We start from the raw sequence: 281,770 nt of genomic DNA on the forward strand, positions 1-281,770 counted from the left end.
TGAACTCCTTTCATCCAAGCTTCTCCAGCTCAGCGTCTCACCTGCCCTGTGCCAGTGGAATTACAGCTTCCTGATGGGCAGGGCACAGCAGGTGAGGCTGGGAGAGACCACCTCATCCACACGCAGCATCAGCACTGGGGCGCCCCAAGGTTGTGTCCTCTCTCCACTGCTCTTCTCTCTCTACACGAACGACTGCACCTCTGCACTATGTGTGCCCTGCGATTGGCTGGCAACCAGTTCAGGGTGTACCCCGCCTCCTGCCCGATGATAGCTGGGATAGGCTCCAGCACTTCCACGACCGTTGTGAGGATAAGCGGTTCGGAAAATGGATGGATGGGTGATTATGGGCATCCAGCCAGTTAGCTCGTCAGTAGCACCTTGGCAATATTAACACATGCAGATGGCAAAGGCTCATTTCTCTCATTCCAGTTTAAAGTGATCAGATTATCGCACTCCTAGTCACTTTAAACTGCATAAATTTCTTGAGGACTCTACTCCATTTGGACAATTGTCACAAATTATTGCACCATTAGTCACTTCAAACTGCTCTAATTAGTTTAAGGACTCTGCATCATTTGCACAATTGTCATTGTATCAGCATTACCACATTACTGGTAACCTTTTATTGCTCAATAACTCTCCGTAGTGTGTTTTTGTGTCCTAAAAGTCGTACTAGAGTGGGCTCCAACTACCGGAGACTAATTCCTTGTTTGTTTTTGACACATTTGGCAAATAATGATTCTGATTCCAAACTCAAAAAGGACAGTGTGGTACTGTCTGACCACCTGTAACATTGCCTAGCTAGAAACGTCAGCTATCTCCTACCTAATGACATGACAGTGACCTACGATTAAATGGAGTAAAACTTCGGCCTGGTGTTGACAAATAGAAGTTAAGAAATTTGTCCTATATCCTAGTTTAACGCCTCCTGAAGCCATCACCTTATCGTGGCATTATTCATTCATTCATCTTCCGTTCCGCTTATCCTCACTAGGGTGGCGGGCACACTGGAGCCTATCCCAGCTATCTTCGGGTGAAAGGCGGGGTACACCCTGAACTGGTCACCAGCCAATCGCAGGGCACATAAAAACAATCAACCATTCGCACTCACATTCACACCTATGGGCAATTTAGAGTCTTCAATTAATGCATGTTTTTGGGATGTGGGAGGAAACCCACGCAGCATGGGGAGAACATGCAAACTCCACACAGGCGGGGCTGGGATTTGAACCTCAGTCCTCAGAACTGTGAGGCAGATGTGCTAATCAGTTGCCCACTGTGACGCCCAACAGCATTATATACAGTATATTTTTAAACTGATCTGAGAACCAACTTTTTGGGCCTAGCTAGCTGGAACAGCAAAGAATAAATTGCTCGGATTGTTTCTTCCCGGTTTACGTCTGAGGTTTGCGGGGCTACTTGTTGCAAAGCAGAACTTGTGGCGCACAATCCCCTGTGTCCTCAAGTACCATACACCACTCCCTTGTGTCTACCAATCAGCTTCCTCCAACCACTCGTGTCCTGTCCAGGTGCTCATTGTCTTGTCAGTTTACTGTGTTGGTGCATTGTCATCAGATGTTTGTTTAGGATAGTTGTGTTTCATCGTGGTGAGTGTTTTGTTTTCATGTGCTTTGTTGTTACTTTTAATTTAGAGTTTTGGACTTTGTTAATTTAGTGTAATCCTTGTTTGACTTTTTTATTTTTGGAATTAAGTACCTTTTTGAGACTCCTGCACTTCTGCCTTACCTCCCTACTTCCCTGCATTTGGGTTCTCCACCTTTTGTCTCCACACCAACACCACAAAAACCCAAATCCAAATCCAAAAATCGAAGCTTCTCCAGCTCAGTGTCTCGCCTGCCATCTGACAGTGGATTTACAGCTTCCTGACGGGCAGGACACAGCAGCAGGTGAGGCTGGGGGAGGCCACCTCATCCACACGCACCATCAGCACTGGGGCGTCCTCTCTCCCCTGCTCTTCTCTCTTTACACGAACGACTACACCTCAACGCACCCGGCTGTCAAACTCGGGAAGTTTGCAGATGACACCACTGTCATCGGCCTCATGAAGGACGGTGACGAGTCTGCATATCGACAGGAAGTGGAGCGGCTGGAGCTGTGGTGCGGCCGACACAACCTGGAGCTGAAAACGCTCAAGACTGTAGAGATGATCATGGACTTCAGGAGGCATCCTTTGCCACAGCTGCCCCTCACGCTGTCCAGCTGCCTTGTGCCAACTGTCGAGACTTTCAAGTTCCTGGGAATTACAGTCTCTCATTACCTGAAGTGGGCGATCAACATCAACTCTGTCCTCAAAAAGGCCCAGCAGAGGATGTACTTCCTGTGGCTTCTGAGAAAGCACGGCCTGCCACGGTCATAGAATCAGTCATGTGTTCTTCCATCGCAGTCTGCTTTGGTGCTGCTACAAAAAAGGACAAACTCTGACTGCAACGGACAATCAAAACTGCTGAAAGGATTGTTGGTACCCCCCTACCCACCCTTGAGGACTTGCACGCTGCCAGAACTAAGACAAGAGCGTGAAAAATCCTCTCGGACCCTCCATATCCCGGTCACCAGCTCTTCCGTCTCCTTCCCTCAGGTAGGCGCTACTAATCAATGCAAACTAGAACTAGTAGACATTCCAACAGCTTCTTCCCACTTGCAATCAACTTCTTTAACAGCTAACCTACAATTCCATTGCAATATGCTGCCAATTTTTTTTGTCTGAGTTTGCTGTCACATTTCCGTCGGGCCAATTATTTATTACTCGTGCACTCACTGTAGTAGTCTCGCCATGCTGCACTATTTGCATATCTGTTTTTGACCAATACTGGCCACTCATCCCTGAGTAGCATCTGCTCCATTTGCACACTGATTGAGGAGTATCTGCAACATTTGCACAATCAACATTGTCCCAGGTTATCGCACTACTCGCTTGAAGTCTCGGCGCCCTTTGCACAATGGTCATTGCACCGGACGATTGCTCTATTAGTCTTTCGAACTGCTCTAAGTGCTAGAGGACTCTGCATCTTTTTGCACAATTGTCAAAAAAATAAATAACTAAATAAAAAATTGTACCGGCATTACCAGATAACTAGCAACCCTTTATTGCTCAATGACTGTTTTGTCAATCTCTTTATGTCTCAAAAGTGTTCTCTGTCAATTGACTGTCTGTTGTCGTACTAGAGCGACCCCAATTACCGGAGAAAAATTCCTTGTGTGTGTTTTTGGACATACTTGGCAAATAAAGATGATTCAGATTCTGAAATTGTGACACCATATACAGAAAAATCAAAGAATGAATGATTTAATGAATAGGTGTATTTCAATAGGGCCAGATACAAAAAAAAAAGTTGACCAAATGTAACACAGTCGCCCGATGCATGTATGTAATTCGCAGCACAAAGTACTATAAGAGGAAGGAAAAACTATATACAGAAGACACAGAGATGGGCATGAAGACATGAGAAATGAGTTCCGTTCTGATGCTGGAGCATCCAGGAATTAGTTTCTTTTTTGTAGGGGTAGTTAGTTGCTAGTTAGTTAGTTAGATGGGCATGCTGGAGCATTTCCCAGCTATATTTGGGCAAGAGGCGGGGTACACCCTGAACTGTTCACATATAAACAAACAACCATTCGCACTCACATTCACACCTACGGGCAATTTCGAGTATTCAATTAACCTACCCTGCATGTCTTTGGGATGTGGGAGGAAACCGAAGTACCCGGAGAAAACCCACGCAGGCACGGGGAGAACATGCAAAGTCTACACAGGCGGGGCTGGGATTTGAACCCCAGTCCCCAGAACTGTGAGGCGGATGTGCTAACCAGTCGTTCACCGTGCCGCCACTTTCAAATTGACTTTTGAAATTAAACTGTGAGTCTAGAATTATTCCTAAATATTTCTCCTCTGGTACCTGGTCAATGGGTTCTCAATTTATTTGAACCTGAAGGAGGGTACCTGTTTTTTGTTTTGTTTTGTTTTTTTGGATGGAAAAAGAAATACACTTGGTTTTCTTGGTGTTAAGAGTAAGGGAGGTCTCTTTTAGCCATGTGGAAATCTTTTTCGGGCTTTCTGTCAAGTTTTGACTGACTGTGACTGTGTACAAGACACATGAACAACTCTCGCGTCAACATACATTTGCAAACTGACTTCTGGACAGATATCCGGGAGGTTATTGATATATAGACTGGGGCCAAGGGTGGTACCTTGAGGAATTCCTATTTCTGTTTTCTGAAAGGATGATTTGCAATTGGCGGCAAGGTGCGAGACTGGTTAGCCCATCTGCCTCACAGTTCTGAGGACCATGGTTCAAATCCCAGCCTCGCATGTGTGGAGTTTGCATGTTCTGCCCGTGCCTGCGTGGGGTTTCTCTGGGTACTTCGGTTTCCACCCACATCCCAAAAACATGCATGGTAGGTTCATTGAAGACTCTAAATAGCCCGTAGGTGTGAATTTGAGTGTGAATGGTTGTTTGTTTATATGTGCCCTGCGATTGGCTGGCAACCAAAACTATCTTGGCGTGGTTTAGAGTTAGGAGAAAACGGTGGTGTTTTTGTTTCTTTATTGTCTCTAAGTGTGGTGTCTTTGTGCAAGGGCCACTGACATTTTTCACTTTTAATTTATTTAATATGCCAAAAACAAGCCATGATCATTTTTGGGTAAATACAGTTAAAAGACACACTTTTTTCCCCTTAGTGTCTGACACCAAATCAGACTAAACCTTTCCTGTTTTTGGGCAGTAAGGATTACCAAAATTATTTCTGTTTCCTAAATGCCAGAATAATGAGAGGACGTTTTGGGCCAATTTTTAATTACTTTCTTCAAAGAAGTGTACATACATTTAATTAGTATTTGGTACCATTGCCTTTAAACTGTATGACTTGGGTCAAATGTTTTGGATATCCTTTCTCAAGCTTCTAGGTTAAGCAATTTGATATGCTTTTTATATTTCTTACACGTTTATTTAAAAAGAAAACAGCTAAGTGTATATAGTGAAACGTCTAGGATTTTTGTGTGGCCAGTGACCCCGTATCCCAATAGAAAAGTGCTACGGATACATAAAAAGCATAATAATACAAAAATAATACAACACATTAAATCTGCCCCAGCAGTAGGAGAACCATATCTCCAAATTCCGAACCAAAACAAGTGCTCTCTGTACTAAGCTGACCAGACAGAGCAGAAATTGGAGCACACAATCACCATTCTGAAGCATGTCTTGCTGAATGATGTGATTGGTGGAAAACAAGTGTGACATGAGAACAAATTTGTTCTTCTCTTCTACTGCCTTGTCCAGTGTAGAGATTAAGTAGTACAAGGCAGGCAAATGGACGTTGTTGTTAATTTCAGTTAAAACAGACAGTGGGTCACAAATGGCTCCTGGACCGTCGTTTGGACACCACTGCACCAAGTCATCATGTAAACAGGGGTTTAGCATCGGAAAAATTATAAGACAAGTTAACACACTGATAGTGACGTACATGCTGCCGCTGCCTTTCATGCAGCCCGGACAAAAAAAAGAAAAAGAAAAAAGAAAAGGGATGATTGCATCAGCAAGCTATCTGGTGCAAATTAGGCAAGTGATTGGCTGTGGCGACCCCTGATAGCAAGTGTCTCAAACTCATTTTTGATGCGGGCCAGATTGTAGTTATGGTTTCCCTCAGAGGGCTCTTATGAATGTGAAACCTTATGTATAATTGCCTCATCATCGTATTACATATGAATAACGAATTGATGGATAACTAGTTTTGAAATCATAAGGATAATAGTTTGTTCAACTATTGTGCAAGTTACTGTAATAAAAAAAGGGGGGGGGGGGTTTGGTGACAAAAATGCATGCAAGATCTCAATGTTATTATTAAATACACATGAGAATTTGAAATTTGGGTACAGAATTGAAGAGAAGCATTATGGACATTGACACACATGATTTGCTTTCACTTTGAGTTTGACACCTGTGCCTTAGAGACAAGCCGTAACAAGCACAACTGAATCACAGATCTGTGTTAAATATGAAATACATAGTGGAAAGAAAGAGCTGGTGGCACATTAAGTTATCTACATAGAACAAATCAATCTTAAATATAATGAGTTCCTTACACCCGATCACGACCACTGGGAGTTCCTATTATGGCATGTGTACGGTATTTCCCAATAGTGAATTTAGGTTAGGATTGAAGCTGCCTAAAAGGAGCGTAAAGGCACACGGTGCAGCTTTCAGTGTGACACAGGCAGACAGGCAGGCAGGCAGGCAAGCAGGCAGGGCCCACTGCTCCAGGTTGTCCAGTAAACTGCCTGCAGAGCTTCACGCATGCTGTTGATATCAGGATTTAGGAGCATTAGGAGCCGAGCGTGAAGGAAAGGAAACGGCGGCGAGCGGTGGAAAGCAAAGCAGGACGGCAAACGATTGATTTGAGCTTTTTGGCACGAACGAGCGCCGCTCGGTTTGTGGTTAGTTAATGGGGCAGTAAGGTAGGCTACCGCGGCTGTCGCCAGCACTACAACTTTATTTTCTTCACGACTGAAGCGACGCACAGGCAGTGTGTAATTGTCTTTCAGCAAGGCACATCGCACGTCTTCGAGGACCATGTCGGTTTTTTAACAGTGACTCCCAATATAACGTCCATTTATTATATATTTTTTTAATTATTATTACAAAGCCCGCGAAAGCTTAACTTGATACGGCTTCACACCACATGAGAGGTCGACGTCGATAAGACCACAAACAAAGGCTCCGGTTTTTTGTTTTGTTTTTCAATTGGAGTCACCTAAAGCTACGTTGGGGAAATGCCTTCGGGTTTGTTCTGGATGTGTCTGTGGTGTTTTCTTCGTCCTGGAGCCACCGGTCAAGGACAGTCGACCCCGGCTGTTTGTTCCCCCTCATGCAGCTGCGATGAAGATGGAGGTGCCGACTGCTCCGGGAGAGGACTGACCACGGTCCCGGCTGCCCTCAGTCCTTTCACCTACTACCTGTAAGTTTGCCCTCACGTCCACACCAAAATACAAGCCCCAAGCACATTTGATCAACACCGAAAGCACTGGCTACGCGCACCACAAAGGACACAATTGACACAAAGCTCCAGTGGTGGTGTTTGCAAGTGCCTCTTAGTTATGTGTCGATTTTTTTTTTTTCCACATCTTCAGGGTTTCCTGTGCGAGGTTGGTCAACTGCCAACTTTCCATTGCAACAGCAACACTGAGAAAATAGTTTTACATATGCGTTTTGCAATGATTGTGCTTCGGGATATAGAGGAATATGATGACAAACGTGAACTGTCGGAAAAGTATTGGAAATATGCATCCACAGCCATACACACTCGTTGGTCACATTAGGTTCACTTGTACAAGCTAATGTGATTCTTTGTAAGACTTGTTTCAAAACAGTACCTTTGCAAAGATAATGCTAATAATGTTAACTACTCAACATATATTAGTGTGGTAATGTAGAACTGCCCTGTGGCATAGTGAGAGGGTTTGCTAATATTTTGGTTGCCTTACTAGCTGTGCCAGATGGTAAACACTAGAGAAACAGATCTGTTTGATGCAGTCCAGTCCTACGCTATAGTAAACCATAAACATGTTAATAAGCATATTGTTATTGAGAATCTTTCTGACTGGTGTTTTCTGACAGTCATTTGATTTACCATGGGATTTAGAGTAATGATTGATTATACTTCATTAAAAATGCTGCAAAGGTCTTTTTTATTTAGCTGTTTGATTATCTAACTCAGCAAGTGCAGTATTCAGCTGTGCCTTGTTGTTCCATGTGAATTAACAACCAAAATTCAAGTTTGTATCCATCTTACACACTCACCACCAGTCATTTTTCAAACTTTACTCATTGTCATTTGATAGGTATCTCATGGTTGTAAAAAGGGGCACAATTGGCAGTTGTGTTTTACACAACAGATACTATTGATGATTATGGCAGGAAGGAAGCTTTCCAGTTTGTTTCACAACTTCTTGGGTTTATTCATTAACTTGTTTAACCACCTTGGTACCGACATTGAGAACACTTCAGTGGCACTGCCTTGTTAGGAATTAAACTAATGATAAACCAGCTGGCCACAAAATTATCACCACTGATACCAGGGGGAAAAAAAAATCTAAGACTGCATGAGCCATTATTAATTAATTATTTGTATTTATATTGCCTTCAGAAAATTCCTCTGGCTGGTAAAAACAGGGATGTGGGCCAGCTAGATGTGACCTGCGGGCTGGACTTTGGACATACCGTACTAAAACTTTATGTGATCCAATAGGAGAGCTGTATGAAGCATATATTTTTATAAAGATAATAGTGCTCAGAAACTACAACAATCTTACTGTAAGCTGTATACAACATGCAACCACAATCATAAATACAAATTAACTATGGCAGTGTAAATCAAAACTGAACATCATAATCATTGTGAAGACAGACTTTTACAGTGCGTTAAATTCTTAAAAGAAATTCAGCTTTCGTCCCTTTTCAGCAGAAACAACACTAGTCTAATTGAAGTCACCATTGTTAGGAATGTTTTCGGAAAAGTAAACAGAGGAAGTGAATTTATATACCAGTCCATCAAGACATGATGTCACACTAGGCGTACTCTTTGGAGTTAGTTTTTTATTTATTTATTTATTTTATTTTTTCTCTCTCCACAGTTTTTGCTTTGTGAAAAGGCTCCTGTGTATTATTCAGTCTCGCATTGCAATCTTAACAAGAAGCAGAGTTTTCACATGATATCACTGTCTTTGCAAGCACTTGGGTGTTTGTTTTGTCTTGCTGATGTTGTTTGCATGATTATGTGAACTTCTTATGTGCATGCTCATGGTTATTTCGCCACACTTTGGTAGATTTAACACTAAGCTACTTAAATATGCAGCAGAAACTCTTAGCAATGTGAGGTTGTTTGTACCCACTCGCTGTCTTTCCACATTTGTTCTCCGAGTGTCTTGAACTTTAGTTGTCCTCTACCACTCCCTCTGCCTTTTGTACGTGGAGTGCTGGGGTTTGGGGATCGTGATGGATTAGTGAGACATATTGCAGCTGCAAGAGCGCTTTCTCTCAGTGCTAATGTCTCCAACAAGCATTTGTTCATGTGAAGGATAAAATGCACGTTTTTTTGTCATCTCCGATTCTGCTGAGCTTAGATGTATTTCTTGTCTTGGGGCCTATTCAGATTTAAAGCTTTTTTTTTTTTGTTTATATTTTTGCTTTCACAGTAAAGCTTATTCAAACAATTCACTTCATGGTGATACCTAATGTGTTAAATGATTTACTCAGCCTTCTGCATGTCAGTGCATACACTCTGATTGTTATCTTATACTGTGGGTGTGGTTATGTTATATTTCAAAGTTATCCAAATGACCACCATAAACCCACAGAACACGATTGGCAATTTGTACCGTATGCCTTGATGGTAGAAAAGGTAATGTACTGAAAAGCGGGGATTCTGAGTTATTAAAAGTGCCCATATTCAGCTCGGACAACTTCAATTGCCTCTAAAAATTTGAGACTGACATTTTATTTTGCAGATTTCATGGTCTGCTGCCTTTAGAATTCAACTCTGCAAATTATTAACTTGTAATGCAACTTGAAGTGTGTATGAATAGAAACTCTCAGATGGAGTAGGATCATAATCTGCATCTTAGTGTCAATGATTTTGATTAGTCTTTAATAAAGCACCACACCAGCACATTGGCGCAGTAAAGAAGAATCTGTTCTTGGTTGTTGTCCCATGATTAGCCCTGAAAATGATCTCTTGAGAGATTATCAGCAGGAAGAACCCTTGAAAATGTGGTTCTTATTCCTTCTGTTTGCCAGATATGCTTCACCTAAATTTGAAATATTTCAAAGTATTAACATATTGTGCAGCTGTGTGCAGTACACAAGAGTACATAGAGTTAAGTAATGCAACACGTCTGCACAAACTGACCCTGTGCTTAAAAGCAAAACTGTGATGTAGCCTGTAACAATTTGTAGGTATTCACAGCAAATATGTTTGTTATCATCTTAAGATTGCTTTACTTTGTGACTGATGTCAGTGAATTGGTAAATTATGTGTTACCTGTATAGAATCTTAATGCTGCCTTCACACCGGATACGTTTTGGGCGTTTCACGTGGCTTGATTACACAGAAAGCAAATGCAGTTCGCACGAATAGAGGCGCCGGGAGGCGCGTATGACGCGGCACGAGTGTTGCGGACACGTGAAAATTCACCTCCTTCGCCGGTTCGCTCGAAGTTGGGAAAGTTGAACTACAAGCGACGGTTGCGTGGTGACAGCCAATCAGCATCGAGAATGGACTACGTCACACACGGAGTCCTGTACAGTTGTTGAGTAGAGGAAAATGGAGGTGATTGTAGCAGTCCGTGGACACCCTGAGCTGTTTGACGTGACATGTTATCAGTACCAGGACCATGCAAAGGAGCAGGCTTGGAAAATTATGAAGGAAGAAAACTGGCATACCTGGTAAGTGAATTTATTCATTTACTTGTTTACAGCTGTTGAACTGTGAACCAAACTAGCAATAGCATTAGGCAAAGCTTTAGCACAACCACCGGCCACCTAATTACACAGATACACACTCTTTATTTATTTCTATTTACAGATTAACTTTATCAGACAGATGAGGGAGAGCTGGAGGAGGGTCAAGGAGAACAGAAGGCTGCTGCCTCTGCCCCACCTCAAAGACTGCCTGGGGGTATGTACATAAAACATTTGGATTCAATTTTATAGGCTACAAGTGTACTACCTGTATAAGAAATTATGGTATGCTTTTCACAATCGGTATTACTGTATTCCATACTTTTCCTTTTGGGTTAATTTTTTATTAATTTTTTTTCTCTCTGGGCTTCAATTTCAATATTTTAAGTTATATTCATTATAACTGGTTTGGGTTTAACTACTTATCTATAATTGATTCTTTTGTACCTTGTTGTTGTATTTTATTATTAATGTATTCATTTTAGAATTGTTGGTTTAATCCCGTGTAGGTGACATGAAAAGCACCCAAAATAAAATGCATTATTGATATAATAAAAAAAACATAACCTTTACAAGCTGCTTTGTATCACAAAATGTCGTTTCCATTTCATACAGGAAAATGCAAAAGGAGCTGAGGAATTGAGCATCTTCTTCGTCTCCTGAAGGAGCATACAAACGTTCCTCCACCACGACCTCACCACGTGGATTCACTGTTCATGACAAGCATGATTCCTTCCTTGGAAGGAATTTATAAAATTTCAAATTAATAAATTAATGTATGAAGAGAGCACATTTACTCTAAATTCGGACCAATTGGATCAGTAATGTCCGGCTGGCAATCTTTTCCAGCAAGGATTCAGGCTTTTATACTTAAATTTTATTTTATTTTTTAAATTATTTTGTTCTAGATGAATGTTTAGTTATTATATATATTTGACAATAAATCCACTTTACTTTTTTTTTTGTCCTTTCCATTGTTTAGACAAAAATAATTAGTACATGCGTAAACAACCTTATGTGCCTTACCTTATGTCATGATATCACGTCATTGTCAGGTTTATTTCAGTATTATTATACTGCTGTGTACAATTAGTTTTGTTTGGTTACCTCCTAAATGCAGTCCATACATTAGACAGTGAAGCTATTCCAAAAGTGATGCTTTATTGCCTCACAATATATTACAATCAATTAAATACAACATATGGATAAAATAAATAAGCAGACAATGTTCATTATGATATGCAAATGAATTGTTGACGTGTATACAAACAGATGCACTAATTATGATGCTGATAAAGTAATATTGCAGGAATATTTTGAAGTATGTGTGGCTGGCTCTTAAGTTGTAGAACTAGGATCCGGAGTTGGCAGGGGCTTGGAGGACCATGTGCTTCCCACCCAGTGCTCCACAGCAGAGAGGAAAATCCCATTGCTCCTCAAACCTCTCAGCAATTTTCTTCCACTCCTCTGTGGTGGGCACAGCCATGAAGTCATCCATGAGACCGCCCCAAATTGTTGTTGCCACATCAGGGAATATCGCGGTGCTCCCAACAAATGAGTACAGATCCTTTCCAAAAAATAAAAATATCATGGAAAAGTTTATTTCCATAATTCCATTCAAAAAGTTATACGTGCATAGATTATAGATTCAGGGCCCACAATTTAAAAACAATTTAAGTATTTATTTGTTTATTTTTACATAATTTGGGCTTCCAGCTCATAAAACCCACAAAATCAGGAAATCAAAAATTTAGAATACTGTGAAGAAATCAGCCCCAATTTTGCAGACCATAAATGTTTTAAACTGAGTGTCACACACTAATCATCTACTAAACTCAAAGCACCTGCATTAAACTGCTTCACTTTGGTTCAATTGTCTCAGTTGCGATGGTTCAATATGGGGAAGAGTGCAAACTTGACAACTGGCCAGAAGACCATCATTGATACCATCCATAGGATGGGTAAGCCACAAAAGGTCATAGCTAAGGAGACTGGCTGTTCACAGAGTGCTGTGTCCAAGCATATCGATGGAAAGTCTAGTAGAAGGACAAAATGTGGCAGGAGAAGATGTACCAGGAAAAGAGATGATCGTGGGTTTCAGCTGATTATCAAACAGACAAGATTCAAGAATCAAGCAGAGCTCCAGAACGAGTGGAATGAGACGGGAGTCACAGCTTCAAAAACCAACACATTCTGATGCATCTGGGAGGTGGGATACAACTGTCGGGTTCCTCGGGTAAAGCCACTACTGAGCCAACGTAGGAAGCGTCTCAACTGGGCCAAGGAGAAGGACTGGACTGTTGACCAGTGGTCCAAAATCCTCTTTTCTGATGAAAGTAAAGTCTGCCTTTCATTCGGGAATCAAGGTTCAAGGGTTTGGAGGAAGACGGTTGAAGAACAGAACCCAAGCTGCTTGAGGTCCAGTGTGAAATATCCACAGTCAGTCATGATCTGGGGTGCAATGTCCAGTGCAAGTGTTGGTAAACTCTGCTTTCTTAAACCCAAGGTCATCGCAATGGTCTACCAGAATGTTTTAGAGGACTTGATGATTCCTTTTGGTGAGGATCTGTATGGAGATGCAGATTTAATCTTCCAGCAGGAATTGACCTCTGCCTATACCGCCAGAAGCACCAAAACCTGGTGCCGTCGTGATAGGCTGTTTCATACTCCTTGATCGCTGACAGCTAGCGGTAACGATACTTTTACTCGGTTACAATGATCTAAATGTCGCTCGCTACTTTTATTTATCAATTATTACTTAACTATTTCGTGCGTGAGACTATGACTTCGACTGCCGCATTGGGCGTTGTTTGCGCCAATATAATTTAAGCGCTAGTGCCGTTTAAGTCTAGTTCACCAATCAAACGACAAAAGAAAGTCACATGACCTCACACGTCGTCTTCTATTGGGCTTTCCGGGCATAAGTATTAACGCTAGATAAACCAGCCCGGCTGATCGTCATGCCTGAATGATCACCATTTTGGGAAGGTCGTCGTTACCATTGAGGCAACGGCGCGCTACTCTTGCTTACATTTAGATGAACAAAAACAGCTTTCATGTATTGTAGTATTTGTCTGGCACTGTCTGCCCAAACGTGGATATTTCAGCTCACTTATAACTTGAGAAAACACTGTGCAGTAAATTGTAAATGTTTTCTTTTCTTTTTTATTTTTTTGTTTGTGCTATTTACTCTGTACTTGAGTAATTATATCACTGTGTACTGTTTACTCTTAGTCAAGTATTTTTTTTGGAGGACTACTTTTTACTTGAGTCACATTATTGTCAAGTAACAGTACTCTTACTTGAGTATAATGTTAGGCTACTCTACCCACCTCTGGAGCGGACATTCTCTATTGCTACTCTTACGTTTAAGCAACATTTCTGCTCATCAGATCAGCCAGTGTTGTATTTGTTGCACTGGTCTTTTGCATTTTCGCGTTGAGATGCTGCGGATCGTGGCCCTGGTTGCGGTCCCAGCGGAACCGCGAAGCACACATGACATCGGCGACAAGAGTTGATCCGCTAGTACATCTTGTATTAATTAGGAAACGCACTTACAATTAACTAATTAGTTTACGGATGTTAATGTTAAATGTATTAAGCGACGGAGGGATGTTAGAGATTGTCACAACACAGAATGAACTAACTTCAAATTCAGAAATGGCCACTAATAACAGAAAATATTGAATTTAGTATTTTCCTGGAGGATGCATTTGGGATTAGCCTTTGAAGTTGGTCATAGTGAAACAGACTGATTTTAGTCAATTCTTTTCCAGAATAAGAGTGCTTAAAGCGGAGGATTCTATTCATGTGGCACAGCTTGCAGCAAGCATCAGGTGCAGGTATGGCCTGGCGCAAATTGGAGGCCAAAGCAAAAAAAGCAAAGAAATGCGGCAAATGTAATTTTAATCTTAAATTTGTACATCAACATGTACTTGAGCGGTGTAAATAAAAGTTTTTCTGCGTGAAGAAAAAAATATTTTGCCTTATTGTACTCTTCAGAGTCTTTCAGATTGCTTAATTTATTTAAAATCTGTAGTGTGTGACTCAGTAGTGAATATGAATTTTTTGTGACACACCAATTAATAATGACACGAAACTGCCACTCATCGGAGACAAATGGACAGGTGCTCCGCAGCTGAGATGGAACGGCTGTAGTTTAGTAGTTGGTAGGGAAATCCTGGGACCGATTCGAGCCAACATGTTGTCAAAGTGGGCACAGTTAGTAGCACTGGAAGCTGTAGTCATCCAGAAGCAGCTCCTGGAGAAGGCGGTGAAATTCACCAAGCTGCGTGCACCTCTGGATGCTGTTGTGGAGCCAAGCATGACAGTGTTTGGCATTCCGAAGACGTTGGACTTCCCCAACAACTACAGAGCCACAATACAGGTCAAATTGTCATTCATTGCTGCTCGCGTGTGGCAGGAGGAAATGCTGTCTTTGTCTCCCGGAGGAGAAGCCCTTCCTCTTACGCGTTTACAGCGCTAATGAAGCAAATGCCCATTTATGTATTTTTTACTCCCGCGATCAAACTCAAGAGAGCGACGCGAGGCGAAGCAAAATTTCGTTACTTACTACTTCTTACTTGAGTTTGGTGTAAACGCAGAATAAGAAGTCTGACTTATTACTGCATACATGCAACACACAATCCTGAGCGCTTAATGGTCTGTTTTTGTACAAACTTGGAATAGTGGTCTGCTAAAGAAGGTGTTGTCGCTTAATGTTGGTACTCCTTTGTCATTGTCTGTTAGTAGATTGTTAGAATAAATCATAATAGAGTTGAAGCCCACAAAGGATTGCGTTCTTGCATTTGTTTTAGGAATTGCAATGTCACTAGAAGCAGATTAGAAACTTGAGATGTAAACACTCCTTTAGAAGGTATGTACTGTACTTAGTTTATTGGAGTTCTGTCTACTTTTGTGCATTGGAAGTATCAAAAGGCAAACTTAGCACTCCTATCTCAGTCTGTTATGTGTTCTCTGACTGAGGAGAAGGGAGGTGGTGTGGTATCAGGGGTCATGTAGTTTGGCTGTGCAGCTTTCCTGCCTCGCCACTGGTGAACGCGATACATTTTAAAATGACTAATACATTTGTTCTTGGTAAGCAGAGGTGAAAAAAGTCCGTTAGTCAAAAAGGAGGACCTGTGAAAGGAAATTATTAACAGTCTTAGCCTCTATGACGTCTGAACACTTTTTATCTATCGTCCTGTTAAGACAGTTTCGTGCCAGCTATTTCTGTTCTGCTTTGACTTTAACCCCCAAAGTGCCTGACTTGTATCGCTGTTAAACCGTAGCTGATACTGAGAAGCAACAATTGAGATCTTTTCAGAGTTTTTATTACTGGTGCTCCGATCGATCATGATCGACAGCCGATTTCTGTAGAAAAGTTATGTGATCGGCATATGTCGATCAATGCTCTTCATCGCTGGTCACAAAAAACGATCGCCCACAGCTCGTACTTTGGAGCCTAGAATGTGTGCATTGTAGTGTCCCCTCCTCCCTTCCTTCACACTGTGCAGGTGCGCAGCAGCGGCAAAACCAAACAAACGTGTCTGCTGTGTGGAACTTGATGTGCCAGTACCAAACATCAATCGCAAATATTTTTTTTCCACCTACAGTAGATGACTCAATGTAGCCACTTGCAGATCAGATAGTAGTACACTGGCCATATGTCTCACAGGGCTTAGCTGTTGGCCTACACTAAACAAAATCGTCCTTTAATATGACAAGCACCTGCGTTCGCCTTTCTGCTCAGTCTGAAAAGCTCCCACACTTTTTGAGCATAAACTAAAATGAACATTTGAATTGGTGTTCTTTATATCTAGGCTTTACACGATCAGGATTTTTGGGGCCGATCATCGATCAGCGAGTTTAAAAAAACAACAACCGATCATCGATCCGATCACTAGTTGGAGGAATGTGTCTATTTAAATGACCTGTTCATTTACTGTATATACTTGTGTACTTAATTGCTCAAAAAATTATATTTACAATAAATAATGTATCTTTGTTCCTCTATTTATGCCAGTGAGGCATAGTGACAGACAGAATAAATGAATGGTCTTCTATTAGATGGCAGGAAGTAAATACAGTAATTAAAGTATCCACTTTTGTGACATTTTTGTTTGTTAGTGTGGCGTGAGATTTTTCAATTGTAAAATATGTTAGTTGCCTCCATAAAGGTTGGAAATTACTGCTTTTTTATTTTGTTGACTTGTTCGGCGAGCGTTAGCAGTGCGGCGTTCGTGTTAGCTTGAGGTGGTATGTAGACTCCAGCCAGTATGAATAATGCGAACTCACGTGGCGAGCAGAATGGTTTACAGTTTAAAAATAGCGACTCCAAATGCGGGCTGCAGTGTGTGCTGAGCACCGTGACGTCCCTACACCATTTTTCGTTGATATAGAAGCATATCCCGCCGCCCTTTGTTTTCCCCGATGATTCCGTGTCGCGGTCCGCTCGATGAATGTGGAAGCCGGGAAGCATGACGGCGCCATCGGGTACAGCGTCGCAAAGCCAGGTCTCCGTGAAGCACATGGCCGCGGAACGTCCAAAGTCTTTACTGGTCTTTAACAGAAGATGTAGCTCGTCCATTTTGTTGGGTAGGGAGCGTACATTCGCGAGGTGGATCGACGGGAACGCCAATCTGTGTTTTTTCCATTTTCCCCTATACCAGTGGTTCTTAGCCTTGTTGGAGTTACGGAACCCTTCTTAATTTGAAAAATAAAATATTTATTTCAAATTCAAAACAAGTATATATTTTATTGTCTGTGTAGTTTCTCAGTCATCCAGGTCATGCACAAAATGAACCACGCATCAGTTGCACACAAAATCATTGTTAAAAGAACAAAGCCAACAAAACTTGAATTTCACACACACAAAAAAAAGTTTTTTAGTGGCTGCACTGTCTGACGCCACAGCAGTGTTTCTCAACTCGTGTATTGTTGAAATGTTGTTAAATAAAGATAGTTTTAAAAAAAAAAAAAAACAACAACAAAAAACAACCACAAAGCATTCCACTCGAGGCGCCCAACTTGACGCAGCGTTTTTAACCGCATGAACACGGCATTCAAAAGCAGTCTAAAAAGGGTTTTATGGATACATGCACGCATGCACACACAGTGTGTGTCGAGTCCTCCATTGAACCCTAGCGACTGCCTCACCAAACTCCTGTGGTTCGATCGAACCCAGGTTAAGAACTACTGCCCTGTACCCATGTATAATGCGCACTATTGACTTTTGACAATTTTTTTTGGGGGGGGGGGAGATGCGCATTATACACGGGAAATTATGGTAGCTGAAGACTACTGGGAAGAACCACTTTGCAACACTTTTCATCAATACATGATAAATAGCATGTGAGAGGTTGTGAAAATTTACGTGATGTCAAGTTTCAGAAAGTCATGTTGTCTGTCTTACATGCCGTCTGATTGTACAAGTAGTATTATTGTACGTATTTTCCTTTAGTTTGCATTGTCACGGAATAATTTTCCAGTTTTGTGTTTTTGTCACAATCTTTTGCTCTCTTTTTGTTAGGTAAAGGGACAAAAAAAGTTTTACATCATCCATCCATCCTTTTTCTGAGCCGCTTCTCCTCACCAGGGTCGCGGGCGTCCTGGAGCCTTTCCCAGCTATCATCGGGCAGGAGGCAGTGTACACTCTGAACTGGTTGCCAGCCAATCGCAGGGCACATACAAACGAACAACCATTCGCACTCACATTCACACCTACGGGCAATTTAGAGTCTTCAATTAACCTACCATGCATGTTTTTGGGATGTGGGAGGAAACCGGAGTGCCCGGAGAAAACCCACGCAGGCACAGTGCTTCCTTTTGTTTTTGAGAACAGTGGCAAGTGTTTGACGGGAATACGGCAGCTACATTCAACACCTTATCTGCCAATGATTAAGTTATGAACATATTTTACCATTACAATGTGCCAACAATTTTACAGTTTCTCACAGTGCATTTTAAAACTATGTAATACCATATCCGCTAGCTAATATACCTGGATTTAAGATATTACAATTTTAGTTTAATGTTAAGAATGTGATGTTTCCATTTTATCAAAGTAGGTCTGCTAATTGTTTGTTTTTCACATTCCTCTCTACATGAATAAACAGCACATGGGATTGATATTTAGCAATTCAGCTGCATTTGAAGTGTCCGCTTCAATCTATTTTAGCAGGGACAAGCCAAGGTCCTTGATGAGCAAAGCAGCCAGAAAATGAGGGAGGGAGGAAGCGGGACAGTCATGCAGCCTTTCCATACGCTCCTATTCTGTGTGATTTCAAAAATCGGTAGATTAACACGCTGAATATACTAAAATTTGCTTAGGAATGTGACCTGTCGAGTACAAGTGGTGGCAGATCCACAGTACTGGTTGCACTACCTGAGTAGGGAAAAGCAATATCAGGCTGTTCTCTATACATTAACTGAATCACTGGGTAAATGTAGACAGGACATTGATCATAGGGACGCTAAGCGTTCTGGCATGGATCCGCCATGTAATGATGCAGTGTATGCAAGTGCAGTTGGGAATGCAGAGGAAGGGCAATATGATCCTTGTTGGATTTCAGGGGCCCACACAGGTCCTAGAGAGATCTGGCAATGAAATGTAAGAAGACCAATTTGAGAGTGAAAATGGAGGAGGAGGGCAGGGTGCTGCTTCATTTCTAAATTCTGGATGCTTTTTTTCTGTCTTTATGTCATGTTAGGTGACTTCTGTGAAGCAGTTTAGTGGATCTCTAATGAAGATGATCATTCTTGCCTTCTTAATAGTCTGCACCTATTAACGTGAAAATCTGGCACGTTGTCTTGTCAGTTCTTGTGATTTGTTTTCTTGATCATTTGCATGCATCTGTGATGCTTTAACATATGTCTTGATATTAGCTTTTGTGCGGAAGCAAATCAAGTCCTGTGTGCATATTTGTCATGCTGCTACATGCTTATCTTGAAGGTGGATTGAAAAGTGAACATCCCTGGGGCTGGAGTCAAATGAATCCTTTCTTTAAATCAAGCTTTTGTGATTTCCCTCATTCAAAACTAAATCTAGAATACAGACCTGTTCCCAAAAAAAAAAAAAAAATCGAATATCATCATCAATATCAAGTTTTTTCCATAATTCCATTCAAAAAGTTAAACTTTCATAGATTGATTCAGGGCCCACAATTGAAACAATTTCAAGTATTTATTTGTTTATTTTTTACATAATTTGGGCTCATAAAACCCACAAAATTAGGAAATTTGGTAAATGAGAAAACGCAGTTGTGCTCATGTTTGATTACCCAGTCAGAATTTGTAAGATGTGTACAATTCTTTAAAGAAAACATGACCAGTTGAAACACATTTAATTTTATTTTAATGGGATTCAAATTAAACTGTCAAGGATTTCAGAAAAAACATTATTAAACAAAACATAACCATAAAGAAATGAATGATGATTATTGTTCAGTCATCAGTCGTATTTATTAAAAAAAAAAAGAAATTCACAAATTCTGCCTGGGTATGTAAATGTTTTAGCACAACTGTACATATGCAGTCATATGTACCCCTGTCATATTGGAATGAAAGTGTAGGCTACACCTTTTTCATAACCTCTAGGTGGCAGTGGGATACTTGAATGAAAGTGTACACCTTTTTCATAACCTCTAGGTGGCGGTAGCATATTTCAATGAAAGTGTACAGCTTTTTCATAACCTGTAGATGGTGGCATACATTTATAAAATGTGAAAGTTTTTTTCCCCATTTTCCAATTTTTTGTGGCCCCTTGATTGATTTTGGAACATTATGAAAATGCTTTCTTCACCATGCATTCACCACTAGAAGACAGCGCTTTGTAGCGCTTCCACAGGTTGTTCACTTGGTGGGCGGCTGTGGCTCAGTAGGTAGAGCGGGTTGTCCAGTGACCAAAGGGCCACTGGTTCAAATCCCGGCTACAACTGAATGTCCAAGTGTCCTTGGGCTAGACGATGAACCCTAATTTTCTCCCAGTGGGCCTGGCAGCGCCTAACCCATTGTGTCCTGCGTGTTCTCCAAAAACATGGACATATTTAACACGGTTAATAGTATTGCAAAGGCGTATAGTTGCTAGGACAAGCAGCAGGACAGGGGAGATGCACCAGGGCTCCTTTAACAAAGCACAGTGAGCTTTCGTGCCCTATACTACACTGTCATACAAGTGATTGAGTCGGCCTATTAATTTGGGGATTTTGAGTGACATGCAGCAACAGTATAATGCTACAGTTTTTGGAAAAAAATGCACAAAATTAGTTTGAGGGGTAATAATAATTATAATAATTAATTCGTGCCATTATACATGCAAATCAGTCGGCTTTTGGCGAAGTTCGCCGTTTTGAACTTAGAATAGGCCATTTACGTGAATCGTATAGATCAGATGGGTTTTTCCTAGGGGGGTGGGGCTAGGGGGGTCGCTGTTGCTGTCGTCATAGGCTGTTTCGTACTCCTTGAATGTTGGCAGCTAGATCCATTCCACACATCCACCATCCACACACACATGTAATTTCTGAACATATGCGAGCGCATCGGCCTGAAGTTCCACCTGTGCGCACGGTAGCTGCTTTGGATAAGTCACAGGAGTTGATGAGACCAGAAAAACAGAAGTAGTAAGAAGAAGTAACGGTACTTTTACTCTGTTACAAAGATCTAAATATCGCTCGCTACTCTTATTTATCAATTATTGCTTATTTATCAACTATTTCGTGCGCAAGATTTTCACATTGGGCTCTGTTTGCTCCAATTCAATTTAAGAGTTAGTGACGTTTAAGTCTAGTGACATACAGCGTCTTCTTTTGGGCTTCCCGGGCGTAGGTATTAACACTAGATAAGCCAGCCCGGCTGATCGTTGTGCATTTGTGCCCAGCATGTTGGGAAGGGGTGGCACGGTGGCCGGCTGGTTAGAGCGTCAGCATCACAGTTCTGAGGACCCGGGTTCAATCCCCGGCCCCGCTTGTGTGGAGTTTGCATGTTCTCCCCGTGCCTGAATGGGTTTTCTCCGGGCACTCCGGTTTTCCTCCCACATCCCAAAAACATGTATTAATTGGAGACTCTAAAATTGCCCGTAGGTGTGACTGTGAGTGCGAATGGTTGTTTGATTGTATGTGTGTGGCTGGCAACCAGTTCAGGGTGTACCCCGCCTCCTGCCCGATTACAGCTGGGATAGGCTCCAACACGCCCGCGACCCTAGTGAGGAGAAGTGGCTCAGAAAATGGATGGATGGATGTTGGGAAGGTTGTCATTACATGAAGGCAACGGCGCCCTACTCGTCATGTTTACATTTTGACAAACAAAAACAACAGCTTTCATGTATTGTAGTATTTGTCTGGCACTGTCTGCCCAAACGTAGATATTTCAGCCCACTTATAACTTGAGAAAACACCTTGCAATAAATTGCAGATGTTTTGTTGTAGTTTTGGCTGTGCATACACACACACACACACACGACATCATTGGAATTTGCACATTCACATTTTATTTTTTTATTTGATTGATGTTCATGTGGTTAAAAAAATCTAAAGTTACTCAGTACTTGAGTAATTTTCACTGTGTACTTTTTACTCAAGTAATTTTTTGGAAGACTACTTTTGAAAAACATTTTATTTCGCCTTATTGTACTCTTCAGAGTCCTCAAGATAGCTTAATTTATGTACAAATAAAAATTCTTGCGGTGGCCCGCGGGATTCCCTCAGACCCAAACCACATTTTTTTTTTTTTTTAACCCTGGTCCTCAGAACTATGAGGCAGATATGCTAACCAGTCGCCCACCGTGCCTAACTCATTGGTCCTGTGACAGTGACAATAATGTTGTTTTCTATTCTATTCTGAGATTTTTTTCATTTTTGTGTGTTAACAAATGTTTGGTTATGTGTTTTGGTTGTTGTTGGTGTTATGTATTGGCTGACGTTAGGCCATAAACGAAGTTTGTCAAAATATGTTCTTTCTACAAATGTGTTTCTACAGTAGATAAAGATGACATTTAGAAATGTATGCACCTTGTCACATGGTAGAACAAATTCTAAACAATTTTACAATACAATTAAAAAAACAATTTATAATATTAACATTCATTTGGCACAAGATGGCATCTTGGAAATGTAAACAATGTTGCGTCTCCTGCGCCAGCAGGAGGTAAGGGGTGTTAACGTGTCGTCCCAATTCATAGGGCCATTTACCCCTCCATCTTGGCCCTCCAACCGAAGGGCTAAGGGGAAGGGGTAAGACGAAGGGCAAAGGCTAAGGGGTTGAATTGGAATTGGATACTACAATACCAAACTATAATGCAATAATTAGATAATGTGATGCACATTGGTTCAATAAAAAGTCATGCACAGACAGTATTTTGTCACATTTAAAGTGGAATTTTTGTCTTACATCTGATTGGGAATTGTATGGTCCTATTGCCGCTTTTCCAGTACAAGTTCCAGAACGTCCTGGGCCCGCTCTCCTCCGGCTTGCTTGGCCTGGCCTGGGTCCGTTGCTTTTCCATTACAACAGGCACCAATCAAAAATGGGAGGGATTGGGGTGCGATCAAGAGGGTGATGTGCTTGTTTCTTGTCACGCCTTCCATCTGACACATGTTTCATCTTCTGACAGTCTGGACAAAAATGCCCACACCACCTCAGTCGACCACAGAATAAAAGCTGCTTGTGTACATTCGCGTCACAAGCTTTGCTTTTTCCACCACAGGTACATTATACATTATGAATATAGTCAAGTATTGATGTAAAACACTATTTGATGCTTTATATACTATTTATATGGCTTGATGTGGCGCGGCTTGCTAAACCCAGAATTGTGTTTTCCCCGTGAGGGAAAGCGTACTGTATCTGCGGCGACGTTAACTCTGCAATTCAAATTTTTAATTGCGGTAAAACCAGTGGCAGACTGATCGGCCACTCATGAAAACAGTCTCCTAATCACGCACAGTACGTGACAGTTCAGTCTGGTTCAGCGGCGTCGCTCGGTTTGCGGCAGCCTTTAGACGCCATGATTGTGAAAGTGACAAGTCACCGTGCTTAAAGAAACTCCTACATCTGTTGGCCAATCAGATGACGGTTACGTCACGGCCCTCCTCGGCTGCGTTTTAGATCCAGGTCGGAGGAGGTTCTGAAAAGCGGTGCCATTGTCCATTGTGATCGCTCAGCCACGAAAAAGTGTAATGGAGAAGTGACCACATTGGGGGGAGCGAGGCTGGTTGGGGGTAGAACCGGTACAATAGGAAAGGGGCATATGTGGCCTCCTAGTTGCGCTGCTGAAATATTGTAGCCCCAGCCATCGTTTAATCCTTACTCTATACCCATTGCAGCTAAGGCTCCAAAGCTATTTTTTTGAAGTGTGGGTCGGTGTGTTGTCTTGTATGAGATTAATTTATGTGGAGTTAGAAACTGCATATTTTGTAGAGGTCATTTTGACATCTTCGGGCGCTCTAAATGAGCCTACCATCTCTCACACCATTATTTCTACCCAAAACATCATTCAGAAAGCACAGTATTTCTGAGCCCACTGCAAGATATTCTCCTCGTAAGATCAGTTCAGGGCGGCTGAAATATAGCTTTAGTCATGACTGCAAGCTATTGGTTGATCCTGCATGGAGAGATTCTTAGGACCCCAAAGAGACCAACAGCTTCAAATACCTGCTTGCTACATCTCTGAGTCACATTAAAATGGATAATTATTAAACAGGTGTTTTCATTCCTTTGCAAGGCATTGGAATATTCCTTGTTTTTAATCAGCAGAAAGCCTTCATGTTCTCCATCATGCTCAAACAGTTTAATAATGTGGAACAAGTTACATCAAGTAACTTTCCTTTTAAGGAGGCTCACCTGTTAAACTAATTATCAAACCTGAGCTTTATATCACTGACTTAAACAGACAGTAGAAACAAAATATACTAAAAAATGTCTCCAGAAAAACATTTTATTTTACTAAAGCTATTTCCATAATAAAATTGTGTACAGTTGAACCTTGATTTAACGGACCCAGATTTAACGGATATCGGAATTAACGTTTCCAGGCATTGTATTGATGTGGCGGCCATGATGGCAGAAGATCTATTGTCATCCCTGTTAGTCCTTTAAATCGATGTTCCACTGTATATGCATTGAAACGCAGACAATTATGAATCGATTTACACACTTGAATAGTGCAAGTAAGGGGTTAGTGCTATATAATACTGTCCATGATAATACTGATCGTGACAAACAGTCAAGCCACAACATGCCAGGATTTTCAGCATGTCTTAGATTTTTGGTGACTTGACTAAACAAGATGTTTAGATCCTAAGCCCTCAATGTGTAGCCAGCGTTACCCACGAACTGTAAGGCCTTTTCACACTAAACACAGCACAGTGTGCTTTCTTGCCAACAGAGGCTGAGGGGAGCGCCGCAAATACCGCATTGTATGTGTTTTGATTGGGTCAGCACGTCTATACCGGAACTTGTCGTCATGCCAACAAAACACAGAGTCTGGTATTGGGTCACTCAGGGTTCACTGCTGCGAGTGCAATTTTTAACATTCATTTTTGGAGCAAATAGCATATTTTTGACACTTTGCCTGGTGTAGGAGCCTAGATTGCACAAAAATGGCATGTCCCAGGTTCCCTGGTAAAAAAGTGGACAGTGAAAATCAGCATTCAAAGAGGAATGGATTGAAAAATGTTCATTATCCTTTCAACCAATATAAGACAAATGTGATTAATGTGCCAGGAGACTATACTGTAGCTTTTAGTGATGCACCAAAATTTTGGCAAGAAGTCCAAGAAATAGACAATAAGTGAATTTTCGATTTCGGACTGAAATAACATGTCACATACATAACATGTCACATGTTGAACACACTGACGGCCGTTGCGCACAAGTGTGTGTACACTTCAAAGTGAAAAATTTACTATTACCAAGCAATGCCTTATAGAGCATTGCTGAATAACCAGTTGAATTGACTGGGAAGTCACTTTATTACATACACCCGACACTCACAGTTTGATAATGACATAGTGTCATCAATCGACCATAAACGTGAAATAAGCATAAATGTGGACGTGGGTGTGGACTCTAGACGTGGATGTGGACTCCAGAAGAATAACGATGGCGTTTTGCCAAAGCTAATGGCGATCCAAATAAATGAAATGAAATAATACACTGCAATATTGTTCTTTACATAATTTAAAAAAAAAAAAAAAAAAAAAATGGAAATTCAGGCAAATTGTTCTGAAATGGAATTTCTAGAGGTTGGCCGGGCTGCTCTCGGGTGAACCCCTGGGCCTGATCACACGCTTTGATTGATTGGGTGGGGTCCTCAGCCGCCGCGGTGCGGCCACAGCAATTACAGGACACTTCTGTCAGTCTTTGTCCATGTAAAACGGTATCAATTCACTTGCATGTATCCGCAGGCACACACCCCTTACTGCAACAAATAACTCATGAATATGTAAATCGCTTGTATATCCCCTCACTTATACTCTCGTCCTGTACACTTTTATAATTTACATAATTAATGCCACCACACTTCAGTTGTACAGCCGGGTTCACGACCCAGGTCCTGCATGCTTCTTCTCCTGTCCTTGTCCTGTTCTATCTTGTCCTGTCCTTCCCTCACAGGGTGTAGCACTACAGCCCCATGCTACACTCATATTTAATGTTTCTTTGTTGTAGATAATGTAATGATTTACTTCACTCATCCTGTTTACAATTAGTGCTTTGTCTTTTGTCTTTGTTTCTCTCTCTCTCTCTTCTAGAAACCTGTTCCACTGATCAAGTCTGATTCTCAATAAACCTCAATTATAATACCACAGCGGAAGCTTAAAAACTCCACTGTGACACAGTAAAACTGTTTCAGCATAAAAGGGATACAGATTTTCCATTCTGCTTGACCTAACAGCCGATCAGGACAAAAAAAAAAAAGAATAGTGACAGTCAGAACAATTAAATACTCTTCCATTAGATGGCGGCAGGTACATTAAACTTGAGTATCAACTAGGGCTGTCACTACCAAGGTCCACCTGTGGGGAGCTTAAAAAAGACCTGGAATTAGCAGGTACTATTGTCACAAGGAAAGCAGTGAGGAATGCACTCCGCTGCCATGGCCTGTATGCACGCTCAGCACGCAAGACCCCATTGCTGGGAAAAAAAGCATGTCAAAGCTTGTTTAAAGTTTGCTGAACAACATTTGGACAAGCCAGTTAAATACTGGGAGAATATAGTCGGGTCGGATGAAAACATAAAAACACCATACCAACAGTGAAGTTCGGAGGTCGGAACATGATGGTGTGGGGCTGCTTTACAGCAAATGGTACTGGTAAACTTCCCATTATTGAAGGAACAATGAATGGGAAAATGTACAGAGACTTTCTTGATAAAAATCTGCTGCCCTCTACGAAGATGATGAAAATGAAACGAGGGTGGATATTTCAGCAGGATAATGATCCAAAACATACTGCCAAGGAAATTCTCAATTGTTTTCAAAGAACAAAAAAATAAAGCTGCTAGAATGGCCCAGGCAATCACCTGATTTGAATCCAATTGAAAGTCTCTGGAAAGAACTGAAACTCAAGGTCCATAAAAGAAGGCCATCGAACCTTCAAGATTTGAAGACTACTTGTGTGGAGGAATGGGCTAAAATTACACCAGAGCAATGCATGCGCCTAGTTTCTCTATACATGAGGCATCTTTTTTTTCCCCTGAATTTTTTTGTTTTGGAGGATTTTAGAGAGGTTTTCCATTTTTTTCTGAAATTCCACAAAGATGGCTGCCTATTGTCACATTGCTAATACAGTCTGACAGTTCAAGTCACATTAGACATTAGAAACATTAGAATGTCATTGAGATGGACAAAATGCTTTAGTGCAATGCATTTGGAAATGTTTTGGGGTATTGGCCTCCACATAAGGTTGTTTTACTTGGATGTTAAACATTGGTGAGTCATGTTAATGCATTTTGTCTACATTCCCTGAAAAGAATCGGATACAAATAGTGAACTGATATTGTTTTAATTTCTTCCCCACAGAGATCTGAGCATGAACAACATCACTGAGCTTCCAGCAAATGTTTTCAAGAACTTCCCGTATCTGGAGGAGCTGTGAGTTCATGCCTTCTTTTCTTTCATTAGCAGTGTATTGACACAGTACAATGTTGACATGAGGGTTTGGCCATATGGTTATTTGAGTGAACACTGCAACACACTATAGGGGACATACCGTGTTTTACTTGAGTGGTGAAAAAAGCAACTTCAAAATATACACTTCACTGAACGAAGATAAGCAGGTAAAACACAATTAGAAAGATCAAATGAGGGCTTGAATCCATAATAAAGTCATGCGACATCCTGTGTGTATTCTTGGGGTTTTTGAAGTGGAAAAGTGGCATGCTGTCTTGAGAAATGAATTGGAAAATGTTTCCACGACAACAAAAAAAAGACCTATCCTTTATAGTCAGTACTTATTTCTTAACTTGCATCCATCCATCCATCCATCCATCCTCTTAACCGCTTATCCTCATTAGGGTTGCAGGTGTGCTTAAACTGTCAAGATAGTTGTTGTGGTGTGTGTTTTTGAAAAAAAGTATCTTGATTTACATGTCAGTTTGTGTGTGTATTTGTTTAAACTTTTCATGGAACAAATCTGAAGACTTGTCTCAATGAACATTGGTGGAGGGCCTCTTTGCTTTAGGGCTGCAGCAGTCTCAGTGAACCAGAGCGGCGGCCCTGATGGCTCAAATAGTTGACAGCAAAGGAGATCAGGGAGGGAAAAGAGGGCAGTTCATACCCATGCAAGACAGGAACTGACACCAGGAAGGAATATTTCCTTGTTCGTAGTCACGCAACTTTGCTGTATTCTATTCCCTATTGCCAAATGCACAAATAAAGCTAAAATGACATGATCACAGCTATGCCCCATCTCCTTAGCTGTGTGTTTTTATTGTTGAAGGTAATCTATATTATAATAGTACACAATAAGGCAGCCATGTTGTAGCAGACATTTATTTCTTTTCGGGATGCACAATAACTATTGGACCGATAACTATCAAACCTGAAAAAATTATGTCACACTTATCAGTCCGATACTGGAAAAACTGGCTGGATAACAATAGCTATATTATGCAGCGGCATGCTAATTGCCAGCGGCTGCTTTTTCCTTAGCTTGGGACAGTCATGGATGTTTTCACGAACATTCTTCAACTACGACACCAATAATAGTCAATAACCGCACTAAATTAGCATATGATCGGCAGCACTTGCTGAAATTATGACCATCCAATGACTTTGAGCTCGTAACTACAATGCCTCCTTCAAAGATCAGCTCTCGGCGGCCTATGAAGCAACGGACTTTCATTGAAGCTCTAGCCGACACAGGAGCGAGCGTGGGCGGTTTGGCCTCATGCAGAAGCATGTTGTCGCGGTGGGCTAACAACTAAGGTAAATGCTAACCCTGCTCGTACACTTCTTCCTTTGCAATGTTCGCTCACTGGATAATCAATCATCCAGATAATAGTCCATCATCATAGATCATCTACAAATGGAATTAACATTAAAACACACAGAGTCCCTCCTGTGTTCGATGGGACCAGTGGGCTTGCTCAGGAGCGACAGCTCCTCGTCCCCAGCACTCTTCGCTCATTCTTATATTGTTTTAAATAAAAAAACATGAATATTTGAAGCTGTGTATTATTCAAGTTTGAAATGAAAAAAAGAGTTAATTGACTTATCAATGCTATAGTTGTGCTGTCGTCACGCCACGTAACTATATAATCCTAGACAGCCAGCATCCTAATGAAGAAAGCTCTGTACTCAAGGCATTCTTTTCTTGCTTTTATGGAGATATGTTGTGTTGATAAAAAGTTTAGACAAGTATAGTAAAACGACGAAAGTTTCCCAAAGCTGAAACGTTTAGAGCACAATTCAACGTGTTATGTGCCGCTTTCAGAGTTCACCTTTACTGTGACGAGTCGACGACGGGCTTGACTTCCACCGAGAGAAGAATATGTCAAAGATGGTCTATGAGCGGGAAGATACTCTTACATTGCTGGTAAACCCAGCAATCCTTAAAGAGAAGATGTCTCACTCTGACAATTTTACCCCAATTGTTTTAACATTTTGCACTATGAAATATGCGCTATGAAAGCAAAATTTTTATCAGCAAACATAACCTTACAAACTATGAGTCTTTTAACCTAAAGACATAACAATAGTATTGCTTGCACAATAACAACATACATTTTACATCATCTCATCATAATCATACTGTACTTATGTATTGTGTGACAATAAAAAGGCATTGTTTTGTTCTTGTTATATCATATATCATTTTACACTTGAGACTATGTGAGTCCCGGCATGCACGTCATGGAAACAATGAGTCCCCAATCCTGGAACAATGGGTCCCTTATCATCACAGAATACAGATATAGTAATCCTACTCTATATCATGTCCTTTCTTCACGGTCCTGCTATATTGCAGATTTGTATTGCAGTTGTTACTCTCTTCTATACTGTTTGTACAATATTTTTATCCTTTGCTCTTGCTCTCTCTCAACATATGCTTAAGCCTGCCACGATAGTTATTTTTTTTAGAACAATATATTTTGTCAAAAACTTTCACGATAAACTATAGTATTGTAGACTTTTTAATTTTTTTATTTTTTTGTTAAAGCTACTGTGCCAGCACACCTGCGACCCCGGCGAGGATAAGCGGTTAAGAGAATGGATGGATGATATAATATAACATAATAAAGAATAGGGTTGGGCATTGTTTGAATTTGAGCGATTCCGGTCCCGCTTCCGGTTCCTTATTTCGATTCCAGTTCCAAACGATTCTCGATTCTGTTTCTTTTCGATTCTCGATTCTGTTTCTTTTAGGGGGCTGGGTCAAAAAAAATTGCATAGTTTAAATAAAGGGTGTCCAAATTATGAACATCCATTTTCTTAGCAGCCCGCAGCAGAGACTAAAATGAACATTTGACTCGGGGTTCTTTATAACCAGTATCAATATCAAACCTATGAACGAAAAGGCAGTGTGTGTGGAACTAACCCAATTGACTCAATAGTCATTAATTAATGCTCCAGCTAAAAGTTAAATATAGCACAGTTCATATCGTTGTGCATCCCTAATACAGATAAACACGTATATTCATATACGATATACAGAGGGGACGGAAAGTATTCAGACCCCATTAATTTTTTCACTCTTTGTTATTGTGCAGCCATTTGCTAAAATCATTTAAGTTCATTTTTTCCCCACAGTAACGAACACACAGCACCCCATATTGACAGAAAAAAGGGAATTGTTGAAATATTTGCATATTTATTAAAAAACGAAAAACTGAAATATCACACAGCCATAAGTATTCAGACCCTTTGCTGTGACACTCATATATTTCACTCGGGTGCTGTGCATTTCTTCTGATCATCCTTGAGATGGTTCTACACTTTCATTGGAGTGCAGCTGTGTTTGATTATACTGATTGGACTTGATTAGGAAAGCCACATACCTGTCTATATAAGACCTTACAGCTCACAGTGCATGTCAGAGCAAATGAGAACCATGAGGTCAAAGGAACTGCAAGAAGAGCTCAGAGACAGAATTGTGGCAAGGCACAGATCTGGCCAAGCTTACAATAATATTTCTGCTGCACTAAGAGCACAGTGGCCTCCATAATCCTTAAATGGAAGACGTTTGGGACGACCAGAGCCCTTCCTATAGCTGGCTGTCTGGCCAAACTGAGCAATTGGGGGAGCGTAGTAAAGAAGAACCCAAAGATCACCATGGCTGATCTCCAGAGATGACGACGGGAGATGGGAGAAAGTTCTAGAAAGTCAAACAACACTGCAGCCCTCCACCATTCGGCGCTTTATGGCATAGTGGCCCGACGGAAGCCTCTCCTCAGTGCAAGACACACGAAAGCCTGCATGGAGTTTGCTAAAAAAAACACCTGAAGGACTCCAAGATGGTGAGAAATAAGATTCTCTGGTCTGATGAGCACCTCCTTGAGCCGTCACCTGACTGTTGTTTGTGTCTATGCACCAAACAGCAGTTCAGAGTACCCAACCTTTTTGAAGTCCTTGGAGGGGGTGCTGGAGAGCGCTCCAGCTGGGGACTCCATCGTTCTGCTGGGAGACTTCAATGCTCACGTGGGCAACGACAGTGAGACCTGGAAGGCCGTGATTGGGATTGTGGTTTTTGTCATGACCGTGGAACCAGCTCTACTCCCTCAGTAGGGTCCTCAAGGGTGCATGGGAGTTCACCCAACCGACCGTGTCCCTCGGGGAGTGCTGTGGGGGATGCTTCGGGAGTATTGTGTACCGAACCCACTGATATGGGCTGTTCGGTCCCTCTACGACCGGTGTCAGAGTTTGGGTCACAGTAAGTCGTATTTGTTTCCAGTGAGGGTTGAACTAGGCCAAGGGTGCCCTTTGTCACCGAATCTGTTCGTAACTTTTATGGATCTATATGAATATTGGATCTCTGCTTTTTGCAGACAATGTGGTTCTGTTGGCTTCATCAAGCGAAGCTCTCAATTTACCGGTCGAGCTACGTTCCTACCCTCACCTATGGTCACGAGCTGTGGGTTGTGACCGAAAGAACAAGATCCCGTATACAAGCGACCGAAATTAGTTTCTTCCGCAGGGTGTCCGGGCTCTCCCTTAGAGATTGGGTGAGAAGCTCGGTCATCTGGGAGGGGCTCATAGTAGAGCCGCTACTTCTCCGCATTGAGAGGAGTCAGATGAGGTGGCTCGGGCATCTGATTAGGATGCCTCCTGGATACCTCCTTGGTGAGGTGTTCCGGGCACGTCCCACCGGAAGGAGACGCCGGGGACGACCCAGGACACGCTGGAGAGACTATGTCTCCCGGCTGGCCTGGGAACACCTCAGGATCCCCCCCCGGAAGAGCTGGTTGAAGTTGCTGGGGAGAGGGAAGTCTGGGCTTCTCCCTTAAAGTTAATGCCCCCGCAACCCGACCTCGGATAAGCGGAAAATGGATGTATGGTCTGATGAGACCAAGATAGAACTTTTTGGCCTTAATTCTAAGTGGTATGTGTGGAGAAAACCAGGCACTGTTCATCACCTGTCCATTACAGTCCTAACAGTGAAGCATGGTGGTGGCAGCATCATGCTGTGGGGTGTTTTTCAGCTGCAGAGACAGGACGACTGGTTGCAATAGAAGGAAAGATGAATGCGGCCAAGTACAGGGATATCCTTGACGAAAACCTTCTCCAGAGTGCTCAGGACGCCAGACTGGGCCGAAGGTTCACCTTCTAAAAAGACGATAACCCTAAGCACACAGCTAAAGTAACGGAGTGGCTTTAGAACAGCTCCGTGACTGTTGTTGAATGACCTAGCCAAAGCCCTGACTTAAACCCAATTGAGGATCTCTGGAGAGACCTGAAAACGGCTGTCCACCAACGGTCACCATCCAACCTAACAGAACTGGCGAGGATCTGCAAGGAGGAATGGCAGAGGATGAGGTGAGTGTTTAAAACTTGTTGCATCATTCCCAAAAAGACTCATGGCTGTATTAACTCAAAAGGGTGCTTCTACTAAATACTGAGCAAAGTGTCTGAATACTTATGGCTGTGTGATATTTAGGGTCGGGCATCTAGAATCGAGAACCGATTGGAACCGTTCAAATTTAAACATTTTTATTCCCAGTTTCGATGCCTAGTCCTCTAGCCGTGAAGAAGTGGTGAAAAACAATGAAGAACTGGGCTAAACCAACAAAGAAGTACACGCACGATGACGTGCTTGTGCACAACAGTGGCTGTGCCAAACAAAAGTGTGTCTTAATTTAACTTAAATTAATGACCAGTCGCCTCAGTGCAACACTTGAAATAAGATTACATTGTGCAAAGGAGGCTTTCACGATGTGTAGCGTCTGAGAGGCGCTCCGAGCCTCAGCGTACACCGCACGGAACTTCAGTGAAGTCAACTCTCAGTCAACTGGGTGAGTGAAACAATAAAATGTCTATGCCAAGATTGAGACAGCTAACAAGGTAAACGGTTGATTGCACTTTTGCACTGATAGTTTTTAGCGTTTATTTTACTCTTCAAACCAATGTAAGCGCCGATGACAAAAAAAAAAAAAAGCTTATTTTAACATTTGCCTAAAACGTCACCGTAGCAACTTTACATCACAATGAATTGGGACGAAATTCACATAAACATTGTGCCACATCGGTGGCGAGGGAAAGAAATCAGCGTTTTATAGCATTTGGTTCCATCCATTAAAAAAATAAATCACCAGTGCCGTGTGATATTACTTTAGGTGCCAAAATGCTGAGTTTCGGTGCATACCCTTCAAAATAAAATGCTACAAGCTTAAAACAGGAAGTCAAGTAAAAACTTGTACATATAAACCATTTGACGTGACAAAACAGTCCCAAATAACTATTTTAACAATGCTATATTTAACTTTTAGCTGAAACATTAATGAATATTACAACCCCAATTCCAATGAAGTTGGGACGTTGTGTAAAACATAAATAATTTTTTTTTTAAAAAAACATGTAAACCATTTGACGTGATGAAACAGTCCCAAATAACTATTTTAACAATGCTATATTTAACTTTTAGCTGAAACATTAATGAATATTACAACCCCAATTCCAATGAAGTTGGGACGTTGTGTAAAACATGAATAAAAACAGAATACAATGATTTGCAAATCATGTTCGACCTATATTTAATTGAATACACTACAAAGACAAGATATTTAATGTTCAAACTGATAAACTTTATTGTTTTTTTTAGCAAATAATCATTAACTTCGAATTTTATGGCTGCAATAATGTTCCAAAAAAGCTGGGACAGGTGGCAAAAAAGACTGAGAAAGTTGAGGACTGCTCATCAAACACCTGTTTGGAACAACCCACAGGTGAACAGGCTAATTGGGAACATGTGGGTGCCATGATTGGGTATAAAAGGAGCTTCCCTGAATTGCTCAGTCATTCACAAGCAAAGATGGGGCAAGGTTCACCTCTTTGTGAACAAGTGCGTGAGAAAATAGTCGAACAGTTTAACGACAATGTTCCTCAATGTACCATTGCAAGGACTTCAGGGATTTCATCATCTACGGTCCATAATATCATCAAAAGGGTCAGGGAATCTGGAGAACTCAGTGCATGTAAGCGGCGAGGCCAAAACCAACATTGAATGCCCGTGACCTTCGATACCTCAGGCGCACTGCATCAAAAACTGACATCAATGTGTAAAGGATATCACCACATGGGCTCAGGAACACTTCAGAAATCCAATGTCAGTAAATACAGTTCGGCGCTACATCCGTAAGTGCAACTTGAAACTCTACTATGCAAAGCAAAAGCCATTTATCAACAACACTCAGAAACGCCGCCGGCTTCTCTGGGCCCGAGCTCATCTAAGATGGACTGATCCAAAGTGGAAAAGTGTTCTGTGGTCCGACAAGTCCAGATTTCACATTGTTTTGTGAAATTGTGGACGTCGTCTCCTCCGGGTCAAAGAGGAAAAGAACCATACGCACTGTTATGGACTCAAAGTTCAAAAGCCAGCATCTGTGATGGTATGGGGCTGTGTTATTGCCAATGGCATGGGTAACTTACACATCTGTGAAGGCATCATTAATGCTGAAAGGTATATACAGGTTTTGGAGAAACATATGCTGCCATCCAAGCAATGTCTTTTTCATGGACGCCCCTGCTTATTTCAGCAACACAATGCCAAACCACATTCTGCACGTGTTACAACAGCGTGGCTTCGTAGTAAAAGAGTGCGGGTACTAGACCGGCCTGCCTGCAGCCCAGAACTGTCTCCCATTGAAAATGTGTGGTGCATTATGAAGCGTAAAATACGACAATGGAGACCCCGGACTGTTGAACAGCTGAAGCTTTACATCCAGCAAGAATGGGAAAGAATTCCACCTACAAAGCTTCAACAATTAGTGTCCTCAGTTCCCAAACGTTTATTGAATGTTGTTAAAAGAAAAGATGATGTAACACAGTGGTAAACATGACCCTGTCCCAGCTTTTTTGGAACGTGTTGCAGCCATAAAATTCTAAGTTATTATTATTATTAATCAGTTTATTTGAAAGGGGACAATGCAATTTCATAAAACACATGAAGTACACATGGTTAAAAAAGCCAGAATTAGCCAGAAGGCTAGTTTTCATCTGTCGTCCCCTGGCCATGATGTAAAAAAGCAGTAAAATACATCTACAAGACAATATAATACAGGATACATAATCAAAGACTTACTATACTATTAAGAGAGAATAAAACCACAAATCATTTGATCATAACAAAAACAAAAAAACATCATAACATACTTGTCTTTTAGTGTTGGCAGCTATAGTTCATGATTATTTGCTAAAAACAATAAAGTTTATCAGATTGAACATTAAATGTCTTTGTAGTGTATTCAATTAAATATAGGTTGAACATGATTTGCAAATCATTGTATTCTGTTTGTATTTATGTTTAACACAACGTCCCAACTTCATTGGAATTGGGGTTGTAAGTCAATTAGGCTAGTGCCACACACATTGGCTTTTAGTTCATAGGTTTGATATTGATACTGGTTATAAAGAACCTCAAGTCAAATGTTGTGGGCTGCTAAGAAAATGGAGGTTCATAATTTGGACGATTTTTATTTAAACCATGCAAACCTTTTTGACCCAGCCCCTTAAAAGAATCTGAATCGAGAATCGTTTAGAGTTGTCAATTAACCTACCATGCATGTTTTTTGGGATGTGGGAGGAAACCGGAGTGCCCGGAGAAAACCCATGCAGGCACGGGGAGAACATGCAAACTCCACACACAGGCGGATTGAACCCAAGTCCTCAGAACTGTGAGGCTGACGCTCTAACCAGTCGTCCACCGTGTCGCCCTGCAATATAACAAAGAGTGAAAAATCTGAGGGAGCTGAATACTTTCCGTACCCACTGTATATTATTTACGCACGATGGCCGTATGCCCTATTCCAATAAGTGTTACATGTCAACGACACAGTGCCGTAATGTGTTGGTGCACGTTTTCTTACTTTTATGATGAATAAAGTTCTTGTTAGCACACAGTTTTTGTTCACGCATTGTTGGACATGATCTGGCGATGAAGTTTCACTTTGGTTCTTTTTTGTTCTTGTGGTCCCGCTGCCAGCGTTAGCTTTGTTAGCTTTTTTTAGCTTTGTTAGCCTCAAATCGATAGCTAAAGCTAACACCCTTTTTCTTTCAAACACTTGTCGCGTTTTTTGCTTGTCGTCATCATAACAACCTGCCATTTTTAGCGCGCAAAATTTTTCAGTGACGCATCAATAGGTACGTGGTGACCTGACACCATGGCTGAAAGGAAGAGGTATGTGTCATAAATGCAAGTGGTGATGTGCTGGGAAATAAAAGCATCGTTGTGGAGAACTAGCATTGTTGGAGGTGTACTATTCCAGTGGAATTGGTCAATTGGACCTGGTTCTAAGTCAGAACCGTTTTTCGATTCGCAGCCCTAGTATTGATAACCTATTCTAACTTCATATCGGAGGATGTAATTAGAGGCGTTAATCTTCATACCCTTCTCTAAATTGCCGCTCTGTGCTTCTGAGGAGAAATTGCAAGAACAATGTAAGTCTGGAGTCTGGATAGTGTGGGCAAGTCCTGTAAACACATGTAGAATAACACAATTGGTCAAAACTGGAAAAGACTGAGCCATTCTTATGCAATGCGGGAGATTTTGTGTAATGAGCCCAGTCTAGAATGAACACAAACAATAAATGATATTTTGCATCTATATAATATGCATATGTGCCTTAATATTCCTTGTTTCATGTTAAATATGTTATCAGTTATTTCACCTCATCAACTCTGCTGTACTGTAAACCTTGGAGAAAATGTGTAGTGGGTGTGTGTGTGTGTGTGTGTGTGTGTAGACACATTTGTGAACAATATTTGAGGGAATTGGCCTTTTGTGTATGTAGAAAAAGTTTGAAAAAGTGTTGCGTTTATATTTTTGTTCAGTATAATTTGTATTAAACCCAGCAATGTGTAAGAAAATATCTTATTTTAAGTATTACCCTCCTCTGGGACAGGAAAGACGTGGTCTTCTAACACAGTCGACCCTGATTCACACCCGGGCTCACACCCGGCAGCTCTTGTTGCATGGGTTTTAGTCTGGTCAGATTTACAGTATATTGCAGAGTGTTAAATTTGTTGCTAATCTCGGGCCTGATGGTATATACTTGGACTGTGTGTCCCAGTTAACCTTGTGCATACACACACACACTTTCTGAAAAACCTCTGTTGGCAACAGGAAAGGGAGGTGTCCCTAAACACTTTTATGGGCCGACTGGGGATAAGTTTAAAAAAACTGTTACAGGGAAATGAATGGCTATATTCACACGCTGACCCTATATCATTAAGCGCTATACACTACATTTGTTTCATTCTCTAAAATAAATGAAATGGGAGGACAGGAATGCAATTTGGGGAGAGAATATCTGGAAGTAGTTCTAATCTTGTTTGGGTGACAAAGTGACAACAGGCCATGACAGACGTCTTTAACACCTCTGGCTCTATGTTCAGTGTGATAGGTTTAACACCATTAGAGGTGCTGCCACAGAGACCTTTTTAGTTTAAGGCTTCCCTTTTCTCTCAGAAATAAACTATAAACTGCATGTGGCTACATTATTTTTTATTTTTTTCATTTTACTGTAGATTCATACTTTTTTGTCTTGTTAGGAGACTTGCAGGGAATGACTTGTCCTACATCCACCCTGAAGCCTTGTCTGGACTGCATCAGCTCAAAGTCCTGTAAGCATATACCCTCCTTGCCACCACCACAGTCAACACTCTCATGTAGATACAAACACACACTGTGACAGTGTGAAGTTTTCCACCCACGGGGTGGGCGGAAAGTAAATATTTCACTATGTTGTGGTGCAACTTTGTGGCACTGTTAGTTCGTGATATCCCAAAACATATTAATTTTACTTGGAATAAGCAAAATGCTCTTTTCTATCCCTGGCCCAACAACGGTTTATTGCAATACATCTTGTGTAGATTAGTTCTGCATACTTCACATATGGGTCAACAGTGTAGTATGCTTTCAAAAGCTCACACTGAAAGGCACACAATGTTTAATACATGTACAAAGTCCTGTTCATATACAGGTGAGCTCAAGACCCTAAAAGTAGTGTACCGGTAGTTCTTGAAGTACATTGCATCTTTTAACCACACACAAGAATAGATTACATGCACAATGTAGTGGTATGCAATGTGGATGGAATTTTCTATGCCCATATAGGTAATTTTATATCCCGTTAGCGATATATAGCCTGTTATAGTATTTTTCCTTAAAATTATATAAAATAAACAGCAATTCTATTTATAAAACTAAACTTTATATCAAAAACACAAAATAAAATGATATTTAAAATATCTGGTAGTACAACCAGTTTTCAAAGAATGCAATAAAGTGCAAAGAATACATTTTTTTTTTTTTTAAAATGCCTGGATCAGAATACTAGATTTTAGCCCCGCTATTGGCCCGATATATATATATATATATATATATATAGATATATATATATATATATATAAAATATATTTTATATATATAAAATATATTATATATATATATATAATGTATATATATATATATATATATATATATATATATAAAATATATTATATATATATATAATATATATATATAAAATATATTTTATATATATAAAATATATTATATATATATAATATATATATATATATATATATATATATATAAAATATATTTTATATATATATATATATATATATATATATATATATAATAATATATATATAATTATTATATATATTATATATTATTATATATAATATATAATATGGCGGCACGGTGGCCGACTGGTTAGAGCGTCAGCCTCACAGTTCTGAGGACGCGGGTTCAATCCCCGGCCCCGCCTGTGTGGAGTTTGCATGTTCTCCCCGTGCCTGCGTGGGTTTTCTCCGGGCACTCCGGTTTCCTCCCACATCCCAAAAACATGCATGAATTGGAGACTCTAAATTGCCCGTAGGCATGACTGTGAGTGTGAATGGTTGTTTGTTCCTATGTGCCCTGCGATTGGCTGGCAACCAGTTCAGGGTGTACCCCGCCTCCTGCCCGATGACAGCTGGGATAGGCTCCAGCACGCCCGCGACCCTAGTGAGGAGAAGCGGCTCAGAAAATGGATGGATGGATAATATATAATATTATATATATTATATATTATATATATATAATATATATATATATATTTATAATATATTATATATATATATATATATATATATATATATATATATATATTATAATATATTATATATATATATAATATTATATATATATATATTTTATATATATATATATATATATATATATATATATATATATATATGTATGTATTTGTTTATTTGTTTAAGAGAGAGGGATAAGTGGAACAACAAAATCGAAGAAAAGCTGGTGTACTTATGGCAGCAGCACCCCTGCACTTTTTATGTTGGGTGTGACAATTATGACTGCATAAAACCGTCCTCTCTGGAGCACTCAGGGACAACACCATGTTTTTTTTTTTCTTTGTTCTTTTTTTCTCAACACAAAATATTGCCGCTAATATAACTAGTGCCTCTTCCTACATGATTATTGTTGCTGCCGCTATGGTGAGAGTTTTATTCGGTAGTGTTTATACGTTTTCTGTTCCCGCCACCCCCAACAGCTTGATTTGAGAAGATTACCCCAATGACCGTAAAAGACGGGATACGGTGATATCGTAATGTCGTGTTACGTTGCGTGTTCTCACTGAGACACAGTAGGATTTTAGGGCAGCAGTCAGACATATTGCAATCGTGAGAGACAGAATTTGTCTTGTAGTCTGATCCAGGTCTTGCAAAGTCCTTCGAGTGACATTTAACTACACCTACCATTTCACAAGTAAAAGTGCTAAGTGTCAGTCTGAACACTAGGGGCACTATGTACAATAAGTACCTCGATAAGAGTTGTAGATACTATAAGAGGCGAAAAATAATTAAGAAATGAAGAAGAAAGGGTCGTGTGGATATACAAGTAGATACTGTATATGGATGTCATGTTAGCTTTGCATGCTTAGCTGTAAATAACGTGACTAAAAAGGTGATAAAAATACTTCCTGAGTATACAACAACAACCAAACCCAAGCTTCCTGAATGCGTGGCCCAACAGGGTGACTGGCTTGACCCAACCAAACTGTGTTTGAAGTGGATCACTTGGATCTTGCGGCGTTGAAGAATGCAAAGAACTCTGAGTATTGCAGGAGACATTGATCATCGACACTTCGAATGCATGGTCAGCTTCCCACGGCGGGTGCAGCTCGTCGCTTTGTCAAGCGTGGCTGCTGGTGGACCAGTATGTCCCTACACAGTCCGCAGGGACCGGGCGGCGGTGGCTACAGAAACTACAGAGTTACCTCATTAGGGCTGAGGGAAATTGACATTTTAAATCACGATATAAGATATAGCGGGATGTAATAGTACGGTACATGTTTCAGGGTTGTCACTGGGTCATGAAACCTCTTAGCCAATGTGACTAAACAGTATAAAAATCTCTTAGCCACACTTGTGTGTAGTTAGCCAAAACATCACTTGTGTTTATGTGGCTAAACCTTTAGCCATACATAGCCAGTTCTCTTCACTTGGAACTAAGCTGATAAGCTTTGACAATGTGGGCACAATTAAAACTACCGAGTCATCAATCAAAGTAGGGCTGAATGATTTGGCAAAATACTCTTAATTTGTGAGTTGTTGCCCCCCCCCCCCCCTTTTAAAGAAATACTGTGATTGCGATTTAGCATGCAATGTTTCAGGAGGAAGTTTATCTTCAGCGTTATTCACTAAACACAAGAAATAAATTATTCTATAGTATGACCAACACAACATTGGATATAGCCAACAAATAAAAAACTCTTTTCTATAAGCCAGGCCTAAATGTTATGATGAATTAATATGAAGAACAAAATCTTTATTTTTCAATTTAATTCTAAAAAGAAAAACCTTGAATCACAGTAGAATATTGACATTGAGTTAAATTCATGCCTTGTAAAAATGTAATGCTAGATAATTATGCGCTTCTCAGTAGCACTAGCATTGCTGTCAGTGACAGCCGAGTAGAGAGATAAAGTGGAGAGTGACAGGAATGATGCTTTTCATCACCAAGATGTGCATATAAAAACGGTTCAAATGGTAAACACTGCTTATCCTGGTTAGGGTCGCGGGGCTCTGGAGCCTATTCCAGCTGACTTCGGCCGAAAGGCGGACGACACCGTGAAATGGTCGCCAGTCAGTTGCAGGCCACATATAGACACGGAGAACCATTCACACTCACATTCACACCGTCTCTGAGTGGGAACTGAACCCACGCTGCCCGCACCAAAGTCAGCCGAGTGTACCACTACAACATCAGTGACTGGTAAACTACGTTAAATGTTAATTAATGTACTTTTCAATTAAAGTAAAAGCTGAAGATTAAATTTTTATTTGATAAGACTTTGTATCGAATGTTCTCATATTCACACATTTAGTTGAAGATAAACAATATTCTAAATCTTTGGTGGTAAATATTAGCAGGATAACTTTAGCTGTCAGATAATTGTAACAGATTTCAAAAGCACGACAAAGTGGTCTGAATTACATTAAGGGGGACAGGGGGTGGGTGTTGGGGGCCTGAATATGTTTTCCTTGGGCCCCCAAATGACTAGCTAGTTACGCCTTTGTTCGAGCCAGTGCCGCAGCTGCCGCTTTTCATTGACAGACGAAGGATTAGTGGCTCGTGCATTGATGAAGACGGCAGCTAGCTAGCTGAGAGAAGTAATGTTATTTGTGGGACACATTGACCATCGACACTTCAAACGTCCGTCGCGGTAATAAATATGCATGCTTCAATTTGGCGCCAAGCAGCATCGGGTCACCTTTCCTGGTGCGCCGCACCCCGCAGCTGTGAATGCCCGTAAACCTGACTACTTATAGCCAGCAGTGGCTGGATGGCATTTTATAAAAAGGGGGGGGACAAAACAACTAAATTGGTTCACACACGGCAGAATGAGTGGACTCACTTTAATTAATATCAGGAAGGGCTTTTGAGTTTTGACTGAGGCAATTTTGATTCACCAGCGTTGTGAATGTGGGCAATATTGACTTTGCCACATCCTGTTTCAGTTACCCATTGGCGAAGGGGCAGCGCGAACCCTTATTTTTATATCCCACCACGATACATATTGTTATATATAGCACAGCTCTAAACCCCAAGTTTAACCGAAATATTTATTATTCAACCCCAATTTCAATGAAGTTGGGACGTTGTGTTAAACATAAATAAAAACAGAATACAATGATTTCATCATGTTCAACCTATATTTAATTGAATACACTACAGAGACAAGATATTTAATGTTCAAACTGATAAACTTGATTGTTTTTAACAAATAATCATTAACTTAGAATTTTATGGCTGCAACACGGTCCAAAAAAGCTGGGACAGGTGGCCAAAAAGACTGAGAAAGTTGAGGAATGCTCATCAAACACCTGTTTGGAACATCCCAGAGGTGAACAGGCTAATTGGGAACAGGTGGGTGCCATGATTGGGTATAAAAGGAGCTTCCCTGAATTGCTCAGTCATTCACAAGCAAAGATGGGGCAAGGTTCACCTCTTTGTGAACAAGTGCGTGAGAAAATAGTCGAACAGTTTAAGGACAATGTTCCTCAACGTACAATTGCAAGGAATTTAGGGATTTCATCATCTACGGTCCATAATATCATCAAAAGGTTCAGAACATCAGGAGAAATCACTGCAAGGCCGAAAACCAACATTGAGTGCCCGTGACCTTCGATCCCTCAGGCGGGACTGCATCAAAAACCGACATCAATGTGTAAAGGATAGGCTCAGGAACACTTCAGAATACCAATGTCAGTAAATACAGTTCGGCGCTCCATCCGTAAGTGCAACTTGAAACTCTACTATGCAAAGCAAAATCCATTTATCAACAACACTCAGAAACGCCGCCAGCTTCTCTGGGCCCGAGTTCATCTAAGATGGACCGATGCAAAGTGGAAAAGTGTTCTGTTGTCCGACGAGTCCACATTTCAAATTGTTTTTGGAATTTGTGGACGTCGTGTCCTCCGGGCAAGACAATGCCAAACCACATTCTGCACGTGTTACAACAGCGTGGCTTCGTAGTAAAAGAGTGCGGGTACTAGACTGGCCTGCCTGCAGTCCTGTCTCCCTGTCTTGAAAATATGTGGCGCATTATGAAACGTAAAATACGACAACGGATACCCCGTACTGTTGAACAGCTGAAGCTCTATATTGAGCAAGAATGGGAAAGAATTCCACCTACAAAGCTTCAACAATTAGTGTCCTCAGTTCCCAAACATTTATTGAATGTTGTTAAAAGAAAAGGTGATGCAACACAGTGGTAAACAATGACCCTGTCCCAGCTTTTTTGGAACGTGTTGCAGCCATAAAATTCTAAGTTAATGATTATTTGTTAAAAACAATAAACAATCTTGTCTTTGAATTGTATTCAATTAAATATAGGTTGAACATGATTTCCAAATCATTGTATTCTGTTTTTATTTATGTTTAACACAACGTCCCAACTTCATTGGAATTGGGGTTGTAAAATGGAACAGTTTTAAGATATTGTGTGTCTCTTTGTCTTGTATATGTTAGTTTGCGACTAATTTCGTCTAGACTCAAGAGTTAGAAAGATTAGATGTGCTGGCCAGATAAATGCAGTTTTTACAGCACATATAAAATGAAGTTATTGCAAATGGCAAATAAATTGAAGAGATCCTACAAAGCTTAGCAATACAGTTAGATTAGGTTGTGCTGTATCTCTTGAATCAATTGGTTGAATTACAAGTAGTTAGAGTAATTGATTAAAATCTTGGATATGTTTTGGTTTAGGATGCTCCAGAATAATCAACTTAAGACAGTACCTGGCGCTGCCCTGAAGAACCTTCATTTTCTCCAGTCTCTGTGAGTTACCAAAACATCTTTACTTACATGAACATACTGTACATGCATGGACACAGTAGGGATGGGATTATTTTATTTATTAGATTGTTCCTATAAATGTTTATTGCTTATGTTGAATCTTATTTTATTTTATTGATCTAACATTTGTATTAAGGTGGTCTTGTTTTGTAGGAGGAAGAAAATGTCACGGGCTACATGACACTAACCAACCTATTATTATTACCAACCTGCTCCACTATTTATATTCTAGCAAATTGCAAAAAAAAACACATTTATATCATCAAGTAATGTTACTTAGAGTTTAGAGTTACACATAAAACCTCTGGAAAAATGTCCTTTGGACAGATTATACAAAACTGGAGCTGAGACCATCTCTACAGACACAAAAATGAAGCATACAAGGAAATGTGTTGTGAAACATGGGGAAAGCTTTGTATGTCATGAACTTTATGAGAGGAAGGACATAAATGCAAGACTAAAGGGGAAAAAATTGTTCCAAACACATTCATTCATTCAATTTCCGTACCGCTTACCTTCACTCAGGTCGCCGGCGTGCTGGAGTCTACCCCAGCTATCTTTATGTGAAAGGCAGAGTTCACCCTGTACTGGTTGCCAGCCAATCGCAGGCCAGATATAAACTACCATTGGAACTCACATTTACACCTACGGACAATTTAAAATCCTCAATTAACCTACCATGCATATATTTAGGATGTGGTTAGATCCACAGGAGCGTCAGCGTCGTATCGCCCAGCGGCTGTGTATCGACTGCGGTCAAACCGGTCACTTTATTTCCTCATGTCCCCTCCGGCCAAAAGACCAGGCTCACCACAACCTGAGAGCGTTGTGGTGAGCCAAACCTCCATCCCCTCAAGCTCTCCTTCTCGCGTGACCGTTCCCGCTTGTATTATAGTTCCTGCTCTTAACACCCCCATCACTGCCCTGATTGATTCCGGTGCCGATGACAATTTCATTCATGAAGCCATAATTCACCAGCTCCAAATTGCTCTCCAACTGCTTCCGTCTCCAAAGAAGGTCACAGCCCTGGATGGCCGTATCATCTCCGCTGTTACCCACCAAACTGTGCCATTCACCTTATTGCTTATTTCAGGAAATCACTGTGAAAAGTTTCCCTTTTTGTTATCCCTTCTTCTGATACCCCATTAGTCCTTGGAATTCCCTGGGTTAAAAGACATAACCCCACCATAGACTGGACACACTTAGCCATCACCGGCTGGAGCTCTCACTGCCACTCACACTGCCTGCTCTCAGCTATACCTCCTTCTGGTACACCACCACCCTCTTCCATGCTCGTTGACCTCTCCGGAGTCCCTGGAGAATATAATGATCTCGCTCCGGTATTCCGTAAAGACCTGGCCATTTGTCTACCACTCCCCCCCTGAATGATATCACCGTGAAGAATAAATCTCCGCTTCCCCTCATAGACCCCTCGTTTGAACCCCTCTGTGATGCCCAGGTATTCACCAAATTGGATCTACGGAACGCCTACCACCTCATCCGTATCCGAGAGGGGGACGAATGGAAGACCGCCTTCAATACCCCTCTCGGACACTTCGAGTATCTGGTCATGCCATTCGGTTTAACCAACTCCCCTGCAGTTTTCCAGACATTTATTACTGACGTCCTCCGTGACATGCTCAACCGGTTTGTATTTGTATACCTTGATGACATCGTCATTTTCTCCCGCTCCCCCGAAGAACACCGCCTCCATGTACGCCAAGTCATTCAGCGTCTCCTTGAAAACCGGCTATATGTTAAACCTGATAAGTGCTAATTCCACCTCTCCTCCGTACACTTCCTGGGCTACGTCATCGCCAAAGATCAACTACAACCCAACCCTGCCAAGATCCAAGCAGTCATTAACTGGCCCACTCCCACCACCCGCAAAGAACTACGTTTCCTTGGTTTCGCCAATTTCTACCGTCGGTTTATCTGTGATTACAGCAAGGTCGCTATTCCCCTCACTAGCCTCACATCCGCTAGCTCCCTTTTTTGTTGGACCCCGGCAGCATCCCAAGCATTCAACCGACTCAAGACCCTGTTCACCAGTGCGCCCATTCTTCCCCCCCCCCAGACCCCGCCCTCCAGTTCGTGGTCGAGGTTGACGCCTCGGACACGGGGGCAGGGGCTGTCCTCTTGCAGCGGGACCCCACGACCCAGAAACTGCACCCCTGTGCCTTTTTTTCCCGTTGTCTGTCCCCAGCCGAGAGGAACTACGATGTCGGCAACCGAGAGCTACTGGCCATTATATGGGCCTTGGAAAAGTGGAGGCACTGGTTGGAGGGGACTGAACAACCATTTATTATTTGGACCGACCACAAGAATCTCGCTTACCTACGTTCCGCCAAACGCCTTAACCCCCGACAAGCTCGCTGGGCTCTCTTCTTGAGCAGTTTTAATTTCAATCTCTCCTTCCGTCCTGGCTCCAAAAACGGCAAACCTGATGCCCTGTATCGACTTTACTCACCCCCCACCAGCCTTGACAAACCGGAACCCATTCTTCCTTCCTCGTGCTTCGTTGGTGCTGCCACTTGGCAAATCGAACTGGTGGTTAAGGAGGCCCAAAAAACTCACCCGGATCCCAAGACTGGGCCTCCAAACCGCCTGTTCGTACCAGATTCTGAACGCTCTGACGTTCTTCAGTGGGCTCATACCTCCAAACTCACCTGTCATCCTGGCATCACCCGCACCACTCATTTCTGCTGGCCCAGCCTTGTTCAAGACACCCAGGAGTTCGTCCAAGCCTGCTCTGTCTGTTCCCGAGGGAAGTCTTCACACCTGCCCCCAGCTGCGTCCATTGCCTATCCCTAGCGGCCCTTGGTCCCATATTGCTCTGGACTAACTTACCGGTCCCCAAGCTACCATCCGCCTTTGAAAACTACTGACCTCCTTGTCCAGCATGTCTTTAGACTCCACGGTATTCCCATCTCATCCCTGGTGTGGAAGGAATTCTGTAAAGCGGTGGGCGCAGCAGCCAGCTTGTCATCGGGATATCATCCGCAGACCAACGGCCAGACGGAGCAGGCAAACCAATCCCTGGAATCAGCCCTCCGTTGTGTTGCCGCACGCAACATTTTCATTTTTGTGGTAACACTCGGCGCGCCGCTCTCGACGCAGCGAGCTGCTGGTGGAACGGCTTTGGATCCGTAGATGCACACAACTGGGACACTTTAGGGAATGTTAACTATTTATTACGTTTGCTAGCCGGGAGCTAGCTAGCTAGCAAGCTAAGGAGCGAAACAGCTCGCTCTGGCTCGCTCGATCGTGGCGACCTTGTTTATAACATGCAGTCCCATACGGACCTGCACCAGAGCCAAAAAAGTTGAGTAAAATCAGAAAATGACCGATAAAGCAAGAAAACATTTGGAACAAACGGTGCTTAAAATTGAACTGCGAGAGTCAGTTTTGTTTGTACTTCTCAGTGGGAAGTTCCCACTGGGAGCTTTTATTAAAAGTGCATTTATGTGAAACACAATTATAAACCTAAACAAAGTTTCTTAACAAACATAATGACTTAAACGGTTCGGTTGTTAAGATTTGATAAATTAAAATATGATGCCAAACAGAACCGGGGAGTCGAACCTTTTTCATTTTTATTAAGCACTTTATTTGAAGTATAACTTTCTCTTTTTATTTACTTGCTCTTATTCTGACATGCAGCCCTGCTTTTATTTAGTAAATGGGAGACCATTACACAGTTGTGTTCATGTTTGATTACCAGGAGAGAATTTGAAAGATGTGTACAATTCTTTGTGTTCTAATATCATTATACCAGTGGCATAAGAAAAACCATCAACAATACCATCGTTTATTGTGAACATTTTGGGGAAAGTTTGTTCTAAAAAATGTGCGATCGTGGCAGGCCTAAACACATGTAATATATTGAGAGAGAGCAAGAGCAATGGAAAACTAAAATATTGTACAAACAGTATAAAAGAGAGTAACAACTGCAATAGAAATATGCAACATAGCGGGACCGCGAAGCAAGAACCGTGACACAATGGGGGATTACTGTATCTGTATTCCGTGATGATAAGGGACTCATTGTTCCAGGGTTGAGGACTCATTGTTTCTTTGACATGTGGCTCCCGGGACTCACATAGTCTCAAGTTTAAAATGATCTATGTTCTATCCAGAGTGATAACATTGTACTTGGCTTTCATAGTAACTGATTGTTTTGACAAACCGTATAGGTCCAGATAAAGAACATTGCTTGAAGCAAAGGTCCGGAAGATCATCTAGTGTCTATTTATTGTGATATATATTTAAGTAGGCAGCGTAGTCGTAGTTAGATCTGCTTGTAATCAATATCAGTCAAATTCAAAAACCTTTTGGCATTTATTATTGTTAAATAACACAGAACTAAAGAAATATGTATGAGTGCTGATATGTACAGTTGTACCCATAAGTTTACATATCCTGACAGTATTTATGAAATCGTATGTATTTATTTATTTATTTTTTTAAATGTGACTGATGACTGAACAAGGACCATCTTTTTATTTTCTTTATGGTTATGTTTTGTTTAATGATTGTGCTTTTCTGAAATGCCTTAGCTTAATGTGAGTCCCATTAAAAAAATAAAATTAAGTGTTTGCCTAATCCTTTTCTTTAAAGAATTGTACATATCTTACAAATTCTGCCCAGGTAATCAAACATATGCGCACAACTGTATCATGTTCTCTCATTTACTAAATAAAAGTAGGACTGCATTTCAGTATGAGTAAGTAAATGAAAAAAGGAAGTTACGTGTTCAAATAAAGTGCTTAACTTCAGAAAAAACTAAATGTTTGAGTCCCCCCATTTTTTGGGATGCTGGGGATCTTGACACAACAATGTCTCAAACAATTTTACATATTTTAATTCAACAAATCTTAACAACTGACGCGTTTTCGAGGGTATGTTTGTGAAAAAAACTCTGGCCGTCCCATTTTAAGCGCCATTGATTCCAGATATTCTCTTCCTTTATCGATCATTTTCTGATCTTTCTACTCAACTTCCACACAGAGCCTCGTTCTCTCTCCCCTGCTATGTTTGTCCTTGTCTCTGTCTGATCTGTGCACAGTCAGTGATTACGGCCTGATATGTTTGGTCGGTACGGTTCGTCACTACCGTAAAGCCTGTAATGCTGCACTGCTTAAAATAAACGTTTTCCGAAGCACCCGGGGACGAAACCACATCTCTGGGCTGTTCCGTGTGTTGTTTGAAGGGTTATAATTGACTGTAAATGGTGACATCGGTGCTAATCTTATTAGGATGTCTAGTTTTTCTTATCACCGTATGCTAGCACTTAGGTCAGCAAATATTCGTTGTTTAATTATGTTTTACGTGACAGTTTTACAGTAAACAACAGCTGGCAGTAACAAATAAACAACTTGAAGAAGGAACGTTTTCCCTCTTATTTGGAGAATATTTTGTGAGCACGATTCAAAGTATGATTGTGATTGGTGGACTGATGCGTGCCGTGCATGTTGTGTACCAGAGTTCTTTTCGCCCTACATCATCAGGACCTATGAGATCTGACGCGGATGTGCAGATCGCGATTACGATGATCAAACAATGTCGTGCAGCCCTACAATGTAGTGAGTTAAGATCAAAGCTAATCTACATCAAATGTAGCAAAACTACACTGACACTACCACAATAAAATGACAAAAGTAACTGATATTGAAGCTACTGCAGTTGGGGTGCGTCTCCAAAAGAAAACAAATATTTGTACAATTTTTTTTATTATACTGCGGGGTATAAATTAACAATTCTAAAATATTTGGATAATTTTGCTTCTTCCTGCCACTGCAATACCAACGTTGAATCCAGAGACAGCACTGCTATTATTAACATAACTGAACATTATACTATACTAAACAATGTTATAGGTGCATATATGATCAGTTCTCTCTTTAATCAAGTTTTATTTTTATCTAAAAATTAAATGTAAATATTTGGCTCACAACAGTTTGGTTTTGTAGAGAAAATAACCACCACAAATAATACTAAATTTCTTTGTAGGGCTGCCACAAATGATTATTTTGATAATTGTCAAGTTACCGATTATTTTTTTTGTTTTCAATTTGTTGGCTAATTGGATCAGATGTAAATCACAGCTTATCACAACAGCAAGAAGCTGCTCTTGTTCAACCATCATAAGTTTCCAGCTCGAAGATTTTAAGGTATGTGCAAACTAAAAGTAGACAATTAAGATGATTGTAAAGTACACTAAACTTCTACTGGAATAAACCTTGCAGCTTCTACCAGCATTCCTGACATGTTTGTATATGTGTTTGTGTATATGTATATGTGTGTATTTACAGACCCTTTCCAAAAAAATTGTATATCATGGAAAAGTTTATTTATTTCCATAATTCCATTAAAAAAGTTAAACTAGATTATAGATGGAGGGCCCACAATTTCATCAATTTCATGTATTTATTTATTTATTTTTGCAAAATTTGGGTTTCCAGCTCATAAAACTCACAAAACCAGGAATTCAAAACATTTTAATACTTTGTTGTTTTTGGGTCTGGTGCCCCTCATTTTCCTCTTGATAATACTCCATAGATTTTCAATGGGGTTTAGATCCGGCAAGTTGGCTGGCAAATCAAGAACTGTGATGGCATGGGCATCAAACCAGGTTTTGGTGCTTCTAGCAGTATGGGCAGGGGCCAGGTCCTGCTGGTAGATGAAATCTGTATCTCCATACAGATCCTCAGCAGAAGGAATCATGAAGTCCTCTAACACATTCTGGTATACTGTTGCGGTGACCTTGGATTTAAGAAAGCATTTTGCCAACACCTGCAGTGGACACTGCACCCAAATCATGACTGGCTGTGGATATTTCACACTGGACCTCAAGCAGCTTGGGTTCTGTTCTTCACCCGTCTTCCTCCAAACCCTTGGACCTTGATTCCCGAATGAAAGGCAAACTTTACTTTCATCATAAAAGAGGACCTTGAACCACTGGCCGACAGTCCAGTCCTTTTTCTCCTTGGCCCAGTTGAGACGCTTCCTACATTGGCTCAGGCTCAGAAGTGGCTTGACCCGAGGAATCTCTACACGAACGACTGAACCTCAGCGCACCCGACTGTCAAACTCCTGAAGTTTGCAGATGACACCACTGTCATCGGCCTCATCAAGGACGGTGACGAGTCTGCATATCGACAGGAAGCGGAGCGGCTGGAGCTGTGTTGCGGCCGACACAACCTGGAGCTGAACACGCTCAAGACTGTAGAGATGATCGTGGACTTCAAGAGGCATCCTTCGCCACAGCTGCCCCTCACGTTGTCCAGCTGCCTTGTGGCAGACCTTCAAGTTCCTGGGAATTAGTCTCTCAGGACCTGAAGTGGGCGACCAACATCAACTCCGTCCTCAAAAAGGCCCAGCAGAGGATGTACTTCCTGCGGCGTCTGAGAAAGCGCAGCCTGCCACCGGAGCTGCTGAGGCAGTTCTACACAGCGGTCATCGAATCAGTCCTGTGTTCTTCTATCACAGTACGGTTTGGTGCTGCTACAAAAAAGGACAAACTCCGACTGCAACGGACAATCAAAACTGCTGAAAGGATTGTCGGTACCCCCCTACCCACCCTTGAGGACTTGCACACTGCCAGAACTAAGACAAGAGTATGCAAAATGCTCTCGGACCCTCCGCATCCCGGTCACCAGCTCTTCCAGCTCCTTCCCTCAGGTAGGCGCTACCGATCAATCCAACAGCTTCTTCCCTCTTGCGATCAACTTCTTAAACACCTAACCTACATTTCCATTACAACATGCTGGCAATTTTTTGACATGAGTTTGTCGTCACATTTCTGTGGGGCCAATTATACATTACTCGTGCACTCACTGTAATTATCTCGCCACGCTGCACTATTTGCATATCTGTTGTTGACCAATACTGGCCACTCATGCCAGAGTAGCATCTGCTCCATTTGCACACTGATTGAGGAGTATCTGCAACATTTGAACAACCAACATTGTTCCAGATTATCGGACTACTCGTCACTTTAAACCGCATACACTCCTTGAAGTCTCGGCACCCTTTGCACAATGGTCATTGCATCGGACTATTGCAATATTAGTCATTCGAACTGCTCTAAGTGCTAGAGGACTCTGCATCTTTTTGCACACAGAAAAATTTTTTTTTACCAGATAACTAGCAACCCTTTATTGCTCAGTGACTGTTTTTTTTTTTTTTTTTTGTCAATGTCTCTATGTCTCAAAATTGTTCTCTGTCAATTGACTGTCTGTTGTCGTACTAGAGCGGCTCCAACTACCGGGAAAAAATTCCTTGTGTGTTTTTTGGACATACTTGGCAAATAAAGATGATTCTGATTCTGAATCCGACAGGTGTAGCCCATCTCCCAGATGCGTCTGAATGTGGTGTTTTTTGAAGCTGTGACTCCCGCCTCATTCCACTCTTTCTGGATCTCTGCTAGATTCTTGAATCTTCTGTTTGATAATCCACTGAAGCCCACAGTCATCTCTTTTGCCGGTGCATCTTCTCCTGCCACATTTTCCTTCCATTAGACTTTCCATTGATATGCTTGGACACAGCACTCTGTGAACAGTCAGCCTCCTGAGCTATGAACTTTTGTCGCTTACCCATCCTATGGAGGGTATCAATGATAGTCATCTGGCTCGTTGTCAAGTCTGCAGTCTTCCCCATATTGAACCCAACTGAGACAATTGAACAAAACTAAAGCAATTTAATGACACGTGGGGAACCCTTTGCAGGTGCTTTCAGTTTCGGAGGTGATTAGTGTGTGACACTCAGTTTAAAACATTTATGGCCTGGAAAATTGTCCGATTTCTTCACAGTATTATAATTTTTTTAATTCCTGATTCGTGGGTTTTATGAGCTGGAAACCAAATTATGTAAAAATAAACAAATACCTGAAATTGCTTGAATTGTGGGACCTGAATCTATAATCTATGAAAGTTTAACTTTTTGAATGGAATTATGGAAAGAAATAAACTTTTCCATGATATTTATTTTTTGGAAAGGGTCTGTGTAATATATATATATATATATATATATATATATATATATATATATATATATATATATAGTGCAAATTAAATTGAAGACAATACTCTGGCCTTCAACATTTTTCGCAGTAAATGTTAATTGTATTTTTAAATTGAATTTTAAAATGTTTTAAAGCAGTAAATCGTAAATTTAATATCAATCAATTTTGTGATTATTATTTGTTTCCATAATTCCCCAGCTCTTCAAGAAAGTTCTACATACCTGTCCTAAAATTTCTGTTGGTCATTGTGGATGTTGATAGGAGTTTCTGTTTGGGCTTGCACAGTAACCACTTGAATGTATGGTTCTCTGAGGACTGGATAAGTAGGATGAATTTGTAAAGGTATGGCCCTTGGGGGTTGATGAGATGTACTCACCTCTGCCCCCTCCTCTGCCATTGTCTCTATTGCTGTGTGGTCATGAAAGTATTCACAACTGAAAAGCTACTTGATGTTGAAAACAGCGACACTATGACCACGCTACTGAGAATGTGCTGAAGCTAGTCACGCTGCTACTGCCCAACACTGTATGTGGTGTAAAAGTTATTAACTGAGACTTGTTCTGTAATTGGGGAGTTTCCTTTCTTACCCTCTAGCCATGCTGCAGTTTTAGCTGGCAAAACCACTGCATAAACCCTTTATTGCTCAGTGACTGTTTTTCTCAATGTCTTTGTCTCAAAAGTGTTTGTCTGTCAATTGACTGTCTGTTGTCGTACTAGAGCGGCTCCACTTACCGGAGACAAATTCCTTGTGTGTTTTTCGGACATACTTGGCAAATAAAGATGATTCTGATTCTGATAAATGTAGGTCAGTGTCCTTCAGTTCTGTTTTACCTAACTTCTTTGCTATCGCGTGTAATTCCAAGCAACCTGTGTGTTTATTTGTGTGAAATTGTCAACCCAGAGCTTCTTTTCAACATGGTCTTTATTTTGACTACTTCATTTGTTCCTGCCCCCCACACCCTCCATCTGCCCGTTTTCTAGTTTGACTCTGATTTATGGAGGCATGGGTCCATCAGGAGAAACATGTTGAAATTCTAACTAGAAACCATTACCAGCCCTCTCCACTGTCCCCTTGTCCTGTGTTTCCCCTCTTCTTTTTATGGCTCTTCCTTCTTTTTTTATACATTTTTTATTTATTTTTTTACACAAGGGTCTTCACAGTGAGGGTTTGGGGTCTGTTGCTGAAGTAATATGCTTTTGTGGAGCCAGGACTCACTTTGTATAAAGCCCCAGAGAGCTAAATGCCAATCAAGACTGTTTTTCTTCCAGCCCAGACACTTGAGGAATTTTGAGGGAGGGCGAGACACATAGTGAGGGAGGATAACGGGAGAAAACAGTTCGGGTCATGGTGTAACGAACACTTACATATTCAATACAAGAGAATTTCTTTAGGAAATCTCAAATTCCAAATTTGAGCTGACTCACTGGACTTCTCTGTGAAATCAGAAATTAATCAAGCATAACAGTCAACCATTAAACTAATTCTTCTGTTCAGTAATGCAAGTAAATTAAGATTAATTTGACATCTTGAGAAATCAAATTTCTGTTTCTAGTTTTGATTTGAAAAGTCTTGGATAATTATTATATTTTACTTCAAAAATATTTTCTGATTTCTGACAAATGAACTTCTACATCCTGGTATAATACCATTACTGGGCAAAAGTAATTTTGGTAATTGTTTTTCTTTTTTTTTTAGGACGAGTGTGGCATAAACCTTAAATTGGGTTTTTGATGGGGGGGAAAATAACTCCACAATGAAGGAATATTTACATTTGTGTAATTCCTGGTGAACGCCTCTGAATGCATGTTTCATAATGTCAGCAAGAGTTAACATTGTTACTCATACCATATAAAAGCCTTCACTAACCAAATTAAGCACCCCAAATAATTATATTTATATTTTGCCTAATGCCTTCATTGTTCCCATCTCCTGTTCTTAAGCCGACTAGATGCAAACCATATTACTGCAGTTCCAGATGACAGTTTTGAGGTTCTTCAGCAACTGCGGCATCTGTGGTTGGATGACAACGACCTTACAGAGGTCCCAGTTGGTTCTCTGCGGCACCAAGCAAACCTACAAGCGCTAACGTTGGCACTCAACCGCATCTTGTACATACCAGACAACGCCTTTGCAAACCTCACCAGTCTAGTTGTACTGTAAGTTTTATCATGCTACTGTTGTAATTTGTATTTGAATTGAGGTACAAGCTAAACAAAGCTTAATGTTATGACCATTTTACCTTTTCTTGGGTTTTAAGTCTTTAATAAAGAAAGCTGACAAAAACAATCTAAAGCACTTTACAGCACAGCCAAATTTGTTCATAAATGAAATAATTTGCAGTTCAATTATTTTAACCTTCTGTAAATAGCATATTCTGTAGTATAATAATACCACATGACCCAAACGTGGACAAGTGATATAGTAAATGTAATCACTGATTAAAAAAAAAATAATAATAATAATCCCTAGCAGAACCAGGAAACTTTCCAGTCAGTATATGATAACATAGATACAACAGGCCCAACCTGCTCGTGTTCTTTGTTTAACTTTAATTAAGGCGACAGACTGAGAACATTCTCTACTTTACTAAAATGTCATCTGGCAGTTGAAGGATGCATGACTGTGAGTTACAATGAAAAACAATGCAAAAAAACTTTTCATAGTATTTTATTTTCATAACTTGGATTTGAAAAATTTTCTTTGAAAACCCAACCTATTTAAATATGATGATGCTTTTCTTATCTTGGCTGGTTGACTCCCTTTTATACTGACTTAAAAAAAAAAAAATCATCACTTAATAGAAACTCAAAGTCACACTGAATGGTAAATATTTATATAAACGCAAAGAAAAGACAATGGGCCAGAAATTGCAAAGCCACATAAATAAACCACATACATCTAGCTGCAAAGAACATTTGTAATATGTACTGCATTTCCAAGTGCAGAGTAGTCAAGCTTTTTTTCCTTATTTCTGTTCAGGCATCTTCACAACAACAGAATTACAGAGATTGGCAACAAATGCTTCACTGGTCTTGTGAACCTGGAAACACTGTAAGTTACGAGTAAAATGATTTGAGTCAGTCAGATTTGTTCCATATGTGAATAAGTGGGTGTGTGCATTTGTGTGTGTAACCGTCTGCATGCGTAAACAACTCCTCCCACCCCCACCTTTGCTCTGGTCCTCCAGACATCATTGTCTCCACTTCCTCTTGTAATTGCTTGAGGATAAATAGACCAAAGTACATGATTTCTTATCAAATCTGCCCTCCCACTGTTTGCTTCTTCCTGGCACACAACCATGAAAATCTTTCAGTGACCACCACAGCCACACTAAAAGGCAAACTCCTTTACTGGTGAACAGAGAAGTCAAAATGCTTTTCTTGTGTGTCTATTGATGTTAACTGCATTTTCCTTCTTATCAGTTCAGAATTCTCTCTTGGCCTCAAGTCAGCCTTTATTTAATCTAATGCATTTGCAATTCTGACTTTTTTTAATCATGTGATTTATTGCTAATAGTGTTTCAAGAATGTAACTGGAATGCATATTACACTACACTTACCATCTAACAGCTTACCATAGTATAATATAATAATAAGTCGAAGTGTGGTTGGCTTATCGACAAATTGTATTTGTATATATTTGCACTTGGAGACAAAGAATTGTCAGTACAAAATGCTGGGGAACTGTTTACTCATCTGCATGCCTTTTCTCATTGCAGGGATCTTAACTTTAACAACCTAATTGCTTTTCCCAAAGCAATCGAAGCCCTGCCCAAACTGAAAGAACTGTAAGTATATGTAATTGTTTTGTTTGTTTTTAAATATTATCAGTCAGATTTGTTCCAAAGTCTGATAAATGTAAAGTATCAGATGGACCTCTAAAGTCCACCAAGGTTTCTTTAAGTAATCAAACACTACCCTACTCATGAACATTCGGACATATGAAAACAGCAGTGTTAGTTAAAATTTTCTTGGTAATACTTCTTCAAAAGCATAATTTTTTTTTTAGTTACATGCCTTCAGTGTAGTATGTACGTTTTGCCACAACACATGACAGGTAGCAATGACGTCTACTACGCCAAATTCACGCCACTCCATCCCCACAGCGTCAATTTTGTAATTTGCATTTGGTTGTGCTCTAGGTCTTCATAACATTTCTTTGTGGTTTTTGTGACTAAAATTAGCCCATCTATCAGGGTTAATTGCAATCGTAAGGCAAAATGATGATCGCAGCATTTCTAAGAACAGGCAAGCAATTTCAATGGACAAAAAGGTTGCCATAATTGGAAAATTAGATTGCGGTGAAATGTGGCACCTTTACGTCGTTTACAGTCTGGCTTTACAAAAGAGACTTTCCTGAGGGCCAGTTGGCCTGGGGAGCGATGTAAAGAAAAGGTATCCATGTTCTTGTTTAGAGAGGGGAGCCGGGAATAGTGACAACACTGTCCGCTCCCTCCTTTGCATGGGATGCTCTACCACCAAGGGGCCAACACATGGTTAAAGCTTCATTAAGTTGCCTGAATAACAAACGAGCGGCGCCAAGTGCATCCTGCAGTGGGACCTCAGGCTCAGTCACTCGGTGGAGCAAATCATGCCGAGACAAGAAAGTACAGCAAAAATTGGAAATGAAGAGCATCATGGTGAGGAGCTAGTGCCTTGGAAAGGGATCTTTTTCTCTGGACATATTTCGATTCAACAAAGTCACGTTAAATAGGTCATAAGTAAAGAGTCCAGCAGAGTTTTCTGCCCCGCAAGGTAACACAATTAATCTGTTCAACCATCTGAAAAAATGGCAGAAAAATAGTCAAAGTACTGGACAACCAATACAGTCCCCTCCAAAAGTATTGGAATGGCAAGGTCAATTCCTTTGTTTTTGTTGTATACCGAAGACATTTGGGTTTCAGATCAAAAGATGAATATGAGACAAAAGTTCAGAATTCCAGCTTTTCTTTAATGGTATTTACATCTAGATGTTAAACAACGCAGGACAGCGCCCCTTTTGTTTGAACCCACCCACTTTTCAAGTGAGCATAAGTATTGGAACATGTGAGTGATGGGTGTTTCTAGTTGCTCAAGTGTTGCCTTTTAGATTGATTGTTTAAACATTACATAGTGCTCGTTTTCGGCTTTGGGATTCGCCTGTGAAAATTGCATTTGCTGTTAAGCAAACATGAATACCAGAGAGCTGTCTATGGGAGAGAAGCAAACTATTTTGAAGCTGAGAAAAGAGAGAAAATCGATCAGAGCTATTGCACAAACATTGGGCATAGCCAATACAACAATTTGGAATGTCCTGAAAAAGAAACTACTGGTGTACTGAGCAACAGACATCTAAACATTGTGAGAGCTGTGAAAAAACACCCAAAGACAACAGTCAGTGACATCACTGCCTACCTCCACAGGGCAGGGGCAATCCACTGTTCGAAGAAGACTTTGAGAGAAGAAATATACAGGCCATACAACAAGATGCAAACCACTCATCAGCAAAAATAATTGGAAGACCAAATTGGATTTTGCAAAGAAATACAGCGATGAGCCACAAAAGTTTTGGAACAAAGTTTTATGGACTGATGAGACCAAGATTAACCTCTACCAAAGTGATGGAATTTTGTCTGGCAATTTACAGAAAAATGCATCCATGCTAATCGGGAGAAGCTTCATCATGCATCAAGACGATGACCCAAACACACTGCCATCACAACAAAGAACTTCATTTAAAGGGAAAAAAGTGGACGGTCTTAGACTAGCCAAGTCAGTTACCGGACCTTAACCCAATAGAGCAGGGATGGTCAACCAGTCAGAGGCTAAGAGCCACAATTTTTCACTGTGTTACTGCGAAGAACCACATCATACACACGGGCACACACAGGGTGGAATAAGCCAGGGGCCCAGGACAGTTGTAGCAATTTTCCCCCTGGGCACACATAAACGGCTCCCATCTCTTCCACTCAATCTCTTGCTCTCTTACACATAGAGACCTCTGGTCTGCCAGATTTGCTGTAAATGTCACACATTAACATGATAGTGACAAAATGACAAAATTGGACTCCCACAGAACTAACTTTACATGCCCATTGTTGTAAACATCACGTCATTTATCAAGCTGGAGGTCCGTCGTCTATTTAACATAGTTGTTGGGATTGTTTTTATACGTTTTTAAAAAAGAATGCGTGATTTAAAAAAAACACAAGTAATTAAAATAAACAAGATCTCCGCCAAATACGAGTGCGGGTAGGAAGCCGCCATATTGCTTGCGTAAATGATGTCACCGCGCATTTACATACGTCAAAACAGAGCATGCGCAGACAGAGCGCAACCTGACATACGGATTAACGGTTTGCATGATGAAAATATACTTTTGATCAGTTTGGGAAAAGGAATATTCCACCCCTATGAAACCAAACGAAATTCCATCCGGGTTCGTTCTGTTAATTCCAATTGAGGTGTTTATATGGTGCGTTTTATCATTTCACTAAGATTTATTTCTATTCTTTGGCATTTAGTTAAAGTACATGTAAGCCTGTTTTACTGCCGCTTGTACTATTTCCTCCCCCCTCGTCTCCTGCTTGGAGACTCTTTTGTGATTAAGGGCTATACAAATAAACTTGACTTGACTATGGGAAATTGTGTAGTCCCTTCCCAGTGTTTCCAGGTTGCCTGGCAACGGGCAGTAGAGAGTGGCGTGAACGTAAGAGCCGCATGCGGCTCGCGAGCCGCGGGTTGCCCAAGCCTGCAATAGAGCATGCATTTTACCTCCTGAAGAGGAGACTGAAGGGGAAAACCCCCAGAAACAAACAAGAACTGAAAGAGGCTGCAGTAAAGGCCTGGAAAAACATTTCAAATGCCAAATGCAACAGTCTGGTGAAGTCAATGGGTCGCAGGCTTGATGCAGTTACTGCAAGTAAGGGTTATGCCACCAAATATTAAATGCTATTCACTTTAAGTTAATTTACAGTAAATGTCTGTTCCAATAATTTTGCTCACTTGAAAAGAGGGTTGCTTCAAATAAAAGATGCTCTGTCCTGAGTTGTTTAACACATCTAGATTTAAATACCATGAAATCTGGAATTCAGAACTTTTGTCTCATGATTGCCACTCTGTAATAGCATATTTATTCAGTCAGCCCTTGGTAAATTTGAAATTCTTGGATAGATTTAAATGTTCAATTATCTGTAATTTATTCTTATTTAAAGTTTCATTGTGCGCTGAAAACGTTTGTTGAAAAGTAGTGCAATAAAAATACAGATGTTTTCCCAAACATGAAGAATAATCACAATTACAATATTGATGAAAATAATTGTGATTATCATTTTGGCCATAATTGTGCAGCCCTACAGTATATGTATGCATTCATGTGTGCCACTCTCTCAACATTTACAATGTATTTGGCCTTTTTTCTTGCAGGGGATTCCATAGCAATGATATAACTTCCATACCTGAAGGGGCTTTTCATAACAACCCCTTACTAAGAACCATGTAAGATCAAATACACACCCTGATCCACTCCCATATAGAAGTGACACCTCATACAACATAGTGCTCTTTCTATTGCATTTACCACATCAGCTTACTTTTGCATACATTGTCCAAAAGGTGGAACCGTTCTTGTTAAATAAATCCTTGTCCCTCATTACAGACATTTCTATGACAACCCTTTGTCCTATGTGGGTTCTACGGCTTTCCAGAATTTGTCTGACCTCCACTCCCTGTAAGTCATGCACGTTTCCTGACAAAGCCCTGCAAAATCTAGTTTCTGTGAGGGTTTTCTATGTACTGTATCTTATATATCGTTGTTGTAGGGGGGAAATCCCGTATGTCCAAATATGGTCAATCTAATATGTTTTCACAAATCGATACTATTGCTATGTCCTCACGTAGTCTGTAATTTTTATGCAATATTAACCAATTTAAAGTGGTCCTTGAGAGCAAATCTATTGATGCTCTTGAATGCTCAAAATGTTTCAGAAGTGTTCTGAAACTCCTATTTCCTTGTTCTGCAGAAGCCGTGCAGTGTAATAATTAGTGATGCACAGAAATTTCAGCTACCAAAATGTTTCGGCCGAAAATAGCCCAAAAGTGCATTTGTCCTTTGTCACCAAAAAAAAAATGGCGGAAATAGCATGTTGTTTACTACTGCGAACTCATAGCTTTGATACAGCCGACACGGGAGCTTGGACACGTCATAGTTAAGAATGTTTGCTTTTCTCAAGCTGTGCCCATTTGGCTGTGGTTGAATTAACTGGGACGTCACTACACACAGCCTACAGTCATGGTTTGATTCTGACATAGTCGTGCACCATAAATCAACCATAAATGTGACAGTTAAATAAGGCACACATTCAACTAGTGGTAACATAAACACAAATTAACAACAAACATGAACGTCTTTATTACGGCAATAATTCAAATTTGCATGTCGCAATGAATTGTGAGAGCCGCATGGCTTTACCGTCCTTATGGTCGCGGAGCACCCAAACTGCAGCGTCCCTATTATCGCCCAACGTTGCTGCTTTCCGCTGTTCGGCTACTAATGTGGAATGCTTGTTGCATGCTATCTACTTACTGTATGTGCGCTGCCCCAGCTACCTACGAGCTACAGATAACGCGGCTAAATACGATGCTGAGCCGCAGAGGCGTAAGAACGTGCGCCTGCCGTCAGTTTTCAGCGCAGCATGAAAGTCACTAATCATCATAGATGGGGGGGATTTGCCTTGAGTTGACAGTTTTATGACTTGCGACTTACTTGCCAAATACTTAAGACTTGGCATGACTTTGACTTGGTAGCCAAGAGACTTGACTTGAACTACTTGACTTGAGTCATCTCGTTTAGAGTTGGAAATCTGCATTTTAATTAAGACAGTTTGCCTTGTTTTTTTCTTTTTAAAAGAGAGAGAGGTTTTGGGGAGGTCATTCGCGCCAACCTGGCAACTAGGCTTTATACGATCGGGATTTTTGGGGCCGATCAGCGAGTTTAAAAAAATAAATAAATAAATCAAATCACCGATCCGATCACAAGATGGAGCAATGTCTATATAAATGACTTGTTCATTTACTGTATACAATTGTGTACTGTATACTGCGTATCTTCAAAAATATCTTGTCAAGACATGTATTCTAATCAGTCAGGTCAAACCAACGTTACAACATGACAGAAATAATGGGTGCTAACTTACTGTAATTAAATTGCTTTATCCATCCATCCATTTTCTGAGCCGCTTCTCCTCACTAGGGTCGCGGGCGTGCTGGAGCCTATCCCAGCTGTCATCGGGCAGGAGGCGGGGTACACCCTGAACTGGTTGCCGGCCAATCTTAAATTGCTTTATTGTGAATTAAATTACTTCACATACACCAAAACTTTAGAGCATGATTCGACAGAATGCCGGTACAACCGTTAGTGCTAGCACTAGCTTGCTAGGCTACATTCTGTTTTGTTGCCTGCTTGTGGGCCCTATCATATTAAAAGTACAGTACGTGAACATACCTCAAGCAAGCCTTGAATTTAAGTCCTCTCCTGACCACCAGCACACGTTTCTTTCCCCCATTTTGTTCTTATAATACACACAACGCGATTGATTGTTGTTGTCGTGCCCGTGGTAATGAGTGTACCCGGTCGCGTTTGAGTTGACAAGATAAAGCCCAGTGATCGTAAAAGACGGGATGCGGTGGTATCGGAATACAAGATTTTATTACAGTAGTCTGACAAAGTGAAATCGTGAAAGACCATATTTGTCTTGTAGTCTGATCTGGGCATTACGTGTTGTCTGTCTGCTTTTGCATTCAAATATACTGTACACGATGGCGACGCGGAGTAAATGTCTATTGTGGATGATCTGCGAATTATGACATTAAAGCCGATCAGCATAAAATACTAATTATCGGCCGATACCGATCAGGCCGATCAGATCGGTGTAAAGTCTACTGGCAACCCAGTCTGCATTGTTGGCCACTTGCAAGTGTAACATAGCCACCTGCATGAACAACGATGAAAGGAGCACTAAAGATACTATTTGGATTCAAGGATTGTGTTCTCGATAAAGTCTGCAAAAAGAGGATGGTAAACTGCATGGCTTGCAACTCGCGCATTACAGACACAACGACGTCGAGCTTCATCCATCACGACAAAACTAAGACAGGTAAGCTAATTTAACAGTTTAGCTAACTATCCATCCATCCATTTTCTACCGCTTATCCGAGGTCGGGTTGCGGGAGCAGTAGCTTTAGCAGGGACGCCCAGACTTCCCTCTCCCCAGCCACTTCATCCAGCTCTTCCGGGGGGATCCCGAGGCGTTCCCAGGCCAGCTGAAGGATGTAGTCTCTCCAGTCCTGTCCTGGGTCGTACCCGGGGTCTCCTCCCGGTGGGATGTGCCCGGAACACCTCACCAGGGAAGCGTCTGTGAGGCATCCGAATCAGATGCCCCAGCCACCTCATCTGGCTCCTCTCGATGTGGAGGAGCAGCGGCTCTACTCTGAGATCCTCCCGGATGACCGAGCTTCTCACCCTATCTCTAAGGGAGAGCCCGGACACCCTGCGGAGGAAACTCATTTCGGCCGCTTGTATCCGGGATCTTGTTCTTTCGGTCACGACCCACAGCTCGTGACCATAGGTGAGGGTAAGAACTTAGATCAACCGGTAAATCGAGAGCTTCGCCTTTCGGCTTAGCCTGAATGTGTGCCTGCACCCTCGAGGACCCTGCCAAGGGTGTAGAGCTGGTCCACTATTCCCCGGCCAGGACGAAAACACACTGCTCCTCCTGAATCTGAGATTCAGCTTCCCGACGGACCCTCCTTTCCAGCACACCTGAATAGACATAACCAGGGAAGCTGAGGAGTGTGATCCCCCTGCAGTTGGAACACACACTCCGGTCCCCCTTCTTAAAAAGGGGGACCACCACCCCAGTCTGCCAATCCAGAGGCACTGTCCCCGATGTCCACGCTATGTTGCAGAGGCGTGTCAATCAGGACAGCCCTACAACATCCAGAGCCTTGAGGAACTCTGGGCGGTGACCTCAACCCCAGAGATAGGAGAGCCCGCCTCAAAGACTTTGCTTCCTCATGGGAAGGCGTGTCGATGGAATTGAGGATGTCTTTGAAGTATTCTCCCCACCGGCTCACAACGTCACGAGTCGAGGTCAGGAGCGCCCCATCCCCACTATACACAGTGTTGATGTGTTGACTGCTACCCCTCCTGAGACGCCGGAGGGTGGACCAGAATTTCCTCAAAGCCGTCCGGAAGTCTTTCTCCATGCCCTCACCAAACTCCTCCCGTGCTCGAGTTTTTGCTTCAGCAACCACCAAAGCTGCATTCCGCTTGGCCAGCCAGTACCCATCAGCTGCCTCAAGAGTCCCACAGGCCAAAAAGGCCCGATAGGACTCCTTCTGCAGCTTGACGGCATCCCTCACCGTTGGTCTCCACCAACGTGTTCGGGGATTGCCGCCACGACAGGCACCAACCACCTTACGGCCACAGCTCCGGTTGATCGCCTCAGCAATGGAGGTGCGGAACATGGTCCACTCGGACTCGATGTACCCCGCCTCCCCCGGAACATGAGCAAAGTTCTGTCGGAGGAGGGAGTTGAAACTCCGTCTGACAGGGGATTCTGCCAGACGTTCCCAGCAGACTCTCACAATACGTCCAATAACAGAGCACCGCTTGGGTTCTGATCTGGGGAGCCGTTCCGCCCAATCACGCCCTTCCAGGTCTCACTGTCATTGCCCACGTGAGCATTGAAGTCCCCCAGCAGAATGATGGAGTCACCAGCGGGAGCGCTCTCCAGCACCCCCTCAAAGGACTCCAAAAAGGGTGGGTACTCTGAACTGCTGTTTGGTGCATAGGCACAAGCAACAGTCAGGACCCGTCCCCCCACCCGAAGGCGGAGGGAGGCTACCCTCTCGTCCACCGGGATGTGAACCCCAACGTACAGGCGCCGAGCCGGTGAGGATTTTTTTTTAGCTAGCTAGTCAAACATTAAGTTTCATAGACTGGTTTGGAACGATTAAGAATATAAATGAGGTGATTGTGAATGTTTTACTATCGCTAAGTATGGTAACTAGGGGTAGGACGGTTTATGATAATTGGCCGAACCTCCAAACCGGTTCACAGACACGCAAAAGTCTCTTTTCTCTCTCTTTCTCATGCACTCTAGAGCAGAAAGTACCCCCTAAAATATAATGCCAACCTCTGAATGCAGAAGTGAAGCAAAGTTGCTAGTGTTGTGGAGATTTAAAAAAAAAAAATAATACAAATTGTGAAGACTTTTGTGGCCGTGACGAAAGAGCTAGAAGATGACAGATGCGTTGTAGGTCTGCTATATGGGATCACTGCATAACAATCACGGCAATAGAAATGTCATTGACAAAGGTGCGTTCCACTATTAATAAGTACAGTACAAATTGTGAGCAGCTACGTGTGAATATAATTTTCATACTACTGAAAGTCTTTATTGAACCGTCACCGTCAAAATCTGTTGTGTCTGTGATCAAGCTGCCTGCACTATGTTTTTGAAATTGAGACCACGCCATATAAAACATAACCTTTAATCGAATGTCAATTGTCCGGAGTCAGTGCTTCTAAATAATTTAACAAACCCGACTGAGTGATTTAATTAGAGGACACAGGAGGAGATTTTGTTCACATTACTTTTTTTGAACGATGACAACATTTTTATGTCATGTATTATTCCCTTAATTATGAATCTCCTTCTCCTTTAGCCCATGAGGTACACATCTAATTATATTTGACCAACAGAAAACAGCCTTGGCTTTTGCTTAATTGTGTTCTCTTAAGAACCGTAGGAGTTACAAGGCTGTCATCACAAAGTACACAGAAAAGTTTGTTTAGAAATAAAGTTCAGTGAAATTGAGTTTGAAATACAACTTTAAAGCAATTCAGTGCAATAAATTCAATCATTCATAATCTCAGTTGTTGTTCATTTAACTTTTATAAGGTGTGAATACTTTTTTTAATTTTATGATTTATGGGGAAGAAGAATTATGAACTTTTATTACCACTCCAATATATGTTGCGACTCGAGCAAGATTGTATGACTTGACTTGCGAATTACTTGAAAGACTCGACTTTCTTGAAGTTTAGTGGCGACTCGACTTGACTTACTTGGCTCCCCACCAACGACCCCCACCCTCCGGTTTTCGACAAAGAATTTTCATTTCTGTGCATCACTATTAATAATCGCCTGTTTTAAAAAGTCTGAATGTTTTTTAGACAATAACGACTGAAAATAGTAATGTTACATACATTTGTGTGGGCTTCTTTTGTTAAAATCGATCGCTGTAATGCTTTGTGACGGAAGGATGCTCGTCAGCTTTGGAGGTAAGGTTTGTTTTAAAGTGAGCTCTGATTGAAATGACAAATACATTTAATTTTACAACTACTGAGCGCTACTACGGAAATATAGTGGGATATATTTATAATTTACTCCTATAAGTTAAAAAACAGATTTTCTTAGACCATAATTTGATACACTACTGCCGCCATGTTTTAGCGTGTTCAAAGCATTTTGGGAATGATGACGTAGAATGGTTGTTTTAAAATCGGTACGTTGTTGCTGTCTGCGGAGCTTAGCTAGCCATTTGCGAACAATTTATCATCAGCAAAAAGAGTTAAAAATGGCATACTGCGCCATCTTTGGATGCAATTTCCAATCAGGATGGAATGCAAAAAAGGAGGTAAGCATTCATAGCTTTCCCAAAGAGAGAAAGTTGAGGAAACGGTGGGAGGATGCGGTCAGAAGAGTTGAGCTGCCGAAAGAGCCGCGGCTTTGTTCTCGTCACTTCAGCCCAGATTCGATTTTTATTCTTTCCTCACAAGGAGCCTAAACGGCCACGTGTGACAAGCGAAAGCCGAGCAAAAAGACACGAAAGACAGGAGGCGCTGGCGACGTACCTTGATCAGCCCACATTAGCAGTAGCTACAAATATACTACTGAATATGACCAACTCAAGTTCTTCAGAACGGTTATCTTCATCCTCATTTCTTGTGTCTTCCTCACTCTCCTCATTTCCCTGATCACACTCTGGCTCGAACTAAAATGGCTGACCAGCATTCATCGCTGCCAGGGGCTGCTCCTGTGGCTACTGCTAAAAACGCCGCGTGTCGGGCACATCCCCATTTGACGTCACTACCCAGAATGAACTGCGACGAAAAAACAGTGGCGGCCTATGTTGAAATTATGATTTCTAAAAATATAAAAATATATAAATGATTATCGAAAGTTGTATCTTATTGTTATGTTACTCAAGTCGAAAGAGATAAAATATACCAAACATGTCATTGCAATCAGAGTTCACTTTAATACACTGGGTTAGTCTGCTCATCTTTTTATTCATTGCATCTTTCATGGCTCTGGATCATTGGAAAACAGTTCGGGGCAATGACGTAACAGGCATTTGCTTTTGTGAAGTATTCAAGGCTTTTTGAACGGTCGGAGGCTTGGCAAGACTGCAGATTGTGATGATGAGGGCTGGTGCCCGGCGATGTATTCTACCATTTTAAATCAATGACTACTTTATAAATTGGTGTTTTTGTTGTTGTTGTTTTTATCTTATAAAATTAAAGATTGAGCATATTTTTTGGCTGATATGGTGTTGATGTGTGCAATGGTATTATATGATAGCAATATAGGGTCTAATACCAACGTATTAGACTTCCCTCTCCCCAGCCACTTCCTCCAGCTCTTCCAAGGGGATCCCGAGGCGTTCCCAGGGCCAGCCGAGAGACGTAGTCTCTCCAGCGTGTCCTGGGTCGTCCCCGTGGTATCCTCCCGGTGGGACGTGCCCGGAACACCTCACCAGGGAGGCGTCCGGGAGGCAACCGAATCAGATGCCCCAGCCACCTTATCTGGCTCCTCTCGATGTGGAGGAGCAGCGGCTCTACTCTGAGATCCTCCCGGATGACCGAGCTTCTCACCCTATCTCTAAGGGAGAGCCCGGACACCCTGTGGAGAAAACTCATTTCGGCCGCTTGTATCTGGGATCTTGTTCTTCCGGTCACGACCCACAGCTCTTGACCATAGGTGAGGGTAAGAACGTAGATCGACCGGTAAATCTAGAGCTTCGGTTTCAACTTAGCTCCTTCTTTACCACAACGGACCGATACAAATTCCGCATCACTGCAGACGGTGCACCGATCCGCCTGTCAATCTCCCGTTCCATTCTTCCTCCACTCGTGAACAAGACCCCAAGATACTTGAACTCCTCCACTTGGGGCAGGATCTCATCCCCGACCCAGAGAGGGCACGCCACCCTTTTCCAACTGAGGACCATGGTCTCAGATTCGGAGGTGCTGATTCTCATCCCAGCCGCTTCACACTCGGCTGCTCTAGTGATAGTTGGAGATCACGGCTTGATGAAGCGAACAGAACCACATCATCTGCAAAAAGCAGAGATGCAATACTGAGGCCACCAAACCGGACCTCCTCTACGCCTCGGCTGTGCCTAGAAATTCTGTCCATAAAACTTATGAACAGAATCGGTGACAAAGGGCAGCCTTGGCGGAGTCCAACCTTCACCGTAAACGAGTCCGACTTACTGCCGGCAATGCGGACCAAGCTCTGACTCCGGTCGTACAGGGACCGAACAGCCCGTATCAGGGGGTTCAGTACCCCATACTCCCGAAGCATCTCCCACAGGGCTCCCGGAGGGACATGGTCGAACGCCTTCTCCAAATCCACAAAACACATGTAGACTGGTTGGGCGAACTCCCATGCACCTTCAAGGACCTTGCAGAGGGTGTAGAGCTGGTCCACTGTTCCACGGCCAGGACGAAAACCACACTGCTCCTCCTGAATCTGAGATTCGACTTCCCGACGGACCCTCCTCTCCAGCACCCCTGAATAGACCTTACCAGGGAGGCTGAGGAGTGTGATCCCCCTGTAGTTGGAACACACCCTCCACCACCCCAGTCTGCCAATCCAGAGGCACCGTCCCCGATGTCCACGCAATGTTGCAGAGGCGTGTCAACCAGGACAGCCCCACAACATCCAGAACCTTTAGGAACTCCGGGCAAATCTCATCCACTCCCGGGGCCTTGACACCAAGGAGCTTTTTAACCACCTCGGTGACCTCAAGCCCAAAGATAGGAGAACCCGTCTCAGAGAACCCAGACTCTGCTTCCTCATGTGAAGGCGTGTCGGTGGAGTTGAGGAAGTATTCTCCCCACCGACTCACAACGTCCCGAGTCGAGGTCAGCAGCGGCCCATCCTCACTTTACACAGTGTTGGTGGTGCACTGATTTTCCCTCCTGAGATGCCGGATGGTGGACCAGAATTTCCTCAAAGCCATCCAAAAGTCTTTTTCCATGGCCTCACCGAACTCCTCCCATGCCCGAGTTTTTGCTTCAGCGATCACCAAAGCTGCATTCCGCTTGGCCAGCCGGTACCCATCAGCTGCCTCAGGAGTTCCTCCCAATCACGCCCTTCCAGGTCTCACTGTCATTGCCCACGTGAGCATTGAAGTCCCCCAGCAGAACGATGGAGTCCCCAGCGGGAGCGCTCTCCAGCACCCCTTCCAAGGACTCCAAAAAGGGTGGGTACTCTGAACTGCTGTTTGGTGCATAGGCACAAACAACAGTCAGGACCCGTCCCCCACCTGAAGGCGGAGGGAGGCTAACCTCTCGTCCACCAGGGTGAACCCCAACGTACAGGCGCCGAGTCAATAAGTATACCCACACCTGCTCGGCGCCTTGTCTTTGTAGTGTATTCAATTAAATATAGGTTGGACATGATTTTCAAATCATTGTATTCTTTTTTTATTTATGTTTATCACAACGTCCCAACTTCATTGGAATTAGGGTTGTACAAGTATTCCGCCCGACAGGGACAATGTGTTATTTATATATCATAGATGTGTTTTGATTCAAATTTCCTTGCTGTCCCCTTTTGGATCTTTGGTCTGTTACTACAATGTATATTTTCTCGCAATGTGTTTGCCAGGATGCTGCGTGGAGCAGGCATGATGCATGACTTCCCAATCCTCACATGGACAAACAACATTGAGAGCCTGTGAGGGAACCTTAATGCATAATCACTGCTAATTCGATTGTGTGCGTCACAGTGGTGGCTGATGATGTTTTTTTTGTTCCCAGGACACTGTCGGGGACCAGGATATCGTCTGTCCCCACGGATCTGTGGGACGATCTCAAGCTCCTAAGGACACTGTAAGAAGCTTTTCCTTTCCATTCTTTGCGTGTTGACTGGCCTTTGTCGTCAGGCGTTCGTTTCTGATGTTACCACTGAGCTAATTAGCAGTCTATGTTCCCCTCATTAGAGATTTGTCCTACAATGAGATCAAGGAGTTACCATCCCTTCAGGGCTGTGTCCAACTGCAGGAGATGTGAGTTTTGATATTGATAGTAATGCTATAGCTTTAAAATGCCCTTAAAAATGAAAGATGTATTTAAATCTTTAAACTTGTGAAAACAATGTACTGTATCTTAATGGCCTCGTTTTCAATCAACAGAAGCTTTCAGCACAACCAAATTGAGCAAATAGGAAGGCAACATTTTCAAGGTCTTACTGCTCTTCGTTTACTGTAAGTCAGTCAGTCTCTGTCGCTCGATTTCTATCCCTCCCTTCTCTCTCTCTGTCTCTCTCTCTCTCTCTCATGCACACATGCTTACTGGATGTCCTGTATTGTTGCATACCTTGATTGTTCTGCTTTTCCACAGAGACCTGAGTAGAAATAAAATCAGATTTATTCACAGAGATGCATTTCTGACCCTTGCTGCTCTCACTAACCTGTAAGTATAAATGATTAACCACCCAGACTGCAACTCTGTGTAATGTAGTATAATATTAAATGGCTTGTGTACAAACTTTCCTTGCAGAGATCTGAGTATAAACTCTCTGACTGTGCTTTCAATGACTGGACTGAGTGCCCTCAGTCAGCTGAAACTCTCAGGGAACCCACAGATGAAAAATGTGCTGACTGTAAGGCAGTTACCCAAACTCAGGTGAGGAAACACTGAAGAATTAATTAACAAAATTTATAAGCAAACGTTACCTCAATCAACTTGTATGCAAATACATTTTTACAACTGGCGTAGTCACCACAGTGGCTTAAATGTAAATTGCACAATTTGAAAAACACAATGATTCCATACTGTTCCCACAAAGTTGGAAAACAATTGTCCAGAATATCTTCAAATAAAGAAGAATGATGATTCAGGATGGAATAATGGCTGTAGTCAGAGCTGCCAAATATTACGGAACGTCCGTATTTTGTTCAGGAAATCACTGAACATTGACTCGTTACGGCCATAACACTGATTGTTCCGGATTTTGGGGGGGGATTCAGCATCTGACATCACCGGCGTGTCCACATTGAACAGCTGCTTGGTAGATGCTATTTTATTATGACACCCGGCTGCCAAGCCGCAGAGGCGAAAGTTCTTTTTGCGTCCGGTATCAATGCGTTGTAAGTCACTAATCCTCGCCTCCATGGTAGCGAATAAGCTACACTTCTTAACATGCTTCTTACAAAAGTGTCACGAAGGCAGGATGAAGAGTGGATAGGCAAAGATTTTCAAAGCAAGGCTAATTGCTAAGATATTGTTACAAACAGTCACAAAACATCAAAATAAGTGATTTGGCGATACAGTACACTTTTCACATAGGTCTGACTGAGAGTTACCAACTTTGAACAACAAGATAGGCCAATTAATACGTGTTTAGAGATATCAATATAAAATAATTCACGTCCACTCAGGATGCCACATCTGAGCCGGAAATGATTTTGTATGTCACTGCACATGTCACTTCACAACGTGGGCAGGTTAAAAGTATATTATTATTGTTTATAAATATTTGTACTATAAGATAACTTTTATTACTGCCACGGGAATTTTATTCGATTAATCCCGATTTTAAACTTTACAACGATTATTGCGATTTTTTTTAAAATGTGTTTTTATTTTATTTTTTTCATGTACAACTTTAGATACAACTACTCAGTAAAGTAGTAAAACGCAAACTTGTATGAAATACATTTTATTTGCCTAAAATGTCAGAACAGTGAGCACTCAAGTAATTGTGCCAACTGGAGGTTGCAGGACTCCATGCATAAGCATCATATAAAAAATATTCAGGGTCATTTATTAATGCAACATTCTTCTGTTTTAAGTGCCATCCATTTTCAAACCTGCTTAAATGCATATTCAGTTTATTGCATTAAATGTGTCATTAAAAAAAAACATTCTGTGTAAAAACACATAAATACTTAGTCATAAAAAGTAAACTATTTTTACTCTCAAAATGGCTTCAAGAGCTCCACAACAGGGAAAAATATGCCTACCAAATATTTTTAATCAATATGGCATTTTAGAACCCAACAGCTGTGCAACATGACTTTAGTTATATTGAACATTAGTGCAATTTAACAGAGGTATGTCTAGAACAAGAAGTAATCACTTTGTTTAGGTGTTAAAAGATGGAACGTTGTACAAATGGGGCAAAGAAGTGTCAGTGAAATGTTGGCGGCATTGTATCGTTGTAACGAGGCTCTACTGTGTTCATCAAATAACGAAAGCCTTCACTTTCCACCGAGCTCAGAGGGCGCATGTCTTTGCACGTGTAATAAGTCAGTGCGTGTGTTGTTTTGGTGGCACACGTTGAATTTACAGAAAATTTTACCGAGCTTGTTCAAGAGTTAGTAGTGATGAAGTAGTCGTTTGTTTTCCTTTTACATCCACTCCATTGTGGTGCCTTGCAACATGTACGTGAAGGTTTGTGGTGTTTCCGCAGTATTTGATTTTCGCATTGCATATGGAGTATCGTTTGCATATGGCGTAGCTTTTATCCTTTTCCAGGCTTCTCTCTTTGGTGTAAAACCCAAAATAAATCCAGATTTCAGATTTGGAAATGTCCTCACATCCCACCACCCCCAACCCCCTCTCTGGGAAATGCCACTGGGCACCAGATAGCTCCCATTGTAACAGTAACAGTTTGAAACGATTAGAAAATTCTAGCAGAGCAAGGCTTTTGGTGAGTTTGTCTGCGTCACTAAGGGACTATGGAGACTTGACTATTAAGACTGTATCAAACATTTCTCTGACTAAATGCCATTTCTACTTGTAGATCAATTTCCCTTCCTTACGCCTACCAATGTTGTGCATTTGTGGGATGTGAGGAAAGTGACGTCAAGCGATCAGGAGGTGAGAATGCTGGTCAAACCCTGTTCCCTTCGAAATTTGGAATGTAAACTGAAAATTTACCATGCCATCTTGATTGAAACCATTAAATTTTTAATGACATTGCAATGAACAGTTTCCCCACTTTAATACTAAAGGTAGTGATAAATATCAGACATAGATACCTTAAACTAACTTATAAGCTTCAAAACATAAGCTACCTGGCTGGCCCTGTGTGAAAAAGGAATTGCCCCCTTGTTCGATCATGAATTAACTGTGGCTAATCAAAATTATTTGGGAAATCTGAGTTCCTTTTTACTGACCACACCCAGGCTTTATTACCTCCAAACCTGTTAATCAAGAAATCACTGTCTGAAAAAATGAAGCAGGCCAAAAGATCTCAAAAAGCTGCAACAAAATGCCACGATTCAAAGAAATCCAAAAAGAGATGAGAAATAAAGTAATTGACATCTATCAACCTGGAAAGGGTTACAACGCCATTTCTAAAACTTTAGGACTCCAGGAAGCCACAGTGAGAGCCATTACCCACAAATGGAGAAAATCTGCAGCAATAGTGAACCTTCCCAGAACTGGCTAGCCTACAAAAATGACCCCAAGACCCCAGCAACGACTCATCTAGGAAGTCACAAAGGAACCCAAGACAACATCTAAAGGAACCGCAGCCCTCCCTTGCCTCAGTTAAGGTGACTCGACAACAATGAAGAGACTGTGCAAAAATGTTCCAAGGTGAAAATATTGCTGATCAAAAAGAAAGCAGAAAGGCTCCTCTTACTTTTGCCCCCCCAAAAATGTGAATGATTCTCAAAGAGGCAGTACGTTAGGTGACTGGTTAGCACATCAGCTTCACAGTTCTGACGACCGGGGTTCAAATCCCGGCCTCGCCTGTGTGGACTTTGCATGTTCTCTCCGTGCCTGCGTGGGTTTTCTCCGGGCACTGCGGTTTCCTCCCACATCCAAAAACATGCATGGTAGGTTAATTGAATACTCTAAATTGCCCATAGGTGTGAATGTGAGTGCGAATGGTTGTTTGTTTATATGTGCCCTGCGATTGACTGGCGACCAGTTCAGGGTCTACCCCGCCTCCCACCCAAAGATAGTTGGGATAGGCTCCAGCACGCCCCCAACCCTTGTGAGGAAAAGCGGTACAAAAAATGGATGGATGGATGGATTCTCAAAGACTTGTGAGAGAATATTCTATGGACTGACTAGATGAAAGTTTAACTTTTTGGAAGGTGTGTGTCTCGTTACAGCTGGCGTAAATGTATCAGAAAAAGAACATCATACCATCCATCAATCCATCTTCCATACCGCTTATCCCCACGAGGGTCGCGGGAATTCTGGAGCCTATCCCAGCTGACTCTGGGTGAGAGGCGGGGTACACCCTGAACTGGTTGCCAGCCAATCGCAGAGAACATGTAGACAAACAACGTCATTTACACATGCCATCATCAATAGGGTTGGGCATAGTTTGAATTTGAGTGATTCCGGTTCCTTGTTTCGATTCCGATTCCAAACAATTCTCGATTCCGATTCTTTTACGGGGCTGTGTCAAAAAAGGTTTGCATGGTTTAAATAAAGGGTGTCCAAATTATGAACATCCATTTTCGGAGCACCCCGCAGCATAGACTAAAATGAACATTTGACTCAGGGGTTCTTTATCACCAGCATCACTATCAAACCTATGAACTGAAAGGCAATGTGTGTGGAACTAATCCAATTTACTTAACATTCATTAATTAATGTTTCAGCTAAATCTTAAATATAGTATTGTTAAAATTATTTGGGGCTGTTTTATCACGACAAATGGTTTACATGTGAAAGCTGTAACTTGACTTTCCGTTTTAAGTATATAGCCTTTTATTTTGAAGGGTACACACAGGAACTCAGCATTTTGGCACAAAAGTAAGGTTCTTTTTTTTTTTTTTTTTTTCCCCCCTAATGCATGGAACCAAAAGCTATAAAATGTTGATTCCTTTCCTTACCCACCGACGAGGCACAGGGTTAGTGTTTTTGTTATACTGTGAGGCAACGTTTATGTGGATTTTGTCCCAATTCATTGTGATGTAAAGTTGCTACGGTGAAGTTTTAGCTCAATGTTAAGCTTTTCTTTTTTTTTCAGTCATCGGCTCTTACGTTGTTTTGAAGTAGGCTTTACGCGATCAGGATTTTTGGGGCCGATCAGCGAGTTTAAAAAAACAAGAACCGATCACCGATCCGATCACAAGATGGAGGAATCTGTCTATTTAAATGACCTGTTCATTTACTGTATATACTTGTGTACTTAATTGCTCCAAAAAATATATTTAGAATAAATAATGTATCTTTGTTCCTCTATTTATGCCAGTGAGGCATAGTGGCAGACAGGACAAATGCATGGTCTTCTATTAGATAGCAGGAAGTAAATACAGTAATTAATGTATCCGCTTTTTGTGACATTTTGGCTCCTTGGCTCCATAAAGGTTGGAAATCATTGCTCCAGTCAGATCGTGTATTCTAATCAGTCAGGTCAAACCAACATTATAACAACAGAAATAATGGGTGCTAACTTAATTTAATTAAATTAATTTATTTTTAATTAAATTACTTCACCCACACCGAAACCTTAGAGCACGATTCGACAGAACGGCGGCATGTTTACGTCCAACCGTTCGTGCTACGACTAGCTTGCTAGGCTACATAACATTTTATTGCGTGTTTGTGAGCCGTATCGTATTAAAAGTACAGTGAACATACCTCAAGCAAGCCTTAAATAAAAAACGTCCTCTCCTGCCCTGAGCACCGGTGACCACCAACACACGTGTTTTGTCGCATTTGTGTTGACAAGATAAAGCCTAATGATCGTAAAAAACGGGATGCGGCGGTATCTGAATACACGATTTTATTGCAGTAGTCTGACTGCAAATTTGTCTTGTAGTCTGATCCGGGCATTACGTGTTGTCTGTCCCACACCGCTGACATGTTTTTTTTCTTGTTTTTTTTAAATAACTTCATTGGCCATCAGATATTTACAGTACTATGTCAAAAGACACGCGACAAGGCTAAAAATAAACTAGCTTTTGGATTCAAATATACTGTGCACGCGGCGACGCGGAGTAAATGTCTTTTGTGGAGCCGATCAATGATGTCATTGATTAGATCGGCGAATTATGACATTAAAGCCGATCAGCATAAAATGCTAAATATCTGCCGATACCGATCAGCCCGATAAAATTGGTGTAAAGTCTAGTTTGAAGACTAAAATAAACGCTAAAAAGCATCAGTACAAAAGTGCAACCAACCATTTACCTTGTTAGCTGTCTCAATGTAGGCATGGACGTATTTTATTCTTTCACTCACCCAGTTGACTGAGAGTGGACTTCACTGACGTGCCGCGCGGTGTAGGGTGAGGCTCGGAGGGCGTCAGACGCTACACATTGTGAAAGCCTCCTTTGCACAATATAATCTTATTCCAAGTGTTGTGCTGAGGCGACTGGTCATTAATTTTAACAAAGTTAAGACACACTTTTGTTCGCCGCCGCTGCCATTGGGCACAAGCACGTCTTTGTGCGCGTTCTTCTTTGTTGGTTTTCACCACTTCTTATTCGGGGTCGGCAGACTAAGCATCGAAACTGGGAACCAAAATTTTTTAATTTTAACAATTCCGGGAGAAACGGAACGTTCGTCCCAGTTCCAGTATGTTCTCGATTCTCGATGCCCAACCCTAATCATCAATCAATCATCCATACATCCGCTTATCCTCACTAGTGTGCCGGGTGTGCTGGCGCCTATCTCAGCTGACTTCAGGCGAGAGGCGGGGTACACCCCAAACTGGTCGGCAGCCAATCGCAGGGGACATGTAGACAAACAACGTCATTTACACACACATTCATACCTATGGGCAATTAAAAAGTCTTCATTTAACCTACCATGCATGTTTTTGGAATTTGGGAGGAAACTGGAGTACCCGGAGAAAACTCACCCAGGCACAGGGAGAACATGCAAAACCCACACAGGCGAGGCCGGATTTTAACCCGGGTCCTCAGAACTGTGAGGCAGATGTGCATCGTCCTATCAATCAATCAATCAATCAATCAATCACATTGTATCTATATAGCACTTTTCAGACACAAAGAATGCAACCCAAAGTGCTTCACAGAGATAAAATCAGACAAATAGCAGGATGAATACAAAAACCCACCCGTCCCACAGATAAATGCAGACACACCCATACAAATACACCCTAATAAACACCACAGACACAGCAACTATTGCGTAACAGTGTAGCGCTAGTATAGAGACATGGGAAGGCACTGAGGATCCAGGCTAGGAAAGACAACCTGTGGGCGCCATCCACACCGAGAGGTGCCACAGCTCGCAACCACAGAGAATGCCACCACAGAAACCACCACAACTGGGGCAGACTCGGTGGGACTCCCCACATTGTGCAGAGACCCCTAGGCCTCTCGGCCTCGGGAGACCGCAGGATGACATCCCCGTGTGCAGACTGAACACTCCCACGAGGAGACACTGGAATAGAATTTAAGGAGACTAAAAATCAATAGAACAGGATAGAAACTAAAAACTAAAGGACAATAAGAGATAATATAAAGGACAATAAAAAATACAATAAAATACAATAGGGATAGATAAATGAGTAAAATAAGTAATGAATAAAAAGATAAATGTGAAATGAGTGAAATCAAAATGAGTAAATCAATTAAGATATGATGGCCCAAGACCATTAAGACGTTTAAAAACTAATAAAGGAACCTTAAAATTGATCCTGAAACACAGGGGGAGACAATGCAGTGATCTAAAAAACTATGTAATGTGCTCCCACCCTCTGGTCTTCGTCAGCACACAAGCACCTGAGTTCTGGAGTAGTTGTAAAGCGGATATGTTCTTTTTGGAAAGACCAGAGAACAGGGCATAGCAGTAGTCTAAAAGACAGGAGATATAAGCGTGCATCAGCACTTCTGTGTTAACCTGAGAAATGGGCAGACCCTGGCTATATACTTCAGATGGTAAAAACCTATCTCAGTTACATTCTTGGTATGTGGAATAAAAGTAAGCTCAGAGTCAAAAATGACACCCAGGTTTTGAACACATTGTGAGGGTTTAAAAGCTTGTAACTTTGGTAAAGATTTCTCTCTCCTGCCTTCAGGACCAATAACTAAATCCTCTCTTTTGTCCTGGTTGAGCTGTAGAAAATTCACTCCCATCCATGTCTTAATATCTAAAACACAGTTAAGAAGGGTATCAGTTGCCCCTGTGTCATCAGGAGTCACGGCAATGTACAGCTGTGTCATCTGCGTAACTGTGGAAGCTGATGCCGTGCCTCCTGGGAAGCATGTATAAATTAAAAAGAATTGGACCTCAAATTGACCCCACACTCAATTGTGTGTGTTCTGGAGGAACATGTATCCAAACCTACGGCAACATTCTATGACTGATAGAAGAATGAATTCTCCTCTTTACCAGAAGGATGTTAGGCCTTCAGTTTGAGACCTCCAGCTGAAGGGCACATGGGTTCTTCAGTAGGACAACGATCCAAAACACACCAACAAGTCCACTTCTGAATGGCTTAAAAAAACAAAATGAAGGTTTTTCAGTAAGCTTAGTCAAAGTCTGGACTTGATTCCTATTGAAATGCAGTGGCTTGACCTTAAAAAAGCCATTCATGCTCGAAAACACTCGGGTGTTGACTTGAATTAAAACGATTCTGCAATTAACAGAGGGCCAAAATATCTCTACAGAGACTCATTGCCAGTTCTAGAAAACACTTTATTTCAGTTGTTGCTGCTGAGGATGGCTCAACCAGTTATTAGGTTTAGGGGGCAATTTTTCACACAGGGCCAGGTAGCTTGGAATTAATTTCATTTTTTCTTAATAAATAAAATCACCATTTAAAAACTACATTTTATGTTTACTAAGGTTATATTTGTCTGATATTTACATTTATTTGATTATCTTAAACATTTAAGTGGGGAAACTATGCTAAAAATAAAAGCATTTGAGAAGCGGCAAATACTTTTTCATGGCATTGTACCTCTGGTTGGGCAGGTCTAACATTGCTTACTCATCTTTTAGGTGGAGAGGAGGTGGAACGAATTTCAATGATTATGCATTGCTCTCCCTCACCAGGCAAGCGTTTTACCTTTTCCTTCTATACTGTATGTACTTATGTTTACCTGAAGTTTTGATTCACTTTTTTTTTCTCTTTCCATGTTAAGGAGCTTTCAAGCCTTGTGAGCATCTTTTAGGCAACTGGATGATTCGCCTGACAGTCTGGTTTATCTGCCTAGTGTCGCTGGTTTTTAACAGTCTAGTGCTGGTTGCCACCTTCTCCCCCTCACACTGCACCTTAGGTCACTCCCACTGGTGGCCTCCATCCATCCCTCCAGCCAGGTTGTTGATGGGGCTTCTCGCCTTGGCAAACCTGCTCACAGGTCTCTATGTGGGTGTGTTAACTGTGCTGGACGTTGCTACTTGGGGATCCTTCGCCGAGTTTGGTGTGTGGTGGGAAATGGGAGCTGGCTGCAAGTTCACAGGCTCTCTTGCAGTCTTCGCGTCAGAGTGGGCAGTTTTGTTGCTCTTACTGGCAGCAGTGGAGCGCAGCGTTGCTGTGCGGGATATTCTCAGCAAAGAGATGATCTCACCCAGGAGGAGCAGCCTCGGCCGCAGAGGATGCTGGAGACGAGATCGCCGCTTCAACCTGGCAGCGTGGCTTCTGGGGCTATTTGCCACCGCTGCAGCCTGTCTGCCTCTACTGACGTTCAGCGACCAGTCTGCCTCGCCTCTCTGCCTGCCCTTCGCTGGGGGTGAGAGTCCAGCACTGAGTGTCACGGTTGTTCTGGTGCTGCTGAACGCACTGGCTTACCTGTTCACGGCAGCCGTATACACTCAGCTGTATTGCCACCTTGGGAGGGTGGAGCTGGTTGACCCGGAACAGACGGGTGCCCTACGCCATGTAGCTTGGCTCATCTTCACCAACTGCATCTTCTTTTGCCCCGTGGCTGCTTTTTCCTTCACCCCCCTCTTAACAGGATCTACTGCCGGAGGCCCAGAGATCGCCAAGTCCGTCATTCTCATTTTCTTCCCTCTGCCCGCGTGCCTCAACCCGGTTCTCTATGTTTTCTTCAGCCCAGCCTTCAAGGAGGACTGGCTGAGGTTACGCAGCTGTGGTCGTTTAACCAGGGAGACAAAACAAACCGGAGGCGGAAGTCACGAAGATGATGGTGGTGACTCTGATCTCTCGGGTGGAGGCTCCTCCGCTCAATTAAACTTTGACTGTGGTGTTTACTCTCAACTTTGTGGAGAGATGGTTGTGTGTGAAGAGTGTGAGGCCAGGCTGCATGGAAAGACCTGCTCTTCCCCCTCTTCCTCCACAGTGTGCAGTCACTTGGTGAAGTCTCACAGCTGTCCCACCCTCTTGACAGGAGTGGCCACGTGCCAGCACGCTGAAGGATTCTGGCCCGACAGTGGTACGTCGTCCGCTCAGTCGGTGTACGCCGACGAGGAGGACTCGTTTGTATCTGAAAGCTCAGACCAAGTTCAGGCATGCGGCAGAGCCTGCTTCTGTCAGAGCAGAGGCCTCCCTTTAGTACACTACTCATACAGCATACCTCGAGTCAAAGACTAAGGCCGCCTCAGCACTCCATTCTGTGTGTGTGCAAAGATCTATGTAACATTAGTTCACACGGGGACTCTTTACCTTTGGTGAAAGATTACAGCAAGCACTTACTGTATGTTTGTTTTCACTGTGTACACAGAGGCAAGCAATCATTTAAAGGGAACTTTGAATTTATTATCTGTGGAGGAGAAGATTCTGTCAAAAGCTGGTTGATAAACGGACATTGCAGAAGGTATCTCACCACCTGTGCCTTCTTCTTGCCTTCGACAAGCCTCAATAAGAGCTTTTTCAATGTAGTTGGAATCATTGTAAGCCATGTCAAATGTTAAAACGCCTCTGCAGCAAATCGTCATTTTATACTATCGTTTTATTTTTTTACATCAATGTAGCAAACAATTGTAGAGTTTGTGAATGTATGAGTCTGTTTGTTGCCACCTTAAAGGTGAATAATGTGCTACCTGCCTGTGACTGTGACGGAACAGTGTGTTAATGGTATGAGAGGTTGTCGGTTTCTACTTAACACGTGTACTTGTATTAAGTCACCAAGACTAAGAATGTGATCCAAGTAGCAGATATCACTGTTTAGAGCAACAGCTCCGCTTGCTTGTTTTGAGTGCTGGTCAAAACTATTTATTGTTTGAGCGACAGCAATGTTTAAATGGAGGTAGTGTCATTTGTTTGAAAGGTAACCTTGTTCAAATGTATTTTTTTTAATCCATAAACTGGTATAGTGGAACCTCAATGTAATGGACTAATTGGGGGTAGGGGGGTCGTCCGTTATAGCCAATTGTCTGTTAGATTGAAGCACTTTTTTTGTGTGTGCACCACTATTACTGTACAGTACAGATTTTTTTTTTCTTTCCCTGCGTACCCTAAAACACCCAGTATAGTACAAAGTTCTTGGAAACAAAATTTTGAAAAGTTTACATTTTAACCAAAATTTCCACGCCTGTGTGCTTGTTGTAGTGACTAGTGGCAAGTCGGGCGGGTCGCTTTCATGAGCCACAAGGAATTAGTGTGCTTTCTATTTCCAAAATCGGGTAAGATTAGATAGATGCCGTAGGCCGTTCGGCGTGGCAGATAAACTGTTACGTAGCAAAAATACCATGTCCCAGACTGCACTATTGCTGCAGAGACATCTCTTAAAGAAAAAAATACCGCTCACGCAATGCAGCGCTCTCTCTGTCTAGAACTCTGTTCGACAATAGAACTCCTGCTATTATGGCTGCCACGTCAATACAATGCCTGGAAATGTCGCCACATTCAACATGGGCTCCACATAGGCACGGCTACTCTGTTGGCTGGATCTAGTCATTAAGCTTTACACGACCAGGAAACTTTTTGGGCACATTGTTCAGTCCCGATGGTTCCGTTTTATCCGACATGTAATATCGGTGTCTGTTTTTTAGAGGTTCCACTGTACATGTAAATTACCAGTAATTTTTGCTCATCTGACTGTTCCAAATGCTATGTGCCTGATAAAAAAGACCCTTTGTTGTCATGCCGTTGATTATGATCAGAAAAAGACCATTCAAGTGGTGAATTTTTTAATTTTATTTTTTTTTTATTTTATTTAATTTTTTTAAGCCAAGAACTGGTCACTTTAATGCAGGATCGTTCATTGCTTTGCTGTTCAACGTGCACATGTATGATCACACTTTATTTTGAACTCGGTTGACATTTAAAAGACCATTTTAGTAAAGCAAAGTGTAATTGCATTGCGCAAATTGCAGCCAATCAATGTTAAAATGCTTCAGTCACTCAGAGCTGCATATAATTAGATTATTACTTAATTGAACATTAATTACAGTTCAGAACAAGTTAATTAAATATTTGTTTGGGGGTGGACATAGTTCAAAATTAACAGGGATAATATAATGTCAAAGAGGGCTCTTCAAATGTAATCCACTGTACCAGCAACATAGTTATACTGTACTCTAGGATATCTGATCATATTTCCAGTCGTTCTAGTCTCTTGCTGTGTAAGTGGTCTGAAGAGCAGTGGTCCAATGGTCTGCAGATTAATCTCATTTCTAAGCATCTTCAAATGTGACTGTGGGATCCACCCTCAGAGCATGTATCTACAAGTGCTCAGGAATGTATCCAAAGGAACATCTGTCTCCACCATCAGACGATCTTGTCCGTAAGTGAATTTTTTTGTTGTTGTTTTACATTTTTTTTAAATTTCTTTTAATTCTTTGGGGGGTACTCATGTCAGCATTGTCTTGACTGTCTTTGTTGTTGTCTGTCGCACTTGCCAAAATGTCTTGATTGTTCGACATCTAGCCCAACTGGTGAAAATTTAGTTAGGTCGATGTTTATAAAAAATCTAGGTGTTCATTTCTATTTTTATAACTCTCTATAAATTATTTGAACAAATATATTAAGACAGGGATGCTACTCTAGGAAGCTACCTCCTCAGTTGTAGTTAGCAGCAGTACTTTATAAAAGAAAACCCTTTTTTTCTTTTCTATTCCTTCTGTTGGCATCCCTGGCTTTATGTTGACCTTGTGGGAGGAATCTATACTGTATACTGTGATTTTTATTTTTTTTAATTTTTTTTTTTAACTAAACTATACACTAAGAGGTTTGTTTTATAGATCAATGTGCAGAAATAATACATGGAAAGTTTATTGCTTGTCCTTTTCATGAGATCTTCCCAAGCTGTATTGTTATATTTGCTCATGTAGAAGAAAAATGTGAATAAATCTGGACAAACAACCATTTTCATGAACATTTGTTGTTGTACTGAGAACAAATCACCACTCTTCACATCTTCACAAAATACTTCACAGTATTTTAATATTGCAGCATTGTTAACTGTATGGACACATTACAGGTGCATTACAGACCCTTTCCAAAGAATTTAATAACAATTATCATGGAAAAGTTTATTTCCATAATTCCATTCAGAAAAGTTCAACTTTCATAGATTATAGATTCAGTACCCACAATCAAAACAATTTCAAGTATTTATTTATTTTTACATAATTTGGGCTTCCAGCTCATAAAACCCACGGAATCATCCATCCATCCATCCATTTTCTGAGCCGCTTCTCCTCACTAGAGTCGCGGGCGTGCTGGAGCCTATCCACGCTGTCATCGAGCAGGAGGCGGGTACACCCTGAACTGGTTGCCAGCCAAGCGCAGGGCACATAGGAACAAACAACCATTTGCACTCACATTCACACCTACAGGCAATTTAGAGTCTTCAATTAACCTACCATGCATGTTTTTGGGATGTGGGAGGAAACCGGAGTGCCCGGAGAAAACCCACGCAGGCACAGGGAGAACATGCAAACTCCACACAGGTGGGGCCGGGGATTGAACCCGGGTCCTCAGAATTGTGAGGCAGACGCTCTAACCAGTCTACCACCGTGCCGGACGTTAAAGGGGGAAGGGTGCGAAAGGCACGCCCCCAGTAGGTATTGAGCGCCGGTATGTGCATTGTGCAAGACATCAGTTTGGCTAAGAACCCCCGAAAATGGCACCTATGAAGAGATACGCTTACAAAGCACAGTTTAAACTGCAAGCTATCAGTTACGCGGAGGAACATGGGAATCGAGCAGCCGCGAGAGAATTCAAGATCAACGAATCCATGGTTCGTAAGTGGAGGAAGCAGGAAAACGCCGGCATCATTGCTGAACAGCCCCCCGGCAACGGGACTGACTCCGACAATGACGAGAGGGAACCCAGTATGTTTGATGAGAACTTGCCAAGCTGTTCATTTCGGATACAGAAGATGAGGACTTTGATGGATTTGTGGATGAGGATAGATCCAAAAATAACGTAACGAGTATATTGTTAAATACTTCAATAAAATACAACCAAACTCAAGTTTTGCTCCCGCTGCCTTTTTAAAAACATATGCTAGCATGCATGCTAGTATATGTTTTAGCGTGCATGCATGCTACCGTATGTTTTACGCTAGTGTATGTTTTACCATGCATGCGCCCAATAATACGGTGCGCCTTATGTAGGTGTTAAATACAGAAATAGACCCCGTAACTGAGACTGCGCCTTTTAATACGGTGCGCCTTACGGTCACGAAAATACGGTAATTACAGCTAGAGCATGCATGTGTGGCATAACTTTTCTGCCACAAAGTTAGATTTCTGAGATAATGAAAATGTAGAATTTATTTTAGTTTTATACAGGCAGTTAAATTTCATGGGTATTTAAAACATGGTACAGTTTGTAGGTCATCTTCAATGACACTGTCAGCTCAAAAATGTGCGTCTTCCGGGCGTTATTTTCTAAACAACTTGCACGGAGTTAAATCACTATGAAAGCACGCATAACTTAAAGCAACTATCCAAATAATACTTGCATTAGCTTGGCTCGAGTACCCAGTTAACTGCACATAGTGTCGACTTAAATTCATGGTTGCTGGATTAGTGGTATTGGTGGTCCAAGACTGTGCAACTCTCTCTTGGTCATGGTGTTGATTCCCATGTGCTGATGTTAAGTGTTTTTTTTTTTCAGAACACTACAAGCTACTATTTTTAACCGATCGAGGAATGCAGCTCCAAAACGCTTGAAGTAGCAGAGTCCAAAGCTCATATTACTACAATTAATTGCAACATTTGATAGCTGTTTTTTTGTTTTGTTTTATCACTTATTTACTATTAAAAACAAATAGTTTCATCTATATTTGACTTGTTTAAAGCTTGCATTTAATCTGTTTATTGCTAGGTTACTCTACATACAGTATGCCTTTGAAACCATTAGCTCCATTAACGCTGTCAAAGTTAACAGCCCCTCAAAATCAGGCTTAAACGTATTTGGAGACATATTTGCATTCAGATTGTTAGTTTCTTGCCAAACCAATTCTGTTACCATTTGTGATGTTTTGCAGCATTAACAACACAGGAAATAGTTGCGTTTAAATGTGTCGTCAGAATAATTATGACAGCACAACCCCTCACTGTTAGACACAAACCACCATGTGTTTACATTTCTCTCACATGTGTGCTGCGATTAAAGACATGTCAGCTATTTCAAACGCACACACCCACTGGTGCGCACATGAGATGCATGCCTCACACTTTTTGGCTTTAGTGAGGCTCTGCTGCAATAAAAACTCAACCGTCGACTCAAATATCCCTTCCTGTGCATGTCTGAGAATTAGCAGCACACCTTGCCTTTTTCATAAATAACAACAAATAGCAACAAGACACAACTCAGTAATGTGAGGGGAAAATGTGTTACTGACTGTCAAAAATCTGATTTATTTTCATTGTTATAAAAGTTGACATGAGTTCCATCGTTTGGATACATGGCCAGGTGTGAGGTGATCGCGGAGGAAACTGCAATGCAGGTGGAAAGCGCCTCATGACAACAACAACAAATGTGAACACTCAGTGAGAGAAGTTTGGCAAAAATTGGACCCTCCCAGGTTACTTCTTTTCTTCTTTTGTAATTTGAGCTGCAAGGAAGGCATATAAAATACAGAGCTGTTAACACTCTACATCTCACTTTTCTGAGATGGTAACCTGATATTTGTCTGTCGCTACTTGTGGATACAAACATTAACACCTAGGTTCTTTCAATAAAAAAATCAAAAAGTTAATCTCTGTGAAGCAGTCGTTAAATAAGCAATCCCAATAAGAGCAAGATGATGTGCATGTTTTTGGGATGTGGGAGGGAACCGGAGTACCCGGAGAAAACCCACAAAGGCACGGGGAGAACATGCAAACTCCACACAGGCGAGGCCGGATTTGAATCTGGGTCCTCAGAACTGTGAGGGAGACGCGCTAACCAGTCGTTCACCGTGCCGCCCCTCTCTGAACATGTGGGCCAGTTTCGTAGATTGGTCTGCGTCAAGCTCAGCGTTAAATTCAATTCAAGTGACAGGAGTTACTTCAAGTAATTATTCAACTACCGGAGACAAATTCCTTGTGTTTTTTGGACATACTTGGCAAATAAAGATGATTCTGATTCTGATTCTGACATATGAATGTGACCTAGAGGTGAAAGAGAAATTCTGGAAGGTGCTTGACGAAGTAGTTCTGAGCATCCCAGACAGAGAGAGAGTCGTGATTGGTGCAGATTGTAATGGATATGTTGGTGAAGGAATGTTTTACCTCTATCAAAGAGAGAATCTATTTTTAAAAATGATGTACTGTATGTATATATAGTATGTGTTTGTTTGTTTTTCATATAAATTATTGCAGTTCAATGTCTCATTGTACTCTGAAATGAAAGCACAGAACAAAAAAGTTACAAAAGAAATCATGGAATCAATCAATAAAGAAAAATGCATTGTAAACTTTAAACTTATTCAAGTAGCCACCTTAGGCAGACAGCTGAACACACTTGTGGCATTCTTTCTACTATGGAAATCAAAAAATTGTTTTCATATAGTTCTCAACATTGTTGCAGCAGTTCCCATAAATGTGTGGCATTTGTAGTCTGGTTTGCTTTCACTCTTGCTCAGTTCACCTCAAACCAGCTCGAGGGGACTTAAGTCTATGCCTTTTTCTGTAAGTTCGAAATAAACATTTTTCAGTTTTGGGGGACCTTAACTATTTGTTTGTTTGTTTTACGCCTCCAGCATTGGTGACTTAGTTTGTACAATTTCAAGACTTGAACTGCTTGACTTTCAACAAAAACAAATGAAAATTTGGTGTTTTCAGAAACATTTCACTGGTACTGTATATGTATGTGTACATGAGTATGGCAAGCTGTTTGAGCATTCCTTCGGTATCAGGCTTGAGGTCCATGTACTAGTAGGCTACACTCTTTCATCACGAGTTAGACAATTCAATGTACTAGCTGAACAACTAGTAAAGCAAAACCCTGCACTCGCTGACAATTGCATGCTACTAGTGCTGCCAGTGACAAAATTTGAGAAGTTAACATCTAGCGCTTCACTAGTAGCACTAGTGGTGAAGCGCTGTTAACTATTAACTAGTACAAATTTATGTCACTAGTTGTAGTATACATACATGCTTATGTTTACCGTAATTGCTATAAGGTAACATCTAAGAAGTATTTTTCATAACCCAGGCAACAAATTAAAAAATTGCAAATGTCTCCATTATTTTGTCCTCTTTGCCTTATTTGTTAAATCATGATGTAATGTAGCCATATACAAACCCCGATTCCAATGAAGTTGGGACATTGTTTAAAATGTAAATAAAAACAGAATGCAATGATTTGCAAATCTTTTTCAACTTATTCAATTGAATACACAACAAAGACAATATATGTCATGTTCAAACTGATTAACATTATTGTTTTTTTTTGCAAATATTCCCTCATTTTGAATTTGATTCCTGTAATACATTCCAGAAAAGTTGAGACAGGGGCAACAAAAGCCTGGGAAAGTTGAGGATTGCTCACAAAACACCTGTTTGGCACTTTCCGCACGTGAACAGGTTAATTGGAAACAGGTGAGTTTCATGATTGGGTATTCAAGGAACATCCCTGAAAGCCTCAGTTGTTCACAAGCAAGGATGGGGCAAGGTCCACCACTTTGTGGACAACTGCATGCACAAATAGTCCAACAGTTTAACGTTCTTCAATGTACAACTGCAAGGAAGATTTAGAGATTTCATCATCTATGGGGTCACTGATGGTGTAGTGGAACACTCGCCTGACTTTGGTGCGGGCAGCGTGGGTTCAGTGCCCACTCAGTGACGGTGTGAATGTGAATGCGAATGGTTGTTCGTGTCTATGTGCCCTGTGACTGACTGCCGACCAGTTCAGGGTATAGTCCGCCTTTCGCCCAGTCAGCTGGCATAGGCTCCAGCGCACCGTGACCCTACCGGTAAGCGGTGTTGAAAATGGATGGATGGATCATCTACAGTCTATAATATCATCAGAACTGGGTAGAGTAAACAAATATTGTACTGAAGTAAGTGTAGTTACTGTAGAATAATATGACTCAAGTAAAAGTAAGAAGTAGCCAAATATTTACTTACAGAGTAAGAAAGTATTCCATGAAAAACTACTCGAGTAATTTGTATCTTCTGATTTTAATTTTTAATTTTTTTAAAATCAGAGCATGATCATCAAATAAAATACATTTTAATTTTTAACTGCTCAAAAACCAACAACACATACATTGGGCCCTAGAGAAACATTATTTTCTTTATTATTATTATTATTATTTGCTTAAAGGACTTCATGAAGAAGCTGTTTGTTGAACAAACTTAGTGATTGTGTGTGCGTGTGTGACATATCCAAGTTTGGGCAGTCACAATTTAAGAGCTGCATGATACAGCTGTTGTTTTTTGGAGTCTGTAAAATAAACACAGTCGCGCGGCTGTTTTTTCCCCCCAAAATGAGTCATTTTGATTGGCTCATGTACGCTATGTGCACGGTCATGTGACTGCCTTGTGTCGTCTGATTGGTGAAAGATTAGTCATTTTGATTGGCTCGCGAAGGCTCCTTGCGCGGTCATCTGACTGCTTTGTGTCGTCTGATTGGTGAATTAGAGTCAAACGACATTCGTGATCCCGTTTGATTGGCGCAACGGGCACCCTATGTGGAAGTCGAAGATGGAGTCTGATAATAGACGTGCACACGCAAGAATGAATAAATAAATCTAGCGAACGGCATGTCGATCATTGTAACGGAGTAAAAGTATCGATCCTTCTTCACATAAATACTAAAGTAAAAGGTACGGTGCATTTAAAGTACTCTGACAAGTACAGTTTATGGAATATGTGTCATGGGTGTGTGTTCCGGTTTTTGTCTTCCCCCTGTTTCATACACAGCTGCTCCTGAGAGCGTCTTCACCACCTGTGCCTCATTCAGCCTAATTACACCTTGCATTTAACCTCGTGTCTCATTCTTTCTCGTCGCCAGTTCATTGTACATTGTCGTCGCGTTCCGGCATTCCTTGTTTCCACGTCAAAGACTCACAGTAAGACTTGACCCTCTTCCGATTATTGACCTCGCCTTTTTGCCTCATGTTTTTGGATAATTTTGCCTTTTATGTATTGCCTGCCTGTGTACCGACCTCTTCCCGTATAGTAAACCTCTCTTTTTTTGGAAACTGTCTATTTGTTTTGGAGTTGTGCATTTTTGGATCCTAGCCTCTGTTCCGTTCATGACAATATGCTACTTGAGTAAATGCATCCATCCATTTTCTGAGCCGCTTCTCCTCACTAGAGTCGCGGGCACTTGAGTAAATGTAGCGCATTACTACCCACGTTTGAATATCATCAAAAGATTCAGAGAATCTGGAGTAATCTCTGCATAGTAGCAGCCAGGCCGAAAACCAATATTGAATGCCAGTGACCTTCGATCTCGCAGGCAGCACTGCATTAAAAACCAGCATCATTGTGTAAAGGATATTTCCACGTAGGCTCAGGAACACTTCAGATAACCACTGTCAGTTAACACAGTTGGTTGGTCTTCTACATATGCAAGTTAAAACTCTACCATGCAGAGCAAAATCCATAAATTAACAACACCCAGAAATGCTGCCAGCTGGCTTCTCTGAGATGGACTCAAGCAAAGTGGAAAAGTATGCTGTGCTCAACCTCCTACTTCATTGGAACTGCGGTTTGTGTTAAACTGGCGACCACACACACACACACACACATCATATTAAAGAAGACAATTAAAAAAAAATAAAATAGTGTATAGTAAAGGGATTCCGTCTGTGTACTTACGGCGAACCTCCAGCTTACACTCCACAAGGTCTTCCCCACTGTCATTGACTGCTTTGCACATGTACACCCCTCCATCGAATGGACATGGCTTTCGGATCTCCAAGGTCAGAACACCGTGCTTACTGAGCATCCTGTATTTGGCTTCATTTGTGATGTCCATCTTGTTTTTGTACCAGGTCACTTTAGGCTACCAACAACAATATATGTCAGAAGATGTTTCTACTACAATCATCACACATTTTTTTTGGTTGACTAATTCAGTGTCACACGGCTAACTTTCATGCAGCCGCCATGGGATGTAATGCTGCTCAATGACCATAGCTCACTTTTACTATGATGAATGAGGGGTAGAACTAGAGTGTTACAACTTGGCGAGGGGCTGGTACTACTCAAACAACCCAGAGTCTAAAGACAGACATCTTCAACCCTTCATCATTAAGTCACCAAACTACTTTTGTCAATTAGTGTGTGGAACCACAAATATGGCAAATGCAGCTGACACATTCCCAAATGCAACTTTTTTTAAAATGTTATTTTATATATGTGTGTTATTATAAACAGATGAACAGGCTCTCTGGAGACCCAACTATTTGCATAAATGCAACTAAAAAGTAGATTTTCCATTCATAAGCGAATGGAATACAAATTCAGTTCCATTGCCCACTTTAAACCATAACCTTGCCATTGAAAAAGCCTTTGCCACATTTCCTTTTAGAATACATCACTAAATTCATGTTTCAACTCCTCAATGTACATTCCAGTTAAACATATTTGGCCTTATTTTGTTGGTTTGTTTTCAGCTGATACATTTCAACCATGAAATGGCAACTTATACACGCAGAAGGAAATAAAGGATAATGGAGGGAAATGTAAATATAATGTATTGTGTGGAAATAATGGTCATTAAAAATACGTATGGAGGCACATGCGCTATGGAAAAGCATCAATGCGTGCAAGCCCCACAACGGGTGGCACAGGACTTAAATTTATTATGTAAATCACCAATAGACTTACACCGCCTTCAAAGTCTTTGGGTTATAAATGACTTTTTTTGAATTTAATGTTTACAGCCAGATTCGAAGTATGAGAAGTTGAATGGCTCCTCATGTAATGTTGTTAGAAGGAGATTGTTGATTGTTTTGTTACTTACAGGTTCTGAGCACTAGTGTGTTTTATCTGGACTAAATTATAATGAAATTGTTTTAAGAGGCGATCAGAACTGGGACTGGCGCAAGCCAGTAGCTGATGATTTTAGATCTTTTTGTAACTGTCAGCCTCACCCAGTTGATTAATTCATCAACTCGCCCGAATCGTAAAAATCCTGAGAGAGCGGCTCTTATTGATTTGATCTTGACTAATATTCCCCATAAACCTTCAGTGGTTGGTGTTTTTTGCAATGACTTGAGTGATCACTGTGTTGTTGCTGCAACCCGAAACACTAAAATCCCTAAAGCAAAACCCCATGTACTCTTAAAGAGGGATCTTAAACATTTTAATGAACGAGGATTTAATCATGATTTGTTTTATTTAAACTGGAGTAGAATTGTCAGATCCCTGATGCCGAGACAGCATGGACTTTTTTTTAATGACAGTTTTATGCACATTTTAAATAGACGTGCACCTTTCAGGAGACACAGAGTAAGGGGTGTGATAACCCTTGGTTTACTCATGAACTCTCTGAAACTATTCATGGATGAAACCTAGCCTGGGCAAAGATGAGGGCAACAGGATCTTGTATTGATTGGACTGCTTTTAGAGCACTAAGAAACAAATGCTCTTTGTTTATTAAGAGAGAAATCTGAGTATTACTGGTCTGTTGCTATAATTATTTTTTTTTTAATGACCCAAGGAAGTTTGGGAGAGTTATAAAATTGTTTTCGTGAAGCAACTACTCTCCGACTGCCTTTTGTACTGAATGATTCTGTTGCTATTCATGATAAAATGGAGTTAATGAATTGTTTTAACATTAAGCATTTAGCTTCTTCTGGATCACTGTTTGATTCAGCTCGCTCTACATCTATGAAACAGAACTGATGTCGTATACTGGGCAGTCTTTCAATTTTGTGCTCTTTTCTGTGCAAAATGTTTGTAAGGCCTTAAAACATCGAGATCCTAAAAATGGGGGGGAGGGGGAGAGAAAACTGCAGGACCAGATTTGATGGATGCTGATTTCTTGAAGCTAGCAGCCAATTTTATAGCAGAGCCATATCTTTTTAACCTTACAGTGGTCACTAAAGAAATTCCCAAAATTTGGAAGTCTGTCTTTGTCCTCCCTTTATGGAAAGGTGGTTACCCTAGCATTTTGAACAACTATAGATCTGTATCAAATTTATCAGCGCTGGCAACAATTCTTGAATCGCTTGTGAGTGATCAGCTAAAGGAGTTTTTATACAGCAATGATATTTTATCACCTTATCAATCACGTTTCAGAAAAGGGCATAGCACTGTCAAAGTGGTAAACGACCTTTTTGTAGCACTTGACAAGAAACAACACTGTGCTACACTTTTTATTGATTTGTCCAACGCTTTTGACACAGTTAACCATGACTTCTGAGACTCAAAAGAAGCTGTGGCTTGGTTTTCTATCTTAGCAGTCGTTCACAGTGCATTTGATATGATGGTTTATGCTCAGATATTATGTCTGTTCAGAAGGGTATGCCACATGGTTCTTTGTTAGGTCCACTTTTATTTACCATTCATGTGATTTATCTCGGTCAAAAGGTGTCAAATACAAAACTTCATCTTTATGCAGGAGATGCCATTGTGTACTGCTGTGCTGCATCTCTTTCACATCCATCCATCCATTTTCTGAGCCGCTTTTCCTCACTAGGGTCGCGGGCGTGCTGGAGCCTATCCCAGCTGTCATCGGGCAGGAGGCGGGGTACACCCTGAACTGGTTGCCAGCCAATCGCAGGGCACATAGGAACAAACAACCATTCACACTCACAGTCATGCCTACGGGCAATTTAGAGTCTCCAATTCATGCATGTTTTTGGGATGTGGGAGGAAACCGGAGTGCCCGGAGAAAACCCACGCAGGCACGGGGAGAACATGCAAACTCCACACAGGCGGGGCCAGGGGTTGAAGCTGGGTCCTCAGAGCATCTCTTGCACAAGCTGTTAAAAATTTGCAAAATACCTTTGTGATCATTGAAAATACACTGCATGAGCTCAAACTTGTTTTGAACGCAGATAAGACCAAGCTTTTCTTTTTTATTTTTATTTATTTTATTTATTTTTTTATTTTTTTTAACTAGATCAAAGACTAGAAAAAATGTTCCTGTGCTTTCTACTCGATGGAAAGGAGATTGAGGTTGTATACTGTTATAAATACCTGGGCATACTGATTGATGACTCCCTACATTTTAAATATATATATTTATATATTTAAAATTTAGCACAAGACACATATATTGTCTCTTGTGAAAAGACTGAGGCTAAAACGGTTTTTATTTTAGAAACAAGTTGTTTTTATTTTAATGTAAAAAAGCAGCTTGTTTGTGCAACATTTTTACCTGTTTTAGATTATCGTGATTTGTTGTACATGTATGCCTCTGGACAGTGTCTCCATCTGGTTGAGACTGTCTACCAGTCATCTTTGAGGTTCATTACATATTGTAAAGCTTGGTTTCACCGTTGTGAGTTGTACTCTCAGATTGGGTGGCCTGCGTTGGCTCACTCCCTGATACACCTTTATTTTTTAGGCAATTCTTGGTCTGCTTCCCCCCCTAACTGTGTGTTTTTATCAGGCTGTTCCAAAGGCTAGAACAGAAATTGGGAGAAGGGCTTTTGGGTACTCTGCACCTACAGCCTGGAATTTGTTGCAGAATGACTTAAAGATCAAGGAACTGGTGTCCTTAAGTGTTTTTAAATCCATGTTGAAAGAAATGGAAACAGTTTCAATGGAATGTCGATGTTTTAGTTCAGCTATTTGAAACAATGGAGGCAGGTATCACTCATAGATGGTTAAATCCAAAATGTTTGCTTAATTTGTACTGTGCATTTTCTTGTACTGTATGTCTGTAACTTCTTTGTGTTTTTTGCTGATGCCTGTCTTGGCCAGGTTTTTAATCCCAATGAGACCGACCTGGTTAAATAAAGTTTACATAAATAAATAAAAATTCTGTGGTGGCAAGAAATTCCTACCTCTTGTGTTAATGTTCGATGAGAGAATGTTATAATAAAGTACTAATACTACTGTAATGGTACAGTATGTTTCTGTTTAAATGCAATCTTGTTTTGTTATTTTTCAGTGTTTCATGGTGCACATTTTCTATTCTTATTTCAATAATAAATCTATGTATGATTACTTATTCTGATAGATTAGCGGATGTTTTCTGTGCTTCAGCTTTGAGCCAATAAAATAACATGCAAGTAAAATGTATTTATTTCCCCTTTACTGCGAACAACAACAAATTCAAATTACTGCTGCAACTATGATAAATTAGCAGATTGTTTAACAAATGGCTCATTTGGCACTGAATCTATAAATCACCTCACGGCAGTGCGATGAACTCACTGACCTTGGGTATGCCGCTGACGGAGCAGCTAAGCGTGGCATTGTACCCCGCTATGACTGAACGGTTCACTAATGGATGTGTGAATTTAGGCGCCTGTGAGAAGTCAACCTCCTTGTAGGTGGCAGGCTTCCAGTCCATTCCTGCAGATGTATGAAGTTAGTTGTGCAGTTTACATTTCACATTCTCGCTGACATTAGTGATGACACTTATGACTACATTCAATCAAGGCAATAACTCAGCGTCCTTATTGTGTCTTTCCAGTCCCACCTACCGGGTTTCTGGATGTAGACGCTGTCCTCTGTGTTGCAGGGTTCTGGGCTGGGACCCACCAGGTTGATGGCAAAGACTCGAAAGATATATTCATTACCCATGATTAGGTCGGACACAACACAGTTGGTTCTGCGGTACTGATCGAAGACTGTGAACCATTCCTTCAAAGTTGTTAAAAAATACATAAAAAAAGCATTAAAACATTTCCTGGAGAGAGTTAAAACACATTGGGCTCTATTTTTGTAGACAGCGCCTCTGCGTCAAGGAGCACATACCGGCGGATCCAGATTTTCGTGCAAACACAAGGATCATGAGGGGCAAATACCGGCGGATCCTAATTTTTGTGCAAGCACAAGGATCATTGCACGTCCATCTATCTATCCATTTTCCAAAACGCTTATCGTCACTAGGGTCGCGGGCGTGCTGGTGCCAGCCAATCGCAGGGCACATATAAACAAACAACCATTTGCACTCACATTCACACCTATGGGCAATTTAGAGTCTTCAATTAACCTACCAAGCATGTTTTTGGGGTATGGGACGAAATCGGAGTACCCGGAGAAAACCCACGCAGGCACGGGGAGAACATGCACACTCTACACAGGCGAGGCCATATTTGAACCCGGGTGCTCAGAATTGTGAGGCAACTAGTTGTTCACTGTGCCGCCTGCCAGGATTTACCACCAGCTCATGCTGTATTTAATACAGGTACCGGCTTAGCTCCTTCTTTACCACATCGGATCGATACAAAGTCTGCATCACTGCAGACGCTGCACCGATCTGCCTGTCGATCTCCCGTTCCATTCTTCCCTCACTCGTGAACAAGACCCCAAGATACTTGAACTCCTCCACTTGGGGCAGGATCTCATCCCCGACCAGGAGAGGGCATGCCAACCTTTTCCGACTGAGGACCATGGTCTCTGATTTGGAGGTGCTGATTCTCATCCCAGCCGCTTCAGTTCTAGTTAGAGTTGGAGGTCACGGCTTGATGAAGCCAACAGAACCACATCATCTGCAAAAAGCAGAGATGCAATACTGAGGCCACCAAACCGGACCCCCTCTACGCCTCGGCTGCGCCTAGAAATTCTGTTCATAAAAGTTATGAACAGAATCGGTGACAAAGGAAAGCCTTGGCGGAGTCCAACCCTCACCGGAAACGAGTCCGACTTACTGCCGGATATGCGGACCAAACCCTGACTCCGGTCGTACAGGGACCGAACGGCCCGTATCAGGAGGAGCTCCGGGCGAATCTCATCCACCCCCAGGGCCCTGCCACCGAGGAGCTTTTTAACCACCTCGGTGACCTCAACCCCAGAGATAGGAGAGCCCACCTCAGAGAACCCAGCCACTGCTCCCTCATGGGAAAGCGTGTCGGTTGAATCGAGGAGGTCTTCGAAGTATTCTCCCCACCGGCTCACAACGTCCCGAGTCGAGGTCAGCAGTGCCCCATCCCCACTATACACAGTGTTGATGGTGCACTGCTTCCCCCTCCTGAGACGCCGGATGGTGGACCAGAATTTCCTCGAAGCCGTCCGGAAGTCTTTCTCCATGGCCTCACTGAACTCCTCCCATGCCCGAGTTTTTGCTTCAGCGACCACCAAAGCTGTATTCCGCTTAGCCAGCCGGTACCCATCAGCTGCCTCAGGAGTCGCACAGGCCAAAAAGGCCCGATAGGACTCCTTCTTCAGCTTGACGGCATCCCTCACTGTTGGTGTCCATCAACGGGTTCGGGGATTGCCGCCACTACAGGCACCAACCAACTTATGGCCACGGCTCCGGTCGGCCTCCTCAGCAATGGAGGCGCGGAACATGGTCCACTCGGACTCGATCTTCCCCGCTTCCCCCGGAACATGAGCAAAGTTCTGTCGGAGGTGGGAGTTGAAACTCCTTCTGACAGAGGATTCTTCTTCTTCTTCTTCTCGTCTTCAGTGACCAGTCAAATGACAAACTAGAGGTTGCAATATCTAAACTGTTCATTCAGCATCATCATGACAGATGTCCTTCACTTGACTTCACGCAATACTAACCTTGGTCTTTTTGTCGGCTTTCTGAATACAATAACCAGCTATTTCACAGTTTCCATCGTCTATTGGGGACTTCCAGTCGAGGGCAACATTGAAGCCCCAGACATCCAGAACCTTCAGGGCCTCAGGGGGTCCTGGGACATCTACAGTACAATAAAATGTCAAACATGTTAAAACTCAAATGGTACTCTGCACAGTACAGTCTTTTGGTAAGGATCTCGATAACGACGAGAAGAGTTAACTTGGAAGAACACTTATGCATTGATAAAAACAACAAAGCTAATTTTGGCCTATAACTTTTGAACAGCAGTCGTATATGTGCATTATATGAGCTCGGGCCTTTATGTGGTTTTACTACTCACCAACAATCTGCAGCATGACTTTGGCCTTGTCTTCTACGTTCTCAATCTGCACGTGGAGATCATACTGCCCTGAGTGTTTCCTCTCTGACTTGCGGATGAACAGGATCGTGTCCGTGTCACTATTTCTCACGCTAACGAGCATGGTATTTAAGGGCTGTCCATCTTTACTCCATGTAACCTTGGGCCTGGGTTTACCCTGGGTAATAAGAAAAAAAAAAATCATAGATGAGTTACACTGCCATCAGACTTGAATGAGAGCTGTACACACCGTCTCTTTCTCTATGTGCTATTAATTTTATTTATTTAGCAGTAGATTACCTCAGTAGACTTACATTTAGCAGAAAGTAACATAAATTATGCAAGAATCCAGCCTACTGCACCTGGAATGGAATCACAAGGTTGACAGTGTCTCCAACTTTCTTGATCAGAGTCTGACGGAGATTTCGGGGAAGCCAAATTTTAGGCCGTTCTACTCAAGAAAAATACACACAATCACAAATCATGAATGGAACATGAACATAACATTTTCCATGATTTCACTCCTGAGCATTCACCCAAGGAAGTCCACACTCACGCATGATCTCTCTGATAGTGATGGGCTGAGCCAGTGTGGCGGCTGCACTCGGGCCCGCCATGTTGTATGCCCGTACACGAAACTGCAGCTTGTCTCCTGTAGTGAGCTCTCTGATTGTCAGTGAGGTCCTCTCGGTCAGACCCTGAATTGCTGGTATCCACTCATCCGCTGTGCTCAGGAGACACACAACACACCACGACTCACTCAAAATAAAAAAAATTAAAGCCAGGTCTGTTTCACAAATCCCTCTAGTAGTGCGTTCACTGCGCACACAAATTTAACTATTCACGCAATGTCAATACATAGAAAGTTAATACAAATGCGCAAATAAGCACAAATTTGTGCCGTGCAACACGAAAAACACATTCGACGAGAACGCAAGTTAAGTGAACATGCGGAAATTTGCTTCTGTGCCGATTCACTCGAGTGGAAATTTTTCACGAGCCAAAATTCATGTGATGCTGCATCGTGACAGCCAATCGGCATTGAGAATATACAAAACAAGAGTTGATGGAAACTGTTTAGAAAACCACAAACACGTTCACCTGTATTTTTTTCTGTTAGTTTTATTGTCAATTACTTCTATTACTTTTTAAGCCAACTGTGGTCTTTCTGTGGTACTGACCTGAGCTCTGTGGTAAACAATGGGCCTGATTCATCAATACTTTTATTAAAAAAATGCTCTAAATGGCTTCATAAACGGTTGAGAATAAAATCTATTCTAAATTCCATTGTATTATATGACTGTAGAATCACAGAAAATACAATGACCAATTATTATGCTCAATGACTATGATTGGATGGCGACCAGTTCAGGGTGTTCCCCGCCTCTTGCCCGGAGTCAGCTGGGATTGGCTCCAGCACGCCCATGACCCCAGTGAGGATAAGCGGGACAGAAAATGGATGGATGGATATTCTCAATGACTGAATGCTTAAATGAGTGTAGGTATTCTGTCATTATATCCGTCAAAAAGAAAAGGGCAGGTTAAAAAAATATTGAATCCAATTACATACCGTATTTTCGCGACCATAAGGTGCACCGTATTAAAAGGCGCAGTCTCAGTTACGGGGTCTATTTCTGTATTTAACACAAGGCGCACTGTATTATTGGGCGTAGGCATGGTAAAACATACGGTAGCTTAAAACATACAGTAGCATCATGCATGCACGCTAAAACCTACGCAAGCATGCATGCTAGCGTATGTTTTTAAAAAGGCAGTGGGAGCAAAACTGAGTTCGGTTTTACTTTACTGAAGTATTTAACAATGGAAACAGTGAGTTCGGCTGTGACAAAGGGCAGCCTTGGCGGAGTCCAACCCTCACCGGAAACGTTCTGTTCATAACTTTTATGGATATAATTTCTAGGCGCAGCCGAGGCGTAGAGAGGGTCCGGTTTGGTGGCCTCAGTATTGCATCTCTGCTTTTTGCAGATGATGTGGTTCTGTTGGCTTCATCAAGCCGTGACCTCCAACTCTCATTGGAGCAGTTCAAAGTGTGAAGCGGCTGGGATGAGAATCAGCACCTCCAAATCTGAGACCATGGTCCTCAGTCGGAAAAGGGTGGCGTGCCCTCTCCAGGTCGGGGATGAGATCCTGCCCCAAGTGGAGGAGTTCAAGTATCTTGGGGTCTTGTTCACGAGAGAGGGAAGAATGGAACGGGAGATCGACAGGCGGATCAGTGCAGCGTCTGCAGTGATGCGGACTTTGTATCGATCCGTTGTGGTAAAGAAGGAGCTAAGCCGAAAGGCGAAGCTCTCGATTTACCGGTCGATCTACGTTCCTACCCTCACCTATGGTCACAAGCTGTGGGCCGTGACCGAAAGAACGAGATCCCGCATACAAGCGGCCGAAATGAGTTTCCTCCGCAGGCTGTCCGGGCTCTCCCTTAGAAATAGGGTGAGAAGCTCGGTTATCCGGAGGATCTCAGAGTAGAGCCGTTGCTCCTTCACATTGAGAGGAGCCAGATGAGGTGGCTGGGGCATCTGATTCATCTCTCGACTGGCCTGGGAACGCCTCGGGATCCCCCCGGAAGAGATGAATGAAGTGGCTGGGGAAAGGGAAGTCTGGGCGTCCCTGCTAAAGCTACTGCCCCCGCGACCCGACCTCGGATAAGCGGTAGAAGATGGATGGCTGTACTTTATTGAAGTAGTTAACAATGTACTCACGTCATTTTTTTTTCAATCCTCATCCATAAATCCATCAAAGTCCTCATCTTCTGTATCCGAAATGAACAGCTGGGAAAGTTCTCCATCAAACATGCTGGGTTCCCTCTCGTCATTGTCGGAGTCAGTCTCTTTGTCGGGGGGCTGTTCAGCAATAATGACACCGTTTTCCTGCTTCCTCCACTTGCGAACCATGGATTTGTTGATCTTGAATTCTCTCGCGGCTGCTCGATTCCCATGTTCCTCCGCGTAACTGATAGCTTGCAGTTTAAACTGTGCTTCGTAAGCGTGTCTCTCCGTAGGGGCCATTTTCAGGGGTCCTTAGCCAAACCGATGTTGTTTGCACATACCGGCATTATATACCTACTGGGGGTGTGCCTTTAGCGTCCTCTTTCACGCGCACCCTTCCCCCTTTAGTCACGTCCGCCTTTCCTCTATATAAGCAGCGTGTCGGCAGGAAATGCTCCCAGTCAGTCAAGCGGAGCGCTCATCAATGTCACACAACAACATTTACAGATTTTGAAACTCGGAGCACACATAAGGTGCGCCGCATTATAAGGAGCCCCATCCATTTTGGAGAAAATGTAAGACTTTTAAGTGTGCCTTATGTACTTGGAAATATTTTTTATATCTACTTTACTCCTTTACTATCTACTGATAAATAATAATAATAATAATATTTGTTCTTTCTGTCACCTCTTCCAGAACAGAGCAGACCGAGGGTGGATGTGCACTACCGATGGAAAAAGTACCAGAAGCTGTACTTGTTTTTCTTTAATCCAGCATCCTCAGAACATTACATTAATGAGATTTTTGATCATGTTGTGGTTTGGCTCCATCACTTACTGCCTTCCTTGCAGTACTCAACCCCATAGCCCTCCAGGTCAGCTGAGCCGATCCTTTCAGGCGCTCGCCACTTGAGTGTGATGGAAGTGTCACTGATGTCATCCACGCAGACTCCGATGGGCTCACTTGTCGGAGCTGAAAGAGGCACACAGGGCAGCTTGAAGCTATTGTCAGTTAAAACATTACAGTGATCATATTAGGTGAATAAATGAACACAGAGTTAAACCTAATGAGTAATTTGCTGCCAACGAGACGTGTTTCAAAATAATCTATGACCCCATAAAAGCTACTTTAGCATTTGCTATCCTGTCTACCACAGAAGCACACAGAGATCCATTCAACAGTACAAATGTTCAAATCCCTTCAGGACATATTTGACAAATTAATGTTGGGAATTATAAGAAGAATCAAAGACGTTTCCACAGCTGCAGTATATTCAGAAAGCACTGAGACCTGCTTAACATTTTTCACATCATACTATATATGTTGCAGCCTTGTCAATCTCAGACACATTGAGACAGACAACCATTGACATTTTCTTTTTTTTTTTTTTTTAGTAAATACTGTTCATTGATGTGTACTGTACTGTCAAATATAAATATACTATACAGAAACGACTGTTTTAAAAAAAAGTCATATCCCTGAATACTGTCGCTGAGTGATTTACTGTACCTTTCCTATGAAACTACACACTACGTTGCTGCTTGATTAAAAAAAAATCATGGAAGAATTTATTTCTCTACCATGAGTTTTTTTGTTGTTGTTGTTTTTCTTTTGTCTTTCAGTTTGTGTGGACAGACAGTTTGGCATGTACATTTGATTTCTCACATGTTGACAGCATTCAAACTGGAAGGTGTTAAATCCCAAGACTTTCTGTCACAGTAGAGAAGCCGAGCACAAGCTGTGCAAGAAATGACGGGAATGCCTGTCAGTAGTTAAAGGTTAGAAGGTCACAACAGCAGGAAATGTTTACAGTTTAATCATGTAAGGGGAACTAGATTTAACACTCAAACCATTCTTGTCACTTACAAAATGTCCACCTATGAGCAAAGGAATGCATGGTTGCCCCCTTGGTTACACCAGCATGAGGCCAGAATGCTGAAAAGGAATCTTCATTGTATAGCACTGTGTTGCAGTACTCCCTCTCTCTACCCTTTTTCACCGAATAATTCACTCTCTTCATATCTCATTGCATGCTCTGCAATCACTGCACCATGGCAAATATCAGCAACTTTGTAAAATCATAACGTGCAATAGCGACTACAAATATTTACACGTCACACTGCTGAACTGACAAAGGTCTACCACTCTACACAATAATAAGTATAATTATTGACATGCATGTTTTGTATTCAAAGCATTTGAATTATTATATTATGAATGTTTAAGAAAAAAAATATTAAAGAAACCATTACAATAAAGTGTTCTTTCTCTAAAAGGAGTTAAGATGGCAATACATTATAGAAGTAGGACACTTAAGTTGGAAGAGCATCAGTCTGATATATCCAATAATGTGTGAAAGAGAAACATCATAACATGCACCAATCACCACACTTGTGTCACTTTACCACATTAACATTACTTTATCTTACACCTGTGGCAGTGTGACCATGTACAACAATTACATAATCAGAATCATCTTTATTTGCCAAGTATGTCCAAAAAACACACAAGGAATTTGTCTCCGGAAGTTGGAGCCGCTCTAGTACAACAACAGACAGTCAATTGACAGAGAACACTTTTTAGACATAACGACATTGAGAAAAACAGTCACTGAGCAATAAAGGGTTGCTAGTTATCTGGTAATGCTGGTACCATTATTTTTTTTTTTGACAATTGTGCAATAAGATGCAGAATCCAGAGCAGTTCGAATGACTAATCTCGGAATAGTTCGGTGCAATGACCATTGTGCAAAGGGCGCCGAGACTTCAAGGAGTGTATGCAGTTTAAAGTGACGACTAGTGCGATAATCTGGGACACTGATTGAGCAATTGTTCCAGATACTCCTCAGTCAGTGTGCAAATGGGGCAGATGCTACTCTGGCATGAGTGGCCAGTATTGGTCAACAACAGATATGCAAATAGTGCAGCGTGGCGAGACGACTACAGTGAGTGCACGAGTGGTATTTAATTGGCCCGACAGAAATGTGACAACAAACTCAGACAAAAGAAATTGGCAGAATGTTGCAATGGAATTGTAAGTTACTTGTTTAAGAAGTTGATTGCAAGAGGGAAGAAGCTGTTGGAATGTCTGCTAGTTCTAGTTTGCATTGATCGGTAGCGCCTACCTGAGGGAAGGAGCCGGAAGAGCCGGTGACCGGGATGTGCAGGGTCCGAGAGGATTTTGCACGCTCTTGTCTTAGTTCTGGCAGCGTGCAAGTCCTCAAGGGTGGGTAGGGGTGTACCGACAATCCTTTCAGCAGTTTTGATTGTCCGTTGCAGTCGGAGTTTGTCCTTTTTTGTAGCAGAACCAAACCAGACTGTGATGGAAGAACACAGGACTGATTCGATGAGCGCTGTGTAGAACTGCCTCAGCAGCTCCCGTGGCAGGCCGTGCTTTCTCAGAAGCCGCAGGAAGTACATCCTGTGCTGGGCCTTTTTGAGGACGCAGTTGATGTTGATCGCCCATTTCAGGTCCTGAGAGACTGTAATTCCCAGGAACTTGAAGGTCTCGATGGTTGACACAAGGCAGCTGGACAGGGTGAGGGGCAGCTGTGGCGAAGGATGCCTCCTGAAGTCCATCTCTACAGTCTTGCGCGTGTTCAGCTCCAGGTTGTGTCGGCCGCACCACAGCTCCAGCCGCTCCACTTCCTGTCGATATGCAGACTCGTCACCGTCCTTCATGAGGCCGATGACAGTGGTGTCATCTGCAAACTTCAGGAGTTTGACAGCCGGGTGCGTTGAGGTGCAGTCGTTCGTGTAGAGAGAGAAGAGCAGCAGAGAGGACACAACCTTGGGGCGCCCCAGTGCTAGTGCTGCGTGTGGATGAGGAAGTCTCTCCCAGCCTCACTTGCTGTGTCCTGCCCGTCAGGAAGCTGTAAATCCACTGGCAGATGGCAGGCGAGACGCTGAGCTGGAGAAGCTTGGAGGAAAGGAGTTCAGGGATGATGGTGTTGAACGCTGAGCTGAAGTCCACGAACAGGATCCTCGCGTAGGTCCCTGCACTGTCAAGGTGATGTAGGATGAAGTGCAGTCCCATGTTGACTGCATCATCCGCGGACCTGCTTTGCTCGGTAGGCAAACTGCAGGGGGTCCAGCAGGGGACCTGTGACGCTCTTGAGGTGGTCCAGCACGAGACGTTCAAAGGACTTCATGATCACAGATGTCAGGGCGACAGGCCTGTAGTCATTCAGACCTGAGATTGTAGTTTTCTTGGGGACTGGGATGATGATGGAGCGTTTGAAACAGGATGGTACTTCCCACAGTTCCAGAGATCTATTGAAGATCTGAGTGAAGACTGGAGCGAGCTGGTCCGCGCAGACTTTGAGGCAGGATGGGGACACAAGGTCCGGGCCTGCCGCTTTGTTAATCTTTTGTTGTTTGAAGATGCGTCTCACATCCTGTTCGTGGATGGTCAACGCAGAAGTCAGATGTGATAGTGGTCGGTGTTGCCGCTGGGTGGGTGTGGGGTTGTGAAAGTGCCCCTTTCAAATCTGCAGTAGAAGGTATTCAAGTCGTTGGCTAGTGTGCTATTGTTCTCAGCTTGGAGGGACCGTCGCTTGTAATTGGTCAGCGATTGTAATGCATGCCAGACTGATTTAGGGTCGTTAGCGCTAAACTGTTTTTCCAACTTTGCTGCATAGTTCCTTTTTGCAATGTTAATTTCTTTAGTCAGCAGGTTTCTAGCTTGATTATAGAGGGCCCTGTCCCCGCTTAGATATTCGTCCTCCTTAGCATGGCGAAGTTGCTTAAGTTTGGCAGTGAACCACGGCTTGTTGTTATTGAATGATGCCAAATGACTTTGTTGGTACACAAACCTCTTCACAGAAACTGATATAGGATGTGACAGTGTCCGTATATTCATCCAGGCTGCCAGCTGAATTTTCAAAGACACTCCTCTACGCCTCGCCTGCGCCTTGAAATTCTGTCCTTAAAAGTTCTGAACAGAATCGGTGACAAAGGGCAGCCTTGGCGGTATCCAACCCTCACCGGGAACGGGATATGCGGACCAAACTCTGACTCCGGTCGTACAGGGACCGAACAGCCCTGATCAGGGGGTTTGGTACCCCATACTCCTGAAGCACCCTCCACAGGACTCCCTGAGGGACACGGTCGAACGCCTTCTCCAAGTTCACAAAACACATGTAGACTGGTTGGGCAAACTCCCATGCACCCTCAAGGACCCTGCCGAGGGTGTAGAGCTGGTCCACTTTTCCACGGCCAGGACGAAAACCACACTGCTCCTCCTGAATCTGAGATTCGACTTCCCGACGGACCCTCCTCTCCAGTACCCCTGAATAGACCTTACCAGGGAGGCTGAGGAGTATGATCCCCCTGTAGTTGGAACACACCCTCCGGTCCCCCTTCTTAAAAAGGGGGACCACCACCCCGGTCTGCCAATCCAGAGGCACTCTCCCCGATGTCCATGTGATGTTGCAGAGCCGTGTCAACCAGGACAGCCCCACAACATCCAGAGCCTTTAGGAACTCCGGGCGAATCTCATCCATCCCCGGGGCCTTGCCACCGAGGAGCTTTTTAACTACCTCGGTGACCTCAAACCCAGAGATAGGAGAGCCCGCCTCAGGGAACCCACACACTGTTTCCTCATGGGAAGGCGTGTCAGTGGAATTGAGGTGGTCTTCGAAGTATTCTCCCCACTGACTCACAACCTCCCGAGTCAAGGTCAGCAGCGCCCCATCCCCACTATACACAGTGTTGGTGGTGCACTGTTTTCCTCTCCTGAGACACCGGATGGGGGACTAGAATTTCCTCGAAGCCGTCCAGAAGTCTTTCTACATGGCCCCACCGAACTCCTCCCATACCCAAGTTTTTGCTTCAGCGACCACCAAAGCTACATTCCGCTTGGCCAGCCGGTACCCATCAGCTGCCTCAGGAGTCCCACCGGTTCGTTATGGACAATCCGTGATGAGCACTGAAGTCCAATAACAGAACACTGCTCGGGTTCTGATCGGAGGGGACGTTCCTCCCAATCATGCCCTTCCAGGTCTCACTGTCATTGCCCACGTGAGCATTGGAGTCCCCCAGCAGAACGATGGAGTCCCCAGCGGGAGCGCTCTCCAGCACCGACTCCAAGGACTCCAAAAAGGGTGGGTACTCTGAAATGCTGTTTGGTGCATAGGCACAAACAACAGTCAGGACCCGTCCCCCCCACCCGAAGGCGGAGGGAGGCTACCCCCAACGTACAGGCGCCAAGCCGAGGGGCAATAAGTATATCCACACCTGCTCGGCGCCTCTCACCGTGGGCTACTCCAGAGTGGAAGAGAGTCCAACCCCTCTCGAGAGGACTGGTACCAGAGCCCAAGCTGTGTCTATCGCTATATCTAGTCGGAACTTCTCAACCTCACACACCAGCTCGGGCTCCTTCCCTGCCAGAGAGGTGACATTCCACGTCCCTAGGGCCAGCTTCTGTAGCCGGGGATCGGATCGCCAAGGTCCCCGCCTTCGGCCACCGCGCAGCTCACACTGCACCTGACCCCAATGGCCCCTCCCACAGGTGGTGAGCCCATGGGAAGGGGGACCCACGTTACCCTTTCGGGCTGTGCCCGGCCGGGCCCCATGGGTGCAGGCCCGGGCACCAGGCACTCGCCTTCGAGCCCCACCACCAGGCTTGGCTCCAGTGGGGGGCGCCGGTGACCCGCGTCCGGGCAAGGGAAAACCAAGTCCATCGTTTGTCGTCATCATAAGGGGTCAATCCAATAATAAAAAAATATATATATTTGTGATTATTACTTCTTAAAAATAGAAAGCTTGGCTCCCTCTATAAACAACACTAAACATCAATTTCATACATACTACATATTGTTAAAGTAATATCTCTCTGACAGTATAAATAAAATATTTAATACACTTATTCTTTGATACGGCTCTTATACTATGTACCTAATGTTGTGAATGGTTGGTTTATACACTTATAACAAAATTAATAAATAATTTTGCCAACGCCCAATGGAAATGGAAAGTTTAAATTATGTACAATACACGGGTATTTAAAAAAAAAAATCAGCATCTAATGTTTTTGACTCACCAACAGGCACAAAAGGTTGTGAGGCCGGACTGTGACGAGACATCCCAATGCCATTGACAGCATATACTCTCAATTCATATTCCACTCCTTCAATCATCCTCTTAGCCTCGTAGGTTGTTTCAGTGTATGGGTCAAAGTTCAATCTCATCCACCGGTAACTCTTCTTTTTTTTCCGCTCCAACACGTATCCTGAGTAATACAAAAAGCATTTTGTTTTGATTAAGGATCTGTTCCTTACGACGGTTTTTAAGCAGGCTTGTCATTCATCGTATTGAAAAAGAACATTTCCTTCTATTTTCTTTACCAATAATCGGCTGTCCTCCATCAAAGACAGGGGGATCCCACTGGACAACACAGGAGTCTTCTCCCACGCTGATGATTCTGGGAGCTTGGGGAGGATCTGGAACATCTGATGGGAAAAATAATAATTTCTAACTTTATAATATAACTGGCAAGTGTCCAATCACAACTTGGTTATGGTTGCATGAATTGTGTGATCTGACTCCCCATTGGTGTTCGTTGTCAACTGTGATGTTGAACAGTACTTGCTCATGTTCTTACCGACAACTTTCACATTGATATCTGCAGTGTCCTCCCCAGCAGGGTTACGAACCACAACTGAATAGATTCCTTCATCCTGCCTCTCAGTCCCTTCAATAGTGAAAATACAATGGCCTTTGGTGGTTTCCACATGGACTCTGCCATCTCCCTCTGCCATGACCTGCATCATGAAAACAAGAGCAGTCTATTTTCATGTGTATGAGCCCTCCATTTGATCAAAAAATACTTCATGCATATGCATCAATATGGAAGACTGGTGTTTTACTTTATGTAAAGTATGTTATCCTCAAGAAATGAGAAGTAAACATGACTTAAATTGCTGAATTTTAAAATCGGTGCATTCAGATGGTGTTGCTATATTCCATCTGGTTGAACGGATAGCAAAGCTCTAAATGCCAAGAGAGTAGGCGTTCCACACAGCTCTGTGAGAGTCCCATCTTTTTGTCACCTGTCATTGGCCATGACTTGCATGACATGAGGGGGGATTTGACCATTTTAGAGACAAGCGCAAATGTTCCAGGACTGAAACTTGTGGGATGCCAGTATTGAGGGTACAGTACCTGGGACTGGCGCTGCCTCAGTAGAACTTAGAAACAGGGGTTGGATCGAAATAGACAGGATGGGTAGATGGATAGAAGTTATCAGACATTTTTTTGGAGGTGCCTGTAAAAGGATGAAATACGACCGGTCTGATGGCAAGACAAGAAGGGCCTTAAAAAAATTATTGTGGTAGGTCAAAAAGGTATTTCTGTGAGAGATAGAAATTTTGCTCCCATAGGTTTTGGATAGAAGAAAATAAAAAACGTGAGTCTGTCTCATTGATATGCTTCCTAGCTACACTGGTACAAGGAAATTGGAAACGTGTCTCACTCAAGTGTACAGTAAACAATCTGAAATATCAAATATTTTACAAGTGTCTCATCATGTCATGGCTTGAACTTGCATGGATTCTTCTGGTACAGGCTCAGTATTATTCATTGATGTATTACATGATGGCAGCAGGAAAATGTAGTGTCATATAGTGTAGTTTCTCAATGCTTCAAGCTAATGGAGCTAAGATCAACTATTATTTGAGTTGAGTGTGTTCAACCATCATGGTTGAAATGTGCCCATATATATGCATAAGCAAGCAATTCAACAGGCATACCAGCATCAACAAATGGAATTATTATTATCTTGAAACTCACCAAATGTTGCAATGTCCTAATCTCGGTGAAAATTTACATTTGGTAGCGGTTGTGACCCTGACCCCGCAAAATAGGCTGCAGACCTCTCGGATACAGCTATGTTATCTTTAGTCTGAGTAGGCCCACAAACCTGTCTATTTTTATTGAGTCTTACGTCCAGTGAGTAGGTGTGAGGGACCATTCATAGCTGCACACACCCTGATTCCTTATTGCTTCTTTCAGAACATGCCTTTACCTTATATAGCCTTCGTGGCTAGACCTTGAGTAACTGCATGCACTTTATGTTGTTTTCATAGCTGTCTGTGTGTGTGAAATAGTATATATAATGTGTTTTCATCACTGTGTGATGATTATTCAATAGCCCATTTTACACTGTCTTCCTGACAAACTGGCACAGTTTTTACCTATCCCTTTCAGATAGAACCACCGAATATTGTGCATTCATACAGCCGTTGCGGCTTTGTGCATTAATAACAATAATAATGCCTACCACTTATGTAGCACACATGTATTCATTCAATCCACAGTCACACCCTAGCGGTGATAAGCTACTTGTGTAACCACAGCTGCCCTGGTGCAGTCTGATGGAAGCGTGGCTACCATTCTGCCCCTACGGCCCCTCCGACCACCACCAAACATCCAACCACATTCATTCATGGGCAATGTGGGTTAAATGTCTTGCGCAGGGACACAATGACGATATCTCGGTGTTAAACATTGCACTCGAGCTGAGTACCTTAAACACCTCTGATACTACATTGGAAGCTGGCAAATCCCCTTCCATCCCGTATCAGTTCTTACACAAAGGGTAGCTAGCCAGGAAAGAGCCTTAAAGAAAACAGGCATTGTGGAAGGGGCTTGTAAAAGGGGCTAACAGAACATACTTAAGCTATCACCAATTCACTGACATTAAATGTACTTGTGACCAAATTGGATAGAGGTTGACTGTGAATGTCTGCATGTAGCACCGACGGCAGCTAAAACCTGATAGCTTCAACATGCATAGATTCCGACTCTTACGTAAAACACATGCACACTTACCCCACTCTTCATGTTCCAAGAGGCTGTTGGCCCATCTTTCTCTTCTATAACTGGTTTAATAGAACTAGCCTATGAGCAAAACAAAACTGTAAAAGCCAGCGAGAATGGATAAGCTCTGCAATAGATTCTCCCGTTTTCCTTGACTCTTTTCAAAATTGGTAGGCTAGAAAGTATCAATTGATTATGTTCAACAATTGAATTGTAAGATCAAGAGACAGTACAAATACTACTAATGTTGTGAATTTTAATAGTGAAGAGGGAGTTTGCAGTTTTCACCCTCACTTCATTCACTAATCCCCTAGCCCGAGTTTGACGAAAGCCACGCCCCTCACTGACATCTCAAACATGGCTATTCGTAATGCGTAGTGCGTAGTTGTGATAAACAGTCACAGAGTAAGCTGTCCAGCTTCAACAAAAATGAAGCGCTAGCAATACTAAGTTACCATTAGCGTTGTAAACAAGCCAACATTAGCTAGCCATGGCTGCTTACATTGGCAGCAACTTGTGATAGAGTGTTACTACAACACAAAATGTATCAGTTTGAAATTTTGGTATGAGGTTTTATTTTTGAGAATGTGCAATTAAATTTTAAAAAACAGGTGATAAGCGTACCCGTCAAACAGAAATGTTGCCAATTCCGCATCGCTTCTGAATCCGCTCAGCTGTCTGACGTCACTTCACTCTGCCTCTGTTTACTAATCTTGTCCAGCTGTTAGCTAATGAGGGATGGACATATTTTTTATTTTCCAGAGATGGATAATCGAAAATAGCCATAAAAAGCTCTGAGAACCCAAGCTAACAGGTCGGTTGCCAAGCTGACAGATGTGCCAATGGCGGGAGTGTGCCCGAGAGTGCATTGTAAATGACTCACTCCTCGTCAGTCATGCCTTCTGTCTCTGAAAGTTTGAAAGTAGACTATCACTATCTCTTAAAGTGGAAAACTGGCCATTAGAACAACAAGATGGCACCATTTAAGAGAATATGGAGTCAGTTCCCCATTCTCAACTATAAAAAATCTTTTAATCTTATTGGAAAACTAAACTAAACTTCTAAACTACAATTCAGCCACTCATTTGTGAGGCTTGGCTCACAGTCACAATAGCTGTTGTAGTCCATTCCATAGGTGTGTGATGGGGTTGAGGTCAGGGCTCTCAAGTCACACCAAACGCATTCAAACATGCCATTATTCATCTTAGTTTTTGCACTACAGCACACTCATGTTGAAAACATCCTTTTCCAAACTATTCCCACAAATATGGAAGGATACAAATATCCAAAATGTTGTGATAAGATGAGGAACATGTTAAAAGTATGTGATTGCAATATGACGTGTATTTTGAGCAAATGCAGATCAATGTAGGCTACACGTTTACCTTCCCTCCTTTGGTCCAGACAACAGTGGGAGCAGGATCTCCGGTGATAGGGACATCCAGGCGGAGTTTATTGCCAGCCACCACCACGATGGTTGACTCAGCTGTGTGACCCCTACAGTCCAGGTGGATCTTGGGAGGGTCTTATGGAGCAAAATAAAAGAACACACAGCGAGTGGGACAGGCAGAAAATATGAATCAAAATCCCCTACGACTGTTGGACCTAATTCACCAGTCCGGTGTGGTAAAACAATTTTTTTAATTTGTTCTTAAGGAAAGTTGGCTTTACAAAGACCTATAAAACAAAGTTTTTAAAAATCCTAGAAATATTTGTGTACAACTGTAGGCAAACTTAAATGCAATAAACATTTTTTGTTTCTCCATCATGACACTCACTGTAAATGTGTATCATTCTGTGGAGTGGTTTTAAGAAAAACAATTGGTAAATGCCACCTTCTTCATGAAATGTGAAATTTACTCTTAAAAACAGTGTGTGAATGAGGCCAAATGTATCATCTCTAATGAGATCCAATACAAGGGGAATAATTCCATCTTCATAACTATGATCAATTTAGAACTTGTTAAAAGGTACGGTATTGATTCAAGAATGCAACAATATTTTTTATTGGGCTTTTCAGTGAGGTGGAGTGACAATTACACTGAGAAGCATTTCTCATAATTTTGTTATCTAACATATTTCATAAGGACACCCATTAAAGGAAAAAAAATATATCTCTTTAGCTTGTGCACGTGTACCTAATGTTTGATTGGTTGTTGTATTTAGGTCTTCTTAATATAAATACCTTGACGTGGCACAAAGTCAATCTTCACCTCTGGAAAAGGGGGAAAATAATTTATGAGTTAGTCAGAGACCCTGAAAATTTTGGGGAGATAAGGAGTTTTGACAGATTAGAAGCTTCAAATGTAAAAGTAAAAGTGCTCACTCGTACCCAAGAAATTGAGTTTTGCAGAGAGGTTGAAAGCGTAGCCATCTGGTTCAAATGTGTAGTCTGCCTCATCCTCAGGTTTGACATTGTCAATGGTCAGTTTGTGGATCCTAAAAGGGTCAAAGGTTGAGCCCTCCTGGCAATACATTTGGAGAACGAGGCATGAATGTAAATAATCTCACCTGCCAATATGTGTGATATTTATTCTGGCATCCGGCTTGACTTCCACTCCATTCTTGTACCAAATACCCCTCACGTTCTCATCCGACACCTCACACTTGAACACAGCTTGATCCTTCGCCTTCACTGTGAGGTCAGCGATGCTCTGGTAGACCTCCAGCTCTTTCTCTGGACAGTCAAAACAAACTCCGCTGTGTACATAATAAAGAGTCTGAGAGCCTTCGGACCAGGTGGAACCAAATGAGATAACCACATTAACAGGCAATACAATAAAATGAGAATAATATACACTCACTTTCAAAAGTAAGGAATTGAGGCCAAATGTTTTCACTGTAGACTGTAAACTGGGTTTGACATCAAAAGATGACTATAAGGGATCAACTTTTCGGCTTTTATTTCCAGGTACTGTACTTACATCTGTCTGCAAACATTGGCCATTGGCGATAAAACCATTTGGAATGTCATGAAGAACTAAACCACTTGTGTTCTAAGTAACGGAGATGAAACCATTAAATCGAGGAAAACAAAAGCTACTAATACAACTATTAGTGATATCAGCAACAACCCCTAGAGGGTAGGAGTGAAGGGAATAAATGTGAACAAAAGTAAATATACTACACCAAAAGATGCAAAGTACTCCTTCAGAAGAAGAGGACAGCCAGGCAGGAATTTGCCAGGAAATACTGAGACAAACCTTTAAAAATGCCACTGACCAAGTTTTATGCACAAGCAAAACAAAGATGAACCTTTACCAAAGTGTTGGAAATGCTAACATTTTGAGAAAACAATATTTGCTCCTTATCCCCAACATACTGTACATCTAGTAGGGGTATATCATGGCTTCAGCTTACATGGATTCTTCTGGTACAGGCTCAGTAATATTCATTGATGATGTATCATATGATGGCAGCAGTAAAATGTAGTGTCATATAGTGTAGTTTCTCAATGCTTCAAGCTAATGGAGCTAAGATAAACTATTATTTGAGTAGTGATACTAGGTTAGGTTATACAGGAAAAAAAACTGACTGACTGTAAAAGGTCTGGAATGACTGATTCTGACTGGTGATGGAATTTTTTCCCGACGGGGGGCTGACATTTGCCCAATAGAAATACATTTGTTGCCGGGGGTGGGGGTTGGAGGGCGCTGACGGGCTTTAATAAGCATCCAAACCCGCTCGGATGACCCCATCCCACACACACACACGATCACCCCACCCCCGAGCTGGATGCCCGGGGTCACCGCCCCTGGATGTCCTACAAGTATCATGTGTTCCATATCTTGTTACTGATACAGTATATGGCATATGCACACAGCAACATGCAATTAACACTCACCCTGCACCATGAGCTCAGCCACAGACTCGCCGCCATTTGTTTTGACTTTGTAATGGCCACAGTCTTCTTTTGTGGCCTCATTAATGATCAGAATATGCTTGCAGCCATCTTTCTTGAAGCGATACTTTAAAGATTCATCTCTAGTTAGTTCCACACCGTCCTTCTCCCTGTACAGATATGAGCAGGATTGACGTGAATAAAAAAGCCTAATGTTCAGTTGTAATTTACATTGTCAAAAGTGTATTAATTATCACAAAAGTTTATTAAATACCACCAAACAGTTTTTTTTTAAATCATTGCCAATTTTTTTGTTTGTGAACAGGATTATTTTGGACAATGGAGGCAAAAAAATCCCCCAACAACTTAAGTTTACATCCGCTATATAAAAACACGCATATGCTTTTTTCCCCCTCACTGTCTGACATGAAATCAGAGTACTCGTGCACTCACTGTAGTCGTCTCGCCACGCTGCACTATTTGCACATCTGTTGTTGACCAATACTGGCCACTCATGCCAGAGTAGCATCTGCTCCATTTGCACACTGACTGAGGAGCATCTGCAACATTTGCACAATCAACATTGTCCCAGGTTATCGCACTACTCGTTTGAAGTCTCGGCGCCCTTTGCACAATGGTCATTGCACCGAACTATTCCGAGATTAGTCATTCGAACTGCTCTGGACTCTGCATCTTATTGCACAATTGTCAAAAAAAATAAATAATGGTACCAGCATTACCAGATAACTAGCAACCCTTTATTGCTCAGTGACTGTTTTTCTCAATGTCTTTATGTCTCAAAAGTGTTCTCTGTCAATTGACTGTCTGTTGTCGTACTAGAGCGGCTCCAACGACCGGAGACAAATTCCTTGTGTGTTTTTTGGACATACTTGGCAAATAAAGATGATTCTGATTCAGATTCTGATTCTAATCCTTTCATATTTTAGGTCAATTAGGATGACCAAAATTATTTCTATTTACTAAATGCAATAATAATGAGGGGTTTTAGTGTTAAGTATGTCCCAGATGGCAAGCGTGTCGCAGACAAAAGTACAACGGTATGCCGCAAGCGTCACCGCAATACAACAGACATGACATTACATTTAAGCCGACGTCACCCCAATGATAAAATAAAGAGGATGCCGCCTACAAACTTTATCTGAATTATTTGGACAGCATCGGTCAAAAAGGGCAAAAGAAATTGACCGTTCTATTGCTACTTTTATTGCTGTTGACATACGACATGGCGGTACGGTGGCCGACTGGTTAGAGCGTCAGCCTCACAGTTCTGAGGTGCGGGGTTCAATCCCCGTCCCCGCCTGTGTGGAGTTTGCATGTTCTCCCCGTGCCTGCGTGGGTTTTCTCCGGGCACTCCGGTTTCCTCCCACATCCCAAAAACATGCATTAATTGGAGACTCTAAATTGCCCGTAGGCATGACTGTGAGTGCGAATGGTTGTTTGTTCCTATGTGCCCTGCGATTGGCTGGCAACCAGTTCAGGGTGTACCCCGCCTCCTGCCCGATGACAGCTGGGATAGGCTCCAGCACGCCCGCGACCCTAGTGAGGAGAAGCGGCTCAGATAATGGATGGATGGATGGACATACGACATACGATTTTAACTTGTGGACGATGCCGGGTTTCATAACATGCTGCACGGACACTTGAGCCCCGTTATAAGAACTTTGCGAACCTCGTTGTTGCTCTGACCGCAGACAGCTAGATGTCGAGAGCTCAAGAGTTACTTGACTTAAATACGGCACTATATTACTGCAGAAGGTTCTTCAGACACGTCTCCTCAACAGTCACGCTTCTGATGATTTGACCAAAGGTCTGACAGAAGCTGTGGAGGATTGGAAGTTATCGTGACCAAATTTACAGGTACATCTAAAAAAAATCATTATATGGTAGGAAAGTCAATTTAATTCAGTACTCATACAGTATATAGATTCATTAAACAATTGGGAAAATACTTTTCAGAGTGCAAATTCTTGCCTCATTCAATCCATCCCTTTTATGAACCGCTTAGCCTCACTAGGGTCGCGGGCGAGCTGGAGCCTATCTCAACTGACTCTGGGCGAGAGGCGGGGCACACCCTGAACTGGTCGCCAGCCAATCGCAGGGCACATTATATAAATAACAACCATTCGCACTCACATTCACACCTATGGACAATTTAGAGTTTTCAATTAACCTACCATGCATGTTTTTTTTTCGGTGGGTGTTGGAGGAAACCGGAGTACCCGAAGAAAACCCACGCAAACCCTGTGTGGCCCGGAGGACATAACGGCTGTGATTTTGAAAAACAATTTGGAATGTGGACTCGTCAGTCCATTTCAGATGAGCTCGGGCTCAGACAAGCCCAAGACATTCCTGGGTGTTGTTGATACAGTGCTTTGAAAAAGTATTGGTGTGTGTGTGTGTGTGTGTGTGTACGTATATATGCTGTTTTTAAATGGTGATTTTCTTTATTAAGAAAAAAAAAAAACTAAAGTTACCTGGTCCCCGAAACCTAATAACTAGCTGAGCCATCCTCAGCAGCAACAACTGAAATGAAGCGTTTTTACTGGCAATGAGTCTTTCACATCTTTGTGGAGATATTTGGACCCACTCTGACTTGCAGAATTGTTTCTATTCAGCAAAAATGGAGGGTTTTCGAGCTTAAATGGCCTTTTTGAGGTCGTGCCACTGCATTTCAATTGGACTCAAGTCTGGACTTTGAGTAGGCCAATCCAAAACCTTCATTTTGTTTTTTTTCAAGCCATTCAGAAGTTGACTTGCTAGTGTGTTTTGGATCGTTATCCTGCTGGAGAACCCAAGTGTGCTTCAGCTTGAGGTCATGAAATCATGGCTGAACATTCTCCTTCAGGATTTTCTGTTAAAGAGCAGAATTCTTGGTTCCATTAATCACAGCAAGTTGTCCAGGTTCTGAAATAACAACGCAGCCCACGACCATCACACATCCAGCACCATGTTTGACTGCTGGTATGATGTTCTTTTTTATGAAATGTTGTGCTACATTTATGCCAGATGTAACGAGACACACACCTTCCAAAAAGCTCAACTTTCATCTCGTCAGTCCATATAATATTCCTCCAAAAGCCTTGGGAATCATTCAGATGTTTTTTTGCAAAGGTAAAATGAGCCTTTATGTTCTTTCTGGTCAGCAGTGGATTTCATCTTGGAACTCTGCCATGGATGCCATTTTTGCCCAGTCTCTTTCTTATTGATGTGTCATGAACACTGACCATAACTGAGGCAAGAGAGACCTGCAGTTATTTAGAAGTTGTCCTGAGTTCCTTTGTGGCCTCCTGGATGAGTAATTGCTGTTCTCTTGGGGTCATTTTTGTAGGCTGGCCACTCCTGGGAAAGTTCACTACTGTTCCATGTTTTCTCCATGGCTCTCCCTATGGTTTGCTGAAATCCAAAAGCTTTAGAAATGGCTTTTGTAACCCCTTCCAGACTGATAGATGTCAATTACTTCATTTCTTGACTGTTCTGGAATTTCTTTGGATCGTGTCATTTTGTCCCATCTTTTTTAGATTTTTTTTGTTGGGCTTGATTTTGTCGGGACAGATTCTGTTTAAGTGAATTCTTGATTGAACAGGTCTGGAGGTAATCAGGCTTGGGTATGATCAGTGAAAATTAACCAAAAATTGTGATTTGGCACAATAAATTCATGATTTAACAAGGGGGGTAATTACATTTTTCACACAGGACCAGGTTACAAATATTATTTGTTCCTTAATAAATAAAATCACCATTTAAAAACACCATTATCAGTTCACTTGGGTTATATTTGTCTGATATTTACATTAGTTTGGTGATCTTAAACATTCAAGTGATGAAACTATGCAAAAATATAAGAATTTGGGAAGGGGGCCAATACTTTTTCACAGCACTGTATACGACTCGCTTTGCATAGTTGCATTTTAATTCGCATGCAAACATGCAAACCCCACACAGGGGGGCGAGATTTGAACCCAGTTGTTCATAAAGTGGTGAACCTCGCCCCATTCTTTCAGGGATGCTCCTTTTACAGCATTTCCAATCATGACACTCACTTGTTTCCAATTAACCTGCTCAACTGTGGAATGTTCCAAGCATTATTATTTTATTTTTTTTAGCATTCCTCAGCTTTCCGAGTATTTTGTTGTCCCTGTCCCAGGTTATCGGGAATGAGTTGCAGGCATCAAACTCAAAAGGAGTGAATATTTGAAAACAAAACAAACAAAAAAAACACAATAATGTTCATTAGTTTGTATTCAATTGAATATAGGTTGAAAAGGATTTGCTAATTATTGTGCTCTGTTTTTATTTACATTTTACACAACATCCCATCGGCGGCACGGTGGCCGACTGGTTAGAGCGTCAGCCTCACAGTTCTGAGGAGCGGGGTTCAATCCCCGTCCCCGCCTGTGTGGAGTTTGCATGTTCTCCCCGTGCCTGCGTGGGTTTTCTCCGGGCACTCCGGTTTCCTCCCACATCCCAAAAACATGCATGAATTGGAGACTCTAAATTGCCCGTAGGCATGACTGTGAGTGCGAATGGTTGTTTGTTTCTATGTGCCCTGCGATTGGCTGGCAACCAGTTCAGGGTGTACCCCGCCTCCTGCCCGATGACAGCTGGGATAGGCTCCAGCACGCCCGCGACCCGAGTGAGGAGAAGCGGCTCAGAAAATGGATGGATGGACAACATCCCATCTTCATTGGAATTGGGGTTTGTATTTTGTGAAGTCTGCGATTGGTTGGCAACCAGTCCAGGGTGTACCCCGCCTCCCACCCTAAGTCAGCTGAGATACGCGCCAGCACACCCGCGACCCTCGTGAGGATAAGCGGTTCAGAAAATGGATGGATGTATTTTGTGAAGTGCACCAGTCCCTGCTAGAGCAAAACAAACCCACAGTATGTTCCTGCCATCCCTGTATTTCAAAGTTGGGATGCTGTTTTCATACATACAGGCTTCCCTCTTTTTTCTCCAAATGTAACGATGCTCATTATGGACAAACAGTTAAATTTTAGTGTCGGCAGACCACAGGACATGTTTCCAAAAATGAAGATATTTGTTTCTGTCTGGGCAGCACGGTGAGCGACTGGTTAGCACATCTGCCTCACAGTTCTGAGGGCCGGGGTTCAAATCACGGCCCCGCCTGTGCGGAGTTTGCATGTTCTCCCCGTGCCTGCGTGGATTTTCTCCGGGCACTCCGGTTTCCTCCCACAACCCAAAAACCTGCATGGTAGGTTGATTGAAGACTTTAAATTGCCCGTAGGTGTGAATGTCAGTGCGAATGATTGTTTGTTTGTATGTGCCCTGCGATTGCTTGGCACAAGTTCAGGGTGTACTCTGTCTCCCGGCCGAAGATAGCTGGGGTAGGCTCCAGCAGCCCGCGACCCTCGTGAGGAGAAGCGTCTCTGAGAATGGATGGATGGATGTTGCTGTGTCTATTTGCAACTTGTCATCTGGCTTTTTATGTTTATTTTGGAGTTCTTTCTGGCAGAGTGGCCTTTCAGCCCATATTGGTACAGTACCCATTTTCACTGTGGACAATGACACTCCCTTTCCAGCTTCAGTCAAAATCTTCACGAGGTCTTTTGCTTTTGTTCTTGGGTAGATATGCACATTTCAGACCAAAGCACATTCACATCTCCTTCCTTACTGGTATGATGGCTGGACAATCTCATGGTGTTCATACTTGCTTGAATAGATGAATCAGAATTAAGTCCACAATTTTCTTCCTGATATCTTAGCTGATTTCTTTTGACTTTCCCATGATGTTACACCAAAAAGAAGTATGTTTCAGGTGTGCCTAGTTCAAATACATCTGTAGGTGTGTCTCTAATTAACTCAGAAGTTGTCAATAAACCTATCAGAAGCTTCCAAAGAAATGACATCATCATCTGGTTTTCCCAAATTGTTAAAATGTGTAGTAAACTTCTGACCTTTAATAAAGTAATGAAAATTTGCCTGAAAAAAAATCCTTATCTCCTTATTCTGGCATTCAGGAAATACAAAATAATTCTGGTAATCCTAATTGACCAAAAACAGGAAATGTTTAACCATATTTCATGTCAGACAGTGAGGGAAAAAAAGTGTCTTTTTATACAGTGGATGTAAACATCTGGTTTCAACTAGTGAATAATACATTAACTTTAATTACAAATAATTCATTTGAAAAATAATTCTGAATATGAACAAGTCAATTTAATTTTAGTAATTCATTATGAACTAATTTAATTCATATATTTATTTATTTTACCTTGGTCTTCCCTCTACTCTTACATAATAAACGTGCTATATTATTGTAGTTTGCAGCTCTGTAGAACTGTAAGGACTCATACAGAGCTATTTTGCGCCTAGCTACAAATAAATATATGAATAGTATGTTATTTATAAATATACAAGTACATTAATCTGTTTTTTTAGTTTTCTCTTTAGCTTTTTTACCCCCCCCCCCAATGCATTAAAGTCCAATTAACATAAGGTAAAGCTAATCTTTAAGGTGAAAAGAAGAGGATCTAACCATTTCACATTAGCACCGTCTTCGGAGACCTCACACTGTAACTCCACACGTTCACCCTTCATGACCATCTGATCCTCCAGGTTCTTCACAATCACAACAGGAGGCTCTGGAGCAAACAGGTTATAATGGTAGATGAAACCAAAGTGAATCTTCCCAGTGATCTTAGCATGCTTAATTGACCATGAAGCCAACAGACCTTTGACAAAAAGCTCTGTGGTGCATTTCTCCTCTCCCACCAGACAGCAGTAGGCTGCATCGTCAGCCAATGAGCAGTGGTTGATGGTGAGGTAGCGCATATTTCCCACAGTCTCAAAAATGTATCTGTACCAATAACAGGGTAATGTTTACAATGCTTTATTACACAGCAATGATCAGTAAAGTATACATAGTCTTATTTAGTCTGTGATACTTACTTGCTGGTGATGCAGAAGAATGACAAACGTAGAGTGGAAGTCATATAAGAGAGTTAATTAATTGTCAACTGAGGGCAAAAATGATTTGAAGTTTTTGCATTTGCACCTTCCGGTTGGTTGTATTTCTTGTCCATTCTTCAACCATTTGACATCAACATCTGGATTAGCGACCTCAACTGCTAATTTTATTTTATGTCCCTTTGTGACTTGGTAGGCAGGATCTAACTTCTTGAAGAAAGCTGCGTACAGACATCACATGTTATTAGGTTAGATCATTTGCAGTGCAGTTTACTGTTAACTCTGCACCGACCTGCACTTTTCTTCTCCTCTTTCTTCATCTTCTTCAGTCTTTTCAGCATGCCCCTCAAATCAGTAATGCCATGCTGAAAAGCTATCTTCTCATACTCTGAAGCAGGAGCATGGCTGAGAATATCCCAAACATCCACTTCAGGCGCTGTGCTCATCTGCACAGCTCTAAAACATAGAAAGCAGATGAATCGTGATCTGATTACACAATGCATACATACACATGAAGAGCTCTTTTTTAAAAAAAACGTAATAGTTCTCCCCCGCAAAAAAACAAAAAATCTTGCCATGTGACCAGACTGTAACTGAGACAATGCATTTTTTTTAACAGGATAGAATGTGCAAGTCTTTCATGAATGAATGTCATTTTTCTCACAATAATCAAAATGTATTTATAGTGTTTTCTTTAAAGAGCTCATTACATTAAACAATACAACATGCTACATTACGTACATGATCTTCAGTGGGATGTTACAATTTTACCCCTAATTTCTATTCCTCCACCAAGATGATCAAATACTGACGTATCAGCATGTTTATAACATTGAAGTGTGTATGTGTATAAAATCTTATTTGCCCAATAAAGTACGTGACTGATTGTGTAATACTTCCATCCATCCATCCATTTTCTGAGCCGCTTATCGTCACAAGGTTCGCGGGGGGTGCTGGAGCCTATCCCAGCTATCTTCGGGCAGAAGGTAGGGTACACCCTGAATTGGTTGCCAGCCAATCGCAGGGCACACACAAACAAACAACCATTCGCACTCACATTCACACCTACGGGTAATTTAGAGTTGTCAATCAACCTACCATGCATGTTTTTGGGATGTGGGAGGAAACCGGAGTACCCGGAGAAAACCCACCCAGGCACGGGGAGAACATGCAAACTCCACACAGGCGGGGCAAGGGATTGAATGAACCCCAGTCCTCAGAACTGTGAGGCAGACGCTCTAACCAGTCTTCCACCGTGCCTGATTGTGTAGAACACTAAATTGTTAATACTTTGACCAAATTTTAATTATGTTTTTTTAAATTGTAGATATGAACATTTTTTGTAAAATTTCCAGCTAAAAGATACCCGGTCAATAATATTTCTCTCTAATTGACAATTTGTCCAGGGTAAGAATAATTGTAGAATTTAATTTTGACTTGATAAACAAATAAAATACATGCAAGCACAACATTTTGCCAAAACACTGTACTAGCAGTTCCTTACCGATTGGAGGATTTTAAGAAACTGCTGCTCATTCAGCGGGAGAGCCCAAGCAGCAAAACAAACCAGACAGGTTAAAACACAGCATGTCAAAAGCAACTTAAAAGCAATTTTAAAAGCATTTTAGGGGGGAAAAAAATATCCTAAAATTTGAAAATCAAATCAAAATTTCATTTGAGCATTTCATTTCGTTCAAATATCAAATACATTTTTTTTATTGAAATCATATATGATGAGTATTAGTGGTTATTAAATTCAAATTTGGGAGCGAAATACTGCCATTTAACTTGCGTGCATGCTTTGTTCTGGTTATTGAGAATAAATCAAGGGTAATAAACTGTTACAGTGGGAGGGGTCATTTATAAAGTTTGCAATTGTAAATGTGCTGCGTTTAATAGAATGCAACTTACAGTACATGGCATTAACAGTGAGATGAAGAGGTGGGTAATGTCATCTATCAATTCACCCTTGTTATGCAGTGAATTCATGTATTGCATGTGCTGCATGACAAATCATTTTTGGTTAGCAAAGGTGTGGTTTTGGTATTTTGCAGATGTTGCTTACTCTCTGTAGATGTAAAACGATCCAGAATGAGAGAGACAATAACATTGATTAAATCAAGTAAATTTGCTCGGGCCATTGTCTTCATCAACATTTTCAATACTTACCTTTTCTTTAACAATGTACTGAAGTCCAGTTCTCCAGAGTCCTCTTTTCCTTCGGTGCTACTGCAGAAATATCAGTCACAGCAACATATTTCATTCACATTCCTATATGATAAGTGCAGTCACTCCAATATGCAGAGCTGCCAAATGTTACGGAACGTTTGTATTTAGTTACGGAAATCACTGAAGTTGGCTCGTTACAGCCGTAACACTGATGCTCCGGACATTGGAAAAAAAAAATCCAGCGTCCGACATTAACGTATCTTCCACATTGAATAGCTGCTTGGTATCCTTGCTATTTTATTTGCACCCCACGGCTGCCAAGCTGTGGAGGCGAATGTTCTCCTTGCGTCCGGTGTCAACGCATTGTCAGCCACTGATCATCGCCTCCATGGTAGCAAATACTGTAAGCTACACTTCTTACCATTCTTCCATTCTTACCAAGTGTCACAAAGGGAGGACGAGGAGTGGATAGGCGAAGACGAAAGAATTTTACCTACAAAGCTTCAATGATCCACTTAGAACGTTACGTGACCAACGTAGGACACAGAATAGCTGATTTCGTGTATATGCTTAGCTAATGACCATAGCTAACATTGATTATATGAATTTTTTGAAGCTGAAGTTACTAAAATGATTGTTGTTGTTTTTTTTGGCTGGTGTCTTCAGACAAAGTTAAATACATGTATATCATTTATTTATACAAATATGACATTGTGGACGTTTAAAGTTCCTAAGGTTGCTTTGAATCGGTCCCCTTCCCCATTCACCCAAGCGAGGCGAAAGAGCTTTTACCTGATTTGCCGAATGTGGAAGTAGTTTGCGTACATATCATATTAGTGTCCTCAGTTCCGAAACGCTTATTGAGTTTTGTTAAAAGGAAAGGTAATGTAACACAGAGGTAAAAATGACCCTACCCCAGATTTTTGAGAATGTGTTGCAGGCGTCAAATTCAAAATGAGTGAATATTTGCAAAAACCAAACAAAACCAATTAATTCTATCTGTTTGAACATTCAATTGCTTGTCTTTGTAGTGTTTTCAATTGAATATACGTTGAAAAGGATTACTAAATCATTGTATTCTGGTTTTATTTATGACTTACACAACGTCCCATCGTAATTGGTAATGGGGTTTGTAATTGACCTACTGTATGAAATTCAAACTGTTCTTGTTTATTGTCATTACATTTTCTTAAAATCAATGAATAAATGAACACTTGAACAGTTGTTCATCATGTGTTACAGTATGGTACCGTGCAAAAGTATAAGGCTACGATTATGAGAAACTGTATGTTATTTGAATGACCTTACAGTAGGCCTACAGCAGTAGAAAGGGATGTGGCACATGGACTATTAATTTCTGGTGAGATTCTGAAAAAGCACAGATTTATTTTGTGTTATACATTAATTCTTTTGATTTAATTAACCATTTATATTACATGCAATCTTAACTGGAAAAATACTTTTTTCAGTCCATGCACTGCCATGCTAATAAATTCCCGTTCCCAACCATGTACATTCATTAACACAAGAGTTGATCTTCTCATGTTGGACAGGAACCAAACATTTCACCACGATGTTTGTTTAGGCCATGAGAAGCATCAGAATGCATTCAAGTACCAACAGAACACTCGTGGCACTTGAATAAGGTGCATGAAAGATAAAAACAAGACGACTCAGCATTTGTGCATGTCGAGAAGGAGAATGTGCGGTTTGTGCGAATGTGCGGTGCAGAAACAACACTCCTTAACTGTGCTTCCTCTGTGTGCTAACCCAGTGGAGGAACTAGAATACTGAAAAGCCTGTGTGTCTTAACACATCCAGCACTTTTAGTAGGGCCCAAGCTCCCGTCAAAGCTCGCTCTGTTGGATTGCTGTTAGTGCAGCTGTCACTGCTGTTTTGACTGAGACCCAGAAGCAGATCAGAGAGCTTGTCTCATAATGTGTCGTGCAGATTACAAATGCAACAGAAGAAACATTCTGTCTGACGGTCAAGGCCAGCAAAGCCTTCTCTTCTGGCCTAAACACGACCAGAAACATTGCCCTGTCAATAACATACAATACGGTCTATCATCTTTATTTTATAGCATTTCTCTTGGCTGCACTACCTCTCGCACTGTATGTGGATGTTTTGTTGTTGCTGTTGTTTTTTTGTCCAATCAGATTTCAGCATCTGTGTTGCCATGTCGATCTATTCTGACCAGGGCCTTCAGAATCAGGAGAGCAGGCTAATGTAACATAAACTATATTCTCAATGGGAATGTTTCTTAAACCCATTCGATTTTAAATTCATCCTTCATTATCATACAGCATTTTTCTGTCCTCTGATTGGTTTGTCAGAGCAAGCCAAGTTCGAAGTACAAAACCCATCTGTAGCGATCTGCACACATGAACACATTTAATAATCAGCCACTCTGGTGAGTATGATAATTTTTTTTTATTATATCAATTTGTAGGAATATTTTTCACGTTCATGTTATGAGATAAATATGGATTTTGAACTGCTCCAGTTGATGGACTGGCACAGTTGCATGCTATTATATATACTGTTTCCATACAAACATATGCTGTTCTATTACATTTTTGCATAGCATTGATGGTTTCTATGATTGCAACATGATCGTGCCGTTATTAAGAGGTGGATTAAGTGGGGTAAGTGCCCACTGAAGGCCCAGGTACCAAATGTCCATTAGTTGTGTAGCAACAGACCATGACAACACGTTATGAGACAACTGTGAGTTGGATATCAATGGTTGCCACAATGTTCTCATTAACATTTCTATAATTTGAGCCCGTTCTACCGTCTCGTTTTGCTCTTACATGGTCTGCCTTCCGTCTTCCTTCCAAGTTTAGCATTCAGAAGGCTGCTTACGTTGCATTTGAAATCAGAGAAGAAAGTGACTGGAGTTGAAAGTTCTTCAATCTCAGTCTTTGTTTCTTTCTTTTTGAGAACACCCCGGAAGGTTTGACCTTGTGCCTCTACAGATAAAACATTCAACCTTTACTACCTTATTGATGCTCCACTTCTCTTCATATCAGCATCGCTCCTAATAGGTTAGCATTTCCACAGTTATTCCACACAGTAATTGTACAGTAATTTGTCTTACTATGTTTGGTATCAAAGTTCTTACAGTATGCTGTGTGACATAGAGTTATGATGCAATAATATCAGCCAGCTTGCCAAAAATATATTATTTGGGGATGTACAGTATCAGGGGTCAAAAGTAAACTATCACAATTAGGGGAGGGTAAATGTAAAATAAGAAATACAATCATATAAACAGCTCAACCAGTGTTAATCTTAATAATCTTAAGCATGTCCAATTTGGTTTCAACTACAGTATATGGACGGAGATATGCTAGAAACAGTTGAAGAGGATATTTACATCAGTTGATTTATCATTTTGCCCGTCAGTCAAGGTATTCATGCCACAGAAAAGTATGATGGAAATTTCCCAGTAAGAATGTGCCCTATTGTGAGTATAAAATGTTGACACGATCGTGACACTACCACCTTTACCATAGGTTCAACTGGGGTACATATCGACAAACAACCATTGTTGCTCACATTCACACCCATTGGCAATTTACAGTCCTCAGTTAACTTAAGAAGTATGTTTTCGGGAGAAAATACATTCCAATATACTGTAGGTGTGTTACCTTAAAAAGTAACTTACGTGCGTCGGAAAGCTGCTCTTATGTCAAAACCTTCAGCAGTACAAGCCTCTGGTGTATAGACAAAGAACATAAAAAAGGATTTTAAACAAAACAAAACAAAACAAAAATGGTTGTGATAAATCAAAAGAAAACACTGAAAAGATACAAACTAATGTCAGCATAAAATAAGAGAAGTGATACACTCACCATGTACAGTCAGTTGAAAATTACAGCTGTCAAACTTGTCTCTGGATAAAACTTCACATCTGTAAGCTCCACCAAAGTTAGCTTTAGCTTCCATGATGTGCATCTCAAATGTGTAGACCTGTTTCAGGGTTGATTCAGAACTTTGATTACCATTCTTTTCGACTCCTTCATGGACAAAACAATGCAAGCCTGATAACGTTTACAGTTTGCAATGCCTACTTTTAATCAGTTTTTATTTTTTCTTATTCTGAAAATCTGGATGAAATGTGCCTAATATAGAGTATATACAGTATATAGACAATGACATTGTCGTTTGGCAAAAAGTCAACAGCATGAGGTAGTCTACTTTGGTGTTGCGGTCATAAAACTCCTTTAGCTGCAGGTGATTTCCAGACTTGGTGGCGAGGTCCATCCACTTCCCTTTAAACCATTTGATAGTTGGTTTCTTCAGCAGTGATCCGGCATTGACTTTGGCCACAAATGTGATGTTTCCACCTGAACAGGGGAGTAGAATGTATGTACAGGGACATATATGAACTTTAAAATGTTAGCCTCCATTTGGTAGTTTTAGCCATACTTCTTTTCACAACAGCACAAAAATAAAGGAACGCTATCTATCTCACTGTAATGTCAAAACTGTATTCCGACAATATTTTAGTTAGGCTGTTGGAAGAGCGCTTTTGCACTATATATATATATATATATATATATATATATATATATATATATATATATATATATAATACATACTCTCACAAGGTTGAGTTTAATTTAATGTGTGGTGTCTTTACTGGCGGCACGGTGGAAGACTGGTTGGAGCTTCTGCCTCACAGTTCTGAGGACCGGGGTTCCATCCCGGCCCCGCCTGTGTGGAGTTTTTTCCCGGCACTCCGGTTTCCTCCCGCATCCCAAAAACATCCATGGTAGTTTAATTGAGGACTCTAAATTGCCCGTAGGTGTGACTGTGAGTGTGAATGGTTGTTTGTTTATATGTGTCCTGCGATTGGCTGGCAACCAGTTCAGGGTGAAGCGGCTTAGAAAATGGAGGGATGGATGGAGGGTGTCTTTTCTTGGTTGCAGAGCACAGTAGTGCTCATTCTTCAACACTGACTAGCAAGTTGCTCACCGACAGTGACCTCTCCACTTTTGGGTTTCTCTGTGAAGAGGCCAGTGAGGTCCTGTCTGGTGTCTGGAAGCTGTCCATCTGCAAAAGTCAAAATATACATGATGTCATGAAATGTAATGTTCAAAATCACTGTGGAAAGGCGAACAACCACAAACTAAAGTCAGTGGTCATACAGTGTGAAAATGAAAGTGACGACCAGACTACTATATTTTAAGACTTAGCACCACGGTTGGGCATTGTTTGAATTTGAGCGATTCCAGTCCCGATTCTAGTTCGTCATTACGATCTCGGTTCAAAATGACTCTCGATTCCGATTCTTTTAGGGGGCTGGGTCAAAAAAAGTTTGCATCGTTTAAATAAAGGGTGTCCAAATTATGTTACATCCATTTTCTTAGCAGCCCGCAGCATAGGCTAAAATGAACATTTGACTCTGGGTTCTCTACAACCAGTATCAATATCAAACCTATGAACTAAAAGGCAATATGTGTGGAACTAACCGAATTGACCTAATATTCATTAATTAATGTTTCAGCTAAAAGTTAAATAGAGCATTGTTAAAATTATTTGGGACTGAGTGCGAATGGTTGTTCTGTGAGCCCTGCGATTGGCTGCCAACCAGTTTAGGGTGTACCCCGCCTCTCGCCCGAAGATTGCAGGGATAGGCTCCAGCATGCCCGCGACCCTAGTGAGAATAAGTAGTACAGAAAATGGATGGATGGATGGGACTGTTTTATCGCGTCAAATGGTTTATATGTGCAAGTTTCAACTTGGCTTCCTCTTTTAAGCTTGTAGCCTTTTATTTTAAAGGGTACGCAACGGAGCTCAGCATTTTGGCATGAAAAATAACTTCACACGACATTGGTGAATTTTGAAAACGAAACTAAACCTAGACGGCAAGAAAAAGAGTAATGAATGGGGGAAAAAAAGGTGATTCCTTTACCTAACCACAGATGAGGCGCAAGGTTAGTGTTTGTGATACTGTGAGACAACATTTATGTGAATTTTATCCTAATTCACTGTGCTAGATTGACCTTTGGTGAAGTTTTAGCTCAGTGTCAAGCTTGTAATGCGACTGTTTCTATTTTCTTTCCAGTATGGTAAAATAATTATGATTTTATTTTTGTGTCATCAGCCCTTACATTGGTTTGAAGACTAAAATAAAGGATAAAAACCATTAATGCAAAAGTGCAACCAACCGTTTAACTCGTTAGCTGCCTCAATGTTGGCATAGACGTATTTTATTGTTTCACTCACCCAACTGACTTGACTGAAGTACGGCTCGGTGTAGGGTGAGGCTCGAAGCGAGAGGGCGCGCGTCAGACTTCTACACATCGTGAAAGCTTCCTTTGCACAATATAATCTTAATCCAAGTGTTGCACTGAGGTGTTCTTCTTCGTTGCTTTTCGCCACTTTCTTCTTCGGGGTCAGTGGACTGTTGGCATCGAAACTGGGAACCAAACTTTTTTCATTTGAACGATTCCGGAAGAACCGGAACGTTAGTCCCGGTTCCAATCCGTTCTCGATTTCCGATGACCTACCCTACTTAGCACCGTAAAAATATCTTCAAAATTACACTGATTGAGGAATATGTGTAAAAAGTGAAATATCCTACAATCTAAACTTGATCAATACCACACTCGAACCCAGAACCTACGAACTGTGAAGCACACATGCTAACCACTATCTCCAACATGCTGTACCAACAAGCACACATTTCCAGAAATGGCAGAATTGATTGGATGATGCTGGTTTGGCTAGCTCACCCTCTGATGGAGGGGCATCGTGTGTTGGGGCAGTTGCCTCATCTCCTGTGGGCGCAGCCGCAGGTGTGGCATTAGGCTGCTCTTGTATTACACTTGACTCTTCTGGCGCAGTAACAGGAGCCTCAGTTGGGGTTTCTGTGTTCGTGTTACCATAGAGACAAAGCACGTCAGACATAGAGTAGACTTGCAGGCCTCTTAATTAGGTATGTCAGGTGATCTTTTTAGTGTCCTTATTCAGAGGAATGAGAAGCACAAATGATAATACCAACCTCTTGATATGATTGTAGAGCTGCAGTGCAGCTCTACATTCCTGCAAACTACAATTACTGTACAACAATAAACACTGATCAGTGAGTATATCTCAGATTGTCAAAAATGCGTGTTTTTGTTTTTTTTAAGGCAGAATTTCTTACACCGATCGGGCATTGAATCTTATTCGATTACGTCACCAGACAGTGTTCACATGGTAATTGTTCAACAGTTGTTTGTGTGTAATAAGGACGATGATGACAGTGGCATGTGATTCTTGAAAGGGGAATTTCTCATTTTCAGTTGAGATTTTAAAAATTAATAGCAAAACAAACCATTTCAGTGAAGGCACTCTCTGAAACTGAAAATGTTCTTCATGAGTTATTTATTACATCAAGCCTTATGTTTTATTATCTATGCTCGGATGGCTGTTTTTTTCCGTGCGCTATCAGCCACCTCTCAGGCCTATCCTGAGAGCCAGTGAAGTGCTACTTACTCATGACGAAATAATGTGCCAGTGGAACGTCAAGGTCACTTCACACACAGTCAGGAGGGCTGCAACATGTGCAACACATAACTTTGGATGTCTTTGAAAGTTGTTTCCACCTCATCTGATCCGAGCAACAGACGAGCATTGCTCATGGCTGTATTTAAAGGGGAGTATTATTATTCCTGTATTTTTCACATGCCAAAATGTAGCATGTTCATTCCAAAAATACTAAAGTTTCAGATATTAACTATACTAATCCATATTGGAATATTTACTCAGAAGATCCCAAATTAGGGGCAAAATGTACTGCTCCTATGCTGGTTTCTGGAAAATGGCCAGTTAGAAGAAAAGCCTTTTAGGGAGGCGGGGTTTAATGACACAGATACTATAATTGTTTTAGTCAATGGGGCGACGGGGTTGATAGAATATTTTGTAAAGATGAAATCAGTGATTGTATTTACTGTATGCAACAATCAGATTCAAATAATGAGTAAGCTGTGATTCAAAACTGTAAAACTCTAAATAACTTCTTTAACAGGCAAATATTAAAAAAACACAAAACATTTATTTGACTTTCAGGGTTATTGTTAACACATCATGCGTATTGTTTTTAAGAATGTAGACTTGCCTCTTTTATAGACCATAAATATCTACAGTTTCTATTGCAGTGATTAGAATCAAGGTTGATATATATACATATATCAAATACTGCAGCTAATGCAGTGTAAAGTGGGTACTGACTGTTTTGTGCTCAGGCTGCACAACGTGTCAGTCAACAGGCAGAGATCGCCGCCAAATATTCCCACCTTTCTTTGATAGGACTTTCAGCTCAAACTTGACCTTTGAACCCCCGGCAATCACAGCATAGATGTTGGCATCTTCCTGGGTAACGGTCTTTATCATGAGGGAGTGCTTGTTTCCATTGGCTGTGATCTTGTATTTGTTGCTGCTGGCAAGATCCTTTGTGTTGCACTGCCATTTAACTTTAGCATCAGACTTCTCCGTTTCTGCTTCAAAGACCACTGAAGACCCCTCTTCTGCTTCCTGTGTCTTTGGCTTCTTGGCGAAGGCTGAAACTGAAATGACAAACTGACATTAGGACCTTTTAACTGTACCAGTCTTCAAAACAGCAACCTCTCTCAACATAACTGTCATGGTCTGTGTTTTGGTTTGGGTTGTGTTTAGTTTTGTTCAATGTTTTCCTGTGTTCCATGTTTGTCGTGTGCTCATTAGGTTGTTGTGTCCACCTGTTCTCGTCTACTTTGTCGACCAATCAGCTCTCTCTAGCCACTCGTCTTGTCCAGGTGTTCCTCGTTGTCTCGTCAATTTGTTTGTATTTAGTTCCCTGGTTTCTTTCAGTTCTCGTCGGTTCATTGTCGTTGTCACGTCTTTGCCATGTCATAGTTGCCAGTTGTCGTTGTCACATGTCTTGCCATGTCATTGTCGCTCAGGTATTTCACCAGTCATGTCTTGTTTCTTGTTTTGGGTTCACTCAAGTGTTACTTTGTGTTTAGATTTTGGACTTTGTTAATTTAGCATTTAGACTTTTTCATGATCTTTGTTTTCCTTTGTTTTTGGAATTAAATATTATTATTTTGAGATTCCCGCACTCCTGCCTTGCCTCCCTGCTTCCCTGCAATTGGGTCCACCATGTTCTTGCCTTGCGTTCCTCGCCTTCGCCCTAACCACGTACGTGATAATAACAAATGAGAAACTCCAATTGTAACATTTCTCAAAGGTGCACCTTAAAATTGTTTATATAAAATATGGAAAATATAGCTCTGTACAGCATAGATTGAAATAATTGTACCTAGTACGGTAGCTCTTTCGGCTGGGTCATCCACATGATCATTTTAGGAGGTTTTGTGGATGAGGTGAATGGGTTCAATTATTTTCCATAGTCCTTGTTAGCAAGTTAGCTTGTGGCCGCCCCAATGAGTTTAAATATAGGATGCAAATGTAGTGGACTCATGGATGAGTGTGGCAGGCTTCAGTTGCACCAGAGGCACAGGTATCACATCAGTGTGATTATCTTGAATCTATTTTTACAGCTTTGGAGTCATTGAAATACTTGTGGACCCTTAGTGTTTCTGAAGCCAGGGGGTTTACTTCCATCAGGTAAGATAACAATGACGACAATAACCTTAATACTGTGATCTCATTTAACTGCAACTCGAGCAGCCTAAACACATTTTCAACATGACCACTTCTGGACAGCCAATGTGGAAATGCAATACATAGCTTAATGGTAACACTATGTTGCGGTGCTATAACCCTTTAATCAATGGATTTGAACATAAACAGTGGCGCAACAGATGTAGACAGAAATTAGGACAGGACTCCGTCATATATTATTTTTCCTCTGTGAAAAAATACTATTAGTGCCGTACTGATGAGTTGAAGGAGTTGAGACGTCTCAATGAACAGTATATCCGTCTGTCTGTAGTATATTATCCCAAGGTGGGCACACCAGAAAGAACAGTACAATGCCCATTCAATTGAGTGTGACAAAAACTGTTAAATTATTTTCTAATGATGTAATTTCTGTATGTTTTGATAAAGTACAATAATATGGAGTTGTACTTTTTCTTACTAAATTACACATCCATCCATCCATTTTCTGAGCCGCTTCTCCTCACTAGGGTCGCGGGCGTGCTGGAACCTATCCCAGCTGTCATCGGGCAGGAGAGGCGGGGTACACCCTGAACTGGTTGCCAGCCAATCGCAGGGCACATCGAAACAAACAACCATTCACACTCACAGTCATGCCTACGGGCAATTTAGAGTCTCCAATTAATGCATGTTTTTGGGATGTGGGAGGAAACCGGAGTGCCCGGAGAAAACCCACGCAGGCACGGGGAGAACATGCAAACTCCACACAGGCAGGGCCGGGGATTGAACCCGTGTCCTCAGAACTGTGAGGCTGACGCTCTAACCAGTCGGCCACCGTGCCGCCTAAATTACACATAACAATCATTTTTGTTTTTGGGGGGGAAAGAATGGAATGGATCAATGGCTCTTCCATTCATTTCAATGGGTAAAGATGATTTGAGAGACGAGTGTTTTAAGTTCCGAGTGTGGTCACGGAACAAATTAAACTTGTATTTCAAAGCACCACTATGTATATTGAACTGATACATTATTATTACAAATGTAGTGATAAAGAGAAAACATATCTATCCATCCATCCATCCATTTTCTGAGCCGCTTCTCCTCACTAGGGTCGCGGGCGTGCTGGAGCCTATGCCAGCTGTCATCGGGCAGGAGGCGGGGTACACCCTGAACTGGTTGCCAGCCAATCGCAGGGCACATCGAAACAAACAACCATTCGCACTCACAGTCATGCCTACGGGCAATTTAGAGTCTCCAATTAATGCATGTTTTTGGGATGTGGGAGGAAACCGGAGTGCCCGGAGAAAACCCACGCAGGCACGGGGAGAACATGCAAACTCCACACAGGCGGGGACGGGGATTGAACCCCGCACCTCAGAACTGTGAGGCTGACGCTCTAACCAGTCGGCCACCGTGCCGCCAAAACATATCTAAAGAAGCAAAATGTACACAAAAAAAAAACACAACAACAACAAAAAAAAAGCCTTGTACTATACTAAAATGAATTTGGGGCATCATGGAGTCAACATTGAGTGCCTTACAAACTGTTAAGCCAAATAGGGTAATAGTTTTTCATGTTTACAATGAAGGCAGCACGGTGGGTAGACTGGTTAGAGCGTCTGCCTCACAGTTCCGAGGACCGGGGATTTCAATCCCCGGCCCTGCCTGTGTGGAGTTTGCATGTTCTCCCTGCGCCTGCGTGGGTTTTCTCCAGGCACTCCGGTTTCCTCCCACATCCCAAAAAAATGCATGCGAGGTTAATTGAAGACTCTGAATTGCCCCATAGGTGTGAATCTGAGTGTGAATGGTTGTATGTGCCCTGCGATTGGCTGGCAACCAGTTCAGGGTGTACCCCGCCTCCTGCTCGATGACAGCTGGGATAGGCTCCAGCACGCCCGCGACCCTAGTGAGGAGAAGCGGCTCAGAAAATGGATGGATGGATAATTTTCTTTTATCTTTTCCTTTTGTCCTGTCCCGTTAGGGGTGGCCACAGCGCGTCATCCTTTTCCATGCAAGCCTATCTCCTGCATCCTCCTCTCTAACACCAACGGCCCTCATGTCTTCCCTCATGACATCCATCAACCTTCTTTTTGGTCTTCCTCTAGCTCTCTTGCCTGGCAGCTCCATCCTCAACACCCTTCTACCAATATACTCACTCTCTCTCCTCTGGATGTGTCCAAACCATCAAAGTCTGCTTTCTCGAAGATTTTTTGAAACCACTTAACCATGGCTGTCTCTCTGATGAGCTCATTTCTAATCCTATCCAAACTGGTCACTCCAAGAGAGAACCTCAACATCTTCATTTTTTCTCATTGATTTGATTCATCAAATCATCTATCTCTCCTTTCCAGTGCACGCCTTCACCTTTCTAAGTCTTGCTCCAACTGCTCCCTGCTTTCACTGCAGATCACAATGTCATCTGAGAACATCATGGTTCACGGGAATTCCAGCCAAACCTCATCTGTCAGCCTATCCATCACCACTGCAAAGAAGAAGGGGCTCAGAGCTGAGCCCTGATGCAGCAACTTAAACTCCTCTGTCACACGTACAGCACACCTCACCACTGTTCTGCTCCCCTCATACATGTCCTGTACTATTTGAACATACGTCTCTGCCACTCCTCTCTGGGTACTCTGTCTAGAGCTACAAAGACAAAATGTAGCTCCTTCTGACCTCGCTATTTCTCGACCAAGACCCACAAGGCAAATAATGCAGCTGCGGTACTCTTTCTAGGCATGAAACCATACTGTTGCTCGCAAATACTCACTTCTTTCCTGAGTCTAGCCTCCACTACTCTTTCCCATAACTTCCTTGTGTGGCTCATCAACTTTATTCCTCTATAGTTCCCACAGCTCTGCACATCACCTTTGTTCTTAAAAATGGGCACCATCTCACTTTTCCTCCATTCCTCAGGCATCTTCTCACCCGCTAGAATTTTGTTGAACAACCTGGTCAAAAACTCCATAGCTGTCTCTCCTAGATGCTTCCATACCTCCAGAGGTATGTCATCAAGACCAACTGCCTTTCCATTTTCCACCCTCTTTAATGCCTTTCTAACTTTCCCCTTACTAATCATTGCCACTTCCTGGTCCACCACACTTGCCTCGTCTACTCTTCCTTCTCTCTCAATTTCCTAATTCATCAACTCTATCCAGCACACTACTGGCACCAGTCAACACATTTCCATCTCGATCCTTAACCGCCCTAACCTGCTGCACATCCTTCCCATCTCTATCCCCTGTCTGGCCAACCTGTAATTCAATAATAATAATTCAAACCCTGCCCAAAAATTCTAGTCTTCCACCTGCTCTCCTGGATGCACAATATATCACCCTTTCTCCTAATCATCATCACCAACTCCCGAGATCATCCTGTCATTGTCCCAACATTCAAAGTCCCCACATTCAGTTCTAGGCTCTGTGCTTTTCTCTTCTCTTTCTGCCTAAGAAGCTGCTTTCCACCTCTCCTTTGTCTTCGACCCATAGTAGCTGAATTTCCACCGGCAACCTGTAGGTTAACGGCGCCGGTGGCAGACGTTGTTAGCCCGGGCCACGACCGATCCGGTATGGAATTCTTTGGATGAACGCTCATATTTGTTTGGCTAAGTTTTAAGCCGGATGCCCTTCCTGACGCTTCGGACCAGCCTACGGTTTGCACTAGCTTGTGCCCCCCATAGGGCTGCATTCATTATGATTCCATCATAATCTTTTAAATACTTTTTTTTCCTCAGGTTTTCACGCTGGGCAAGTAGAAAAACAACACCTTTAAAAAAAAATAAAAAAATTGCAAACATTACAACATTTTGTGGTAAACGCTTATCTGATCAGGCCTGTGATAGCAGTTTGATTGTGGTTAATATTGCTTAAGACACCTGTGAGGCAGCACAGTCACACCATTTGTTCTCATGTTTCAAAAGGTTTGTGTTTAGGCAGAGAGGAAATATTCATGTTCAGGAGTGAAGCTAACACTTTGTATAAGTCAAAATTGAGCTACACGACATAAAAAAAAATATTTAGAAGATGTACTAAGTGGCACACTCACTTGTTTTTTTGACTGGCTCTGGCATCTTCCTAAAGGATGTTCTCTCCTCCACTGGTGACTTACTCTGCTGTCTATTGTTGTCTTTCGCCTTTAATAGTAGTGCTCCCTCCGTACAGCACCACCTCTCCAGACACCTTCATTCCGGGCCCAATACGTTGGCCAAAGAACAACAGCTGCCCCCCACACACGTCCCATCAAAGCTCATCCTGTCCCAGGATCACAACAGCACATATGCAACACACACACACACGCACACACACACACACACACACACACGTATGCACTAAACTCACACAAACACACATTCACACAGGCACACACACAGGCTATATTTCAACCATCATTTCCTCCAACACCTCGCCTGAATGACAGGCCTTGAGAGTGGGAGCCAGGGATGTTTGGCACCAGTTAAATTTAGAACTTACAAAAAAAGGATGCTGTGTCTGTGCTGTACATTTAAAACTGAATACAGAAAACAATTAGCACCCGTTGTCCACTTTGGGTGTTTGTTTCAGCGCTTATACAACCCCAATTCCAATGAAGTTGTGTTAAACATAAATAAAAAACAGAATACAATGATTTGCAAATCATGTTCAACCTACATTTAATTGAATACACTACAAAGACAATATATTTAATGTTCAAACAGATGAACTTTATTGTTTTTAGGAAATAATCATTAACAGTTTTATGGCTGCAACATGTTCCAAAAAAGCTGGGACAGGAGGCAAAAAAGACTGAGAATGTTGATAAATGCTCATCAAACACCTGTTTGGAACATCCCACAGGTGAACAGGCTAATTTGGAACAGGTGGGTGCCATGATTGGGTATAAATGGAGCTTCCCTGAATTGCTCAGTCATTCACAAGCAAACATGGGGCGAGGTTCACCTCTTTGTGAACAAGTGCGTGAGAAAATTGTCAAACAGTTAAAGAAGAAGAATTGTCAAACAGTTTAGGAAGATGTAGAATCACCTTTTATTGTCAAATGTGTTCTCTGCATTTAACCCATCACAGTGAACACATACACATGTTAGTGGAACACACTGGAGCAGGGGGGAGCTGAAGCACCTGGGGAGCATTTCAGGGTATCAGTGTCTTGCTCAAGGACACCACAGCTGTGAGTCTGGGGGATGTTGGCTGATGGTCCAGTCGGGGTCTTGAACCTAGGTCCCCCATGGTGGCAGGTATTTCTGTCCATAATATCAAAAGGTTCAGAGAATCTGGTGAAATCACTGCATGTAAGCGGCAAGGCCGAAAACAAACATTGAATGCCCGTGACCTTTGATCCCTCAGGCGGCACTGCATCAAAAACCGACATCAGTGTGTAAAAGATATCACCACATGAGCTCAGGAACACTTCAGAAAACCAATGTCAGTAAATACAGTTTGGCGCTACATCCGTAAGTGCAACTTGAAACTCTACTATGCAAAGCAAAAGCCATTTATCAACAACACCCAGAAACGCCGCCGGCTTCTCTGGGCCCGAGCTCATCTAAGATGGACTGATGCAAAGTGGAAAAGTGTTCTGTGGTCCGACGAGTCCACATTTCAAATTGTTTTTGGAAATTGTGGACGTCGTGTCCTCTGGGCCAGAGGAAAAGAACCATCCGGACTGTTATGGACGTAAAGTTCAAAGGCCAGCATCTGTGATGGTATGGGACTGTGTTAGTGCCAATGGCATGGGTAACTTACACATCTGTGAAAGCACCATTAATGCTGAAAGGTACATACTGGTTTTGGAGAAACATATGCTGCCATCCAAGCAACGTCTTTTTCATGGATGCCCCTGCTTATTTCAGCAAGACAATGCCAAACCACATTCTGCACAACAGCGTGGCTTCGTAGAAAAAGAGTGCGGGTACGAGACTGGCCTGCCTGCAGTCCAGACTTGTCGCCCATTGAAAATGTGTGGCGCATTATGAAGCGTAAAATACGACAACGGAGACCCCGGACTGTTGAACAGCTGAAGCTGTACATCAAGCAAGAATGGGTAAGAATTCCACCTACAAAGCTTCAACAATTTGTGTCCTCAGTTCCCAAATGTTTATTGAATGTTGTTAAAAGAAAAGATGATAAACACAGTGGTAAACATGACCCTGTCCCAGCTTTTTTGGACCGTGTTGCAGCCATAAAATTCCAAGTTAATGATTATTTGCAAAAAAACTTAATGTTTATCAGTTTGAACATTAAATATATTGTCTTTGTGGTGTATTCAATTAAATATAGGTCAAACATGATTTGAAAATCATTGTATTCTGTTTTTATATATGTTTAACACAATGTCCCGACTTCATTGGAATCGGGGTTGTATTTATACTATATAATGAAGGAAAATTAAAACGAAACTGAAAATTCAAGAAAATACAGACGTGACAAAGAAAGAACAATCATTTCTTTTTCAATTTGAAAGTGCTTGGACAGTGAACGAGCAACGTTTTATCTTATAGTCCACATTTCTGCTCTTTGTGCCTTTGATTTCTATTTAACACTGTAGTCTGTTGTAATCCCATAACAATAAATTGCACAAAACTTTAGGGGGAGCCATGGAGCTAAAAAGGAAATCTACGATTGTTCTTGCAACCACAGTGTAACCACTAAGTCAAACAGTAGTTGACAGTGCATGGAACATACTTAACGATCACAGAAGTAATCTTCCATCAAATCCCTGAATTGCTTTAGTTTTGACACTCCACTATTTTTTTTTGTTTTTGGCCCTTTTCCCAATAATTGAGATTCATGTTCTCTTTTATTGGCTTTGGACAACTCCCATTATCCAACATTCATCTGTTATTTATCGGTTCAATTCTATCTTCACCATAGACGGGAGCTGTTTGCCTTTTAATACCAGTTGTGGTACAGTATATTTCATATTTTTAAACAGTGGAAATATACTAACAGATATCCAAATCAAATTTCCCTGGCATGATTATATTGTTAACTCGCCTCCACCACTTGGAAGTGAAACACACCACACCACACATTTCTTGTTGTTCGGCCTTCCCATGTGGAGTTTGCGTGTTCTCCCCATGCTTGCATGGGTTTTTTCTCAATATCACATCTCCCGCACACATTCCAAAGATGAGGGACTCCCTCATTCTGCTGGGGGACTTCAATGCTCATGTGGGTAATGACAGTGAAACGTGGAATAGCGTGATTGAGAGGAACGGCCGCACCGATGTCTGCTTGAGAAGTGCTTTGTTATTGGGCTTCTGTGCTCATCACAGACTCTCCATAACGAACTCTATGTCCTATGTGTCCATAGGTGCACTTGGCGAATACTTCAAAGACCTCCTCAATTCCACCGACACGCCTTCCTATGAGAAAGCAGAGTCTGGGGACGCTGAAGTGGGCTCTCTGGGGTTGAGGTTACTGAGATGGTTAAAAAGCTCCTCGATGGCAGGATGACATCTGCCCGGGGTTCCTAAAGGCTCTGGATGTTGTGGGGCTGTTCTGATCTGGAACATTGCATGGACATCAGGGAAAGTGCCTCTGGATTGGCAGACTGGGGTGGTGGTCCCTCTTTTTAAGAAGCGGGATCAGAAGGTGTGTTCCAACTAGAGGGGGATCACACTCCTCAGCCTCCCTGGTAAGGTCTATTCAGGGGTTCTGGAGAAAGAGGGTCCATCGGGAACTCGAATCTCAGATTCATGAGGAGCAGTGTGGTTTTCAACCTGGCTGTGGAACAGTGGCCCACCTCTACATCCTCAGCAGGGTCCTTGAGGGTGCATGGGAGTTCGCCCAACCAGTCTACATGTGCTTTGTGGACTTGGAGAAGTCATCTGACCGTGTCTCCCTCGGGGGAGTCCTGTGCTCCAGGAGTATGGGATACCGGACCCCTTAATATGGGCTGTTCGGTCCCTGTATGACCGATGTCAGAGTTTGGTCCACATTGCCAGCAATAAGACATTCATTTTCAGTGAGGGTTGGACTCAGTCAAGGCTGCCCTTTGTCACCGATTCTGTTCATCAGCTTGTTCATGAATGAGGGAAGAATGAAGTGGGATCGGTGCAGCGTCTGCAGTAACACAGATTCTGTATTGGTCTGTCGTGGTAAAGAAGGAGCTGCTGCGAAATACAAAGTCACACTCTCAATTTCATTTTCTCCATTCGATCTACGTTCCTTCCCTCACCTATGGTCACACGCTGTGGGTTGTGACCAAAAGAACAAGACTGCTCAGACAATCGGCCAAAATAAATTTCCTCCGCTGGGTGTCTGGGGTCTCCCTTAGAGATAGGGTGAGAAGCTCGGTCAACTGGGAGTGACTCAGATTTGAGCCGCTGCTCCTCCTCATCGAGAGTAGACAGAAGAGGGAATCTGGTTTGGATGCTCCTTGGATGCCTCCCTGATTTGGTGTTCCTGGTCCGTCCCACTGAGAGTCTTTGTCTCCAGGCTGGTGGGAAGTCTTGGGATCCCTCCTGGAAGAGCGGCACGAGGTGACTGGGGAGAGGGAAGTCTGAGCTTCCCTGTTAAAGCTACTGCCCCGTGACCCGACCCTGGATAAGTGGGAAAAAAACTGATAGATGGATGGATGTATACTTAATCTTTAGTCCTGTTTTAATTTGAGATATGTGAATAATTTTTATTGTAGTTACAATTACTGATGATTCACAGAGACCTAAACTCACACACTGCGTAACCAGCTTTAGGCATCTTAAAAAGAGCATGTTCAAATGAAGAAATAGTGTAGGGCTTCATTCACGTAACATTCTTAAAAACAAATGTCTTTATAAGTCACGTTTCAAAAAGAATGTGGCATTCACATTGAATTGTGTCATGAAATAAATGTTTATTGCATTTTCAGTGATTCTACAGTTTTATAGTATTATACAAAAATCGCCCTTTGAACAAATGTTTTGGTGAATCAGTCCCTTAATCTATTGTCTTTAAATAACAGGTTACATTTTTCATATATAGGATCGGCCTTCTTTCCACAAGGATACTTTGCTGTACACACAAATAACTAGCTCCGACTTTCCCATGTCTCTGAATCGCAAAAGCAGGAGACATGGATGGCCTCTGGATTAACTAATCTTTACACTGTATTTCTATGCTGTGAGAAATAATATATTCACAGTTTAACCCAGCATGTCCTCCCCGAACAGCTTTCATGATGCGTTTACTATTTACAAGGACTGTTAACATCGAGTGAGCAGTTACACCAGGAACCATAGGTCAAATTGTAACATTTATTTAGCATAATTCTGTCTTCTGCCTACATGTATGGCTTTCTTTCCAAATGACTCTTCCCAAGGACCTCATCACTGAACTGGTATGTCAGTTTCTTCTTGATCTTTTTTACCTCTCCAGTTTTGCCGTAGTTGCGCAAAGCCCGCGCCATCTTTTGATAGGTCATTTTTTTGCGGTTGCCCTTTTGGATTCCCCAGCGGTGTGCGAGAGCCTCCTTGTGTTTGGATGAAAACTGGAACATTCCTTTCTCTCTGTCCACCCACCAGACACTGTCCTTCATATCGCCGTTTCGTAAAAGATCCAACAGGAACTGATACAAACGAATCTTCTTTTTGTTGCCTTTGGGAAACACCAAAAAGTTGCACAATTACAAATTTTGTACAGTATACAAGACTGTTTGGTTTTGATCTCTACTCAAATACAGTATATGTATGCACAACATTTACATGGGGGGAAATCTCAGAGAATAATAGCTTAAGAGAGCGAGCAGAGGCAGAGTAATTGCTTGGCACGTCCCGAATGTATAATCCTCAATACGAAGTCAATTTAACAAGATTTCAGAGCGAACTGTACAGTACCTATGTAAAAATACCAAGGAACATTGAAAGTTGTGCTGACAGTATTGTGCAATACATCCAGATGTAATGTGTTAATTCTGTAGCAGATAACGAAGGGCTGGTACCATGAAAACCGGCGGTGAGCATCAAATGTAAATATAACAAACCATCCAGCTACAAAAATCCATGTATCCAAGTATCCATGTAACTTAAAAGTTTACTTTACTTTGGCATGAGTTGATTCTTACTCAATATAGCAGGTCTCAATTGGTAGGCTTGTCACTGAACCAACAAACATCACAAATTATTTCGCATTATCTAAGTTAACAGCACCAACAAAGGGTAATTGCAATAACCGTTTCTTAAAAATGTTTTTAATGGGGCTTGGATGTTGGACCCTTTTTTTTTTTTTTTTTTTTTTTAACTGTGCGGTTTGGGGCAGGATTTTATCGCTTTGAGTACCTGTCTGGTTGACTGCATTAGATGAGTGTTTCCCAACCTTTAGCCACAACTTATTCTGTTGTATGAATGGCAACAAGTGGATACAAAGGTTTATTGTCCCTTCTGTCATCTAATCGTAGAGCATTTAATTCTTCTGCCTGTCATTTTACATCACTGGCATGGAAAGATGACCAAAGACACATGTAATGATTAAGCGTAATTTTTGTGAATTTGGATAATTTCCTACACCACCCCTGATGAGCGCTCATGCCACACTAGTTTGTCATTGAGAACACAGAAAAGTGCTATATAAAAATGTTATGACTGATTAACGTAAAAGTAAAATGGGGGGGGGGGGGGGGGGGGGGGTGAGTGGCTAAAAAGAATTTTAGAAGATTACACTACTATAGTGAGTAGTGCAGTTTTCATTCTATTTCTTCTATTTTTGAAGTTTGTATGTAGGCAAATAGAAGGATTGTGAAATGCCCACTGGGGTCAACTCTGATGAGCTAATACCCCCAAACTGTTTTGCTTGAGCAGTCAAGTTTCGGATAATGAATGATGATAAATAAGATGAGCTGGAGGACTGATCATCTCCATGAGGTGTACGGATGAAGTGGAAAGAGCATACTTATACATTTTAAACCTTTTTTTCCCCCCATCATAGCTCTCATACTGTATTTCAATAGAAATACTTGTGAGTGCGGTTTCTTACCCATCTCTCCAGGTATGACATAAGGAACTTGATCTCGAAGAGACTCCTCATCAGACACCTCTAAGGGGGGACTTTGACGTCCATGCTCTTCATCATCAGTGCTGTGCTGGGACATGTGTGTCGGGTACACAGTCCGTGGGAAGAATGTTACCTTCAAAACGGGATACGTCCCTTTAGTAACTAATCTTATAATAAGTCTCATGAAGTAATAACATGGCATAAAAGGATCTGTTAGTTATAAATATTTCCCAAAGCAACGGTCAGGGTATTCAGGAAAAAAAAATACTGAGGAAAGCTACATGTATGCGGTACATGCATTTTCTAATGCTTTTCCTGTTCATGGTCACAGGCGAGTGGGACTTCGGGTGGCATTAATTCCTAAAGACAATTTAGTCCCTACTAACCTAATACTGGATGCATGTTTTTGGAATGTGGGAGTAGCAGAAGAAAATATACTGAAAAACACTGTTAAATCAGGATTCTTAAGGAGTTAACTTTTGCAATTTTATTCCTTCCAATTTTTGTCTTTTGGACTAGAGCATTTTATCAAGAATACAATTTTACCAATAGCTTTCTAGATAAATGGCATCAATGAGCACAAATGTACAGATATCAGCAATCTGCAATCTACTACATGAATACAAACATTGGAGATACATTTGCAGCATATTCTTTTTCAAGCTCTTTCACTTGAGTATGTGAATTGGTTTATTGTATTTTATGATGAGAATATGTTTTTACTGATTTAGTGACTGCGGGACTTACTGGTTGCTGTAACATATGAGAATGCGCCCCAAGGTTTGGATCCAGGAGATTTTCTGCATCGTAGCGCATGACGTCATGTCGGATTAGACCGGGCGGGTGCAGAGATTGCACACTCTGCAACTCTGTGAAGTTTGTCTCTTGAAGGTTTTCAAACTCAACAGGGTGTACGTGAGTGTGAGGGTGATAATCCCAGTGATCTAATGAGAGACCACAATGAAACATGGGATTACCTCAAACTGAGTTTTTTTAACACACACAACCTTATTCAAAGAAGCAGTGTTGTTGTTTTTTTCTGGAACAAGGACAGTTTGATTATATTACAAAATAATATGCCAGCCCTTTTAATTACAAAAACAAATCTAAGGCAACTGAACTCATCAAAACAGGGATTGGGTTTACATAAACAATTGACCCATTTGACATTTGCAGACATAATATTGTGAACTACTCGGTTGAATGTAATGTAACCATTTTCATATATATTATTTTTCTTGACTGGATATTTTATGTAAATATTAAATATCCAAACTATAAAATTAAAAACAGACTAAAAATAAATTGTCAGCATGCTCACTGCTTTAAAAATCACTGTGGAATGCGGTTTTCCCTCAATTTAGTGGAAATAAATTTCAAAATGTATTTCTGTACAGTAGAAATCACATTTCTTTATACAGTATCCAGTGATGAGAGGTACTTTTGCTGTTCACTTTATTTTCTCCATTAAGACTGTTTTGGTGGAATATTCAAAACTGTTTCTACCAAGAGAAAGTCAAGAAAATCCCAAGGGGCAAAAATTGTTCTATGCCTATAGTTGCAGCAGCTCAAAAAATAGCATCTGTTTCCTGTGCGCTTCAGCTGCACACATCGTCTTCCCCTTAAGTACACCAAAAGAAATCACCAACAATATTTTTCTCCATGCTTCATTTTCAATGATAAATTTAAATATATATCTTAGTACAATTACTCATCTGGTTACAGTGTTTTATTTCTAATTCATTTCATAAAGTTTTTTTTAAATAATAATTACATTTAAGAATAATAATATATAATAATATAATAATAATACATTTGTTATAAAAACATATTCGTTAACATTCAAAACAACAAACAAAGTCATAATACCTTTTAAAAATTAAAGACACAAAAAATATTACATTATATATTATAATAAATATTATTATTATAAATATTTATATACAAAATGCTGGAGTAAAACTGACCTGCCTGTATCTCTGTATCCAGAACATATGGACTATAATATTCTGGAATTTGTCTGTAGATCTCTGGATCATACATATCTTCTGAGGACTACAATAGCACATAAAAATATAACACATTAAGGGATGAAAAACAGGTGAAACATACATCAGAAACATCAATGTACATTTATCATCAATATATTTTAATCATTGTCTATAGTATTAATCACAGATGAACAAAATATATTTACATATTCAGATCAGATGAAATGGTAACTATATACCTGTACATATAATTAGTTAAACAAAATATATATTGGGATTTTTTTTTCTTTGCCATTGCTATTCTGAAACTCTCAAGAACTGGAGTTTCGTTTTCATGTCGCCTGTAGTATAAAGGACTGTTGGCATCCAGAGCTCACGGTAATTTATCAAATATGAGCTGAAGATGTCTTTTCTGTGTCCATTAAATGCAGGTGTAGATAAAAATCAACGTTGAAAAAAATAATAATAATAATCTGTGAGAATGGGTATAGATCTTACTCTAACAATGTCTCCTGATCCTTAGGACAATAAAAAAAGAGGAGATACTTACAGGTGCAATGAGGTAACTTTCCATTCTGTAGGGATGCAACATTGGGGCTTTTTCTCCAACGAGTGGGCTCAAAGAAACCTTGCAGACCAAAAGCTCTCACAACCTTTCAAAACCTTTGCAGCACCATTGCACAATGTTTCAAAATTTCCTCTCATTTAACGATAACCAAAACATGTCCCTCTGTCTTTCGTATTGTATAGTTTGCTCTTGTGAGGTGAACCAGTCCAAGAGGCCTTCAGAAGAAGAAAATACAAGAAGAAAATAAGCAAAGACTGACTGTTTTTAACTTCTGTAAATTTCTGTGGGTGGGAGCAACAGAGTATGTCTTCTGCTTTGGGGGAGCCTCACATTTATCACCGTCTTATATTGTCACCTCCCTTGGTGGCCAATCATCAGTGACCGTGGCTACTTAAACGTTTCCCATACACGGGTCACTTCATCAGCTAATATACCGCTACAACGATTGAAGTAAAATACAATCGTTCAGAAATTGGTTTGTTTGTCTTCAGAAAAAAACACACTGGATGCTGTTGGTGTGAAAGCGTCCAGTACCTAAAAAGTGTCCAATGAGTGACTAGACATACTTATTTAAAATTGGGAATTTATTGAATAGTGCCCGCTTTGAAAAATTAGATTTATTTCGTGTGCGTTTACCACGTTTACAATCTCATTGTACTCATGTCTGACCTGTGCGGCAATACAGCAAACAACCATGACTATGTCTCGGACTGAAAGTGCGCATTGCCCAAGATTGGCTAAATGGGTTTGGCCATGTCAGTTCGACAAATGTGAAAATGTTTTTCAAGTTATCCCAAAATTAATCTTAATCAAAAACATTCAAATATAAACAAGAAACCAACAATTCAGCTACACCTAATTGCAACCCAAATTTTGGTCCCATTCCTCAAGCTTGCAATCTAGAATTACACACATACAATCACACACATACCCGTACATGACTGGAAGATAAGATGAAGCTATAGTATCAGTTTTGGAGATTCTGATTATCACAAAGGAGATACAGGAGTTTCAGAAAATGCCAAAGGGGATATAGCCCCTGCTCGCTACCTCCTTTTAACAAAGAAACATACAAACCTTGGCTTGGAAGGAGGTTACACCATTTGACAACCATTTTATTGTAACCATGGCCAATTAGACCATTAATTGGTTCAGAAAATAAAGAGGTCTACTGTCCTGTCCACAATTCTACTGTTTGAATAAGTGCAATATTTGTTTTTTTTTCACTATTTTATATATTCAACGGCCTGTTTGCTGTTTGTAATTGTCGCTGTCTGTGGTTTTATTGTGCTCCAACAAAATTCTCGCTTCCCATTAAATTTCTGTTACATTCCACAAGGATGTCTGTCCGACATTAATTTGTGCTAAAAAGATTTTTTTTAGCAGTATGATTTTCAAAAGAATTTTTTTTTTAATATACATATATATAAATATATATATATATATATATATATATATATATATATATATATATATATATATATATATATTTATATATAAAAAACATTTCCAGTAAGTTTATGAAACTCAAGTTATAAAAGTAGGCACTGTTACAAATCAATAAGCTGAATGTGTTATTTCTTACTGCATAATATATTTAAAACTATTATTGAGTGCAAACAAATTATTTTATATATATATATAAAACTCACTATTTTGCCAATACACAGAATTGTATTGTTGTAATTAGTGGGAGCCCTGTGTATGTTTCTTTTCTATGAGCCGCTCCCATCTTTTTTTTTCTTTTAAAAAAGTATAAAGGTTTGTATTTTAACGCTGGCAGGGAACTTATTTGAAGCAGAATCGCTCCTTGCAGTTGTTGGTGGGCATCATAAACAAGCTGTGAAAAAAAGTCAGCTAGCATAAATATTCTCCACCAATAAATGTCACAGCTGAAGCGCTTGAATAGCTGCCTTGCAGCGCCTCTTTTATAAACACAATAAAATATATTGTAATCATTCTCTTAGCATACATTTGATATCTTTCTGGAATTCTCTTTTACAATACTATTCGTATGTGTGGCATTTACAGGTATTGTAACTGCAGCGATAGTGAAATATGATGTTTCACCTTTTGGCGGCACTTGACTTAGTACAGCCTCTGAAGTGCGTAACAGGAAAAGTACTTAAATCGACGGGAGAATGCACGGATGGCCAGATTTAGCAGGGAATGGCCACATTTTAGGGTTGCCCCAATCAGAGCATGTATCTGGCATGAAGGTGTGTGAATGACAGAAAGTCGATGGGAGAATTTGCACAGCAAGTAGTAGTGCGACTGGTTATGAATGAATAGGAATTTTGCCAAAATGTAAAAAAAAAACCTTCTCAGTCATTTCCATTCAATGTATACTAATTTACATTTGGCGTAATTGTACCCGTCTGGCCAGACAGGTGAAGTGGACACAATAAAAGACCACACTTTACAGCTATGTAAAGTAATAGAAATTGGTTACGTGAGCATAAGCAAGCATGCTCAGCAGGTAATGCGGGGTAAATATGCTGTCCAAGCAAGGAAAGGATTTATTTATTTTTTCTCCAGGAATTGTGTATCCAGTAGCTCCTTGCCAATGCAATACCATACCTGCTGGCTGCCATCTGTCCAGTACTGTGTGAACTGGGATTCATCTGTGAAGAGATCACTCCTCCAAAGTGAAATAGGCAAGTACGGGTGAATATACAGTATGTCCACACGATTCAGTGACATACTGCAGTCAGGTTAAGACCCCAGTTAGGCCAACAAACACTTACCCGATGAAGGTTTCTGACTCTATACAAAAAAAGCATTATATCAAATGTTTGGTATAGCAGAGGCGGCACGGTGGCCGACTGGTTAGAGCGTCAGCCTCACAGTTCTGAGGTGCGGGGTTCAATCCCCGTCCCCGCCTGTGTGGAGTTTGCATGTTCTCCCCGTGCCTGCGTGGGTTTTCTCCGGGCACTCCGGTTTCCTCCCACATCCCAAAAACATGCATTCATTGGAGACTCTAAATTGCCCGTAGGTGTGTATGTGAGTGCGAATGGTTGTCTGTTTGTATGTGCCCTGCGATTGGCTGGCAACCAGTTCAGGGTGTACCCCGCCCCCTGCCCGATGACAGCTGGGATAGGCTCCAGCACGCCCGCGACCCTAGTGAGGAGAAGCGGCTCAGAAAATGGATGGATGGATGGATGGTATAGCAGACCTGCGATGGCGTGGTGGCATGTCAGAGGTACTGACAACTTCTCTGAAATCAGATCTGCCCACACAAAAGCCAGCTCGGCTTTTATTTTAACGGGTCCAACGGGACACCACTGCAATAATCACACTCTCATCAGCATGTTGACATGACTCAACAGTCAGCTGAATGGATTTTTACAGCGAAGTTGACGTGCTCACTTGTACAACTTTCAACATCTATGAACGAAATGTACAAATAAGATACAAGCCTTTTATTTGTATGGAGACACCACTTTTAAAGGAACATATTATGGACCATTTAATTTTTAATCGTTTGCATACAAATCGGCGGGTACAATCCATCTCTAAAGTCAGTAAAGAGCAGGATAAACCATAATCATGCTTGATGTCATAAGGGACACACAGTAAGCATATCCTATCAAACTTCTGCTCATAAGTTTTCTTTTTCTAGATTTGATCATTAAAACCACACAAACTTGGTGACTCACTCCACTGAATCAAGCTTTTACATAAAAATTATGGCACTGTTCATCTCCAAATTGATTACTATGAATGAAACAATACATTTGTATTTTTCTGGCCTCATCAAGGCATTCTGCTTTATGATAAAGTGGCCAAACTATTTTTTATGCTTGTAATTCTGGCTTTTCTATGATTAAAATTCATAACAAAATGTTGAGTTTAAGATACAAAGCTGAAAAAAAGAACATTGGTGAAATAACTAATGACATTGATTAAATGTCTAAAATACTTTGTATATTAGTTCAGTTGCAGCATCATTCGGTAATGGACTGCTTCTATTGGACTGTTCTTTTTTTAGAAGAGCCTGTTTACCTCTAGTCTGTTGTTTTGTTTGTAAAAATAAGCAAATACGTATGCAAAGAAGATGACAATAAATTAACAAATAGCTTTAGTATATGCCGTATAAGGGCATCAAATGATAGGGTCAATATAACGACAAACTTTGTCATGGAAGACTTCTGCTGGTGTTCCATTAACAGATGTGCGTCATCATGCCTTCTGACACACTTTGCAGCGCCAAACTGTCAACAAGTCTAGTGACTCGATTAAAAACTACATTGAATTGAGAAACTTTAGTTTGGAGAATTGCCAACATGATATAAAGCACACAGGTTGAATTTTGAGTGTGATATACATCACAAGTACAACAAGATCATTTTCGGCACGTATTTTTATTCCATAGTGCTTATAAACACATACAATAAGAGAGAAAAAATATGTCACTGAAAGAAGAAAATGCTTCATTATTATAGTATACTTTCACAAAAATATACATATACATGCACTAAATATTCTAAGTTTAATGTAAAATAGTACAATTATAACTGCATTATGTGTCTTCTATATGTTGTGTTAGCTGCGCAGATTACAATGCATAGCAACAGAGGCATAAAAACAAAATGAGGAACTGTAAACCTTTCTTTCGGATTCGGTTCTCTGAATGTCTTACAATGAATCCATATACATGTCACAATGTTAGGATAATCCTGACTTCAATAAAGGTTCGGCATCTTGTTAGTTTTTTTTCTCTCTCTGTCTGTTACAGAAGGGAAGAAGCAAAAACAAACTACATTAGATTCAATGTTTAACTGAGTTCACATTTTATGAAAATAGAATTTACAAAAAACATTCAACAGCGCTTCATTCATTGTCAATAATTTAAGGTAACAATAATTGGATTATTAAGAATAAAGATGATTATCCATCCATCCATCCATCCATTTTCTCCTGCTTATTGTGGGAGCAGCAGCTTGAGCAAGGAAGCCCACTCTTCCCTCTCCCCATTCACTTCGTCCAGCTCTTCCAGGGGTATCCCGATGCAGTCCTAGGCCAGCCGGGAGACTTAGTCTGTCCAGCGTGTCCTGGGTCATCCCCGGGGCCTCCTCCCGGTCCAGGGGGCATTCTAACCAGATGCTCAAGCCACCTCATCTGGCTCCTCTCGATGCGGAAAAGCAGCAGCTTGACTCTAAGCCAATCCCAGATGACTGAGCTTCTCACCCTATTTCTAAGGCAGAGCCCAGACACACCGAGCGAAGGAAACACGTTTTGGCCGCTTGTATCTGCCATTGTGTTCTTTCAGTCACGACCCACAGCTCGTGACCGTAGGTAAGGGTAGGAACGTAAATTAACCGGTAAATCGAGAGCTTCACTTTGCATTTCGGCTCAGCTCCTTTATCACAACAGACCAATACAGAGTCTGCAGCACTGAAGACCCTACACTGATCCACCTGTCAATCTCGCGCTACATTCTTCCCTCACTCGTGAACAAGACCCCGTGATACATCAACTCCTCCACTTGGAGCAGGATCTCCACCTCAACCCGGAGAGGAAACTCCACCCTTTTACGACTGGGGACCATAACCTCAGATTTGGAGCTGTTGATTTTTATCCCAACTGCTTCACACTTGGCTGTGAACCATTCGAGAGAGAGTTGAAGATCACAGCTAGATGAAGCCAGCAGAACCACATTATCTGCAAAAAGCAGAGATGCAATGCTGAGGTTACCAAACTGGACCCCCTCAACGCCTCAGCTGCACCTAGAAATTCTGCCTATAAAGGTAATGAACAGAACCGTTGACATAGGGTAGCCTTGGCAGAGTCCAACCCTCAGTCGAGTGACTGCCGGCAATGCCGACCCAACTCTGACACCGATCGTACAGGGACAAAAACAGCCTGTATTAAGGGACCCGGAACCCCATATTCCCAGAGAACCCTCCACAGGACCCCCCGGGGGACACAGTCAAACTCCTTCTCCAAGTCTACAAAGCACATGTAGACTGGTTAAGTGAACTCCTATGCACCCTCAAGAACCCTGCTGAGGGTGCAGAGCTGATCCACTGATCCACTGTTCCACGCCTCCATTGCTGAGGCGGCCAACCGGAGCTGTGGCCGTAAGGTGGTCGGTGCTTGTCATGGCGGCAATCATCGAACCCGCTGGTGGACACCAACAGTGAGGGATGCCGTCAAGCTGAGGAAGGAGTCCAATCAGGCCTTTTTGGCCTGTGGGAATCCTGAGGCAGCTGACGGGTACCGGCTGGCCAAGCGGAATGCAGCTTTGGTGGTCACTGAGGCAAAATCTTCGGTGAGGGCATGGAGAAAGACTTCTTGACGGCTTCGAAGAGATTCTGGTCTACCATCCTGGTCTCAGGAAAGGGAAGCAGTGCACCAAGGTGGTTAAAAAGCTCCTCGGTGGCAAGACCAGGGGGGTGGATGAGAGCCGCCCGGAGTTCCTAAAGGCTCTGGATGTTGTGGGGATTTCCTGGTTGACACGCCTCTGCAACACCATGTGGACATTGGGGACGGTCCCTCTGGATTGGCAGACTGGGATGGTGGTCCCCCTTTTTAAGAAGGGGGACTGGAGGGTGTGTTCCAACTACAGCAGCATCGCACTCCTCAGCCTCTCTGTTAAGGTCTATTCAGGGGTGCTGGAGAGGATGGTCCATCGGGAAGTCAAATCTCAGATTCAGGAGGAGCAGTGTGGTTTTCGTCCTGGCCCTGGACCAGTGGACCAGCTCTGCACTCTCAATAGACACCCTCAACAGAGTTCGCCCAACCAGTCTATATGTGTTGTGTGGACTTGGTGAAGGCGTTCGACCATGTCCCTCGGGGAGTCCTGTTGGGGGAGCTTCGGGAATATGGGGTACCGAATCCACTGATACGGCCTGTTCGGTCCTTGTACGATCGGTGTCAGAGTTTGGTTCGCATTGCCGGCAGAACGTCGGATTTGTTTCCAGTGACGGTTGGACTCTACCAAGGCTGCCCTTTGTCACCGATTCTGTTCATAACTTCTATGAACAGAATTTCTCGGGCGCAGCCGAGGTGTAGAGGGGAACCGGTTTGGTGGCCTCAGTATTGCATCTCTGGTATTTGCAGACAGTGTGGTTCTGTTGGCTTCATCAAGCCGTGATCTCCAACTCTCACTGGAGCGGTTCGCAGCCGAGTGTGAAGCAGCAGGGATGAAAATCAGCACCTCCAAATCTGAGACCATGGTCCTCAGTTGGAAAAGGGTGAAGTGCCCTCTCCGGGTCGGGGATGAAATCCTGCCCCAAGTGGAGGAGTTTAAGTATCTTGGGATCTTGTTCACAATGATGAAAGAATGGAATAGGAGAACGATAGGTGGATCAGTGCAGCATCTGCAGTGATGTGGACTTTGTATCTGTCTGTTGTGGTGAAGAAGGAGCTAAGCCGAAAGGCGAAGCTCTCAATTTACCAGTCGATCTACGTTCCTACACTCACCTATGGTTACGACCCACAGCTCGTGACCGAAAGAACAAGATCTCGGATACAAGCGGCCGAAATGAGTTTCCTCCGCAGGGTGTCCGGGCTCACCCTTAGAGATAGGGTGAGAAGCTTGGTCATCTGGGAGGGGCTCAGCGTAGAGCCGCTACTCGACCGCATTGAGAGGAGCCAGATGAGGTGGCTCGGGCATCTGATAAGAATGCCTCCTGGACGCCTCCCTGGTGAGGTGTTCCGGGCATGTCCCACCGGGAGCAGACCCCGGGAAAGACCCAGGACACGCTGGAGAGACTATGTCTCCTGACTGGCCTGGGAATGCCTCGGGATCCCCCCGGAAGAGCTGGTTGAAGTGGCTGGGGGGAGGGCAGTCTGGCCTTCCCTATTAAAGCTACCGCCCCCGCGACCCGACCTCGGATAAGCAGAAGAAAACGGATGAATGGATAATATGCAGTGTGAAGCACAGTCCAGATACATTTGTTCAGTCACAACCAGTATTGGGGAGTAACTAATTGCATATAACTAGATTATGTAATTTAATTTTAAATTTTTTTTAATTGTTATCCATTACATTACCAGTAGAAACTGTCTAAGTAAATTACAGTTGCTTTTGGAAATTTCCATGATAACAATTTTAGTCACGTGCAAAATAGCCGCAAAAGCTTTACATTTCCATTCTTTTTCATGACTTTTTCCTTATAAAGCCAACTATTGTGACTGGCTGTCACTTGTCATTTCGCGGTAGTCTCAAACATGACATAAATTTCCAAATTTTTACTTTGAAGTGCCACCTTGTGGTGTAATATATTAGTTTGTCTGAGATTTTGAAAAGGTTAGACTCAGCTACACTTTCGAACACATAAACGATCACTGACTTTTGAACAGTTTCATCTTTATAATTTGGGACTTTTTGTGTTTATGGAACATTCTCTTATCTGTTTGTCATATGAAGTGATATTAAACAAATTGTGCACATTTGTCATTAGGTCGATATGGTATGGTATGGTATGGTATGCTAGGGTGGTTTTTCACATGCCGTACACATATAATGCAACAAACAACTTTTGTTATGTATTAAAATTTCATCATGTTTATTATTTGCATAAAGAACAAATATGCAGTTAATTCCCAAAAATTGATGTATAGTTTTATTCCACTTTTTTTCCATCCAAATGTCCTATTGATGTTTCCATTCAAAATTAAGAAAATCAAAATGTAATAAAATGCCATTAATTATATTAGTTTGAGAAGGGTTGGGTTACACTATTATTATATTTTCAACAGGATAACTTGTAATTGTAACCAACTAGATATCCAGAGTAATCTTCCTAACACTGGTCACAGCTAATGACATTTAAAGTAACAATATGTATCCATTTCACCCCACTACGTCAACTCGTCAAGCCCATGTGCCATCAACATCAAGGTAAATATAGCAAACTATTTTAGTCATGGTCAACCTCTACGTCTCTGTACAACTCTACATTTTATTTCTGTATCCAAAAAGAAAGAAGGCTTGTAAATATACTTTTTTGTATTTATATATTTTTATTTTTAATATTACTAGTAATTTGGTATTCCTTTATTGCCTCATAAATTTCATTGTGGATACAACTGAAACCGTGACTTTCACGTTCTATCTATCTATCCATCTATCCATCCATCTAGCTATCTATGCAGTGTTGTACAAAATGTGTTTAGCAAGCACATGTAGTGACTTGTGTATGTATCGTGTCTTGATTCCAAGCCATGTGTCTGTCAAGAAACGAGTTACATACTGTATGCATGGAATGTGTTACTTTTAATAGTAGATTCTAAAAGTGGGGCCGACTTGCAAGTAGTGGCCTGTGGGACCATTTGCTGCATGAACATGACATGACATATTTTTTCTTAATAGATTGTGTTTGATTAGTTTCACTTAACTGTTGACATACAGTCGCTGTGGTGTGAACGGTAGCATTGGCTTTTGCACCTCAGAAGGACTCTGTTTTGTGTCTTCAAGTTGGGCCACAACACTGCATCTCACAAAGATACTGTAGATATGGAAAATAAGCCAGTTTTGCAACATCTAACCCTCAGTACAACAGCAAGCTACAGTGCATTGAGAAACAAAGACAGCCAATCCCTGTTAGGTAATATATTAGGGAGTTTCTCCTCTGTTGCTAAAAAGCAGTCCACTTGCAATGTTACAACGAGTGCATATAATTGTAACCATTTCAACTGAATGTTTGCATAAGACTGGCAGCATTCTTGTATAGCACTGTCTGCTCAGTCCACTGACTCACTACTCCCAATTTTCACATTATTTCAGAGCAACACTTAGTAGCTGAGAAAAATATTGCTGTTGAATGGTAGCGTGTTGAAATGTAGCTAGTGCTTGCAATTTCAAAAGACATGGATTTTAAAAATGCAAACACAATACTTCTTTTCCTTTCGGCTTGTCCCATTTAGGCACGCCACAGCGCGTCATCGTTTTCAGTTAAAGCCCATTTCCTGCATCCCCATCTCTAACATCTATAAACCTCTTTGGCTTTCCTAGCTCTCTTGCCTGGCAGCTCCATCATCATCCTTCTTCTACCATTATACTCTCTCTCTCTCTCTCTCTCGTCTGGCCGTGTCCAAACCATCGAAGTCTGCTCTCTCTAACTTTGTCTCCAAAAAATCTAACCTTGGCTGTCCCTCTGATGAGCTCATTTTTAATCCTATCCAACCTGATCACTCCGAGGGAAAACCTCAACATCTTCATTTCTGCCACCTCCAGCTCTGCTTCCTGTTGTCTCTTCAGTGCCACTGTCTTTAATCCGTACATCATGGCTGGCCTCACCAGTCTTATAAACTTTGCCCATCATCCTAGCAGAGACTCTTCTGTCACATAACACATCTGACACCTTCCTCCACCTGCTCAAACCTGCTTGGACCTGTTTCTTCACTTCTGACCACACTCACCATTGCACTAGACTGTTGACCCCAAGTATTTAAAGCCCTCCACCCTCGCTATCTCTTCTCACTGTAGCCTCACTCTCCACCTCCACCTCTCTCATTCATGCACATATATACTGCCTTATTGCGATTGGCTGGCGACCATTTCAGAGTGTACCCCGCCTCTCGCCCAGAGTCAGCCGGGATAGGCTCCAGCATGGCTGCGACCCAAGTGAGGAGAAGCGGTACGGAAAATGGATGGATTGATATACTGTCTTACTCTAGCTAATCTTCATTTCTCCACCTTTCTAAATGTTCCTCCACCTGCTCCCTGCTTTCACCGGAGATCACAATGTCATCTCCGAACATCATGGTCCATGGGGATTCCAATCTAACCTTATCTGCCAGCCTATCCATCACCACTGCAAACAGGAAGGGGCTCAGGGCTGATCCCTGATGCAGCTTCACCTCCACCTTAAATTCCTCTGTCACAGGCTTTCTCTAGATCTAAAAAGACACAATGTAGCCCCTTCTGATCCTCTCTGTAGTTCTGCATCAACACCCTCAAGGCAAATAATACATCTGTGATACTCTTCCTAGGAATGAAACCATAATGTTGCTCGCAAATACTTACATCTGTCCTGAATCTAGCCTCCACTACTCTTTCCCATAACTTCATTGTGTGACTCATGTACTTTATTCCTCTACAGTTCCCACAGCTCTGCACATCACCCTTTTCCCAAAAAATGGCCACCAGCACACTTTTCCTCCATTCCTCAGGCATCTTCTCAGGAATAAATGTGCAATGCAGCAAATGTAAGTATTGACGAGTGACAAAAAATTTGGGCCCTATTTTTGTGACCGGCGTAAATCTGGTGCGGTGTAACTGTGTTCCAGGGGCGGGTTCGACTGGTGATGATAATTTTGTACATCAGTGCACCTCGGTGGAACCGAGAGTGGGCGGGCTGCGCCACTGTGGGTGTGTGTACAGCCAACTTCATTCATGGCCAATCAAAGAGGCTCCTTTCATTACTTTAAATGTGGTGCAATGAAAGTCTCATCTGGAGACATGCTAGATATGTACAATGCATAATCTGTGCGTGAGTGGAATATTTTGACTGCTCTTGGCCGATGTGGCAACAGACAAATGTGAAAACTTAAATATGTCTGCGGACTTCATGTATCTATCCCCACCCCTGATTGTCTGTGTGCCCCCCTATAGCTGTGGGATGACTTAAATTTCTTAATAATAATAATAAGAATAATGCCCTGCGATTGGCTGGCGACCAGTTCACGGTGTACCTTGCTTCTCACCCAAAGTCAGCTGGGATAGACACCAGCGCACCTGCGACCCTCGTGAGGATAAACAGTTCAGAGAATAGATAGATGATAATAATAATTATGATAATAATAATTATAATGGCGGCACGGTGGCCGACTGGTTAGAGCGTCAGCCTCACAGTTCTGAGGTGCGGGGTTCAATCCCCGTCCCCGCCTGTGTGGAGTTTGCATGTTCTCCCCGTGCCTGCGTGGGTTTTCTCCGGGCACTCCGGTTTCCTCCCACATCCCAAAAACATGCATTAATTGGAGACTCTAAATTGCCCGTAGGCATGACTGTGAGTGCGAATGGTTGTTTGTTTCGATGTGCCCTGCGATTGGCTGGCAACCAGTTCAGGGTGTACCCCGCCTCCTGCCCGATGACAGCTGGGATAGGCTCCAGCACGCCCGCGACCCTAGTGAGGAGAAGCGGCTCAGAAAATGGATGGATGGATGGATAATTATAATAATAATCGGCGGCACAGTGGATGACTGTTTAGCATGTCTGCCTCACAGTTCTGGGGACCCGGGTTCAAATCCGGGCTCTCCTGTGTGGAGTTTGCATGCTCTCCCCGTGCCTCTGTGGGTTTTCTCCGGGTACTCCGGTTTCCTCTCATATCCCAAAAACACCCATGCTCGGTTAATTGAAAACTCCAAATTGCCCGTAGGTCTGAATGTGGTTGTTTGTTTACAGTATATGTGCCCTGCGATTGGCTGGCGACCAGTTCAGGGTGTATCCTGCCTGTATCCGCCGGGGTAGGCTCCAGCACGCTCGCGACCCTCTGGTACCTGTGTGTGGAGGCGAGCCCGACTATATCTAGTCGGAACTTCTCGACCTCACACACCAGCTCGGGCTCCTTCCCTGCCAGAGAGGTGACATTCCACGTCCCTAGAGCCAGCTTCTGAAGCCGGGGATCGGATCGCCAAGGTCCCTGCCTTCGGCCACCACCCAGCTCGACCCCTATGGCCCCTCCCACAGGTGGTGAGCCCATTATTATTATTATTATTATTATTATACTAGACTAGCTGCGGCAAGATTTAGACGTGGTCTGAGCAGGTGTAAGTTTCTTGTCAAAGGGCACACTCTTGCAGTGCCGGAACGCCCAGCTTGTTGCAAACCGGTCTGCAATATTGGCAAACGTGCAGCGAGCTTCGTGCTTGCACGTAAATAAGGATACGACAGTATTTGCGCCCTGTCGCAGATGTGTGGGCTACAAAAACAGAGCCCTTTGTTTTAACTCTGCATAACAAAGATTGTCTCTACAGGGGAAAATATTTTTCTAAGATGGCACCCAATGGACCCATACACATGATTTGTTGGATTTAGTTCCGAATGCACGCTGGGTAACCACAAGGGGTACCTCGCCCACAAAGTCAGTTGGGATGGGTTTGCAGCACACCCATGACGCTGATTTTAACAAGTGGTCCAAAATGGATGGATGGATGGATGAATGGATGACTTTGAATTATAAGAAAAAAATGGAAAATGACCAGTATCAGACAACAAATTGTAGTCTATTTTAGAGGTTCCACCATACTTTTCTTCCCTTTGTTAAAGGCACCATATTCCATTGGAAGGTTGGTGGTTCCTAAAAGCATGAGGGTGAATCAGAGTAGCCAATGCAAAAATTGGTATCAGAGAGTAGAGGGGGGGAAATGGTTCTACTTTTCAATGATTTCATTTTCATTCCAATAAATCCTTAATTTTTAGAACATCTCAGGAAGGAATGTGACATCAAACACCATTATGAGACCAATCTTAAATCATTTGAGTTCACACCTATGGTTGAACAATGTCAATGAGACTTATAGGTCCCACTTCTACATATACTGTATCGTAGTAGAGCCTTGATATAACTCACAAAGCTGCCAAGTGTTGAAATTTAGTGATGATGAGTAGCTGACGTGGTTTGTCAAATTACAATTTGAGCCAGACCAATTGAAACGTCATTTGTCATACAAACATTTAATTTCCATCACTTATCTACATTTTTTTTCTTTGAGGCCTCTTATGCAGTAATGGCTCTCAAAACCATCACTGTGTAATTGTCAACTGACAATTTGTTGTGTTGCAAAACCCATGTTGCTGACATCCACAGTTTTTATCACGGACAGTTGAAGTCTCCCGTACTGGACTTTCAGAAGCCTCACAGCACAGGATCACGAGATAGTGCCGACACAGGTTTGCATAGGGGAATGACACGCATGACCACTGACTGTGGAAAACAGGATACAGGCAACGTCGCAACAGGAAGTGTTGCGCTCCTCCTCTGCCGAACATCAGTTTAGCCAGACTCAGTGCTGGTTGATGTCCAAACTCTGTAAATCCTGTGGTAGTGCACATATTTCGTAATCACCTTCGCTCTATATTTTTTCTTAAGAAACACAGTTTAAAAAAAAGAAAAAAAAACTTTTGTCAGTTGAATGCACCTACAAATGTAAAAAACTGGGTTAATATCAATTTACCATTAGACCTTTATAGAACACTTTTATAGTTGTTCTAGTGTATCCACACCAAACGTATTTAAACACACTTGGAAAAATGGCTCATTGTGACACTATCACTATCTTAATGCAGTGACATTTTAGTATGGTTTTATTCCATTACGGTGTGTGAGGATGAAAAAAGCTCGTTTTATTTTGAACTATGGTACAGTATTTGGCAAACCACTGTGTTTATACACTTAGCATTTCCTTTCAAATTGAACATTAAATTCTACAGTGACTTTAAACTGACTGTACCTAAAATTGTCAACCATATAATCTTGAACAGGGTGTTAGTAGTCACTAAGAGTGTTCTGTAAATTGACTGTCTGTTGTACTAGAGCGGCTCCAACTACCGGAGACAAATTCCTTGTGTGTTTTGGACATACTTGGCAAATAAAGATGATTCTGATTCTGATGTGCAAATGAAATATATATATAATATGAATAATAAAATTGTGTAGGAAAAATAGTGTAAATGGTTGTAAAGTGAATAAGCTACTAAAAGATCGGTCTGTCCCTCCAAGGTAACGCCCACCGTCTCTCTTAATGAACAAAAGTTATTTGGTCTTACCAGTTTGCTGTGTAAATCATCCAGCGGACAGCTGATACATTCCCAGAAAAGTCACTTTGTTAACAACTGGAGGCAAATTGCCAAAGGTGGTTGAAAAATGCAGCTTTCTATATATCTGTGTATTTGCAGGGGAACTAAAAACTTCCTTAATTCTGCCAATTTAGGTTGAGCACCATAAAGCTTCTTCTTCTCTTATTTCTTCTTCTTCCTTATTAAAACAAGAAGGTGACAAACTTCCGACAGAACATGTTTTTTTCAGGCTGTCTGTCCACACTGAACCTCAGACAGGATTATTGTTTTTTTTAACTTTATTACACGAGCTACATATATATATATATATATATATATATATATATATATATATATATATATACAGTATATTCTATTTTTAAATAGCGTCATATACTAAACCAAAAGAAAACTTCATATAATACGCATATACTGTAAATGCACTTGATGCAACATTTTTTTTTGTATTTTTGTAACTGAAAATTTCAATATTTTTAGGTGAAACACAGATGATAGTTTCACGATATGGCACATATTTTCCAGTTCATAAAGAAATTAAAAATTATTAAATTATACAGCAGAAAGAACGTAAATGTAATTAGCACCACTATCATTATTATTATTAGTAAAAGTAGTAGTAGTAACTTTCAAAGTGATCCAGCGGGTTGTATTGCCATAAAAATGGTACCAAGACAAAGACTTGGTTCATGGACTAAAATACCTTTTAGTTCAAATATGATTCTTTTTTACACTTGCAAAAATATTATAGAATTATATACAGTATTTCCTTTCTATAGACCGACAGTGCACAAAGTAGGCCGTTGTTTCTTGACTGACAGTCATCAGAGGTTTCAGTGTCCATTGTGTGTTTCACAATGACATGGAACAGTTGCCTGACATGCGTGCCGGGGACCATCCAGCTCTCTCACTTCTTATTCCTGATTCCTCATTTTCTCCGGAATCCACAACACCAACCCTCAGCCAAGGCCGTGGGTATTATTAGACAAGCGTGAATCACAAGGCACATGGACAAACACAATCACTAACGCACACAACACAAAACGAGATTAATCAAAAACTTTAGTAGAAAAAGTATAGACTTCTGTTCCAATATGTTTTTTAACTTATTTAAACACATTGTTTATTTTTTACTGGATGGTCACCTTGCAACAACTAAAAAAAAAAAGAGCACATTTAGAAATGCATACCATATAAGGCTTTCAGCCCTTATCCCTCCAAACAATCAAGTTCCTCTTTTTTCATGTTGCTTAAGCCAGACAAGGATGACTCAGTGCGGATATTAATCATGATTTTTTTTTATTTTTTTTTTTAAATCTTCATATCTCACTATACCAAGTCAGGTGCAGTTATCTATTTCTGAAAAAAGAGAAGTTTCTTGAAAACACATACAATTAAAAACATAAATATATACAATATATATATATATATATGCCAACAGTCAGAATGTAACGGATTTATTGTTTTCAATTTTGTTATATTGTATAGGTGCAATGGCAAAACAACAGTAAGTTGCATCTTATGTTGTATAAAGTTTCTATTACTTTTTTTTTTTAATGATTTATTTGAATGAAATTGTGCATAATAATGGTGTTTTCTTGTCTGCCTGCAGTCCAATGATCACATAGTGCAGTGAAGTGCTATTGCATACACCATCTAGTGGCCAGACAAACTGAGACACAAATTAACCATGGCGGCAATCATCATGGACCTTCTGCAATATGTTCTTACTTAGTTGAGTTGATGTTTTCTTCATTATAAGCAACAATCTTGGCCAAATTACCCTGTGTACTTGCTCACAGGGCCAGTTATTTGGGATAATAATTCAAACACAATAGTAAATCAGCAATATGTGCTTCTGAATCAAACATTCTAATAAGAAACCATCTGAAGTCCATCCATCCATCCATTTTCTGAGCCGCTTCTCCTCACTAGGGTCGCGGGCGTGCTGGAGCCGAAATCAGCTATCACCGGGCAGGAGGCGGGGTACACCCTGAACTGGTTGCCAGCCAATCGCAGGACACATACAAACAAACAAACATTCGCATTCACACTCACACCTACGGGCAATTTAGAGTTGTCAATTAACCTACCATGCATGTTTTTGGGATGTGGGAGGAAACCGGAGTGCCCGGAGAAACTCCACACAGGCGGAGCCGGGGATTGAACCGGTCCTCAGAACTGTGAGGCAGATGCTCTAATCAGTCGTCCAACGTGCCGCCCCATCTGAAGTCTAAAAGTTAATATTTTATAAATAGGATGTCAACATTGTTTTTTTCTCCCATATTCATTTCTTTTTGATGCAGGGTTGTATGATATGAGTAAAAAAATGGCTTGTTCTACAGGATGAGGAGGACATCACATTAATGAATGATTACAAAAAAATAGAGTATCCCAGGTGAGAATATCTTACATTAGAATATCATTTTTTTTGTCTTTTCCAAAAACATTTAAATATGGCTTCATATAGACCAACAATATATAAGAATACCATTTGCCTCCACTCCGCAGTAAAAAAAAATAAAAAATGAAGGCATTATAAATAATCTGTGTAATTGTGTAGCTTCATTATATCATGCTATATATCCATATATATCCCCCTCCCCCCAAAAAATTCATATATATATATATACGTATATATATATATATATATATATATATATATATATACATATATATACATATATATATATATACGTATATATACATATATATATACATATATATATATATACATATATATATACATATATATATATACATATATATATACATATATATATACATATATATATATACATATATATATATATATACATATATATATATACATATACATATATATATACATATATATATATACATATACATATATATATACATATATATATACATATATATATATATACATATATATATACATATATATATATATACATATATATATACATATATATATATATACATATATATATACATATATATATATATACATATATATATACATATATATATATACATATATATATACATATATATATATACATATATATATACATATATATATATACATATATACATATATATATATACATATATATATACATATATATATATATATATATACATATATGCGGCACGGTGGCCGACTGGTTAGAGCGTCAGCCTCACAGTTTTGAGGTGCGGGGTTCAATCCCCGTCCCCGCCTGTGTGGAGTTTGCATGTTCTGCCCGTGCCTGCGTGGGTTTTCTCCGGGCACTCCGGTTTCCTCCCACATCCCAAAATCATGCATTAATTGGAGACTCTAAATTGCCCGTAGGCATGACTGTGAGTGCGAATGGTTGTTTGTTTCTATGTGCCCTGCGATTGGCTGGCAACCAGTTCAGGGTGTACCCTGCCTCCTGCCCGATGACAGCTGGGATAGGCTCCAGCATCCCCGCGACCCTAGTGAGGAGAAGCGGCTCAGAAAATGGATGGATGGATATATATATATATATATATATACACACACACACACATATATATATCTTCTTCTTTTCCTTTCGGCTTGACCCTTTAGGAGTCGCCACAGCGCGTCATCCTTTTCCATCCATCCATCCATTTTCTGAGCCGCTTCTCCTCACTAGGGTCGCGGGCGTGCAGGAGCCTATCCCAGCTATCATCGGGCAGGAGGCGGGGTAGACCCTGAACTGGTTGCCAGCCAATCGCAGGACACACATAAACAAACAACCATTCGCACTCACATTCACACCTACGGGCAATTTAGAGTTGTCAATTAACCTAGCATGCATGTTTTTGGGAATGTTGGAGGAAACCGCAGTGCCCGGAGAAAACCCACGCAGGCACGGGGAGAACATGCAAACTCCACACAGGCGGGGCCGGGGATTGAACCCCGGTCCTCAGATCTTTGAGGCAGACGCTCTAACCAGTTGTCCACCGTGCCGCTCATCCTTTTTCCATGTCTCCTCGTCATCATGTCAACCAACTCCCGAGCTTTTCCTGTCATAGTCCCAACATTCAAAGTCCCGACATTCAGTTCTAGGCTCGGTGTTTCCCTCTTCTCTTTCTGCCTAAGAACCAGCTTTCCACATCTCCTTCGTCTTTGATCCAAAGTAGTTGAATTTACACCGGCGCCCTGTAGGTTTTTTTTTCTTTTTCTTTAAACCTGTCCTGTTCAGCTGCATGGCCTTACAAAAGGTGGATCTGTATGCCTTCGTGCTGGAACAGTTTTGCTGTGCAACAGAGGTGTTTGAAATACTCCCTCTGCTTATCTTTAACTGTTTTAATTATTTTGATGTTTATTGAAAATGCAGCCGGACAGAAAAAGGTTTTAGGGGACAGACAGAAGGACAGAGTGGACAAGGGGAATAAGGGTGAGAACCACAGCAGAACAACAGTGAGACAGTCTAGATATTTGAACACAAGTAACATTACAACAGTCATTTGTAGATTGGGGGCTGGGGGGTCACCCGGTGATGTCATGCAATAACTAACCAAGAGAAGATTATTTTTTAGTGTCTCAACACCTGTAAGAACCTGTGAGTTGATATGTTAGTATAACCTGTGTTGTTATAAGTGATTGCAGCACAAGTAATCCAAGTCTATAGTGTTTCTATTGAACTTATCAGTGAATGAACACCATATCACATACATGTTAGTCAATTGATGTAAGGAGTTGCTTAGCCGGCACATCGAGGAAGTCAAATCTGGATTCTTGAAATGTTGAAGCTAAAGTGTTGATAAAGGGGTCGCCACAGCGCGTCATCCTTTTCCATATAAGCCTATCGCCTGCATCCTCCTCTCGAACACCAACTGCCCTCATGTCTTCCCTCACGACATCCATCAACATTCTCTTTGGTCTTCCGCTAGCTCTCTTGTCTGGCAGCTCCATCCTCATCATCCTTCTACCAATATACCCTTCTGTCACATAACACACCTGACACCTTCCTCCACCCGTTCCAACCTGCTTGGACCCATTTCTTCACTTCCTGACCACACTCACCATTGGTCTGGACGGGTGAACCCAAGTATTTAAAGTCCTCCACCCTTGCGATCTCTTCTCCCTGTAGCCTCATTCTTCCCCCACCACCCCTTTCATTCATGCACATATATTCTGTCTTACTTCGGCTAATCTCCATTCCTCTGCTTGCCAGTGCATGCCTCCATCTTTCTAACTGTTCCTCCACATGCTCCCTGCTTTCCCTGTAAATCACAATGTCATCTGCAAACATCATGGTCCACGGGGATTCCAGTCTCACCTCATCTGTCAGCCTATCCATCACCACTGCAAACAGGAAGGGGCTCAGGGCTGATCCCTGATGCAGTCCCACCTACACCTTAAATTCGTCTGTCACACCTATAGCACACCTCACCACTGTTCTGCTGCCCTTGTACATGTCCTGTATTATTCTAACATACTTCTCTCCCACGCCAGACTTCTGCATGCAGTACCACAGTTCCTCTCTGGGTACTCTGTCATAGGCTTTTTCTAGATCTACAAAGACACAATGTTGCTCCTTCTGACCTTCTCTGTACTTTTCCATCAACATCCTCAAGGCAAATAATGCATCTGTGGTACTCTTTCTAGGCATGAAACCATACTGTTGCTCGCAAATATTCACTTCTGTCTAGCCTCCACTACTCTTTCCCATAACTTCATTGTGTGGCTCATCAACTTTATTCCTCTATTCCTCCCACAGTTCTGCACATCACCCTTGTTCTTAAAAATGGGCACCAGCACACTTTTCCTCCATTCCTCAGGCATCTTCTCACGGGCTAGAATTCTATTGAACAAGATATGCTGTCTAGCCACACTCTCCCTTACCACTACCTTACAGTCTGTAACCTCCTTCAGATTACATCGTCTGCACAAGATGTCATCCACCTGCATGCTTCTGCCGCCGCTCTTGTAGTTCACCCTATGTTCCTGCCTCTTCTGGAAAAAAGTGTTCACTACAGCCATTTGCATTCTTTTTGCAAAGTCTACCACCATCTGTCCCTCCAAGTTCTTTTCCTGGACGCCGTACTTAGCCATCACTTCTTCATCACCCCTATTTCCTTCACCAACATGTCCATTACAATCTGCACCAATCACGACTTTCTGTCTGGGATGCTCAGAACTATGTCGTCCAGCTCCTTTCCAGAATTTCTCTTTCACCTCTAGGTCACATCCTACCTGTGGGGCATAGCCACTAATCACATTATACATAACACCCTCAATTTCAAGTTTCAGCCTCATAACTCGATCTGATACTATTTTCACCTCCAAGATATTCTTAGCCAACTCTTCTTTTAAAATAACTCCGACTCCATTTCTCTTCCCATCTACACCATGGTAAAATAATTTAAACCCTGCCCCTAAACTTCTAGCCTTACTGCCTTTCCACCTGGTCTCTACACACAATATATCAACCTTTCTCCAACTCCCGAGATTTTCCTGTCATAGCATTCAAAGTCCCCACATTCAGTTCTAGGCTCTGTGCTTTCCTTTTCTCTTTCTGCCGAAGAAATCGCTTTCCACCTCTTCTTCTTCGACTTCGACCCACAGTAGATGAATTTCCACCGGCGCCGTCAACTTGCGGGGCGCTGTTAACCCGGGTCACGACCGATCCGGTGTGGAATTCTTCTTAAGTCGAAGAGGAGGTCGAGGCGGGTCACGAATTCTTCATGCTTTTTTGACTCCGTCAGGGACTTACGGCTCTTGTGCCTTCCCAGCGCACGCCACAGATCGTACTCATTTGTCACCTTTTTAGCTGCGTGGTGTTTTTCCTTCCTGGAGATCTTGGCCTTCTCCCAGAACAAGAACACATCCTACACCACCAGGTTCGCCGTCTCCTTAACCGTCTTCTTTTCTTGATTCTGGAAGTGGAAGACAGCACTTCCTTCATGGAGGGCAGCTGCTTCCCCATCATCAGCTGGGGATTCGGCTGGCCGATGAGCCAGACCTCCGTGGCCTTCTTCTTTGCTTTCGCGGACGCCATGCTTGTCACTCGAATACTTCCCACGAAAAGCCACACCCCTGTCTATATAAGACCTTACAGCTCACAGTGCATGTCAGATTAAATGAGAATCATGAGGTCAAAGGAACTGCCTGAAGAGCTCAGAGACAGAATTGTGGCAAGGCACAGATCTGGCCAAGGTTACAAAAAAATTATGCTGCACTTAAGGTTCCTAGGAGCACAGTGGCCTCCATAATCCTGAAATGGAAGACGTTTGGGACGATCAGAACCCTTCCTGGAGCTGGCCGTCCGGCCAATCTGAGCAATTGGAAGAGAAGAGCCTTGGTGAGAGAGGTAAAGAAGAACCCAAAGATCACTGTGGCTGAGCTCCAGAGATGCAGTCGGGAGATGGGACAAAGTTCTAGAAAGTCACTGCAGCCCTCCACCAGTCGGCGCTTTACGGCAGAGTGGCCCGACGGAAGCCTCTCCTCAGTGCAAGACACATGAAAGCCCGCATGGAGTTTGCTAAAAAAACAACAACTGGAGGACTCCAAGATGGTGAGAAATAAGATTGTCCGGTCTGATGAGACCAAGATAGCCATTGTTGGCCTTAATTCTAAGTGGCATGTGTGGAGAAAACCAGGCACTGCTCATCACCTGTCAAATACAGTCCCAACAGTGAAGCATGGTGGTGGCAGCATCATGCTGTGGGTCTGTTTTTCAGCTACAGGGAGAGGGAGACTGGTTGCAATTGAAGAAAAGATGAATGCAGCCAAGTACAGGGATATCCTGGACGAAAACTTTCTCTAGAGTGCTCCGAACCTCAGAGTGGGAAGAAGGTTCACCTTAAAGGACAATGACCCTAAGCACACAGCTAAAATACGAAAGGAGTGGCTTCAGAACAACTCCGTGACTGTTTTTTGAATGGCCCAGCTAGAGCCCTGACTTAAACCCAATTGAGCATCTCTGGAAAAACTGAAAATGGTTGCACACCAAAGTCTACGATCCAACCTGACAGAACTGGAGAGGATCTGCAAGGAGGAATGGCAGAGGATCCCCAAATCCAAGTTTGAAAAAAACGTGTTGCATCATTCCGAACAAGACTCATGGCTGTATTAACTCAAAAGGGTACTTTTATACTGAGCAAAGGGTCTGGATTTTTATGGCTGTGTGATATTTCAGTTTTTCTCTTTTAATAAATCTGCAAAAATTTCAACAATTACGTTTTTTCCCTGTCGATACGGGGTGCTGTGTGTACATTCATGAGGAAAAAATAAACTTTTTTAGCAAATGGCTGCAATATAAAAAAGAGTGAAAAAATGTAAGGGGGTCTGAATATTTTCCATACCCACTGTATATATATATATACATGTAATGTATATATATATGTATATACATTCCTGCAGTATTAATCTCTCGACGCGCCCACAGCAACTCAAAATATATTACGGGTCTAGACGATGCAATCTTAGTAATATTACTTCTATGAATACTCTGTAGGCAAACAGCACTTTTTCTCAAAGGCTTTGCTAGTCAATGATCTTATCAGAGACCATGATCTTAATATGATTGGTCTTTGCGGGACAATCAGTCAGATGCAAGAGCATGCTGTGACAATGCGAGAGATTGCATGATTTCTGAAGACGAAAAACATGGCAGCGCCCCTTGCATCGTCTTGGAAAAAAACAGCTACTACAAGATAAAATTTCTCTTTTCACAAGTCTTTTTCAACGGCAGCTGGTCGCTTTGTTCTTTTCTCTTTTCCTTCGCCAGCTCTGCTAGCAGCGGTAGCTTGTAGAGACCCACTTGCCATTCGCGCAGCTACGTCAAAAATCCGTTCGTCTTGTCATGGAGGATCAGAGCCATCTCGTTAAGATGCCGCTGAAGAGAAAAAAAAGATGATTCTTCCATTTCAACTGAGGATTTACTTGATTCGACAGAGATACAGACGAGTGTCATCCTTTCAATCGACAAGAAATTGTCAATGGCACTTGATTTGCTTTGCCAGGAGATCGCCGAACTCAGAAAGAACTTGGAATTCACGCAACAATAAGTGAACAAGCTAAGATTAGATAATACTGCTCTTTGATCAAACATGATGTTAATGTCAGCAGAACTACAAACTCTTAGACTGGAATATAAACTCATGAAGGAAACTACGTTGGACATTCAATCAAGAAGCATGCGTGACAATCTCATCTTCTCGGGCATTCCAGAAAATGCCCCGGAAGACCCCGAGGAGCAGATTAAAAAGTTTATGTTGTCCGCGCTTAAGATACAGCAAGATACAGTCGACAAGATTACTTTTCACCATGTCCACCGATTGGGAGTCCCTCGTCCAGGAAACCGACCACATCCCATCATTGCAAAGTTTGAACACTTTCAGCAAAAAGTGTTTGTAAAATCCAAAGGTCGGGAGCTCAAAGGGACTTCGTTTAGAATGAACAACCAGTTCCCCAAGGAAATCTACGAGAGGTGTAAAATGTTGTACCCATTGATGAAGGATTACCGCGACAAAGCCAAACGAACGTGGTTAGTTGTCGACAAGCTATATGACGACGGCCAACTGTTTCGTGATGTCAACGGCACGCCCTGGCTATTCTAGATAAGTACTTCTTTTGATCTGTTGTCGTTATGAATTGTCAAAAGTGTATTGTATTTTGTTGCATCACGCATGTCACCAGCATGAATCCTCACTCCTATCTCTCTGCTTTCCTGCTCTGCTTGTTTTCACACACACTAAACACACAAGTCGCACAAAACTCTTCTTGCGCACCACAAACCAGCACCACACACCATATTATCCCCTGGTCACTGTTTGTTTCCTATGTTCAGTGTTTGTTGGTTACCCTTCTATGTGCCCTGGCTTTGCAGTACTTAAATATAGCATTTCTATCACCTCTCTAAATAACATTTGTCAACACAATGCCAAAAAATCTCCCAAAAACTGTCAAAAAAACAACAACAAAGAAAGCATCCATCCATCCTTCCATTTTCTGAGCCGCTTATCCTCACAAGGGTCGCGGGCGTGCTGGAGCCTATTCCAGCTATCTTCGGGCAGGAGGCACCCTGAACTGGTTGCCAACCAATCGCAGGGCACATATAAAAAAACAACCATTCCCACTCACATTCACACCTAAGGGCAATTTAGAGTCTTCAATTAACCTACCATGCATGTTTTTGGGATGTGGGAGGAAACCGGAGTGCCCAGAGAAAACCCACGCAGGCACGGGGAGAACATGCAAACTCCACACAAATTATAATCAGTCACAGTGGCACTCGACTGGTTAGCACATCAGCCTCACAGTTCTGAGGACTGGGGTTGAAAACCAGGCCTCGTCTGTGTGGAGTTTGCATGTTCTCCCCGTGCCTGCGTGAAGTTTCTCCGGGCACTCCGGTTTCCTCCCACACCCCAAAAAACATGCATGGTCAGTTAATTGAAGACTCTAAATTGCCTGTAGGTGTGAATGTAAGTGCGAGTGGTTGTTTGTTTATATGTGCCCTGCAATTCGTTGGCGACCAGTTCAGAGTGTACACCACCACCCGCCCAAAGATAGCTGGGATAGCACGCCCACGACCCCAGTGAGGAGAAGCGGCTCAGAAAATGGATGGATGGATGGATAGTATTTAGTGTTGTTTGTGAAATGCATTTATAGTTCGATAAATGTGAGGTTCTTTCTAAAGGAAAGATTGGAGTGACACGGGCCATCGCTGGAATACCGGACACACCTCTTAGAATGACCTAATTGAACGATGCATATACAGTATCTTGTAAATAAAAGGTGTTTGAATAATTTGTTTTAAATATACAATCCATGAACAAGTGTTATATAAGGCACTGATGTTTATGAACTGGAAGGAGATACGAAATGCAACACTTTGATTTGTTAGTGGCAATTGTGAAGACGGAACCATTCATTTTGTTCTTTACTTACAATCTAACAATTGACATTTTTTTAAATGGTAGAGGTAAATGTGCAGACATTCCTGAAAGTGCATACAAATAATGTGCAAATGGATCTGCAAATATTTATAAAGTAATATAACGTACATTTCATACTGTTCTGCAGATGTTAAATCTGTGCAAGTTTGTAACCGACCATCGCACGGATATTTTGGTCTTACTGAACACTTGATTGCTCATTTTGTTGTTGTGACAATATTGTATTTAAACCCGGCGCCATGTGTCTAATAAAATAATTACTTGCGTATTAAAAACAGCACACGCCTTGTCTAATAACTACGTAATGAAGTGTTTTGTTTTGTGGGGCGTGATCATCCACGTGTCTTACTTGACTTCCTTTCTCGTTTGCTAGCTTTTTCCCCTCTAGGATCCTCATACGTGGCTCTTGGAGGAAGAGGGGGGGAAAAAAAAAAAAAAAAAAAAGCTCTGCTCAGTGAAGGCAGCTCCAGCCGCACCATTCCTGTCGTGGGCTGCCGGTTGGGGATCCTTTCAGTGTGCGGCGCAAGACAGCCTCCGTTAAGCTGGCCTGGATGGCAGGGACACTCTGGTGCAAAGACTGCTTAAATCATAAGGTATGGAGCTATAAAATGGGCTTTATGCCACGGCACTAACTTAGTGAAACTGATGCTCGTGATAGTATTGATTTCATGTGTCGACGCAGATGACTTTTGCTTGCAAGTGTTTTGTTTGTGCCCCCCCCCCTCCCCCCAGGTGCTAGCGTTAGCTTGCTAACTTTTAAGTGCATGAGTCGGAGCTAGTTTAGACTGACGCTGACAGAAAAGTGACAGTAAGCTAATAAACACTTAAACACGGCGCAGTGGATGTTTGACTCACTATGAATGTATATTTGTTGTTCTTACGTATTGGTGGATGAAGAATCTTCAGCGTGTCATGTTATCTTTTCCTGAAACTCCAAGAGGAACGAGCACTTATATTCCAGGCAAATGCCACATGAAAGCTAAATATAGTTTTCAATTTAGAGCAACTTCATTCACGTCCGGGCAGGTACAGTGTTTTCCAACCATTTTACATGATAAATGTTTCACAGCACACCACCAAACAAAAATCTAACAAAAGGTATGAATACTAAAATAATGATGGTCTTGTCTCAATTTACTTACACATAAACTTAGTATGCAATCTGGGCTTGTTTAATAGTACACAACGGTGATATACGCTTAGGAAGCCATGACTTATGGTAACAGGTGGATGCATAGGGTTATTGTAACTTTTCCCATCTAGCAAAGATAATTTAATTGTTCTGCCTGTCACTATAAGTCACTGGCACAGAAAGATCAATGAAGATATATTTGTAATAAATAAATAATATTGTGTGTAATTGGATAGTATCCCGCAGCACCTCTGAGGATTTCTCACGGCGAACTAGTGGCATAGCACCCTGCTTTGGAATCACTGCGTTCTGCATCTAGTCATTATTCTTTTGATGAGTAACTCCTTAGTTTCTGCTAGTTAACCTTGCAACATTACAGAATTAACTATACCTTGACGGTACACTGTCAGACAGTGTTGAGAGCATTCTGGTGGATTTTATTAACATAGTCAGTAAATGTTTTATGGTTTTCTGTAGGCCTTAATTCATATATTTTCTTCACGACTAAAGGTTTCAGAAATAAGTGCATGTTTTGGCCTGGTCCTTCTGTCCTGTGTCAGCAGCCAGTGTAGTTTAAGCCTGAGCAGAGCAGCCAAGACGACATCCTTAATTGATGCATAATGCGAATGTATAATAGGCCTACTGATCATTTCTACACACACATCACATTATTAGGCCTACATATTACGCCTGTGTGGAGTTTGCATGTTCTCCCCGTGCCTTCGTTGGTTTTCTCCGGGTACTCCGGTTTCCTCCTACATCCCAAAAACATGCATGGTAGGTTAGTTGAAGACTCTAAATTGCCCATAGGTGTGAATGTGAGTGCAAATGGTTGTTTGTTTATATGTGCCCTGCGATTGGCTGGCGATCAGTTCAGGGTGTACCCTGCCTCTCGCCTGAAGATAGCTGGGATAGTCTCCAGCATGCCCGCGACCCTAGTGAGGATAAGCGGTATGGAAAATGAATGAATTAATTCATGTCTAAATATATATTTTTTCCATTACGCGTCTGTATTTATTTCTTAACGTGACAATGGCCTCTGGAAGGTCAACGAGGATTTCCAGGCCACTCTTCTGTTCCAGGGCCTCGTGTATCAGTGTCGGTAGGAATGTGCTGTGGAAATGGTGGTCTTCTCCCTGGACCATGTCAGTTATAGACTTTTTCCTCACATAATACTTCCTAATGACGTAATGCTCCCTTTATGTGATGGTTTTTTAAGTAATACCTGGAGGAAATTCAGCTGGAAATTCCATCTGGTAGTGCAAGGGACTAGAAACCTCCTTGCGATTACATCCACCGTCTCTGCAGCCACTGTTGAGGAACCAGCATTGTTCCATAAGGCTGTGTATTTTGCTGTGGCACTTCTTGTGTATTGCTTTGCTTTTGATCTTGACAGTAACCACTTGTCAACATCAGTACAGAAAACCAGGTTTAACGTGTGTGATGTGCATCTTCAATGCGGTAGCAAAGTAATTGCAACACCATCGTCATGATCAGAATCAGAATCATCTTTATTTGCCAAGTATGTCCAAAAAACACACAAGGAATTTGTCTCCGGTAGTTGGAGCCACTCTAGTACGACAACAGATTTACAATTTACAGAACACTTTGGAGACAGAAAGACATTGACAAAAAAAAAAACAGTATGATCATCATCCTCCTTCCCACCACTGTTTTGAAAAATATAATTTTCCATAAACTTCACGTCATCGTCATCCTCCCCGGCTGGGACTTTTTAAAGCCCTTGATGACATTGGAGCCATTGTATATGACTGGTGATGGTTTTTTTTTGTGAGTTATGGCGTAAGGATGTTGTTAAGCTCAGCTGCAGTACTGTCTAGTATCTATTTTACTATAATTGTGATGTCCCTTGAAATGTTTAAACGCTGGGGCTGCTTTCCTTTGTTCCATGCTAGGTGGGTCTATCCAATGTGCATCCACGCCAAGATATCTTTTGTTGTGCGTCGTCCATACTTCGGCAGCAGTAGTATAGACATAAAATAACTTTAATAACCTATCACAGGTATTTTACATACATGCAAATCAGTCGCCTTTTGGCGAAATTCGATGTTTTGACCTAAAAATTGGCCATTTATAACTAAAAAATAGGCCATTTATGTGAGTCATATAGATCCGATCGAGTTTTTCCCCTCTAAGATCCTCATGGGGGGAGGGGGGGGGTCGCCATCGCTGTCGTCATAGGCTTTTTCGTACTCCTTGAACACTGACAGCTAGCGGTAACTCGACTTTTACACTCTTAGAATAATCTAAATGTCGCTCGCTACTTTTATTTATCAATTATTGCTTATTTATCTACTATTTAATGCGCGAGACTATGACTTCGACTTCCGCGTTGGGTGCTGTTTGTGGCAATCTAATTTAAGCGCTCGTGACGTTTCAGTCTAGTTCACCAATCAAACGACAAAAGAAAGTCACATGACCTCACACAATGTCTTCTATTGGGCTTCCCGAGCATAGGTATTAACACTAGATAAAACTGCCCGACTCATTGTCTTGCCTGAATGACCACCGTTTTGGAAAGGTCATTGTTACCATGAAGGCAATGGCGCGCTACTCTTGTTTACATTTAGACGAACAAAAACAACAGCTGTCATGTAGTTTGGGATTTGTCTGGCACTGTCTTCTCAAACATGGATATTTCCGCTAACTTGTGAAAACACCATACAGTAAATTGCAAATGTTATTATTAGTATTTTTTTTTTATATTGTTTGTGCTCTTTACTCAGTACTTGAGTAATTATTTCACTGTGTACTTTTTACTTTCATGCAAATATTTTTTGGGAGGACTACTTTTTACTTTTACTTCATATTATTGTCAAGTAACCAGTACTCTTACTTGAGTACAATGTTTGGTTACTCTACCCACCTCTGGAGCAGACATCCTCTACTCCTACTCTTACGTTGAAGCAACATTTTTGCTCATCAGATCAGCCAGCGTTGTATTTGTCGCACTGGTCTTTTGTATTTTCGCATTGAGGTGCTGCGGGTCGTGGCACTGGTTGTGGTCCCAGCGGAACCGCGAAGCACACGTAACATCGGCGACAAGAGCTGATCCGCTAGTACATCTTGTATTAATTAGGAAACACCTACACGCTATACGTCAGAATGCTAATATTAAAGGTATCTGCTCGCTCGTGACAGAACACAAAATCAATATGTATGCCGATTATATTCTTCTTTATTTACAGGAACCCAAGTCGTCTCTTCAGGCAGTCTTCAATCTCATTAAAACATTTTCAAAAATATTAGATTACTTTATCAACTGGACAAAATCAACAATACTCCCAATAATGGCAAAACCATGGACTCCTGCAGATCAAATCCCAGATTACCCCATTGCTATAGGAAACATTAAATATTTAGGTATTAATATTTTGCCAAAACTCACAGTGCTAACCAATCTAAATTACACACCACTTCTGGAAAAAGCGATCCCGCCCCTGGATTGATTGGGTGGAGTCCTCAGCCTCCGCGGTGCAGGCACAGCAATTACGGGACTCTTCTGTCAGTCATTATGCATGCGAAACGGTGTCAATTCACTTGCATGTGTCCACAGGCACACACCCCTGGGACTTTTTCGCTGGGTGTGGGGCCACTCACTTATTGCGACAAGTAACTCATGAATATGTGAATTACTTGGGTATCCCCTCACTCACACTCACCTCCTATAGACTTTTATAATTTACAGTCACTCCCACCACACTTCAGTTGTCCAGCCGGGTTCACGACCCTTGTCCTGCATGCTTCTTCTGCTGTCCTTGTCCTGTCCTGTTTTTACTTTTCTGATCTTGTTTACAATTAGTGCATTGTCTCTTGTCTTCGTCTCTCACTCCCCTCTGGAAACTTTGTTCCGTTTGACTGATCGACTCCGATTCTCAATAAACATCAATTATAATACTAAGAAACCGCAGTGGCATCTTAAAAACTCCACTGTGACACAGTAAAATTGTTCCGGCATAAAAGGGAAACAGTTGCTCCATTCTGCTTGACCTAACGGGACATTAAAAACAAACAAAAAAAAGGAAACGCGCCTACTATTAACTAATTAGTTTACGGATGTTAATGTTAAATGTATTAATCGACAGAGGGATGTTTGGGATTATGTCAGAACACAGAATGAACTACCTTCAAATTCAGAAATGTCCAATAAAAATAGAAAATATTGTACTTAATATTTTCCTGGAGGATGCATTTGGGATTAGCCTTTGAAATTGGTAATAGTGAAAAATGAGATGAAACAGACAATGATTTTAGTCAATTCTTTTCCAGAATAAGAGTGCTTAAAGAGGAGGATGCTATTCATGTGGCACATCTTTTTAATCTTAAAGTGAACTTCGATTACAATGACATGTTTGGTATATATGATCACTTTCGACTTGAGGCACATAACAATAAGATACAACTTTCGATAATCATTTCCAGATTTATATATTTTTACAAATCGTAATTTCAGCATAGGCTGCCATTAGTTTTTCGTCGCAGTGCATTCTGGGTAGTGACGTCAAATGGGGATGTGCCCGACGCCTGGAGTTTTTAGCAGTAGCCACAGTAGCAGCCCCTAGCAGCGATGAACGCTTTTCAGCCATTTCAGTTCAAACCAGAGCGTGATCAGGAAAATGAGGAGAGAGAGGAAGAAACAAGAAATGAGGATGAAGAAGACATGTGGGTTGAAACCCGTTGGTCATTTTCAGTGGTCTGTTTGTAGCTACTGCTTGCCAATACCGACTAAGAAAGAGAGTATCTGTTGAAAAGAGCTCTGTTTCATTTTTGCCGCTGCTCATGGTACTTGTTCGTTTTGCCTGATGTTATAAATGTATTCAGTGATAACTGAGAATAAAGTTACATGCATACCTATTTTACTATTTTTCACTACTAACTCTGTGTTCGGTGGCGATGGTTTGTTTACAGCTCAACAATTCCAGCCACATCCTCCCATCGTTTTCTTTTTTTTTACTATTTTCACTGAGGATAATAGTTGTTCGCGTGGCTAGCTTAGCTCCGCAGAGAGCAGCAACGAAACAATTTTACAACAGCCATTCTACGTCATCATTCCCAGAATTCTTTGCGCACGCTAAACATAGCGGCGACAGTTGATCAAATTATGGTGTCAACAAAATAATTGTTTTAACTTATAGGAATAATTTCTAAATGTATACCACTGTATTTCAATAGGAGAGGTCAGTAGTCGAATTAAATGTATTTGTCATTTCAATCGGAGTTTACTTTAAATTTGTCCTTCAACATGTACTTGAGTGGTGTACATGTTTTTCTGTGTGAAGAAAATGTGTTGATTTGGCAGCCGTGGCCCAATGGTTAAGATCATCACCTGCCACTGTGGGGGACCTAGGTTCAAAACCCCGACTGGAACATCCGCCAACATCCCCCGGACTCACGGCTGTGGTGTCCTTGAGCAAGACACTGATACCCCGAAATGCTCCCCGGGCGCTTCAGCTGCCCCCTGCTCCAGTGTGTTCCACTAACATGTGTATGTGTTCACTGTGATGGGTTAAATGCAGAGAACAAATTTCGTGTGCATGCATGCATGTTCATGACAATAAAAGATGATTCTTCTTCTTCTTCTTACTGTACTCTTCAGTCTTCCAGATTGTTTAATTTATGTTAAAAAAAAAAAAAAAAAATTTGTCACCTTTTTCATGCCTTGGGTGTTTGCATGTCTGATTTTAGCAATTAGGGCAAGGAGTCTTAAGTCAACAGTTGACAATGAGAGCATGTCCACAACAACACACCTGCCTATTAGAGCATTCAGTTTAGTCTGTGTCACAAGTTTTTGCAGGGCAGAAAAATCCAGTTTTTACTGTTTGAATAGCATGGCTCATTCTCAGTGTCCTTCCTTGTTGGTACATACCTGGCCTGCTGCTCGTTTGAGCAATGCTCTTATGCACTGTATGTTTTTTGACTCTAGCTTTTTAGTGACATGCACCAGTTAGAGATGAGAGATCATAGTTACAAGTTTTCCAAGTTAGACTACCTGTAACTTGCTGAGTAATCAGGGTGCCTTGCAGTTGTCTTTTCTGACTGGTAACTATTTTACTTTTTTAATTTATTTTATTTTATTATTTTTTAAACTAAATGTAGCATACATAACTTGTTGTAAACAAATTCTTTTTTTCCCCAATATGGTCATCAAAGGGAGGTGAGGCACTGTTGTATTCTGCTCCTGAACAAAATATATAAACCAGAATATTTTGTATGCATTTTGTCTTATCACAGTATGACAGGATGTTCCCATATTTCTATTTTTTTCCGATAGCACCTGGTTTCCTGAAGTATGTTTTACTGGAGTATTCTTGGAATGAGAAATTAATTTACATACTGTATATTCTGCTAACCTATAGTATATGCTATGTTCCTATTTTTACAGGATTTCCGGTTACATGTGTTCTTTGGCCCACAGGACGGATGAAAGCTGAAGGCTGTCAGAGGCCCATCTGGGCTGTATCTGCTCTTTTTATCATAGTCACCCCGCTGATGCTGACATCCGAGGTGGTATTAGGCCAGAAGATGACTCAAACAGCCATGGCACATGCTACAGCCACGGGTGCAAGACCAGCCCCTAACTTGACTGATGACCTCCAAGGCCTCCAGGCGATAGCAGACTTCCTAGCTAGTGAGCATGCTCATGTTTGGCTCTTATCCCTTGCGGGCTCAGTGGTTGTAGGCCTCAGTGGGATTTTCCCCCTGCTCGTCATTCCAATTGAAGCTGGAGCAGCCCTTAAAACTGAAGGTAGGACCTTTAACCTGAATTACTTATATTATTTTGCTGTAGGTAGCAAGATGATTCTATAGTCTGCATTTCTATAATCTGCATTTGCAAAATATGTCATGTGATACTACAATGTTTTTACTGTGTTACACTCTTGTCTCCATCTGCCCTGTAATTGTGAAATGCACCAATACCACTTTTTTTTTAGTCCATCCATCCGTCCATCCATTTTCTACCGCTTATCCGAGGTTGGGTCGTGGAGGCAGTAGCTTTAGCAGGGACGCCCAGGCTTCCGTCTCCCCAGCCACTTCATCCAGCTCTTCCGAGGATCCCGAGGCGTTCCCAGGCCAGCCGAGAGACGTAGTCTCTCCAGCGTGTCCTGGGTCGTCCCCGGGGTCTCCTCCCGGTGGGACGTGCCCAGAACACCTCACCAGGGAGGCGTCCGGGTTTTTTAGAGTATGATATAATTACTTATATTTGATCACTCGACAATGCCAAGTACCATTGCCTCTTGCAATTGTGATGAAAATGTGCTTTATTTGAATAATAATAATAATAAATAATAAAAATAAGGCACAGTGGATCTGGCCTCGCCTGTGTCGAGTTTGCATGTTCTCCGGCTAGTCCGGTTTCCTCCCACATTCCAAAAACATGCATGATAGGTTGTTTGTCTGTATGTGCTCTGTGATTGGCTGTCGACCAGTTCAGGGTATACCCCGCCTCTCACTCGAACTCAGCTGGGATAGGCGCCAGCATACCTGCGACCCTAGTGAGGATGAGCGGTTCAGAAAGTGCATGGATGGATAATAATAGTAACACATTCATTTTATGGAGGGATTTTAAAGGGTACTACAAGATGCTTTACGAATAATAAAAACGAGGGGTTCCCGGTCCGATCTTTGAGATCGGAAATTGGTCCGATGTCAGCAAAAGTAACGGTTCGGATCGGACTGGATCTAAACTCTCCGATTTTACCACTCTCATACAAGCAGTCCATTCCATGCTGCGTTCCAGCACTTTTATCCAGCAGCGCGCCGACGGCATGCAGATCCCACGTGATCACAAGAAGCAAGGAGTAAGAGTGAATAATGCTTGCTTAAAGTAATTTTATTGACACTCCAGTTGAAGTTCACTGTAAAACAAAACTCACACAACAAAAGAATTACACCTATTGAATGTTCAAATACTGTACATCAGACTTTTTCTTTCTTCGTTTTTATACACAAAAATTGCTAGCTCAAAGCTAACACACAATGAATGAAAAACACCATTGACGAGCTAACGAAAATTAGCAGTGAACTTATATCTCTCTCTCTCAAAATTATGAATATTGGTACACAAACGGCGTACAAGCAAGTACAAACAGGCAATATAATAATACTGTCTGGCGTTATTAGGATTCTCACATAGTTTCCAAGCAGGACACGCCCTGCTCCAATATTACCGGCTCCATGACACACGCTGCTACACTATGATTGGCTGCTGTATCCCGGTAGAACACGCCAGACTACTTCCAGGTGGGAAAAGAAGTATGTGACTTAAGTGTGGCGAGGTTAATGTTTCCAACTAACCGTAACCCATCCTAATCCTAACCTTAACCCATTCTAAACCGCCTTAAAGGTCAGATGACAAAGATATTATGGGGTCAGTTAAAATTCATATTTGCATTGTTTATATGTCATGTAATACATGCAGGTAACTTCCAGCAAGTTTTCAACCATAGTTTAGCTAAAAATTAGGTTTTTATGACGCATATTGAGCCCACCCCGAACATACCCGAAGCTCAAGACACCGAGGTGTGGTTACTCTATCCACCACAAGGGCTGCCAGAATTGGCGTTGCAATCGACAAACACAGCGCGCTACACACTACATGCAATGGCGAGCTGTGTGTTGGAATATGAGGAGGAGGTGGACCCTCTGACCTTTAAGCCCCAACCCTTGCTCTAAACCTACAGTAACCATACCAAACTTTGTTTTTATTTTGTACAAAGTGATACGTTTGGGATGGTCATCTCGTGACAGCTGCGTAGCCTGCCCTTCCCGCGACACAGGAACCAGTCAAGTTGCAGCGGGGCATGTCGTGCCTGGAAACTATGTGGGAAACCTAATAACACTACTCTCTCGCATATTTTCTTCAAACTCTGTGAAAAACAAGTTATATTAACAATATTAGATTGTGACTTCTGCTCCTTTCTTTGTCACTGCGTGTATCTTTTTGCATGCAACACACTGTCCCTCAGAGGTCAGACATGCACAGCAAAAGTATATTGCCACACATGTGGAGAAAGCAAATGCTGTTCCCACCATATACTGATAGTAAAAAACAACTGCATTGAATTTTTATTGTTGTAAAAGTATCATTTGTATTTATTATTTATTGAGGTTATTTTTCATGGTTTTCTAATTTATTTTTTATTCAATCTATTAAAATTTAGAATATTTTAAGTTAAGCAGTGGTTGTGTTGCAATTTAAATATTTTTTGTTTTTGGCTTTGAAGTTATTTTCCAGGATTTTCTAGTATATTTTTTACATTTATTTTAGTCAATTGGAGTACATTCCTATGTTTAAAGTGACTTTGTGTAACCCATTGGTTAATAATAAATCGGTCAATTTTTCTCATATCACTTGATCAAGCTTTTTCCAAAGTACCATACTACAAAATAAGTCAAGTACGTATGATTATTGCTGATATCGGCCAAAACTCAAGGTTGTAATATCTGTATTGGATCGGAAGTGAAAAAGTTGGATGGGGACATCCCTAATAAAAACTAGGTATGCATGATAACTGTGTTTTGCCACCGATACTGATAACTTTCTGCCTCTCCAAACTGATACCAATAAGCAATATAATTTTTTTGTATGGTTTATATGAGGGGTCTTCAACAATTTAATAATTGTCAATAATTTAACAAATAACGGAGTAAAAGTATCAATCCTTCTGCACATAAATACTCAAGTAAAAGTAAAAAGTCCGGTGCATTTAAAGTACTCTGATAAGTACAGTTTATGGAAAATGTTGCTTGAGTAAATGTAACGGAGTAAATGTAGCGCGTTACTACCCACCTCTGATGCTAATTTACTGTGGCTATTGACTATTTTTGGTGTCGTGGGTGAATCATTTCGGTCACAATATCTGTTATTGTCACAACCAATGCAGCAACAGCAGCCACTGCCGACCAGCGCCGAGCTTCATAAGGCGGCTCATGTTATCGGTACAGTTTTTTCAATATCATACATCATTGTGATGTCAATTTTTTCCCAATACCGGGTCGATAATTATCGGTCCGATGGTTATCGTGCATCCCTAATAAAAACAGGAAAAGAAGATGGCAGATTTACCTGGTGTGTCTTCTGGTAAGATGAGGTGAGAAGGAGACTTTAAAGTGCATGAAAGCATGTAAAGAAATGGGTTAGCTAAGAAGTGGGTCACTGAGACGACTGAGGAGACAAGAATACACTGAGATGCGACGTAGGGTGAAGGTAAAGGTGGCAAAAGGCCAAAAAAAGGCGTAATATGATATATGTATGCCAAGTTGGACAGTCATTTTGGCCAGACAGAGGGATAGAGATGGTAAGGATTTTCAGCAGGTTAGGGTGATTCAGGATAGAGATGGAAATGTGTTGACTGGAACCAGTAGTGTGTTGGATTGATGGAAAGAATACTTTGAAGAGTGGATGAGGAAAATGAGAGAAAAGGAAAAGTAGAAGCAAATGTGATGGACCAGGAAGTAGCAGTGGTTAGTAAGGGGGAAGTTAGAAAGGCACTAAAGAGGATGGAAAAATTGAAAGGCAGTTGGTCCTGATGACATACTTATACTTATGGCTGTGAAGTTTTTGACCAGGTTGTTCAACAGAATTCTAGAGAATGAGAAGATGCCACAGGAATGGAGGAAAAGTGTGCTGGTGCCCATGTTTAAGAATAAGGGCGATGTGTAGAGTTGTGGCAAATATAGAGGAATAAAGTTGATGAGCCACACAATGAAGTTATGGGAAAGAGTAGTGCAGGCTAGACTCTAGATAAAAGTGAGTATTTGTGAGCAGCAGTATGGTTTCATGTCTAGGAAGAGTACCAGAGATGGATTATTATTTGCTTTGAAGGTGTTGATGGAGAAGTATAGAGGTTTGTGAAATCATGGTTAAAATATAATGAATTGTTAACAAAATGCCGACTTGATCAACACTAATCATTACTGGTGTGTGATACTGCATATTTTGGTATCAATCCGATACAGGGACAGTATCGGCAATAATGATACCGATACTTTTCAATAATTAAGGTAAATGCATTATCAAATTGCTAAATCTCAATACATTTTTACGACCTTCACGTGTTTTTGTAAGGTTTTCTATTTTATTATTAAATAGTTGAAACCCTCCGATTTCATCCCACATCCCAAAAACATGCATGGTAGGTTGATTGAAGACTCTAAATTGGCCGTAGGCGTGAATGTGAGTGTGAATGGTTGTTTGTTTCTATGTGCCCTGTGATTGGCTGGCGACCGGTTCAGGGTGCCGCCCGAAGATAGCTGGGATAGGCTCCAGCAGCCCGCGACCCGTGAGGATAAGCGGTCAAGAAAATGGATGGATAGTTGAAACCCGGCGGCACGGTGGGGACTGGTTAGAGCGTCTGCCTCACAGTTCTGTGTTGAGTTTGCATGTTCTCCCGGTGCCTGCGTGGGCTTTCTCCGGGCACTCCGGTTTCCTACCAGATCCCAAAAATATGCATGGTAGGTTAATTGAAGACTCTAAATTGCCCGTAGGTGTGAATTTGAGTGTGAATGGTTGTTTGTTTCTATGTGCCCTGCAATTGGCTGGCAACCAGTTCAGGGTGTACCCCACCTCCTGCCCGATGATAGCCGGGATAGGCTCCAGCACTCCCGCGACCCTTGTGAGGATAAGCGGCTCAGAAAATGGATGGATGGATAGTTGAAACCCAGGACAAAATTAGGACAAAGTTTATTGGTAAAGATATAATACTTTATTTTAATTCAGAAACAAGAGGACAGTAACAAAAAAAATTTCCCCATCGTCATGTCTGGATTTTTTTTGTAAAACATTTCCAGTAATTCAATTCCAGCATTCATTTAAATAACATTTATAACTAACCCTAAACCTGGGATTAATGTATTACATCAAGGTTTTACCATAATTTATACTTTTTAAATTGGTTAACGTGACAAATGGACAGTTTCACTTTGAAAATTAATTGCTGGTGGGCTGGCCGACCCGAGCCGGCAGTTTGCTTGCTTGTTTGCTGTGTGCTGCCAAGTCATGAGCCGCCACAACATCAAACTACAAGAGGGGGTAGGAAGAGCAAATTGTGCCTGCTCCCTGCTGAGACAAAAACGGGGAGTCTGGCATCGCTTGTTTGACGAAACCGAAGCAGTGCTTGCAAGAGCGAAACTGAAACCACTGTATTGATATTTTCACGCTAGTATCGATCCGATACCAATCCTGACTTGGTATCAATTTTATCGATGTTTGGATCAAAACCCACCACTACTAGTCATACATGATGAAACTGTTATTTGTTTGGATTGCCAATCACCTCCCAATTGCAAAATATGTTTCGAGGGGCAGGCTGTGCTGACGAACGCTGATTTGTTGACACAGACGTCTGTCATTTGCGTCACATCTTAGTTTACTTTTCACATTCACAAAGCCGCCAGTCTCGAGCCCTGTCAAACCATTGCTTAATTCTATTTGCTTAATGCACTGTGACTCGCAACAGAATTTGTTTTTAATGCCAAATAGAAACCAATACATGAATGGTTACAAAACTAGTTGCATTGTTGTATACCCTCCTCCTGGCACAGTGGTATTTAGATCCACATTGCGTGACACTTAAACATGACTTGGTAAATGGACTACACTTATATTGCGCTTTATCTACACTATCACAGTGCCCAAAGCACTTTACAAAGCCTCACATTCACCCATTCACACACCAATGGGCGGCTGCTGCCATGCAAGGCGGTCCCAGGCAAACTGGGAGCAAATTAGGGTTTAGTGTCTAGTCCAAGGACACTTCGACATACCGACAGTCGGAGCTGAGGATACAAACCAGCGACCTTCGGTCACTGGACGACCCGCTCTACCCACTGAGCCACAGCTGCCCTTCTAGTGGGAAGAACAATTCTCAAGGATAGTTGAACCCCCAAGAATCCCTGCACTCCTTCCCTATCTATATTTAGCTGCCTCTAAATTTCCGTAATGACCATTTGTATTCTGTCTACCACCATTTTTGTCCTTGTGGATGCGGTATTTCCAGACATTTACATTTTTTTTTTTTTTACTGTCAGCATGGGTGCACAGCATTGGAAACTCTGCACATTGACCATAAAACATCAGCTGATATTGAGCTGGTTGCATTTCCCTGTCCACAATGGCAGTACGCCAGCACAGTGTAAGGCTAGGTCAAAGTAAGCCCCTTTTCCACCAACCAACCCAGGAACTTTGAGTTCCTGGTAGTGGAAGCAAAAGGTTCCTGTGGCCCATGTGGTTTGTTTTTCCTACCGTACCTATTAGTTTAGGGTACCTTAACCAAATGACACTAATGATGTCCTGTGTTGCTCATTACTGACAACCTGCTGGATCTGAAAAATCATTGCATTGATGACCCGCCATCGGACGGCTCTTCCGGCCCGTGGTGTCACCTCCAACATGGCCGAGGAGAGCGCGCACGCCCGTGTGGGGTCGCCCCTCTCCAGCCGACCAGCCCGCTTCTTAGCGAGACCGAGACTCGGCCGCACTCCCGCGGACCCTGCCACTTCATCGGCGGCCACTCCTTGCCTGGCTTCAGCCCGGCAACTGAGGCCAAGCCGCCGGTGTGCTGTCCGGCGAGCACCGAATTTCTCCAGCCTGCTCCTGCTCCTGCTCCACCATGCGCGACAGAAAATGTTTGGCTTTTCATTGTATTCTTTTATCAGGTGCAAAATGCACATTTTGACTCGCAAATTGTGATGGAAATCGGCTTATTTTGAGCCTTGTCGTAAAATTGCATGCACCCGGTAATGGCGGCTTTGTGAATGTGAAAAGTAAACAAAGCTGTGACGCGAATGACTGACATCTGTTTCACCCAATCAGCGTCCGTCAGCAACCTCAATAGTTCCTCATCAGACCCAAGCTAAATTAGACTGAAGCATGTGGCCTCTTCAGTGTCCCCTCTCATAGTACCACAAATATATTTTTGGCCTTTTCTAGTTTTCTAGTGACATCTGACTGGAAGTTAGTAATTTCCCGGGGAGCTACAAACAGATAATACAGTGGTGGGGTAATAGGTTTACCCGCAGAAAAATGATTTGTCTATTTCTTCTGTTAAGGGACACAGAATATCAACAAAAAAAATCACGTTATATGAAGGTTTTGAATTCATGTTTGATCGAGAGAAATACAGTATGTATTTGAGCCCCAAGCAAAACATTACTTGGTACTTGACACTGAAGGCCTTGTTAGCGAGCACATAGGTCAAACATTTCTTGTAGTTGTTCACCAGATTTGCACGTCGAGAACGATGTTTGTCGCTTCCTTTTTACAGCTCCTCTATAAATCCTTCATGTTTTAAAGGCTGTCACTTGGTACCTTTTAAGTTTCACCTCCATCCAGAGGTGTTTTGTAGGATTAGGACATTATTGCTGTTCTTATTGACAAACTCCTCTGTGGCCTTGGCCAGATGTTGAGGGTCAATGTTAGGCTGAAAGACCTCTTGATGACTTATTTAATGTAGTCCCAACCCCCTTGAGACTGCTAGTAAGCACCTCCTGTTTTCTATGCTGCTCATCCCTCATTTCTCCTGTCCTCAGGTGACGCAATTGATGGTTATTTTGTATTCCATTTACAAACATGAACATCTGCTATTGTGATGATCTAATCAAGCTTCTAACTAGTGGGTTTGTAACTTGTTGTAGTCTTGTGCAGATCATAATTAAATACCATTTCCAGTCATTCATTTTAATTTTTTAAAGCTGAGCCAGAGATGCTCATCTTAAATGCATCACATTTTATTAGTTAAAATAATGATTTAATTTGAAAGATAATGAATGAGAATAAAGGTAATGAAATTAAATTATGTTAATTTCCCTACCATCCTGCTGTATAATTAATCTCACACTTTTGTTATTCTCAGCTGGACGCCAGAAGCTAAAGAGGCTTTTGAGCTTCGCTATCGGTGGTCTTCTTGGTGATGTATTTCTTCACCTTCTCCCTGAAGCATGGGCGGTATCTGATTCTTCAGGTGGGTCACCTTTCCATCAGTACCCGTATATGTCAACTATTTAGCACATTCGATCATTCCTAATGTTGAATCAGATTTTTATCATTTATCTATCATATGCCAAAATATTAAGTTAATATCAATGTCTTCTAACATACGACAATGCCTAATGAAATAGCTCTTGTTCTGTTTCAGTACCCTTTATACTTATTGTAGTGTAAACTAGGGCTGCAACAATTATATTAATAATTGATTGATGGGTCGATTATTTTTTCCGATAATCGATTAATCTGATTAAAACAATTTTTTATTTCCGTCCCGTTACTCAAAAATAGCACATTTCAAATTGACAGTGCACTACAGTGCACAAACAGTTTGCTGTGTGAAAATCCCAGCCCCCTTAAAGCAGTGATTTCCAAGCTTTATGGAACCAAGGCACATATTTTAGAAAAATCTTACGGCACGCCAACAAACAAAAATGTCACAAAAAGTGGATACATTAATTACTGTATGTCCTTCCTGCCATCTAACAGAAGAGCATTTATTTGTTCTGTCAGTCACTATGCCTCACTGGCATAAATAGATGAACAAAGTAAATAAAGAATTTTTTGAGCAATTACATTAAATTTTATAATTCCCCACGGCACACCTGACGAGCGCTCATGGCACACTAATGTGCCCACCACACTGGTTGAGAATCACGGCCTTAAAGTAATAAATTGTAAATAATGAAAAAAATAACAAAATGTTTACTTTAGACTTTACACCAATCTGATCGGCTTGATCGCTATCGGCCGATAATTGGCATTTTATGATGATCGGCTTTCATGTCATAATTCGCCAAGCCGATCAATGACGTCATCGATCGGCTCCGCAAAAGACTGTCGCGAATGACTCCAAAAGCTAGTTTATTTTTAGCCTTGTCACCTGTCTTGTGGCGTAGTACTGTAACTATCTGACGGCCAATAAAGTTTTTCCAATCTTGTCGGTGAAAAGAACACGTCGTCGGTGTGGGATTATTTTGCGGTGTCTCAGACAAACAACGCGTAAGTTAATTGCAGTATGTGCACAACCGAAGTACGTCATGGGGAACATCATCTAAATGCTTCAAAACAACAAATTTGATCAGCCACCTGAAGAATGTACACAAGGAGGAGCATGCCGCATTCCAGCAATGCAGCATGGGAAGAAAAAAAAGAAAAAAGAAAGAAAACGGACGCTAACTCTAAACAACACCCCTCCATACAGCCGGGACAGTGAGAAAGTTGGAGTAAGCAGTGCTTGTTAAACAGTAACAGTATTTGTTAAAGTAATTTAATTGAAATAAAGTAATTTAATTTCAGTAAGTTAGCACCCATTATTTCTGTCATGTTGATTTGACCTAAACTTATGTCAGTGGCCATTCCTCGAATGCCAATCCTAGAGGTCATTGATGTTTTAACTTTTGTCTAAAAGGAGAATACATTATACTAGAGAATACTTTAAGGTACTCAGTATACAGTACACAAGTATATACAATAAACGAACAAGTCATGTAAATAGACACATTGCTCCATCTTGTGATCGGTTATCGTTTTTTTAAACTTGCTGATCGGTGATTGGCCCCAAAAATCCTGTGTAAAGCCTAGTTGACTTGTCGTCTGATTAGTATGCAGGACGGTCGTTTCACTAACCACATTGGGCAAAAACAACAGCACCCTTTTGTTGACCACCCCCAGGGAACACACCCACTGAAGCCTGTCTTCAACAAACAAGAACAGTCCAGTTGCTTCAATTCAACCTCTGCGGATGATCATGATTTTGGCTGACTGAGATTCTACATTGACTCGTCTACCTGTATTTAAATGTATTAGTATAATATCGGACTTAAAGTAAAAAAAACATTCCTAACACTAAACTTTTTATTTTTAAATCAATCATTTTACCGCAGAGTGCATCACATGACATAGTCCTCCCTGAGCATTCCTCATTTAATCATGATGATCCCCCGCCATGCGTACTCAACATTGCCTTGCCACATATTCTATTGTCAGCTATTTAGCTTAGGTTCTAGTTAGCGGTAGCGCTCATCAATCATCTGCCACAATGTGTTGAATGCATCTTGCATAACTTTATCCAATTCATCTGCCGTGGTCGCAGTCTGCCATGAACATTCATGCAGCTTCTCCTCATTGGACGCTTTGTTCCGTGGAGATTCTTGTCTCAGGGGAGACTGCTCCATGATACGTTACGTATTATACGCTACTGTAAAACTGCGCGCAGTAAGTGGCCGGTTGACTTTATTCATTCTGGCTCCTGTCAGAATAAGATACGCGTGTTCATTTGCTTCTAATCGAATGTGAAAATTTTAATTTGATATTCTCAAATTGATTCGATTGGCGAATACATTCTTCCTAGCCTTAGTTTTGTTGTTGCAGCCCTAGTGTAAACCTGTAGCTACTCTATTACTAAAAATAAAGTTTCTCATCTCTTTTTTACAGCCAGCAAAGAAAAACACTACATGACACAGGGCTTGTGGGTTATCACTGGGCTACTTGCATTCCTTCTCCTAGAGAAGATATTCTCATACCAAGATGGAGACGAAGATTCACCATCACATTCAGACCTAAATTTTAACTGTACGGTAAGTTCTGTAGCTCCCCCTCAATGCATTGCACGTCAGTATACTCATTCAAAGGCACTCACCCACACAATCTGATGAGAGAAAATCTATGAGTTGATAATTCAGCTAAAAACTATTATTTTACCCCTCCATCACATGACTGCAAATTCATTCCACAATGGTAAATTGTTTTCAAAGTCTCATTCTTTTGAAGTACGTGAAACCTTTGGAATGCATTAAATTTCTGTGTAAATTGGTTATAAAATGAAGTCTGATCTTCATCTAAATCACAAGAATAAACTGAGCCTACTTAAACGTGCACTTCAAAACATTTTTTTATTTTATTTTTTATCTTTGATGATCTTTTATTGGGTTTGCAACATAATTTAGGCTGGAAATGCCCAAAATGGCCTTTTTCAAGCTATTGTAGTTTGTCTTTTCCACCTGGCATTTAAAACGGTCCGATTTCTCATTATTTTGCGACATGTAAACGAGTTTTGCTCTGATTGGATCACTCATGTTCCAAAATTTAAATATAGAAAACAGCTTGGATCTGACAGTTCCATATCACAGTGTCTGCCAGGCTAGAAGCTTGGGGCAGCCAAGCATTCATAGTAAACTCACGTCCCTCTTAAGAGTTTGATAGCAGATTCACTTCATTTGCGCCACATTGATATGCTCCTCCCACCTTGGTCCTCTTCAGCGCGTCATCGACGAATTTGCGTCCGGCAAAGATGTGCTGTGAAGTGGCCACGGTTAGCTTCATTTGATTATTTATTTATTTATTTTGTTCGTTTTTCTTCTTCTATTCCTCGTTTTTAATCCCCTTTTCAGCCCTGGGCGCCTGTCGCACGTTACTATTATTGTGAAGCACAATTCACTGAGCATTGGATTGTTGGCCCACTAATAGGGAACATGATGTAAAAGGGGAAGTGGATTAAAAATAAAAAGAGAGGCGGATAGTTGGAGGTTTAGGCTCATCATCCGCTCCCATTCATTGGAATTGAATCTGCCGCAATGATCATGACTGCCGACAATGAATGCAAGCTTCGCTATTTCATCCACCACTGTTACATCATAAATAATGAATATACTTATTTTTGTAAAACACAACGTATGTATGCCTTATAGACTATTTCTATGGCTTGGCAGCAGCTGAAACTTGTTCGCTTGAAACCCGGAAATGCCGTGTTGCGGTTCAGCTGAGTTGAGTGGGTAGGTACCAACCACAAAGTAGGCAGGTACTTCAATAATGATTTAACTTTTGATTTCACAAATACACGGAAATCTGATCCGGTCGTTTTGGAAGCCTTATGTGTTTATCAGCTTTACATACAATTTACATTCAAACCATGTCACAGACTAATATTCACCTATTGTATTCAAGAAACGGTAGTAAAAAAAATTATTCTGATGGAAGGGCACCTTTAAACTAATACGAGACAAACAGTTATGTTTTAATATTTTTATTGATAATAACACATGTTCAAAGGACGGAGAAAAAGTAAGTAAACCTCTAGGTTATAGATTCTCCAAGAGCTATCAGTCAGGTGTGATCCAACCTGGAGTCCTATCAATGAAACAAGATTGGAGGTGTGGCTTAAAGCTGCTCTGTCCAATGGAGAAAGTTCAACACTGTTGCGTCTCTTCTAAGGAGTAGGCGTCCTGTTAGGAAGACTGCAAGAGCACAGCGCAGAATGCTTAAGGAGGTAAAAAAGAACCCGAGCGTGTCAGCTGAAGACTTCACAAAATCACTGGCACATGCTCACATCTTTGTTGACAAATCTACCATATGTAAAACCTTAAACAAGAATAGGGTTCATGGGACAACACCTTTGAAGAAGCCGTTGCTGTCTAAAAAAACTGCTGCACATTGAAAGTTTGTTAAAGAGCACTCTGATGTTCCACAGCACTACTGTCAAAATAGTCTGTGGACGGATGAAACGAAAGTTGAATTGTTTAGGAGGAAAGCACAAAATGCCATGTGTGGAGGAAAATTGACATAGCACACCAACATCAAAACCTTATCCCAACTTGGAAGCATGATGGACGGAGGATCATGGTATGGGTGTCCTTTCAACCTTGGGGTCTGGACAGCTTGCACTCATCAATGGAAAAAATTAATTCACAGGTTTATCTAGATATTTTGTAGAAGAATTTGATCTGTCCATCAGTTGAAGCTCAAAATAGGATTGCTGCTGCAACAAAACAACAGTCCAAAACAGAGAAGCAAACCAACAAGAGAATCTCTTCAGAAGAAGAAAAGAAGTGTTCTGGGTTTCTCCAGACCTCAACCCGATTGAGATACTGTGTCATGACCTCAAGAGAGTTATTTACAACAGACATCCCAGAAATCTTGCTGAACTGCAACAATTTTATAAAGACAAGCGGTCCAAAATTCATCCTGATCATTGTGCAACTACAGAAAACACTTGGTTGAGGTTATTGCTGCCAAAAGAGGGTCAACCAGTTATGAAATCTAAGTGTTCATTTACTTTATCCTCCGTCCTTGTGAAATTATTATTTTTAATAACAATATTAAAACATACTCCGTTTGTTTATTCTTGTGATTTAGATGATAAGACTACATTTTATAATACATTTATGCAGAAATTTAAGGAATTCCAAAGGGTTCACATTCTTTTTCCACCCACTGTACATGTTGTGGGTTAGTGTATTTGTTTTCTTTGGGCTGCCATTATTGTAAAAAAAATGACAGATTTTTTTTTTAAACTTGTGATATATATATTGTGATGCAGGATCATATAATACAGTGTATATACTAGACTTTACACTGATTTTATCAGCCTTATCGGTATCGGCCAATAATTAGCATTTTATGCTGATCGGCTTTAATGCCATAATTCGCAGATCCCATCAATGTCCGCAAAAGACATTTACTCTGTGTCGCCATCGTGCACAGTATATTTGAATCCAAAAGCTAGTTTATTTTTAGCCTTGTTGCATGTCTTTTGGCGTAGACCTGTAAATATCTGATGGCCAATAAAGTTATTTAAAAAAAATAAAATAAAAAAAAATGTCGGCGGTGTGGAACAGACAACACGTCTGAGACAGACAACACGTAATGCCCGGATCAGACGACAAGACAAATTTGCTCTTTCACGCTTGCACTTGTCAAACTACTGCAATAAAACCTTGTATTCCGATACCACCGCATCCCGTTTTTATGATCAGTGGGCTTTATCTTGTCAACTCAACTGCGACCAAATAAATCGTTACCGTGGCGACGACAACAAGAGTCTATCGCACCGTGTGTTTGTCAAAACAAAATGGGGAAAAACGTGTGTTGGTGGTCACCAGTGCTCGGGAGAGGAGAGGATGTTCGTTTAAGGCTTGCTTGAGGTATGTTCACGTACTTTTAATACGATATGGCAAGCAGGTAACAAAACGTTATGTAGCTTAGCAAGCTACTGCTAGCACATACGGTTGGATGTAAACATGCTGCCGTTCTGTCAAATCACACTCTAACGTTTCGGTGTGGGGGAAGTAATTTAATTAAAAATAAAGTAATTTAATTACAATAAGTCATGTTGTAATGTTGGTTTAACCTGACTCATTAGAATACATTATCTGATTAGAGCAGTGATTTCCAACCTTTATGGAGCCAAAGAACATATTTTACAATTGAAAAATCTCACGGCACACCAACGAACAAAAATGTCACAAAAAGTGGATACATTAATTACTGTATTTACTTCCTGCCATCTAATAGAAGACCATTCATTTGTTCTGTCTCTCACTATGTCTCACTGGCATAAATAGAGGAACAAAGATACATTATTTATTGTAACTAGATTTTTTTTAGCAATTAGGTACACAAGTACACACACAGTAAATGAACAGGTCATTTAAATAGACACATTCCTCTATCATGTGATCGGATCGGTGATCAGTTATGTTTTTTTTAAACTTGCTGATCAGTGATCGGCCCCAAAAATCCTGATCGTGGAAATCCTAGTATGTACAGGATCAGTGTTGAGAAAGTTAATTTTCTCCGCAAACGAGTTCTAAGTTCAGTTCATCGTTCCAAAAATAAACTAGTTCAGTTCGTAGTTCATAATTCAAAACGTTGAACTCACCGGTCCAAAAACGAACTAGTTGATAGTTATTTTCAATGTTGCTGACGGAATATTTCATTTCCTCATTGTGGTGGATGTCATGACAAAGGGTGGTATGATCATTTTGCCCCTCCTTTCTTCCCCCCCCACATACACACACACAGTCAAGTTCACTTTGCAGTGGAAAGGCTGTTGTGTTACATGGAAATGGGCCCCAGACTGGGTCACAGAAATCCTCTACGCATCGGAGTCTGCAGGGAACAGTCAAGGTATGCGTTTCTGAGAACCAAACATAAAACCGATAAATTAAAAACAAATGATAATGATGAAGATTATGCCCGTGTTTTAGGTACAGTAGGTGAACAAATGCTGCATCATAATACAACCCCAATTCCAATGAAGTTGGAACGTTGTGTTAAACATAAATAAAAACAGAATACAAGGATTTGCAAATCATCTTCAACCTATATTTAATTGAATACACTACAAAGACTACAAATATTTTTAATGTTCAAACTGATAAACTTTGTTTTTAGCAAATAATCATTAACTTGGAATTTTATGGCTGCAACACGTTCCAAAAAAGCTGGGACAGGTGGCAAAATAGACTGAGAAAGTTGAGGAATGCTCATCAAACACCTGTTTGGAACATCCCACAGGTGAACAGGCTAATTGGGAACAGGTGGGTGCCACGATTGGGTATAAAAGGAGGTTCCCTGAATTGCTCAGTCATTCACAAGCAAAGATGGGGCGAGGTTCACCTCTTTGTGAACAAGCGCGGTTGAAAATAGTTGAACAGTTTAAGGACAATATTCCTCAATGTACAAGTGCAAGGAATCAAAAGGTTCAGAGAATCTGGAGTAATCACTGCATGTAAGCGGCAAGGCCGAAAACCAACATTGAATGCCCGTGACCTTCGATCCCTCAGGTGGCACTGCATCAAAAAACGACATCAATGTGTAAAGGATATCACCACATGAGCTCAGGAACACTTCAGAAAACTAATGTCAGTAAATACAGTTTGGCGCTACATCCGTAAGTGCAACTTGAACTCTACTATGTAAAGCAAAAGCCATTTATCAACAACACCCAGAAACGCCGCCGGCTTCTCTGGGTCCGAGCTCATCTAAGATGGACTGATGCAAAGTGGAAAAGTGTTCTGTGGTCCGACGAGTCCACATTTCAAATTGTTTGTGGAAATTGTGGACGTCGTGTCCTCCGGGCCAGAGGAAAAGAACCATCCGGACTGTTATGGACACAAAGTTCAAAAGCCAGCATCTGTGACAGTTTGGGGCTGTGTTAGTGCCAATGGCATGGGTAACTTACACATCTGTGAAGGCACCATTAATGCTGAAAGGTACATACAGGTTTTGGAGAAACATATGCTACCATCCAAGCAACGTCTTTTTGATGGGGGCCCCTGCTTATTTCAGCAAGACAATGCCAAACAACATTCTGCACGTGTTACAACAGCGTGGCTTTGTAGTAAAAGAGTGCGGGTACTAGACTGGCCTGGCTGCAGTCCAGACCTGTCTCCCATTCAAAATGTGTGGGGCATCATAAAGTGTAAAATACAACAACGGAGACCCCGGACTGTTGAACAGCTGAAGCTGTACATCAAGCAAGAATGGGAAAGAATTCCACCTACAAAGCTTCAACAATTAGTGTCCTCAGTTCCCAAACGTTTATTGAATGTTGTTAAAAGAAAAGGTGATGTAAAATAGTGGTAAACATGACCCTGTCCCAGCTTTTTTGGAATGTTTTGCAGCCATAAAATTCTAAGTTAATGATGATTTGCTAAAAACAATAGTTTATCAGTTTGAACATTAAATAGCTTGTCTTTGTAGTGTATTCGATTAAATATAGGTTGAACATGATATGCAAATCATTGTATTCTGTTTTTATTTATGTTTAACACAACGTCCCAACTTCATTGGAATTGGGGTTGTATGTTACAGTTAACTGATCTAATATACTATATGATGGAACTTCAAAGGTCAAACACAATCCGTCCTGGGACACTGGTCAATGTCTCTGATTTGCTAGTATTTTGAAGACGAAATATCATATCGGTAATAACCAAATGGAAATACAGGAAGTCCTCAATTTACGAAGGAGTTCTGTTCCTAAGCTGGCGACATAACCCAAATTTCCGCGTAAGTCGGATTTCACCGTTTAAGTCGAGATTTACGTCGAAATACTTCTGTTACGGGTGATTGTCTTGTCCCACGTGATTGTGACAGCAAGCTCAGTGTGTGTGGGCGTGTGCGTCCATGTGTGAGTGAGACGGGACTGCGCAGGCGTCCTCTGCTGGGACTGTGAAGGAGGAAGGCGTGCGCGCAGGTGCGAGTGTGTACAGTGGCAAGTGAAGTGATGGCGACCGGGAAAGAGTACCGTTTAGCAGAGGACCCATTGACGTTGAATGTGCAGAGGAGCTAATAAAGCCATTAAAGCAGCAAACGAGAGAAGGGAGTTAACCCCAAGGAGGACAACCTCGGCCCTGGAGAAGGCGTTTCCCATGTGTCTCCCGACCACGGTCAGGTGACCGTAGCAGGAAAGGTTAACACTTCGTATAGAGAAACTAAAATACATTAAAATAAAAAAATAAGTTGCTGTACTTACCATTACTGCTGAGAGTGTGGATAAAACGAGGGCGAAAAAGGCAAAAATACTCCCGGCGCACAAACACAGACAAGCACTATGCACTAGCTAAGCAGAAATACTATGGTGCTCGGGACAAAATGGCGGATGAGGCACGGGCGTCGTAAAGTCGAAACGTCATAGGTCGAGTACGTCATAACTCGAGGACTTCCTGTAATCGGTTTCAGGGTCAAACTGTCGCCATAAAACCTTTATTTACTGTAGAGGCAATGTTTTATTCTTAATGTTATTCAACTTTGATAACAATGAGTCCACTTATTTTACATACATTCAAATGTATATCCTTCTCATTTTATTTTCTTGTTAAAGCTCCCATAATATACGCTGAGATCTACAGATTTTGACGTCCTGCATGTTGTCGAAGGTCCATCTTATTGAATTAAGTGTTGAAAAAGCAAAATAAATAATTATTCCTTTGATTCGAACTGATCTCGCACCATAATGCTGACATCTCTCATGACGTCACACATCATGGCTAGATTTTATGAAAGTAAAACATAATAACCGAAAAAGTGTAATCTTTCTGAAAGCTAAGCGAAAAAGTTTAATCTTTCTGAAAGCTAAGCTAAATCCAACTTTAAATGGTGATGACTTCATCTGCAAAAAATGTGCATTGAAATACGTTTTAGAGAGTGTACAGAAAAGGTTCACAGACACAAAATCACCGTTAGACAAATACAGGTACAGTGTAGAACATGACTGTCTCTAAATTTCCAGTTAGCCAGATTGGCCACAAAAGTCAAGAAAGAATGCCAAGTTACCAACTGTTCAATGAGCATCAGCTTAAAATGCAAGCAATGAGTGCTCTTTTCGGCCTCACCCAGTTATTTCCTGGCGTCATTTAAATACACACCTGGAGGTGTGCTGATCATTAAATGAGGCGCAGTGACGCGCATTGTCATCACCCTGCTATGGTATAGCCAAAAATGCTTGCGTCTTGAAGCAACAAACTAGCAAAAACCTGGTCTTAAGTACATTAAACACCAAGTTCATTTTATTTTATGTAAAGGTAGTTATTATTTATTATTTATACAGGGTGCTTTTTAATACAACTTCACTTTTCTCATTCCACACCCAAGGATTAACCAGAGTGCACTCATTCATTCATTTTCCGTACTGCTTATACTCACGAGGCCCGTGGGCGTGCTTGAGCCTATCCCAGCTATCTTTGGGTGAGAGGCGGGTTACACCCTGAACTGGTTGCCAGCCAATCACGGGGCACATATAAACAAACAACCAATTCGCACCCACATTCACACCTACGGGCAATTTAGAGTCTTTAATTAACCTACCATGCCTGTTTTTGGAATGGGGGAGGAAACTGGAGTACATGGAGAAAACTCCACACAGGCAAGGCCAGATTTGAACCCGGGTCCTTAGAACTGTGAGGCGAATGTGCTAACCAGTCGGCCACCGTGCCACCCAGAGTGCACTCATTTACAAATAAAATGTTAAATGATAATTAGTACGAGCATTCATTAAGTCTAACACAAATGCCTAATGAGAAATTAAGTCAAAACAAGATTGCACTTAGATCCATGTGTCATGGATCACTTAAGTAGAGCAATCCATCTCATTACAACTAAAGCTTCTGCTGTCCAAGCCATGAAGTGTCATGAACATGGTTAGGGCGACGGCGAGGAACGCAAGGCAAGAACATGGTGGACCCAATTGCAGGGAAGCAGGGAGGCAAGGCAGGAGTGCGGGAATCTCAAAATAATAATATTTAATCACAATGATAAAACAACTGGCGACTATGACAAGAACAACTGGCGACTATGACAAAAACAACTGGCGACTATGACATGGCAAGACGTGACAACGACAATGAACCGACAAGGACTGAAAGAACCCAGGGAACTAAATACAAACAAATTGACGAGACAACGAGGAACACCTGGACAAGACGCGAGTGGCTGGAGAGAGCTGATTGGTCGACACAAAAGAGACGAGAACAGGTGGACACAACAACCTAATGAGCACACGACAAACATGGAACACAGGAAAACATGGAACAAAACTAAACACAACCCAAACCAAAACACAGACCATGACATAAAGAGTGTACCAGTCACATTTTATAGATGGCTTTACCACCACAACAGCGAACAGAGAAGTGTCAGCAGTTCATTTTAATTCAGAGAAAAATTCTCATTTAAAAATGTATATCCTAATACAGTGATATGACCTAAATACCCGTACTATGTTTTCAGACAAGGGGCTACCTCAACCTACTGGCCAATTGCATTGACAACTTTACACATGGACTGGCTGTTGCAGGGAGCTTTCTTGTCAGCAAAAAGGTGAGGAACTGTGTGCATACTATCCCAAAATATGGAGGTTAACCGCTTGCATTATTTTGGCCACATATTTAGGGCTTTAGAAATTATCAAGTTTCCAGATGCTCCTTCCCCCCACAGTCATTTGTCTCATGCTTGTAAACTGCTTGTAAACAATTCTAGATAGACACTAGTCGGTCACAGTATTATCGACACTTGTATACTTTAATGTTAAGTCCATTTTATTGATACAAGTATAGCACTTCTCAGAGAGGACTCAGTGCTTTAAAGAATACAGTCATACACATTCACATTTTGTAGTTAATACAAGGAATAAATAGAAAAATAATAGATTAAAATACTCCTCTTTGAGCCGTGTGTGTGTCCCAATGATCCTAGGAGCTATGTTGTCTGGGGCTTTATGCCCCTGACAGGGTCACCCATGACAAACAGGTCCTAGGTGAGGGACCAGACAAAGCACGGCTCAAAGACCCCTTATGATGACGACAAACAATGGACTTGGTTTTCCCTTGCCCGGACGTGGGTCACCGGGGCCCCCCTCTGGAGCAGCTTGGGGGGATGGTCACTTGTAATTGGTTAGTGATTGTCATGCATGCCAGATTCATTTAGCGTCGTTAGCGGTAAACTGTTTTTCTAACTTTACTGCATAATTTCTCTTTGCGATGTTAATTTCTTTAGTCAGCTGGTTTCTAGTGCAGTTATATAGGGCTCTATCTCCACTTCGATATGCGTCCTCTTTAGCATGGAGTAGTTGCTTAAGTTTGGCAGTGAACCACAGGTTGTTGTTATTGAACGTCCGAAATGACTTTGTTGGTACACACACCTCATCACAGAAACTGATATATAGGATGCCACAGTGTCTGTATTTTCATCCAGGCTGTCAGTTGAATTTTCAAAGACTCCAGTCTGTGCACATTTTGCATCACGTCTGGTGTGGGGGTAGAGGGGCGGAGACAACCAGCTTAGGGCTTGTCTGCAGCTAAACTCCAATTGTTGGTCACACCGCGCACGGCACAACAGCAAGGGTCCGACGAAGTCATCAATCAAACACATGCTCCAGCTTGGAGGCTATAATCTATACCGGTACTCAAGCCGGCGGCCAGGATACTCGGCTTGGCATGCACGACCACATCGGTTGACGTACGGCTACCTATAGGTCGTCTTGTATTTGTTGAATAGTAGTCTGTAATTATGTTTTGTTAAAAGATGGCTGTGTGGATAAGGAATTATCCTTAAAAAAAAAAGTTTAGCCAGGCCTGGAATGGACCGGCCGTTCGGGAGTTGTACCAAAATACTCATTTGCCACCGACGCCCCTGCTCACTAAATATAGCGGAAATGTCGCTAAGTTAGCAAGGCAGGAGTTGTAGCTCTTGGTCACTTGCACCGCACGTACACGGTAAAAAGAAAAAAAAGAAAAAAGCACTGCATGTTTTACATATTATTTTGACTCTATTAACACTGTGAGGACTGGTCAGTCAACGTGACGAGTGGCTGCTATCTTTGTGGAATTTTCTTTAGGGGAAAAAAAAAACAGACTGATAGGTAGGTTTGATTGAAGACTCTAAATTGCTTGTAGGTGTGTGGTTGTTTCTATGTGCCCTGCGATTGGCTGGCGACCAGTTCAGGTTGTACCCCGCCTCTCGCCCGAAGATAGCTGGGATAGGCTCCAGCATGCCCGCAACCCTAGTGAGGATAAGCGGTACAGAAAATAGATGGATGGATCGGTGCAGCGTCTGCAGTAATGTGGAATTTGTATCAGTCTGTCGTGGTGAAAAAGGAACTGAGCCGAAAGGCGAAGCTTTCAATTTGCCCATTGATCTATGTTCCTACCCTCACCTATGGTCACGCGTTGTGGGTCATTACTGAAAGAACAAGACCGCGAATACAAGCGGGCAAAATTGGTTTCTCCGCATTGAGAGGTACCAGATGAGGTGGCTCAGGTATCTGTGGTTAAGATGCCCCCTGGACGCCTCCCTGGTGAGGTGTTCCGGACACGTCCCACCGGGAGGAGGCCCTGGGGACGACCCAGGACACGCTGGAGAGATGGCTGTCCCGGGAACGCCTCGGGGTTCCCCTGGAAGAGCTGGACAAATTAGCTGGGGAGAGGGAAGTCTGGGCCTCCCTGCTCTCAAGCTGCTGCCCCCGCGACCCGACCTCAGATGAGTGGAAGAAAATGGATAGATGGATGGATGGAATGAGCACTATAAAGGCCTTTCAAATCCTCCATCAGAAATATATTCCCCAAAAACCAATTGTCTAAAGTACTTGACCTATTCTACTGCCCACAGTGTTCTTCACACGAATAATGCTCCATTTTCACTATTTAGGTTGGATTTTTAGGGCAATGACGGCATTTGAAACGTCATGGTAATTTGGATGCGTCGAGTAGGAGCACCCCCTAGAATTTGGGCCCGTATGAGTTTATTGGTGGATTTACAGTATTTAACTTAACCTGTCAGCCAATAGGAGAAGGGGTTCCCCGAGTAGCAGATGAAACACCAATGGAGTGAAGTAGATATGTTGAGGAAGAATCAGGTCATACTCAAATTTGAAGGTGTTTTTGAACAGATTTTCTGTAGGCAATATCACACAAAAAGATTCTTCAAAAAGACCCTTTTTTTTCCATACAAAAAACTAATTCTCCGGAACCCATCATACTTCATCCCATTTTCAGAATTCTTGGTCCATTGTACTCTGGGACTGTCATTTCTGGGAAATCTTGTCACATTGCAAATTCAGACTGTGGAATTTGCCTAAATCTGGCGTAATCCGAAGTATCCTAGTTTTGTTGAAATAGGTGAAGAGAAAATTAAGTTGTCAAGACGTGAGGAGGCAAAGGCATGAAAGATCTGATCTACTTCAGAATTAGATAACATGGACATAGATTTAAAAAAAATGCCTGACCAAATAAAATGTGATCTAATCCATCCATCCATTTTACGTACGGCTTATCCTCACTCGGGACGCGGGCGAGCTGGAGCCATCGCAGCTGACTCTGGGCGAGAGACGGGGTACACCCAGAACTGGTCACCAGCCAATCCTAGAGCACATAAAAACAAACAAGCATTCGCACTCATTTAGACTTTTCAATTAACCTACTGCTGCGATTGGCTGGCGACCATTTCAGGGTGTACCCCGCCTCTCGCCCGAAGGTAGCTGGGATAGGCTCCAGCATGCCCGCGGCTCTAGTGAGTATAAGCGGTACAGAAAATGGATGGATGGGTGGATCAATTAACCTACCATGCATGTTTTTGGGATGTGGGAGGGAACCAGAGTACCCGGAGAAAACCTATGCAGGCACGGGAAGAACATGCAAAATCCACATAGGTGAGGCCGGATTGAACCCGGGTCCTCAGAAGTGTGAGGCAGATGTGATAACCAATCAGCTACAATGCCACCCTTGTGATCTAATACACACCATAAATTCAATTGGTCTGTTTAAAATGACACTGTCGTAGACATATTGATTTTATTCAGTCAGTGGAACCAACAGTACCTTGTGGAGAACACTATTTTATTTGGATCACATTCAAACTTTGTATGTTTCTAATATTTTTCCAGATATGAGAGCGAGACAGACAGACCGACAGACAGAGATGCACACACAGATGAGACAAAAAAGTTTTTGAAAATAAATTAAACTCAAATTTAATACAGATTCCTTCTTGTACCTTAAGTCTTAAATTACAAAATGCAAATATTCTACAGAAACGAGCCCTTGTATCCATTAAGGAAGATGACTATATATTGTAGCGGGAAGAAGAAGGGTCCAGCTGGTGTGGCATAAGGCTACCAGCGGGAACTATGGATGTATGTGCCAGAGAGGAAGTTAGCTAGATGTCACAAACAAGCATACATTCGCACGCACATGCCATTTTACTGGTGCTCTTGGGCATATTATTTCAATGATAAATACATGAATGGTATGGGTCTTAAATGTTCTTTATTTTTTGTTATATACAGATTAGGGAAGGGGATTTCACTAATAATGATACTTTTCTTACAGGTTGGGTTTCTTACCACTTTTGCCATCTTGCTCCATGAAATCCCACATGAGGTGAATTTCTTGGACCTAAATATATTTGACAAATGAATGTCTTGTCTTTAGCTCACATTTGCCTTCAATTTAGAGGGAGCATTTAGATGCCCCAAACTGGAATGTGAAGTCGCTGAACGTTTAGCCACTGCAGTCATATGAAACGTCATTGTTCACAGGTGGGTGACTTTGCCATATTGCTGCGAGCCGGGTTCGACCGGTGGAGTGCTGCTCGTCTGCAGCTGTCCACTGCATTGGTTGGTGTCCTGGGGGCTTGCTTTGCTTTGTGTGCTCAGTCACCAAAAGGCACAGGTAAGATCTTTTGTTGGTTTATGAATCCATACCATCAAATATCCTGTGAGCTACAGCAGTGATCTACCGTTTCCAGAAAATGCAACTTCCTGGATACTTCCATTCACCTCTGGAGGCTTTCTGTACATTGCCTTGGTGAATGTAGTTCCTGACCTGCTCGAGGAATCCAGTTTGAGGCAAGCTATATACTACATTAATCATGACTAGAATAATTATTTGTCTCTGAATCTGAGTGTTAAAGCTTTTGTTTTACAGGCACTCCCTACTTCAGACCCTACTCATTTTCTGTGGTGTGGCAGTCATGGCTCTCCTGTCAACCATTGCTTTATGAACATTGAAGGCGGCTTTTCTTGCTACAGTACCAAACAGAGACCTTCATGAATTCTTACAATCCATCTTGATAGCCAGATTAACCCCTCTGGATATTGTCATGCGTCATGGTATACTGAAACAAATGTCGAACAAAAATTGCACTTTATGAATCAATGACGAACTCACTCTTGAGATGGGACATTTTTATTTGACAATTTTGGACAATGTGCCAGCTCTAATTATCAAGGGAAAGTTGATTTGTATGGATTTCTGTTACCAAGTTGTCATAAAATATACATATATCAGACAATCCTCTTTTGCACATAAAATGTTGGTGCTACATACAGTCCAATCCAGTAGAGTCCGCCTTGTTTAAATTGTTTAAAGAACATCTCTTTACATGCCAACAAACTCTCATAATATTAAGATTGTAATTGCACCTATTGAGCATGACTTATCAGTCTTCTAAAAAGGCTATTTATGAACTATAGAGGATTTTTTTATAGGTTTTTTTTCTTTTCTTGAAGGCACGGCGGTCAAATGGTTAGCACATCCGCCTCCCAGTTCTGAGACTGGGAGTTCAAATACGAGCTCCTGCCTTCCTGTGTGGAGGTTGCATGTTCCACCCGTGCTTGCATGGGTTTTCTCCGGGTACTTTAGCCTCTTTCCACATTCCAAAAATATGCGTGTTAGGTTCACTGAAGACACTAAATTGGTGTGAATGTGAGTATGAATGCTTCTTTGTTAAAACGTGTCCTGTAAAAATGTGTAGAAAATGGATGAATGCAGGATTTCATGCTCCACCTAACTCCCCTGACCTGTCATTTGTTCTTGGAGGTGATAATTTGTAATTTTCATAGATCTTTATAAAGATAATTTGCTGTTTATTTACAACATAATGCTATGTTGAAAAAATACCACTCTGGCATTAACTGCTTGGAGACAGTTATGATATGCACCCATCTACACTACGTATGAAGCTGAGTTGCAGTGTGGCTCACAAGGTGAAGAACCTGATACCTAGATTCACTCTGGTTTGCTGTGGAAAATATTGTCCAGCATATGTCAATGCTACTAAGAGCGTATGTTTAAAGTGTCATATGGAAATTAAGGGAGGAGACATTGTGATGGTGTGTTCACTCTGGTCCCTTTTGTACAGCATGTTTGGCAAGCATGTGTTGCCATAACAACTCGACTGCAGGTTGTCTACTTTAGTCATCAGCCTATGAGGTGCCTATTGTCTGTGGAAGGCTTTTCAGTCACGGTACACAAGGAAAACAAACACTCAACATGAGAGAGTATGGTGCCAAATTAGCATGAAAAATAATAGCAGTGAAAAGCAATGACGAGTTGCTTTGTTCCCATCATGCACTAATGTATTTTCTCAACAATTGATGTAGGAATATTTTGTTACTACCTTATCTGTATTACAACATGATTGTCCCAAACCATTGTTTAGCATTTGTCTTAACTGGTAATTATTTAAAAAATTGTGTAAAGTTGTAGACGCTTGTTATAATTTTGCTATTAAGCGATGTGAAAACAACATATTTTTCCCCCTTCGAATGCCTTTGTCCCAGCTGAAAGGTTTTCAGTCGTACATTAATGACCATATTCTATTAAGGTGTTTTCTATGACTGGTCAAATTAAAGTTAGATCCATACTGTAAGTGTCTGGGAAATGACCCCCCACCCCATAGGTCCCATGCCATCAAAAGCCAATGTTTTTCAATGCGTCTGTGACCTGGTTAAAGTTTGACACAGGGGCGGAGCCAAAGAATATTCGGTGGTGTGGCCCGGGTTGAGACCAGGGGTAATTTGGTGGTGGCACATCATGCTTAGCGTGCATAAAGTTGGCAACTATAAAATAAGGGAATAATTAAGGCACGCTACATTGATTAAAATTCAGACAGCAGTGGAATTATCAATACACATTCAATGTATCAGTTACTTGCAATTAAGGAAACAAGCTTACTGAGTACAAGACTTCCAACCTTCTGCATATCAAGTACAGGTTGTCTTTAGGCTTTACACGATCAGGATTTTTGGAGTCGATCAGCAAGTTTAAAAATCCAATAACCGATCATGGATCCGATCACAAGATGGAGGAATGTGTCTATATAAATGACCTGTTCATTTACTGTATATACTTGTGTACTTAATTACAATAAATAATGTATCTTTGTTCCTCTATTTATGCCTGTGAGGCATAGTACTTAGAACAAATGAATGGTCTTCTATTAGATGGCAGGAAGTAAATACAGTAATGAATGTATCCACTTTTTGTGACGTTTTTGTTTGTTGGTGTGCCGTGAGATTTTTCAATTGTAAAATGTTCCTTGGCGCCATCAAGGTTGGAAATCACTGCTCTAGTCAGATTGTGTATTATAATCCGTCAGGTCAAACCAACATTACATGACAGAAATAATGGGTGCTAACTTACTGTAATTAAATGATTCGACAGAACGGCTGTATGTTTACGTCCAACAGTTCGTGCTACCACTAGCTTGCTAGGCTACATAACATTTTATTGCCTGCTTGTGAGCCGTATCGTATTACAAGTACGTGAATATACCTCAGCAAGCCTAAAATAAACGTCTTCTCCTCTCCTGACCACCGGTGACCACCAACACACGTTTTTTTCCCCCATTTTGTCCCCCCATGTCCTTATAATACCGTCGGCTCGCGCCACTCTTGTTGTCGTTGCCACGGTAACGAGTGTATCCGGTCGCATTTGAGTTGACAAGATAAAACCCAATGATCGTAGAAAACGGGATGCGGTGGTATCGGAATACAATATTTTATTGCAGTAGTCTGACAGTGCAATCGTGAAAGAGCAGATTTGTCTTGTAGTTTGATCCGGGCATTACATGTTGCCTGTCTCCGACGTGTTGTCTGTTTTTTTTTCGTTTTTTTTAATAACTTCTTTGGCCATCAGATTTTACAGTACTACGTCAAAAGACACGCGACAAGGCTAAAAAATAAACTAGCTTTTGGATTCAAATATAATGTGCACGCGGCGACGCGGACTAAATGACTTTTGCGGAGTCGATCAATGATGTCACTGATCAGATCGGCGAATTATGACATTAAAGCCGATCAGCATAAAATGTTAAATATCGGCCGATACCGATCAAATCGGTCTAAAGTCTAGTTGTCTTACAGTACATACAGTATTTAGCTCAGCAACACTTTATTTTCCAATGAAATATCAGGGACACAGACAAACTGCAAAACAGCCTTTAACAGACGGTCACAGGCCAACCAGCTCCCCAAAGGATGTGCGAATGTATGTGGTGCATTAAAAATCTGTGGGGAATAGCATGGTGGGCCAGAGAATAGGCCAGAGTGCCAGGACACCTGGCCGAGTACCCTCCCCAGCCCGACCCTGCCCTCCCCCCACAGACGGTTGTAGGATGCATTAAAACTGGAGAACTGGCATAGCAGAGAAGGGGTGGCCAGATCGGAAACCAGCACAGATGTACCAGCACCCGGCCCGGCACCCACCCTACTATGCCAAGTGCCAAACCCCCAGGGGACCCTGAACGAGATGTGAGTGTGCCCAATGTACGGAGTATGTACAGTGTGAGTACTAAAAATGTCCAGTGTGTGAAATTAGAGGCTAGACACCTGCGGGTATAGCCCAGCCCGACCAGTTGGCAGACCACACAGAAAAGAGGGGAAGCCCCTCCCCACCCTACAGCTAATTCTGACCCTCGCCCCAACCTACCATAGCCCAGTGACCAGAACAGGGCACAGAAGGTGGACCCAACCAAGGCAGGAGGCTCGAGATCCTACCATGAGGCCCAAGTCAGCCGGGGACCCCACACACCCCCGGGGAGAGGGAAGAGGAGGACACAGGCCCCGAATGCAGCAGCACGGGCCCCAAGTTTCCCGGGAAAAGCAATGCGTTACTTTGCTCGTTACTCAAAATGGCGGCATTTCTGATCACAGTTTCATCACTGTTCAGTTAACAGCTCTTTCCCAAACGTCGACGTACAACGATCATTCATCATCGCGTAAAGTCCATTAATAAAAACAAGGTTGTACAAATGTATGCCTTTTTGGATCCTGGTAGCATGGCTACATTCTGCTTCAGAACATCTAATTAAAAACAATTAAAAACTTAAAAACAATGGGACAGGGAAAGGTTGTTCAGGCACACTTTTTATTTGGGTTAGAGGTGTCAGGTCTTAATGGAAACAACTTTTTTTCCCCTTTGCCACATGTTAGGATAGGCCTCCTTCAGGCACATATTTTTGATAGATTCAGGCCTGAGTCTTAGTTGTTTACTGCTGTAAACTTTCATGTGTCTTGCACTGAGGAGAGGCTTCCGTCGGGCCACTCTGCCATAAAGCCCCGACTGGTGGAGGCCTGCAGTGATGGTTGACTTTCAAGAACTTTCTCCCATCTCCCGAGTGTATCTCTGGAGCTCAGCCACAGTGATCACTGGGTTCTTCATTATCTCTCTCACCAAGGCTCTTCTACCCCGATTGCTCAGTTTGGCCGGACAGCCAGCTCTAGGAAGGGTTCTGGTCGTCCCAAACGTCTTCTATTTAAGGATTATGGAGGCCACTGTGCTCTTAGGAACCTTAAGTGCAGCAGAATTTGTTTTTGTAACCTTGGCCAGATCTGTGCCTTGCCACAATTCTGTCTCTCAGCTCTCCAGGCAGTTCCTTTGACCACATGATTCTCATTTGCTCTGACATGCACTGTGTGAGCTGTAAGGTCTTACATAGACAGGTGTGTGGCTTTCCTAATCAAGTCCAATCAGTATTATCAAACACAGCTGGACTCCAATGAAGGTGTAGAACATCTCAAGGATGATTATATACGTATTATATACGTATGAGTGTCACGGCAAAGGGTCTGAATAGTTATGGCTGTGTGATACTTCAGTTTTTCTTTTTCAGTAAATCTGCAGAAATTTCAACAATTCTTCAATATGAGGTGCTTTGTGTACATTGAGGGGAAAAAATGAACTCAAATTATTTTAACAAAGGGCTGCAATATAACAAAGAGTGACAAATTTAAGAGGGTCTGAATAATTTCCGTACCCACTGTAGCAGACAAAGAAAAAGATTGGCGGAAGCATGGACCGAACTTCACACACACACACAAACAGATGTCAGTCACAACAGATAACATTGTTACTGCTACAGATTTGGAAAGATAGCCTGACTTGTCAAACGTTCATATCCCTACCATGAAGGCCAATGTTGACTTGACTAGGAATCAACGGTCCCAAGATATTTGAGCCTTAGGAAGTGGTCAACTGCTGTGGAGATGGCCCATTCACTATAAGAACAGTGTTGGGCTGGGTCATCAATGGTCGTTTAAATGGGACTAGCTGGTGACATGAAGCTCCTTCTGTTATGGTAAATAGAATGTGTGTGTATGACTTCGTAACTGAAGCTGAAAAATCAGTACAATCACGACTTCAATCAAAAGGCTTCAAAGGAAAAAGAAGAAATCTGATTTATGGAAACCTCTGCAACTCTACAGGATACGAGGTATTGTCTTCAGTTACCCTTTAAGATACCAGAATCAGAAGACTGACCCCATTAAGGAGTCCCATGTTCTGACTGACACAGCAGCTTCTACCAACCACCAGGCGGCCCACAACAACGATGTGCCTTCGATAAGAAAGACACAGAAGAATGAGACAAAGAGAACAAAAAGGCGAAGCTAAAAGAGCTGTTGTCAGGTCTGTCCTCCATCACCCTGTCTGAAGCTGAGGCTGTCACCTTGATTACTGTCCTTCAAGAGAAAAGCCCAAGTGCTTTGGATACCTGGCATAAATCTGCTAAATCTGATCCGGCTGCTCAGGAAAAAGGGTGTCTCCCAACCATTGTTCAAGAGGAGGCATCCATTGCCAAGGATAATGTCAAACAACTCAGCCAGTAGTTCCAGGTTTCGAAGAAGAAGATGGGCCGGGTGGAAGCTATGTCGCAAGAGCAGTGTGCCACAATAAAGTTGGCGGACAGCAACAGCAAGATGCAGGAGGAGGGGCTACATATGTTACTCACTGAGAAGAAGTGGCAAAGGAAGTGCCTGGAATTTTTTTTGAATGTCGAACAGAGCAGCGGAACAAGTAGCAAAACGAACATGGCCTGGCACAATAACAACATCTCGCTGTTGGCAGAGATTCAGAATCTGCGGACACAGATTTCTGATTTGACTGTCAATCAGCTGGCTTTGGACCAGATCCAGAAGAGTGTCCAGGAAAAGGAGGAGTACATGGAAACTGCCAAGAGCCTACAACCTAGAAGGGGCTGATCGAAATGGCCAACAAGGAGAAGCTAGTTACAGAACTGCAGAATGACCTGTGTGAGCTGAAATATCTAGAGCTTCACAGAAAGAACAATGACAACCAGGCGACACTGGCGTTGTCTGAGGCTGTGGGTGTTTCAATTTTCTGCACAGACTTCTGGCCAATGAATTTATCAGGTGGGGCTCTGCAGATTTGAGAGAAATGTCACTGAGAGTTCAGCTGCACAATTCTCTCCTGTATCAGGGGATCCAGAGGAACTGTCTGAGAAGCTGAGGAAGCCCAAAGGATTCTACAGGTTGACTGTGCAATGAGCCTGAAAGTCACAGGATATTGAGATATTAAATGATGGAGTGCAGTCGAACAACTGGAGATGTCGTTGTCATCATGAATTCCTTAGCTCCATGCGGTTCCTGGCCTCTCGGCAAAGTGCATGGTGCCTTCAGTCAAGCTACAGATTAAAAAACATTACGAAGAGACCTATAACTAAGCTAAAGTATTTTTGCTACAGGAGGTCTAAATTTAATAATTTTAATTAGAAGTTATTTGTGTGGTAATTAAGGTTCACATTAGGCTCCTATTGTTTTGTATTAAATTATGTTTTCCTGCCATAACAATTAATGGCCTGTGTGTAAGAGCAGAAAATGTGTGTTTATGGTGTTGCACAGGGTGCTGAGTGTCATTGGTTGATTTGTGGTAAATTCTATTTCAATAGGAAGCTTCCTTTGCCTCAGCAGCTGTTCCAACCGGAAATAGTAAACAGTTTTTGACTGCTGTAGCTGTCAACCTGTAACAGCTTCTCACTGCCGTTTCTATGTTCATTCATTTAAGTTATTGGAAACGTATTGGAGTTGAATGATGAATGTGAAGGATGTACAAGATGATAAATGGACTGTGTGTTCAATGGGCAAGTTTGTCACTAACTCTCATTCATCAATATCTGGAACAAATTGCGCATCAATTACTAAACTCTGGTTCTCAGTGGCCTAAAGCTTTGGCTTGGCCTCTTCAGGTACACTGGCTGTATTGGGCAATGTAGTTTTCTTTTATCTTTTGTGCTCTCTTTTTCTTCATTTCCCCCTCACACTTGTCTAATGTGTTTTTGGATGACTTTTGCGAGTTTTCAGGAGCTGTACATTGAGGACCAATATGTCCATTCTCTCCACATCTGTAGCAGAAATAGACTCTTTTTGATTCTTGGGCTTCAACTGAGCAGACTTGGAACTATACGCAGTTTTGTATTTGGGTTATGACCAGTATCTCTAAAATTAGCTTTTGACTTGACTGACAACCCACTTATGTGAATTTGAAGTGCTTTGACCTCTTTTCTCAGCTGTCGTAAGCCATCACTTTTATCTTGTTTGACGGTTTTCCTTTCTTTGGAGCCTTTTTTTCCCCAGTTTTTTTCTGCGTAGACTCCTTGTTCAAGGCTTTTAGCTTTACTTTGAACTTTTCAACTTCACTTTGGAGGTCATTTGTCTGACTTTTTTTTATTTTTTTTTATTTTTATTTTTTTTTTTTACTGTGCGTCAGTTGATCGCACTGCACACATACGTATTGTTTTGTGGGCCTTTTCAACTTTTGTCTGGCTACCTCAGGTGCTTCTTCTTCCCGTATCTCTTTGAGCAATCTTAAGAATGGTGGGGGGTTGTCTCACCTTTCTCTGAGATTGAGGTCGAAGTACCATGAGATCTGACTCAGTTGTACCTTTGATTAGTTGCTCTGATTTGCTTTATTGGCGTCACTGACTGGTAGGCCTCCTCTTTGCATGACCTTGTTAAGTGTGCCATTCTGAGCAAAAAGTTTGACATACACTTAATCTTTTGAGAAGCTCTCTTAATGTGAGATCCAGTTCTTGTCCTGATTCTGTAGTTCCAGAAGTTCTGTCCAGGGCTTGTATGTAATCCATATGACTTGCGACGGGTTGCGTTGACATGAGTTTGACGTGTGCAGCCTGAATGATTTCCAGTTAGTCCTTTGATACTTTCGACAATTCATTCTTTTCTCCTGGTCTGGATACTTGTATTCCTCAGTCATGAACTTTGCTACTTGTCCTCTCTTGATAGAGTGGAGTTGACTCCAGAGAATGTCCTTAGATGTGTGTGTGAATTGTTATTGTTTATCCTGCTTGGTTGCAATGCATCACTTACCGCACAAATGAATGACTCTGGATTTTGTTTCCATGAAGGGGAAGGATGGGGAAGTTGTTTGAGATCATCATGAGCCTTTCCTTCTTCCTGCAGAAATTTGTCCGGTTTCTCTGAGAACAGGTGAGATTGCTCAGTAATAACTATTGTCCATGTAGCTCCTTCTTCATTTGAAAACTACTTCAGCTGGAACTTTGGATGAGTCGATTTCTCAATCACATAGCACAGTTAGTATTTTGCTTACAGGAACAAACATTTGCCTCATATGCTTACCTGGCCTAATGCTTTCTATGGTTTCAAGTACAGTCTCAGTAGGGCTGGCCCTGGGCATAGGCGACATAGGCGGTCCCCTAGGGCGCCATCTGTTGGAGAGGCACACTGCCAACGCCCTCCTCCTCTGGAAAAATATTTAAATAAAGTCATAAAAAAATTGTGATGCCCACTGGCGCCCCCTTTACATTTATGTCTTGAAAATAACATAAAATTACAAAATAAAGTAACTGTTTGTCACTTGGCAAGTCACGTTGCATGAGATCTCAAGTCAAGTGTTTTTGGGACGTGGGAGGAAACCGGAGTACCTGGAGAAAACCCACTCAGGCTCGGGGAGAACTATTTTTAAAATAGAAGAACCTGGACACCCTGCGGATGAAACTAATTTCGGCCGCTTGTATCCGCAATCTTGTTCCTTCGGTCATGAGTCACAGCTCATTACCATAGGCGAGGGTCGGAGCGTAGATCAACTGGTAAATCAAGAACTTTGCCTTTCGGTTCAGCTCCTTCTCCACCACGACAGACCGATACAGAGTCCGCATCACTGCAGACACTGCACTGATCCGTCTGTAAATCTCCCGCTCCATTCTTCCCTCACTCGTGAACAAGACTTCGAGACACTCGAACTCCTCCACTTGGGGCAGGATATCTTCCTCCACCCGGAGAGGGCACTCCACCCTTTTCTGATTGGGAACTATGGTCTCAGATTTAGAGGTGCTGATTTTCATCTCAGCAACCCCAGACTCTGCTACCTCCTGGGAGGTGTGTCAGTAGAATTGAGGAGGAAATATTTGGCCCACTGACTCACAACATCCCGAGTTGAGGTCAACAGCGCCCCGTTCTCACTATACACAGTGTTGATGCTGCACCGCTTCCCCCTCCTAAAACCAACATTTCCTCAAAGCCGTCCAGAAGTCGTTTTCCATGGCCTCATGGAACCCATCCCATATCTGGGTTTTTTGCCACAGCGACTACCAAAGCTGCGTTCCGCTTGGCCAGCCGATACCCATTATTTGCCTCAGGAGTCCCACAGGTCAAAAAGGCCCAATAGGACTCCTTCTTCAGCTTGACAGCATCCCTTTCTGCTGTGTCCACCAATTAGTTCGGGGATTACCGCCACAACAGTTACCAACCACCTTACGGCCGGTCAGCTGCCTCAACACTGGAAGTGTGTAACATGGTCCACTTAGACTCAATGTTCCCTGCCTCCCCCGGGACGTGGGTGAAGTTCTGCTGAAGGTGGGAGTTGAAACTCCTTCTAACGGGAATTCTGCCAAACGTTCCCAGCAGACCCTCACAATACGTTTGGGTCTGCCAGGTCAGACTGGCATATTCCCCCACCATCTGAGCCAACTCACCACCACGTGGGGAGCTCTTCACCAAGACGTGGCCGCATCTCCAATGCCACGACCACAAAGTCGATCATCGAACTGCGGCCTTGGGTGTGGACACCCTTGTGTCTGAACATGGTGGGATGAGCACAGAAGTCCAATAACAGAACACCGCTTGGGTTCTGAAGAATGGGGGACTGTTCTTTCCAGTCACCCCCTTCCAGGTCTCACTGTCATTTCCCACATGAGTCTTGACGTCCCCCAGCAGAATGAGGGAGTCCCCAGCGCGAGCGCTCTCCTGCACTCCCTCCAAGGACTCCAAAAAGGGTGGGTACTCTGAGCTGTTGTTTGGTGCATAGTCACAAAGAAAATTCAGGACACGTCCCCCTACCTGAAGGTGGAGGGAGGCTACCCTCTCGTCTATTGGGGTGAACCTCAACGTACAGACACCTATCAGTACGCCCAGACCTGCTGGGTGCCTTTCACCGTGGGAAACTCCAGAGTGGAAAAGAGTCCAACCCCTCTCGAGAAGACTGGTACCGGAGCCCAAGCTGTGTGTTGAGATGAGCCCGATGAGGTCCAGTTGGAATTTCTAGACCTTACACACCAGCTGAGGCTCTTTCCCTGTCAGAGAAGTGAAGTTCCACATCCCTAGAGCCAGCTTCTGTAGCCAGGGATCGGATCGTTAAGGTCTCCGCCTTCAGCGGCCGCCCAGCTCACACAGCACCCGACCCTCTTGGCCCCTCCAACAGGTGATGAGCCCATGGGAAGGGGAACCCACGTTGCCTTTTTGGGCTGTGCCCAGTCGTGTCCCATGGGTGTAGGCCCAGCCACCAATCACTCACCATCGAGTCCCACCTCCAGGCCTGGCTCCAGAGGGGGGCCCCAGTGGCCTGCGTACGGGCAAGGGAAAACGAGATTCAATAATGTTTATCTTCATAGGGGGTCTTTGAGCTGTGCTTTGTGTAGTCGTGAGGGAGCTGTTTGCCATGGTTGACCCTGCCAGGGACATAAAGCCCCAGACAACTTAGCTCCTAGGATAATTGGGACACACAAACCACCTCACCAAGATGAGTTGACGGCTCCAGGAGGGGTACACGTGAATCATCCAATGAAATTAAATAAATGAAAAGATTGACATATACAAGTTTGGTGGCGAACAGAAAAGAAAAAAAGACACTGCACAATCCTTTTACATTTACAACAAACTTGATATGAAACAAAATTACTTCAATCAATCAAACTTGTATTTGTGTAGCACATTTCATACTTAAAAAGCAACACAAAATGCTTTACAAGGCAAATGATAAAGACACAAACACAAAACATCCCATGCACCCACAGTCTCGGGGTCCCTTCAATACCCAAGACCCGTGAGTTAATGTAGTTACAGTAAAAAAGATGATTAAATACAACCCCAATTCTAATGAAGTTGGGGACGTTGTTTTAAACATAAATAAAAACAGAATACAATGATTTGCAAATCATGTTCAACCTATATTTAATTGAATACACTACAAAGATAAGATATTTAATGTTCAAACTGGTAAACTTTAGTTTTTAGCAAATAATCATTAACTTAGAATTTCATGGCTGCAACAAGTTCCCCAAAAAGCTGTGACAGGTGGCAAAAAAGACTCAGAAAGTTGAGGAATGCTCATCAAACACCTGTTTCGAACATCACACAGGTGAACAGGCTAATTGGGAACAGGTGGGTGCCATGATTGGATATAAAAGGAGCTTCCCTGTATTGCTCAGTCATTCACAAGCAAAGATGGGGTGAGGTTCACCTCTTTCCGCTACAGAACACTTTTGCACTTTGCATCAGTCCATCTTAGATGAGCAGATGTTGCAGATCCTAATCAGTCAATCGTGCAAATGGTGCCGATGCTACTCAGGCACATGAGTGGCCAGTATTGGTCAACAACAGATATGCAAATAGTGCAGCGTGGCGAGACAACTACAGTGATTGCACGAGTAATGTAAAATTGGACCGACAGAAATGTGACAACAAACCCAAGACAGAAAATTGGCAGTATGTTGCAATGGAATTGTAAGTTAACTGTTTAAGAAGTTAATGGCAAGAAAGAAGAAGCTGTTGGAATGTCTGCTAGTTCTAGTTTGCATTGTTCGGTAGCGCCTACCTGAGGGAAGGAACTGGAAGAGCTGATGACCACGATGTGGAGGATCCAAGAGGATTTTGCATGCTCTTGTCTTAGTTCTGGCAGCGTGCAATCCTCAAGGGTGGGTAGGGGGGTACTGACAATCTTTTCAGCAGTTTTGATTGTCCGTTGCAGTCGGAGTTTGTCCTTTTTTGTAGCAGCTCCAAACCAGGCTGTGATGGAAGAACACAGGACTGATTCGATGACTGCTGTGTAGAACTGCCTCAACAGCTCCTGTGGCAGGCCAAGCTTCCTCAGAAGCTGCAGGAAGTACATCCTCTGCTGGGCCTTTTTGAGGATGGAGTTGATGTTGAACTCCCACTTCAAGTCCTGAGAGACTGTAATTCCCAGGAACTTGAAGGTCTCGACGGTTGACACAAGGCAGCTGGACAGTGTGTAGGTCAGCTGTGGCGAAGGATGCCTCATGAAGTCCACAATCACTACTATCAGGTTTACTTTGAGGAAAGAAAGTTAGTCCTCTTCTGCTGCCAATTTTTCAGCTGACATGCACTGGAAACAAGTTGTAAATAAGCTACTGTTCACAGAAAACTATGGCTACCCGAATGCAGGAAGCTACAGCTAGGAGTGCTCACAGGTAAAAGTTTTTCATCCTAATGAGAAACTTTGGGAGAAAACTTTCTTGTTACAATGACAAAGTTTCTTGTTAGTAGGGATGTTCAACACCACTTTTTTTCAGACTGATACTAGTACAAGTACTCTACAATTGAGGACTTACCGATACCAAGTACCAATACCACTACTACTTTTGATACATAAAATTTCATCCATCCATTCAATCTCAATTCCGCTTATCCTGTGTAGGCAGCCTATCCCATGAGCTTCCCTGAACTGGTCGCCAGTCAGTCACAGGGCACATATACAGTAGACACAGTCAACCACTCGCACTCACATTCACACCGTCACTGAGTGGGAACTGAACCCACCCTGCCTGCACCGAAGTCAGGCGAATGCACACCGAGACCATGAGTGACTACAAAAAATTTCAATTAACACAATTACAAATAATTTTGAAAAAAATACCTTTTCTGATAAAAGGCAGAACAGTCCCTCGCAATACAGAGTTAAAGTCCAAAATTAAACACAAAAAAACTCTCTCTGAGTTTAGGATTTATTTGTAATAAAATTAACAAACGTGTCAAATAAAACTAGCAACTCTCTGAATATTACTTAACTCTTTTGCATCCAGCATGACGTAAACTATGAAGTTAGAAATCGTAATGGATGTGCAGTCTGACTGATGAGAGACATTGGTGTTTAATCTATTCAGCATCTAAACCATTTAGTGGTATATAGATCAGTAGCAGTACTTTAAAGTTTATGCTAAAGCTGATTGGGAGCCAGTGTAGAGAATTCTGAATTAGAGTAAAATGTTCTGATCTTTGTTCTAGTCATAACCCGAGCTGCAGCATTCGGAATGAGCTGCAGCTGTTTAATGCTGTTTTGGGGCAGTCCAGTCAGAAGACCACTACAATAGTCAAGTCTAATTGCGATAAAAGCATTGATGACCTTCTCCTGGTCTGCTTGGTGCAGTACATGCAAGGCTTCACTCTGGATACATTCTTCAGCTGGTAGAAGGCTGTTTGAGTGATTGATTTGATATGACTGCTGAAAGTCTAGTCAGAATCTATCCATCCATTCATCCATCTATTTTCTGAGCCGCTTCAGATCACTAGGGTCGTGGGGGTTGTGGAGCCTATCCCAGCTATCATTGGGCAGGAGGCGGGGTACACCCTGAACTGTTTGCCAGCCAATCACAGGGCACATATAAACAAACAACCATTCGCACTCACATTCACACCTACGGGCAATTTAGAGTTGTCAATTAACCTACCATGCATGTTTTTGGGATGTGGGAGGAAACCGGAGTGCTGGAGAAAACCCACACAGGCAATGGAGTGAACATGCAAACTCCACGCAGGCGGGGCCGGGGATTGAACCCCGGTCCTCAGAACTGTGAGGCAGACGCTCTAACCAGTCTTTCACCACGCCGCCGGTCGGAATCCATTTAAAAATAAACTTCTCTTATAAATTGGTTAGGTTATAAATTGCATTATTGGTGGGAAAAGTTGTTAAATAATTCATCTTCCTTTGGGTCCTAACCCTAACCAGTTTGTATATAAAACAAAAAAAACCTGGTATTTGAACTACATTGTAATTTTCATGACTAGAGCACAACAGGTACTAATTTAATAAATGAAGTAGGCCAACAGGGCCTTGGTTTCAATCTTTGGGGGAAACTCATATTATCTCTCCCTGTCTATAACGCTACTGTACCTCTTCTGTTTGCTAAAATAAATATGCATTCTACTCAACATGTAGGTTGTTGCTTTATGAAGTTCAGTCAATTTGCTTGCATTACTTTCAGATGGATCTGCCACATCAAGTATGGCAGATACGCTGCATTGTCACAACAACTAGCCAAACCCCATATATCCATGGCTAGCCCATTCAATGAGACGTCTACGTATATGTCTCAACAGTCTAAATTTTGTTCTCTGAATACCAGCCATTTTTTCCCCCTATTTGGCAAACAGGTTAGCGCCACCATTTGCACAGCTAACCTGTTTGCTAGTTTTTCCTCCAACACATACTATGTAGTCAAAACAGTCGGATACTGTACATACAACCACAAATGATCCTGTTAAATGTGCTGAAAAATCAACCTCCACATTGTCATAGTTAACTTATTTGTAATCATCCTTTCATCCACACTTAGCGATTTGGAGTTCCTCACCTTCTTGCCAAATTGTCACAACAGTATTTGACCCATTCCGTAGTCGTAACAATGACAACGGACCAACAAACACTGAAACTAAAACCCGCGCCCAGCATATGTGTGCAGGTGAAATGTTTCCCTGATAAGTTGCAGCTCTTGAGAAATGATTCGCCTCTCAAAGAAACACAATTCTGGACAAGAAAAAAATGTACACACAATGAGTGTGGCAAATTTGATGGCCAAGTTTCAGTCAGTGACCCCTTACAGTAGATCCACCCCTGAAAAAACAGACGTCTAGACCAGCCGGGCCACGCAGTTTAGCGGGAAAGAAAAACTAACTTGTGTTGAATAATATCATTGTCATGTGCTTTTTCTATGAGTAAAGGGGGCAAAATTTAATAAAATTAGGAATATTATTTTAGTGGGTGGAGGGACTTTATTGAGTAAGCAGCACTTCATCACCAAGCAATAATTGAGTCACACCTCAATTATTGTGTGCTGATCCGTGTAAGTGGCACATGCAGCGGATACGTCGCCAGGCAACATTTACTCTCACTACCACCGCGTTCACGGCTTCGTCAGTGATGTACGTATGTGCTGACCATCAGAAGCTAACACTAAACTGTGAATCCAACGAATTCAATGCAGCCCTAGTTATACCTTTTGTATGGTGGCCTGGAAGTGCAAAACAATATAATTGTGAAACACTTTTACGTTTCAGAAAACAAATTAACAAAAACCGAAACACTTTTACTTTTCACAAAACACATTAACAAAGCAGAAAAACCTTTACAAAAGATGAAACATATTGCAATTGAGCCAACCCGGAAAGGGAACGTCCAACATTATTAGGAATCCAGTGCATTTTCCTGAAAGGACACGCCCTACTCCAATATTACTGGCTCCAGGACACACGCCGATTGGCTGCTGTATCCCTGTAGAATACGCTTTACTGTTTCCAGATGGTAAAGGAAGTATGTGACTTATTAAGTGTGGCGGCGTTAATATAAATGCCATTAACCCTAAAGGCTGTTGAACACTATGCAGCGTGGTCAAACCCGACTGGACTGAACCAGCACAAATATAAGCGTTGCCGACGCTATATAGCTATTGTATATATGGACGCCCTGAACAGCGAGCCTGTATAGGCGTTTGATGTTGTATATACTTGTAGAATATATTGTACTTGATCATATTTCTTAAACCAGAAAAAGATAGATTAAGAGTTAAGGAAGAGGCAGGTTGTTAAAGAGAGGATGATGGCGAGAATTCAAGGGAAAGTGTGGATATTTGAAAGGAAGCTCCCGGCTCTATTTATTTGAACGTACATTCACAAACTTCGCTTTTTCATGCACAGGCACATTATACATTATGACTATCGGTTATTATTGATGTAAAACAACATTTGATGCTTTACATACTATTTATATAGCTTGAGCCGAGGTAACGCGGCGGCACGGCTCAGAAACCCGAAAATGTATTTTCGCCGTAGAGGAAAGTTTTTGTGCATTTTGATTGAATGTAAACTGGGATGTTAAGATGATAATTTATAGACATAGATCATTTTGAATCGCGTTAAAACCAGTGGCTGACTGATCTGCTGGAAACAGTTGCCAAACCACGCACACTGCGCCATAGTTCAGTCGGGTTTGGAGCGGCTGCTCGGTGTGCGTGTGCCTTAACCACCATAATCCTAACCTTAACTCATCCTAAACTGCCTTAACACCAACGGTATTCCTAAACCTAACCATAATAAACTTCTTTGTTTTTAAAAAAAATGATATTTGGGAAGGACAACTGGTGACATCTGCGTAGCCTACCCTTCCCCCGATGCAGGAGCCAATCATGTTGAAGCGGGGCAGGTCTTGTCGAGAAAGGGCGTGGGATTTCTAACAATGTCTGTGAAATGGGACGTTCCTTTTCCGGGTTGGATCAATTTTAATTTGTTTCGTCTTTTATAAAAGTGTTTCTGCTTTTGTTAATGTGTTTTCTGAAATGTGAAAGTGTTTTGGCTTTTTAAAATGTGAAAGTGTTTCAGCTTTTGTTTATTTTTTTTCTGAAATGTCAGTGTTTTGGCTTTTTTAAATTTGTTTTCTGAAATGTGAAAGTGTTTCAGCTTTTGTTCATTTGTTTTCTGAAATGTCAGTGTTTTGGCTTTTTTAAATTTGTTTTCTGAAATGTCAAAGTGTTTCAGCTTTTGTTCATTTGTTTTCTGAAATGTCAGTGTTTTGGCTTTTTTTTAAAAAAATTCTGAAATGTCAAAGTGTTTCAGCTTTTGTTCATTTGTTTTCTGAAATGTCAGTGTTTGGGATTTTTTAAATTTGTTTTCTGAAATGTCAAAGTGTTTTGGGCGGCACGGTGGTCGACTAGGTTAGAGCGTCAACCCCACAGTTCTGAGGACCCGGGTTCAATCCTCGGCCCCGCCTGTGTGGAGTTTACATGTTCTCCCCGTGCCTGCGTGGGTTTTCTCCGGGCAATCCGGTTTCCTCCCACATCCCAAAAACATGCATGAATTGGAGACTCTAAATTGCCCGTAGGTGTGACTGTGAGTGCGAATGGTTGTTTGTTTGTATGTGCCCTGCGATTGGCTGGCAACCAGTTCAGGATGTACCCCGCCTCCTGCCCGATGATAGCTGGGATAGGCTCCAGCACGCCTGCGACCCTAGTGAGGAGAAGCGGCTCAGAAAATGGATGGATGGATGAAAACTGTTTTGGCTTTTGTTAATGTGTTTTCTGAAATGTAAAAGTGTTTTGGCTTTTTTAAATTTGTTTTCTGAAATGTCAAAGTGTTTTGGCTTTTGTTAATGTGTTTTCTGAAATGTAAAAGTGTTTTGGCTTTTTAAAATTTGTTTTCTGAAATGTCGAAGTGTTTCGGCTTTTGTTAATCTGTTTTCTGAAATGTCAAAGTGTTTCGGCTTTTGTTCATTTCTTTTCTGAAAAATTGTTTCGCAATTTGTTATATTGTTTTGCACTTCCAGGCCACCGTGCTTTTGGCTTTGATATAATATTTCAAATACTGTAATCATGGGACTAGAAAGAGACAATCTTCTCTCTACCGAGCTGCCAAGTCATTGGTGGAGAAACTTGCCTGAGGGCAGTTATTACATAATATTCAAGATACCCAGCTATTGTTTCTTATACATTACTTCTATTCATATATAATAGTTTTATATTGAAAAGTCCCTGAATTTTCTATACCACTTGTCCTCATCAGGGTCGTGGGCGAGCTTCAGCCTATCCCAGCAGCCATCGGGGAAGGCAGTGCGGATTGGTCACCAGTCAATTGCAGTGCACCAATAGCAAAACAACCATTCACATTCCCACCTGTGGACAATTTAGAGTCTTCAGTGAAGCTAACATACATGTTTTGGTAATGTGTAGGAAACTGAAGTACCCAAAGAAATCCCACACAACCACAAAAATGAAAACTCCAAACAGGAGGGTCCCAAACAGCAGAACTGTGAGGCAGGCTGTGCGGTTCAAACGTACTGTGCTGGCCTTATACCATCTATCGATCCATTCGTTTTAAATACGTTCGTCCTATTCAGGGTCGGGGCTGGAGCCTATCCCAACTGGCTTGGTCGGCAGTCAATCTCACAGACGACCATTCATATCATCACTGAGTGGAAAAGTTAACGCTCGCTTCCTTTACCAAAAATCAGGAGACTGTATCAATATACCATCAGTAATACACAGATTGACACGGACTTGAATATTTGCTTTGAAAAACAGGTTTTCTGTGTCACTCAATACGAATGGTTTTATATTTGCACTCTGGTTGTTTTTACATATTTGTATAGCCTTTATTTGTGCACAGCTGTTGGTCACTTCAAAGAGGAAGGTCGTTGTTGTTATTGTTGTTTTTAAATGATTCTCTGTATACTGTAGGATAGAAAGTTACTTCTTGACAGTCAACGTACACCGAGGCAAGGGTGTCTTTTCAAGGACAACACAGTACATGATCCTAATGAAGAGAGTGCTGTGTGCTCGACCATCTCTCGACAGCCCGGAGGAGAGAGCGCGGTACTACACGCCGTGGCGCTGCTCGCCATCCATCCGCTCCTGCTGTACCACAACAGATGGTGACAACAACGTTGCATCGAGCGGGGAGCACAACAACAGACTGCAGCATCCTGTCCGTGCAACACGGACCTTTTCCGTCAGCATGCTCGTAGGGCAGGACCGCGTGAGGCAGTGACTTCACGCGGCAGCAGAGGCACCACCACCACCACCACCACGGCCACCGGAGGAAGCTTCTCGCCTAGCTGTCTCCGTCGAGTGGGGAAGATGGCCGCTATGAAAATATTAACCAGTGGAGGTCTCTTCCTGGCGTTGTGCGCGCTGGGGCTTCTCGCCATGGCGATTTGCACCGACTACTGGTACGAGACGGACGCGAGGAGGCACCGCGAGAGGTGTAAAAACTACGCCAACAAGCGCAACGACCCGGGCTACATCTACATCTCCAACCACAACCTCCCCCTCCAGATGCCTCCCAAGAGGAGAGCAGGCGGCCCGGAGACTGCGCCTCTCGTTCGGGGCAAGCGACACTTTGTGGCCGCAGCCTCCGCGATGGAGGCTCACTGCAGTCGGCAGTTCAACTCAACGGTGTCCGGCCTTTGGAGGAAATGTCACCGAGAGGGATTCGACCTTGAAACCGAGGACCTCATTTACAAAGGTAAACACGAGCACCTGTCTCGCCCGTGACGAGCAGGCCGCGATGCTCGGCCATGAGCTCCCACCTTTAGCTCACAGCGTGTCACAGGCTCCAATTCAAACCACATTTGGACCTCCTTTGCCTATAAAACTCGACGGGGATGCCCAAAATGCTCTGGATCCAATTTTTCTTAGCCCTGCTTAACACAATAGCCGCCCTGTAGTATAATGTCATTGTTCAAAATTTAAAAAAAACAAAAACACAACTTGATCGCATTGGAAAGTAAAGCTGGCATGAAGGCTATTGTTTATCTTGTTGTTTAAAAAAACAAAAACAAAAACACAAAAATTGTTTCGGGGCCTTCATCAAGAAAAACAATAACAAACCTTGAGCTCACAGGGGCCAGACAAATGCCATATTACTGTAAACCCTTAAAACAATCATTGGCCATTAACGTGCCAATTTTCTGTTCAAGACCTGCAATAGAAGTGATTGAATTCGTTCAAACATTCTCTGGAGGATTGGTAATGAGGCATTGAAATAAACCATATGGCAGCCATGTTATTATGGCATCATGCTGAACTTGACCAGAGACAGATTCTACCTTTTACAAGAGGCCAATATACTTGCATTTCAGCGACCACCTTGACTCCAAAATTATTATTATTATTATTTTTTTTTTTTATGGAATGTTGACCACATACTGTACATTCATCAGATTCCATTGAGGCGAGCTTCTATAGCAGTGATTCCCAAACTTTTTACACCCAGTACCACCTATAAAAAACACCTTCGCTTTACAAGTACCACCATAATGACCAACATTAAAATGCAGTAGCATAGTAGGCCAAAGTGTTGATAAAATGTACATTTTTATGATTCCTAAAAAGTATAGTTCCTATTGTAAGCTACTGGCCACCCAATTTGCCACCCTCATTGTGTGTCCATTTTTTGTCACTTTTTTTTTTTTTTTTTCTCTTGTCCGGAATTGTGTTTCTTTGAGAGGAGAAATGTTTGTCAAGAACTGCAACATACCAAGGAAACATTGCACCTGCACACATAAGCTAGGCGCTCGTTTTACTTTCAATGCAAAGTCGTAAATGCAAATGTAAATACAACTGAACTGTATAGGCACTGATTAGTTCACGTACTATGAGGGAGCCCATATACCACGAGTGGAACTAGTACCACACTTTGAGAATCACTGCTCTGTAGCGTACATATAGTATGGTAAAATCATGAACATATATATGGATTATATACGGTGTGTTATCTAATTAACTAAGATTGAAAGTGCCATCTTGGCTACACGTAAGCAACCAGTTTTGCTTGTACAATGTATTAGCAGTGCAGAAACTGCAAAGCTGGTTTCTGAACTAACATGGTGCATGCAGACTTTAAGTTCTTATGTCACTATTTGCTCATCTGTGTTAAAGCACTGGGACCAACTAGTAAGTAAGCTCAGATTGCAAGAATAAGTTGTATTTTGTTGTATTCAATATTTTTACTTGGGCTCCATAATCATACAGAGATGCAAATCTGGGATTAGGTCAAAATGTCTAACAAATAAATTGTAAATTGTAAATCATCAAGCGACATGATTTTTGATCGTTTCTTCTCTCAAGTGCAATGATTATTAAAATTCTACTTAGCACAAGATTATCATCCTCAGAGGCTTGGTGGTCACTGAGTTGCCACACCAACTCTTGAAATAATAACATTTTTGGTATTTTTTTGGAAATGATTAAAACACATTTTCTTATGAAAATTGTGGTATTCATTCTAATCTGCAATGTTAGAGTGGGGGAAATTATATAGTAATGTTTGTATGCTGTCAATTTTAATGCATACTATACAGGTATTCTAGTAATATATTGCTCATTGCAAATTACAATCTAACCAAGTTATGACATTTTATTGTTTGTTAATTACTCAGTACAAAGTTCAATTGGAAAAAAAGATATTTTGGTAGACTGTGTTTCTTCAGTAGTAACCCTAGTAATCAATAACACAAATGTTAAAAGCTTTTTTAATTGAAAAACTAAAGTGTTTGTGTTATAATTGTAACCCCTAACATGTTGAAAATATATTCTGTTTTCCCCCCAAATTTTAAAATATACAAGCTCAGCTATGAGAACACTTTTTTTTTTTTTTTTAAACCTTTTTTCTATTGTACAGTGGACTCCAATGCTTATTTGTGGCATTTTTTCCCAATCCCCCAGAATTTTTTTTTTTTTTTTTTTTTTACCTGAGCCCCTGCTTATCATAATTTTTTTTTTTTCTGAATTAGCTTTTTTACGGGGAGGTCATGGCAATTATATTGAGCGTCAATTATTCACCAATTTTTGCTATTTGCTGTCAGGACTGGTCCCTATCCTCCACGAATAGCGGGGCTCCAATGTATTGGTTTTCTATAATACCATGTGCAAAAGATGAAGGAAAGTTGTCACTAATTTGAGCACTTTTTATTTTTATGAATTCTGGATATATTCATGAGCCATGTTTCACTTTTTCCTTGTTTCACCAGGAATAATTCAAAGATGTAGTCCGGTAAAGTATCACTACACTTCGTCCATTCTTCCACGAAATTTACCCGTCAACATCACGAAGACCATACGACAGGATGAATGGCATGCACTTCGTGAGTAACAATGTGTTGTATTTTGATGTATAATTGTTGCATTGACACTTAATTATGTTCTTTTTGTCTACATTCAGCATTCTGCTTTTTTTGGGCGGGGGGGCTTTGAGCACATATTGTGATGACCAATGTGAATGTGAATGTGAACAATGCTTCCATATAAAGTGCAGCAGAGTTTCTTTGTTTTAAAGTTGTTTTCTGTCTTTGTCCATGTTATTCTTAACCAAATAAAAAAATAAGATGCTGTATCCATCCATGTATTTCGCAAGATCTCACCTCGTAGGGTCAAAATGATCACAAGAACGGTGAGCAAAAATCCCAGAACCGCACGGGGGGACCTAGTGAATGACCTGCAGAGAGCTGGGACCAAAGTAACAAAGGCTGCCATCAGTAACACAGTACGCCGCCACGGACTCAAATCCTGCAGTGCCAGATGTGTCCCCCTGCTTAAGCCAGTACATGTCCAGGCCCGTCTGAAATTTGCTAGAGAGCATTTGAATGATCCAGAAGAGGATTGGGAGAATGTCATATCGTCAGATGAAACCAAAATAGAACTTTTTGGCTAAAACTCAACTTGTTGTGTTTGGAGGAGAAAGAATGCTGAGTTGCAGCCAAAGAACACCATACCTGCTGTGAAGCATGGGGGTGGAAACATCATGCTTTGGGGCTGTTTTTCTGCAAAGGGACCAGGACGACTGATCCGTGTAAAGGAAAAAAATGATTGGGGCCATGTATCATGAGATTTTGAGTGAAAACCTCCTTCCATCAGCAAGGGCATTGAAAATTAAACGTGGCTGGGTCTTTCAGCATGACAGTGATCCCGAGCAACGAAGGAGTGGCTTCGTGAGAAGCATTTCAAGGTCCTGGAGTGGCCTAGCCAGTCTCCTGATCTCAACCCTATAGAAAATCTTTGGAGGGAGTGGAAAGTCTGTGTTGCCCAGCGACAGTCCCAAAATATCACTACTCTCGAAGAAATCTGCATGGAGGGTATATAACAAAGTATTGAGATGAACTTTTGTTATTGACCAAATCCTTCTTTTCCACCATCATTTGCTAATAAATTCTTGAAAAATCAGACAATGTGATTGTCTGGATTTTTCCCCTAATTTTGTCTCTCATAGGTGAGGTATACCTATGATGAAAATTACAGGCCTCTTTCATCTTTTTAAGTGGGAGAACTTGCATAATTGGTGGCTGACTACTTTTATGCCCCACTGTAATATGGCGGAAATATGCCTGATAAGAGCCAATCAGAATCGTACCTTTCCTGCTCCATTTCTGTTTGCAAGTTGTGGGAGTAAACAGAAACCAGTTGGCCCATCCCGTAGCAAGATCGAGACTCCCCATTGGACTCAGCCGTCCTCACATCGGCAGCGGCCACTCCTCTCCAAAGCGTCATGGAACAATGCTATTATCTAGCCGATTTAGTCGTATGTCGGCGTCCTCAAAAACGGGCATCACTGTGTTTATTCAGTTGAAGAATTACCACCCCGGTTATTATGCATAAAAATGAGAGCGCGTGGAGCACAGCCTGTCACTCACTGCTACCAGCACATGTAGCATTAGCAGTTAGCCAGTGGTAGCGGTGAGGACACCAGACCAAAGCAACAATCAATCGCGTCATCTAGCGCTGCAACGAATACTCGAATGTTTCGAGTACTCCGAATACAAAAGATGCTTGAGGAATTTTCTCTGCCTCGGGTATCCACTTATTTAGCTCATCCACTGTCAGCCCTCCCTGTTTGATTGAGTTTGATAGTGCATCTGTAATTATTTGTGTACGCCTTGAAGGGGGCGGACGGGGGTGAGTAGTGTGACGTAAGCGTAAGGAAATGTCAGTCTGGGATAAGACGCTGTCGGCATGAGTTGTGGCCGACAGCACCTCGTACGTTTTTATGTCCTTGTGTTTCCGCGAGTTCAATAAAGTAACTGAAAATGCATTGGCAACTCCCTTTCTACCTGACCACTTCCGAGGGCATTACTATACTATTGGTATATACAGTAGCTGCCTGTTAATGGCAGGAAAGAGTCAATTGTCAAGCTGAGACACATCTGACAGTGCTTAACAACCACCCTGAATACGTTGCGTCACGTTAACGTACACTGTAGTTCTATATTATGGCCAGTGTACTACCATCGTATCTGCTAGTGGCGACATTTTTAATCAAGTACTGTGGGTGGGAAAAAAAAAAAAATCACATAAAGTATATATTGTGGCAAAGGTTGTGTAAAACAATGAATTAAGGTCATATTTGTGTTTCCGATCGAGGTGTCTTCAGTTTCATCCTAATTTTAGTTTAGTTAGTCTGGTCTAGGCGGCACGGTGACCGACTGGTTAGAGCGTCAGCCTCACAGTTCTGAGGAGCGGGGTTCAATCCCCGATCATAGCTGGGATAGGCTCCAGCACGCCCGCGGCCCGAGTGAGGAGAAACGGCTCAGAAAATGGATGGATGGATGGATAGTCTGGTCTAAGATAATAAACGCACAGCCACGAACCTACTGTATTATTGTGTGACAGCCTAAAATGCTAGTTGTGAAGTTGCACAACAGGCTCCTTATGCCTTTTTGAATGCATTGTGTTTTTTTATACTTACAAGATATGCTAAGAATGCGAAGAAGAAACAATGCCAAGTTTCACAACTTAACAATGTTAAGTTTGTTTAGTTTAGGTTCAATTAAGACTCTAAATTGCCCATAGGTATAAATGTGAGTGTGAATAGTTCTCTGTTTGTATGTGCCATGCGATTGGCTGGCAGCCAGTCCAGGGTGTGCCCCACCTCTCGTCGCCTGGAGTCAACTGGGATGGGCGCCAGCTTACCCGACAAGATGTATTGGGATTGGATCGATAACAATATATTCTTGCAATATAATAATGACGTATCATGCCTGCCCTATAACATAATGTATTCCCACAGTTGTGGAGTGTTTTTATTTATAAACATAATTTTAAAAAAACCAAAGAAAATTCATTTTCTGTTTGTTGTTTTTCAGAGGAAAATAATTTTAAAAAAAAATCTGAGGTATACACTTTGCATTGGACAGTAACAAAAGTGTTCTTATGGAATGTAACTGTAATTGGAGTGATAGCGATTGTTTACATGAAGTAAGTTTGTAACATTGTCATGTCTTCTTGCAGATCTCAGAAGAATGACGGCTGGCTTCGTTGGTATGGCTGTCTCCATAATTCTTTTTGGCTGGATAATTGGAGTGCTGGGATGCTGCCAACAGCATGATCTCATGCAATATGTGGCTGGGCTCCTCTTTCTCATGGGAGGTACTGTGTGGAAACATTTGCACGCATTTACACAAACACCGACCCGCCACAACATTATGACCACTTGCTCAATGTGACATCCAAAACTAGCTGCCTTTAAAAGAATTATAACGTTCAGTTTTGATTGACACTCTCAGAGCAATGTATTTAACCATATATTAATTATTGTGATTGTAATATGAATTGGTGTACAACTGTACTGCATTGTATTAAAAGCTGTTCCTAATTTTTATGACTCTCATATAAGTAATTGATGTTACCAAAATATTACACTGAACTCTCATAATGATACATCACAGTACTACACTACTGCAAACCACAACCAAGTCAATACAGTATCAACATAATGTAGGTTAGAGACTTCCCCATTTCAGCCCCCAAAAATCTGAGATTTTTAATTTAACTTCACATTCACTGTATTGTTTTACGTAGACGCTGTGGTGTTAAAAAGGCATATTGGTCAAGCTTCCAGACTTTAAAAAACCAAAAAGCCTCTGAGCCACGGCGCAATGACCAGAAGCCGTGTCTGGATAAGTTTCCCTTCATTTGCCCGTGTTGAAATTGAATTGAATTAAATTGAAATGAATTGAATTGAAATATGGACGACCATGGTGCACTCTCTCAGGCGGCCACAGTAGCCCGATGCACTGGTCCCCCAGCATGATTTTTTATTTTTTTTTCTCCTCCTCCTCACCCCGCAACGTTGCGGCCGGCCAGCAAGCACTCGGAGGCTGACGTTTCATCGCTGCCTCTCTACGTGCGCTGCGCATGGCTGCACATGGCAGAGACACTGTAGCCCATCCATCCATTCATTCTTTACCGCTGATCCTCACTAGGGTCGCATGTGTGCTGGAGCCTATCCCAGCTGTCTTTGGACGAGAGGCGTTGTACACCCTGAACTGTTGGCCAGCCAATTGCGGAGCACATATAGACACATTTTAAAAGACTTATCATTGTACTGGTACGTGTGCAAATGTTTGGCCACTTATAATAAGACCTCATAGTTTCATTATAATGCTACAGTTTCACGATGACTGAGTGATTCTGATGAGGACACCAAAAACACTGGAGAAAACCCATGCCACGGGGAGGCCAGATTTGAACCCGGCCCCAGTCGGCCACCGTGCCGCCCTCCACAGTGATATCGATCCAAATTAATACCTATCTAACAGTGTCGCAACTCAAAATTGCCTTCTTAAAGACAATCAATTAGCGACAGTTCTATTTGATATCATGTGGCGGCCACAATGTGGTGGCTTGTCAGTGTGCAATGGGTTTTGAAAAGTCAACAAATTGAAAAAAAAATTAAATAGTATTTTGTACAATCTGTAAGAATTTTTCCATCCATCCATCTATCCATTTTCTGAGGGTCGCGGGCAAGAATGTTTTTTTTAAGTAAATAAATAAATAAACATACATCAGGTCTCTCAAAAGCATTAGATATGACAGTGACTGAAAGCTTTAGTTAAAAAATTCCAAACTCAAGTGTGCATTGCATTAACCCCACTTTTTCACTTTTCATACTTTTTCTCAGCTACAATTGAAGCTTTTGTACAGGAGGAAGGACAAGTGCCAGTCACTTTGCATACAAAATCAATGACCCCAATTCTACATCAACAAATCAACAAAAGATTTCACCAGAGGAAGACACACATTTGCAATAGACTGGACAGACCCTAGACCTAATTCAATTTAATATATACTGTACGGGGTGGCATGAAGAAGGTTGTGCACAGTTTTTTTATTTGACCCTGTTAGTTTTTTTTAACATCACAATAGGACAACATTTTATAGGGGAGTTGAGTGACAATAGATGTCGGTCACATAGTAGAGAGTGGAAAGAGAGATTTTTGCAGGGTGATCCGTTCACTGAGTGGTGCTTTATTGTTATTGTTGAAATTCTTAAGTGTAGTGTTTCATTGTACAGCGAAACCCTGTGTATTTTCAGGTCGGCATTTGCGAATTCACCTACTTGCGGCTTCCTTTTTGCAATATATCCTCCCTTTTTCGCCGTGCTCTGTCTTGATGTACTGTAAATGCGCAGTGATGTCGTCGTTTACGCACTTGAAAATATGGCAGCTTCAAAACAGAGCTAAGATTCAAAAGAATCGCAGGGCAAATACAAACAAATAACCATTCGACCTCACATTCATACCTACGGGCAATTTAGAGTCCTCAATCAACTTACCATGCATGTTTTTGGGATGTGGGAGGAAACCGGAGTGCCGGGAGAAAACCCACGCAGGCATGGGGAGAACATGCAAACTCCACACAGGTGGGACCAGGGATTGAACCCTGGTCATCAGAACTGTGAGGCAGACGCTATAACCAGTCGTCCACTGTGCAGCATCTTGTTTTTAACCACTTGTTCCTTGTTTTTATCAAGCTGTTGCAAATGTGAAACCGATCACAACTACTGTGCTAAATAGAAGACTGACCTCCATATTCATAAATTACGTGATGTTTACATTGATCGGCACATCACACGTCTGTAAAACGGCTGTTCCGATTAAATGTAGTGCACATGTCGTAGATCACGTCGCATGTGAACAGAGATTTTCAATTGGAATGACTTCAGTCTGAGTCTGCATGTAAACCCGCCTAATATTGAAGTGAGTTTAAGGAGTTTCAGTTCGGCAAAAGTTGTGCTTTGCCACATCTTGTACCATCTCTAGGCAAGTATAAACCTTTTTCAGGGAGGGTGTCAATTTTCACTATTTGCAGCAAGGGTCAATCCCCTCACTGTATTTTGACGAGCATCTGCTTGGTAAAAATCATTTGTGCATGGAATTGATATTCAATTCATTGTATTGCTGAATTGTACCGATCAGCCATAGTCTTTTCGATGTCTCAGTGACTTCCAGTTGTGGTTGCATGGTTATAATTACACTTTTCCTCTGCCATTAAGGCATCACAAAATAAACCTACAGAGAGCGAAATACACTTTTTGAGATAAATGCTCACTCAGTTGAAGTCTCACTAGATTTGCTGATGTCTCAATTGCTGTCATGCGTGATGAGGGTTTGAATTACAGGTTTTGTTTGACTTTTGAGGCAACTTAGGTTCAACTCCAAAATGTACAACTTTTGGCCCATCTGACGATGGAGGTTCCATAGTATCCAGACACAGGATCATTTTGTGGGTTCAATTTCCAAGAAGACACTCATCCTCCCACTGTATGAATGAACTTGAAAAAAATGTACTTGCTCCACGTATACAATGAGTGAATGTTTCCTCTGCCCACACAGGAACATGCTGCATCATCTCCTTGTGCACATGTGTGGCTGGAATCAACTTTGAGTTATCCCGCGACCCTCGCCACATGTACGGCCTTCCTGAGGACATTAGCCATGGCTATGGCTGGTCCATGTTTTGTGCCTGGGGTGGCCTCGGCCTTACTTTGCTGGCTGGGTTCCTCTGCACCTTGGCCCCCTCCCTGAGCACACCGGCCCGCACGACACCTCACAAGCCGAGGCACGAGAATGGAACCGTGTGACAGGGCCCGGGCGACTAACCCACCGAGCACACAAACTACACCATTCAAAACTTTGATGTTAAAATCTACAACCATTTTTGTCTCCTCACCTTCTCACCGCACCCTCAATATTGCCATCCCTCTCAGTCTGCATCGTGCCTGAGTTGTGATAGCACACATTCTGGAACAAAGAACTAACAGACTTCAAACACAACTTCTTGAACCCCCCCCAAAAGGACCTCCAGGGACACCAAGAGTGCAACGTTACGTCTGAAAGGCGCTTTGGCTCTCATAGCACAAGGTTTTTTTGATCCTCTCTTTTTCGACATGCTGATTTTATGGCAATCTGAAGGTGACTGTTTTACAATGGTGCTCTCCTTAATCCATTTGCTACACACACTCCTACAGGCACGCACAGACCCATGCAGATGGACACCAGCTTTTCCACATGCTCATTTTCTGCTGATGAATCATGAGAAAAATCATCCAAACACAGCAAATCACATACTGTAAAATGAGGCTAGAACATCCCCTTACTCTTTTTTTTAATAGAGTGATGTGTGCTGTTATTGTTTGCGATGGGAGGGAAAAGAAATCTGGCAATGAGTGCCCATTGCTTACTGTTAAAGATATCAAACATTAGCCCTACCATGGTAGATGTCTCCATTCTCTGCTGGATGAATCAAGTGGTGTGGGAAGCACCACAAAATACACATGACTAAATTTGCATCAAAAAGCAAACCATTTGATCATCTCTTAAAAGATTTGTGTTTGTGTGCGTGTGTGTATGTGTATGTGTGTACAATTGCATCTCTTTGTAGACTAAGGTCCATTATTTATGTAAAGTAGATTTTGAATAAGGTTGTTTATGTCTGTTTGGGTTGAAACAATGACGCCTGACAGTATGAAAGTGCATGCTCAGCAGGATGGTGGTAAAGATTTATGCTCGAGGGATGAATCCATTATAGGATTGAGCCACACTGATGGCATTTTGAGTTTGGTGGGGTGAGGAAGAACTGAAATGCATAACAATGAGGGACCGTTAGGGACATTATTCCGGTTTAGCTCTCACACTTACTATTCAAATGCTTTCACACGCACACAAACTACCGAAAGGCTCTCATAAGGACTACTCAAACACTCTCATACACACAAGTCTTGCTCTCATTGTCACCACTCAAATGCTCTCATTGACTACTCAAATGCTCTCATTTACACGAGTCAAATGCTCTCATTTACACTACTCAAATGCTCTCTTTTACACTACTCAAATGCTCTTTTTTACACTACTCAAATGCTCTCTTTTACACTACTCAAATGCTCTCATTGGCACAAGTCAAATGCTCTCATTTATACTACTCAAATGCTCTCACACACACACGTCTTGCTCTCATCAACACTACTCAAATGCGAGCAAGTTAATCACATTCTTGCACACATCACTGGCAGTCACGTGTTCATGTCAATCATGCTCACGGGTGAATAGTGTAAATCTTTTGTTAGGAAGTTCAATTCAACTCATATAAATACACGCTCACATACATGCCTCAAATGTTTGTACACATACACAGTCGCATGAACGTTATATTTTAGTTTCTCAATATGGGGATTTGTTTTATTTGCTATGTGCTACTATCATCAAAATATTATATTATAATATCCGGTCATATTTTCAATATGAAATACTTCACTCTGAGTGTGTGCGGTTCAGCTCTATAATTTCACTTTTTGAATTGAACTACCTAATAAAAGATTTACACTATTCACGTGTGAGCATGATTGACATGAACTCGTGAATGCCAGTGATGTGTGCGAGAATGTGATTGACGTGGTCGCGTGAACGCATTTGAGTAGTGTTGATGAGAGCAAGACGCGTGCGTATGAGAGCATTTGAATAGTCTCAATGAGAGCATTTGAGTAGTGTAAATGAGAGCATTTGACTAGTGTCAATGAGAGCATTTGAGTAGTGTCAATGAGAGCATTTGAGTAGTGTTAATGAGAGCAAGACTTGTGTATGAGAGTGTTTGAGTATTCCGTATGAGAGCCTTTCAGTAGTTTGTGTGGGTGGGAAACATTTGAATAGTAAGTGTGAGAGCTAATCCTGAATAATGTCCCTAACGGCCCCTCATACATAACTGCTGAGCTGTGACTTCATGCTGCTGCGCTCTTGCAGCTCTTGACACAGCCAGTTGTTTGCTGACAGCTGAATTGTAATGTGACAAGAGAGCAATAAGAAAGCAGTTTGCAGAGTGAGATACAGACGATTACAGACACTCACGATTGGTCATCCTTTTTAAAGTACTTGTTTTAGGACAAAATTGTGCCGCAGTATTTTAGTGTTGCCACTACAGAAAAAAAACTGAAAACATTGGCTATTGTCCCACTGCCTTGACTCAAAACAGGCTCCTTTGCAGCTGAAAAAAAGTAGAGCCAGCAACAATTTGTTTCTACACTAAAGTACAATTTTAAATGTATAGTTGCACACGTAATCATCTGTCATCAGATGCTGAACTATTAGCAGGATTTATTTCACCACTTCATTCACGCATAATTCAATTGTTTGAATGATAATGCATTAATTTGATTTAATGCAGGGTTCCAAACTTTTTCAGTTGAAGACCCAATGTATACATTTCTTCCCGATGCCCAAATTTATTAAAAAAATAAATTAAAAAAAACAAACAAACAATAACATTGACATCTACAATGCTTAGCAAATGTGTATGACTGCCACCAACTAGGATTTGCGTCAGTGACCAGCACTATGAAGAGTTTCGGGGACTCTTGTCATCATTATATTCTGTGAGATCAGTGAGCCGTTTTACAAGCTTCAACAGGAATGAGGAATTTCGAACTGAATTTAAATGATTATATCTTCATTTCAACTGGCTCCCTGAGCTTCTGTGATAAGTCATAAACAAGCATATCATACATTTTTTACAATTACACAACTTTAGAATTTCTCTGTTTCTCTGACAATTTTTTTTTAATTACAATTTTACATTTTTTTTTTAAATAAAAAGTTAAATATCTGGGTATCAATAATATTGCCATTTTATCATTAAAACTCCCATTTTGGTTGAATAGTTTCTACATGGTGCTGTATTAAACATTAAATAAACAAGCAAAGATTTTGGTAAATGTCAGTGCTGTCAATTTAGAGCAGCTGTAGCATAAATCTGGGTGGCGGCACATTCAAATTTGATAAGAACTGTACATATCAATATATAATGAAAATGTGTGCCTCCTTGATATTAAATAAAATATCTTACAGAATTTTGATCCAATCAAAACTCACGCGGGCCCGACCCAAAGTTTGAGAAATGCTACTCTAACGTAAAACAGATGCAAATAAATATTTTTTCTGGATTATTTTCTTGTTACATTAGGAAAATGATGGAATAGTTCAGGATCAATTAATTTAGAAGTATACGAGTTGCAAATTTCACATCACACAAGACCAACGGGACATTCACAGGATTGAATAGCAGAGCAGGCTGTTTACTTGTGTAAGAAGGAGATTCAGTACCTTATTTTGTGTGGGCCAAACATCATTTTAACTTTCCTCCTGGTCACCAAAACACTTAAGTTTAAAATGTGTACTGAGATGAGTCACATGAGATGTTATCAGCTATGTCAGTTAACTTAAAAAAAAAAAAGAAAAAAAAAGAAAGTGTTATAATGTGTGTTGACACTGTGTGTGATGTTCAGTCCTTTTCACATTACCAAACCACTACAAGAGTTTCGATCTTAACTGAAGCATGATTGATAACCGTATCTTCAGTGTCTTGTTGAATCTTTGCACATTGTTGCTTCTGTTAAAAGTCAGCGCAGACAGCGTTACAAAGTATGTTTGCAAGGTGACGAATGGCATCAAAAAGGATAAGAGCATGTGATGCACACTATGATGTGTCTTTTACATTCTGGGTTTATACCACATTGTGTATTTATGGAAAGTAAGTTCAACCTATTATTGTGAAAATATGATGGCAGTGGCAAGGGGGTGAGCGTTAGGAATAAATCATGAACATTCATTGTGTTACACTATTCATGAGTCCCCTGACTCACAGAACACGTTTTGTGTTTTGCTTCAATAAAGATCACCACCCAAACTCGCCGGTAATAGAAGTATTACTAGAAGGACTTAATAGTAATGTGAACATGTTGACATAATGGAAGCAATATTGCACACATGTATTTTTTTGTATACTTTGTGGTAAACAGTCTGACCCCCACACCCCCCATCTTTTATTTTTTTTACCTGATGTGCTACAACTTCACATCAGATGGGGATTATTAAGCACAGGTTTGTGTCCCCTATCTCAATTTATTGGATTTGGTGCATATAGAATGCATACAATATCTGGATTTTTAACGTTGTTATCAATGATTTTTAATATAAAATCAAAACAATAAAGTTCATCAGTTTGAACACCTGCAAGTCAAAAGAATGCTGAGTCTGCTGTTGATTTCAGCACAGTGTTATAAAGATTTAGAATTGAATACATATCATCTCAACATTCAACTTCTTCCTGTGTTCAGTAAAACAACTGCCATTTGAAGTGGCACTTATTTCAGTAGCACAGCAATTTTTTAAATATAATTTTATTTATTTTTTGTACATTTGTACCAGTACAATTCACTGCAGGTCTTTTGCGGGGACTGAAAAGACATAACAGACATGCATGATGCCTTTTAAATTCATTTAAGTATTAAACTGTCAATTTTTCCTTATTTATTTTACTGCAATAAAAGATGTAATTACTAGCGTTCTCTTTTCTATTGTTTGTTTTGGTTTAAGATTACAGAAGTCTTGTGTAATGCCTTGTGTATAATGCTGCTTTTGAATGTACGGGAATGCAGGGTATCCTGCAGACCATCACTGAGGCGACGTTTTGTCACTGATCATATGGTGCCATCTAGAGGGGGAAACTGATGATTTGGCTTTGAATTGTAGCGGCAAAGCACACGAAACGTCACAAAATGAAGTATGAGTGCAAGAAATACACACCAATGTTTTATAGAACATAATATAACATTTGTTTACATATTATTAGGTCAAAATATCCAAGTGTCACCTCCATGAAATGTGCATTACTTCCTTTGGACACTACATCACTTAAAATTTAAACAGACTTGGTGAAGAAAAGTGTCAAATTTGGATATTCCGGTTAACACATACATTAAAAACACAATCAAAAATACTGTGAATGAAACCTTACTAAACCCATCCGAGTTTTGTAAGCCCGTAATGATGTGAACAAATATACATTAGCTACAATGATATGATGATCTATACAAACTATATCCCTATGATGTGTAAGAGAATGACAGGTATGTACCACAAAAGGGATATATTTCCTGTTTGAAATATGTAATATTTAACAATACATACTTGTACAATTTGGTTAGCTAAAGCGTAGAGCAAAAATACAAAAATTAGTAGGAGAAGAGTCTACTTCTTTCCACGGTAATGGGCGTTGACCACCATGTAGCTGTCAGGTGACATGTTCAAAGTGAGTGGCTTTACTTTGTCCCGACTGCCCCTGACTTCAGATCTTCCCCCTGGTCCTCCTCTGCAGGGGTCGTGTTTCTGTAGGTAGCTTAGAAAAGTCTCCCAGCCTCCACCCACACGCACCATCACGTGACGTTCATTCAGCATCTGCCACATGAAAAAGGAATGTCTTATTGCCGCAATGTTTATTGATTATCAATTACATGAACAGTTTTTTTTAAAAACACATACGCACACACGCCATATTGAAGCTTGTCACCATGAAAGTCAAACGATCTCTCCGATAGCTGTCAAAATCTCATTAAACCAAATGAAAGAGCACCTCGTGCCACCAGCTGAGCTCACACAACAGACTAATCCATATATGAGCATGCACGCGCGCGCACACAAGCAGTGACGCACACAGAAAAAAATGTCAAAAAATAAAATAAAATAAAACGTATAGCACTGGTGTGTGCAGATTGTTGTTGCTGAAAGGGCCGCTGTCTCGGAATCAACACATCCTTCACAGACAAGAAGCCTTAGAGATGAAAACCAACTGCTGCCATGGCAACTACTGCCTCAATATGAAGCCAGAACAAAAATTAAAGGGGGATTGAGATGAATCCATTGCACACTCACAACTCCCAGGAGACTTTAACGTTCCCACGAGGCCTTGCAAAGCGGGCTATTGTCCTGTCAGAACTGGCCCACCCCCCTTCTTGGTTTATTGCCTATAAACCCTTCATTAAGGAAGCATTAAGAATGTGATCACACAAGCTGATATGTCAAACCCCCCGCCCCCTCAACCTTCCCTCATGTTGGGAGAAGCGTGTCACGCGTGTGGGATGAAAAATCAATGGCAGACGTGCAGACGCGGTCTATCTCACCTGACATCCTCCAGATTAAAATGTTAAGGTTGACAAGGGTCAAGTCTGACATCCTCAGTAAACCATTTTCTTGTCTTACAGGCACTAGATGTCATTTACACTGCTGTTCTTTCACAGCACAATGATTGCCTTTGTTTGATTGATAAACTGTTATTTATGATGGAATTACCATTATTCAAATGGGTGCCTTATTAACTCCCTGTATATTCTTTTGAAATTATTTAACAATCGACCAGCAAAAAGTGCTGCCGTACTCAACGTGAACGTGTAAAACATTGTTTTCAAACTAATTTTTGTTTGCGGGCCACATTGTAGTTATGGTTTCTTTTGCAGGGTTATCATGACTAAGACTAGGGATGTTCAAGTACTCCCTTCTGAGTACTCACCGATACCAAGTACCGATACCACTAGTCCTTTCGATACATACATTTCAATGAACACAATGACAGGTAATTGTGAAGAACTGTCTTTCTTTGTGAAGCACATGATGATTCGCTGATGTGTCAAATCGTCGCAGTGTAGCACCAACTACTGTCGAGGAGGACTTAAGTATCGGTGGCTGGTATGGGCAGCATTCACGAGTACCCGATACGTTGAAATAAGGCCCTGGTATCGGTACTGACTCATCCCTAACTAAAACCAATAAAAATCTACAATTTCCTCATCATATTATTACATATACAGTTAAAACCAAATGTTTACATCCACTATATAAGAACATGCTTTTTTTTGCCCCCTTTTTTTCGGTATGAAATCATACAGTAAGATTACTGTGCCTTTAAATAATTTAGGGAAAACCCTGATGATTCTGATTTATTCAGAACATTTGAGTTAATTAGAGACACACCTGTGAATGTATTTGAACTAGGCACACCTGAAAAACACTGCTTCTTTGTGTAATATCATGGGAAAGTCAAAATAAATCAGCCAAGATATCAGGAAGAGAATCATGCACTTGTGCAAGTCCGGTTCATCTTTGGGTGCCATTTCCAGATGCCTGAAGGTGCCTTGTTCACGTGTTCAAAGAATTATACACAAGTATAAACACCATGGGAATGTCCAGCCATCATAGCGCTCAGGAAGGCGACGGTTCTGTAACCCAGAGATGAACATGCTTTTGTCTGAAATGTGCATTATCAACCCAAGAACAAAAACAAAAGACCTCGTGAAGATGCTGGCTGAAGCTGGTAAGTGTGTGTCATTAGCCACAGTGAAATTATTCCTGTACTGACATGGGCTAAAAGGCCACTCTGTTAAGAAGAGGCCATGAATCCAAAATAAATGCAAAAATGCCAGATTACAGTATTCAAATACACATAGGGAAGATTAGCATTGTTACGTTTGGAGGAAAAAGGGAGACCCTTGCAAGCCTGAGAACACCATCCCAACTTTGAAATACAGGGGTGGCAGCATCATGTTATTGAGTTGTTTTGCTACAGGACTTCACAAAATAGATGGCATCTTGTGGAAAGAACATGATGTGGAAATACTGAAGCTACATCTGAAAATATCAGCCAGGAAGTTAAAGCTTGGGCACAAATGGGTCTCTCCCAAATTTACAATGACCCAAAGCACACTGCCAAACTGGTTACAAAGTGGCTTAAGGATAACAAAGTCAATGTTTTGGAGTGGCCATCGCAAAGCCCTGATTGCAATCCTATTGAAAATGTATGGATAGACCTGAAAAGGCATGTGCAAGCAAAGCGCCCTATACACTTGGCTCAGTTACACTAGTTCTGTCAGGAGGAATGGACCAAAATTATTGCCAACTATTGTGAGAAGCTTGTGGAAGGATATCCAAAACGTTTGACCCAAGTCATACAGTTTAAAAGCAATGGTACCAAATACTAATGGGATGTATCTTGTCTTTGTAGTGTATTCAATTAAATATAGGTTGAACATGATTTGCAAATCATTGTATTCTGTTTTTATTTATGTTTAACACAACGTCCAAACTTCATTGGAATTGGGGTTGTAGTATCAATCCATCCATCCCTTTTCTGAACCGCTTGTCCTAACTAGGGTTGCAGGTGTGCCGGCGCCTATCCCAGCTGAAATTGGGCGCGAGGCGGTGTGCACCCACCCAATCGCAGGACATAAACAACCATTCCCACTCACATTCACACCTACGGGCAATTTAGAGTCTTCAATTAACCTAGCATGCATGTTTTTGGGATGTGGGAGGAAACCAGAGTGCCCAGATAAAACCCACGCAGGCACGGGGAGAACATGCAAATCCCACACAGGCGATGTCGGATATGAACCCTGGTCCTCAGAACTGTGAGGCTGATGTGCTAACCAATCGGCAACTGTTATTATGATTATGATTATAATTATTATTACCTATAAGAGTAAAGACCCCTCTATGCTGAAAAGCTACAGCAATATAAACATGGTTATTTACTGATTAGCATACCATGTTGCGGCTAATCCTTCAGAAGTAAGTTATCAATTTAAAAGTATAGTGTGTTAAATAACTGGGGATCGTGGTGGGGGCAACTTATTTGGAGAGTTTCTGGCGGGTCACAGTGTTTAAGATGCAAGTAAGTCTCACGTCTTAACCTTCAAGTTTCAAGCAACTCCAATGTTGCTGTGGCAAAAAAAAAATCTAAATTTCAATCAAGTTGTGCAAGCAAGTCATTACGCCACTTGGTTTAAAAAGTATGTTGTATGTATGCAAGGTGACGAATGGCATCAAAAAGGATGAGATAGGTTTAAGTCAAGTCGTACAATCTTGCTCAGTCACAACATACAGTGGGTACGGAAAGGATTCAGACCCCCTTAAATTTTGTACTCTTTGTTATATTGCAGCCATTTGCTAAAATCATTTAAGGTCATGTTTTTTTATTGAAATTTTTGCAGATTTATTAAAAAAGAAAAACTGAAATATCGCACAGCCATAAGTATTCAGATCTGTTGCTCAGTATTTAGTAGAAGCACTCTTTTGAGCTAATACAGCCATGAGTCTTTTTGGGAATGATGCAACAAGTTTTTCACACCTGGATTTGGGGATCCTCTGCCATTCCTTGCAGATCCTCTCCAGTTACCATTATCAGGTCTCTCCAGAGATGCTCAATTGGGTTTAAGTCAGGGCTCTGGCTGGGCCATTCCCAGTCGCAGAGTTGTTCTGAAGCCACTCCTTCGTTATTTTAGCTGTGTGCTTAGGGTCATTGTTTTGTTGGAAGGTGAACCTTCGGCCCAGTTTGAGGTCCTGAGCAGTGTTCCTGGAGAATGGTTTGGTCCAGGAAATCCCTGTACTTGGCCGCATTCATCTTTCCTTCGATTGCAACCAGTCGTTCTGTCCTTGCAGCTGAAAAACACCCCCACAGCATGATACTGCCACCACCGTGGTTCACTGTTAGGACTGTATTTGACAGGTGATGAGGAGTGCCTGGTTTTCTCCACACATATTACTTAGAATTAAGGCCAACAAGTTCTATCTTGGTCTCATCAGACCAGAGAATCTTATTTCTCACCATCTTGGAGTCCTTTAGGTGTTTTTTTTTTTAAACAAACTCCATGCGAGCTTTGTGTCTTGCACTGAGGAGAGGCTTCCGTCGGGCCACTCTGCGTTAAAGCCCCGACTGGTGGAGGGCTGCAGTGATGGTTGACTTTTTAGAACTTTCTCCCATCTCTTCTGTCTCTCAGCTCTTCAGGCAGTTCCTTTGACCTCATGATTCTCATTTGCTCTGACATGCACTGTGAACTGTAAGGTCGTACATAGACAGGTGTGTGGCTTTCCTAAACAAGTTCAATCAGTATAATCAAACACAGCTGGACTCCAATGAAGGTGTAGAACCATCTCAAGGATGATCAGAAGAAACGGACAGCACCCGAGTTAAATATGAGTGTCACAGCAAAGGGAATACTTATGGCTGTATGATATTTCAGTTTTTCTTTTTTAATAAAGCTGCGAAGATTTCAACAATTCAATTTTTTTCTGTCAGTGCTGTGTGTACATTAATGAGGAAAAAAAATAACTTAAATGATTTTAGGCTGGCAGCACGGTGGGCAACTGGTTAGAGCGTCTGCCTCACAGTTGTGAGGACCGGGGTTCAATCCCTGACCCCGCCTGTGTGGACTTTGGAAGAACTTGAAGGGCGAATACGAGAAGCTATGTCTTCCATCCCACAAGAGTTCCCTGTGAAATCAGTTAATGCGGTTCCCAGGCGCCTTGAGTAACTGGTGGCTAATGCTGGTGCCCGTATCGAATTTTAAATAAAAATCCATGCAATACACTTTCTTGTCATGTTCATTTCTTGTAAGAATTATAGTTCAGAAATAAATTACAAGTACTTAAAAACAGGGATTTACTTTTCAATCACCCGTGTAGCCCATACTTCAGCCCATAAGAAAATAAAACTGCCAATTTCACATATAAGAACGCCTTCTTGGTCAGTAAATTTCCACATCAACATAAATTTTGCCACTTAAGCGATTCTCACTGTTGGTGACAACCTCTTTGAATTAAATACGACAAGCACATATGGATCAAAGGAGGACTCTTTTTTGGAAAATAGTACTTTCACACTTGGGACTAAAAAGTGGAGTCAAATTCATTTTAAATAGTGCCATCCATTCCTATGTTCGAAAAGAAGCCCCTGTTACAGTATATTGAAGGTGTATTGTCCTCAATATTTTGGCGCCCCCTGAATACCATGGCATCTTTAGCATTTGCCTATACAGTATTGCCTAATGGGTGAGCCAGCTCTGCTTCTTGGCATTGTACTTTCACACTTGGTGCACGTGTCAAGTTGTTACAGCCAGATCCAACATTGGCTGCTCCTTGCATTTGTGTATTTTAGTAACAATGCTTCTTCTGAAACGTTATTTATCTAGATCTAACATGTCTGACTTTGTTAAACCACAATTGATGTATTAACAGATGATAAAATGATCCCAGAGTGGAAAAAACACAGATATGTGCGTTGTTGTTGTTTTGTTTTTTTTGGACAACCCTAGTGAGGATAAGCGGTAAAGAAAATGGATGGATGGATGGATGGATGGATGTTTTGTTCAGAATTCTCACACAGGTCAGCAATAATACCCATTTCCCCTATAGATCCCCCTACACAATCTGCTACATCTGGATCCAATAAACCATCTTCTGGATTCCCCTGAGTCCTTCCTGTTCAGCCCACTGACTCATCTTGTCCTACTGAAAAATTCATGTGGGCTCACATGACAGAGAAGGGATTTAAACAGCAGCCAGTAGGAGTCAGACTTGAGCCAAATCAACAGCTTCTGAGGCAAGGAGGAACAGTGGGCCCAAATATCCATCCATCCATCCATCCATTTTCTTTACCGCTTATCCTCACTAGGGTCACGGGCTGCTGGAGCCTATCCAAGCTATCTTCGGCCGGGAGGCGGGGTACACCCTGAACCGGTCGCCAGCCAATCGCAGGGCACATACAACCATTTGCACTCACATTCACACATACGGGCAATTTAGAGTCTTCAATCAACCTACCACGCATGTTTTGGGGATGTGGGCGTAAACCGGAGTGCCCGGAGAAAACCCACTCAGGCACGGGGAGAACATGCAAACTCCACACAGGCGGGGCCGGTATTTGAACCCCGGTTTCCAGAACTGTGAGGCAGATGTACTAACCAGTCGCCCACCGTGCCAGCTGGGCCTAAAATATACCAAATCAAATTCCAATGAAGTAGGGATAATGTGTAAATGAATTAAAACAGAATACAATGATTAGCATATCTTTTTCGACCTATTTTCAATTACATTCAATACAGAACAAAGACAAGAAACACATGTTCAAATTGATGAAGCTTATTCCAAAAAAAGCTGGGACATGGGAATATTTACCACTGTGTTACATCACGTTTCCTTTTAACAGCACAATATGTGTTTGGGAACAGAGGACACTAATTGTTGAATCTTTGTATGTGGAATTCTTTCCCATTCTTGCTTGATGTACAACTTCACTTGTTCAACACTCAGGGGTATCTGTTGTCGTATTTTGCACTTCATAATGTGCCACACATTTTCAATGGGAGACAGGTCTGGACTGTTGGCAGGCCTAGTCAAGTACTCGCAATCTTTTACGACAAAGCCACTCTGTTGTAACACATGCAAAATGTGGCTTGGCATTGTCTTGCTGAAATAAGTAGGGGCGTCCATGAAAAAGATGTTGCTTGCATATGTAGCATATGTTGCTCCAAAATCTGTATGTGCCTTTTAGCATTAATGGTGTCTTCACAGCTAGAGGAAGACCAAAGAGAAGGTTGATGGATGTCGTGAGGGAAGACATGATGGCAGTTGGTGTTCGAGAGGAGGATGCAGGAGATAGGCTCTCATGGAAAAGGATGACGCGCTGTGGCGACCCCTAACGGAAAAGCCGAAAGGAAAAGAAGGAGGTGTCTTCACAGTTATGCAAGTTACCCTTGCCATTGGCACGAACCTACTCTCATTGGCTTTTGAACTTTGCACTGGTCCTTTTCCTCTTTGGCTCGGAGGACACGACATCCATGATTTCCAAAAACAATCTGAAATGGGGACTCGTCAGACTATAGCACACTTTTCCACTTGGCTTTAATCCATCTCAGATGAGCTCGGGCCCAGAGAAGACGGCTTTCACTTTGCATGGTAGAGTTTTAACTTGCATTTGTAGACGTAGCACCGAACTGTGTTAACTAACAATGATTTTGTGACGTGTGCCTGAGCCCACATGGTAATATCATTTACACAATGATGCTGGTTTTTAAAACAAAGGTCACGGGCAATCAATGTTGGTTTTCGGCCTTGTTGCTTACGTGAAGAGATTTCTCCAGACTCTCTGAATCTTTTGATGATATTATGGACCGGAGATGAAATCCCTGAATTCGTTGCAATTGGATGTTGATAAATGTTGTTTTTAAACTGTTGATTTATTTGCTCATGCAGTTGTTCGAAAAATGGTGAACTTGTCCCCATCCTTGCTTGTGAACAATGAGCCTTAAGGGGATGCTCCTTTTATACCCAATCATGACAATTACCTGTTTCCAATTAACCTGTTCACCTGTGGAATGTTCCAAACAAATGTTTTTTGTGCATTCCTCAACTTTCCCAGTCTTTTGTGGCCCCTGTCCCAGTTGTTGCAGGCATCAAATTCAAAATGAGAGAATATTTAAAAAAATAACAATAATGTTTATCAGTTTGAACATTCTTCTTTTCCTTTCGGCTTGTCCCTTTAGGGGTCGCCACAGTGGGTCATCCTTTTCCATGTAAGCCTATCTCCTCCATCCTCCTCTCGAACACCAACTGCCCTCATGTCTTCCCTCTCGACATCCATCAACCTTCTCTTTGGTCTTCCTCTAGCTCTCTTGCCTGGCAGCTCCATCCTCATCATCCTTCTACCAATATACTCAGTATTTCTCCTCTGGACGTGTCCAAACCATCCAAGTCTGCTCTCTCTAACTTTGTCTCCAAAACATCGAACCTTGGCTGTCCCTCTGATGAGCTCATTTCTAATTTTATCCAACCTGGTCACTCCGAGAGCGAACCTCAACATCTTAATTTCCGCCACCTCCAGCTCTGCTTCTTGTTGTCTCTTCAGTGCCACTGTCTCTATCCATACATCATGGCTGGCCTCACCACTGTCTTATAAACTTTGCCCTTCATCTCTCCTCCCTGTAGCTTCACTCTTCCCCCACCACCCCTCTTATTCATGCATATATATTCTGTCTTACTTCGGCTAATCTTCATTCCTCTGCTTTCCAGTGCATGCCTCCATCTTCAACTGTTCCTCCCTGCTTTCACTGCAGATCACAATGTCATCTGCAAACATCATGGTCCACGGGGATTCCAATCTAACCTCATCTGTCAGCCTATCCATCACCACTGCAAACAGGAAGGGGCTCAGGGCTGATCCCTGATGCAGTCCCACCTCCACCTTAAACTCCTCTGTCACACCTACGGCACACCTCACCACTGTTCTGCTGCCCTCGTACATGTCCTGTACTATTCTAACACACTTCTCTGCCACTCCAGACTTCCGCATGCAGTACCACAGTTCCTCTCTGGGTACTTTGTCATAGTCTTTCTCTAGATCTATAAAGACACAATGTAGCTCCTTCTGACCTTCTCTGTACTTTTCAACATCCTCAAGGCAAATAATGCATCTGTGGTACTCTTTCTAGGCATTAAACCATACTGTTGCTCACAAATACTCACTTCTGTCTTGAGTCTAGTCTCCACTACTCTTTCCCATAACTTCATTTTGTGTGGCTCATCAACTTTATTCCTCGAAAGTTCCCACAGCTCTGCACATCACCCTTGTTCTTAAAAATGGGCACCAGCACACCTTTCCTCCATTCCTCAAGCATCTTCTCACCCGCTAGAATTCTATTGAACAAGCTGGTCAAAAACTCCACAACCACCTCTCCTATATGCTTCCATACCTCCACAGGTATGTCATCAGGACCAACTGCCTTTCCATTTTTCATCCTCTTTAATGCCTTTCTAACTTCCCCCTTGCTAATCATTGCCACTTCCTAGTCCACCACACTTGCCTCTTCTACTCTCACTTCTCTCTCATTTTCCTCATTCATCAACTCCTCAAAGTATTCTTTCCATCTATCCAACACACTACTGGCACCAGCCAACATATTTCCATCTCTATGCTTAATCACCCTAACCTGCTGCACATGCTTCCCATCTCTATCCCTCTGTCTGGACAACATGTATAGATCCTTTTCTCCTTCTTTAGTGTCCAACCTGGCATACATGCCATCATATACCTCTTGTTCGGCCTTTGCCACCCCTACCTTTGCCCTATGTCGCATCTCAATGTATTCCTTTCGCCTCTCCTCGGTCCTCTCAGTGTCCCACTTCTTCTTAGCTAACCCTTTTCCTTGTATGATTTCCTGTACTGTGAAGTTCCACCACCAAGTCTCATTCTCTCCTTTCCTGCCAGAAGATACACCAAGTACTCTCCTGCCTCCCCGTCTGATCATCTTGGCTGCAGTGGTCCAGTCTTCTGGAAGCTCCTCCCTGTCCACCGAGAGCCTGTCTCACCTCTTTCCGAAAAGCTGCACAACACTCGTCCTGTCTCAGCTTCCACCACATGGTTCTCTGCTCTGCCTTTGTCTTCCTAATCTTCCTCCCCACCACCAGAGTCATCTTACACACCACCATCCTATGCTGTTTAGCCACACTCTCCCCTACCACTACTTTACAGTCGGTAACCTCCTTCAGATTACATTGTCTGCACAAGATGTAATCAAGATGTAATCTTCTGGAAAAAAGTGTTCACTACAGCCATTTGCATCCTTTTTGCAAAGTCTACCACCATCTGGCCCTCCAAGTTCTTTTCCTGGATGCCGTACTTACCCATCACTTCTTCATCACCCCTATTTCCTTCACCAACATGTCCATTACAATCTGTACCAATCACGACTCTCTCGCTGTCTGGGATGCTCAGAATTACTTCATCTAGCTCCTTCCAGAATATCTCTTTCACCTCTAGGTCACATCCTACCTGTGGGGCTGAGCCACTAATCACATTATACTAAACACCCTCAATTTCAAGTTTTAGCATCATCACTCGATCCGATACTCTTTTCACCTCCAAGACATTCTTAGCCAACTCTTCTTTTAAAATAACCCTGACTCCATTTCTCTTTCCATCTACACCATGGTAAAATAATTTAACCCTGCCCCTAAACTTCTAGCCTTATTGCCTTTCCACCTGGTCTCCTGGACACACAATATATCAACCTTTCTCCTAATCATTATGTCAACCAACTCCCAAGATTTTCCTGCCATAGTCCCAACATTCAAAGTCCCCACATTTAGTTCGAGGCTCTGTGCTTTCCTCTTCTCTTTCTGCCAAAGAACCCGCTTTCCACCTCTTCGTCTTCGACCCACAGTAGCTGAATTTCCACCAGCGCCCTGCAGGTTGACAGTGCCGGTGGCGGACGTTGTTAACCCGGGTCACAACCGATCCGGTATGGAATTCTTTGGATGAACGCTCATATTTGTTTGGCAATGTTTTAAGCCGGATGCCCTTCCTGATGCAACCCTCTGCATTTATCCACGCTTGGGACCAGCCTACAGTTTGCACTGGCTTGTGCCCCCCATAGGGCTGCATCCTCACCGCTTATCCTCACTAGGGTCGCAAGCATGCTGAGCGGCAGGATACACCCTGAACTGGTCGCCAGCCAATCGCAGGGCACATATAAACAAACAACCATTCGCACTCACTTTGACACCTACGGGCAATTTAGAGTCTTCAATCAACCGACCATTCATGTTTTTGGGATTTGGGAGGAAACCGGAGTACCCGGAGAACATACAAACTCCACAGAGGCGGGGCCGGGATTTGAACCCTGGCCCTCAGAACTGTGAGGCAGATGTGCTAACCAGTCGTCTACCGTGTATGTGTACGTGTGTGTCTTTGGCAGTGTGTAGTATATATATATATATACATATATATATATATATATATATATATATATATATATATATATATATATATATACACACACACACACACGCACACACACATACAGTGCGTATGGAAAGTATTCTGACCCCCTTAAATCTTTCACTCATTATATTGGAGCCATTTGCTAAAATCATTTAAGTTAATTTGTTTCCTCATTAAAGTACAAACAGCACCCCATATTGACAGAAAAAAATTATTGTTGAAATTTTTGCAGATTTATTAAAAAAGAAAAACTGAAATCTCACACAGCCATAAGTATTCAGATTCAATATTATTATATTAAAAAGTGACTATTCATTCATTCATCAAATTTCAATTTATCCCAATTGTTATAGAGACATAGCATTGAATTAGCTAATACTGTGTAAAATGTATAAACGATTTGATGGTTATTGTGTTGCTAACCGTGCAACAGCTGATCACATATATTTCTAATTATTCAGCGTCAAAGGTCAATCGAGCAGAAAGCGAGCGAGATGAGGTCATTTCTGTTATTAAGCTCAGGCCGAAATGTACAATAAATTCCTATTTAATTGCTCAAACGTCTTTCCTCAATTTCTATGTTTATCTTATTAGCAGATGATGTGATGAACATGATCTTGTGACTGTCTCTCCTCCCAATGACAGTCAGACGGCTACGAAGCATAAGGAGAACCTAATTGGGCACGGAGAAGAAAGGAAAGCTTTCGTCTTTTTCAACACCAAAGAATGGCTGAAGCACTTCATGGCCACCGTGATTGAATAGTCTCCAAAGGGAATGGACAGGATGGGGAGGGCGGAGGGCTGAATGTTTACACATGAGGAGGGGCTGTCATGCTCAGTCGCTCATTAACAAGCTGTCCGATTAAACCCCTCGCTAATGACTTTGTCTTGCAAGTCAATAGTCGGTGCTTGTCTCGAAGGTGTGTCCACACCTGGGGTCATCATGGTGTATGGTAATTGAGGTTTATGGCATGTTTCTTTCCACACGTTATGGCAGCTGTGCATTACAAGGTGATAGATGGAGTCGGGGTCAATGGGCTGCAGCAGTCCAGCAGCAGTGTTTGTGTTGTCAAAAGCTGAGGATAAGGTAGTGCAAGTCATGTCTGCACGAGAAGTTATGGTTGAACGCTGACAGATGGGCACAGAGTTGAGGTGCTTCATGACTAGTTGATAGAAAAACTGAAATATCACATCACAGACCTCATTCATTATATTTAATTGGACTGTGTTAATGTACTGTGTTTCAAATGACTTTGGATTCAGGATTTTTTGGGGGGGAAATGGCTAAAATGAAAATAATGCAACACAAGAACACAAATATAATTCAATTAATGAATCTATCAGAGATATAGATAAATTAGGTTTCCGTGAATGTCAATTTCTAAGACGTTTTGGAGAATTAGTGTATATGCTTGAGTTTGGGCAAGGCCTGTCTATGCTCCAGTGCACAGTGCAAGATCCATAAACGCATGCTTGGATGAGTTGGATGTTGAAGACCTTCCACAAAACCCCAACCTCAACACCGTCAAACAACTTTGGGATGAACTAGAGGGAAGAGCTTATCATCCACCAACAATGAACTCGGACCACAAAAAGGAACAAAAATTCCAGCATGAAGAAAATATTTCAGGGGAAAAAAATCTGTTATTTGTTATAATCCAAGAGCCCTCCTCTAGTGGCGTTGACAATGTTCCACGTCGATTACTTCCACACGTTCATGGCGAGACACCCAGACTCGGTTGAACTTCTGCCATTAGCTGTATCGCTATTCCAGTGATTTCCAATCTTTATGGAGCAAAGGCACATATTTTACAACTGAAAAATCTCACGGCACACCAACAAACAAGAACGTCACAAAAAGTGGATACATTAATTACTGTATATACTTCCTGCCATCTAATAGAAGAGCATTTATTTGTTCTGTCTGTCACTATGCTTCACTGGCATAAATTGAGGAACAAAGATACATTACTTCTTGTAAATAAATAATTCTTTTGAGCAACTAAGTAAAATTGGATAATTTCACACGGCACACCTGAAAAGCGCTCCCGGCACACTGGTTGGGAATCACTGCTCTATTGTCAGCAAACTGAGGCTGACAGCATTGATTACCAGTTACAGTAAAAGTGTGTCCGGTCAATGGTACTTTCAATAAGATTAATAAAGCACTAAATGGGTTGCAACTGGTGACCAATTAGCCACTGCAGTTGTACACACCAGGGATTTACAGTAAGTGCACTACCTTAATGGGGCCCTAAGCAGAAATATATTTGGGGGGCCCCCTCCTACCACTGCTTCACTACAATATACAAATGTAACACTTTACATGTAGCACTGTATCAACGATATAGGATTTTAATGATTATGTCACTGCTTCTCTTTATTTTTCTCTAATCTTTATTTAAAAAATATTTTGATTGTGGAGGTGGCATGGTGAACCAAGTGGTTAGCACGTCCACCTCACAGTTCTTAGGTCAGGGTCTAATCCGGGCTCTGGCCTTCCCTGTGTGGAGTTGGCATGTTCTCCCCGCGCAGACGTGGGTTTTCTCCGGGAACGCCAGCTTTCTCCCACATTCCAAAAACATGCATGTTTGGTTTATTGAAGACAACATTTTCTTTGGTGTGAATGGTTGCTTGTCTATATGTGGTCTGTGATTGGCTGGCAACCAGTCCAGGGTGTACCCTGCCTCTTGCCCAAACTCACTTGGGATCGGCTCCCACTCACCCACGATCCAAATGAGTACAAGCAGTATAGAAAATGGATGGATGGATGAAAATGGTTGGAACTTTCACATCATATGCCTTCATAGAAGAAGAATTCTTATTTGAATAAACATATTATACTGTTATAACAATTAAACATTTGGAAATGTTAAAAAATACTAAAAAAAATCATTCTTTTTTAGTCTGTACCAAAAGGTTAAGTGTGATCAAACTACAATATGATGATGAAGGCTACCATTGTAGCAAACTAACTAGATCATACACACATCTACACACTCTCCATCAGCATCAATTTTCTTTTTCTTTCAGCCTACATCTGATCCCTAATATATTTTCCCCCCATACTAAGATCTTGTAAAATAAAATGTTTATTTTCTGCATGTCATTACACGTGAGGGTGGAGCAGTCATACAGTTTGATGGAGCTTAGTGCAAGTGAAATAAATCATCCAGTTTACAATGAGACGTCTTCCCACATGGAAGGACACTGACTCCCAAGGGGGCTGGCATTTGAACTGCACACAACAGCCATATCTTTGCAAAATCATCTTGAAAGAGGCACGTTTGTTTTCCCTTCAGATTTGCACTCTTAGCAGAAGGTCTGTGTACTGAATAAAATCATTGTCAGCCCAGTCTTATCCAGACCATTCGTTGCCAGGCAACCCTGACTCCCAGAAGGCCTTTCCTTGAGCCTTTGTATTGAAACATACAGGTGGTGAATGACTCAGAGAGGCTGAAAGGCACCAACATCTCCATCCCAGATAATGGCAAATAAGACAGTGATTCAAGTTGGTGACACAACGATGGAATAATTACCTTTAAAAAAAAAAAAAAAAAAAAAAAAATCATATTATGCTCACAGCAACTATCAGATACACTTTGGGGTGAGCCATTTCATATTAGTCTACCAAAGGTAGCTTTAATTTATTGTATTACAATTTTTTTATTTTTAGCCTAATAAATCTCTTACCTACTATAGCTTATAACGACCTACTATAGCCTATGATGACTAAAATCAAATGTATGCACTGTAAAACACTTTTATCAGCAAAATTACAAAACTCGTTAAGATTATATATACAATATGTATTTTTAAACTAAAAAAATTTAAACACTTACAAAAATACAATCCGCAAATGTCCAAACATTGAGGCTAAAAGGAAAGTGATCGTGTGAGCCCTCATGTTAATCGAATGTCTTTACATTTGTAAATTGTACCGTAGCTTGCACAGTACAAGTGCCACTCGTTGAAATTCTAATAGTAATAAATGTGTAGCATTTTTCACGAGACAATCGACGAAAACACGTTTTCTAACACTTTCTAGCAGGTTTACAACGAGCATCTCTAGTGACTGTCCTTCAAAACAAGAACTTTCATCTTAGGCCACACCTCCCCCTTTCACTTTCTTTTGAGGTTGAGCGACAAGACACAACTCGCTGAAAGTAAAGCTTAGCACCGTCAATTTGCTGTTATTAAGCAAGTGTCAACAACTTTGGATAATGAACGGAATGAATGACAATAAAGGCACTGTGTATTTTACTTATGCATGCAGGTTATAATTGGCTCATCAAATTCGCCTAATTAACTATGAATTATTCTGATGTCGATGAAAATGACACAAGGGGTCACACATTCACTTCCTGCACCTTTTCCGTTAAATTCACTATTTAATTTGTGTCAGGATTTATAAAAGTGTTGGGAATTTTGAATTTTTGTTTTTACTTTTTTAAATGCATATTTTAGTTTTAGTTACTACTAAGCAGTGGTGTGCCGTGAGGGCCTTCAGAACCTTCTCTGCTGGCCTAAATATTATCAAAAGCACTGACCTACAATTACAACTTAATTCAATTATTGATTATTTATAATATATATTGTATATAATATAATAAAACATACATGTATATAATAATATGCAGTATATAATAACATATATGAATTAATTTCAAATAATATATTTGGGTTTTTTTCAAGATTGTGCCTACAAGGGCGTACGCCTCGGTAATGCGCTCTCTAGTATTGACCATGTTTCTGTCCTTTTCATTCCTTTTCGGAGACTTACTTACACTCGAGAAGACCTGCTAAACATTAGTGAGTCTTTTTTCTCAGAGTTACTCACAAGTGGCGCAGCCGCACTCTGTGGCGCATGGAGGAGGGGGAGAACACGACACCACAGAGGAAGGCATGCCAGAGTGCAAGTTAAGCTTCGACAGCAAGGATTTCGAACACTACTTCAGTCGATTCACCTCACAAATCTACGCTCCCTACCCAACAAATTGGAGGAGTTTTATCTCCTCACAAATCTGCCCAGGGCCTTCGGACTCATTAAGGCTGAGTGATGTAAAAATCTATTTGCAAAAGGCCTGTTTGTTTAATCAATCACGTTTCAAATGAACCTTAACGGGCCTGCTAGCTGGCACATAATGACATCAGCATTTTTCTATGCACTGATTGGTTGGTCAGCGCAAGCTAAGTTCGACGATCAAAACACATCTGGGGCAATCTGCATAAATTAATACTACTAATCATGCATCTACGGTGAGTATGATGCATTTTTTGTTATATTAGTAAATATTGATTCTAAAACTGCTCCAGATGATGTACATAGCACAGTAACATAATTGTAACGTGGGGATGGTGGTAGCCAAGTCGCTATACTCACAGTTAGGACAGTATGTATGCCTTTGTGTGCGTTTTTACATGTATGTGTGTGGGTGTGTCTTTGCGTAAGGGTAGGAGGGGTGTGTCTTTTCACATCTGTTCTACAGTGTGCTGTGATTTGTTTTATTTTTCTGTGAAGCGCTTTGTGTTGCATTTTTATGTATGAAAGGTGGTATACAAATTTGATTTAATTTGATTTAATGCAGTAGTAAGAGGTGGATACGGTCAGGTAAGTCCCCACTTAAGGCCCATTTGCCAAGTACTGTCCACGGCCCACCAAGGGCTTACCCATATTGCAGGAAGTGCTTCATTTCTGTATTGTAAGTGCATTGTGTTGTGCATACAGATAAACTACAGGTAAGATATGTAAGTATAGTCATGCAATGCTTACCCGTATGTAAAGAACTTTATCCCCCACACGATAACAGCTTTTTGGCTGCTTTTCAACAGGGAACCTGTTTGGACAGCTGCAGGGAGGATTTTCAATAATGTTTCTCACCTGATAGAGGTTAGACAGACATTGTGTTAATGTACCGCAGACATGCAAACGTACACAATGTAAGCAAGGTCAAATAAGAAACATTTCATGAAAGGGGCGTACAGTGTCATCCAAAATGTTGCTGGTGCCAGTGCTCTTTCGGATAGTAGATTTACTGGAGCAACGGATCAGGTTTGGTGGTCGGGAGGGTGTGCTTGCGGCAATGGCCACCTGCGTTTGGCCTTTTGAGGCTGCAGATGTGCTAGTGGGGCACAAAGGGGTTTGTGTTGAAGCTGTGCTTGTGTCGAGTTTTGGAGCCGAGTGGAAGGACTGCAGGGGGGATAAACATGTGGGCATTGGGTCTGCAGCCGCTGAAGGACGATCAGACGTGAGGGGCGTGTTGTGGGCTTCAGAGAGGCAGGTTGAGCTCGGAGTGCCGGGCAATGGAGGAGAAGGAGGCGGCGGGGTTGAAGGCTTGCTTGAATGTGATAGTGCATAACGCTCGGGGGATGGAAAAAAGGAGAAGGGTAGCGAGGACAATGGAGAGGCGCTCCCTGCCTCTTCCTTCTCTATCTCGCTCTCCAACTTCACCAGGCCTGGAGGCTCCACTCCATACCTGAAATGGCAAAAATATGGCAATAATCATCATGTCATTCAAAATAACAATTCGGAGTTGAACATGCGAAGGTCGCCACATTTTTACAGGTCCGATATCAAACAGCGTAAATAATCATGAAAACAACAGTGACGAAGTAGCTTATACGGAAAGTTGCAAAACATTGCCTAATAATTAAATAGCATCTGAGTTCTGCTTTTGTTTTGCCAGCTTTGTTTATTCAATAGTTACGCTACACTTTTTCACCCTTTAATTCATTGTGTTATGTTGTCACTTTGCATGACCTTGACAGTGCCTGAAGCACTTAAAGTAGTTTACCTGGCGGCCATGCGTCCCAGCGCCATCAGGCACAAGCACACCTCCCGTGGATGCTTATGGAGGACTTCCCACAGCACATGTACAGAACACAAACAAAGAGAGTGACTAGATAAAGATAGAATAAACAGAATATTGTTTTGACCAAAAAATAAAAAATGAAATCCGGAGATAAATGTCTACAGCAAAGGGGGCATATTGTGGGAAGTGCTTTGTCTGTCTCTGTTGTTCATCTCTATTTTTGAGGCAGAGCTGGAATTCCGGTGGCCTTTGAATGTGCATCTGAGGGCATGAGGGCACAAATGCTTCCTCTCCTTTCACCAGTTCACTACTTCCACATCAAACAAAGCGCCTATCTGATCCCAACAAAGCTAAAAGCATTGTGAAGAAGGCGGTTAGGCACAACATACCCTCTTACACAACAAAATCTACTGTTGGAAACAATATCAACGTTCACTCATTGATGTAGGTTAGGATCTTTTTTTGATACCACTGCATAACATCTGGAGCAGATATAAGATACATAAGGGGAAAAAAAGCAAATATTATATGAGCCACAATGATACTAAGTCAGCAAAGTGGTGTCTGCCAGTAAATTACTACTCTGCTAATCCCTTTATCTAGTTAGTCAAGTCAAGGTTTTTAGCCTCCATATTATAATTGTCATAGTAACGAACTTGCCAACATTTCAGAAAAGAATTGCATTCGATCAATGTCAGAGAGTTGTACCAGTCACAAATATCAATACACATTCTGAATAGCCCCCCAAAATTAGGAGTCCGTAGACTGCTCAAGGATAACTGAGGGGTAACCACAAATCAAACCAGGAAACTTTCATTGTCGAAGACCGATTACACCAGCATTAGCTCACCCAAATCCTCAGATTCAAAAAGGTGGGCCCTGTCAATGCCAATCTTGCGGCACCAGTAGAGGAAGTTAGCTGTGTTGTCTCTGGCAAAAAATGATCCTGAAGTTGCATCAGATCGCCAATGGATCACTCTCCTGGTAAAGGGCTGCACAAACACACACATAAGGAGAACACACGCATTCATCAAAGAGGTGGGATCGTCAATTTTCTGACAAAGGTACACATCTATGTATTAATATGTTTGTGTTTTAGGGAGGAGTTAGCAATACACAGTTTTTCATTTAACATAAAAATTTGGCGAAAACTCATGCTATCACACAAACTCTATATTCAATCAGAACAAAAGTTTTTTTTTTGCTCGTCTCCCCTCTATAGCATGTTGAGATGAAAAATGTGCATTTTTGTATAGTGAATGTGTGATACATCAAATACATCTCGTGGAATCTCTGAAGTTGAATACGATTCACAAACTCTCGGCCATTAGTGACTGGATAAGTGGCAAATTTTTCTGAAGAACATAAAACTATTTTCTGAAATGTATTTGTGCCCATGTGCATCATTTTGTCTTCTTTTAGTAATGCTGTCTAAACACCATGCTCCTTCTAAGGATTCTGGCAAACAGCCTAAGCGCCAGATGAAGGTTATGATGCTCCAGATGAAGGTAAACCTACTTGAGATGTTTTAAGGAGAAAAATAACACGCTGCAGTATCCTACCATTATAATGTGAACAAGAGTACCATCTGGCACGAAAGGAGAATGAAATGACGATAAGGTAGACAGTAGAAGCTAGCTTTTGCGGAAGTGCCAAGACGGGTTATGATTGTGCGAGATAAGCACATCGTCATGATGGAATGTGGATTACAGACTGCAGGGAGAACATCCCCTTAGATGGCAACATCATTCGGTAAAATAAGTTTGAAATGATATTAAAGTGTTTTGCGATAATAGTCTCTTGTAAGCTTAGGGTTCGAATGGTTAATTAATGAAAATATTTAATGGTGGGGGTGCCTTCTGTTTGTAAATGTTTGCTATTCGATGAGGTGCTTGGTCTCCAACCCAATGGCAAGAGTTGACTACATCCCCTCTGAATCTACTTTCTTGCATTGTATTTCAAACTCTTTTTCTTTGGCTTTTTGTGTACAAGGATGTTTTACTGTATTAGAAGTTATCCCATGTCTCGTGCTGCAATGCCAGTCAAAAACAATAATAAAATAACATTGGCCTGTTGCTAGAAATGACGCTCAAACCCAATTAGAAGTGAAGTTCACCGTTTTTTCCTGCATTTGTTATCATGTCATTGTTGATCTCATCTCACTTGACACTCTTGGCATCATAACTTTGACTTTGCAGGCTTTCATTGTGACATCCGCAAGCATTTTTACATTTGAATATGTGAGCATGTGTTTGTAATATTGTGGGGCCAGTGAGAGTATGTTGGAAGTTTTTGGCAAATAGGTTGAGTAATTTAATGTCCGATATTTTACGCCTCAATTTGGATTGGCATAATTGTACTTTGCATACCTGTCAGTGGTAAAAGACGGATTTAGATGTGGGGTGTAAGAGGCACCGATCCCAAGAAATAAGGATTTGGTTTTGCTACAGCACCTTGCCAAGACTACTGTGGCTCATCTTATCCTGGAGAAACTGGGCCAGTTGACAAAGAACAATGCCATTGTCCAATCTATCCATCAGACTGTCAGCGGTGACGTCCACACCTACACACACAAAATACTAATATAGGTATTCGGAAATTGGGGAAAGTTTGATTGAGAGGTCAGCCTGATGGTGATATCTACAAATAACCAACATAAACTTTCGGGTAAAATCCTTCGTATCGATCAAATGTGATCGTGACATGATCAAATAATGTCAACTGTAAAAAGAATGTATAATAATAATAATTTACAACATTTAAAACATGGAATATAATCAAATATATTAGAATGAAGCTTGTAGTTAGGCATACAGCTGGTTTAAAACAATTATAATTTACATTTAAATCATGGAATATAATCAAGTATATTAGAAGGACGTTTGTAGCTATGCATACAGCTGGTTTAAATTTTTTTTTAATCCAGTACAGTTAAAAAAAAAAAAGATTCAAGTACATTTCAGTTGTATTCAACTTTCAAGTACCGGTACAATATAACCTACGATGCATTTGCATTTAATCTTCGGTTTGTTTTTTAAAATGTATTCAAGTAAAAAAATACATATATATATATATATATTTATATATATATATATATATATATATATATATATATATATATATATATTCTCTTGATGTACAATGCATTTTAACTGAATCATTATTCGAGGACTGTTTTTTTTCTCTTCCTATATTTAAGCAAGTGTTCAAATTATTTATAATATTACAGTGGCTTACAATTGTAAAATAAAGACGTACTTTTAAGGAATAAAAATTGATTAACATTTAGGCCCACCAGTTGCTGTATTTTATTGTTGGTCATGACGGTGGTACTTGGGGAGCTAAGAAATTTGTGAGGTGGTGGTTTGTGAAAAAGGTTTAATGGCTTAACAGTCTCCGAATCCTTGCACTCTAAAGTCTCCATAATGCTATTGGATACTGATATTTAAAGAAATAATTAACCTTGATCGGATAAGAAAAAGAACACACATTTGACATGTACAACTCAAAATCATGAGTTCAGTAATCCTCTAAAATCTTTCTTAATCAATGAAAAAGAAATATGAAGGGCTTTGTATTACATTGGCAGCCACTGTCGCAGTGTCGCCTTGTTTGACATCGTCTAAAAAAAATCTAGTCCTTGTATTAACTCCAAGAAGTAAGGTTTCAGGACAAATCAGGTTCAGAATTATGACTGGTATAGAGGGTGGACACAGGAATTGAAGTAATTGTGGGCCAGGACCACATTTGATCAGCCCTTTGTCTTTAGTGTTAAAGGTAACCAATCTCACCCATGATGGTGTTGAGCCAAAGAGCCAGGTCTTCTTTCATAGGCAGCATGCTGGCATCATGGCGGTACGGCAGCCACTGGTTGTACTCCTGAGGACTGGCGAGGCCCGGCCCGCAGTGCCGAGACCTCTGGCCCAGCAGGCAACCCATCCCCAAACCTGTCAGCTGGCCCAAAGGACTCTCAGCCCTTCTGTTCATCGATTCCACTTCACCATCCATGCTTCTGCTCTGATCAGCTTTGACAAGTCCTGCGAAGAAACGTTTTGAATCTACTTTTCATTGATCATGAAGCGGTTGTCATATCACTCAGATTAGAAATGTTGACGTCAATCGTTTTCAGTTTGGATTCAACAATTTACTTCTTAGTTTTAAATATCTTTATCTATTTTTAGTCAAAATTAAGATGTTTTTGTTTTGTACTGCTCCAAATAATGAGATAATAATTGTCAACTGCATGATTGTCAACTTAACGTATTCTTTAAAATAGAGTGGAACCCGAGAACACGAACTTTTTGGACAGAGTCCCGAACGTGCTGTCTGCTGTCCAGGAGGATGAGACAAAACAGCTTGGTGTCAGCTGATCTGTGCATTGCCGAGGTTATTATTTTTCTTTGTGTGTGTGTGTGTGTGTACGTGTGTGTGTTTAGGATATCAATGATGCGAATTTACAGATGAAATAATTACAAAAGAATTCATTTCCAACCCATCAAATGCAAGGCTTGCTACATTTCTTTAAAGAAAATAATGAAAAAAAATAATTGTATTGATTTCATTTTGTTTGCTGATTGAATGGGAATAATTCAAAGTGTAAAATGTAAACTCGTTTGTGTTTTATATGTGCTGCATTCTATCCACCTGTTGCTGTCATATCAGGTGAAATGGGTCATTAATTACTCAATCATTAATAAGTCCTCATAGTGGGGTACTTGGTTCTGTTTTGCAAACAGAGCAATTGCTTACTTGCAAACATGACTAGACAGGTTGGCCACGCATTTCCATACATGCTTAGATGCATGAACCTTCAACTTTCATCAAAGTGAAACACAGATTCATTAATCCAAGTGGTTGAAATAGAATATAAATATAAGTTAGCGAAAAGGCTAAGGAGTTCTGCTGGTGCTAGTGCAATGCACAATTGCCATGTTCCCAGAGAAGCCTCCATCATAAAGGTTAGCCCCATGCAGAGACACGTTCTGTCTGCCGGGAAAACTCACTGCTAATCACATGGGATCAGGACAAAAACACACAGTGGGTTTGTTGATATACGGTCGTCAAAGACCATCTTTGTACAGTAGCTCTTTTTAAAGCACAATTCAAACATCATTATAGATAGCAGATAAGTAGAATAATCAGGTTGAAGTACACCTGGTATGCAGATGCTTGGAGCCCAGACAAGCAGCATGACATCTGTTTTTACAACATTCATAGCTTATACATCCGGTGTTTGGGCATGAAGAACCTGGTAGAATTGTACTGATGAACATCATCACTGCATGATCAGACGGGGGGGGGGGGGGGGGGCAGTTCACATGAGAAAAAGTGTGAGAAAAGTCTTAACAGTGGGTATGTGTGTGTGTGTGTGTGTGCCTACGGGACTGCACGTGTGTCAATGTGTGTGTTATATGCGAGATCGACGAAAGTAACACACACCAAAACACAAATGTGAACAGTGTAGCATGAACCCAGTGAAAGGGCCCTTTTGTTAACACATGGTGCAGACTTGGGACAGACGCGGGGTATGGGAAGCAGCAGCCTGCCAACTTGGAGGCTGGTTAAGAGGTTGACTAGGGGGCCATGAGAACTTGTGTCTCTAACAAAACATCCAGGTGAGAAAATCACACCTGTACTCCAGGATTGCTTTGCTGGGAAGCGATGGCAAAGGTCACCCACTGGCCTATCTCTGAGACACTAGAAGCCTTTATGCTCCAGCAAAGCTCAAGGTGCATGTCTGTAAAGACAACACACATGGGCACTGGCACACAAACACACGCACAGGCCCCTGCATGGATGTAGTAGTGTTTCTATTGCAGCTTTGTACAATGTATGCTTGAGTGACATTTCCTCACCTATAATTGTGCTTACAGTCAAAGATCCACAGTCATTAAATGGAAAGAGCTACAATTACATACTAGCTGAACTGAAAATGTGAGCGAAAGGGTCTAAAATAAAGTAGCAAAAGAAAAATGTCACCTTCAATGTCAGCCATTTGAATGTGTAAAACATCAATATTGGATGTCCAGTCACCAGTGGTGTAACGATTCAGTCACTATATCAGTGATTCTCAACCAGTGTGCCGGGGCACATTAGTGTGCCGTGAGTGCTCTTCGGGTGTGCCGTGGGAAATTATCAAATTTTACATAATTGCTCAAAAAATTATTGATTTTCACAAAGTAATGTATCTTTGCTGCAATTGGCTGGCAACCAGTTCAGGGTGTACCCCGCCTCCTGCCCGATGATAGCTGGAATAGGCTCCAGCACGCCCGCGACCCTTGTGAGGAGAAGCGGCTCAGTAAATGGATGGATGGAATGTATCTTTGTTCATCTATTCATGCCAGTGAGGCATAGTGACAGACAGAAAAAATAAATGCTCTTCTATTAGATGGCATGAAGTAAATACAGTAATTGTGCCTTGGCTCCTAAAAGGTTGGAAATCACTGCACTATATTGATTTATAATCCTCCGATCCAATTTGATCAATCTGTGCACGGGAAGTTAGCCTTCTGAACGCAAAAAAAGATTCCATCGATACTAGGAATTAACGATTTATGCCCGGCAGACTTTATTTATATCGAGGTGTGTGCAGTATGTGTTGTATTTCCAAGAATTCCTTTTACTTCGCTTTATTTTTAAGTTAGCACCGTCTAGGCTACTTTCTTCTTCGTCTCTTTTCTTCTTTGCTTCCTGTTCTTCGCCCCACATCCAATAGCTCCTTTTTGTAGTGCCCCTAGTGGTTGGAGGAGACACTACAGTATCTGTGTGTGTGTGTGTGTGCGTGCTGCTTCTTAAGCACACATACTGACGTTGAAGACATCAGTCTGTCTGGTGGATGTCAGATTAGAAGAAAGCAAGCGAGGAATCGTCAATGGAAATAGTGTGTGTGACTTACAGCATGTTGAAGCCTTTAAAGTTGGTTAGCTTAACTTAGCTCGCTAGCCACTAACATAGAGAAGAGACGCGTTTGTCTTCAACTCATCGCCCAGCAGAGATCAAGTGTGAGTATAAAGTGCTGTGAATGTGATTATCGTGTAAAAATGTGCACAGTAGAAATGCTGAGAGCGTTGCTGAATGAGTGGCCGTCGTAGAAATATTAGTAGCTTTTGAAAGAACAATAACATTGGACGAGGAGGAGGAACTTTGTGGGACAAAAGAGGAAAACGAGTGACAACGTCAACTACTGGACGCTGTTTCAAGCTCAAGTTTGTTTGTTTATTTTGCTCTTACTCTTACTTACTTTAGCTTTTACTGATACAATTCTGAAAAGATTTTCCTCATGAAAACCTCACAGTGCTTCATTTCTCAACATTAGTGTTTGACTGTTTAGAACAGGGATTCTCAAACTTTGGGTCCAGCTAGCAATTCCTTCCAGTCCAAGGACCGCCTCAAGATTTTAACACCATTTAAACATCTCTTTTTGTGGAAAAAAACTGGCAGAACAAGTAAAAAGAGATGAAATAATATAAATAACAATAAGTTGTTGTTACTGTTGTTTTATTGCAAAGCAATAGAAGTACCTGCACATCAGGAAAAAAAATTATATTTAATAACCATAATTAATTTGAGCTGTTTCCCTTACAAGAAACAACAGGAATCTAGGAAATTCACACTAGATTAATTTTTGGCTAAAAACTTACTGAATCAATTTCCAGCGACTGAATCATTTCGGAGAGTATCCTTCTAAATGAACCAATATCATCCTTGAATCAAATCGGTAACCACGAATCATGATACAAATCGAATCGTTTCTCAAAGGAATCGTTAAACGTACACCTCTACCAGTCACACATCAAATCACTCTCATTGGTCTTATGTCCACTGAAACCTTATAAAGGGGTATTCTAAAAGCACCAAGTGATTCCTGGGAAATGAATGAATGCCACTGTCTATAATTCACCTATAGCTGGGCTTTCACCTCATGGCTTCCACTGAGTTACTTCTTGACTAAATAAACTTGTTATCAACACAGGATGGACAAGGTCTACAGCCTGTTACTGCTCCCCGATGAGAGTTTGCGTTTCAGGATTTCAGCCTCAGTGGAATACAACCGCATAAAGGTTAACTTCTTCCTTTGTTGCGCTGACTGAAACTTCAAAATCAAATAAACAATGTGTCTCAGAACAGTCTGCTCTGTATTCTAACGACTCATCTCCATGAAGTGGAAGGTCCAACTGGGTAAAAAAGACACTGAAAACATGTTCCTACCTTCTCACCAATAAATAATGAAATATGGAGCACCAAACATAATTCCTCTTATTGAAACACCCTTTTTCACAGACACAGTATACAAAACTATTTAATGCTGCATTTAAAATTCCTGACTCACATATTTTAACATATGATAGTCGAGTAAAATGTTTCAAGCTAGTTAGTATATGAAGCACAATGACTGTGACTGTGCTTTTTTTTGTTTGTTTTCTTTTTAACTTTTGTTGTAACCTTTATTTTGGCTTTCTGTACACTCCAAAAATTAAAAGAAATGATGCGTCCTTTCAATCCATTCATTTTTTCAATGGCAACATCACTACTGACAACGTAATGAAAACGTTACAAAGGAAGGACAGATGTACTTACAAAAAGTGCTGATAGTAATTGCAGATGGATTTCACTGGTTTACCTCTTCATCAAAGTTTGCTCCCAATTCTCCTCGTAGTGTGCACACATGACTTCCAGCACGATGGTCACGGCCTCACTCTCTCTCACAGGCGGGGTTGAAACTCTCAGCAGAGTACTTTCAACTTGCAACTGGTGGTGTCATCTTACACCCCTTCCATCTAGACACGTCTCAGCAATAAGATACACTTCAAACTAGATCAACAGCAATATTCTCATCAGCTATTACTAGCTATCCAAAAATTCTTCATTAATTTTCTCCTTATTGTGGAAACTCAACACTCTTCTTCACTATATTTTTTGGCGGTGGGTTGGGGTTTTTATTGTTCAGGCACATCATCACATTTTTTGTTCACACTGAGTGGTAGTTTATGCAGGTATAGCAAATTTTAAACAAAACAGCCACTCTTTGGTTGAGTTACCATTACTGGTCAGTAGAGTAAACGAGAGGTATGTCTTTGTATTCAACCCACCATGCTTCACTGTTGGGACTGTATTAGACAGGTGATGAGCAATGCCTGTTGTTTTTCACACACACCGCTTAGAATTAAGCCCAAAAAGTTCTATGTTGGTCTCATCAGACCAGAGCATCTTATTTCTCACCATCTTGAAGTCCTTCAGGTGTTTTTTTTTAGCAGACTCCATGCAGGCTTTCATGTGTCTTGCACTGAGGAGAGGCTTCTGTTGGGCCACTTGCCATAAAGCGCCAACTGGTGGAGGGATGCAGTGATGGTTGACTTTCTAAAACTTCATCCTATCTCACGACTGCATCTCTGGAGCTCAGCCACAGTGATCTTTGGGTTCTTCTTTACCTCTCTCGCCAAGGCTCTTCTCCCCCTATTGCTCAGTTTGGCCGGACAGCCAGCTCTAGGAAGGGTTCTGGTCGTCCCAAATATCTTCCATTTAAGGATTATGCAGGCCACTGTGCTCTCAGGAACCTTAAGTGCAGCATAATTTTTTTTGTAACCTTGGCCAGATCTGTGCCTTCTGTCTCTGAGCTCTTCAGGCAGTTCCTTTGACCTCATGATGGTAATTTGCTCTGACATGCACTGTGAGCTGTAAGGTCTTATACAGACAGGTGTGTGGCTTTCCTAATCAAGTCCAATCAGTATAATGAAACACAGCTGGACTCCAATGAAGGCGTAGAACCATCTCAAGGATGATCAAAAGAAATCGACAGCACCCGAGTTAAATATGAGTGTCATAGCAAAGAGTCTGAATACTTATGGCTGTGTGATATTTCAGTTTTTCTTTTTTAATAAATCTGCAAAAATTTCAACAATTCAGTTTTTTTCTGTCAATATGGGGTGCTGTGTGTACATAACGCGAAAAAATGAACTTAAATGATTTTAGCAAATGGCTGCAATATAACAATGAGTGAAAAGGTTAAGGGGGTTTGAATACTTTCCATACTCACTATTTATCTAGCAGTGTCTCCAGTTCAGTTCTGTCATGTTTGTGTGTGCTGTGGTTGTTAGCTTCCCCCTGCCTTGTGCACACCTGCTCCAGAGTGCATCTTCCCCACCTGCGCCTTGTTTACCCTAATTACCCTATGTAGAGAACCTTGTATCTGCTTCTCTGTGGTCGCCAGTTCGTTTTACCTTGTTGTCACATTGCAGCATTCTCTATTCCATATCCCTGACTTGTAGTAAGACTCGATCCTGTTTTTGATTCCCGACCTTGCCTTTTCCTCACGTGATTCTGTTGCCCTCACTGATTGCCCACCTGTGTACCGACCCCTGCCTGTTTATTAACAGTGTTTTTTGGAACTAACTTATGCCATTGAGTCTTGCATTTGAGTCATCCTCCATGTACTGTCCATGGCAGAACGAACTGGCCACAATATGGACTCAGCAGACTCTGACCCCATGTGTAATGCACTCCAATTATAGGAACAGCAGCTCACACAACAAGACGAGCAGCTTTGTGCTCTCCGCTTGAACTTGCGTGAACAGACCGGGCGTCAGGTCTCAAATGATGAGACAAGTAGGCTCACAATTTGATTTAATAATCACTGCATTACAGAGAGGGGGACTGCCGGCCACAGCACCTGATCCTGCCGTCGTGCCACTCCCAGTTTCAACGCCACCAGTTGCCACTTCGGCGCTTTTTCCTCAGCTCTACCAACCGGGGAGGTTCTCGGGAAATTGCAGCCATTCATTACGCAGTCTGATCTCCACTTCAAACTGCAAGCAGGTGCCTTCCCAACCAAGTGGGCTAAGATTGCCTTCGTCATCTCACACCTGACTGGTCACGCACAGGCGTGGGCTATCACTGAATGGACCCACAATTCTTCCACCTATCATTCCTGGGTGGCTTTTGTGACCAGATTTTTTAACATATTACTCCAGATTGTGAGGCGGCACAGGTTCCTACTCGCCATACAGCAAGGCAATCGAATGGTGTCAGAGTATACGATTGAATTTCACATTCTTGCGGCTAAGAGTCAGTGGAACAACAGCGCACCATTCAATGCATTTTTTTCAAAGACTATATGTTGGATCTATCTCACCCAACACCTATAAAAATAGACACAAAAGGAATGAAGACGCTGGTTTCTTTTGCTCATGAGGAGGGCGTATGGGAGATTGTTCAGATTACAGCCTCTCATCACGCTCTAAACAATCTCTCCCGTCACTCCTGTATTTATTTGAAATAGGGAGGTTTCTGAGTTACAAGACATAACTTACTAAGCTTACAAGACACAACACACTAAGGGGAGGGTTTCAAGGTGAAGACATGAGACCTGCCATGTCCCCGGCCACATCCTTGGTCACGGCGCCCTTCTATCGGATGATCCCTGCTGAGTCATCTTCTTGAAGGCGAGACATCTTCCTTTCTCAAAATCATCCATAATACTAATGCAAGCTAAGCAAATTAATGATAACTTCTACAATATATTTAACACTATATTACCCAGCGTTAAGACCATTTGGTTCCACGAGATCTGCCCACCGACTTGGACACTCTTATTGCACTATCCATTAAAATTGACAAGAGACTCTTCCAACGCGAGGTAGAGAGAGGCCGGCAGAGGGAACGTCATGCATCACGGCGTGCTTGGAGGACGAGCGCAATGGAACAACCTAACCATGTAAGGCCACCTGCTCCCAGCCTTCTTCTGCCAGCTACCACCTACATTGATGAACCCATGCAACTGGGCAGGACTCGTCTTTCACCCGAGGAACGCCAACGTCGGCTGACTGAGGGGCGGTGCTTCTACTGCGGGCTGTTGGGCCGTTCCATGAGCAGCTGCCACGTCAAAGTTGCGGATGCTGTTACCAAAAAATGGGGAGCGGTGAGTTTAAATCTTATTAAGGAGGATTCTGCGCACATTCTTCCTAGAGTGACGACACTAAGTTTAGCCGATCGTGTATTCATTGACTCTGGTTCTAATCCTAATCTGCTGTACTCTCTTAACGTTAGGCAGATGCGCCTTAAAAGCTATCGAGTAAGACACCCTTGGAGTGTGTATGCAGCTGATGGTAGTTTCCTGGGCACGATTACTCATCGCACACAAACCCTCACATGGTCATTTCAAGAGTCTCATTGTGAACACATAAGTTTACACGTTTTGGGAGTCATGAATTACGACCTCAATTTAGGACGCCTTTGGTTGATATTGCTTAACCCTCAAATTGACTGGTCCGCAGGGCAAATTATTTCATGGGGGAGCAATTGTCATCAGAACTGTTTCAAGACTATGTTACGACAAAGGTAATGTTACTACTGAAATTCCGCCGATGACATCCGAAGAGCCCAATTTATCACAAGTGTCCACCTGTTACAATGACCTTAAAGAAGTGGTTTCCAAAGCCAAAACAAAGTGTCTTCCATCCCGTAGACCTTATTGTGACTCTCCCATAGACTTGCTGCTGGGAACCACACCTCCGCGAGGGAGATTGTTTTCTATTTTCAGGCCCTGAACACAAGGCTATGAAGGAGTATGTGGAGGAGTCGCTGGCAGCCGGCATCATTCGTCCATCTTCGTCCCTGCTGCAGCGGGATTTTTCTTTGTCGACAAGACAAAACCCTGCGACCCTGTATTGATGACAGGGGAGTCAACAAAATAACTGAAAAAACAGGTACCCTCTTCCCCTCATTTCCACTGCCTTTGAAAACCTGAATGGAGATCTTTCTATAGACTTTGTGACTGGTTTGCCTCCCTCGAAAGTGAATACTGCTGTCCTCACTGTTGTGGACAGGTCCTCCAAAATGGTACACTTTATTGCTTTACCCAAACTCCCCTCGGCCAAGGAAACTGCCGAGGTCATGCTAAACAATGTCTTCAGAATTCATGGTTTTCCCAAGAATGTTGTATCAGACAGGGGTCCCCAATTTATCTCACAATTTTGGAAAGAGTTTTGCAATCTAATAGGTGCAACGGTCAAGCTGCCATCTGGGTTTCACCCCGAGTGCAAGTGACAATCCGAGAGGCGCAACCAAAAACTAGAATGGGCTCCAACGTCTCGCCTCACAGAACCCAAAGTAATAGACTCAAAACCTGGTTTGGTTGGAATATTCCCATAATTCTCTCCCATCTGCATCCACGGGTCTGTCACCATTTGTGCATAGTTACAAACCCTCTCCGTTCCCTGCGCTAGTCCACAAGTCATCCGTCCCATCTGCAGTGGCCTTGTTAAGATGCTGCAGGAGGATCTGGGAGCAAGCCCGTCAAATGATGCTGCACCAAGGAAAGACCTACAAGACGGCTGCCGATCGCAGTAGAACACCGGCCCTAAACTACAAGGTGGGACAGCAGGTTTGGCTTTCCACCAAGCATCTTCCACTCCGGGTGGAGTCCAAGAAGCTCATTCCCAGGTTCGTCTGACCCTCTCTCATCACCAAGGTCATCAAACCTGTCACGGTAAAACTCAAGCTCCCAAGGTCTATGCAGGTCCAACCGGCATTCGACGTCAGCCTGCTTAAGCCTGACAAGAAGTCCCCTCTGATCCCTCCTTCCATCTTCTCCACCTGCACCTTGTTTACCCTAATTACCCCATGTATATAATATTGTCACCTTCCCTATGGTCACCAGTTTGTTGTACCTTGTTTTCACATTCCAGCATTCTCTATTCCATATCCCTGACTCATACTAAGACTTGATCCTGTTTTTGATTCCCGACCTTGCCTTTTGCCTCACGTTTTTGATACTTTCGTCCTCACTGGTTGCCCACCCATGTACCGACCCCTGTCTGTTTATTAAACAGTGTTTTTTGGAACTGACTCGTGCCATTGAGTCTTGCATTTGAGGAGTCTTCCTCATACTGTCCATAACAGTGTCACTGTCTAAAACAAATAACTGGATGAGCCAAGACTTTCTTCAATTAAACAACAACAAAAAACGAGGTAACTCTTTTTAGCAGTAAAGAAAAGAGGATTGCTTTTAGTGAATACCTAGAGTCACTCTCTAAAAAACACAGACTAAGTCCGAAACCTTGGTGTCAACCTTCTACCAGCTAAAGAACATATCCAAAGTGAAGGCTTGGATGTGCCAAGTAGACCAGGAGAAGTTAATGCATGTTTTATTTTTTTATTTTTTTAACTCAAGTAGACTTGACTGTTGTAATGATCTGACTGGACTCCTCCAAAGGAGCATTAAACAGCTGCAGCTAGGGTTGGGCATCGAAAATCGAGAGCCGATTGGAACCAGGACTAACGTTCCGCTTCTACCAGAATTGTTAAAATTTAAAAATTTCGGTTCCCAGTTTCGGTTCCTAGTCCCCCGGCCCCAGATAGGAAGTGGTGAAAACCAACGAAGAAGCGGAGAACACCAATGAAGAAGAACTTGCACAAAGGCGAGCGTGTGCCCAACGGCAGCGAAAAAATGTCTAACTTTGTTAAAATTAATGACCAGTCGCTTCAGTGCAACACTTGGAATAAGATTATATTGTGCAAAGGAGGCTGTCATGGTGTGTAATGTCTGGCGCGCTCTGAACCTCAGCCTACACCGCGCGGAGCTTCAGTGAAGTCAACTGTCAGTCAATTGGGTGAGTGAAACAATAAAATATGTCTATGTCAACATTGAGACAGCTAACAAGCTAAACGGTTGGTTGCACTTTTGCACTGATGGTTTTTAACGTTTATTTTAGTCTTCAAACCAACGTGAGAGCTGATGACAGAAGAAAAAAAAAAGTCCAACATTGAGCTAAAACTTCACCGTAGCAACTTTACAGCACAATAAATTGGGACAAAATTCACATAAACATTGTCCCACAGTATCACAAACACTAACCTTGTGCCTCTTCGGTGGGAAGGGAAAGGAAGCAGCGTTTTATAGCATTTGGTTCCAGCCATTAAAAAAATAAAAAAGAAATCCGGGTGAAGTTACTTTTCATGCCAAAATGCTGAGTTCCAGTGCGTACACTTCAAAATGAAAGGCTTAAAAGAGGAAGTCAAGTTAAAACTTGCACATATAAACCATTTGACATGACGAAACATTCCCAAATAACTATTTAAAAAATGCGATATTCAACTTTTAGCTGAAACATTAATTAATGAATATTAAGTCAATTGGGTTAGTTCCACACACATTGCCTTTTCGTTCATAGGTTTGATATTGATAGTGGATATAAAGAACCCCGAGTCAAATGTTCATTTTAGTCTATGCTGCAGGCTGCTAAGAAAATGGATGTTCATAATTTGGACACCCTTTATTTAAACCATCAAACTTTTTTAACCCAGCCCCCTAAAAGAATCGGAATTGAGAATCGTTTGGAACCGGAATCAAAATAAGGAACCGGAATCGTTCCAATTCAAACCATGCCCAACCCTAGCTGAGCATTCAGAATGGTGCAGCTCGGGTTCTGACCAGAACAGAAAATATTACTTCAATTCTAAAGTCTCTACAGTCGCTCCCAGTCAGTTTTAGAATTGATTTTAAAGTTCTGCTTCTGGTCTATAAATCACTAAATGGTTTAGGTCCTGAATACATTAAAGACATGCTAACGGAATATAAGCCCAGTAGGGTTCTGAGATATGCTGACTCAGATCAGATAATGGCGCACAGAGTCCAAAACAAACTTTTAGCTGCTATGCTGCACGCAAATGGAATAAGTTGCCAACAGAAGTAAAGTCAGGACCAAGTATCAATGTTTTTAAGTCCAACTCTTTATCATGTAATGCTTTTAACCATGCAAAGCACATAGTTACCTTATGTATGAAGTACACTATATAAATACATTTGCTTTGTTTTGCTTATTGTGAAGTCATAATGAATGTCTTGTCAAATATGACAAAAAGTGTTGTTTTTTTTCCAAGCTTCCCCTTTAAAATGAAATGGAATGTATTTTGTTCTACCACCACAAACCAGCACGACAATAAAGTCACCATAATGACATTATTCCAAACCTCTGTATTCCTCTACTCAGAAGCCCCGACTTCCCTGTCCCCAGCCACCGCCACTTCCAGGAAGGAGGACAGTGGGGTGTTCCCAAGCCAGTTTTGAGACATATTCCCTCCAGCGTGTTCTAGGTCTACCCTGTGGCCTCTTCTGAGTTGGAGATGTCCAAACCACCTCAACTGGCACCCTTCGACGCAGCTCTAGTCTGAGTCCCTTCTGAGGATCAAATTCTTTATCCTATCTCTAAGGTTCAGCAGAGATACCTGCTGAAGAAATTCATTGGAGCCTCTTGCAACCATGACCTGGTCTTTTGGTCAATATCCAAAGTTTGTGATCATTGGTGAGGATGGGAGTGTCTCGTTAATTAACAGGTTCAGTTGACAGGTTCGCTTTTGTGCTCAACGCTCGTTTTACCACCAAAGTTTGAAATATGACAATCCCCCGTTCCTTACCTTACTGGTGAATCACAACATCTCCAGATACTTCAAGTCCTCCAACAGAAGCAGAACTTCATTTGAGCAGAATCTTCCCTTTCCAACTAAGAAACATGTCTAAAGTTTTGGTCCAAAAACTGAGGTTTATAGCATGTTAAAGCCAACAGGACACCATCATATGATCTGCATCTAACAGAGACGTGATCCTCGGATAACCTCATTGAACTTCACCCACATAAACAGCTGGCCAAAGTAACGCACAGCTCGACCTCTTCGTACCTATCAGCTGTTTTGAAAATCACACAAGGTAGTCAAGGTTGTGAGGACACCATCTGATGGTGGTCATCCATTTACAACTCGAGACCTCTTTTCACCTAATTGGTCAGGAAATGCTGTCACAGACCCAATCTTGGAATGTGTGAGCAGTGCTGATATCTGCCCATTGTTGTTGTGGCTCCCCCTTCCTCTACAGCAATAATTCTCAGTGTTGTACTGGTACCACCTGCGATTGGCTGGCAACCATTTCAGGGTGTACCACGCCTCCTGCCCGAAGATAGCTGGGATAAGCTCCAGCACTCCCGCGACCCTTGCGAGGATAAGCGGCTCAGAAAACGGATGGATGGATATACTGGTACCACGATTGGTACAAGGGCTCACTCTGGCGGTATGCGAAATAATCACGACCTATACAGTTCAGTTCATTTCAATCGAATAATTATTTTTGTAAAGTTTATTTATTTGTTTATTTATTTAAGCACAGTGGTAATGTTCCAACTGTGCGTGTTACAGTGGCTTAATATGAAATTCTACACTACAGTTTTTTTTAATGTTGATCATTACGGTGGTACTTGGAGACCTAAGTACAGGACGTCCCCGAGTTACGACGCACTCGACCTACGACGTTTCGACTTTACGACGCCCGTGCCTCGTCCGCCATTTTGTCCCCAGCACCATAGTGTTTCTGCTTAGCTAGTGCATAGTGCTTGTCTGTGTTTTTGTGCTTGTCCACCCTGAACTGGTCGGCAGCCAATCGCAGGGCACATATGTACAAACAACCATTCGCAATCACATTCAGACCGACAGGCAATTTAGAGTCTTCAATCAACCTACCACGCATGTTTTTGGGATTTGGGAGGAAACCGGAGTACCTGGAGAAAACCCACACAGGCACGGGGAGAACATGCAAACTCCACACAGGCGGGGCCGGTTCATTTGCAGCCACTCTCCCCAGGGAGATGTCCTCCCCCCCAATCCCCCATCCTCCTTAAGTGTGGCTCCTTTCCTGCTAATCTGTATGCAGAGCAGCACTGTTGTGCATATGAATGAATTTTAGTTGGGATGTCTGTCCTTCAACCTATAATTCAACCTCCATGGAAAACACTGGTAGACTTCCAGTTCAGTGAGCATTACTTATTCTAACAACATACTCAACATGTTGCTGAAGGTAAATTACAGCATGCTGAAAATATTTCAGAGCTGTTACAACAATTGATGTAACCAAAATTAAAAGCTATGAGCTTATGCAGTAGAGCATGCAGAATATACTGTAGAAGTAGAAATTCAATGAATGCATTTTTATACAATAACCTTGTTAGTGAAAGTCACAGTCGCATGTTGAAAAGGCCATTTTCACCATCTTTTGCTTCTTAACAAAATATTCATCCATTACTTGGATCCAAAAATATCGCTACCTTTCCTTTACAAAAAAATTGGAAGGGTTCCTCAGTTAGCAGGAGGTCCTGCCGTACGGAAATGATTCAATTAAAACAATGTCTCAGCAACATGATGATGATCAGCACACAGATGACAGATGGCATCACGGGTTGCCAAGACAACAGAGCCCCTCTTTGCCCCCACTACAGTGGTGGCGGGGGATCGATAATGCCGCACGAGGCACCATGTGCTGTGTACCACTCAAATTGGTCCCCTGGGTCAAGAGGACCTGAGGCCTATCAGATGGGGGACACACTTATTAGAGACTCACAAGTGTTTTATCTTTCTGTCAGCTTAAAGCAGATATCATTTGTGAGGTGGGCTGCTCTCATGTAATTGAATTGTTGTTGTTTCTTTGTAGATGTGCAATTGCAGGATTTTAATATTATTGCCCTTGGTCCTTGGGTGCAAAGAATTCAGTGCAAAATGAATTTGATTCTATAATTCCTCCTTGATGCATGTGTGTCTGTCCATTCAAAATGATTGGCTATCATCCATGACTAAATCACACTACAGGGATGCCTTGACTTACGAGTGACCCAATTTAGGTTTTTCCGATTTTTTGCTTTGTCTTGCGATTAAAAACTTTACATACAAGTGAGCTTCAGGCACTCCACTTCTATAGATAGTGGCAGCGAACAGTGGGAAAGTGTAAAAATGTTCATGGCCACTCCCAGTTTAATTTTATTGTAAAACTAATCATTAAACAAATCTGCAAGTTGTGTATTTAACCAAACCACAGAAATTTGTTTTCCGGATCTCTGCTAGCTTAATGATAACACTAAACGACAAACGCCATAGACGACCTAACAAACTAGCATAAATGTCGCGGTAGTTATAAACCTTTAAACAGCTGATATTTAAACACAAACGGTGAAGCAACACATGCAGACAAGAGTATATACCAATATTCACAGGCACATATTTTCATATTGTGCTGCGAAAAAAAATGACAAAAATTACTGCAATTACTTACAACAGTCTTATTCTGGTTTCATCTTCAAATCTACATGTAGCATGTCTGTTTTGTATTATACTTCCCCCTGGTGGCCAGGGCGCACTCACCAGAAGGAGTGGCACAATGTGCATTGAATTGAAGCATGATGCAAAATCTTTTCTTCTTTTACATTTTATTTAAATGTGTTATCACTGTATGGTTGTATTCAGTACAATAATGAAGAGTGCTGTTTTTTTTTTTTTTTAAATGTTGCAATTTTTGAGGGGGGGAGGTTTGTTGGGGGGGTTGAGATTTTTTGAGAATGCCATTTTTAATCATTTTAATGAGGAAAGTTGATTTAAGATACAAGGAATTTGAGTTACAAGCGTGGTAGTTGAACAAATGTAATTCCTACCACTGTATTGGAAATAGATTTTGGCTATTACCAGGAAAAGTATGTTTGTCATAAATTACAATATGCAACCCTCTCCACAAAACTTTTTACTTTCTTGATTTCAATACACAATGATATTGAATTGCTCAGTGCTACGTCCATGTCATGATGTGCATTCTTCATTACAAAGTGACTGTAATACTGCGTGTTATCAGAAAATACTTAAATAGTTTGCCACGCTTCCCCTCCGAGGAACTCCTGTCTTTTGCGTCATTTTAATTACCATTGATCATTCCTGCAGATTATTAAATCTGCTGCCAGTGGGCGTGTGCTGGCTGCGAGGCGTTCATAGCAAAGACCAGCTAATAATATGTCAGCGACTTCTACTAGTGACTAATGGATGCTGGTTCCCTCGGCTCGGGCTGACCGTCGCAGGAGTCAGTAGCTGCAGGCTGGACCTTTTTCTTTAATTAAGGTACCTGCCACGTGGAGGACCTGAATGTTGCACTAGAACAAACCAAGAGCCATGTGCACGCTACATTTAATGCCGCTGTCTTGCAGAGATAACATGTTTGTTTTTGCATTCTTTTTCTCCTGCAAAAAAATAAAATAAAATGCAGGGGGGAAAAAATCATATTGCGTAATTGTTTGCGTTTGCAGTGTCGATTTTTGTCCACCAGAGAGCAGCACAGCTACTTACGCGTGTGTCACCCCCCATCCGAAAAAAAGTAGGCTCGGAAGAGGAGCTGTCTTTACTTTTCATGGAGTGGGTAGCGCCATTGTGTAGTCATCTTATTCATCTGGCCTCAGAGATACAACACAAAAGGAAAGCCGCCTACATTAAAATCCTACACGTCTAAATGTATGCAAATGACAGCTGGCGTATCCCTTTAATGGCAACTCAAGGGCATACCTGCATTTTAAGGTGCATTTCAGTACCTGTATGCTTCAGCGGCTCCATGGCAACCCGACAAAAGCTCGATGCACTTGAAACCTTCAGTCGGTCAGATGAGGAGCTGGCTTGGCTGCGTGGGCCATTTGTCTCTGTCACTGTGATTCCAATCACTATGATTTTAACAAGATTACCATGAGCGAGTGAAAGCGATGGAGTACCAGTGTAATGTAATTATCAAGTGATAGAGTGCCTCAGACGTCTGTGTTATCACCGTCCAGTCGCTTAACCCCTGTCAGCACGTGGAGGATCACAACCTCCCTCCCCAATGATGAGAAGCCTTCATGGCGGCCGTTATTGTAAAAGCTCCAACAGACAAGGGCGTGCCACTGAACAAATGCGTCTCCGCTATCAGTCAGATTTGTGATCGTCTTGCGCGTGTTAAACCTTGAATATTGCAATGATAGCGGTGCAGTGACAAAAAAAAAAAAAAAGCTGAACCTTGAACCTCATGTTGTCTCCTGAGAACCACAGTTTTCTCTTTTACTTCCTCCCAGCATCAGTCTCCATAGCAACTCATGGATGTTTCAGAATAACAGACAAAAGAAACGAGAGGGGGGAAAAATAGTAAAGGATCTGCCCTTTTTATACACGAGTTTGAGTAATTTGTTCCGTGTCCACTTACATATCCTCTAAAAATAAAGCTGCCTTTTACGTCAGCTGTCTGCCATCACACTTTTAATTATTCAAGCGTGTCCAAGGTGAGAAAGACAAGATTTCTCACACTTTTATATTGCCCTGACCTTTCCCTTGTCACATGCCAAAGACTATTATTTCCTATTTATATGTGTCTGGGGTGTTTTTTCTCCTCACCTCGTCGCCAGAATTTGATCTGCAGATGAGGTGCAATGAAAGAGGTGTGTGTGTTTGCGTTGCAAAGAACTTATGATACAGGCAGCAGGCAGAAACTAACTGACAGGTCGACATTGAAAATGAGGGGATGAGCAACATTCTCGAACTTGCGCGCAGCAGGTGCACTGTGCAATGGTCAAGCCTGTGGGAAGGGCGTTTTATTTTGGGGCACCCCTGGAATTAATCCCAGAGCCCCTAGAATTTGAGAGCTCTTTTTTTAACTGTATTTTGTTTTTAAATAGCCTAGAAAGTGTAAAAAAAAAAACAGTACTTGGTTGAAAGATAATTTTTGGACAACAAAAATACAGCAACCCCCCCCCCCCCCCCCCCCCCCCCCCCACCTATCTCCATTGCCTCAAAACTGGTCTGCTGGTCTGAGCGCTGTAGCTCCGCGGAGCAATATGCTGTCTTCCAGTGATATGGCCTAAATCAAACCAGGATATGTGGCACCTTTCTTAACTTTAACCATTCAAGACCAATACCAGTATTTAATCATAGACCGCTGTTTATGTTGTTAGCTAGGAGTCAGCTGACATATTATTATTTTTTTTTATAGCTATGCGAAACGAGGTGGTTAGGTGGTGAGACAGTACCCCTGTCCTCTGTTTGACTTGGATTGAAAGAAGTTACTTGTTGTGTCATGTACACGTGATCACATTAAAGCCGAGGTGCTACAGAATTGCTTTGTGACTGGCATCCGCGTTTCTAGCCCATTTCGGGATATGAATCCGGGCACCCTGAAGCCTCGGACCCGAGAAACAGTCCTGTTTGCTTCGTTCGGAGTGGACAACAAAAGCTGTGGAGAGTCATAGGAGCAGCTCCAAAGCTGAGAAAAAGAATAAGAAAGTTTCGAAAACGGGACAGCGTGTGACTCATGCGCTCCATCGTTGAGATGGAGCATCTCCGCAGTGTGTGAGTCACCATGCAGCAGTCGGCCGCCCTGCGAGGGGCAGCACCAGGGAGGGAGCGAAGCCGACGAGAGGAGCTGATAACAAAGGATGCGGCTGATGTGAGGAAAGCGCGCGTGATCTTATCCTGTCGTCGCATTCACAATGGGCTTTATTTAATAGCGATAGCGTTATTGATTATCACGCTTCAAGGAAACCACGTTGGCAACCTTCTGCTGGATGAAAGTCATTTTATTTGTCATTGATTTCTTGAATCTTCGAATGAATACATAGCACAAATCGTAAATATTCATCTCCAGCCTTGATGAGACTGCATGAGCATTACATTTTACACCGTTTATATTCTGTGACTTTTCCCCACACTCTGTCCCAAAGTGTGCTCTTAAAGGCACAGTTCATCAATAGTTTATCACCACAATAACGCAAATCAAAAATCTATTTGACTGCATGTGTGTTATTAAGGTCTCATCAAAAGTGGAAGAGCAGTTAGTCCACAATGAAAACCATCTGCATCTTCTTTTTCAAGTGCTATTGCCTTTAATTGGAAAGCAATTTCTAACCCAAATGGGTAAATTGCAGAGGATGAATGGGGGCTTGGAGTGCTTTCATTCATACCAGCAGTTATGGTAAATGCTCAATATAACAGTTTTTAGAGAAGAACCATGGTTGCCATTATCTAATACAACCGGCATTCAAAGAAAATTGCTTTAATTTGGTTCGGCAGTGCGCAGGGAGTCATGTGCACCGAGCAGCAAAACACAGACACTTATGCTGCTTTGGATCACTTTTTGCAATACAATACAATACAAAAACAAAGGGGACCTCAATAAATATATCACATTTTTGGAATTGAATTTATTTTTCTGCTGATTATTTTGGCATTCATTCCGTTTCACCCAAAGGATGAGCCCTCAGTAACGTAATAGATTTGCTGCATTAAATGCAAAATTGCGAAAGCTTTACTTCGAGCAAGGTAGACTTATGTTCCCTCCTGTTCCATTAGACATGAAAGCTTCTCACCCTCTCACTTTTAATGAGATTTGGAAGGTGCGTGTGTGTGTGCGCGCGCATCATTGTCTCTGCGTGTGCACGTGTGTGCGTCACCCCACTGTGAGGCCATCAGTGGCAAGAGGACAAAAGGAGGCTTGGTGCTTGTGTGTTTGGTATGAGCCCCCCTCCCTTACACACGCACACACGCACACGCACACGCACACACTCCCATCTGGTGACATGGCATTAAGAGGCAATCCTTCATTCAGCATCTTGTCATGAGCTGAAGCAAGTACAGTATATGCAATGTATCCAACAAAATTGACACTTAAGAGCTGTATTAATCGACTCTGCCTTTCATACTACGTTTTCTTCTTTTACAATTCTAATATAATTTCAATGAAACATTTGCTCTTTTTGCTGAGATCCAATGGCCTTTTACAGAGGCGTAAGCGTTATAATGTATTAAATGAGGTTCTTTTTTACTTTGCTGTCAAAGGCATATGATGCTGGCAAAATGAAGCAACCTGCACATACAGAACATTTTATATATTATTTTTCCTTTTTGGTCTTCTGCCAAAATATATATATATATATTAATGTCTACAAATTTCTACGATGTAATTAGTGTCTGGATTCCCAGTACAAATTGAATGGCTGAATAAAAAAATAAAAAAAGTGTAAGTGTAACCATATTGATGAAAACATAACCTCCTTTGTGAAAGTCTCGGGAAAAAAATGAATCGCTGTTGGCTGTATAAAATACATACAACATTACATTATATTATCACGTTCCAGTGTCTGAGGAAAGCCAGGATCTGCAATATGTTTCAATGCAAGAAGTGTTCCCAGCGACGGAGTGCTCATGATTCAGCCCCTTCAAAGTCAGCGTCAGCACTGCGTGAACAAAAGCGCGCAAAATCGTGCATGGCATTGTTGTCGGCGCGCACGTGTGTTTGTGTGGCGATGGTCTGATAAAGGAGAGCTTCTGACTTCCTAATTTTAGAGTACCTCACCCCAGAGGCTCCTTGCTGACGAGCCTATGACGCACTTCCTGACAAGGTGGTTGGAGGAGGACGATGTGGGGGCAGCTAAATTTATCAGCTCTGGTGTTACGGCTGAAGCCCGGCATGTGCATCCAATCATGCTTCCTGACTCGTGCAGGAGAAGGATCACGTCTTCACTTTCAGAGCCAATCACTGATGAGCCACACCCTCTTTTCTCAGCATTAACCAACCGGCGCATAGTAATGGAACACATAGAACTGCAATACTTAATACTCTGATGTCC

The 281,770-nt window shown here is 41.7% G+C and overlaps 6 protein-coding genes and 2 long non-coding RNA genes across 17 annotated transcripts; 4 read left to right on the forward strand and 4 right to left on the reverse strand.

Annotated features, from left to right (window-relative positions):
- Nucleotides 1-6,191: 6,191 nt before the first annotated feature.
- On the forward strand, nt 6,192-84,016 carry lgr4 (leucine-rich repeat containing G protein-coupled receptor 4). Of its 4 annotated transcripts, XM_061758828.1 has the most exons (18): nt 6,193-6,972; nt 27,487-27,558; nt 38,170-38,241; nt 44,405-44,476; nt 55,461-55,676; nt 56,500-56,571; nt 57,239-57,307; nt 60,924-60,995; nt 61,156-61,227; nt 70,466-70,534; nt 70,618-70,689; nt 70,800-70,865; nt 70,992-71,063; nt 71,200-71,271; nt 71,359-71,484; nt 73,607-73,683; nt 79,750-79,803; nt 79,893-84,016. In XM_061758828.1, exons 1-18 carry the CDS (start codon nt 6,788-6,790, stop codon nt 81,299-81,301), a joined length of 2,919 nt encoding a protein of 972 aa, XP_061614812.1. In that variant the 5' UTR covers nt 6,193-6,787; the 3' UTR covers nt 81,302-84,016. The 4 variants fall into 4 exon arrangements, with proteins under 4 accessions (XP_061614822.1, XP_061614831.1, XP_061614812.1 ...); XM_061758838.1 differs by lacking the exon at nt 38,170-38,241 and having other exon boundaries at nt 6,192-6,972; XM_061758854.1 differs by lacking the exons at nt 6,193-6,972; nt 27,487-27,558 and adding an exon at nt 41,707-41,908.
- Nucleotides 84,017-86,503: 2,487 nt separating this feature from the next.
- Nucleotides 86,504-137,416, reverse strand: mybpc3 (myosin binding protein C3). The gene is made up of 31 exons (XM_061758864.1): nt 137,258-137,416; nt 131,911-132,180; nt 130,366-130,500; nt 128,603-128,680; nt 127,823-127,971; nt 127,477-127,594; nt 127,290-127,338; nt 123,617-123,676; nt 122,952-122,978; nt 121,740-121,903; nt 121,536-121,668; nt 121,430-121,432; nt 121,213-121,337; nt 121,017-121,122; nt 114,503-114,669; nt 113,170-113,335; nt 112,991-113,097; nt 112,844-112,873; nt 112,044-112,183; nt 108,443-108,602; nt 108,186-108,290; nt 107,882-108,070; nt 101,678-101,812; nt 98,671-98,838; nt 98,477-98,565; nt 98,097-98,292; nt 97,738-97,877; nt 95,712-95,871; nt 95,444-95,580; nt 90,922-91,108; nt 86,504-86,720 (listed from the first exon to the last, which is right to left on the reverse strand). The coding sequence occupies exons 1-31, from the start codon at nt 137,280-137,282 to the stop codon at nt 86,692-86,694; spliced, it is 3,747 nt and encodes a 1,248-aa protein (XP_061614848.1). The 5' UTR covers nt 137,283-137,416; the 3' UTR covers nt 86,504-86,691.
- A 4,609-nt stretch (nt 137,417-142,025) lies between these two features.
- On the reverse strand, nt 142,026-148,018 carry spi1b (Spi-1 proto-oncogene b). 2 transcript variants are annotated; one of them, XM_061758874.1, is made up of 5 exons: nt 146,719-148,018; nt 146,145-146,232; nt 144,925-145,121; nt 144,160-144,310; nt 142,026-142,785 (listed from the first exon to the last, which is right to left on the reverse strand). In XM_061758874.1, the coding sequence occupies exons 1-5, from the start codon at nt 146,758-146,760 to the stop codon at nt 142,472-142,474; spliced, it is 792 nt and encodes a 263-aa protein (XP_061614858.1). In that variant the 5' UTR covers nt 146,761-148,018; the 3' UTR covers nt 142,026-142,471. The 2 variants fall into 2 exon arrangements, with proteins under 2 accessions (XP_061614858.1, XP_061614865.1); XM_061758881.1 differs by lacking the exon at nt 146,719-148,018 and adding an exon at nt 146,667-146,684.
- Nucleotides 148,019-148,284: 266 nt separating this feature from the next.
- On the reverse strand, nt 148,285-161,653 carry LOC133470471 (uncharacterized). Of its 2 annotated transcripts, XR_009785989.1 has the most exons (4): nt 161,456-161,653; nt 160,615-160,772; nt 149,484-151,465; nt 148,285-149,377 (listed from the first exon to the last, which is right to left on the reverse strand). It is a non-coding gene; the product is annotated as an uncharacterized LOC133470471 (long non-coding RNA). The 2 variants fall into 2 exon arrangements; XR_009785987.1 differs by lacking the exon at nt 160,615-160,772.
- Nucleotides 161,654-172,028: 10,375 nt separating this feature from the next.
- On the forward strand, nt 172,029-206,950 carry slc39a13 (solute carrier family 39 member 13). 5 transcript variants are annotated; one of them, XM_061758917.1, is made up of 10 exons: nt 172,032-172,956; nt 179,932-180,261; nt 188,369-188,476; nt 190,936-191,078; nt 195,301-195,405; nt 200,011-200,100; nt 204,105-204,155; nt 204,314-204,446; nt 204,523-204,622; nt 204,702-206,950. In XM_061758917.1, exons 2-10 carry the CDS (start codon nt 179,937-179,939, stop codon nt 204,775-204,777), a joined length of 1,131 nt encoding a protein of 376 aa, XP_061614901.1. In that variant the 5' UTR covers nt 172,032-172,956; nt 179,932-179,936; the 3' UTR covers nt 204,778-206,950. The 5 variants fall into 5 exon arrangements, with proteins under 5 accessions (XP_061614926.1, XP_061614908.1, XP_061614901.1 ...); XM_061758908.1 differs by having other exon boundaries at nt 172,035-172,956; nt 179,899-180,261; XM_061758924.1 differs by lacking the exon at nt 204,105-204,155 and having other exon boundaries at nt 172,030-172,956; nt 179,899-180,261.
- Nucleotides 206,951-222,941: 15,991 nt separating this feature from the next.
- On the forward strand, nt 222,942-238,486 carry tmem276b (transmembrane protein 276b). Its single transcript, XM_061758967.1, has 4 exons — nt 222,942-224,350; nt 226,857-226,970; nt 230,107-230,244; nt 233,493-238,486. The coding sequence occupies exons 1-4, from the start codon at nt 223,963-223,965 to the stop codon at nt 233,738-233,740; spliced, it is 888 nt and encodes a 295-aa protein (XP_061614951.1). The 5' UTR covers nt 222,942-223,962; the 3' UTR covers nt 233,741-238,486.
- A 128-nt stretch (nt 238,487-238,614) lies between these two features.
- On the reverse strand, nt 238,615-266,158 carry gas2b (growth arrest-specific 2b). The gene is made up of 8 exons (XM_061758953.1): nt 265,920-266,158; nt 261,134-261,379; nt 259,796-259,905; nt 258,193-258,334; nt 257,325-257,388; nt 256,514-257,006; nt 256,304-256,411; nt 238,615-239,381 (listed from the first exon to the last, which is right to left on the reverse strand). The coding sequence occupies exons 2-8, from the start codon at nt 261,348-261,350 to the stop codon at nt 239,175-239,177; spliced, it is 1,341 nt and encodes a 446-aa protein (XP_061614937.1). The 5' UTR covers nt 261,351-261,379; nt 265,920-266,158; the 3' UTR covers nt 238,615-239,174.
- Nucleotides 266,159-266,336: 178 nt separating this feature from the next.
- On the forward strand, nt 266,337-271,174 carry LOC133474524 (uncharacterized). Its single transcript, XR_009787528.1, has 3 exons — nt 266,337-269,052; nt 269,124-270,779; nt 270,856-271,174. It is a non-coding gene; the product is annotated as an uncharacterized LOC133474524 (long non-coding RNA).
- Nucleotides 271,175-281,770: the final 10,596 nt, after the last annotated feature.

The sequence above is a fragment of the Phyllopteryx taeniolatus genome, chromosome 2 (assembly GCF_024500385.1).
Source record: "Phyllopteryx taeniolatus isolate TA_2022b chromosome 2, UOR_Ptae_1.2, whole genome shotgun sequence".
NCBI classification, from domain to species: Eukaryota; Metazoa; Chordata; class Actinopteri; order Syngnathiformes; family Syngnathidae; genus Phyllopteryx; species Phyllopteryx taeniolatus.

Excerpts from the sequence above, each read along its gene's own strand:
- lgr4 (XM_061758828.1), top strand. The coding sequence starts at position 6,788 with ATGCCTTCGGGTTTGTTCTGGATGTGTCTGTGGTGTTTTCTTCGTCCT. Across the intron at positions 56,572-57,238 it reads CTTGTGAACCTGGAAACACT|GGATCTTAACTTTAACAACC; the intron begins GTAAGTTACGAG and ends TTCTCATTGCAG. Across the intron at positions 79,804-79,892 it reads GCATTGCTCTCCCTCACCAG|GAGCTTTCAAGCCTTGTGAG; the intron begins GCAAGCGTTTTA and ends TTCCATGTTAAG.
- mybpc3 (XM_061758864.1), bottom strand. The coding sequence starts at position 137,282 with ATGCCAGAGCCAGTCAAAAAAACAA. Across the intron at positions 121,669-121,739 it reads AGAGGAGAAGAAAAGTGCAG|CTTTCTTCAAGAAGTTAGAT; the intron begins GTCGGTGCAGAG and ends GTCTGTACGCAG. Across the intron at positions 112,874-112,990 it reads TGCAAAACTCAATTTCTTGG|AGGTGAAGATTGACTTTGTG; the intron begins GTACGAGTGAGC and ends CCCCTTTTCCAG.
- spi1b (XM_061758874.1), bottom strand. The coding sequence starts at position 146,760 with ATGTTGCATCCCTACAGAATGGAAAGTTACCTCATTGCACCT. Across the intron at positions 146,233-146,718 it reads AAAGTTACCTCATTGCACCT|TCCTCAGAAGATATGTATGA; the intron begins GTAAGTATCTCC and ends GTGCTATTGTAG. Across the intron at positions 145,122-146,144 it reads GGATACAGAGATACAGGCAG|ATCACTGGGATTATCACCCT; the intron begins GTCAGTTTTACT and ends GTCTCTCATTAG.
- slc39a13 (XM_061758917.1), top strand. The coding sequence starts at position 179,937 with ATGAAAGCTGAAGGCTGTCAGAGGCCCATCTGGGCTGTATCTGCTCTT. Across the intron at positions 191,079-195,300 it reads ACCTAAATTTTAACTGTACG|TCAAGTTCACTTTGCAGTGG; the intron begins GTAAGTTCTGTA and ends ACACACACACAG. Across the intron at positions 195,406-200,010 it reads GTCTGCAGGGAACAGTCAAG|ACAAGGGGCTACCTCAACCT; the intron begins GTATGCGTTTCT and ends CTATGTTTTCAG.
- tmem276b (XM_061758967.1), top strand. The coding sequence starts at position 223,963 with ATGGCCGCTATGAAAATATTAACCAGTGGAGGTCTCTTCCTGGCGTTG. Across the intron at positions 224,351-226,856 it reads CGAGGACCTCATTTACAAAG|GAATAATTCAAAGATGTAGT; the intron begins GTAAACACGAGC and ends TTGTTTCACCAG. Across the intron at positions 226,971-230,106 it reads GGATGAATGGCATGCACTTC|ATCTCAGAAGAATGACGGCT; the intron begins GTGAGTAACAAT and ends GTCTTCTTGCAG.
- gas2b (XM_061758953.1), bottom strand. The coding sequence starts at position 261,350 with ATGGATGGTGAAGTGGAATCGATGAACAGAAGGGCTGAGAGTCCTTTG. Across the intron at positions 256,412-256,513 it reads GCAACATTTTGGATGACACT|GTGAGAAACATTATTGAAAA; the intron begins GTACGCCCCTTT and ends AACCTCTATCAG. Across the intron at positions 239,382-256,303 it reads ATAAAGTTCTTTACATACGG|ATGCTGAATGAACGTCACGT; the intron begins GTAAGCATTGCA and ends TTCATGTGGCAG.